The 248465-nt window shown below is 40.7% G+C and overlaps 1 protein-coding gene across 9 annotated transcripts; it reads right to left on the bottom strand.

Moving 5' to 3' along the window:
* Positions 1 to 63028: 63028 nt before the first annotated feature.
* Positions 63029 to 241932, bottom strand: ZNF438 (zinc finger protein 438). 9 transcript variants are annotated; one of them, XM_050805629.1, is made up of 9 exons: positions 241356 to 241423; positions 194852 to 194913; positions 157529 to 157601; positions 127943 to 128023; positions 127753 to 127852; positions 126524 to 126606; positions 94657 to 94724; positions 66854 to 68690; positions 63029 to 63834 (listed from the first exon to the last, which is right to left on the bottom strand). In XM_050805629.1, the coding sequence occupies exons 7-9, from the start codon at positions 94691 to 94693 to the stop codon at positions 63219 to 63221; spliced, it is 2490 nt and encodes an 829-aa protein (XP_050661586.1). In that variant the 5' UTR covers positions 94694 to 94724; positions 126524 to 126606; positions 127753 to 127852; positions 127943 to 128023; positions 157529 to 157601; positions 194852 to 194913; positions 241356 to 241423; the 3' UTR covers positions 63029 to 63218. The 9 variants fall into 9 exon arrangements, with proteins under 9 accessions (XP_050661586.1, XP_050661589.1, XP_050661584.1 ...); XM_050805632.1 differs by lacking the exon at positions 127943 to 128023; XM_050805627.1 differs by lacking the exon at positions 127753 to 127852.
* Positions 241933 to 248465: the final 6533 nt, after the last annotated feature.

Here is a 248465-nt window from a genome sequence, read left to right on the forward strand (position 1 = left end):
GCATATTAGACACTTGGACAAAGTCCTAATTATCCTCAGGACCCACGGGGAAGCTGTTCTTCCCATGAAACTGTCTTGGACACTGCAGTCAGAATTAACAACCGCTGCCATTTAGTGAGCATGTGGCACATACCAGGCATGGTGCTAAGCACACCTATACCAGGATCCCAGACTCAGACTGGGTAACTGCGCCATGCTAACAGCTCTGTGGTGGAGCTACAGATGCTTAACCTGTCCTACAGCAGGGCATCTGTCTTTCCAGCTAGTTTATATCCAGCGGGGTCTCCTACTCTAAACTCTTTTCTAGTAGGTGGGGCATGGTGGTGCGCACCGGTAATCCCAGAGACTCAGGAGGCTGAGGTGGGAGGATCTCTTGAAGCCAGGAGCTCAAGACCAGCCTGGGCAACACAGTGTGACCCTCATCTCTAAAATAATTTTTTTTTAAATTAGCCAAGTATGGTGGCATGTAGCTGTAGTCCCCGCTATTTGGGAGGCTGAGGTGGGGAGGACTGCTTGAGCCCAGATGTGGAAGCCTGCAGCAAGCTATGATGGCACCACTACACTCCAGCCTGGGTGACAGAGTGAGACTTCATCTCTAAAAATAATAATAATGATGGTAAGCTCCTTTCTGCTGGAAACCATGTCTGGCCTATATCAGAACTCTCAAGTACGGACCATGGGGGCTTTGTCTGCAGCACTGCTCATGCAGCACAGGAATTCCCAGGAGCTTTTGGAGCCACACCCAAACTCCAGAAAGGGCTGCCCTTTCCAGAGCTCTGTCCTGGCATTCCAGTGCTGGGTGGGAGGGAGCCCTCAGCCCTCCTGCGGCGCGGTAGTGAGGTGGGTTTCTGAGCAGCAATCCTAACGTCATCTTTCTCATGAATCCCTGTTTCTGCCCTGCTTTGAGAAGGAAATGCCATCGCCCATCGCTGGGGGCCACAGCCTTCACCTCTGCCCTGAGGAAAAATGCTCCTTCCCAGGGGGCTACTAACATGGACTATTTGCTTGGTAGAACCAGGGACCCCGGGGTCCTGATGTCAGGGATCTGCCGGCCCTATCCCCTCCAACCTGCGGAGTGAAATAAATCTGCAGCCCTCCTCTGCTTCCCAGGCACTGAGGCATCTTCTGCAAAAATAACATTTTCTTCTCTTTCCAGAGCTACAGGCGCATGAACCGAAAGGAGGGCCAAGGCCCACTGGCCCCCAATCCCACTGGGAAGCTCGCCTGCAGGATCCAGAGTGCCTCGGCACCATCCTCCCCGGAAGAAAGCTCCCTTGTTCCAGGCACACAAAGGATGGGCGCTGGGCAGGCGACAGGCCATGAATGCTAATGGCCCAGGCGCTTGCAGGCTCCAGCTCTGCCTGGCGGGAAGGCCAGCCTAGTGCCTCTGCCACTCTTCACCCTGAGCCAGCCCTGGCCTGGGGCTGCAATGCAAGCGGCAGCTCCCTTTCCTGGGGACCCCATTTCTCTGCAGTGAGGTGGCCCTGTCCCAGGCCAGAGGCGTGGAACCCTCCCGTGCCTATCACGTGGGAGTGCCTGGGAACCCAGGCGAGCATCTGTTGCAGGCTGCATAAACGTCTAAACATCCGTGCAAACTTGGACCAACAGGTCCTGCCGAAATGTGCTAACCATCTGCTTTTCCTTAGCTGTTTTTGAGCAAATTATGTTTATTATGTTAATTTATTTTACTGTCAACAACACAGAATGACACAGTTGCTGCTAAATATCATTATATATCTCAGCCTGGCATATCACCAGCAGGGCTTTTTTATTTTTTATTTATTTATTGTTTGTATATACAACAAGAATAAATACATATTGAAATGTCGATCTATTTAAAATGGAGTCCGGGATGGTAAAGTCATCCGTACCGAAGGCCCTGGTTGCTCACCCTTCCAGGGAAGGCTTTTGCTAGGAGAGGCACCACAGCAGCTATCTGGGTGGGGGCCCAGGCCTGCAGCCCGCCCAGGTCCCTCTAGACAGTTCCATGTTTGGCCAGGAACATGGGGTTTCTCAGAAGTTTGTCGGGTTAGGAGAGAGAGGGAGAGAGAGAGAGAAAGAGAGAGAGAGAGGCTCCCAGGCGCCTGTTTTCTTCCCCAAACGTCCTCCTCCCTTAAAAAATCCTCCCATTTTCCAGATGGCCAAGCCTCGGGGACCCAGAGGAGCTGGGCAGAGAGAGGGTGTGCCCTAGTGACTCACTGGGAACCACCCTGAAACCCAAACAGCTGGCCAGGGGTTGCAGCTTATGATAATTACGTTTTTGATCATTTCCCCCCCTCAGAGACCAATATAACTCCACATTTCCAGAGAAAGAGAGAGGAGAAAAAATAAGGGCTGCTGAGCGGGAGGGAGAGAGCCTGACAAGGAGAAGATCCTTCTGGAAATGTACTGAATCATTGTGCAGGGCGTGAAGGTACTGCTCTCCACAACTTCCTTAATGCTCAGCTAGTGGCCAAGCTAAGGAAGCTCAAAGTAGCACCATGCAGACTCAAATAGTTCATCAATTAGGTAATAAGCAACAGAAGGTAAGTGCAGTTTCCTGGGAGGAAACCAGGGCCTCAGACAGAGACCAGAGTGCCTGCAGAAGGGAACAGACTTTCATTCTGCTCACAGGCCCGACTGAGATCTCATCTGCACACCCCAACTGGGGGGACACAGGAGAGGCTGGTGTGGGCTTCCCTGCATGGTGGAGGGGAAATTTGCCTGAAGACCCCTCGGAAGCTGAGAAAAATCCCTAGGCGGCGTTTTCACAGCACAAATGACCTGCCTGGTCAAAAGATGTGGTAGCCAGGTGGCTGCTGGCTGTCCCTGCAAATATTTGGTTTCAGAGAATGAGTCGCATTACACAGTTTCATCTTTGGAGGCTGAGACAGCAGCGACCGTAAGCCTCCATCCTGGCTTGTGTGCAGCCACCAGTAGACAGCCCATAAAAACATGGGGCTCATGTTCACACAGATGGCTGTTGGTTTTACAGGCTGGGGGAGAGGAGCAGAACATGGTCATAGTGCAGCTGCCTGGGACTCTCAAATGGGTCTCAGCTGCTGGGGACACAGTGACCATCGAGGGCCACCTGGGTCCTAGAGGCCCCACGAGGTCTGGACATTCTCAGAAGGCTCCCCCACACCCCCTGAAATGTGTTCAGGACTCTGTCACTACCCACCTCCCAGAGCCACCACCCGACCACCTCGCAGTCCCACCGAATGAATCACCAGGGCCCTGGCTTGAAGGATGGCCACAGTGCTGGCTCCTGTCCCTCTGGGTCTCAGGCTGGGCCTCTTCCTTTCTCTAGGAGCCCACTCAATCCTTGGGAAACAGTGATACACTGTTTCACCCTAAATTCGGTGCCTAAATTGTATCTCTGCAAGGGCATCTTCCGTTTCATTGGGAGCTAAGCCTTGAATCAAAGAAACGGATCTGTCATTGCAGAATGTCTTAGTAGATGGCATGAAGTGAGAGCGTCTGGTGCCCTGTGTGTTCAGCGCATTGCAGGGAAGAGAAGAAAACGGGCAGGGACCATCCCAGCCCCGCTAAATCCACACTACGGCCCAGGAGGATCCCAGAAAAGGGATGGGAAGAAGCTTGGAGAGGGAGGCAGGCCACACGGTGGTGCTATTGCCCACGGCGGTCTAGTTGCCCTCCGAACCAGGGGTGGAGGGTGGGAAGTGGCTAGAACCATCCCCAGCAGAGAGAAGAGAGTGCTGACTTCAACTCAGTGGCACCCCGGGGGCATAGATGAAAAAAACAAATAGCAAATTCTTCCACCTCGGCCTCAATCGCTGTGATAAAACCCTGCGGGTCTCTGATGATTTCTGGGGTGATGGGGTGGGGCTGGGTTAAGAAGAGACTTACACTGTGACTCCGGGGTGGGGGCGCGACGCTGCGACTCTAAGGTTGTAAGCAGTGGTCCCAGCAGGTTAACTGGGGCAGTAAGTGCTGTCTTTCTCGGGGAGGGAGTGAGTTCAACTCCAAAGGCGGCCTGGTTCGCAGGCTCCTTTCCCTAAGATCCTTTAGAAATCGTTCCCATCCCAGAAAGGAAGCTGCCGGCGCAGCTGTGGGCGCCCCCTGGCCGCCCCCACCCCCTCTGAGCTCCCCGCTTTGCTCTGAAAAAAAACCAAAGCATCTCTCGATGCTGGGGTTTCTTCACATAAAGTGATTACCACGTGTCAGAAATAAACTGCAGTCCCCTTTGGAGAACAGTGAGGTTGGATCAAAAAGGAGAACTATTTCAAAACATGCTGCCAGCTCGTCTTTTTAAAATTTCTTTCTTTCTTTTTTTTTTTTTGGATGTGGGAGGAGGATTTCAAAAACAAACAAGAAAAGTAAGTCAGTATCTTCTCACAACTGCAGCTGATTTCCTGTGTAAACGAAAACCATGTGATATTCCATAAATGCTTCCAGCTCTAAATTACAGGAAATGAAAACCATCATGGAAAAGGAAAGCTTTCAGAATAAATCCCCAGTTCGGATCCCGCCGCGGCGACGCTGCGCTGGGCCGCCAGCACACACCTGCGGATCCCCGAGCGCGCCCGGGCGCCCCCGCCACCGTCCCCGGAGAGCGCAGGGAGCCGGGCGCGCGATCACACCCACCGCGCAGCGCCAGACAACTCGGGCTTTCAATTAGGAGCCGAGCTGAGAAAAGTAGGCTTTTCTTTATACACGCCTCGCCGAGGTCAGGTTACGACCTCTCAACCATCTTCAATCGGCGGTGGCATCCATATTCATGAAGGCTAATTAACTCTGAAAGGCCCTGCGGGGCTGGCCCTACCGGGGCCGCCCAGCGCCGCCCCCCGCGGTGCAGGGGTGGGTGAGTGGGGGCACCGAGCCCAGTACCCTCTCCTCCCTCCCCCCACAACCCGCCAGGCATCTTCCCAGGGCCGCCCGGCCTCCGCAGCTGCTCCCGGGCCGGGCTCCTGAGCGCGCACTTGTGCGCGGGGACACGGGGTCCCAGGGCGCAGGGACCAGCCAGGCGAGGAGAATTAGCCGCGTCATTTGTCGCCAGCCTAGCAACTCGAGCTTACTTCTCCCAATAGCTCCCGCCTGGCCGCTGCTCCCTGGGGCCAAATGTGGGAAAGGGATGGTAATTCCAAGTGAGAGTTCAGGCTTGGGGTTTTAGGCAGCCTTGCAGCTGGGAGGCCCCGGGACCTGGGTTCTAGCCCTAAGCCAATGGACTGTGGGGACGCAGGGAAGTCACTCCACCTCTCTTGGCTCTTTGCGTTTGCTCTGAGATGACAAGAGTCTGTTAGGCTGGAGAAACTCCTTTCCACTTAGGGACGCGTCCCAGGAGGTCTCTCCTGCAGCCTGATTTCCCCAGCTCTGCATGAGAATTTTTAAGTTTCCCAGTTCTGCCGGAGCCAACAGGTTCTGGGGTTCCCAGGAGGTGCCAACGTGTAGGGCAACCTTTTCTACTTCTTCCTGTATCCATCAAGGTCCTCACATTTTAGATATTACGAATGGACTTGAACTAGTTTAAGCAAACTAGAAAACTCTGTTTTGTGGATAGACTTTGCTCATGGACCCATGGGCCTGAGATACCTCCAGGCTCAGAAAGTTCTTCCACCTTTCGCCTTTTCTTCTGTATACCTGCTGCTTTGTTTCTATTGGCCAACTGACTGCCTTGAGGCCTGTTTCTCAGTCCACATGGGACAGAAGATGGTCCTGCCACTGTTTATCAGTTTACATCTGCTCTATTCAACAGGGGAGCCCAGCCTGCAACTGCATCTCCAGAATTCAGGCACAAAATATGCGGCTGGCCCAGCTTAGATCACATGCCCAGCTCTGGTCCGGCCACTTGAGAGCAGAGGGCCAGCCACAGGATACTCACTGCCACCATAGGACTGCCCTGTGGGTAGGGGTGAATCAGGGGTGAGCTGGCCAGAAATGGCTAAGAGCATCTTCTGCACGAACTCAAGCCTGATTTCAAGCAGGTACAAGGTAATTTCTTTCAGAGATAGATAGCTCTCTGGGCTCCTGACCCAGAGTTGACTTCACCTTTTTTGATTTCTTTTGTTTCTTTTCAGAGATGGGCTCTCACTCCGCCACCCAGGCTGGAGTGCAGTAGCGCAGGCCACAGCCTCGAACTCCTGGGCTCAAGGGATCCTGCAGCCTCAGCCTGCTGAGTAGCTGGGACTACAGATGAGTGCCACCACACTCGGCTTTTTTATTTTTATTTTTTGTGGAGATGAGGTCTTATTTTGTTGCCAGGCTGGAGTGCAGTCATGTGATCATAGCTCACGGCAGCCTTAAACTTCTGAGTTCGAGTGATTCCCCAGCCTCAGCCTCCTGAGTAGCTGGGGCTACAGTTGGGCACCAACCACGCATGCTAATTTAAAACAATTCTTTTAGCAGTGGGGTCTCACTGTGTTGTCCGGGCTGGTCTTGAATGCCTGTCCTCAACTGATCCTCCCACCTTGGCCTCTCAAAATGCTGGGATTACGAGTATAAGCCACCACACCTGACCATGGCTTCACCTTATAAGAAAAAGGAGGGGGCTGGGAGCTGTTGCTTACGCCTGTAATCCCAGCACTTTGGGAGGCTGAGGTGTGTGGATCACGAGGTCAGGAGATCGAGACCATCCTGGCTAACACGGTGAAACCCCGTCTGTACTGAAAATATAAAAAATTAGCCGGGCGTGGTGGTGGGCACCTGTAGTCCCAGCTACTCAGGAGGCTGAGGCAGGAGAATGGTGCGAACCCAGGAGGCAGAGCTTGCAGTGAGCCGAGATCGTGTCACTGCATTCCAGCCTGGGCGAAAGAGCGAGACTCCGTCTCAAAAAAAAAAAAAAAGAAATCTACTTTAGTTAGTCCCTCAGAAAATGGATTTCAGTGTACTAGTAGAGATGCAGTAATCCTATAACAACTGCAAACTCCAAGTGGCTTAAGACAATAAGAGGTTTATTCCTTGTTCATGTCACCATGCAGGCTAGTGATCCAAGAGCCCAGGCTCCTGTCTTCTCATGGCTCCAGGGCTCTTGTCATCTCCCAGCGGATCCTCTGCGCCTCGCTAGGTGATAAGAGTGTGGGTGACTGCGAGAGGCTTTAGGGACCAGGCATGGGACTGTCGCTTCTCTCCACGTTCCATTAGTTGGGACTTAGTCATGTGGCCACACCGAAGGGCAAGGAAGGCTGGGAAAGGTGGTTTGGCTCTGTGTGTGGCTGACAACGGGGACAAAATGGGACTGGTGAGCACTGAGCCATTCTCTTGGGAGATCGGAGCAGGCTCACAGAGTCGTGGGCAGCTGGGAGTCAGAGTTAAAGCTAAACGTCCAGGAGTGATCCCCAAATCCCGTCACAGAACTTGCTGAGAAAACGGTAGTGGCTCATAAGCACGAAATGCCACAAATCTGCTTCATCGGAAATGCCACATCTGCTAGATCTAATGATACTTTATCCTGGGACATGACCTTGCACTGTCTGGGAAACAGCCTAAAAGCCAATGCCTCTGCTGTCACTCAAAACAGAAAATTAATGCACCAGGCAGATTCCTTCCTGCACCTTTTTTCCCTTCAGGTTATTAACTCCCAAATTCAAGTCTTGCACAGGAGCATATGAAAGATAGACAGGTCACAAGACTTCCTCTTTCCTGCAAGGGAGCCTGGGATTTTGAGTTCTGACTTTTACTTTGGGAAGTCGGGACTCACATTGTGAGCTTGTCCTGTAGTCAGGTGATAGATGGCATCTGTGAGCAAGACAAATGTCCCCCATTGGAGGTGAGCAAAGAGGGAGGCCCCTGGCTATTGCAGGTCTGGTTGGGCCTAAGTAAAATGGTGTTGAGGATGAGTTATAAACTATGTCCAAGCTTGCACAAACAAAAGGCCAAGTGACAGAAACATAGGTCCTTAGAGTTAGGAGGAAAAGTGAAAGGTTATCAGTCCAGTTCCCAACCTCACACAGGCATCCCCTTTGCCAAAAGTGCCCTGTGATGGGTCAGCCCCACTGAAACATTCACCAGGATGGGCGACTCAGCGCTGCCTTACAAGGCAGCCTCGTGGATCACTTTTTGTTCTTAGGAGTTGCTTTTTTTAGGTGAAGCAGAAACCTGGCTTTCTAGAACTTCTGCCTCTGGCCTGAGTTCTGTCCTGGGAAGCCACATAGAACGAATCTGCTTTGCATGCGTATGACAATTTTAATGTTCCACTCTTCTGTGGTTTTTCTCATCTTCTTGAGGCTGAACATCCCTTCTTCTCTCCACTCTGTTCCCCATATGGTGATCTCTTAAGAGAGACCCACAGGCAGAGGGTAGAGGGATGGATCCCCAAATGGCAGTGCTGTAAATTTCACTACTCCCTGAAACGGTCTCAGAGGGGTGCATGCACATTCCAATGTGATTGATGGGAAAACGGAGAAATCAAAGCAAGAGAAGAAATCCAGGGTCCAGATCAAGACTTGGAACCACTGTCCCCGAGTTTCTGCGGATGCCACTCCCGTGAGATCTGTCCTCCCTGGGCCCATTTAACGCACCACCTATCCGTGTGCTGGGAACCAAGCCTGGGGAGTTTCATGTTGACACCTTCAACAGTTAACTGTAAACAGTTACAGATGCTTCAGGTGGGACAGAGGTAAACAAGGCCTCTTGTAAGTGCCTCTAAGTTGTTGCTCTGAATGCGAGCGTGGTGACAGTGCAGAAAAGGGTTGTTTACCCTGAATTTTTCTGTTACAAAAAAGAAGGAAATTTATGTCGTCTTTATGAAATCCTACCTGTCATCTCTGCTGCGCTCAGCCTAATGGGTCCCCATGAGAAAGGAAGGGAGCTCTTATTAGAGGAATCACTGGCGATTGTGGAGAGCCGGTCTGGAAATGATGGCTATAGTAGATATCCATTGTGGCCAAGTTCAAATGGAGATATTTCACAGGATGGCCCGACCATCCAGACCTTAGACTTAAATCATGGTTCATTCCAGAAGTCCTGGATCCTTTGCTGTTTCCGTCTCTCTTCACTCACTGTTTTCACGATTATGAAGGAAATGGAAGTTTATTGTAAATATCTGGAAAATATATATGTGTATAATGAAAAAACTAAAATGGCCAGGACCAACCACTACTAACAATTTAGTGCCTCTGGTCTGGGTTTTTACATGTATTTGTGTATAGTCATGTTAATGTCATGCTGTGTATACAATTTTGCAGACTTTTTCTCATTTAATGTTGGGTTGTGAGCATTTTGCCATATGGATTCTTAGAGAATATGGTTTAAGACTGGATCACATCCGTTCTTTCATGTGCTTATTCTTCAGTCAGGGAATATGGTGTGCCAGGCACTGTTGTAGGTTTTGGGGACATTTTGGGGGACACAATAGTAAACAAGACAGCCGGCGCCCTAGCCCTCATAGGACTTATAATCTGGAGGGAGGGGCGGAAGTGGAGAAGCAGTCATGACACAGGGGTGAGTGGGGCGGAACAGGAAGAGTGTCACACCAGCGTGTAGCAGAGTCAGAAGCGGGCACGTGGGTGACTTCCCAGAGGAAATCACGCTGAAGCAGAGGCCTGAGGGATAAATGCAGAAAGCGGTCCGACTCCTGACAGAGGAGGTAGGAACAAGAAACTTGGATGTGAGGGGGAAACACCGGATGACTTCAAGGTTTCTTTTTCTTTTTCTTTTCTTTTCTTCTTTTTTTTTTTTTTGGAGACCGAGTTTTGTCCTTGTTGCCCAGGCTGGAGTGAAATGACGTGATCTTGGCTCACTGCAACCTCCACCTCCGGGGTTCAAGCAATTCTTCTGCCTTAGCCTCCCAAGTAGCTGGGATTACAGGTGCCCGCCACCATGCCCTGCTAATTTTTCTTTTCTTTTTTTTTTTTTTTGTATTTTTAGCAGAGATGGGGTTTCACCATGTTGGCAAGGCTGGTCTCAAACTCCTGACCTCAGGTGATCTGCTCGCCTTGGCCTCCCAAAGTGCTGGGATTACAGGCATGAGCCATCACGCCCGACCTCAAGATTTCTTATTTGAGCAACCAGCCAGTTGATCTTTAACTAAGTTCCCGGTGTGGGAACTTTAGGTTGTTTCTACTTTTCCTTATTTTTCAATTTTAATTTAATTTTTTGTAGAAACAGGGTCTCACTCTGCCCAGGCTGGAGTGCACTGGCACAGTCATAGTTCATGGCAGCCTCAAACTCCTGGGCTCAAGCAATCCTCCTGCCTCAGCCTCCTGACTAGGCTGGATTGCACCACTCCCAGCTAATTTTTAAATTTTTCTGTAGAGCTAGGATCTTACTATGTTGCCCAGGCTGGTATTGAACTCCTGGCCACAAGTGATCCTCCCACCTTGGCCTCCCAAAGTGCTTGAATTACAGGTGTAAGCCACCACTCCTGGCCCACATTTTTTCTTTAAAAAGTACCCACCCTGTGGTCTTCCATTATAGCAGCAGAGAAGGGATTAAGACACACAGAAAACACTCAGTGAAAGCCACATATGATCACGAGTCCACATTCTCAGGACGCCTCATTGTCCCAGGGACTATCTCTCCATATTGAGTCCCACCTAGGGTCCTGGTAAAACTGGAGAGGGGGAGCCTTTGCACCGCTTGGCCTCCTGGAGTGTCACTTCCTGGATGGTAACTCACAGAAGACTTTCTGGCCAGGGCGCAGGGAAGGGTCATCTCTGATAGAAACTCTGGAGACTGCGGGGCATTGTCCTGCCTGGAGAAGGCTGATTCTTGAAATAGGCTCTGTCACTTCTGCCTCTGCTGGGGAGGGAGTGTAGGGAAGAGAACTTAGCCCTGGACAAAAAGTACAGTTGTAAATGGAGTGAATCTTTTTATTTTACCAGAACCAGATGTATAAATGTACCAGGAAAAAGAGAAGCCAAAGGTTAGAAAAACAGACTACTGCCATCAGGAACAATGAAGTTTTATTGCCATGCTTGTCGATGGTGTGGAGTTTACAAGTTAAAAGCCTGTGCTAGACACACTGTGGGACATTGGAGGGCGGAGGCGCCTCCTGCTGAGGACAGGAGAGCATGGACAGGAGAAGCATCTCCATGCCTGCGTCCAATGCCAGGGATGGCCAGGGCTCCCTGTGTGCCTCTGGACATCTAGATCCCGCTTCATAGACCATCTGCAGTTTGGAAGGTCCTCTGTGACTTGGATTCTCCACCATCAGCCACGTCTCCTCTGTGACCAAAATCTCATCATTGTCTAAGCACCCAGATGATGACCCTCAGTATTGCATTCTGTGGTGGCTATGTTTGCTTACCACATCCATGGATGTCAAACCTGCAGAATATCAGACTCAGCCATGTGGGGACCTGGCTGTGTTCACGCTGATGTGTGAGTGTGTACACAATTCATGTATTAGTTTGGTGCAAAAGTAACTGTGGTCTTTGCTAGTTGGCAAAGACCGCAATTACTTTTGCATCAACCTACTTTAATTAATTCATTTTAATGGCAAAGACTGCAATTACTTTTGCACCAACCTAATACAGGGAGAATGTCACCTTTTCCTTTGCTCCAAACTCACCAGTGTGTGCCTTTCCCCCTCCCTCCAAGTAAAAGCAGAGACATTCCTATGGTTCTCAGGTGCCACACGCCGTGGCCCTGCCAACCCTCTGGCTCAGATTCCTGTTCCACTTCAGCCACTGACCATTATGGCACTTTTCCGCCAGCAGGCAGGGGCCATGGCCCTTGGTCCTTGCATTTGCTATGACTCTGCCCAGAATGCTTTGTCTCCAGATATCTGTTTTTCTCCCCCTTCAAGTCTTTTCTCAAATGTCACCTTCTCAGGAGACCGTGCCTGAGCATCCTGTTTACAACATCGTCCCCTCCCACCTCTACTTCCTACCCTCTTCCTGCCTTAAGACCTCTCCATAGCATTTCTTACTTTCTAGTGTACCATTTAATTTACTTGTGTTATATATTGTCTCCATTACCCATATTATAAGCTCCCAAGAGACTTTTTTTTATTTTGTTCACTGCTGTAATCCTAGTGTCTAAAACAGTGCTTAGCTGTTGAATGAATGAATGAATGACATATGGATTTCTGTGCAGAGCATTTCAAATAGTGGGCTGGACTTTCCTTCCAACACCCATCCCGGCTGTCTGGGTGTATTTAGGGAATGCAATCTCATTCTGATATTAACCTGAGCTAAGCAGAATTTTAAAGGCAGAAGTTATAGAAAAATACTAAATCAAATACAATCAAATACACCAAAATCAAAATTGCACCAAATCAAATACAATATATTGTGATGGCGTATTTGCTCATGCTAATGGAGTTGTATCAGACATCCCTTGTGCATACTTCAAATTCTCCTGGCCCTGCTGCAGTGGCCAATTCCAGGTAGACTCCGACTAGCTTTGCCAGGAACCCACCTCGGCCTTCCAAAGTGCTGGGATTATAGGCGTGAGCCACCATGCCTGACCCTCACACTGCTATGAAGAACTATCTGAGACTGGGTAATTTATGGAGAAAAGAGGTCTAATTGGCTCACAGTTCTGCAGGCTGTACAGGTAGCATAGCTGGGGAGGCCTCAAGAAACTTACAGTTGGCCAGGCGTGGTGGCTCAAGCCTGTAATCCCAGCACTTTGGGAGGCCGAGACGGGCGGATCACGAGGTCAGGAGATCGAGACCATCCTGGCTAACACGGTGAAACCCCGTCTCTACTAAAAAATACAAAAAAAAAAATCTAGCCGGGCGAGGTGGCGGGCGCCTGTAGTCCCAGCTACTTGGGAGGCTGAGGCAGGAGAATGGCGGGAACCCGGGAGGCGGAGCTTGCAGTGAGCTGAGATCCGGCCACTGCACTCCAGCCCGGGCAACAGAGCAAGACTCCGTCTCAAAAAAAAAAAAAAAAAGAAACTTACAGTCATACTGGAAGGCTAAGGGGAAGCACACACATCTTACGCTTTGGGAGCAGGAAGAAGAGAGAGTGAAGCGGGAGGTGCTACGCAGTTTTAAACAATCAGATCTCATGAGATCTCACTATCACAAGAACAGCAAGGGGGAAGTCCGCCCCCATGATCCAGTCACCTCCCACCAGACTCCTCCTCCAACATTGGGGATTACAATTTGACATGAAATAGATTTGGGTGGGGACACAAATCCAAACCATATCAGGTGGAGCATGATAGGATTCTGGAATGACAGAAACGAGGTGAATGTGGTGAATGTAAATCCCTTAACAGTCCATGAGGCCAGAGGCAGGCAGGGTAACTTGACCCACAAGCCAATAGGCCCTGGTATTCTGAGGTCAGCTACATGCATAGCTGCCTACGGGGTTGCCTGAGAGGTGGCAGTCAGGAAATTTACATCATCCAGCCCTTCCCAAGTCTCTGGATCTGAGTTGGTTCACAGACCCAAAGCCCAATAATTAAAATTGAGGCCAGGTACTTTTGAAATAGGTCATGGCACCACCACCCCAAGTATAAGCAATAAATATTCCCCTAAGCCTTTCCCAAAAGGGCTTTTACCAAGGTAACTGTGCACTGCGGAAGGGGACTCAGTCTCTCAAGGACTATTGGACTATCGGGTCTGGAAGCTGGGCTGATGCTGATACCAAGGAAAAAGGAGAGCCATCAAGTTCCTCCAACCAAGGAGGGGAGTTATGGAGGTCAGGCAATCAATGGAGTCCCAGCTCAGATTGACTCATATCCAGTGCACTCAACTATCCATCCTACAGTTACTTTCCCAGCCCTGAGTAGAGTGTCTCCTGCAATAAAGCCGCATGTGTTGTTACAGCCTCTGACCCTTTGTTTGTTGCTCTTTCATCTGGCAAATTGCATTCTTTTCCATAATAACCAGTGAGGAAGAGCAAAATTGGAACTATGTGAACTCTCCATCTTTCTGACACAGCACAGGCCAAGGGGACTTTGAGCTTCTTGACATCCCACAGAACATCCTGAGGCTCCACCATGTTGATGACATCCTACTAACTGGACCCAGTGAGCAGGAAGATGCCAGAGAAACAAATATTCAGGATCCTTTCGCATTGGTGAGGCTTTCATAGTCCTTAAGTCCAGTGTGTCTCCCACGAGAACATTCCTCTTAAGATAAAGGACAAATGGTGGCACATTGCACCCTTTACCATTAAGACGGGGCTCCATGCTTGATGAAGCATTTGGTGGGCCGCTTTGGATTTTGGAGATGGCATATATTGTATTTGCAAATCCTGTCTGTCCCTACAACTCACTCACAGGTTTGCAGCCAGCAGGTGCAATGCTGTTTAAGGTATCCGGGATGGAGAAAGATGCTGTTTGGAGCCTCCGCCAAGCGCCAGTAGGAAAGTCACAGCACAGACCACTAGGGTTCTGGAGAAAGGCAGTCTTCACATTATTCTCACATATCTTTATTTGTTTCCTCCCCAGAACCTACCAGTCCACTCCCTTACCCTCACCAGAACCTACCATTCCAGCCCTACCTCCAACCACCAAGAGCTATCTTCTGGTGTCAATGGTACACCCAATGACAGTCCATAAATTTGGTCTCCTATCCACAGGATAAGGACAAGTCCCTGTTGACACCCAGTATGCCTGGCACCTCTGACAAAGCTCTGAAGATCAGGGGGGCAATTTACTGGCCACAGTTGATCAAACAGTCTGTGATAGCAGAGAATGCAGTGCAAGAGGTAAATCGGCTTCTGGGACCTCACTCAAAGACACCAAAAATATTCTAGCTTGCAGGGTGCCCTCAAATCCTTGGATCGTGACAACAGGATTACTGAAAGACTTGCACAGGCCCAGGGGGTGCAGGTGAGCCTCTCATATCATCTAGTCAATGAAACGCCTCCAGCCTGAATCCTCTAAGTCACAGGTTTTTCCAATATGGTAGTGATGACGCTTGTGTGTATACCATTGGATCATTTCCATGAATGCAAAGAAAAGCACCTGCCACTCTGACCGACAGGAGCAAAAAATGTAGCTCAGCATACAGTAATGCTAGAAGTAAGTGAATTGACACTGTGTGGGAGCCCAAACTCACCCTGCTCAGAGAGACAGGAGGTGGGAAGACGGATGGGGTCAGCCTCGAGAGAGGAGCACCCACAGCCTCTCCGTCGCCCCCTTACAGCACTCTGCTCTTTAGAGTGCACAGATTCCATAAGTAGCTACAGAGGACCTTACTTTATGTCTGTATTTATTTATTTTTGATGCAGGGTTTCGCTCTGTCATCTAGGCTGCAGTGCAGGGGCATGATCATAGCTCACTGCAGCCTCAAGCTCATAGGCTCAAGGGGTCCTCCCACCTCAGCCTCCCAATTAGTTGGGAATACAGGTGTGCACCACCACAACTGGCCGCTTTTTAAATTTTTATTTTTTGTAGAGACGGGGTCTTGCTATGTGGCCTAACCTGGTCTGGAACTCCTGGCCTCAAGAGCTCCTCCCGCCTCGGCCTCCCAAAGTGCTAGGATTACAGGTGTGAGCCATGGCACCTTCCCGAGGGCCTTACTTTAGAGCCAAGCAGGACTTTCATGCATCACGTCTTCTTGTTGAAGACTTGGCCACTGGATTTGACTCCAGGCTGATTATGGTGGATGGACATGTCTGGAGTGTCCCCCACACAGTCCTTTAGTCCGCTGTGGTCCCCCTCAGGCAAGCAGAGGAAGGTGTGACGAATCACCCACATATGTGCAAGGCCTTGTGGTGAGACACAGGCCTTGCGGGGCCTGGCAGCTGCTGAATCCAGCTGCCCCTTATTTGCTCCCAGCCAGGCTGCGTACTGAGGAGAGCATGAGCCCCGAGGCCCTCTCCAATAACCCACATCCAAAACCCCCCTCCACAGCCCCACTTCTCCCAGCCCGAACGGCCAAGACAAACGCAGGGCCCCATCCTGAACCTGAGACGGGGCTGGAGGTGAGCGTTGTGCATTGAATGGATCACTGGAGGCAGAGTCTGAATGTGCTGATGGAACATATTCTCATAACTTGGAGGGGAAAAATCCATATTGCAAATCACCTTACTTAGTTTGGCTTTACAAGAACTATTTATTCCAGGGGAACTGCAGCGCGTTCATCATTCTCATTCTCCTCAAAGCAGCATGAAACAGCACATGGATGAATTAGAGAATTTTCCCTTCCTAACTATAAAAGGAAGCCAGGACAGAATGTGGATACCCTAGAATCCTGTTAAAATAATTGATTCAGACAGTGGCTTGGTCATTATGTCTGAGTACTCTCTGCCCTTGGTGACATTAAGCAGGGACCCCCTCCTCCCTGGGACGGGGGAGAAGGAGGTCATCTGTCACCTGGTGGCAGGAGGTCCCTGTCTATCCGCAGGGTGTGCAGGCTGTGCTGGGGGAGATGGAGAAGTCAGACCAGGAGGGGTTTCTGCCCACAGGGGCCTAGCCAATAATGAAAGAGAGTTGAAAGGTAATGTCCTCTGGAAATTCAGATGTCAGGGTAATTAATTACCTGTCTCTGAGAAATAAAGAGAAGAGGGGACGCACACAACACACCTGCCTCCCTGTGCCCGCAGTGCGCCCCTCCTCGGGTTTAGCCATGATCTAATGAGGTTGGCATTAGCATTCTCATCTAGGGTTAGGGTCCACAAGCGCCACTCCTGAGAGATTTGATAACTGGCTCAGAGTCATAGTGGCTGGAAAATGGGAGATTCAAACCCAACTCGCTGAGCTTGGATCTACTTCCCTGTTGCTTGCCCTCCATGCTCTGGTGGGGAGAGAGGAGGAAGAAGATAATTTTAAGACAGACACACACAACATAAAGAAGGGAGATAAGATGGCTCCCAGCAAAGAGGAGACACCTGAGAGAGGCAGTGAGCGCCTCCTTCCCACAAGGGCTCCTGACTCCAGAAAAAAGGCAACAGTGCAGGGTCATTGCACACTGGCCCTGAGCATCATTAACTTCTTCTTCTTTTTTTTTTTTTTTTTTTTTTTTTTAGACGGAGTCTCGCTCTGTTGTTCAGGCTGGAGTGCAGTGGTGTGATCTTGGCTCACTGCAAACTCCATCTCCTGGGCTCAAGTGATTCTCCTGCCTCAGCCTCCCAAGTAGCTGGGATTACAGGTGCTCGCCACCACGCCCAGATAATTGTTGTATTTTTGGTAGAGATGGGATTTCACAATGTTGGCCAGGCTAGTCTCAAACTCCTGACCTCAGGTGATCCACTCGCCTTGACCTCCCAAAGTGCTGGGATTACAGGTGTGAGCCACCACACCCAGCCGTATATGGAATATTTTGATACAGCCTGTAATAATCGTATCAGGGTAAATGGGGTATCTGTCACCTCAAGCATTTATTGGGTAATGATTTTAATTTGAATGATTCTCTTTCTCTTGAATGTGGAGAGAACAAGCAGGGTAACTCACAACAAGGCTTGCTTTGGGTTTTCCCATACAGACATCTCAACTTGCCTGTCTCAAGGAGAAAGGTCTTTGGCATTTTAGAGAGACGACTCTGCCTTCTTCTAGCACCTCTTCAAAGAATCCACAAGATACCACCAACGTGGGTTGGAGACAGGGGAGTATGACAGGTGCTTCTCAGGGGCTGAGCCCCAAGAAGGATCACAAGAGGAGCCCCTGACAGCTGTGGTGCAAGTCAGGGGGTGCTCAGATTATGCCAGGAGCTTCTCAGGGGACAGGGGCTAAACACTGCAGGGCCACATAATGGAGGATCACATTTGGCTGATGGATAAAAAATCAAGCCTCAATGGGGAACAGTGTCTCTGATGTTCACAGCAGTATGATTCAGAACAGCCCCAAAGTGGAAACGACCCAAATGTCTATCAACTGATGGATAAGGAAAATGCATGCAATAAACAGCCATAGACAGAAGCAAAGCGCTAATCCATGCTACGGTGTGGAGAAATCTTGAAAACACTAGGAAAGTGAAAGAAACCAGAAACAAAAGACCACCAGCTGGCCAGGCGTGGTGGCTCACGCCTGTAATCCCAGCACTTCGGGAGGCCGAGGTGGGCGGACCACAAGGTCAGGAGATCGGGACCATCCTGGCTAACATGGTGAAACCCCGTCTCTACTAAAAATGCAAAAAATTAGCCGGGCATTGTGGCAGGTGCCTGTAGTCCCAGCTACTCAGGAGGCTGAGGCAGGAGAATGGCGTGAACCCGGGAGGCAGACCTTGCAGGGAGCCGAGATCGCGCCACTGTACTCCAGCCTGGGTGACAAAGTGAGACTGCGTCTCAAAAAAACAAAACAAAACAAAACAAAACAAAACAAAACAAAACACCTGTCGTGTGATTCCATTTAGAGGAAATGTCCACAATAGGCGAATCCATAGAGATGGAAAGAGGAGTGGTGTCTCCTAGGACTGGAGGAGATGGAGGGCTGGGGAGGGGTGATGGCCACTGCTTGCAAGATTTCTCTCGGGGGGAAACAAAAGTGTTCTAAAATTGATTGATGTGGTGATGGTCTCATGACTCTGTGAATATACTAAAAGCCATTGAATTGTGTACTTTAACCAGGTATATTGTATGGAGTGTGGTTTATATTGCAATAAAACTTTTTTTTTTTTGAGACAGAGTCTCCCTCTATCGCCCAGGCTGGAGTGCAGTGGCACGATCTTGGTTCCCTGCAACCTCCGCCTCTGGGGTTCAAGTCATTCTCCTGCCTCAGCCTCCCGAGTAGCTGGGATTACAGGTGTGCACTGCCACGCCTGGCTAATTTTTGTATTTTTAGTAGAGACGGGTTTCACCATGTTGGCCAGGCTGGTGTCGAGTTCCTGATCTCAATTGATCTGCCCACCTTGGCCTCCCAAAGTGCTGGAATTACAAGTGTGAACCACTGTGCCTGGCCCACAAAGCTCCTTTGAAAGCAGGTTAACATTCTCTCTCTTCTACTATCCCTCCTCCTCACAGCTGCCTGCACCATCTTCCCCAAATGCAAGTCAAAGCTGGTGCGCTCCACCCGGTCCCTTTTGCCTAGAGAGAACCCTGCAGGCTTCAAGGCCCTCTTGGCATTGGGTGGACGTGGACTACTCTCCTTCCCAAATGTGCCAGACATGTTCATGCCATGTGCTGTATTCATGTTCATTCGTCAGCCTAGAATGTCTTCCTCTCCGGTTAAAAAAATCACACCCAAGGCGTAAGTGAAATCACTCCCCGTCACGGCGACCCCAGATCTCCTGGTAGCCCTAGATCACACTTCCCTCTCTGACCTCAGAGCATTTGCCTGGTGCCTCCATTATAGCATTGGTTTCATTTTGTGTTTTGGTATTTGTTTATATTTATTTGGCTAAAATATATGCCTCTTAATGGCGAGAATTGTTCCTTTAAATTCTTTGGATGTTTGTTGGGTGTTACATGCACAAGGCATAGAACTCAATATTGTGGGAGAGACACATTTGAGAAGGCACAGGCCCTTTAAGAAGTTCGGAGTTCATATTTTTAACATGTATGATAGAAAGAGATTTAATACTCTAACTATATATAACAAGAGTTCTTAAAAATCAATAAGAAAAGAGAAAATATCTCTATAAAAAACAAAAGCAATTTCAGATGTCACTGGTATGAGTGTTCATTTTCCCCACTTTCCTGGAGGGCAGTTTGATAAAACACGTGAAACTCTGTAAACTTTTGCTCAATAACTGCACCCTAAAGACTTCACCTCAGTAAGTAATTAGAGATGTGCAGAAAGCTTGAGTACAATAATGTTAGCAACAGCGTGATTTGCAATACTAAAAATATGGAAATGGCTCATCCAGAGAATAGAATATTTTGCGAAAATATAAATCATGTTTTTGAAAAGTACTTAATGTCTACAAAAATATTTAGGAGAGAATACAGAAAAAGCAGAATATATATTTAAAATGCTTTGATACCAAACATATCAGTAAAAGTATTATTCTAGATTTTTTTTTTTTTTTTGAGACAGAGTCTCGCTCTGCTTCCCAGGCTGGAGTGCAGTGGCGCCATCTTGGCTCACTGCAGCCTTCATCTCCCAGGTTCAGGCGATTCTCCTGCCTCAGCCTCCCAAGTAGCTGGGACTACAGGTGCCCATCACCATGCCTGGCTAATTTTTGTGTTTTTAGTAGAGACAGCGTTTCACCATGTTGCCCAGGTTGGTCTCCAACTCCTGGGCTCAAGTCATCCACCCGCCTCAGCCTCCCTAAGTGCTGGATTACAGCTGTGAGCCACTGTGCCCAGCCTAGATTTTGATTTTATTCCTTAAAACCTTAAATAATAATTCCATATTTATTTTAAAATCAGAAAAAAACTAATTTTTGAAGGAAGAATATTAAGTCTAAAAGGAGATCTAAGGCAAATACAAAAGTGACCAGGACTGGGATTCAGCCAGTACACACCAGGGGACTCCAACATGTCCCAAGGTGGCCAAAATGACCAGTAGCTATTTGATGAGCTGGACCCCTGACCAATCATTAAATATATTTAATATCACTCATGCAAATAACTATGGTCAAAGGCAGGAAATGACAAATTTCTTAAAGCCTGGATAAAGTGTTGTTAAAAATGACATTCCATGAAAAGAATTGTTTGGAGACCATTGACAGTGAGAATGAAATAGATCTTCAGGCTGGGGGCGGTGGCTCACGCCTGTAATCCCAGCACTTTGGGAGGCCAAGGCGGGTGGACCATGAGGTCAGGAGATCGAGACCATTCTGGCTAACATGGTGAAACCCCGTCTCTACTAAAAATACAAAAAAAGTAGCCAGGCATGGTGGTGGGCACCTGTTGTCCCAGCTACTTGGGAGGCTGAGGCAGGAGAATGGCGTGAACCCAGGAGGTGGAGCTTGCGGTGAACTGAGATCGCGCCACTGCACTCCAGCCTGGGTGACAGAGCGAGACTCTGTCTCAAAGAAAAAAAAAGAAATAGATGGTCATACTCTAAAGACTTTAAAAGTGACTGTGCTTAAGAACTAGAAAAGAATCTTAAAAATCAAAAATGTCACAGGTGGAGAAAAGAAATATTCACCCACTCGTCCAAGGTCTCATAGATAGGGTGGTGTTATGTAATTGCATCCCCCAAGTTCATATGTTGAAGTCCTAACCTCCAGTGCTTCAGAACATGACCTTATTTGGAAATAGGGTCACTGTTGGATGTAATTAATTAAGATGTCATTAGGACGGGCCCGAATCCAATTGACTGGCTGAATATGACTGGTGTCCTTACAAGAAGGGGAAGTTGGACACAGACACAGACATGCTTGCAGGGAGAACATGTGGTCCCAAAGCCAGAGGTTGGGTTGATGCTTCTACAAGCCAAGGAATACCAAAGATTGCCAGCAAAGTACCAGAATCTAGGACAGGGGCATGAAACAGATTGTCCCTCACGGCTCTCAGGAGGAACACACATGCAACACCTTGATCTTGGACTTCTGGCCTCCAGGATGCTGAGATGATCAATTTCTGTTGGTTAACACCCTGGTCCCTGGTGCTTTGTCATGACCGCCCTAGCAGATGAATACAGGTGGGAAGCAGAACTGGACTCAGGTGAGCTGACTCTTATTCCAGCATGGAGGTCTTCGAACATACTGCAATGTCTAGTAGACATTTCCTGAGTAAATAAATTCTTGAACCCTCTCCGGATGGAGATTTTTGTGGTTTTCATGTTCAGGACAGAACTTACTCTGAACTCCAAGCCAAGCTGAAATCGGAACTTGGAGTGGGATTCAAGGGTCCTGTGGGGCTTAGATCGCCAGGTTAACCCATGAGGGTGGAAATGGTGCTAAAGGTCCTCTCATCTGAGTGAGTGGCAGCAGGAGGGCAGCCCCTGAGGCTGTGGGATGCGGCCTTTGAAGCGTGCAGGGTGCAGGTTGCCCTCCAGTGTAGGGGCTTCTAATGAAGACTGAAACAGCAAGTGTTGACCACACTCTTCTCCCAGGCACTTGGCAGCTGTGCTTGCATTCCTCCTCCAGGCCCAGATGTCTCAGGCAGGAACGCTGGGTCCTGGACTTTTAATTCAATCCAAATTGTGTATCGAGTCCTCTTACCATTTGGGCATAAAAAGGAGATGGAAGGGACGGTGTCTGGCTTGGTAAAGCTGACCTTCTGCCTGTGAAGCAAGACCCATCGCCCAGCCTGATATGCAACAGCAACACATCACATACGGAAATCTCACCTCCCACAGAACAGGAAGAGGACGGGACGTGCAGAGGCGTGATATGTTGGCATCACCAACAGGAAATTGACGTTCCTGCCCTTGTGGCTTCCTGATACTGTACACCATGCTCCAAACTCCCTTCGAAGCAACTGGAGACCCAGAAGGTCAGAATCATTTATGAAGTTCATGTCTAAAGGCCACACTGGAAGGTTCACTTTTTAGGATGAAACAAAACCAAACGAAACCCTAGGACCCAAATTTCTTTAACTTGAAGCCAGGGAGGGAGATGCACCCAGCACATATGAGGGGCTGGAGCTCCATGATTTGCAGCCTCTGGGCCGCCCCCGGCAGGGCCCCGTCCCCATCAGGCAGCCTCCTGTCTGTGGTGAGGACTCCTCCGCAAAGAGCATGTGCTCTCCAGCCCTCAACCCACGCCTGCGTCACCCAGGGGACCCAGCCAGGACTCAGACCAACTGTTTTATGACCCACAGAAACGTTGAAAACAGAGTGTTTCTCCAGAGCAGCTTTAAATGCAAACAAAAGACTCTTCTAGAAACCACCGCCTCAAGCTATATGAGGCAAGAAAAAAAAAAAAAAAAACAGAACAGCTCTCAAATTAAAATCCATGATACATTTTGTACATAGTTTGTGGTTTTATAGTCACTTTAATCTTCCTCCACACTAAACTCCTCCAAAGATTTGAACATCAGCTGAGCCAACACACAGTTGCACTTCTAAGCAACACACTTGTAAAACCAGACCCTGGATGGTGTCCATAACAGCTTTGTAACATCTCCAAAGCAAAGGGTGACATGATACATTGAAACAGACCCAAGTAGCCATTACTGTGTTTTGTGTCAAAGAGCTGCATTATTAAAGTCTTGCAACTATAAATCAGAACAGTTGCATGTTGGGGCTTCCTGCTCATCTTCATGTCCCAGGTCAGCACAAGTCATTCCAGGGGTCCAGGAGGCTGCCCTGGGTCCACCCAGCATCTGCTGGACAGCTGAGCCCACGGCCTGCATTGTTACTGCTGGGGTGGTTGGTGTGGAGCCGACTGTGGCTCTGGTGGATCAAGGTGGGCTCTGGTGGATCAAGGTGAGCGTTCTACAGTGCCCTGGCACTTGGTGCAGACTTCACAACACCAACACTTTCCAGATTCATCCAGTCCCCCGTACCAAACCCTCAGCATGCGGCTGACCTAAGACTGACGGGAAAAGGCATTTTTTGGGCCAGGCATGGTAGCTTGCATCTGTAATCCCAGCACTTTGGGAGGCTGAGGCAGGAGGATTGCTTGAGACCAGGAGCTAGAGACCAGCCTGGGCAACAAAACAAGACTTCATCTCTATAAAAACTAAAAAAAAAAAAAAAAAAAAAAAAAAAAAACTAGACAGGTGTGGTGGTGCGTACCTGTAGTCCTGGCTACTCGGGAGGCTAAGGCAGGAGGATGGCTTGAGCCCAGGAGCTCAAGGTTGCAGTGAGCTATGATCATACCACTGCACTCCAGCCTGGGAGACAGAGCAAGACCCCATATCCCCCCCCGCCAAAAAAAAAAGGAGGGGGGGCATTATTATTATTTATTTTCAAAGTCTCAAGTTCAAAAGAACTGTGATTCTTGGTCTGACCTTTGCTCCTTCTCTTTTCTGAGGCAAGCCTGGGACCCATGGGCCAGGTCAGCTTAGCAAAGCACCTGTTGGACTAGGAAAATTGGAGTTCGTCTAATTGCTTGGCATCATAATCTAAGGGAATCGTGTTAGCATTTCACTAAGAGCTAAAACATGACCTGCAGGTGGAGTGAGTTTGTGTGCCCCTCAGTGAGAGAGCAGGGGCTTGGGAATCCAATGCTGGGGTGGAGGCCTGACTGTCAATTTGGGGAGTCACCTCCTCATTCTCTCAACAAGCCCCTGGGAGGCACACACCCTTCAGTAGCGAGGAGGGGTGGTCACTGTAAAGCGCTGTGGAAACACTTGTCCAGGGTCCTCCCATCACCCCGGAGCTGACCTTTGTTTCATTTCTGTGCATCTCCCACTCTGAAAGGCCCAGGACATGGGTTCAAGCTTTCCCACCCATTTAAGCACGACACAATGAGGTCTCACTCGGGAGTGGGCCTAAGTGAAGTAGCGACATCACGTTTGTTGTCCCTGACAGAGCATGAAACCACCTGGGATACTGGAAGCACGTGTTTGCAAAGGGGCCTCCTCACCCCAGGAAGAGATCGGGGCAGGCAACAGCCCAGCCTGGCAGGGCCTCGGTGGGCTTCGCGGCGAGGCACTGGGAATTTGAGGACAGAGGTCCCCTATGCTCAGCCAGCTGGAGACACAGAGGGCAGAGGGGGTGCTGCCTCAAGACAGTGACAGGTCACAGAGGGACAGATTGACCTGTCCCCTGACCGCCCGCTCCCACCGGGCAAGTAGAAAGCCTCACCTCGGAGTTCTTGAGCTGTTTCCAGAACATTCCCGGTTAAAAATCACATGAGGGCAGTGGGAGCTGTGGATGCTAAGACGCATGAAAACGGAGAACCTGAGAGCTGGTGTGTTTGCCTGAAGAGAACTCCCCACCTTGGGGAGGGAGCAGAAGACGGGACAGCACTTTTGCCTTGGGCCCTGCCAGGAGGGTACAGGCTCAGCTTCACCCTGAGAGGGTGGATGATCACTCGGGGAGCACGTCCTGGTAGTGAACAGGCATCTCCTATACCCTGGCCGACCACCGTGGCCAGCACAGGGAAGCAAGCAGCCAGGACAGCAAGGACTGGGATGCTGGGGAAACCAGTATCCCCAGCATTAGGAGTAGAAGGTGGGCCTCCAGGGACCCCGCATTCCTAATGAGACACAGCTCCCTCCTCAGTTCTCTTCCAGTCCCCCTGGTGACATCAGAGAAAAGCCTCTGTCTCATACTAGTGTGTCCCTGGCCAACCTTCCTCATCACTGGCAGGAGCAGATCCTGGGCCTCCAGGCTTCAGTCGGCAACAGCCACATTTGAATGACATTGTTTTATCTTCACTGCATTTTTAAAAAGCTTGACTGAGGTGTAACTGACATATGAAAGAACTGCGCGTATTTAATATGTGCAATGTGGTGAGTCAGAACATACACAAACACCCGCAAATCATCACACTCAAGGTCATAAACATCCATCACCTCCAAAAGGTTCCTCGTTTTGGGGGGCTGTGTCTTGTTCTGTGTGTGCAGTAAGAACATTTAACGAGAGTACTTTCTTAACAATTTTTTTTGACCGAATCTCACTCTGTCACCCAGGTTGGAGTGCAGTGGCACGATCTCAGTTAACTGCAACCACCGCCTCCCGGGTTCAAGCGATTCTTCTGCCTCAGCTTCCCGAGTAGCTGGGACTATAGGCACCTGCCACCGCGCCCGGCTAATTTTGTATTTTTAGTAGAGATGGGGTTTCACCATGTTGGCCAGGCTGCTCTAGAACTCCTGACCTCAAGTGATCTGCCCGCCTTGGCCTCCCAATGTTCTGGGATTACAGGCATGAGCCAACGCGCCCAGCCTACTCTCAAGAATTTTTGTAAGTGCACAATGTATATTATTAACTCTAAGCACTATGTTGAACAGCAGATCTCTAGAATTTATGTTGCATTTGTAATGGTCTGACAAATGACATTACTTTTCACATTTAGCATATCATAGGAAACTTTTAAATAAATCTATTTAAGTAAAATGTCAGTCATTTTGCTTAAAGGTTGAATAAACTACAGACTATAGGTGGTAGTGGCCATGGCGAAAATCGTTAAGACTGTATGTGGTAGAATGAGGACAGGGCACAAATAATGACCCTGAATGAATGAGGTTTGGCAAAGCTCTGTTGGAGGAAGGTTCTGGAACTGGAGGCAAAAGGCCTGATGCAGCTCTTTTCTGCAAAGCCCCCACGGAAGGCCTGATTTCTCTGGGCCTGGAAGTTCATTGTAAGAATGAAACAGGAACGTGGCCTTTGCATTCTGCTGGCAGAATGACCAGCCTGCATCAGGAACTCCATCTATGTCATTTAATTTGAATTTATACCAGTTACTGGGGTCTTGGTAGCTGCTGATTGATAATAGGATGATATTGACAATATGAAGCGAAGTAATACAAACACCAATGTTGAACTGGTCCTCTGGTCTCCAGGGTGGCTGTCAGGCTGACCACCTTCTAGCTGGAAACTTCAGTCACACATGAACACCTTGGGTTGGCGAATTATCTCCCAAGGCACAAGCTGCAACACCAGTCGAGAAATACAAATAACTGTTATATCAGGTATACAAGCACAGAAACCCGACCAATGTCCCTCCCTTGAGTAAAGAATCTGAGGGAGAGGAGATAATGATCTAATCAAAGAAAACCAGCCAACAGCCACACTGTGCAGAAGGAAGCAGGATGCAGAGAGGTCTGTCTGCTTTCTTCTTTCTTGACCCCATAAAGAAAATAAAACACACGTGGGAAATCTAAGCGGGACTACCAAGTAGCCTGCGTTCCAATTAAGGATGTAAATCTAATGCTTTTTGGGTCTGGTATTGAAGAATTTACGATGTTCTGAAGACAAGATGTTGATCATTCCTGTTAATCCCTATTTCCCCCAGGAGAATCCAATGGTCGGTTACAGAACAATGTTCCCTGTTCCAAAGGGTCCTAGTGACTCCACCAAAGGAAAAAAAAATGGTTGAAACAACAGGTGGCCTATGGGATTTGCCTTTAATTAAATACTCCAGAAGGCAGGAATTAACTTACGATTTGACCAAAATGAAAGAAGCTCTAGTTTAATTGGATCCACATGATGTGTGCCTTTCTTCTTTTTGTATGAGCCTTCTCTTGGTTTCTGCTGTCTTCGCTTCCTTTTTTTTTTTTTTTTTTTTTGAGACAGAGTCTCACTCTGTCATCCAGGCTGGAGTCTGCACTGCTGGTGCCATCTCGGTTTGCTGCAACTTCCGCCTCTCAGGTTCAAGCAGTTCTCCTGTCTCAGCCTCCCAAAGTGTTGGGATTACAGGCGCATGCCACCACACCCAGCTAATTTTTGTATTTTTGGTAGAGATGGTGTTTCGATATTATGGCCAGGCTGGGATCGAACTCCTGACCTCAGGTGATCTACCTGACTCAGCCTCCCAAAGTGCTGGGATTACAGGCATGGCCCACTGTGCCTGGCCTGCTTTCGTCTCTTCTTACCCTTTCCTTGTAGGCTTCAGTTTGGGTGCAGTTTCTTCTGGGAGTTCTCCAAGTCTGGTCTCAAAAAGTCCTGTCCAGATCCCTGGTCCTTCTTGGTCCCCTCCAGGACTATAAGCTCTGTGCAGGCAGGGCCAGGGCAAGGACAAGGCCTGCCAGCTTCATGTGCCGGGAGGGGTCCCTGAACTCAACACACTGAACACTTTACATGGGTGTAGTTTGCCTGGGCATAGCGGTTCATGTTTGTAATCCCCAGCACTTCAGGAGGCTGAGGTGGGAGGATTGCTTGAGCCCCAGAGTTTGAAAACATCCTGGGCAACACAGTGATACCCCATCTCCACCAAAAAAGTTTTAAAAAATTACCCAGGCCTGGTGGCACACCTGTAGTCTCAGTTACTCGGGAAGGCTGAGGCAGGAGGATTGTTTCAGTCCTGGAGTTTGAGGCTGGAATGAGCTATAATCGCACCACTGCACTCCAGCCTGGGGAATGGAGCAAGACACTGCTTCTAAACAAAATTAAGTTTTTTTTAAAGTATATAGTTTATTGTGTGTTAATTATATAGCTGTGCTTTAGTAAAGCTGAGAAGAGGGCAGGGAAGAGGAGGAGGAGAAGAAAGAAGCCCCTGTTCCACTTCAGGTGGCGAAGCAGACAGTAGGGTCGTGGAATGCCAAACCCCTCCCAGATATGACTCAGTCCTGATGCACTCATCAAATAGACAAATTTCACAGCCCATAGGAGCTGGAGTGTGAGCAAAAGACACAAGCTTTGGAGTCCGCCTGGATTTAGTTTCCAGCTCATTCACTTGTGGGCAAATCTCTCTCCTCTCTTGCTCTCTGCATTCCCCCACCCCCAATGCAGAAGGCACTCAATAAACCTGAAGTGGGCCCACACCCAGCCATGGAGCACAGGGGCCCAGCTGGTGGCTTTGCCCCACTGCTTTCATGGGCTCTGCAAGGAAAAGCGTTGATAGAATTTCAGATAAGAATTTCAGATTTTCCAGGCTCCCTAGGAATTGGAGAAGTGGTGGGCGGGGGGTGGGAGGTGGTGGTCTGTAAATGCAGGTGAAGAATCAGCAACATGAGGTGACAACTAGGAAAAGTCTGTCTTCCTGCTGGGGTGACGGCTCCTGTGCCTGCAGCATCCCTCCCTCCCAGCTTCCCGCCACAGCTGAGCATCCTCACCTTTCAGGCGAGGCAGTGGAGGCTTAGAGAGGTTGGGTCATCTCTTGTGGCATGACTGGTGGGGATGGAGACTAGCCCCGGTGGTGAACAGGGCAAAGACAGGAGCCCTGGATGCAGGAGGGCACGTTCCCGCTGCAGAGGCTGTTCTTGGAGAATTTGGTCCCCTAAACCCCACAGACAGGGAAAGGGAGATTTCACTTAAAGGGGCCTGGATAGAGGTGGCTTTCTTAGCTCCTTACATGGAAAATGGGGGTGAGGCTGTCTTCAAGCTAAATACCTTTTTGGGAATGACTAAAGAATCATCACTGTGCCCAAGGGAGTGAGTGACCCTGGAATGGATGTGAGGGAGGCTTGTGATCTCCTCTCTGGAAATGCAGAGCCCCCAGGGAAGCTGGCTCCGTGCCAGGGGAAGCTTGTGTAGGGACCGAGTGAAGTGCCCTGTCCAAGTCTGAGCTCCCTGGTCCCATCTGAAGTCTAGCCAAGCCAGGAACAGTGGCTCTTGAAGGGCTTTTTCAAGTCAAGCTCATTGCCCTGGCTGGGGGCTAGCACAGGGAGCAAGAGCAGAGCCTCTGACCACTCACAGGTGGAAGGCACTGGAGGCAGAGCAAAGAGCTGTGCAGAAGAGGACAGCATTCTGTAGACCCCGCTACTGTTCCTGTGGCACGTGGGCCTGTATCCCCAACAGTCACTAGAAAAGCACAGAATGAGCACGTCCTTCCCTAAAGCAAAGAACGCAGCCAGGCAGCTCCACCTTCAAAGCTCACCTTCTCAGGTACCAGCCATGGGCCCCGGGCATGTGAAATTAACTTGCCTGCTTTCCTCATCTGCAAAATGGGATGACAATCACGGCCTTCCTTTCAGCATTGCTGTAAACATGCAAAGAGGCAAGCGCTATAAAATCATGAGCACAGAGCCCATCTCGGGCTAGTGCAGGATGTGCGGTAGATGCTGAAGAAGGGGATCATCTGTATGTTCTGCTTTATGGATCTATTATGCGTTTCCATCCCTTCTCTTACTTCACCTTCCTCATGTTAGTAGATAAATATCATTATACCCATTTTACAGAAGAGGAAATAGAAAGGTTAAATAGCTTGCCTCCAAGCTAATCTTAAGACGAGTGCCCATTCTACAACATTACAACTCTTTTTTCCTTTTTTCCCTTTAGGTTAAATCCAACTTCCACTAATAAGCCCCCTCCCCTTCCAGACCCTCAGCAGCCAGGCTACAGGCCACTAGCTGCATCTTCTCTCAAGGCGAACAAGATCCCTTTCCTTGCTGGTCTGGGCTCCCGGGAGACAGGCAGTCCTGTTGTCTAAGCTCCTGTAGCCACAGGATCTTGAGCACAAGCAACAGTCTTTAATTTTGTACTGAGTGAGTCTTTTGTCTTTAGTCCTATTCCAACTCTTATTAACACAATTAAAATGCATTCCATTGCCTAAGGTGTAAATGTGCTCCCCATGGTGGGGGATTGTCTGTGGAGAGACGCATGGAGAATGAACAGTCTTCTAAGTGGCTTCCAGGCTGCAGCCGAGCGGAAGGCTTGCTTTCATCAGTTGAGATGTTCTTGCCGCATAAATCTCCCGCGACTACTTGGTCTCCGGTAAACACCACGTTGGCATCAAGATCAAGGAAACGGAAGTGCAATGATGAAGTTCGCAAAGATGGGGGTGGCCTGTGTTCCCATGCAAACATCTTGGCTTGGTGCTCTGTAAGTTGGAGAGCTTGATGCTGAATTGCATGAAGAGGCCCACCCTGCTTCAGTTACTACATCAGGATCCAAAAGAACGTCCAGCAGCCCCTGCCTCCCACTCCCCGGTTCCAGCAGACCCATGCATCAGGACAAAAGCGGTCGGCGGCGCTTCCCCCACCTCCGAGCCAAGAATCACCTTAACCTTCTTCGCGTCTGCTCCATTCAGTCTCCACTCTTACATTCTGCCTCCACATTCAAGGCCTGGCTGTGGTCAGAGGTCACTGAATGAATCATGCTAAACAAGAGCTTTGCTGATGTTTTAGAATTTCTAGGGTGACCTAATTCCCTGTATCTGTTTTTCACAACTTTTCTATTTTTTTTTTCTTCTCCTCTGTTGTTTATAGGAGCAAATCACTGGACGGAGATCAAGCAGTTTATTGTGCCAAGAAACCAGAGAGGCTGCAGAGGCTCAGAGCACCATGGAATAAAGCTTTCTGGCTGCCAGCACCATCCCCCACTGCCCCTGCTGAGGGGCTGCCTTTGGAGCTGGCACACAGGATCCCTGGGGTCAGCACAGGGTGGCCCATGCATGCACCCAGGCCCAACAGGACGCCTGGCTCAGTGCTGGCAACAACTGCCTCCCCAGGAACCCCTCTATGCCCTGGCCTGGCTGCCTCCCCAGCCTCGGCTCCAGTTGCGGTGGGGGGGGTTCCTTTTGTTTCAGCGTGCAGGTGACCTCATGCTGGTGTCCCATAGAATAAAGAGAACGTGTTCGTGGGAGAAACACTGGCAGGATAAGACTTCCTGCCTTGCACTGTGCTCTTTACAGAGCATGTTCCTATTTTGAGCTCTTTCTTTCTCACCACTGCCCTGCCCCAGCAGGAAAGGACCTCTGCACGTTCTCACTCTCCAGTTCTGCAGAGGCTGAATCAGAGACTGGAAGGCTAGGGCACCGATTGTGCTTCTATTTGCTTTTAATGTGAGCTCCAGAAATTTCCAGCCCTCGTATGCCCACTCTCTCCCGTGGCCCTTCTCCTAGATTCCCGCAAGTTAGACAGGGCAGGATTCCTACCCCACCCTGGATGAGGAAAGTGCAATCAAAGCTCTGAAGGACTTGCCCAAGGTCATGGAGCTCATCAGTAGAGCAGTCCAAGCAGAAACAGATTTTTCTAAGTCTAAAACAAGTGACAATGTAAATCAGAAAGTTTAAATGGCATTCGTTCTTTCCATCACACTTTAAGTGTGGGATTATTTGCAAATCACCTATGGTGACTCTCTATTACTCCTATTTTATCTGTTTGATAGACCCAGATTTTCCTTTGTACATTCCTTGAAGTGAAGCTCTTGGATGAAGCTAGCGCCTACTGACTTGGGAATAAAACCTCTTACCAGGTACCTTGTGATTCTAAGTGCCTCTGGCCCATCCAGGTATTCAATGGGTACTGGTACCATAATCGCCACTATCATCATCATCATCATCACCACCACCACCACCACCACCACCATCATTTCATCTCCTACCCCTGTAGACCTATGAGGATAAACTGGCAGAGACTTCAATTAGCCTGTGCAAGGTCACCAGAGGAGAGGCAGGAATGTTGAGGCTCAAACCCATGGCCTCTGCTCACGGTCTCAGCTTTACTCTCTGCCTCGTCCCAAACACACCTTGCTGCTTCTCCCGCTGTGTCTGTGAAGGGAGAGGGAAGGATTAGATTTTACAGGCGAGAAGCACTGAGCCAATGACATGACGATCCTGGATTACCCTACTTAGAGGCGTAGATGGGTTGGAAGCCTAAAATTTTCAGACTAATTTTCAAGAAGCTTCATCCAAGTACTTAGGATGAGCCAATGGCGGAAGAAATATTCAGAAGTAAATCCCCTAGATCTGCTTCTTTAATTTTAATGTACATGCAAATCCCCTAGAGATGGTGTGGGAATGCAGATTCAGATTCAGCACGTCCGGGTGGGGCTGAGGCTCTGCATGGCTAATCAGGGTGATGCAGAAGTTTCTGGTCTGTGTGGACCGCACTTTGAGTAGCAGGGCCCTAGACCACAGGTTTCCTGACTAGATTCCTGGGTTTCCTGAAGATGACTCAGGTGCTGGCCTGGGGGGCTGTGCAAAGGGGTTTCTGAATCAGATTTCTCTTGGAAAAAAGGGTTTATCCTGCTTTGAAAAGAAGTTTGAAAGCCACAACCCTAAATATAATACCCCATGCACTTGGAGGTACTTATTTTAATGTGTGGCCAGAAATTTCTGTCCCCAAAGAGAAATTATTTTATATGCTTTGCTGACTCAGGGGAATCGGTGCCCATATTTGGACAGCTGGCCTTACAGTGACCTCACTGCTACCTAATGGGAAATGTTGAAGGTACTCTACTTAGAAATAATTATATCTACATAGCCTCTGTGTCCTCTCCCCCCAGTCTCTCTCTCTCTCTCTCTGTCTCTCTCATAGATTCTTGCAGAAAAAAAAGAACACTTGCTTCTGGAATTCATCAGTTCCAGCTGTTTACTTCCACTGAGGCCAGAAACTTATTTTTTTCCCCTGTGTTTAAGTTTTTTATGGGAGGGAAGGGTAAGAAAGGCTTCCAAGATTGCAATCATGAAAAATTGGTCTATTGAGTGAGAGCTCACCACCAGACCAGAGACAACAAGATATTGGGGCATTGAACTGGAAGGTCCTGAATATAATCCTGTGTTCTCCCTATGTGCTCTACAAGAAAAGAATTCTGTGATCAAGTGTGTTAGGAAAATGCAGTGTTAAACAAACTTCTCTTCTGTAGGATTTCTTAGAGCCTTTTATGAGATAATACGGTTACAACTCCCTCAAAGGTAATAAGCGTCTGAAGTGTTGCCCAAACTTCCTTAGAGTCCATTTTCATGGAACATCTTGAGGAACTCTGGAAGTTCATGGAATCTGACTTCTGCAAGCAGCTGATCAAACCCCAGCTCTAGAGCACTGGATTCAGACGAGATCAGGCACATTCAGGGTGGTATGACCAAAGACTAGAAGGCCTGATTCAATCTCTAAACCTGGGAAAACACCTTCCTTGTGGGCTGGTTCCCCAAATGATCAGACACCAAGACCTTCCATCTCTGGAATTACAGTTCTAGAAATTTCTAGAAAGTTCTGGAAAGGTTTTGGCTAAGACTTGGACCATCCCTGGGAGTTTGGTGCAGAGGTTGAGCTACAGAGTCACCTCAGTGGCCAAGACTGAGGAATCATCCCACAGTCCTGCAGGTGCATGGTGGGGACTCAGTTTCATTCCCCATGTGTCTCCAGAGTGACCCACAGGGAGTCGTCTACACATGTGGGTTCAGGTGAATGTGGGGAATCAGCAAGGAGGGGTTGCCCCTGTTAGAGGGTGTGCAGAGCTCCCAGGAGCCCTCTGCTTGTGTGGGAGGAAGGAGAGCTCATGGGGAAGGGCAATGCATGGATGTTCCATGCAGGCCCAGACTGGGCAAGACCTAGATGTGCATCTAGTCCCCTTCAGCTTCCCTCCTGCCTCAGTCTACCACTTCCCAAACAAGGTAGTGAGATGGCTCTAAGGACACTCCAGGTCTGACCGTCAAAGCCACTAGCACAGCATGTCCTAAGCGTGATGCCATCACATTAGAAGTCTAGGTGCACACACATTTTTTTTTTTTTAATTTTAGTGGTTATGTACTTGTTTTACCATTTATAAGAAAACAAAAGTGAATGGTCCCCCGAGCCTCTGCTTTCGCAGATGTTTGTGCTTTGAGGGAGGCTAATGCAGGCAGACCTGGGGCTCCTGGCTATGTTCAGCTACAGAATCATGCCCAGGTGGGAGCAGAGGAGGCAAAAACTGTGAGCAGGTGTGTTACTCTGCTTGGCGTGGCTGTCAAGGCATAGCTGACACTGGGTAATTTACACAGAAAAGAGGTTTATTTAGCTCCTGGTTCAGCAAAGAGTATAAGAAGCATGGTGCTAGGGCTGGGTGCGGTGGCTCACGCCTGTAATCCCAGCACTTTGAGAGGCTGGGGCAAGTGGATCACTTGAGGTCAGGAGTTCAAGAGCAGCCTGGCCAACATGGTGAAGCCCTGTCACTACTCAAAATCCAAAAATTAGCCTGGCATGGTTGCGGGCACCTGTAACTCAGCTACTCGGGAGGCTGAGGCAGAAGAATCACTTGAACCCAGGAGGCAGAGGTTGCAGTGAGCCGAGATCACGCCATTGCACTCTAGCCTGGGTGATAGAGTGAGTGAGACTCCACCTCCAAAAAAAGAAAAAAAAGAAGAAGCATGGTACCAGCACCTGCTTCTGGTGAGGCCTCAGGAAGCTTCTACCACTCATGGCAGAAGGGGAAGGGGGAACAGGCATGTCACATGACAGGAGAAGGAGCAAGAGAGACGAAAGGGGAGGTGTCAGGCTCCCTTAAACAGCCAGCCCTCATGTGAACTAATAGAGCGAGAACTCACTCATTACTGTGGGAGGGAGGTATCTGCCCCCATGATCCAAACACCTCCCATCAGGCCTTGCCTCCAGCATCAGGGATCGCATTTCTGCATGAGAACATCCAAACTGTATCAGCAGGTAAAGGAGGACGGAACTTATAGACTCAGGGAAATCCAGAATTCTTGGAAAGTACACCTCCTGACTGCCAGACAGCAGGTCGCTGGGGCTGGGAGATGGAACTGATGGTCCCCCAAAGTGACAGGCCTGCGGACATGTAAGAAAGTCAAAGGATGAAGAACAAATAGGCTGTGCGGAGCTCCCTGCCCAGCCTTCCCATCTGGCTTCTTTCTCCTTGCATTCCAAGGCCTGGATTTAATCCGCTAGATGAGATTATGTTAATACGTCCTGTTCCCAAGTACACCTTTGGCAGAAGCTGTATTTAAACTAAAATGTAAGAGAGAACTCCTTCAGTTAACTCAAAATAGGTCTCCCTTTGACCCCTTAATACTGCAGTTTGACACAAGACTCTGCATACGCAAGTGGCCAGGCTTAAATAATGTAAAACGTTCTATTTTCTGACTATGGCTCCAATCTGGTTTAGGCGAGAGGGCTGTGCACATTTATCACTCTCCTGCAGAGAGTAATAATAGTCCCTGGGACTTGGTGAGGGCTCATTATGTGTCAGGCACTATTCTAAGAACTTGACGTATTAACTCGTTTCTCCCTGGGAGCCAGGGACTTTACTACTCCCATTTTACAGAGAGGCTAAATCACACCCAAGGTCACACAGCCAGTGAGGTGTAGAGCTGGAGTTTCAAATCTTTAACAACTACACTGCCTCCTTGGGGGAAGGTTGAAGACCTGTATCCTTTCTGGTCATATGCTCAGAAAACAAAACAAAACAAAGCAAAAACAAAACACCAGATGTGTGGATTTTCAGTCAAATATTTTTCAGTATGGATTTATGGATTGAGATGACCAAAAAGTTCCCTCTAGAGGCCGGGTGTGGTGGTTCATGCCTGTAATCTCAGCACTTTGGGAGGCCAAGGTGGGTGGATCACCAGGTCAGGAGTTCAAGACCAGCCTGGCCAACATGGTGAAACTCCGTCTCTACTAAAAAAGACAAAAATATTAGCTGGGCGTGGTGGCAGGTGCCTGTAATCCCAGCTACTCAGGAGACTGAGGCAGAGAATTGCTTGAACCCGGGAGGTGGAGGTTGCAGTGAGCCGAGATTGTGCCACTGCACTCCAGCCTGGGCAACAGAGCAAGACTCCGTCAAAAAACAAACAAACAAAGTTTCCTCTAGAATAACATGGGAATCTAAAAATCTAGAGGACTCTCCAGGTGGCTGGGTTTTAGGTATGTGACGATGGCCCTCAAAAAATGAGACTGAGGCATGTGTCTGTGATCCCTGAGCCCCCCACTGGGGAGAGGGCCGGGAGAGAGGGAGAAGGGAGCTCAGGAGTTGAGAAATCCCTTCTTCAATCTTCATCCTAGGGTTAGATGCTGGAGAGAGAACCAGTCCAAAGCTGTGTCCCGTGAGCAGCCAGGGAACCCCATGCGTGGTACTGGGGTGTTGGAGGGAAGCTCGTTTGACTCGATCCTCAAAGTCAGCCCAACCATGGTGCAGAGGGACCCATTTTGTGCAGAATTGCAGTGCTGTGAAGTTCTGGACTGGTCCTTTGAAATCAAGGCAGGCTGTAGAATTCACTCTGCAAGCTCTGGTGTCTGTTCCTTGAGTTACCGATAGTTTCCTGCCACTGGCCCGTGTAGCCCTTGGTCAATAGGCCATGACTAGAGCTACTGGCCTGCAGCCAGTGCTGTCGACAGGAGGAAGTGGGCTGAGGCCGGGCTTCTAAGGCCGTAGGAGCTGATAAGTGGCCAAGCAGGACCTTGCTCATGCAGCCTTGACCCAGAGGCATCCCTGCAGGCTGGCAGATGGAGGGGCTGGCCTGACTGCCCTCGGGACTCACCTGGCCTCCTCTGGCCTCGCCCTCTCTGGGGGGGTCCCCTTCCCTCTGGGTGCTCGAAGTGCTGGTGAATCCAACCTGCTCTCTCCAGCCAACCCCTCTCCTCTCACCTCCTGACATACAACTGTCCACCTGACACCTTCAAACATCACCAATGCACCAGGCCTGCTCACCCAGCAAACTCCCCAGCTCAGCTGATGTAGGCACCGCTTTGCTGACCTCAGCTGCAGAGGTGGCGGAGGAGGAGGGTCAGCTAGGGAAGCCCCAGCTGTGACAGAGACACTTTTTTTCTCTTCTCTCTAGATCTCAGGAAAGCTCAGAGAGCCAGGAGCCACCTAGGAAGGTGGCTCTTTTCAAGGAAGAGGGGTGGTTAGTAATTTGCCAGTCACAGACTGGACTAGAGGGGAAAGGCTGGAAACTCCTGAGCGATGGGCAGGTGAGGGGTCCCTTGGCCTCCCCCAGCACAGAGCAGACAGCCACCCTGGTGTCCTCTTGTGTCTCTCTGCAATACAGTGAGCTCCTGCGGGCAGGACCTGGGTCAGCTGAGCTTGGAACCTGGCACAGGGCAGATGCTCGTTAAGGGCTTGCAGGCAAGCTAGGCAATGGCCTCTGGGGACACTTCCTACGCCTGCACTCTTTTAGCAATGAGGAAACACTCTGTAGGGGTGCCTGAGTAGAAGCTGTGGGCTCCCCAGATCTTGTCGCGTTTGGTTGGTTTCTTGGGATCCGCCAGTTCTGTTCGAGGGCAGTCAGCCGCGTCTGCCGCAAGGCTATTCCAGAGCCGCCCCACCGCTCCACCCACTCTGGGTAACCCATGGGCACACCCTGGAAACCAGAAAAACAGTGGAGCCCTGCCGATCCCCGAAGGAAAGAATTACATTGCCACAAGCAATTTGGAAAGGAGCAAGGAGCTTGGAAACTCAGAGCAAGCGGAATCATCTCCTACCGCCCCCCTTCTGCTCGGCTCAGGGGGCATGAAGAAAAAGCTGGATTTGCACATTTCCCCACACTCAGCCCCAACAGGCGATCCCAGTTGTCTCTCCCTCCGGAGGAGACCCCTTCCCCTTCACAGCTCCCTTGCAGCTCTCTTTTTTCCTGCTGACTTGCAGCTTTAAGGGGTTGGAGTCCGATTCTGAAGCTTGAAGCCTGGGCCACTTTTCCACATGGTGCTTGGCATTGCCGGGGACCAGAACTGTAAGCGCCGGGAGTTGTGTGAACCTGCACAGTCTCTGCCCAGCTGCCCAGAGTCCATCCCAGCCTTTCTCTCGGGTTTCCTCCCTTCGTGGTCCCAGGCTTTTTCCCCAAAATGAGAGCAGTCCCCAGCTTAGAATCCCAGAGACCTCCAAAGCCATGAGGAACTGCTCCATTTTGCATGACAGCTAGTTAGCGAACAGATCACTGGAAAACTCAACTACATTTCAAGCAAGCAAGTTGGAAAGAATGTCGAGCTTCACTGGGATTTAATATGACAGGTTTCTGGCTCTGTGAACTTGGATAAGATTAACTCTTCATTCTTAAGGAGAGAAAAAAACCCCAGCTCTCTGCAGTATCAGTTTAGGGGGAAGATGTGCTGCTTTGAAAGCATCGAAGGCAGTCCGATTTGCACGCCCCCTCTTTCTGGGGCTGCATAATTTCTGTGTCTGATAATATGTTTGCTATACCTCGTCTCTGCCAGGGACACATACAGTAAATTGTCAGCTCAAACCATGTAATCTCTTAACCGTAAGGTTCCAACATCTGTTGGCCAGTTGTTGCATGGCTGAATCATTAACATGGCTTCTAATTTTACTCTTTGAATTTAACATAAAACATTTTAATGAGTATATGTAATTCATACTTTCCAACTTCAGAGAGTCCTGAAAGAGAAACCTATGCTTTTATAACCCAAGCCTCTGAAGTAAACAGTTTTATTTTTAAATCCCATTTCCTCCCCCGTTCCCCTTACACAAATGCATTATAAAACAGACCCATTGGACGTTATCTCCCTTTCCAAAAAAAAAGTGCATTCAAACATTTGTCTAGCTTTCGGTGAAGAGTCCCCTAAGCTTTGTGCTCATAGGATATGTCAAATGGGCCCATTCTTCATCTGGAGATTAGATAAGGCTGTGAGACCCCATTCCTCCGTCTGTAAAAACAAATTGAAAACTGGCATAAGAAAGACAATCCCTGAGTCATGCTGGGAAAATTCGGTTTTAAAACTTGCTTTCACTCTCATGCCTGTTTTTACTGAAATGAGATGGATTTAGTCATGGTTCGTTCCTGCCAACTGAGTTCACTTTTCCCATTTCCCCCTTCTCTGGGTATACCTTCAACCTCCAGCCTCGAAAGTGACTGCGTTTGATTAAATGCAATTTTGGATTGACCTTTTTATTCAGAGACATGCCTCTATTACTATATTTTGAGGTACTTTTTTAGGAACAGACTCCAACAGGCCAGAGCAGAAATGTTCAATCCGATAACGTGTGTGACTGATAAAGCCTCCCTCTAACAACCCCTTGCTATAGCTGTGTTTATCATTCACCAACTCCTGGAGAATTTCAGAAGGAATCCCATGTTAGCATCTGCTTCCTGCTGGGGAATCTCCTTTATTTCTATTTTTTTATTTTTATAGAGACAGCATTTCACTCTAAGCTGGAGTGCAGTGGCATGATCACAGCTCACTGCAGCCTCGAACTCCTGGTCTCAAGTGATTTCCCCACCTCAGCCTCCTGAGTAGCTGGACTACGGGTGTGCATCACTACATCTGGCTAGTTTTTAAAATTTTTTGTAGAGATGGGGGTCTCACTATATTGCCCAGGCTGGTCTCAAACTCCTGGGCTCAAGTGATCTTCCCGTGTCTTGGCCTCCCAAAGCACTGGGTTTACAGGTATGAGCCACCACGCCCAGCCCATGACACTTTCAAAGCAAAAGGCCTGGAACTAACCTTGCTAGTGTGACTTCTTAACTCCTGTTGGAAGTCTCTCGCCTAAGACACCTTCAACAGCGACGTCCCTGAAGCATGACCGGAGTGAAATGCCTTTTGCTTGTGACAGGAGATTAAAGACACAGCTTCCCTTTGAGTCTGTCAAGTTCAGGCAAGTTCAGAAGCAAGATCACAACACAGCATTTAGTGTGTGGCCAGAGATAAGGTGAGGCTGGACTTGACCCCAGTCAAGATAAGGCTCCTCCGTGAATTGGTGGCTTTGTAGTCAGTGCTACCAGTGACAGGGGTACTTTCTGGAGTGTTACGAGTGACATGGGTACCTTAGGAGCGAAGCAGAAGAGAAGCGCTACCTCCTCAGCTCTCGCCTAGCCAGGAAAGAAAAATGACAAGCAAGTAAATTGGGTGCCCATGGCAGTAAAATTATCCTACCAAAAAGCTGAAGAAACTTTTCTGGATATTTTAGGGGAACTAGGGATTTACTACGAATCTATAATTATCGGGGGACAGCACTTGTAAAACATAATTTTGGAGCTAGGGGCTAGCGAGGGGGCGGGGCTCCAGCAGGGGTTGGGTGATGGAACTGGGGAGGAATTTAGAGACGATCTAGTGCAGAGGTTTGCTTTTAAGATGAGGAAATGGAGTGTGCATGAGACGTGTCACCCCCAGCAACTTTCCGTGTCAGAAATTCTCTAAAGAAGATTGGGCCGGGCGCGGTGGCTCACGCCTGTAACCCCAGCACTTTGGGAAGCTGAGGCGGGCGGATCACGAGGTCAGGAGATGGAGACCATCCTGGCTAACATGGTGAAACCCCGTCTCTACTAAAAATACAAAAAAATTAGCTGGGCGTGGTGGCGGGCGCCTGTAGTCCCAGCTACTCGGGAGGCTGAGGCAGGAGAATGGTGTGAACCCAGGAGGTGGAGCTTGCTGTGAGCTGAGATCGCGCCACTGCACTCCAGCCTGGGAGACAGAGCGAGACTCCGTCTAAAAAAAAAAAAAAAAGGAAGAAGATTGAGGGAGAGAAGAGAAGAAACAGGGTAGCCACAGGGGAAGGAGGAAGAGGGATTCAGAGAGGGGGCCAGGAGGAGAGAGGGGGGCAGGTGGGGAGAGAGGAACGAGCCAGGGATGCTGGCTGGGAGGGAAGGAGCCACTCCCACCCTCTGCAATCCATGGGCAAGCTTCAAGGTGGCGTGGGTTATTTCAGTTCTGTCGTTCCTGAGCTCTTTCCCCATCCCTGCCTGGTGGCAGCGCAGGCTTCCTCAGGAGGAGTTCTGTCTCCCTCCAGAGGAGCAGGCCTAATGCAGAAGCTAGAGCAGCGCATGTTTCAACAGAACACAAAAGCAAATCTCTGTGGAGATTGTACATGCACAACGACACAGCCCATAAACTGCTCCAGTGCCCTCCCTGCTGAAGGTATAAAGCCCCATCCTTGGAACAATTCACTTTTTTAAATAAACCCACGTTGGGTGCCACTGTGGCCATCTGTTGCAGCCTCTGTGCTGTCCTCCCTGCTCTGCGGGACTCCTCAGCCACCCTCTGGTCCTGCTGGCCTCTCAGGGCTGGCCGGTGTGGGCGCAGGGCTTCTCGGGGCAGGAGGAGCAAACAGTGGGTCCAGAAGGGGCCGCGGCGCTCATCACACTAGGAGGGTCCTGGGAGGCGCCCGTGGCATCCACACCAAGCCAGATAATGGAGTCCCCCTCACTCTGTACACCCATTGCCCCTTCTGAATCCCTCCAAGGGTGGCATTGACAAAAGGGTGACAGATGGATACTGGAAGGAAAGAGAATGCAAAGGAAAAAGACGATCTCTCCACCCAGATGACCACAGGCACCTCAACCTCATCATGTCACAGGCACTCTTGCCAGCCTGCTCCTTGCCCAGTAGCCTCTCGGATTGCGGGTCTTTGTTAATGGTGTCACTATCTGCATGACTGGATATGGGGAAGTGGGACCCCTTTCCTTCCTCTCCTTAATTCCTGAAATTCAGCTGTCCCCAGGCCCTACCGAATCCACCTTCAACCCTTCCCACCTGTGTGTCCTTTTTGGTGTGCATGGCCCACGCCCAGGAATTGTTAATCGACAATGTGTCCAATTCACCTCTCAGTTTAGGCCTCTGTCATTTCTGGCTTGGACTAAAGTAGCTGCCTCCTAAAAGCTTTCCTTGCCTTTGATGATCCAACCTTAACATTGTCGAGGGCAAACAAACAAATTAATATATTTTGGGGTCAAAATATATTTTGGAACTGGAAAACTTTAAAAATCACAGAAGCGCAGGCCGAGTAGATCCAAGTCTCTGAGGTGGGACCAGGCTCAGTGTTTTGAAAGCTCCCCCGGAGATCCCCGTGTGCAGCAAGGCTGAGGGCCTGTGCTTGGAGCTGTCTGCAGAGCCTGCCTGCTGACCCAGACCCCAGGACCTCATGTACTTAGCTGCTGCTAACATGGGTGTTTAATTTCATTGATTGATCTTTTATTTCAATAGCTTTTGGGGTACAGGTGGGTTTTGGTTACATGAATGAATTTACAGTGGTGAAGTCTGAGATTTTAGTGCAGCTATCACCCATATAGTGTACATCATACCCAACAGGAAGTTTTTATCCCTCCCCTCCACCTCCGCCTGCTTCTGAGCCTCCAATGTCCATTATGTCACTGTATGCCCCCGTGTACCCAGCGCTTAGCTCCCACTTAAAAGTGAGAATATGCGGTATTTGGTTTTCCACTCCTGAGTTACTTCACTTAGAATAAGGGCCTCCAGCTCCATCTAAGTTGCTGCAAAAGACATTACTTCGTTCATTTTTATGGCTGAGTAGTGTTCCATGGTGTATATACACCACATTTTCCTGATCCACCATTGAGCACTTAGGTGGGTTCAATATCTTCACAATGGTGAACTGTGCTGTGGGTGCTTTTGACCAGGGATCGACGGTGAACGTGCACTGCATGTTTGTGCGCATTTGTGTCTTTATGTGTGAAGGAGTGGTGTGGAACAAGGAATGAGGTCCGCACCTGCAGTTAGGAAACCTGCATTCTAGACCTGGCTGTGTGAACAAGGGCAGGAAAGATGAACTCCTCTTGCAGGAAATCTGTGTTAGATCCAAGAAGGCAGGAGGACACGTAGGGGACTGTGCTATTGGAAAGGAGCTCTGGTTGCGTCTGTTCGGCCTGTCTTCCTTGAGGGAGCCCAAGCCCTCTCTCCATAGTGTGTATGTTCCCGTTGGCTTTGAGTGGGGCTCTCTTTGTTCTAGTGAACAAAGTTTGAGTGAACCCAGGGTGGGCCTGTGACCTAGACTTGGACAAGAATGGGCACACCACCTGAACTCATGATCACCAACCCCATGTCCTCCCTAGAACTTTGCTGGCCACTGGGGATGCCATCTCCCCTTCTGTGTAGTTGTGAGATACAGGACATGCTTGGCACCGCCAGCATCCATCCCATCTCTGCATGCAGAGTCTGCTTGGAGAATAGACCTAACACAGCCCAAACTTTGTCCCAAAGACGTTTGGAACAAGAGATGGGACCTTGATAACATCGTTTGAGTGTGTAGAGGCAGTTGCCTAAACATTTTGGGTGGGGTGGACCAACCTCTTGCCCACCCCTACATTACTTTTGGCTTGAGATGGGCTGAATTGGTTTGTTGTCATTGATAACCTGTGTGGACTGATACACTGATCCTTCTTAAGAAGCTCATGGCAAGAGAGATCCCTTTATTTCTAGCCATGGGCAAATGATGACAGTCCCTTAAAAGATGCCAAAACAGACCACTGGGAAGGAGATTGAGATAAACAACTGTACATTACATCAGCCAGTGCAGGATGAGACAGAATCTGGAGTTAGGATCAGTGAGCAAATGGAAAACCTGGAAAGGAGGGATGGTGTCTAACTGGAGTGAGGAATGATGGAGTGGAGACAATATGGCAGCATTGAAAGAGGCAATATGGCGGCATTGAATAAGGCAATATGGCAGTATTGAAAGAGGCAATATGGCAGCATTGAAAGAGGTAGTAAAGAGATACTTTATTCTGACCTTTTAAATTGTGCATTACTTGTGGCTCCTGGGTTGATGGTTTAGGTCTGGGGATGATTATAAGAGAGAATTTTCCTTTTCTAAATATCTGCTGGTGACCCGTTTTCTGTCCTTTCCCATTCTGCCACTTTAATCTCAGATATCACGTAAAGCCTTATCTTCTGGTTAACAAGCACTTTCTGAGCACCTCCTCTGTACCAAGTTCAAAACCAGGTCACCAAGATGCAAAAAATGCATTTCCCGAAGGAGCTCATTGTCTTGCAGAAGAGATCAACACACAAATGGCAACCATGACAAAGGACCCTAACTAAGCACAAGTCAATGTTTAAATAAATACACAGGCCAGTGTGGTGGTTCATGTCTGTAATCCCAGCACTTTGGGAGGCCGAGGCAGATGGATCACCTGAGGTCAGGAGTTTGAGACCAGCCTGGCCAATACGGTGAAACCCCATCTCTACTAAAAATACAAAAATTAGCCTGGCATGGTGGCACACACCTGTAATCCCAGATACTCAGGAGGCTGAGGCAGGAGAATCACTTGAACCCGGGAGGCGGAGGTTGCAGTGAGCCAAGATCACGCCATTGCACTCCAGCCTGGGCAACAAGAGTAAAACTCTGTCTGAAAAATAAATAAATACACAGAGAAACACAGAAAACTTACTTCGAAGTGTAGTCATCAAAAATGTAAATTGCACTACTCTAGAAAATTACTCAGGAAAGCTCAGCATTGTGCAGAACCAGCAGGAAGAGGCCATTTCCCAGCTCCGTGATGCAAACAAGGAGCTGTTCCTACGCTGTAGTGCATCATCATAGGTTCACTGAGATTGCAACTGGAAGCTGGTAGGTCACTTTGCAAACACCTGCCTCCCCTTCTCACTCCCCACACCAGGTCATGGCAGGGTGCAAGCCCCTGCGGAGGGATGGATGAACAGATGATGACCTGGGAAAAAGACATGCAGGCCAATTTAGAGTTGTGTGTCTGTGATGTTGAGTAACTTCAGGTCAGGTGGCAGTGGGAGAAGGCAAGGAGGACATGTCCCCAGGTGGCAAGAACACAGTGACAGAGGCCTCTCAAACCCTGGTCAGGCTTTCCATCCCAAGATCCCTTCCCTGGCCCCTGCCTGCTTGGAGACTTAGACTTTGGAAACAGCTGCAGACCAGCAAGTATGTGGCATCAAGAGAGGGCGTTTTTGTTGGGGAGGCTTCACTATAATAACAGGCATATCTGTACAATGGGCTCTTGGGTTTGACTCTAGTAACAACTACGTAACCTCTCAGTGCTTCAGTTTCCTCATCTGTAAAGTGAACATAATAATAATAGCTACCTCCTTATAACTCCAAGAGACGTAGTGAGATGAAAGGAGTTACCATACACAAAAAGCTTAGTCCTGTGCTCAGCACACGTGAAGTGCTAACCAAGTTCTCTATAATGACCTCTGGGGCGCTCTTGGACCATGCAGAGTAATGACCACCCTCTTCTATTTTTGTTGTTGCTTGTTTTTGAGACAGAGTCTTGCTCTGTTACCCAGGCTGGAGTGGTTCAATCATAGCTCACTGCAGCCTGAAACTCCTAGGCTCAAGTGATCCTCCTACCTCAGCCTCCCAAGTAGCACTGACTACGGGTGCGTGGCACCACACCCAGCTAGTTTTTAATTTTTCTGTAGAGATAGGCTCGTGCTATGTTACCCAGGTTGGTCTCAAACTTCTGGCTTCAAGCGATCTCCCACTTCAGCCTCCCAAAGTGCTGAGATTACAGGTGTGATCCACGCCCAGCCACCTTCATCTAGTATGAAGGGTGCGATGTGGTCATCCATTGTGAGCAAGAGTAGTCACTACATGTGCATTTGTGATGGCCACTCTGGACACTGGCCAAAGTGGGTGATTCCCTTCGTGTTTGTAAAAAAGCACTGAAATACCAACACCAAATGGTTAAACAAACCCAGATTGTTGTTGGGGATTTTGACGGAGAAAGGATTAAATCACTTTCAAGGGCCTTGGCTTCATACCAACATTATTTACTCAGCTGAGAACTGCCTTTCAACACCAGCCAGTGAGGAAGCCAGGCTGAGCGCCGGGGAGGCGCCAGGGGAAGAGAGGGGGCCAACACGGATGCAATGCACAGCCACGGCGAGGTTCTCGGAGGGGTCTCTTACCCGGCCAGCCCTCTAATTGGGGCATGAGAGATGGGGGGCTTCACTTGTATTCTGTACCTCATCAGGCACATAATCAGCAGCCAATGTTGCTCTTGGGCAGCAGAGGCTTCCACCTGCTTACTTTTTCCAAATAGTTAATAGTGATTATTACGATTTAAATACTTTTCTTGCATCCCCAACAACTGAAGTGCAAATGTGTTAAGAAGTGTTCTGGTGCCAGATCCCTGAGTTTCCAAAGAGGCTGAATGCGCTTCTTTTCATATGTGAAGCCAAAACATATGGAACTGGACGATTCTTTCTGCAAACTTGATAACATGCCCACCGTGGATGGACTTGCCCATGGTGTGTCTCCGTGAGCCTGGTCCAAGGACAGTTGTCACGGTACAGGCTCTACCACCCGTACATCAGTGACCCTGCAGATGTGACAGCCTGCAGGGAGCCTCCACAGTGCAACCTCGATGGTACTAAAGTGACAGGGGTGTGGCTGCGCCAAGCATTCAGTCCGGTTCATTATTCATCAGACTGTTAGTTAGTGGAGCTCACGTTGGGTGTTTCCTCTCAGCTCTTAAGAGGAGATAGTAAAATGCGAGGCTTTAATTTTTAGGAAAGATAGAGGAGCCCCAGAAAAACACAAAGTACCCTAGGATTATTGCCAGGGTTCACTGAGTACTGACTGTGGCCTTGAATGGTGTTTAGAGCTGGATATCCAAAGCTGAAACAGCCTTCATTCCTTGCCTTCAAGGAACTTGTAGTCTGTGGCACTAATAAATAATCTCAGCCAGAATGAGCACTGCTGGAAGGAGAGAAAAAAGCGTAACAAGTGTGGGGTGCCTGCCAAGGGCTGGGTTTCTCTCATCTCCCCCCACAACAAACTCTGACTAGTGCAGCCTCACCCCAGCCTATGTGAAAAAGTGGAGGTGTACGAAGGAGAATCACTCCCAGTTCACATGGATAGTAAGTGGCAGAGCCAGAATGCAAATCCAGATCTGTCTGTCTGTCTCCTGGGCCAGTCAGCCTTGCACAGGAGTCAGGGTTCCCAGAGCAAGGGGAGACGGACTCCCTATCTAGGGAAGTTGGGGAAAGCCACAAAGAGAGGGTGATGGTTAAACTGCAACATGAACCGATTCCCTGTCTCCAGATTCCTTTCCACTCATTTCCCATCTCCTGGAGTCATAGTGGTCGCCCTCGGAGAAGGCGCTGGAGCACACGCCAATGGCCTGGTCTTGGATACTGAGGGACGCTGCTAGACAGGTGAGGTGCAAGACATGCTCCTTAAAAGATCCATCCCTTCAGCCCAGAAAGAAAGGAAAGGCCATGAAACCTGGGCTTAAGCTCTGGAGAAGGAGTTTGGTGGCTGCTGGCTGGGCTGCTAGGCAGGGGAGATGAGGAGGGGTGACCCTCGTCGCCATGACTGCATTTCTGGGCACAGCAGATGTGTCAATCCAGAGATTCTGAAAATGATCAACAGCGTGTGCAAAGGGGTAAGGGCTTTCTTGCAGCTCTGACAAATGATTCTTGAGGGATATGGATCGGAGCATAATAAATTCCACACAGATCACTCTGATCCATATAAGGCAACTGCCATCATCCTGGTGGACAACATCTCTCCTGTGGGTGCTGAAATGTGCCAGGTGCTTTTCATGGCTCTTGACTGTGTTTTCCAGGCCTTAGCCATGGAGGACACTCAGCTAATTGGTTGCCTGAGCCCCTGAATGAGAAAATGGCATTTTTCCATGAGGAGCTGTCAGCACCTGAGAGAAGATGGAACACTCAGGTGGGTCACAGGGTGACTGCCTGCCAATAGCATCCTCTAGCAAGGATGGTGCAAGCTGCTTCCTTTGGTGGGCAAATGCCACCCAGGGTAGGGAGCGGTGGTACAGACCGAGTGACTAATGAGGAGAAACAAGCCAAAAAAAAACAAAAAACAAAAAAACAAAAAAAAAACCCGCTCCAAGAAGGTGACATTGGGGTTCACTGTCCTGGGCTTTAGCTCAGTGTCTTCTGAATGTCAACCAAAAATTAAAAAATAAGATAGCAAGCAGATATCCACCAGCACACAGAGCTACTAAACATGACTCACCTTTAGAATGCAACTCTAGAGCGTGTCCCATTTGAAGACTCTGTTGGTAGTTATCTGTGAGAGCAACAAAACATCTGGCCTGATGTTTGATGTTGAGAGCCCCAGAAGGAACAGAACAAGTCCATATTGGAAACGCATTTGAGGTCTGCCCTTAAAATTCCGTAAGGGAGGCCCCCCTCGAAGGGTCTTCTTCGGCGGCGTTTCTGAAATGACCCGGTGGTCTCTTTCTCCCACCTTTCACCTTCAGTATTCATAACAGTACCATTCCTATCTGAAATGTCTTTTATAATTGTGTAATTACACACCTCATTTATCCAATTGTTAAGCCAAGAGACTGATTAAATATTAACAACTGCTTGGTTCTCGCGGTGTCATTAGTTGGAACACAACCCTGTAATCTCAGGTAACACACGATGGTAATTATCCTTCACATTCACACTTAGCTGAAAACCCGGAGCAGTCAATCCAGATAAGGTTGCCCAGTTGAAAACGCATTGTCTTTAAATCCTGTTTTATCTCCGCGGTCTCAGAGCAAGGTGCATTTCAGACCAGTTCAGGGGTTTTGAGAGTAAACCTGTCGTGACCGGGTGATGGCTGAGGGAGGGAGGCAGGGCAGGCATAACAAACAGCTCAATTCCCACGCATGCAGCCCTCTCCTGTCATAAATCTGACGGGGCTTCAGAAGTTATAATGGAATTTTTACCCGAAGCACCAAGATGGAGAATCTGGTTTAGCTCAAGCATCCCTTACATTCGAGAAGAGTACTGAGTGGAGCAGCGTTTGCCTTTGTTATTTCCCTGGGTGGAGGAGGTGGGAGGGGCGTTTGCAAACCTAGCGGCCTCTGGCTCTGGCCATCAGCGCCCCTGCCTGAACCCGCCTAGGGCTGAGCCCATTGCAGGGCTTGGGGAGGGTCCCTCCTTCCAAACTGGTCTTTTCCTTTCAAGCCATCCCAGCTCTCTTCCAGGCAGAGACCCCCCAACATCTCTAACCATTTTTCTTTCTCTTTCACAGCCTCTGGCACCTCCCATCACATTCCCGCTGGCCCTGGGAGCTCTGGACACTGAAATTCTCAATGGTGCCTGCTCTCAGGCCTCAAGGCCTCTGCCTGGGTGGTGCCCCTGCTGGGGACGCCACTGTGGCCAGCAAGTTTGGACAGAATGGAGCTGGTTGATAAAGAGCCTCGGGTCTCGGGTCAGCCTGGGATCTCTAGGCTGGGAGGCCTGGGCCACTCCCACATTTTAAGATGCTGTGGTCTGGAAGCACAAAGCCAGAGCAAGGCCAGGCACTCCCCACGTGCCTAGGGCACCTGTGCAGGCACTGGCTTCCCCAACTTTCCTTCCCCATCCATTTGCTGAACTTTGGGGAAATGTCTACAAGGATTTGTGCTCATCTTAAAAATATGTGAGTATGTTAACAGATGTTGATGTGAACAGCAAACGGAGAAAGAAGAGTTGTTGATTCTGGGGAACAAACCTCCAAGCAGGGTGGGAGCCTGGATGTCAGGGCATGAATGCAGGGTCCACGGGCTCCTTCGGATTTCATCACAATGGTCTCTGACACTAAAACCTGAAGTTGGATTGCTTTATACATTAAGAATAAAAGATGTTGGCCTCTATATTACCTATCAAAGATCTCCTATTTTAGGTCAAAGAGGAAAATGCAAAATCTCCTGAGTAAGAAAAATAAATCTGCGTAGCAAATTCGGGGTTTGCATGTATTGCTCAGCAGGGAAGAGCTGTTTAAAATCCTCCAGAGCAAACAGGCTGGCACCAGTCCTCCTGGGAAGAACAGTTTTCTTTTGGTAACTCATTTGCTAGATCCTAATTTACTGTAGGTTTTGGTGGTGGTGGTTGTTTACTTAATAAAAATAAAAAGTCAGATGGAGCAAAATGACACAACATTCAATTCTCTACAGAAGAAACTCAGGACAATAACATTGTTTCTCTGCATCATCTGGGGAATCATTCAAACTAACTTTAAACATACAGAGACTTGGTCAATGACTCCTGCTTGCTAATTTCTTATTTGATGGCTTACCTAAGGATATGCTCCGGCTTTTCATCAGCCCAAAGGCTAATTTTGTTGGAAGCCTTTCTCCCCTTCTGACGTTTAAGAATACAATAGTTTCATTTTTCTGCTCCACAACTTCCTAGCTATCCACCTCTTTCTGACCATCAGTCTCAGATTCTTATGCCCGTAGGCAGGGCTTCCAGACCAGGACCAGGCCACCCTGATGCTGAGTAATCGTTGCAGCTCAGAATTACCCACTGTGGCCCCTGCCTTTGTGGATTTATCATTTTCTTCCCTATTATGCGCCTGTACCTACAGAATACTCTTCACAGCTGGCAGCAGGCAGGCAGTGCCCAGGGGCGCTGAGCCCCAGAGACCTGACAAGCCTGTTTGAGCCATGCCTGAAAAATGTGGCTCATCCTCAGGCTGCAATGGGGAAAATGGAAGAGTTTAATTGGTTCTGACTTCAGGATTCAGATCACAGTTTTCCCTGGAGGTGTGCATTGCAGGAAACAATATTACCAAAGCCAGGTCCTTTCTAAACGGCTGAAATTAATCAAGTTCCATGATCATTTGTAATGGGAAAACAGAAGAGAGCATTCGAACATTTAATTACAATATTTTGTAATTGTTAAATCACCAGTGACATTACAAAAACGCTCTTGGTGAGCAGATACGTGATGTATTTCTGTTGAGAAGGCAGAAATACTCAGCAGAAATGAAGCAATTGTAGCTATCTTTTCTCCTTCTTTATCTTCCCCTAAAGGGAACAATTCAAATACATCATTTGACTTGATTGTTTTTAATTACATTGTAAACATTTGAAAAAAAAAATCTGGGATAAAGATGAACACACAAGTCAGTTGGTAATAAAAACGCAGGCTCCAATTCTTCTTGGATGACAGATGAAATGAGTTTAATATATTCTTGTTTTGGGGAAAGCATGAACATTTAAAACTGCAAACAACTGAATTCAATTAGCAGGCCTTCTTCAAAATGGCTTGGAGAACTGGAGGGCAAGGAACTCCTATTTTCCGCCCATTGTAGAACTAGGGGGAGTATCACAGTTCATGGCTGGTATGAATTGGTGGAGAAACAATGTAAAATTGGTCCCCGTGTTTTTCCATACAGCCATATCTGGCAAGCAGATCTACTGAGAGATTCATCTGCTAGTGTTTTCAATCCCTCACCTCACATAAGCGCTTAATTCATCAGAAAGATATAAAAGCAGAGAAAATACATTCAGTGTTGAAAGATGGACTGCTAACTGCATTGCTTTCAAATGCAAGTAAATCCCAACGGTAAAGTCCAATTCCAAATTTTCCTCCACTAATAAATCACAATTGGCAATTGTCGCTGGGCCCCACGCACGGCTTACCTGCCTAGAGAGGCACTCCCTGCGAGAAACCCGTCCTGTGCTAGCTTTCTGAGGTAGTGGAGGTTTTGATTTTGGAGAAGAGAATATCTGTTCATTTGACAGAAGAGGGTGTTTGCTGTGGTGTTCCAGGCATATATATTTTTGGTCTCTTAGCACAGACATGACTTTTACAGCCCTGGAAACTCATAAATAACACAGTTCACACATTTAATTGCTTTGACCAGTTTGGTAGGAAGAGCAGGAAACTGACCTGAACAGGAATCCCGTTGTCCCCTGAGCCACACACCCGGTCTGATCTTTCCTTTGTTTTAGTTGTTAATCATGTTCTGTGAAAGAAACAGTGCATGCTGACCCTCAACACCAAGGAGCACGATTCACTCCGACAATTAGAACCTTAGTAGTTTCTGCAACCTTGAGAGTGCAAGGACTGCAACAGAGACCATCGGGGGAGAACCATCGCCCCTGCCGTGTTTTCAGAACTGAACTGCATGTGATTGGACAGCAAGAGAGTGGGCAAGCCAGGGACAGCCACCACAGTTAAAGTACTGTGGGCCATGCCTTTGTGCCCCACTCACCCATGGAACTTGTCTGGACTGAGCCAGAGCCTGGAGAGGTGGCGCGGCTGTTCCCTGAGTGGGGTCCCCCTACCTTTCACTCAGGGAATGTTTAATGTTTTCCTTTTACAGTTTCATTCTTCAGCCTCCCTCTCTCCTAATGATGAATCCTGTAAACTTCTGCTTTGCCTATGTTCTGCAGGAAACCATGTTACTGTGTACTTTGAAGACATTACTCTGTAGCAGGAGGCAGGGTGGGAGGTGCTCTGGGGAATGAGAGCAGGCGTTGGGTGGGAGAAACTGACACCAACTGGAGGAGACAGCCCCAGGCGGGGGATCCCGCTGCAGAGAGCTCGCCCCAAAGCGATGAAGGTTGCATGGAGCTTGCAGGCTGCTGGGGGAGGAATGTGGTCACAGGGCCTTCTCACCAAGCTCCTGTGGAGCTTAATTTTGGGCAGAAAAAGAGGGTAAACAAGGAACAAAAGGTTGTTGTAAGAAATTGAGGGCTACCTCCAAGTTTGGGGCCCAATAAAAAAACTGTCCCGGTTTGAAGGGGAGGACTCGGCCCCATGTGATTGAAGTGGAGAACAGCTGGGACCTCCAAGGGCCTGGGGCCTCCTAGGGAATGGGAAATGACAACACAAGTAAGCAAATGAACTGGGGACATGGGAGAGGTGAGGTGGCAGAGTGGGGCCAGGGTAGCCCCGTCTCCAGAGGAGAAAGCTGGCAGGACTGGGCTGGGAGCACAAAAGTGGACAGCTCCAAGGTGAGACCTCGGCACAAGAGGACTGCCATTTTCAGCCCTATTCCCTGGGCGACTCACATTCAGGATGGTGTGGCCGGTAGGGCTGTGGTTGCACCATAAATATTAGTTTAAAATCGGGGGAAATAAGATAGCCCTTGGAGTGGGTGGGGGGAGATTTTCTTCATGCTTCAGGGACAACTGACTTTTCAGCGGTTGCCCATCTTTTCTGTCTTATTTTAATCGTCTTCTAGAAGAATTGTCCATTTAAGACATTTTCACAATGCTGTTGATGAATCTGACAGAAAATATTGGGATGATCTAAGAAGCTTGCTCCTGGTGTACTGGCACCAATGTCAGCCTGTACTTAGTAGAAAATTGGCAGGTATTAGCTAATGATTGGATGTGATTCAGAATGCAGTGCTTCAGAGTGAAAGGTTTAATTCAAACCTCACAATGTGCCAGAGCCTGCTCCTTTACCTAGGACTAATGTGGTCCCTGCAAATCACACCTCCCAGCCACTTCATGTAGAAAGAGAGCAGCCAGCCTGTTTTCCTGAAAGGTAGTCAGTCTCACATAAGGAGAACGAGCTCTCTCATCTACACCTCTATCTGCTTTGCCACCAACTGAAATTCAGCGGTTTCTTTCCTAAGTTAAAAGAATATTAATGCTGGAGTAGCTTAGGGTCTTGCCGAACATATTATAAGTTCCTTGTACTACGAGAAGGCCTTTTGCTATTTCTGAATCAATTACCTGCGACACTGACAGCCCTGCAGCCCAACACACTCTCCTTATCCCTGGAAAAGAGCAAACTTAGGGTTGCAGCAGCATGATTTCCTATCTACTGTCTCAACCCTTTAGCAAATCGCTCAGTTTTAGGGCTCTGGGCTTTGTCTTCTGGGACTGTCAACAAGGAGGCCAATTAGTGTCCATTATAGCAATGGATTTTGTGATGTGGAAATTTCCCCAATTGTGACTGGGCTGAAATCCCCAATTAATCCCACAGGACCCAGGAAAGCATTTGAGTTCTTTGTGATAATTGCCTAAGCTTGCTCTCTTCAGCAATAAAGGCCCTCGGAGTTATAACAATTATTATTACTATAATTATTATTTCCCATATAAGACAATGAACGTTTGAGGTAGTATTTCAGCACACTGATGAAAATCAAAGCAAAATGAAAACATTCAATTATTTGTTAATACCTGCCAATTTCCTTCTCCCGTAGTGCCTTTTATTATCATTGCAAGAGCCAGATTCTATTCTCCCATCAATGTGCAAATGGAAAAGTACGGCTTAGCAGCAGCAGCTCCCAGGTAAAGCCATCTGCCCGGAAGCCTAGAGGACCCTCCCAAGGCCAGCGCGGCTCTGTGCCAGGCTGGCTCTTCACACCCGGGACCCCCAGGTGGGCACGCTAGTGATTCTCCACGTGACCGGGGCACCTAGGAGCTGCATGTGGATTTGGGGAGATCCCTGGAGGACCTGTGAGTCGTTTCATAAACAGTCTTTTGGCGACTTGGGATGGACTTAAGTTGCCATTAAAAGGGAAACCAGACCTACTTTCTTTAAGCCAACACACTAACATTGAAAAAGGGGGACCTCGGAGGAATCCACAGGGGAGAATGTGAATTAACTAGGTGTTACCTTTGACTGGTCTGGGCCAAGTGACAGCTAAATGAAAAGCAGAATTTTCTCTTCACAGTGGCCCTGGGCATCTGACCTGAGACAGTAGTGTCAGCTTCCCTCAGTCAAAGTTTCAGACTCATTTCAGAATCTGTCCCTGGAGAGATGATGGAAAGACAAAGATCACCTTGAAGCCTAAGAGCCCTTTTTGACCATGTTCTACCTTTGAGACCCAGCAGGCCTGGTGAACAGCAGAACATTCCACAGGAAAGTGAGGCCGGGAGGAGAAGGAAGGGGTCCTATCCATACACCCAGAAAAACTGCTCAGATGTGGGCTTCGTAGGAAAGCGGAGGAGGAGAAGGTAGAGAGTAGAGGAAGGCTGCTGGCTCCAGTGCTGCCTGAATTTGCATCTTCTTCTGAGGACTTATTGTCTGCCATACCATTTGGTTTGAATTAGGATAAGAAATGAGAGACAAATTAGGCTGGGCACGGTGCCTCACACCTGTAATCCCAGCACTTTGGGAGGCTGAGGCGGGCAGATCACCTGAGGTCAGGAGTTCAAGACCAGTCTGGCCAACATAGTGAAACCCCATCTCTACTGAAAAAAAGACAAAACAATAATTAGCCAGGCATGGTGGCAAGAGCCTGTAGTCCCAGCTACATGGGAGGCTGACGCAGGAGAATCGCTTGAACCTAGGAGGTGGAGGTTGCAGTGAACTGAGATCCCGCCACTGTACTCCAGCGTGGGCAACAGAGCGAGACTCCGTCTCAAAAAAAAAAAAAAAAAAAAAAAAAAAAGAAATGAGAAACTATTTCAAACCCAGCCCAACCCCAAAGAGTTGGCAACCCTAGTCAAGTAAAACTTTGAAAAGGATTTCAAGGCCTGGCAGCTTACTGGGGTGAGTCCCTAGATGGGTGGCAATGTCTCTTTTACAAAAGGGCAGAGGAGAACCACCAGGGCATTAACTGAAGTAGCCCCCAGAGGCCTTACAGTCGGCCACGGGATGTCTGAAGTTCCAGTTATCCCTTTGGCGTGAGGTCATCCTTCAGAAGGTCTATGAAATGTAAGTTTGTGGGGAGAGATGAGCGTCACTCATCAAGCCTCTGATAGCAGGGATCTGAGAGACTGGAAGGCCATGATGTAGGGGAAGGGATAGAAAGTCAAAAGTCTGTAGCCGAATATTTCAGATTTTATTTGCTCATTAGTGGGTCATGAAATCAACTTAGTGCAAGGTATCCAGCCTTTAAAAACGAATTAGAATAGGACATACCAAAATACAATGTAAATTATTTTGAACACTGTATTATTTTTATAAAATAAAACCTTTTGTTTCCATTGCAGGTATCTACCTGTGTATAGTACATGTATGTATGAATGTGTGTCTTGGGTTGCAAATATATCTTTTTTATTTGTGGGTCGTCATCTTCCTGGGACTGTCAGGCAGTAGGGACTCAAGTGAGAAAATGCATGGGGGCACCACAATTGAGGGACTAGGACAGATGTTCCCTCCTTCACAATTTTGCTGAGGCCTACCCTAATGAAAACAGCATGACTTCAGCTTGATCTGGTAAAGCCAAGTCTGCACACCTACAACTTGCTGATCTTCGACAAAGCTGACAAAAACAAGCAATGGGGAAAGGACTCCCTATTCAAAAATGGTGCTGGGATAACTGGCTCGCCATATGCAGAAGATTGAAACTGGACCTCTTTCTTATATCATATATAAAAATCAACCCAAGATGGAGTAAAGACTTAAATGTAAATCCAAAAACTATAAAAACCCTGGAAGACAACCTAGGTAATACCATTCTGGACATAGGAATGGGCAAATATTTCATGACAAAGATGCCAAAAGCAACTGCAACAAAAGCAAAAGTTGACAAATGGATCCAATTAAACTAAAGAGCTTCTGCACAGCAGAAGAAACCATCAACAGAGTAGCAGACAACCTACATAATGGGAGGAAATATCTGCAAATCATGCATCTGATAAGGGTCTAATATCCAGCATTTCTAAGCAACTTAAACAAATTACAAGAGAAACACAACCCCATTAAAGAGTGGGCAAAGGACATAAACAGACACTTTTCAAAAGACATACATGTGACCAGTAAGTATATGAAAAAAAGCTTAACATCACTGATCATTAGAGAAATGCAAATCAAATGAATGCCTTATGAAAACCACAATGAAATACCATCTCACACCAGTCAGAATGGCTATAATTAAAAAGTAAAAGAATAACAGGTGCTGGCAAGTTGCAAAGAAAAAGGAACGCTTATACATTGTCGGTGGGAATATGAATTAGTTCAACCATTGTGGAAAACATATGGTATTCCTCAAAAACCTAAAAACAGAACTACCATTTGACACAGAAATCCCATCACTGGGAATATAAATTGTTCTATCATAGAGACACATGCACACATTCATTGTAGCACTAGTCACAACAGCAAAGACATGGAATCAACCTAAAATGCCCATCAATGGCAGACTGGATAAAGAAAATGTGGTACATGTATACCATGGAATACTATGCAACCACGCATACTAACACAGGAACCAACATACACAGGAACAGAAAACCAAATACCACATGTTCTCACTTGTAAGTGGGAGCTAAATGATGCCAGCACATGGACACATAGAGGGGAATAACACACACCGGGGTTTACTGGAGGGTGGGATGGAGGGTGGGAGGAGGGAGAGGATCAGGAAAAATAACTAACGGGTACTAGGCTTAATACCTGGGTGATGAAATAATCCGTACAACAGATGCCCATGACACTAGTTCACCTAAATAACAAACCTGCACATGTACCCCTGAACTTAAGGTTAAAAAAAATGAAGGAACTTGCCAGAATTACAGAACTAAATAGTTGGTAGAATCAGAAATGAAATCTAAAACCATAAGACAACAAAGCCCATGTTTCTAACCAACTGTGATATATAAAGGAGACCATAATGGGCTGGGCACGGTGGCTCATGCTTGTAATCCCAGAACTCTGGGAGGCTGAGGCAGGCAGATCACGTGAGGTCAGGAGTTCGAGACCAGCCTGGCCAACATGGCAAAACCCTGTCTCTACTAAAAATTCAAAAATTAGCTGGGCGTGGTGGCGCATGCCTGTAGTCCCAGCTACTTGGGAGGCTGAGGCACGAGAATCCCTTGAACCCAGGAGGTGGAGTGAGCTGAGATTGCACCACTGCACTCTAGCCTGGGAGACACAGCAAGACTCTGCCCCCCCCCCAAAAAAACAAAACTATAATGATACTAGACAAAAATAATTATAAACACTTGAGTAAGCATTGGAGTTTCTAAGCATATTACCAAATGCAAAGGCCATGCAATAAAATACTGCCAGATTTGATTGTAAATAATGTTAAAATTCTGCTATGTCAAGCATATATATGAAATATAAAGAAAAGTTTTTAAAGAAAATGCAACAAAACATTCCAATAGTGCAGTCACCTTCTGTAAATTTTCTGTGCATATAGGAGCACACATATATCCTTTCTCTCCCTCTTTCTTCCCCCTTTTTAAACAGCAAATGGGGACACAGTATACATTATTCTGTACCTTGCTTCCTTCACACAATACTTATTCCAGCACATAAAGTGCCACTTCAGTCTTTTTGACCACACCATGGTACTCCATTATATGGTGTACTGTCATGTTTTTTACCAGCTCTGATAGACATTTCCGTTGGGTCTAGTCTTTTGCTAACTATAAACAATGCTGTAGTGAACATCCTTGTTCCTCTACCTGTGTCCTTGTGTGGTATTATCTATAGGATAAATTCTTAGAAGGATCCTGGGTCAAAATGTGCCTTTTAGATTGTGATAAGCATTGTCAAATTTCTTTCCATTACAACAAAATATTAATGACATTGTGCTACCTGGACACTAGAGACATGTTCCCCCCTACCCTTACAGTGCCCCATTGGGCCTTCCATCATCAGAAAGCTCATGCCACATCTTGACACACTAGTCCCGTCCTCCTGCTTCTGTTTGCCCACCCTTTACTTCCAGAAGGAATAAAGACCATTTGAAAGACTCAGTTTTCGTGGACATTTTAGAATAACTTTCCTAGAGTGTAACCATTGTCAAAAAGGCTTGGTTCAAATGAATGCCTTATGAAAACGTCAACTGTGCTTTAATTTGCATTAGATTGGGAGAAGATAGTATGTTAGTTTCCTAAGCACAAAACCTTAAATATCTTTCCAAGACAGCCAGAGCTCTAGGGGTGGTTATGCAGTGCATGTGTTTGAGCTACTTGGATCTCTTCCATGGGTGAATTTCTGTAGTAAGATATGCATTACAATTCAGGCAGCAATCAGACTAAATTCGGTGCTTTGTCTCTGCAAAGACCTGGTGGTCTCTTTGCAACTCCTAGGCAGAGATTAAATTCATATTTAATGAAAGAAGGCACAATCTTTTTATTGAGGAGTGCTCAGTGGCTATTTATTAAAAAATATGATCTATTGTAATTCTAGTAAGTTGAGATTTTGTTTTTTGGAACATACTTAAAATGGCAAGAATTGCCATCCTATTGTTTCTTCTTAAGCTAAGGGGGTGGGGCAATTCTGAAGATATGAGCAAATTTAATTGAAAAAGAAAATTGAGCTTCACATTAAAATTAGAAGGAATAATGTGTACATCTCTTAGTTGTCACATTTGGTTTCCTTCAATGGGTAGCATTTTTCCTAGAGTTAAGCAATGCATTGAAATATTTTCACACTTCAGAGCATGGAAAATGTGATGTACTCCTAAGCCAAGGTCTGCATACTAAACACAAATTTAAAATGTGCTCCCAAAATTGTGGCTATAGTTTTATTATAGGAATAACCATGACCGTGACCGTGACCAAATATAAGACACAATAAACAGTTCACCTCTAGAAGTAATATTCCTGAAGAGGTGGATATTGTTCAAATATACATTAGGTTAAACCACAAGCCTAGATAAGCTTCTGATTGCCCAACGTCATAGAAGTCAGAATAAAGCTGAAGCTAAAAACCTGTTCTGCTAAATTCCAGGTCATACTCACCAGGACACTTTTTCTCAGGAGCCCAGTGAAAAGGGGAGATGCTATAAAATATGTACCTAACAAAGCTTGTCAGCGGCTTGAATGGAGCAAACCAGTCCAGATCTGAGAATTCTAGGAAATAAATGAAGTTGAACATTTACTGCCAACAACCATGTCACTGGGGCCACAGACAACTGGAGCCGCGCAGCTGGGGAGGGGAGGAGTCTGTAGCCAGAGAAGGCAGTGGAACGCACCCAGGTTGGATAATTTATGGTGTGCTGATGAAGAGGCAACCTTCCATATGAGGAACAGCTTAACAGAGGAACAGTCAAGCTAAACTAGGAAGAGGTCCAGTGAGAGAGAGAGAGAGCAACAAAAGCGGACGTGAATAAAAATGACAGGTAATAAAACAATACAAATCTAAAATGCTGTAACTTTCAGAAATAATTTAGGGCCAAAAGAAGAGGAAAAAAGAAACTAGTTTTGCTGGCGTTGGGACAATTTTCCAAGAAGCAAAAGACATGAAGCAAAATGAATGTGCTGAATTTAAGACCAAGTTTGCCTCCATGCCTTTCTAGCTACAAGTTTCGTTGCTTCTAAGGCTGGTTTATCCATAAAAAGTGTTAATTTTGTTTTTACTTAGCTGATGTATCTTTTTTTTTTTCCCCTCAACAAACATCTGCTGTGCACTATTCCATGTCAGCCACTGGACCCTCTGTGGCTCTGTGCTGAACCTCTGTTCACAGGCACAGTTCCTGCCCTCAAGAGGCTTATTATCTAGTGTGAGAGGTGGACAAGTCCACCCTCAGCTTCTGGACAGCAAGGTGGGTGCTATGACAGCTAGAACAGGGGCAAGGGAAGGGCAGAGGGACAGCCGCAGGAATGAGGTGCTGCCTGGGCTGAGACCTAAGGAATGTAAGCCCCAAAGTGAAGCCTGGCATGGAAATAATTTAGTGAATGTTGCTTTCTATTCTGATTGAATAGACACTTACCAAACCTCCATGCAATCCAAACCCGTTTTTATTTAAAAATTAAAATGCATTTCATGGCCAGGTACAGTGGCTCATGTCTGTAATCCCAGCACTTTGGAAGGCCGAGATGGACCGATCATGAGGTCAGGAGTTCGAGACCAGCCTGTCCAACATGGTGAAACCCCATCTCTACTAAAAAAAAAAAAATAAAAATATTAGCCAGGTGTGGTGGTGGTACATGCCTGTAATCCCAGCAACTCGGGAGGGTGAGGCAGGAGAACTGCTTGAACTGGGGAAGCGGAGGTTGCAGTGAGCCAAGATTGTGCCACTGCACTCCAGCCTGGGTGACAGAGCAAGACTCTTATCTCGAAAAAAATATATAAAATAAAAATAAAATGCATTTCATGCAAAAATGCCAACTTCTGTGGTTCCTAGTAGTTTCCATCCTTGAATTCTGCACTTAAGATCTGTCTACTCGAGCTGTTTACAATCCTTTATATGGTACAAAATACCTCTTCTCCCAAGTCTGGCCAAAAGCCTATTAAATACCAGCTACCAGTTACCACACGGCCCACAGGTGCCAGGAATTTCATGTGTGTCTCTTTTACTCTTCGCAACAGTGCCTTGAGGTAGGACTGTCACCCCCATTTCACAGAGGAGAGAATGGAGTGTAACAGAGGGCACTCTCTCAAGGCCACACACAGTAAGTACTGGAGCACTTTGTTCCACACCACACCACCTCTGGCCTAAGTATACAGGTTGGGACTGTTCCAATAACATTTCTACACCCAAGAAAGGCTCTGAGCTGTTCCCAAAGTAACTTTAGCTAAGTACTTTCTCTTGTCTTCCCACCATTCTCGATAAAGCACTACTAGTAAGGGCCAGAAACTCCTTATTTTGGGTGGCACTGGGGATGTTTGCATTGTAACGCAAGGGAGTTTTCAAAAGCTGAGAACTGTAACATGGTACCACAAATGAATCCATACACACTGACATCCAGGGTGGGTCCTATGCCCCACTAACCTTCCTTATCTTAAAAAAAGAATTTTTGGCCAGGCGCAGTGGCTCACACCTGTAATCCCAGCACTTTGGGAGGCCAAGGTGGGTGGATCATGAGGTCAGGAGATCGAGACCATCCTGGCTAACACGGTGAAACCCCGTCTCTACTAAAAAAAAAAAAAAAAAAAAAAAAAAAAAAAAAAAAATTAGCCGGGTGTGGTGGCAGGTGCCTGTAGTCCCCGCTACTCAGGAGGCTGAGGCGGGAGAATTGCTTGAACCCGGGAGGCAGTGCTTGCAGTGAGCCGAGATCACGCCACTGCACTCCAGCCTGGGCGACAGAGTGAGCTCCGTCTCAAAAAAAAAAAAAAAGAATTTTCTTAAAGATGAGCGTAACTTTTCCATGGCTCCCCACCTGCACCCTCCCTCTCCCCATGGATCAGTGTTCCATTGAGTCATCTAAATTTAGTTAGTACATTGGGGCCGCTGCTCTGAAATGCTCGGAAATGCAGCTGCTCTGAAATGGGGATCCAGCCAGAGTGCTGAATCATAAGCCAATCATATCATCTCTGTACCTTTGCTCTTTCCCCCATTCCTCACTGTACTTCTTTCCGGAGACTGCCTATGGCCTTGCTGTAAGAATATGTGGGGAGACACAGGCCACAGATGGGCTCCTCCACAACCTAGGGACTTCAGACTTTCCACGAGTGCTGGGTGGGTGTATTCTGTCCCCACACCTTTGTTTCCATACACACTCCACACCCACTACTCTACCTTGGCCAACTGGCTAGTATTTCTAAAACACGACTTCGTATCTGAGGATTGAGCAATCTATGAATTATTTCATAGTTTGAATTCAAGTTTCATGGTTTGAATTCAAGTAGTATTCTTTGTAGAAGTCATTTGGTAATGTCTTTGAGACCAGTCTTTCAAAAAAACAAACTGGGAACTGGTTTGAATGGTAAAGCCTTTTCATTATTAACCAAAAAGTTCTAAAACTATCAAACAGTAGAGGTCTGATATTCCCTATTTGAAACTGGGTAAAGCGTGATCAACTGACAAACCACAACACAATCTTTCAGATATTTCTATCCCTACTCTCTTATTCTCAAATTTACAAAACTATTTGCAAAAAGACAAATACTAGTTTTCTCTTTTACTATTTGAGGCAAATCATGTCTACGAACACTGGCTTTTAAAACCAGACATTAAAAACAGATGATGTAAGATCCACTAGCTTATCAATTAGAATTCCGTTCTTTCTCTGCTTAGGCAACTTCCTTGAGCACAAAATATTATGATCATGCCTGGGCTGAGCTGGCCACATGCATGGTGCTTTCATCCAAGGCTGAGATTATCAGTAGGATGAGTGCTGAAACTCCACTTTTCTAAGAAAATGATTTTGCAGCCAGGATGGCCAGAAACTTCAAATGACAACTTTACTGATTTGAGGTAATTTCCCAGGAATTTAAGAGGCAATCATTTACTCCTGGCTTTCAGCGAGAACCTGGGCTTGAAAAGCACAGTTCCATCTAAAATTGATCAGCTGGCAACAACCCTCTGAAGTCACTTGGGAGTGAGGGAACGCAGTTGAGACCCCTACACATCTGGACTGAACTATTCAGTTCACTTTCCAGGTTGTAAATTTTCTGGCCCCAAAGACTACTTGAAAATAACTTTTGACCAAGCAAGTGGATTTTTTATTAGCTGAAGTACTAAATTTTTAAAAAAATTATTTTGATATGGAACACTACAGCTATCAGACTTGCCAACAACTAATCTTCAAGGAAATGTGCATTTAAGAAAATAGCAAAATTACGAGAAACAAAAATCTGAGTCCTGAAAACATGGATTTTAAATTATTGTAGACGACAATCTTATTAAAATACTGCTCTATATCATATTCAAATAAACCAGAGAATTTAATAAATATCAGCACTTACCATCTAACTTGATACTATGGTTGAGACTAAAAGGGTTTTGCTGCCTGGACATTTTTGACATTTGTCAATCTACATAAGCAGAAAACATCTGAACAAAAGGAAGGACACACACACGTTTTCACTGAGAGCTATATTTGAAGAACAGCCTATATCCCTCTAAATTTCAATCTCCAAATTTTGATCTTTTTATTTATTCTGAAAGTCTAAGACATTAAGAATCAGTACATATGATTTTAAAATAAGACTGCATACAGTTAGAAAAATATGTTTCGAGAACATATATTTTATTTCATAAGAAAATAAAACCATGTACAAAAATCATTTCTGTTCACTCACGCCAATCCTGTTGTTTGATCTTTGTGACTAAGCACCACCATAAAGCACGAAGCTCTGAAGGAAGGCGGCGGCAGAGCTCTCTCCTTAACCCCGGCCTGCCTTGGGGTCTCATTTCTCAGCTTCACTGGAAAGTTCAATCACTCCCTGGTTGGAGACCGTATTTAAAACAGCCCACAGTTTGGAAGGGTCTTCACAATTATGCTGGTGCTTCCAGTGGCGGAGGAGGTCCTCTTTCCGTCCCAGCATCTCTGCACAAAGCAGGCAGTTAAAGCCTGAACGGGACCACAAGAGAACTGTGTGGAGGCCAGGACACTCAGGGCCCTGGCAGGTTTCCCTTGGTTTGTTGGTTCCTGACTGGGGTCCTTCATTTTCCATGAGCATTTCCATGCCATTCTGATGATGAAGGTGGAGCTGCCTTTTCAGTCTCGGACATGCGTGTGAATCCTCCTCGGAGGAATGAAGCTTCTCCGGCTTCCCTCTCTCAGGATGCCTTTTCCAGTCAGGGCTAGTGTGCTGCACCAACTCTTCCTGAGTCCCCTTGCTTCCTGGGAAGGTCCCTTCTTGTAGCCTGCCCTGAATCTCCTCTCCGTGAACATAAAGTAAATGAAACTTTATTTCCGCAAAAGACTGAGCAGTAATCTGACAACGGCCACATTTGATTTGTAATTTGACTTCATCTGCCTGGTTTAGAAGGAAGTCTTCTTCCAGGTTGGACTTGTTTTCTCTGAAAAGGGCAAAAATAGTGTACATAAGTTTCATGGAAAAATGCAATTGGAACCGTTCCTCTTAGCTCTCAGCCTTCAGGGATCTAAAACATACACTGACGAGAAAGACAAGGGCTGGGGTAAACAGAGAGCGCCTGGGAAGACCTTCCGCAAGGACCGCGGTGAATACCAACTGTCACTCTTGCTTGCGGCCACACATTTCTCCAGCTACCAGGGTTCCTTTAATCAACAGTCCTTCTCTTCATGCATCTGTCCCAGGTGAGCTAACTTATCTTTGGTTACCACAGGGACAGGAGCAATCACGTGGAAGAGTCACGTAAGAGTGCGTGAAGGGCACAGGAACACCCTCAGTTCTGCTGAAGGTAACGGTCCCACCCTACCCACTGTGGCTCTCCTTAACCTTGAGCACCAATACCTTCTATTCAATTTTGGCTCACTCTGTTATGTTCAGTAAAAATAAAGGGTGCCTATCCTATTTCTTCCTTGCTTTTCTATAGTTTCTCCTTTTTCTCAGACGTTTCTGTCCCCTTTAAGACCTCTGTGCCTTTCACTAATGAACCAGGAAACCTCACTTCTTCCTTCTTTTCCTATAGTTAGATTTTGATTTTTAGGTAAAATGTCCAAACTACATTTGGCAAGAGCGTCTGTTTTGATTTGGGGAAGGGGAAGATTTCACATTCAGAAAGGAGCCAGTGAGCACCCGCCTGAAGGTGCAGCAGGGACTTGTGGGGCTGGCCCTGAGTGTCGGGTTCATTTGTGCGGGGCTGGCCAGGGCCACTGCGCCACCTGCACCTTGCCTGCTGTTGCTGCTGGGGAAACGTGGAGAGGAGGTGGGCAGTCCCTGAAACCTGCTGCCCTGAGAGCCACTGTGATGGGGCCAGGCTGAGTCACCTGCTGGCCGGGGAAACAGCACACTAGGGCATGCAGGAGCGGGTAGAGGGGGGCCCTGAGGCGGAGATGGGCCAGGGGCGGTGCCACGCTTCATGGAGCCGGGGAGCTGGGGACAAGCAGGAGCCCTGCCCTTTCCAAGTTGGTGGGGTGGGAGCTTCCCAAGCGCAACAGCCTGCAGCTGCCCAAGCCGCAGCTGCGACCCAGGCATCCCTGTGCTCTTGGAAGCTGGGAGCAAGGAGGAGCCCTCCTGCCCTCCCAGGCATCACTGTAGTTACCCTGCTGTGGCTGCAGATCCAGGCATCTCTGCACTCTCAGGGGTCCGGGAAGGCCCCTTCCTCCCACAGACTCAAGAAGCACCTGCTCCTGCTGACTGGCTTCTCCTTACTGTCAGCACCTGCTCCAATCTCAAAGCAAGGCTGGGGCTGAGCCTGGGCACTGTTGTAACCTGGCTGGGTGTGCACACGCTTGAGGCAGTGCTGATATGCCCACCCCCAAAAACCCTGGCCCGCTCCAGACTTTGGGTGCCGATAAGCATGGGAGGGAGGCTGACGAAGGGGCGCTGAGGACAGCTCGGTGCCGGCCTGCAGGTGCCCCCTCAGCATGAACAGCCTGGGTGCCATAAACAGAAGCAGGAGGCAAAGAAGCTTCTGGGCAGAAAGGGGGAGGTCCCCGGTGAAGCCCCGCCATCAAGCTGGGGAAGCCCTGAATCCTGGGGGCCAGGCTGCCAGCCACGTGGACTGGAGTGGGAACTTGTGGTGCTTTTCTGGGTCTGTCCATGACCACCCATGGACCAACCGCACGCCACTTCCTCTCCTCTGAGGCACATAAAAGCCCCGGACTTGGCCAGACTTGAAGAGACAATGGGATGACCAGTGGCAGAGAGGGGCTACCCTCTCTGCTGAGAGCAGAAGAGATGACGGGGATGACTGGCCTGCAGAGAGGAGCTACCCTCTCTGCTAAGAGCTGAATGTTAGTTGGGACAACCTGGCTGCAAGGAACTGCCCCCTGCAGTTCAACTCTGAGCTGTTCTATCACTTGATAAAGTTCCTCTTTATCTTGCTCACCCTCTACTTCTCTGTGTAGCTCATTCTTCCTGAATGCAGGACAAGAACTCAGGACCTGCCAAATGGTGGGGCTAAGAGAGCTGTAACACAAACAGGCTGAAACACGCCCTTTGCTTGCCACACTGCAGGTGAAGAGCTGTGGTCCTTTGGGGAGCTCTGATCTGGGAGCCCCCTGAGCCAGGGCAGTGACTCCCTCCTGGGGCCATGCAGTTCCTGGAGTCTCCAAGCTTCCGAGCAACATCATGTTCCCGGTGCCAGCTGTGGAAGCTGCTTGTGATGTGCCTGGTCCAGACACAGCCTTGCAGGGAGGTGGCATCTGGAGCTGCCTAGCCTGCAGCAGCAGCCGGCGTGCCTGCCTATGCGCAGTGGCCAGACCCCATGCTCGCTCACACATCCCTCACCACTCTGTGCCTGGCTTGCCCTTGGAAGGCATGGGATCTAGGCCAGTAGCATGAGTTGAGTGCAGCCTGCCAGGCCCAGTGCATGGAATGAGCCTAATGGGCCAGAGCAAAACTCACGCCAAGGTGCCACTGGCCACAGAGGTTTCCGGCTGATGAAATGACACCCCAAGGATCCTGTAACAGTAATACTAGGAAGCAGGGTTTGCAAAAAGGAATGACTCCAGAAAGAGAGAACCTGACCTGATGGGAAAAACATGGCAAACGAAGAGGGTGGGGTCTGGGCACCTTAAGGTAGGGCCAACATGACAGACACACCCACTCTGAGTCCCCATCATGGGTCATGCCGCATTTTGGGGCAAATGATGCTGTTTAAAATAGTGCAAATTCTGTGGATGTGATTTTGGGGGAAATTACTTGTAAAGACCACTGGAACTATATACAATAATTTACTAGAGTGGTTAAGGTAATTCCAAATATGGATGATCAGAAACCAGAGAGAAACGAGATTATTCTTCACAGAACTAGGAGGTATAGATAACTACCTTATGAAATCTTAATCCAAGAGATGTTTTATAAACTCTCCTTTCTGAACATGAAATCTTCCCGTCTTCCCCAAATCAAAACAGACTCTCTTGCCGGGTTTCCATTCCATTGACACTCACCTCTCCAGTGATCCCTCCGTGCCTCGCACACTCATGTCTCTGTTCTTTGGTATGTCTCCTGGCTGCAGTTCACTGGCGGCGGGCTCAGTGCTGATCACAACCCTATGCACTTCTTTCAGATGGCCAAAATAGACTCGGAGGTGGCCAAACACTTTTGCACAAAACTCACAACACATGAGTTTCTTCAGACGGTTCTCACCGTGATGAAGTTTCATGTGTGTGTTCAGGCTGCCAGGACGTACGTAGGACTTGCGACAAATACGACAACTGTAAGGCCGTCTGTTGGTGTGTGTATTCATGTGGTCTCGAAGGTGCTGTTTGAACTGGAAGTGGTGGTTGCAGACATGACATCTGTGCCAAGGCTTCTTAATGCCAGAGAATCCACTTCTGAACATGGAGCTGGGCTTAGGCGAAGAGCTGTTGTCTTGCTTACAGCCAAGATATTTAGGAGTGAGTGAATTATTTAACGAAACATCCTGTCCTAGGCCCCCAAGCATCTGGGATTGTAGTGTAGCTGGAGAAGCCAGGGGGGTCAAAGTGGGTATGACCATGATAGGTTTGGGCATAATGCTACGATATTTTTTCAGGGTCCCCGGCTTTTGGTCTCTGAATTCTTGGGGATCATTTTTTACTCTTTCTTTACCATCTCTACACTTATTAATGACACATTTCCTCCTTTTTCCCTGAAATGCCAAAATTTCATCTGGTACCTTCCGTTTCCTTCCTCTTCTCTTTGCGGTTCCACTGTTCAGTTTTGTTTTGTGGTTGAGATCAAGTTTGGTGGGTGGACAAAAGGCACTTTCACAGGGACTCTGCTGTGACACTTGTGGAACAGGCAGCTTGCTTGCCACCTTGGTGGCTGCATTAAAGCCTTCTGTGGTGGAGGATACCTTATCACAGTCGGCCTTAGGTCCTGGAAAAGAAAAACCTGCAATGCTAGCATCTGATTTGATTTTGTAAACCTCCATTGTCTTCATTCTTGAGTAGGGTGGGATTGGCAGTTTCCCTTTGGGGACTGAAGAGATCAACGGAACTGCATTGCCAAGAATGGTTGGTGATAAACTGGTCATGGTTTTTGCAAGATCAACTTGTTCTTTAAACTTTTCACTGGCAACAGCAGAAGGCTTACTAGATGTTACCTTGCTTACAAAGTGTGGTTTCACTGAAAGACCTGTGAGGTCCTGCTTGGCAGGCCCCTCTGGTGTGGATGATGCTGGGGTGGCAGGAGGGTTCAGATTGCCATGGGTGTTGGTCACTGGTGGTCTCAAGTCCCCATGGTCACTTCCATTAGTCAGCGCAGCTGTGCCAATGCTGGCTGGGGCTTGCTCTAGTGATGGCACTTCCTCAAATGGGCTGGGTTTGTACAGGAGTTCAGGGTGGTGGGGTGGGGAAGGGGATACCTGAGGACACATTTGGGTTTGGGCAGGAGCTTTGCTACAGCCACTCTTAGGAAAGATCAGGATGGGTTTCTTTCTTGATCCTTTGCTATTTCTTGGGGGTTGATATCGAGGAATAGGAAGTTTCAGGTTTTCAGGTAGGGACATTCTGGGTTTCTGAATGGGCTGAGCTGATGCAACATGTGGCAAAGCAACAAGAGAAAATGTCCCCTCCTGGCCAGCAACCTGCATCAGAGCATAGTTCTGGGTGGACATCCCCAGTGGCTTAGAGTTGATGGAGGGTCCCAGATTCACCTGATCAGAGCGTGATGGTGAATGACATGGCAGCATTCTGGATGTTAGGACTTTGGGCACAATTTTTGGTGCGATGGTCCTAAACTGACTCTTATTCTGCAAACCTTTCCTACTCTGTATTGTTCCAGAAGGGATGTTTGATTCACCTGCAATGACAATAAAATATAAAGAGTTATTGTATGTAACTGTCCTGTTAGTGATACTTTAAACAACATGCATCTTATTTACTCTGCCCAGAAGAGATTCCTTGACCTACCTCCAAACCTTCTGGACAAACTCTTGTGTCCCTCAAGACCAGCTTGAAGATCAATTCCTGCCTACCTTCCCCAAGGATTACTATACTCATCTATGGTTCCTTAGCTCCTATTATGTTATTTACAATTTTCCATAATAATTTTTGTGTTTATGTGTATCTCTACTACTCAACACTGCTTGACAGCGAAGATTCCGTCCTTCTCATCCATGTATTCTGCAAGTCTATCTTCTCCATTTAACCTATCCCCACTCATCTTCACATGATGTCTGGTGTGTTCTGCTATGTAGTTTATTATTTTATATTCATGTTCTGCTTTCCCTATTAAGCTTGAGCTTTGTGAGGGTACAGCCTATATTCAATTCATCTTGATACTTCCCACTGCATCCTTTGTATGAAACAAGCATTTCTTGTATCAAACTTATTTTTCACTCAATCTCAGGATACACCATTTGACCCACTAGCAGTTGAGTTTGTTTGGCACAGTGGATGCATTCCAGACTGAATGCTAGCTTTGTTGCTGTTTCCCCATGTGACTTGCGAATTTCTTCTCACACCTTTCAAACTGTTTATGTGTGCTTTTGCAATTAAATCACCAGTATTAAAAAAGCTGATGTGACACCTTTAAAAAATGTTGAACAAAAACCAAAAAGATACAAAGTGATAAGTAAAGGTACAGAGACAACATGAAAAATATGTGAATGGCACAAAAAGCACCTTCTAGGATACTAACAAGAACAATTTTGACTGCTAGAATAACACTTCATTCTTTCTGGATTTATTAACCTGACCTAAGACCAATTACCACTACCTTAAGAGAACAATTGTGGTGTCCTGCTTCTAAAGACTGAATTATCTATTTTATTTTCTGAGGTCTCAAGGTCACAAGACCCAGGTGCAGAAATGTTTCTAATTTCTAAGTATCTCATATTAATCAAACTTCAATTCACATTTACTAGGCACCTACATTATTCCAATCATTATTATTCCAGGATTGGCTACTGCAAGCCCACGATCCCTTTTCTGAAATATTTGGAGGAAGACGTGGTTTGGAATTTATATTTTCAAATTTTGGAAAAGTAATAAGATGCATATACTAAATGTTACATAACTCCCAGCAGAATCTGCAGGGTACCCATAATTGAACCTATTACCACTTGTGTAGCAAAACATGCAAATATTCACAAGTAGGACAAACGAAGATTTTTAAATTGTCTTTATTTCAGTTCAAGTTTTTACTTCTGAATGAGTTTGGAACTTAACTTTTCATAAACTTCTGTTTTCAGAGTTTTTTAGATTTTAGAGTTGGAGGTAAGGGACTGAACACTGTGTTAGAGGATACAAGGTAGGTAGCAGACAATCTAGTGAAACAGACAATCGAAAATGTACAATCAGCTGGGTGCGGGGGCTCACGCCTATAATTCTAGCACTTTGGGAGGTTGAGACATGCGGATCACTTGAGGTCAGGAGCTCGAAACCAACCTGGCCACATGATGAAACTCCGTCTCTACTAAAAATACATAAAAAATTAGCCAGGTATGGTGGCGGATGCCTGTAATCCCAGCTACTGGGGAGGCTGAGGCAGGAGAATCACTTGAACCCTGGAGGCAGGGGTTGTAGTGAGCTGAGATCATGCCACTATACTCCAGCCTGGGCAACAGTCTGAGCGAGACTCCGACTCAAAAAAAAAAAAAAAAAAAAAAGAAAATGTAACATCAACCTTGATTTTCTTTTTTCTTTTTTTTTCTTTTTTGAGATGGAGTTTTGCTCCTGTTGCTCAGGCAAGTGCAATGGTATGATCAAAGCGATTCTCCTGCCTCAACCTGCCAAGTAACTGGGATTACAGGCATGCGCCACCACATCCGGCTAATTTTGTATTTTTAGTAGAGACAGGGTTTCTCCATGTTGGTCAGGCTGGTCTTGAACTCCCGACCTCAGGTGATCTGCCCACCTTGGCCGCCCAAAGTGCTGGGATTACAGGCATGAGCCACCGTGCCTGGCCCATCAACCTTGATTTTAATGCCTACAGTGAGTGAATTAACAATTTTAGCAGGAAGTTGGTTCTTTCAGCAGAAATGACACCCCCTAAATAAACAAGCCACTTAGTAGAAATAAGTTGACATTTACATTGACCACTTTATTTTTAGAAAGTAATTGTTTTGTGAAGAAAAAGGATGTTATGAAACATAGTTCACAGAATAGCCTGCACTAGAGTAAGAAGTATAAGGACTAGTGCTATGCTCTGGAAAAATTAGAAAAAGATAACTATTTGTTGTTTTCCTTCTGAGTCTGATTACCATGAATTCCGCTTGTGGGTAAACTGAGTGGTAAATCACTTCACAATAGTCATCTATATGGATTGCTACTTCTTCCTACACAATTTTAATTTTTTAAGTTTTATTTTCATAGCCTTTAAATGTTTTTCATTTTAAACCTCACTTTCTCATCTTTTTTTTTTTTTTTGGAAGAAGTACCAAAATAAGTTGTAAATAAATACTTTAAATCAGGATCGAGAGACTTTGCAGAAAGCCTGAAATTACTGATGGCTTTTGGTTACTTAGAGATGTGGCTTAATACATAATTACATTAGCAGTAATAATGTTCTTTGCATTTACACAACAGATCTGGGGTATGGAAGGGAGAGAAGAGAAAATATTGGGTCATTTATCACTAGTTCTTCTTCCTAATTGGGCAGAAAATATTTACTGCAAGAAGGGCTAGAACAAAGGCTTAGTAATACGCCCTCTTTAAAGAATATGTGACAATAACACATCATAGCCCAAGATCTATGACTCCCTCATCTCAAATCTGTCCAGTGGCTCTTCATCTCAGAGTAAAGCCAAAATCCCTGCAATGGCTTAAAAGGCCTCATGCTTTAAAAGGTCCCTGGCAGTCTCTCTGACCTATTTCCTCCACTTGCTCCACTCCAGCCATGGTGGCCTCTTTGCTCTTCTGGGCATGCACCTCCTGAGAGGTGGCTCCTGGCTGGGAGGAGCACTCGCTACTCCCACATGCCCAAGACATTTTTCCCTTTTATGCCCAAGACAATAAATCCCCAGTACTTGCTGCATCATTTCCTTCAAGGTTTTGTACAAATGGCTTCTTCTCAACGAGCATCTTCTCTGACGACCTTATTTAAAACTATATCCCATTGTGAACTCCCTGCTCCCTCTTCCTGTTTCATTTTCTCTAGATCATATGTTCCATCTATGGCCAGATGCGGTGGCTCATGCCTGTAATCCCAGCACTTTGGGAGGCTAAGGCAGGCAGATCACTTGAGGTCAGGAGTTTGAGACCAGCCTGGTCAACATGATGAAACCCTGTTTCTACTAAAAATACAAAAATTAGCCGGGTGTGGTGGCAGGTGCCTGTAATCCCAGCTACTTGGGAGGCTGAGGCAGGGGAATTGCTTGAACCCGGGAAGTGGAGGTTGCAGTGAACTGAGATCATGCCACTGTACTCCAACCTGGGCAACACAGTGAGACTACGTCTCCAATGAATGAATGAATGAATGAATGAATGAATAAATAAATAAAGTATCACATATATCGCCTGCTTTCCCTAGAATTCCTAGAGGACAGGGAGTTGGTCTGTGTCTTCAGGGCCTACAGTATCCAGTACATGACAGAGATTTACTAAATATTTGTTGAATTTTTTAAGCAGTAATAAAGTGATCAAAGAGAAAAATAATTTAGAGGTTGAGCCTTGGAAATTTTGTAAACAGTGGGAAAAAAACACAATGTAAAAATGACCTTTAACATTTCAATATTTTGAAAATTTAAAAGGAAACAGAGGATATTTCTCAGAAACATTTTTAAATGTAATTTTATTTATTGCCAGAATAAGGAGTGAATAATCAACTAACCACCTGAGGAAATAACAAAAGAGAATGGTAAATTATGCTGCTGGGGCATACACTGAAATAGTCAAAGAAACAAGCAAGCTCTACAGAAAACACACACACAGAGAGGAAGAGTGGGGGGATTAGAGCGAAGACAGAGGAACAACAGAAAGGGAAACCAAACCTCAGAGGCAGAGCATGGTAATGTCAACATGAAGAAAGGCAGAAATAACAGACAGCAGAAGATGCAGCTGAAGCAACAACAGTGGTCAAGGTCACCTTGAAGTCTCTAAAGACTTAAGTTGGGAAGGAGCTTCCTATTTTTTATGACCAAGTGTGAGAAAGCAACCTTCTGACAGTTAAGGTTTCCAGAAATGAAACCAGATATACTTCATACAGCCACACCAAAAGGGAGTGAGCTAATTATGATATATTTGAAGTTAATGTGCTTCAACTGATCTTCAAATGTCTCTACATTATAGTGGGAATAAAATCACATAGGAAGAGCAAGGGCATTCAAAGGAAAAGGAGGCCACTGTGGTCTGAAAACAAAAGGACACTCCTGAGCTCTGTCCCGGCTGCGAGAGCACCGATCAGTGTCAGCCGTGTGGGCAACCTGAAGTGACAGAGGCCCAGATGACCGATATGATGTCTGCCAAACTGAGTCCGTGCTCCTCAAGGTCCCTGCAACTTAAAGAAGTGGATGCTGGGGTTGAAAGGCTTATCAGGTGGTTCATGATCAATATCACAAGCTAATCACAAAGAGTTTGTGGGGTGAAAAGATAAGGTCTTGTTGAGTACATTTAACATACTATGCTTGTCTGGCTCTATCAGGAAGTACATACAAAGGTGATGGTCTCCATGAAAGTGGCGCTGAATCCAGTTTCTCAGAATCATTAAGGACAGGAAACGAAACCAATGTGTTAATAGAAATGCAAGGCAGAAGAAAGACAGCAAGGCCACAGAAACAGAAGAGAAAAAACCCTGGTAATTACTTAAGTGTCCACCAACAGGGTGCTAATAAGATAACCATCCAACCATACAATATAATACCATGCAGTAATAAAAACAAAGAAAGAATCAGGGTGATCTGGAATACTCTCCAAGATGGGAGATGTACAGTATGCTATCACTTGTCTCAACAAAAATGAGAAGATACACACACAAATATATCCTGTATATGTGCAGAATATCTCTGAAATGAAACAAAAGAAATCAGGATTATGGGGGCCTTTGTTGGGTGGAGGGACCCAGGGGAACTAAGAAGTCAGGAATGGGATAAGTGCTAATTTCCCACTGAATACCCTCTGTGCCTGGCACACAGGAGGTTCTCAGACATATTTGTTTAATGAATGAAAGGAAAATGAAAGTTTCCCTAGTTGAATCCGTTTTAAAAAGCAGTATCTTTTGGGATATTTGTGATGAGTGTGTGTCTATGCATAAATGACTGTCTAGATGTACACACAGAGAATGGCTCATGTCTTTTATTTTCCTTGACTACTTAATGACAAGAATTGCTAACGATCAGGGAAGTAATCTAGTAAGTAATCCGACAGGCAGTGCATAACTACCCAAAAAAGTTAAGCACTGAGAAGTATTAGAGCTCATTACCTCCCAAGGACAAGTGGAGTTGTACGAATTGTTCCTCCAAACATTTGCTTTATAAGATAAAATGAGGCAATTTGCAATAAAGGTCAGTGATGCTAGAATAACACTTTTTTTTTTTTTTTTTTTTTTGAGTAGTCTGAACAACAGGAGTCCTTAGAGAAGCTGAAAATGCCATTAAGTTTTTAAAAGCTCTAACATACTAAGATAGTATGACTGCAGAAAGTCTTTCTTGGCAATATAGTTATACAACAGTGGTTTATTCCACTACACATTTACAAGGCCTTTCACAGATGGTGTGATCTAAAAACTCTCACCTGCACCCACTATATTACAGATCTTACAGAACTGTGCACTAACTAATGAGAAGTAAAAATTTCCACTGACATTCATAATTTCTGGAAATCCTGCAAAACTACCCGTAACACAGTTAAAGAGACTCACAGGACTCTTGGGTACTAAACATGGACTTTTATTAACTGAAGACATAAAAGGGTCGCTCAGTAAAATTAATTTTGTACAATTATTCAACAGGAACACTTAATATTAGGATCTTAAATATGGGCTGTTTTTAATATGTTAAGCATACTAAAATAATGATTTTGAAAAGTGACATTTACAGTTGGTGAGAAATTGATCTAACTGGGATTAAAGGGAAACTAGGAAGTGTTGAGCCCTTATTATGGTCTAGAATTGGTGCTAGGTCTTTTAATTAAATCTTCATCCAAACTCTGCAAATAGGTATTACTGTTCCCCTTATACAGATTAAGCAAAATGAGGTTTGAGGAAGTTAAATAATCTGCCAAAGTCCACACAACCCAGAGCTGTCCCATTCCAATGCAAAGCAATGACCTTTTTCTTCATTTTCCTTCAAAGGGGCGGGGGGATTATATGTGAAGTTGTCCAAATTTATCACAAAATATAATACCATATCTAAATTTTAAATAGAAAAAAAAAAGAAATTTTGAAATAGAAATAGCTTGTCATATTCTAAACTTTTTTTTTTTTTTTTTTTTTTTTTTGAGACAGAGTCTTGCTGTCACCCAGGCTGGAGTGCAGTGGTGCGATATTGGCTCACTGCCACTTCTACCTCCCAGGTTCAAGTGATTCTCCCGCCTTAGCCTCCCGAGTAGCTGGGATTATAGGCATGTGCCACCATGCCTGGCTAATTTTTCTATTTTTAGTAGAGACGGGTTTCACCATGTTGGCCAGGCTGGTTTCGAACTCCTGACCTAAAGTGATTCACCCACCTTGGCCTCCCAAAGTGCTGGGATTACAGGAGTGAGTCACCGCGCCTGGCCTAAAATTTCTATTACCATTAAATTATACTAATTTTCTGAAAGCCCACTTATTAGAGAGAACTCACAGAAAATTAATAGTCATTTGAAAGCAAAAGCACATTATATTTGAATTTGCCACTTACTATCCATAGGACTCTGAGAAATCCAGAAAGGCTGCTGGATATTTGGAGAATGTGTAACGTGCGTCCTCCTCCTCCTCCTCCATTGCCATCAAAGGATTAGAGATTAGATCTGATGGACATCATTTACATGTTAAAGGCAGTGGAGGAAAGAGTGAGGGCTCAATAGCACTAGGTGCCAATGTCTTACCCAGCTTTATTAAACTGTTTCACAATGCAGCTACCACAAATAGTATTAAGAGACAAGCACATGAGGCAATTCTCTAGATAGCCACAAACAGCTCACTTCCTGATTTCCACTGGCAGAACCAAGGCCTGCTTTGTTGCTTCTGAATAAAGTTGTTCAACCTCATCTGGTTGCTGGTTTGGGCAAAGTTCCATTATTCCATCTGAGGGGACCCACAGGCCTACTGCTAAGAGTGCAGAAGGGAGCAGGCAGAGAAAGAGAGGCGTATCCCTGCTCTTGAAACAGGCCCCTGGATCCAGGCTCATGAGGGAAGTTCTGCCAAGTCTTGGTCACTAAAGAGCCAAAAATTTTAGGTGTTGTTTTGGTTTTAATTTTATTAAACTGAAATACTCTATTTTCAGTTTTATTCGTTGTTATCCCTGTTTTCTCTGCCACTTGGCTTTCAAATAATAAATTCCAGTTGGGGTTCAAACTGTTTCCCAAGATGGTCTCTAGTTAAAATAAACATGGTAAAACCCTGGAGAGGTCTGGGATAAAAGCAATGTCTCATAACACAAGGGAGTGCAACTTAATTTTGTTGAAAAGCCTATAAACACCCTTAGCCATTACCTACCCTCTCCCCAAGCCACTGTCCAGGGTCTGCAGCAGCAGTCAGAGTCAACAAGAATTTATTGAGCATTGACTATAGAGTGTGCGCTGTAAAACGTGCTGGCAATAGGCACAAGTGTTCTTTTGTTTCTAAGGACTCAGGATGCCAAATGCATTTCTAGTCCACATATATGCAGCACGGAGACCTCCTAGAGTCATCATGTCTCAGACCTAAATTTCAGGAAATCTGAGACAATGCAAAGGAAACAAGCACATTCCTAACTGGAGATGTTGTATCCTGAGTCTAGTTTAGTCCATTCTCCTTGACAAGACTTGTAGTGTTCTGCTCAATTATTGCTCTTAGCTAACTCCCCTCTCCCTCCTTAACAATACCAGTGACATGCAGGCAACTTCCACTCAGCACAGGCCTTTGAGATTTGTCTTGTCAAACAGTCCATCCATCACCTCACTTAGCGGGGAAGAAATTCTCATTTTCTGAGGAGCTGAGCTTCTTTATCAATACTGTTTCTTTAATATTATCCCAACGATAAGTAGATTTTATGGGTTAGGTACTGTGCAAAATATATAACATGCATTATCTCACTTAATACCCAAAAAACCTGAATTAGGAACCACTGTTGTATCTGTTTGTTTTTGAGACAGGGTCTCACTTTGTCACTCAGGCTGGAGTGCAGTGGTGCAATCACGGCTCACTGCAGCCTCGAACTCCCCAACCTCAGGTGATCCTCCTACGTCAGCCTCCCAAGTAGCTGGGACTACAGGTGCACACCAACATGCTGGGCTAATTTTTGTATTTTTTATGTATTGTTTTGCCAGGTTATCCAGGCTGGTCTCGAACTCCTGTGCTTAAGCGATCCACCTACCTCAGCCTCCCAAAGTGCTGTGATTACAGGCGTGAGCCACCGTGCCTGGCCAAGTCTGTTTTACAAGGATTTCTAAGCTGGTAAGTAACAGTGCTGGAACTCAAATCCTAGCCCATTTTATTCCAAGAGCTCTTTCTACCTCTGCACGCTGACTGTAAGCTACTACATGTGGTTATGGCCAGCATCTGATCTTCAGTAGAAAGACTGTGTGTTTTGGGGTTTAGACAGATTTGGTGTCAACTCCTGGCTCTGTCATGTACCTGTGGCTTTGGCACTTCACTCTCTGTGCCTAAATGTTAGGATCTATGAAATGGGCATAGTAATAATCTGCCTACAAAGGTCCCCGTCAGGATTAAATGAGAAAAATACCCACGATGGTGCAGGTAGTTCCTGCTACATGTTAGATGCTCAGCTGATATACTAGTTTTCCACTTTCTCTTGCTAGAGAGTATCAGATTTCTGACATTTATTTTTGGTGGGAAAAAAGGGCACAAATTTTGAATGCTCAGCATATGGAAGTAGTTCTGAATTCTTAGTGTTTCTATTTTGAAAGGTCAATGAGGGAAAAAGAAAAGAAATGGTATTACTTGTGCTGGCCTCAAAAGATAATTCCCCAAAATGAAGGCCTCAGAAGCAAAAATCTCTCTCTGCCCTTCTGTCTCTGGCCCTTCATTGCCCCCTGAGACTGGGCATAGACTCTAGAATCCCTCTTCCCCAAGGTGAGTCATAGAAACCAGAACCACTTTTCCCCAAAGCCAGCCATAAAACCTAAAATTATTACTCTAACCCTGGCCATAAAGAAATGATCTGACTTACTTGTTTGATTGTAGGTCATTGGACCCCCATTCCAGAGAGGGTCCTACCTCATACCCAGAAGGAAGGGATGCTGTGCAGAGAGGTCAACAGCAACCCAGAACAGACAAGCCTTGCTGGGTTTCCTCACTCACTCCATTAGCATCAGATCACATCCCTTTTGTTCAGTTATATTTCTCCACAGCTGTCCATATTTTGTTGAACCTCAGCATGAAAATGGACAGTTTCCCATCTTTGGGTCTGCATTCTGAAGGTTCTCTTGTCATGTAACACACAACTGATTCAATGTATATGCCTTTTCTCCAATTAATCTGCTGATCTGTCAGCTCATTATCAGTGAACCTTCAGAGGGGTGAAGAGGAAGTTTTCCTTTGCCTCTATGCTTGTAAATAATGAAACTGTATTTTAAATCTTGTGCCTCTCTCCTGACACTCACGCTGGTAGCTCAATCTTTCCTAACATCTGATCCAATCTGTCTTGCCAGGCTCTCTGATTCCCTATCCACACCCCACTCCCACTTGCCCTTCTGTAAATTTTTGTATCCCAATTGATAAAGTGCTAATTGGATTAACAATTTGATGTGAATAGGGTTAACATACATGCATTTTAAAGAGCTACTTTATGGAGACTCTCCTTTCCACTTTAGTTTATACCTAGTAAGTAGTGAGGCCAATTGTTGCTCTTAAACCTAGTAGGGAAGAAAGCAACTACCCTAGTAGTTGTTCGGAAAGTGGGGGTAAGTACAGGTCTCAGTGGCCCTGTGATGGGGGAGGATGGGGCCCAGAGTGGGGTGAGGAACACTTGCCTTGTAGACTTTAGTATTTTGCCAAATAAATCATTGTAAGTTTTAAAACAGCCTGAGTACAGAAAGAAAAGTAAGGCACCGAAAGAACTATAGCCCCTAAAATAGACTAAATGATATATATAAACACAGTTGTCCCTTACCATCTGTGGGGAACTGGTTCCTCCAAGGGGCAGTGACCACCTTCGGACACTCAAATCCACAGATGCTCAAATCCCTGATGTAAAATGGTACAGTGTTTGCATATAACCTATGCATATCTCCTCTTGTATATCCCAAATCATCTCTAGACTGCTTTTAATACCTAGTGCAATGTAAATACTATGTAAATAGTTGTTTTACCATATTGTTCAGGGAATGATGACAAGGAAAAAAAAGTCTATACATGTTCAATACAGATGCAAATAAAAAATTTTGTTTCAATCTGTGGTTAGTTGAATCCATGGATGCAGAACCCACAGATGCAGAACCCAGGATGTGGAGGGCTGACTATATCATGCTGCAAGAGGAAACAAGCATTCTTTATGAAAGAATTTAAAAGCCAATTACCTAGAATATTAGTGGCAATTAAAAAAAAAACACACAATATGGTTGATAAACTGAAGTAACTAATTACACTTTCAGGGCCATGTAATTAATATCCCAAGTGAAAAGCACATTTAAAAAGCTTTACCATTTAAAATATATTTTAATGATTCTCAATTTCAAATAATTTCTTCTTCATTCTAATTATGAAGCTTTTATTGGTTCTTATTTCTGGAAGGAATTGTTTTTTATTTGGAATGATTCTGATAAAACATGATTGAAAGCTATATGAAATATGTTTGCTTTTAATACATTTAGAAAGATAAAGTTGTTTATTTTTTGGCAAAATAATTTTGTAGCAAACATAAGATTTTATTCATTATTACAAAACATTCAAGCCAGTATCTTTACTCAAATCTAAGAATGACTGAGGAGCATAAGAAGTTAACTAAGAGCTAACGACCTTCCAAGGACACTAAGCTAGACAAACGGAAACTTCTGAAATGCTTTGTTAACGCCATTCTCTCAATATTCTTTTTGTTGTTATTATCACTAAAACTGTTAATATTCAGTTGAGTCACACAGTTGAAATTTGGACCTTGATAACTGAACTCCAACATGGTGAAAAGCAGCAGGTCGTTTCATTTAACCTTCTATCACCATCACAAATACTTGTGCACACTCTCTTTCCACGACATTCTGACATTCACCGAGTCAGCTGTTACTCAATAGAGCTGGTGAACAGGGAAATATCCCGCAAAAGAGATTTAGTGACCTGCACAGATACGGCATGGCAAGAAATCTTCCACAACAAATTAAAAATGGGCCCTTCTTCTTTATAAATTTTCTTTTTCTTTTGAGACAGGGACTCGCTCTGCCACTCAGACTGGAGGGCAATGGTATGATCATAGCTCACCCTGCAGCCTCAAACTCCTGGGTTCAAGTGATCCTCCTGCCTCAGCCTCCCAAGTAGCTGGGACGACACAGGCACACCACCATGCGTGGCTAGTTTTCAAACATTTTTTTGTAGAGTTGAAGTCTCACCATGTTGCCCAGGTTGTCTCAAACTCCTGGGCTCAAGAGGTCCTCCTACCTCAGTTCCCTAAGTGTTGGAATTACAAGCATGAACCATAAATGGCGCCCGGCCTACTTTTATTTTTCAATAGCAGTTGGAACAGTTAAGTATCTGGGATGACTAACAAGATGACAGTTGGTGAAGAAAACCTGTTCCTCAGTGGGATAAACAGAAAGATAGGGTTTCAACATCAGAATGTAAAGTCAGTTGGGAACAATTAAACCAGGACACATGCAAAAAGATGGAAGTTTCTTGCCTTTAGTCAAAACACTATGATTATGAGACTAAAGTGGTAAAGATCACAATGTTTCAAAAAGCAGGGAACCAAAATTACAAAGGTATCATTTTTATACTGTAATTTCAAAAGTAAGTTCATTTTATCTAAAAGAGGTATTTCTGAGGAATGTGCAAACTACATTTTAAAAAATGAATTGTTTCACTGCTTTATAGTAGAGTTTTACAGATGCTTTACCTTCACTGCTGATTTATCTTTAACTCACAGTGATTTATAATTTTTTTGCTGCACGTTTTTCTACACCTCAGCTTTTATGTCAAATAGTTCATGATTTGTAAGTACAAATGCATAAGGTTGGACAGCCACAGATCTTTAAGAAGTCAAGTATTCCCTTGTTATGCAGATAATTATTCCCTAACATTTCTGCTGCTAAGTCTTGACTGTTCCTTGTTTCTTTAATGAAGACACACCTTTCCTGAACATAGAGGGACCATCTACAATACTGACACTTCGAAGAAAATAATAAAAAAGAACATGAAGTCCCAGGCACTGGCAGGTACTGAGGTGACTGGTTTGTGCTGGTCACCTTTGAGGAGCTGACCAGATTAGCTGTCTGTGAGTTAGCTGGCATCTACAGATCCTGTCGTGTGACTGATGCCATCAGATTCTGACCTGAGCCAGTACCAGGAGTGAAGGCAGCGGAGTTTGAAAGCTGTGGTGACTACTTTGGATTCCTTTGCCTTTGAATTCTGCCATCCTTCTTCTCCACCAATATGTTTATTGTCTTTTAGTGATGACTACGAAACCTGGGTTGAAGGGAATATCTACTCTCATCCACAGATGAAGAGTATGTCAGTTATCTTTCCCATCTCCCTGGAGATGGGGTCATAACACAGCCCACTGCTTCTCCCTGCCTCGAGGCTATGTGTGCCTGTGAGCGGTCTCCTTAGGCAGATCCTCCCATTCCAGAGCCGGCCTCCTGGCTGACCATCCACACACACTCCCCTCAGATTGTAGGTTCATCCACTTGCTGTCTTCCTACAGAACCTTGCCCAGCTGGCCCCACCCTGTGCTCTCTACTTCCACCTCCTGTTATTTGGTGCTGGAGAAATCCAACCATTGTGAACGCTGGACAATGTTGTAAGTTCAAAGTTTCTAGTTCAAAACCGATTCCACAGTCTATTTACTTGTCCCTAAGAGACTCTTGGTGGCCCAGGTTCCTTCCCCTGCTCTTCTGAGGCACTCTCCCTCTGCCGCACCCCTGCCCTATCCCCAGGGCCATCTCTCTCTTGCCAATGATTTTTGACACTGACTTCATGGAAAAAAGAGAGGCTATTATGTGGGAACTCATTCATTATCCCTTTTATATGTAAACTCCCTTTTTGTCTTTGATTATGTCACACAAATGAGTTTATAAAAACCTTTTCTGTAGTGGGGAAAAGGAGGAGAAGTATTATAACTCTAAATATACAATGCTCAAGTCCTGATACATTAAAATGTACAAAAAGGTGCATCTGAAAATAAGGAAATGGAGTATTCCCAAACCTTGTCTGGAGGCTACCCTTCCTTCCAGGCCCCTTGTGCCTCGGGGATCCTGCACCACTGGTGAGCTCCCCAGCTCTCAGAGAGGCTGGCCTGTGACCACCCTATCTAAAAGGAGCTGCTCAGCCCCATGCGATCACTTGCTGTTTTCTTTTTCTGCTTCATTGTCCTTCGTGGTACTTACCTTCATGATGATATTACATTATCTGTCTCCTCCCTAAAATGTCAGCTCCAAAAGAGCAGGGGCTTGTTTTGTTACCGCCAGGGCCACAGTCTCCTGATCAGCAGCTGGCAGTTGTACAACATATTTTTTACCAAAGGAGCGAACTATTAACTCTCAACCATATTGACATGCCTTCTTTCTGCTATGCTATTGCTGAACACAAAAACAGAAAAACAACAGCAACAAGAAAGAGTCATTAGGCCCTATCTCCTTCCTTTTCTTCCTGAGACAATCTACGGTAGATATGTACATATACACTGCCTCTACTCATCCATTTCTATTCTTCCCTCAAATCTCTAGAATCCTGAAGTTCTATTTCGAAGAACTAAAATGCCCCTCAGTCAGAAGTCAGACTGAATGCTTAATCTGCTATCTGAAGTCCTCCACCAATTCTTGGTATTAACACCTCCAGTCCATAGACGTGAAAACGTTTCTTGCAAGATCACAAAGCAGGTATTGAGAGTTGGATTTTCACCCAGGTCTATCTGGCACCAAAGCTGCTCTCCCTCCATTCCAAAACACTGAACTTAACTAAGTTGTTTAGCAATTTATCTGTTTACATGTCAGTCTCTTCCAGTGGCCGGTGAGTGCCACATAATCCATCTCAATGTTGAGGAAAGAAAGATCATTTTGAACAACCTTTTTCCAATCAAAGTGCAACTGTTAGGAGAGAGAGACATGTCTTTCTTCTAAGAGAAATCTACAGCATGGTCACTGGAGAGGTAGTTAATGAACTCACACATAGCAACACGCAATGCCCTATAGAACTGTATCTATGGCCTTCTTTTAACAGAGCTTCTGGTGACCAAATCAGGCTTACACCAGAATCTGACTTTATTGAAGCAACAATTACACAATAGATTTAATGACACTTTTAAGCAGTGACAAAGTAATTTTTTGATGAGTAAAAATGAAGAAAAAAATGACTAAGGTCTTTCATAATTTTAAAAATAATACACATTTCTTAGATACTTCTTAATCTTACACCACCTTCTTCTAAAACTGACAACACTAAAGAACATTAGGACTGAAAGAAAAGTCTAAAATGCTAAAGGAATTTCTAAATTCCTCATGTGGCAAGTCCTGCTCCTTTAGTAAACTTGAGAATACATCAGTGCTGAGGTGTAATGATCTGGATCTGAGGAATTTTCTTTTTGTGGGAGGCTGGGGGAGGAGTTCCTCAGAGAAAACAAGACAAACTGCATTACATGTATGATAGAGAGTAGACGTCTGGCTTTGTTGTTTCTATTTATTATACTGCTGGAATGAATTTGAGCAAGATAACAATCCTTCAGCCTTCCTGGTCATAGTTTCCTGTCTTTAGCAAGAGAGGATTAGATTAGATTAGTGTTTCTCAAAGTAGGGCTTGCAGAACCTCAAGGAGGGTCCCAAATACTCTTTTCATACTCAAATCAAGATGGCCTTTGCCTTGTGACGACATTTGCACTTGTTGCGCTGTGGGGTAAAACTTCTCTAGCAACTTAGCCAAGTAAGGTAGCGCCCACAAACTGTTCAAGCAGTCCTATACTTCACTGTGGCACTCTCACAGTGGAACAACAAAAAAGCAGTACAAAATTTTAGTTTTATAAAATTTTGGTCCTTGAGTACATGCCTTTTTAACATTCTGTGATGAAATCGTTTGCAGTCAAAGTACACGTCTGCTTCATATGGAAATAGGACTGTTGTCCTGAGGACAAGCACTCGATTCAGCCCTGAAGCTGACCTGGCTACTTTTTTCATGGAATACCATTTTTACTTGAAAAAATGGCTGACAGACGTATGTTGAAATATGTTGAATGAACATATTAAGACTTGGGTATCTGGCAGACATTTTCTCAAAAGTGAATGAATGGAGCTTGGCATTACAAGAAATAACTTCTAACAGTATTTGTTGCCAATGATAAAAGTCATTTTCTTTCAAGTGGCAATTGGAATTTTGGAAAATCTGAATTCACCACCAGCAGCTTGAAGCTTCCCAGTAGTTACTTTTCAGATAAATCTGGTGCTTATGGGCGCGGTGGCTCACGCCTGTAATCACAGCACTTTGGGAGGCTGAGGCGGGCGGATCACGAGGTCAGGAGATGGAGACTATCCTGGCTAACACAGTGAAACCCTGTCTCCACTAAAAATACAAAAAATTAGCCGGGAGTGGTGGCGGGCGCCTGTAGTCCCAGCTACTCGGGAGGCTGAGGCAGGAGAATGGCGTGAACCCGGGAGGTGGAGCTTGCAGTGAGCCTCGATCGCGCCACTGCACTCCAGCCTGGGCGATGGAGCAAGACTCTGTCTCAAAAAAACAAACAGAAAAACAAAAAAAAACTGGTGCTTACATTAATGAATGCTTTTTAAAATATTGTACAATGAAGTATATGGGAGATTTGCATAACACACTGAACTAGTGTTTTCTAAATGACCAGTTTAGTTTAACGTCACATGCATCAATAAAAGAATCACTCAAGTATGAGACCCAAAATGTAATAGAATACAAAAGTACATGGACAGGGTTTCAAATTTCACAGTACAACTAAACTGAAAGAAGTTTACGTCTGACAAATTTTGGCGTAGCATCAAAGAAAAATATCCATGATTATCTGAAAAGCCTACCAAAATATCCCCTTCCTTTCTGACTATTGGAAAGTCAACTTTTTAAAAAGCATGTCAACATATACAATATCACAACTGACTGAATGCAGGACTAGCTATGTGACTCAAACTATGAGTCTCTTTAATGAAGCCAGAATTTAAAGATATTTGCAGAACATAAATCAATGCCAGTCTTCTCATTATTAGTATTATGTTTTTACCTTGGAAAAATATTTAGGTTGGTGCAAAAGTAATTGCGGTTTTTGTCATTAGTTTTATAGTATGGTCAATTTCATTAAACTAGGTTATTTTTGTTAAGATGTAATGAGCTTATTGCTATTTCAAAATAAATCCATAAATATATTTTTCTTTTTATGATCACTAAATATTGACAGCTACAACTCATACAAGCAAATGCTCTTTAGAGTCCTCAATAATTTTTGAGAGTGTAAAAGGTCCTGAAGCTACAAAGTTTGAGAGCAACTGAATTAGATGAAATCTAACTTACTACGTCTTTTGAGATTCTATAATTGTGTGTGTGTATGAGTGAGTGGGTAGGTTTGTGTGAATGAGAATAGAAAATCAAATCTAGAAATGTTTTACTTTTTGTTGTTAGGTTTTATTCCCTTCACCTTTGTTTCCTTGAGAATATAACATGGCAGATCAATAGGAGAGAGTTTTGATAATAAAGTATTAAAAGGCAATTCATCCTAACACAAATATTAATTATAATTAAAATATCACTAGCTGTCAATGTTAGACTATGAACCAAATAAAATGCTTGACAAAAATGTTATATAATGTTTCAGAAACTTATCTTATTTGAATTTATATTTATGGAATATCAGATAAGTTATATTCAAATGACATTTATATTTTCCCCCAATTTTAAGAAATATCATCACAAGAAACTCTTGGTAGTATATAATCTTTTCAAAAAACAGAGCAGTGTTTTTAAAGAATTTGTTTTTGTTTTTGTTTTTTTTTTTGAGACGGAGTTTCGCTGTTGTTGCCCAGGCTGGAGTGCAACGGCACGATCTCAACTCACTGCAACTTCCGTCTCCCCGGTTCAAGCAATTCTCCTGCCTCAGCCTCCTGTGTAGCTGGGATTACAGGTGCCTGCCACCCCACTCAGCTAATGTTTTGCATTTTTAGTAGAGATGGGGTTTCACTACGTTGGCTAGGCTGGTTTTGAACTGCTGACCTCATGTGATCTGCCCGCCTCAGCCTCCCAAAGTGCTGGGATTACAGGTGTGAACCAGTGCACCCGGCCTGAAGGATTTTTTTAAACAAAAAGTATTCAAAATCATTTAAAATTATTTTATCCAAACAAAAGTAATCACAAGTTGCTCTTCCTTATTAATACAAGTTAGATGCTGGAATCTATAAATGTTTTTAGGATTTTGGTGCCCATTAATTTAAAGACAAGAGCAATATGTTTACTCTATTAAAAGCATTACTAGATTTATGAATTTCTATTCCTATTGCTATTGGATTTTTAAAAACAGAAAATGCCTATCCTTTATTTTTGGCTGCATAACATCCTAAATACCCCGGTCAAACTACTTTGCTTTTATCCCTGCTCGACCCACCACGCTAACCATCTGCATAAATAAAGATGCAAGCATCTGCCATATTGCAAATGGTCTCAGGGGCAGATGTTTCCATCCTTGTGTTCATGTCACTGGGGCTGGGTACATTATTTGAACAGATGTACACAATCTGAAAGTGTTGTGTCCCACAGTGAAATGTCTCCAACTGCTTTCTATCACAGTACATAAATGCTATTTGCACCTGCATTTATGTTAATGATATAAACGCAGCAGGGGTTTTGACAAAGTGAGATGTGATGCTATGAAATATATTTACATGGTTAATTGGAATTTCTGAGAGACTCTGCTGCCAAACGGCCACACTGGCAATGATACATACCCAAGTAAATTATCTGATTACCAGCCTGCTTTTTAAGCCACAGAAATACAGCTATTTCGGCCGGCCACAGTGGCTCACGCCTGTAATCCCAGCACTTTGGGAGGCAGGCAGATCACCTGAGGTCAAAAGTTTGAGGCCAGCCTGGGTACCATGGTGAAACCCCGTTTCTACTAAAAATACAAAAAATTAGCCGGGTGTGGTGGTGTGTGCCTGTGATCCCAGCTAGTTGGGAGTCTGGGGCAGGAGAAACGCTTGAACCAGGGAGGCGGAGGTTGCAGTGAGCCGAGATCGTGCCATTGCACTCCAGCCTGGGCAACAAGAGCCAAACTCCATCTCAAAAAAAAAAAAAAAAAAAAAAAAAAGAAAGAAAGAAATACAGCTATTTCAAACAACAAAAATAATCATAATCTAAATTTACTAATATTTTAAACTCTAATATTTTATTTCAACTTCCATATATGGCTGGTCTACTTTATGGTTTTAGGCCACCCAGGTCATTTCCATTTATTCTAAAAGGATATTTCTACAGGCATGTGTGTGTTTTCCATTTGTTCTTCTGTCAACAGTATAACATACTAATAATACACAATGGTATTTTGTAGAAGTTATTACATCGGAAAGTTCCAATTTCCAACATTAAGGAGTTAACCAAAACCAGCTTGCAAATGTCAATCTGTACTTGCTCTGCAGCATAAAATGGTACCAAAAGTCCAAGAACAGCATTTACACTACTTGTTAAGATCAAAATGTTTCCATATGAATATCGCATATTTGGAAACATAATATTTTGGTAATACACAGGGAATGATATTTTCCCCCAATAATGAGGTCATAAAGCAATGTTAACCACTAAATTCAAAGCATCGAATTACAGTGGTACTCCTTGCTACTGTGCGTTCAATGTGAGGGCTGGAGAGTCACAGATCTTGCAACAGCAGTTTTCTTTGTAGCTTTACCGAACTAAGAATTTATGGTCACCTTCAAATAATATATTACTTTATTAACTTGAAGTTTATAATATTAACTATGCACAAAGTCATTTTATCTGAGAAAAAATCATAAAAAATAGTTTTTATTCTGCACATTATCCTGATGCTTCTACTGTGCTTTCAAAGTATTTTACAAGGCGTATTAATATACAGTTGATTCTCGTTATTTGCAGATTCTGTATCTGTGAATTTCCCTAATTGCTAAAATTTATTTTTAACCCCAAAATCAATACTTGTGGTGCTTTCATGGTCATTTATGGACATGTGTGGAGAACAAAAAAGTTTGAGCCACTTGACATGCAAATTCCCAGCTGAGGCAGAACAAGATGATGTCCTGCTTTCTTCCTTCAGCTCTCATACTGTAAACACACATACTTCTTGCATTTCAAAAACTGCCACTTTTTTTTGCACTTTTTGTGCTTTTTCTTGGTGATTTTACTGTTTACTTATGGTCTCCAGCATAGTGCTGGGTGCTGTCTAGTGCTCCTACACACAAGACAAGTGTGATGTGCTCTACGGAGAAAACACTTGTATTAGAGAAGCTTTGTTGAGGCATGAGTTATAGTGCTTTTGTCTCTGAGTTCAATGTTAAAAAATTAACCCTGTCTATTAAAGTATTTTTTTTTAACAGAAATACACTTATAACAAGGTCATGTATCAGTTGTTGACAAAAATGTTGTGATTAGAGGCTCACAGGAACCTAAACTTGAATATCCCCTGGGAACAAATGGCTCAGTATTTGCTAATTCAGTATTCCTAATAACCTTCTAGAAAATAAATACTACAAATAATGAGAATGAGAATCAACCATACCTACTGCATTTGACCGTTACAGGGCAAGAATTACTATCCCCATTGGAAAGACGAAGGGACTGAGGTTTACTGATTTGGCCAAAATCACAGAGCCTAAAAAGCAGCACATAACAATGACCAGAGCTCAGCTGTCCAGATCAGTGTTCTTCCACCAGATGGAGAGGAAAGGGGAGATATGGGCAAGGAGGAAAAGAAAAAAATAGAGAGCTTAAGAAAATAGCTTTCATACCATGTTCGAAACAGTGAAACTACGATTAGATAACAAGAGTAAACCACTTTCAGGTTAAATCCCCATAAAAGGAAACCCCTGCTTGGATAGGCAGCCCAGTGTTATTAATTACAACAGCTGCAAGAGAGAAGAGCTTAGTTTGGTTTTACTTTCCTCCGCCTTTGCTTCTTTTGCTGTCTCTTCAAAGGCAATAAATACTTGTTAAATGAACATTTGCTTTCATTGGCTTTAGAATTCCATCCACTTTGGTGCTTCATTAAAAAAAAAAAGATTACAACATTTTCACAGCATCAGATGTGATTTATAAAAACTGTTTCAGGGTTTAAGACATTTTATACATAATTTAATATGCATTTGAGAGACTACTACATGCAGGGGTGCTTTAAACCCTGCTAAAGACAGAAAATTCATCAAGAACTTTATAAAAGACCTAACTGATACTAAGTCCAAAATAAGTAAGATCTTTTCCCCAAACTTTAAAAATGATATGAGTATTAACTAGCTCCTCCCTAAGTGTGCCTTACTTGAGTTCTAATATCCTATATTCATGAATACCAAAATTTTAGGTCTGTAAGCTATAAGTATATACTTTTATGTCTGCAAGACATAGAATACATTTTTAGACAGTATCATAACTATTTATTTTTTATTGAATCAGAAAATCTAGGGTTTTTTTAAAGGATTCAAATATGAATTCACATGATAGTAATGGCCTTGGCTTTGCAGTCCAATCATGTACAGATTTGGGAAATCAGTAGTAGCTGTACAGCACATGCCCAGCTAACTGCAGTGGGTCCAGAGGGGGCCGCCTGTGTGTCTGCCTCAAAGCATTTGCTCTCTCTCCATCCCCATTTCTTACTTTTATGAAATAGAAATAGCACTCACAATTTGAAAGCTTCCTTTAAATAATACAAATGTTATGACAGAGTTGAGAAAAGTGGTAGAAGAACTGTATAAGAAAACTTTTCTACCTGCAGAAGATTTGTCTAGGAAGTGGCAAACTTAACTGTAAGGCTGACAAGTGACTAAGAATTGAGAGACTCGGTGGGGCGCGGTGGCTCAGGCCTGTAATCTCCGCTCCTTGGGAGGCTGAGGAGGGCGGATTACGAGGTCAGGAGTTCGAGACCCAGCCTGGCCAACATGGTGAAACCCCGTTTCTACTAAAAATACAAAAATTAGCCAGGCGTAGTGGCTCGCTCCTGTAGTCCCAGCTACTAGGGAGGCTGAGGCAGAAGAATCGCTTGAACCTAGGAGGTGGAGGTTGCAGTGAGACAAGACTGCACCACTGCACTCCAGCCGGGGTGACAGAATGAGACTCTGTCTCAAAAAAAAAAAAAAAAAAAAAAAAAGGAATTGAGAGACTCCACTAAAACAGACTCTCACTTGACTTAAATGAAGACTCCTTCCTGACCAATGAACAATGGGGTTTGCATTAACCAACTGTGTAGGAACTTAAAATTCATTCTGACTACCCAAGATACAAACTTCAATGATCAACTGGCATAATCACAGTGAACTACCTCTTCTTAGCACATAAAACACATACATTGTCCCTGTCAGAGAATCATTTGGTAATACTGCTCACCTGTGTGAGTTTTCTTATATGGCACGTAAATAAATTTACTTGCATTTTTAATTAGTGTGGTGACTGTCTTTCACCAAATCTAAATAGTTGGCCTTATTATGTTGTTTTCATGCCTCTTTTTTGAAAAACACAGTTTAGTTCATCATTTGAAAATATCAGACAAAAAAAGGAATATGGAAAACTAAATCATATCCCTAAATCCTGAAAGAATGATATAGAAAACTACAACAAAATAAGTCTCATGAACTTCTCAAAATTCTATAAATTATATTCTCACACAGAAAGGAATAACGGTGACACTAGGTTATAATAGAAAACCTATAATATAGTATAACTTATCATTAGAGTGATAGCACAATGTTAAATCTCTTTATCTGAAATTAGATAACATTTAAGTAGAAGAAACCAGAATTTTAAATTTGTTTTCTCTGTTAATAATGCTGCCAGTTCTTCCTAGCTTTAAACCCCCTGGCCTAAATTCCACTTGCTTGACTTGTACATATATGTTAATATCCTGAACAAATGTCATCTCTTCCATTGTGTTTCCTGACCAGCCTCAAAATCTTTAGCTTAACCAACTGTACTTTCATTCTGATTTTCAAAGTATGTCATACTCACTTCTAGTACAGCATTAGTCATGCTTTATTCTAGTTAAGGACATGCATATATGCTGTTCCAACAGGATTTTAGAGCCTAAAAGCTCAGGCTCTGTATGACTTACCTTTGGATTCTTCACAGCATCTGATAGTTCCTGGTACAAATTACCTTGGTGATCATTAAACCTGCTTCTACCATATGAACTTTGTTTGGGGACAGTATGTTGGTACAGCATATTTTCCTTAATTTAAGGCTCACAACTCTGTTGGTAATGTCTTATCTAAATTTTATACAGAAATGCATATAATATGTGTGTATGTGTTTATAAGTTGGAAATTCAAAGGTATCATAATTTATAGCTAGCCATCAATGGTTTGTTAAATAAATCAATCTGCATTTAATAAATAGCATGTGCCCAGCAAACTTCTCATGTCACACAAATTATGTACATGTAATTAAACAAATATATATGTAATATATATGTATACGTGTGTGTGTGTATATATATATCAGACAAAATATATATATATATTTAGAGACAAAGTCTTGTTCTGTTGCCCAGGCTACAGTGCCATGCATGGCATGATCACAGCTCACTGCAGCCTCAAACTCCTAGGCTCAAGCAATCCTCCTAGCTCAGCCTTCCAAGTACCTGGGACTATAGGCATGAGCCATCATGCCCAGCTAATTTTGAAATTTTTTTTGTAGAGATGGAGTCTTACTATGTTGCCCAGGCTGGTCTCAAACTCCTGGCCTCAAGTTATCCTCCCAACTCGGCCTCCCAAAGTGCTGGGATTATAGGTGGGAGCTGCTACACCTAGCCATAAATTATATTTGATCATAAACAGAATCATAATAAATCTGATGCTTTTGTTAAAACATATTAATATTAACCTAAGACATACAGAAAGCATTTGAATGAATGAATAAATTAATAACTGGGCAATTCTTAGGCGTTACACATATTCATATACCTAATTTTTCCTTATAGATGTAATTTCCCATAATTTAAGTTATAATTTCTGCTCACTTTGATTTAAAATGGCTTTAAGCATTCATATGTGTAATTAAGCATAGTATTTTTGATCAGAGAAGAAAAAGGAGATGATCAAAAATTATTAGAAATATTCTTTATAAATTTTAAATTATAAATTATTCTAAATTCTTATAGAAATATTCTTTATGAATTAAATATTCTTTATAAGTATTCTTTATAAATATATGTTCTCTATAATTTATATAAATATTCTTTATAAATTTTTTGATAGATCTGGGTTCAAATCTTGGATCAGTCACTTACTTGTTGGTGGTCTTGGCAAAAAATACCTAATCTTGAACTTGTAAAATAAGGTTTACGTCTAACTTATTGTGAAGATTAAATAAAATAAAGGATGTAAAGTTGTAGGCAGAATGATATCACACTGGAGGCACATGATTTAGGTTTTCTAAGGCTATTACATCTCCTCTGTTAAATTCCAGGATTGGGCTTAAGCATCTTTAGTCCCAGAAAAGATTGGTGAGGAGGTTCACTTGAGCTCTGGGTAGGGCAAAGGGGTCTTACTTTCTGGTCAATGGAGGTATCCAAGCTTAAGTTATAGCCCAGGGAGGTAGACATCAGAACAAAACAAACTGTGATGAGAATCAAAGCAGCCAAGAGGTGTGAGTGCTTTCTCCCTCTGTATCAGCCAGAGCCAAGTGGCTCGTTGTTTACTCATATAGACTCACCTTTTTAGAGCCTGAAAGGAACACTTAGTCATTCTCGATTTTTAAATGAGAAAACTGAGGCTCAGTGGCAAAATAACTTTGCCTGGGGTTCCACAGCTGTTTGGAGGCAGGTCTGGAATGGAGTCCAGCTTTCCTGATACTTGTTCCATTATTTTTACTGCTAAGCCTCTCCTCGCTTACTTGGATAAAAGAAGGTAATATCAGCTTGGACACCGAATATCAAACCCTTGATCAGCTACCTAGGGCTCCACAAATCTTCCAGAGAATATATACCAAAGAACACTCAAGGAAAACACATGCTCTTGATTTCTAGTTGGGGTTTCCCATCTCCTTCCTTGCCCTAGTGTTCCCGGCTGGATTTTGTGTGAGTCTCAGGGACTCTCACTCTCCCTTGGGATAAATTCCTGGATAACAATCAAACCAAGCGGTCTGCTTCCTGCTTACTCCTCATGGGTCTCCTTGGAGCATGTTTGGCCTTCCAAGGTCATTAGGCATTCCCAAGCAAGAGGCAGCCTCATGGCCATCTCACTGACCAGTCTCAAAGATGAGGAGGTCCCAGATATTAATAATAGTCATTAAGAACGGTAGTTTTATCATCATATCAGTGCCTACTACACAAACAACAATATGCTGGGTGATTTACATATGCTATTTCCTTTAGTCTCCACATATCCTATAGAGTGGGACTTATTATCTTCATTTTATAGATTTACAGATGTGGAAGCTGAGTTCAAGTGATATACCTAAGGTTTTACAATTAAGTGGTAGGACTGAGTTTCAAATCCAGATTCCATGCGCTCAAGAGTTATGATACTACCCTTCTCACTGACAGAGATCAGAGTGTCTGCTCTATTTAAGGGCCCTTCATAACAAGTTCCCTCCTTTTACTAAAAGCTACATGTTCCACTAAGACAGCCTAATTTTGCCTCATTAAAGATATGTCTTTTTTCTCACACACATCAGAACTTCTCTTCCGTGTGGAAGAAACTAGATAGGGCAGGGAAAGACTGGGATTTCTCCCTGGGGTTAGAGTGTATCCTTTATGGTGAGGATAATTTAAATACTCTTGATTAAGAAAGGACTCTACCTCCATCTGGAGGTCCAGGTTCTTCTGGAAGGTCCAGAAGTGCCTGTTAAAAAATCATTATTTTATTTTTTATACATTGTATAGAGTAAAAGAGTTTTTCTATTTCTTTTAAAATGGATTATCAGGGGAAACAGGTCAAAGAAATGTATACATAAATTCTATATCCTCTAAGTGTATGTCTACAGATGTGTGTATGAATATGTATGCATATATTCTTCTACTCACTAAAATACTTGTGTTATTTTGCTTCAATAAAGCCAATACTTTTTAATTTCATTGATATCTGTTAGTGCCAGTTAACTGCCAGTGAATAAGAAGCAGGGCTCTGTGAGTTTTGGGTGGAATGAGATGGCCCTGCTCTCAAGGAGCTACAGCCTAGAAAAGGAGACAGGTCCTTAAACCTCAGGAATCCATATACACTCAAATTATTTACCAAAAGAAATGAGTTTTCATATATAATTATAATTTTTGTTTTTAATTCTAAGAAATAAGTTACCTTATGATTAGAGGTCAATGATATTCAATGTATTAAATTAAAACTATAACAGACACATCACCATTTTCCTCAGCAGTTTATCTTACCTTCATCTTTTGGTGGTACTGCTAAAGAATTCTGCATTATGATGTACTGGATTTGAATAGTATCTTTCCTAAAAATAAGCAAGCACAAATAAGTATTAGAAAGTAATTGAGAGAGCATGTTAATGCATACTAAATATAGAAATTCTAAGCTGTTTTTTAAAGTTTGTTTTATAACTACACGAGTAATAAAAAATGCATTGAGTTATTAAGAATTTATTTCTTCTCATTTTTCTACAAACAGGATTTTATTGGATGTACTAGAATGGACTTGGAGATAGATGCAACGACACATCAGGGGCCTTACTCACATTTCTGCTCTCATGGGGTCATGTGTAAGTAGGCAAAGTTAGGATTCTCTGAAAATATACTCTCTGATAATTGATTCATATACTTTAAGAACAAATAGCTAAAATGCTTAACAGTTTAAAGGTACTATAGTTGCAATATAATCATTTGATGAAATATAACTCAGTCATTAAAATGCAACTGTGAAGATTACGTAGCAACATAAAAAAGGTTAATGATGCGATGCACTGGATGAACATGCTAAATGACAGACACCAGCATTACAAATATACAAAAAATAAAGGCACAGGAAAACACACGGAAGAAAATATGTCAATATATAAATTTACAGTGTGTTTGGTGATGGAATTACAGGTGTTCTCCCCCATTCCCCACATTTTAGCTATTTTCCAAATTGTGAGTAATGTAGTATTCCATATTAATAAAATATCTGAATAAGGCAACTCAAATCTTTGAAAAATAGAAGTAATTTTTTTTATAAGTTCTTAAACAAAAAAGAGTTTCTAAGCATGACACCAAGTACAGAGCCCATTAAGGTAAAGACTGATGAATTTTTTGGTTTAAAATTTTAAATATTTTTAAAGTAAGAAAATTGGACAAAATTAAAAGGCATGATTACTACTTCTAGCCAAGATGGAGTAACAGAGACCAGATTCATGCTTCTGCCTGAAACAACCAAAACACAGACAGAATATATGAAACAATGTTTTCAAAACAGTGAACATCAGTGGTAGAAGCAGGAGGCAGAGAAATTCTAGGCAGACAGGGGCGGGTCCCCCGTGAAACGGCACCTTCAAGACAAAGTAGCCCGAAACCTGCGGCCCAAGGTGAGAACTTCTATCCCTGTTTGCCTGTTCTCTCCTGATTGGTTCTTTCTGAATAATGTCTTTTCACCAATCGAATGTTGCCTTTTCCAAAACTACCCATGGCTTGCCCTGCCCCCCATTCTGTGCCTATAAAGACCCTGGACTCAGTCAGTAGAGGAGAGAAGCAGCTTGACTGAAGAGAAGCAACTTGACTTCAGGGGGACGGCTGCACTTCAGAGAAGAGACAGCTTAATTTTGGAGAGACGGTTTGACTTCAGGGAAGACTACCTGACCGTCCCGTCCTTTCCAGCTCCTCTCTCCGCTGAGAGCCATCCATCGCTAAATAAAATTATCTGCCTCCACCATCCTTCAAGTGTTGGCACGACATCATTCTTCTTGGACACCACACAAGAGCTTGGGACCCACTGGATGTAGGTACCCCAAAAGGCTGTCACACTAGCCCTTGCTGGCGGAGTATAGACGCCCCACCTGACAAGACAAGGGGCCCACTGAGCTGGTAACACACTGCGGTCCACAAATGGCAAAACTAAGCTAAGAGAGCACTGCAGCATGCCCTTTGGGATTTCGGGGATCACAGGCACTCCCACCTGGGCACCGCCGCAAGGTGTGCATGGAGCGTGCTCCTGCCAGCACCCAAAGCAACCAGCCTGATCCTGCTCTCATTTGCTCACGAGCTCCCTCCCTCCTGCAAGGGGCTGAGTGTGGTGGGCTGACTAAACAGGTCATCCCCATTGCAAACCTGACAAAGGGGTCAAGAAAAATCCTGCATCATCATGTCAAGAAAAACTGATCCCTGAGAGCCAGGAAACAATTGCAATGAGCCCTATGGCAACAACTGTGATGAGCTCTATGTGAGGAAAGATCCTTGCAGAGATTTCCAGAATACTGGAAAAGAGGGCTACACACAGAGCACAACAGAGAGGGTCCTTGCTGGGTTATTTACCTTTGTAATGATCAACACAGGCAAGTGAGGAAACACCCCAAGACCAGGGAAAGGTTCAAGGTACACTACAGTCACAGAAGAACAGGAATATTGCCTGTTGCCATTAGCTAGGGTGAAAAAACTCACAATTCACAAAGGAATGGGTAGAGTACACAGAAGGGTCTTGCCTTAGTAGGGGGGAATACTTAATTCTAGACTGTGTATTTCTCTGGTTTCATATAAATCTTAAATCAAGACATGAAAAAATCAAACTGTTTCAAATTATTTTAACTATGTGCCAGAACAAATCACAAAATATTTACAGAAATACAAAAATATCTACCACCAAATAAAGTAAAATTCATAATGACTGACATTTAATGAAAATCATCACGCATGCAGAAATGCAGAAAAATATGATCCATAATTTAGAAAACAATCAAAACTGACCAGGACTGACACATATTAGAATTAGCAGACAAGGACATTAAGTGTATAACTGTATTTCATACGCTCAAAATGTTAAGTACAGGTAGAAAAGATATGAAAAAATTCACATAAAATTTCTAGAGATAAAAACTATAATGTATAAGATGAAAAATATACTGCATGAAATTAATGGTACATTAGACATGTCAGAAGAAAATATTAGCAAATCTGAAGACACAGCTATCGAGACTACACAGAATGGAGAAGACAGTAAAATTAAAAAAACAAAAAACAAAAATCAGAATCGAGAGCATCAGTGAGCTGCAGGCCAACTTTAAGAAGATTAATATGCCAGTATTTGAAGAGGGGAGAGATGGAAGGGCAAAAAAATTATTTTTAAGAAAGAATGGCAGAACATTTTCCAGATTTGATGAAGCTGTGAACACACAGATCCAAACATCTCGAAACACCGATTCACAAGAAACATGAAACCATACTAAGGTATATCATTGCCAAACTGCTCAAAACTAGTGAAAAAAAAAGTTTTCAAAGGCACCCAGAGAAAAAGACACATTGCATATAAAGGAACAATGATAAGGGTAACAACAGATTTTTTACTATTAATAAAATGATGCAAGTCTGGCCAGGCGCGGAGGCTCATGCCTGTAATCCCAGCACTTTGGGAGACCGAGGTGGCACAGCACCTCAGGTCGGGTGAGACCAGCCTGACCAACATGGAGAAACCCCCGTCTCTACTAAAAATACAAAAATTAGCTGGGCATGGTGGTGCATGCCTGTAATTCCAGTTACTCGGGAGGCTGAGGCAGGAGAATCACTTGAACTCAGGAGGCGGAGGCTGCAGTTAGCCGAGATTGTGCCATTGCACTCCAGCCTGGGCAAAAAAAAAAAAAAAAAAGAAAGAAAAAAGAAAAAGAAAACAAACAAAAACAAAAACAGTGCAAGTCTGAAGACAATAAACAGTAAGAACAACTGTAATCTAGAATTCTTAGAACTCCAGGCCCTGATGTCTTCTCTAGTGACTTCTACTGAAAATCCTTCCAGAAAATTGAAAAGGAGGAAATGTTACTATCTAAAAAGTCAGCATTATCTAGATATCAAAACCAGACAAAACTATTACGAGAAAAGATTCCTGTGGCCCAATATCCCTCATAAGCACATATGCAAAAGTAATAAACAAACTTCTAGCAAATCAAATCCAACAATATGAGAATACACCGTGATCAAGTAGAGTTATCCAGGAATACACAATTGGTTTAACATTCAAAATAAATGTAATTTACCATCTTATTATGTTAAAAAAGAAAACTACACGATTATTTAAACAGATACAAAAATTGCATGTGATAAAATCCAACATCCATTACTGATAAAAATAAATCCTTTATAAATTTAGAAAGGAACTCCTCACTATGGTGAAACACATCTATTAATATGAGAAACTAAAGCTAAAATCATGCTAAATAATGAAAGACTAAATGCTTTCCCTCTACGTTCACAAACAAGAGAAGGATATCTATTCTCACCACTTCTATTCAACCCTGTATTGGAAGTTCTAGCCAGTGCAATAAAATAAAAATAAATAAAATGTATTCAGATTGTGAAGCAAGACTTAAAATGGTCTTTATTTGCAGATGACATGATTGTCTAATTAGAAAATTCAATAGAATCTACAAACAAAGCCCTTCTAACTAATAACTGAGTTTAGCAAGGTTACATAATACAAGATCAATATGCAAAAATAAATTATATTTTTGTATCCTAGAAATAATCAGCAATTGAGACAAAAAATCAGAAATTGAGACACCATTTATAACAGCATAAAAATGAAATAATTAAGGATAAGACTGGCAAAGTATGCAAAAGACCTATACACTGAAAACTAAAAAACACTCATAAAAATTTTAAAAGATCTAAACAAATGAAGAGATATACCACATTCAAAGGTTGGAAGACTCAATGTTGTTAAAATGACAATTTTCTTCAAATAGATATATAGATTCAATATAATCCTCATCAAAATCCCAGTAGACTTTTTGTAGAAATTAACCAATTTTTAAAATTCACATGAAAATAGAAAGAGCTCAGAATAATCAAAACTTCCTTAAAAAAGAAGAAACAAATTGGACTGATGCTACTTTAGTTTCAAGAAAGAGACATATAGATCAATGCAACAGAATAGAGAGTCCATAAATAAATCCACACAGATATGTATTTTCATGAAAGTCCAAAGGGAAAGCTGTGGAACATGAATAGTCTCTTCATCAAATGATGATGCTTTCTCTATATGCGAAAAACAAAAAAAGAACTTTGAGCCATACCTCACACCATATACAAAATTTGAAATGCATCATATAACCAAATGTAAAACACAAAACTTCTAAAAGAAAATACTGTGCCCTTTAGTCAGGCATAGGTATCTTAGACATGGCATCTGAAACATAATCCATAAAATAACAAACTAATGTGCTAAACTTCATCAAAATTGCAAATTTCTGCTCTTCAAAAGATACCAATAAGAGAATGAAAAGACAAGCCATAAATGGGAGAAACTATTTGAAAATAATCTGATAAAGAAATTGTATATAAAACTCTCAAAACTAAATAAGAAAACACATCTCCCAATTTGTAATGGGCTAAAGAGGTGAACATACACTTCTCCAAAAAAGATACATGGCTTGCAAATAAGAACATGAAAAGATGTTAGGCCGGGCGCGGTGGCTCAAGCCTGTAATCCCAGCACTTTGGGAGGCCGAGACGGGCGGATCACGAGGTCGGGAGATCGAGACCATTCTGGGAGATCGAGACCATTCTGGCTAACCCGGTGAAACCCTGTCTCTACTAAAAAATACAAAAAACTAGCCGGGCGTGGCGGCGGGCGCCTGTAGTCCCAGCTACTCGGGAGGCTGAGGCAGGAGAATGGCGTAAACCCGGGAGGCGGAGCTTGCAGTGAGCTGAGATCCGGCCACTGCACTCCAGCCTGGGCGACTGCACTCCAGCCTGGGCGACAGAGTGAGACTCCCTCTCAAAAAAAGAAAAAAAAACAAAAAAAATAAAGAAAAGATGTTCAACATCACTGGTTATTAAGAAAAGATACACCTGCCTTAGGATCCAGCTAATCCCTTCCTATCAACCCAAGAGAAACGAAAGCATATGTCTACACAAAAACTTGTACAAGGAATGTTCACAGCAGCTATAATTGTAGTAGTTCCAAGCCAGAAACAACCCAAATGTTCACCAACAGATGGAATATATAAACATACAATGGAACATTACTCAGCATTTTAAATGAACTGTTGATCTACATCACAACAGAAATGAATCTCCAAAAACATGATGCTATATGAAAGAAGATAGACATTAAAGAGCAATACTCTAGGATTCTACTTGCATAAGATTTTAGAGACTGTAAACTATAGTGGCAGAAAGCAGATCAATGGTTGCCTGGGGACAGGGGAGACAGAGAAGGTTGGGGGAGAGACTCTACAAGCATACACCCATCCACTGAGGTGAAGAATATATTCATTATCTTGATTATGATTAAGTTCCAAGGGTGTATACGTATGTCAAAATTTATCTCACTGTACTTTAAATATATGCAATTGACTGTATGCCAATCATATCTTAATATAGCTGTTAAAAATTAAAAGGTAAATATTGAGAAAAAATTTAAAAATTCTAATAGACATACAGACATTCATTTAACAGATGTTGTTTGTAGTGTTACTATGCACTCTGGAAAAGATATAGTAGACATGGTTCTTGTATTCCTGTCTAATATAAAAGAAATAACAATGAGATAATGCTCCACTATAAAAATGAGTAAGGACTTAAAAAATTTATAAAAGACAACATTTAACAAGTAATCATCAGAAAGAATGTTAAGACTTACTAAAAATCAAAGAATTGCAAATTTCTAAAATAATACTACTTTTTTGCCTCTAAATTGGCAGAAAAATAATACAAACTTTTGGAGAAGTCTGAGGAAAGGGGTATGCTCATTTACTTCCTGTATTATAGTTGGTACAAACTCTCTGGCAATGTGCATCCTGAGCCTTACAATTCTGCATTCCTTTTGGCCCAGACCTTCCTTCCTTCCTCATGTAGGAATTTTGCTCAAAAAATTATCATTGTAATGTGTAAAGCCATCATCATTATCATCATCCTCATTACCTTTAAAGAAATGTTAAGGGTGCTGTTTAAAATATACAAAAAATGCGAAACTTAGAATTAGGGTATATTTTTATAATAAAGCTATTTTTAAAAATGTTTCTTAAAATATTTAAAAATATAAAAAATGCTTATGACATGTTTTTGTATAAAAGGGCTGGTTATAGCGATGCGCTGTGGCTCACACCTATAATCCCAACACTTTGGGAATCAGAGGTGGGAGCATCGCCTGAGCTCAGAGTTTGAGACCAGCCTTAGCAACACAGTGAAACCCATCTCTACAAAAAATACAAAAACTGGCCACGTGTGGTGGTGCGTATCCATAGTCCAGATACTCAGGAAGCTGAGGTGGGAGGATCCCTTGACGACCGGAGGTTAAGGCTGCAGTGAGCCCTGACTGTGCTACTGCACTCACTGCAGCCTAAGTGACAGACTGAGACCCTGTTTTCATTCCAAAAAAAGGGTTGGTTACAGAGCAGTATGGTTCAGTTATTTTTTCATAACTCAAGAGAAAAATTACCCAATAATAAAAGTATGTATCTCTCAGTGGGGCATTAAAGTGCTACATAATCTTCCCTTTTATGCATATAAAGTGATACTACATAGTTTCCCCAATGAATAAATACTGCTTTTGCAATCAGAAAAAGGTTTTAATTTTCATTGTTTTGAAATACTATGTTAGAAAAGGAGTGCCATCAAAATAATTTTAACTGTATTCCTAATATCTTGGTTTTTCATGTAGGACACCCACTCAAATGAAATTGTATTGTCTTTTGCTGTGACATAAAGCACTGCTGCATTTAATTCTATTATAATTATTAAACACGAATAAATTATGTAATAAATATACCTAACACCTGTTAAAAAACGTTTGGATAGTTACAAAATATTGCATCCTCTGATTTGACTGGATAATAAGATAAATACGCTGGCGGAAAATATGCATTAAATAGTTACATAAAATCTAACAGTATTTAATAAATCTTATACTATGATTCCTTGGGTAAGTGTGCATTTTTACTCAAGGAATCATAATATAGCACTAACAGCCACTGCATCCTTCATAGTTTATAAGGAAAAACCTCTGAAAATTATAACCTGACTTTTCTTACTTAAATTACTGAAAAGTATATTAAATAGAAAAATCTATCAGAAAGGAATAAAAGAACGCAAACAGCGAATACAATCAATTATAGCAAGATCTAATACAATGTGCTTTATAAATCAGTTACATAATTTTCGTTTTAGTTAATAAGCCATATTTAAACACAGTTGTTTAAAAATGAAAATTAGGTGAATTGGTTACTTGACAAAGTGACAGCTTGATGGTGTTATAAATGAAAATTTTTCCATTTATTCCTTGTTGAAGAAACCTAAGGCAGACACTGCTTTGTCTCTGTTATGCTGCTTTGCTAAGGTTCCTAAAAATAAATGTAGATAAAGAAATGTAAGAGAATAAAAGAAAATAATTTGCTTCATGCTCAACATGCTGATTAACTTTAACCCATGTTGTGAGTACGTGTATAAGTGCATGCTCTTGCATGTGTATGTGGCCACCAGGCACAGAGTTGCAATGTAGATGTCAATGTAGATGATTATTTCTAGGAAACTATTTCCTAGGGAATAAACAAGTCATATATCATCACACTGACATACTATCATTCAGATAAATGCCATAACATAATAAATCTGGCCAGGATAACTTAAAACATGGAAATATAAAAAAGGTAATGAGTCTTTTAATGTCTCAGAGCTGGCAATTCTTAACAGGCTTTTCTTTATATATTAAGATAATGTTACTAACCTACCTTGATTGGGCAGCTGCTCTTTTGACAGGCCATCTTCTAGTTTTGATTCTACTGTTATTCTGTGCCTCTTGATTTTAAAGTCTAACATGTTGATAGTCACACAAGATCTTAGTTTCAGGCTAGAACCAGAGTCAGCAAAGCCATAGATGACAGCTTCACCTAGATTGTATTCTATACTGTAGCTCTTCTGCAACAAATGCGACTGTGTACTAGACCTATCACTAGGTAATTCACAAACACCTCATCCTCATACGAGGATCTGCACTGTTATCATCAAGTTCAGAAACTGAGGTGCTCAAAGAAAATTAAGAAACTTGCTCAAGGTCACTCAGATGGGCCAGAATTCATTCCCAAGGTATGTCTCATTTCCATGTATACCCTCTTCATGCTCTCCTGAGTGCAGCTTCTCCCTCTCTGCCCCTCATCCCTTTCCCATGCATACATGTACATATATACAAGTGTGTTCTGATGGAAATCAATGTAGAATGTCTCTGTGCAACTATTAAAAATAAAGGAAAGTCAGTAAAACAAAGAATGGCCAGGACAAAGTAATAAGGAAAAATGAGTTTTAAAAGCTGGGAAAGGAACAAACCTGGGAAATAAAAAAATTCAGGGGGAGATGCTAGCCATCTTCAAATATCTGAAGAACTGTTATTTTGGAAGCAGGATTAGAGGAATTCTACGTAACTCTAGTGAACAGGACTAGGACCGGTGAGGAAAACAAAGTTACTAGGAGGCAAATTTCAACTGGATATAAGAAAGAACTTTCTCACGATTACTGATACTCAGTTATGGACTGGATGTTACATAACTTCATCACTGAAAAACTTGAAGAAGCTGAGTGAAGCCTTTTATTGTTAGATATCAAAATAAATACATATTAGTATTCCTTAGGAATATGGCAGGAAATAACTCCAAAATGTTGTATAAACTCAGACACCATATAACTGAAAATGCCAACTTTTTCTTTTGCCGTAACATGAAAATGATCAGGACACATGGAACGAAAATAGGAACTGCCTGGATGAACTTGTAATTCTCAAGTATTCAATGCTGCTCTTTGCCTTTATATACTTAGGTGTTGTTTGAAAATTTTTAATGCACTTGAGGATGAATTTTCCTGGCTTGTTTTAAGTAATTTCATGTACCCATTTACAGATGTCCCTTCAACTTATGATGGGGCTACATCCTGATAAACCCATCCTAAGTCCTGAAAATAGCATAATTCAAAAATGTGTTGAATACATCTAACCTACCAAATGTTGTAACTTAGCCTACCTTAAACATGCTCAGAATACTTAAATTAGCCGACAGGCAAAATCACCTAACACAAAGCCTATTTTATAATAAAGTGTTGAATATCTCATGTAATTTATTGAATACTGTACTAAAAGTGATAAACAGAATGGTCGTATGGCTAGTCAAAGTACAGTTACTACAGAATGCACATGGCTTTCGCACCATTATAAAGTTGAAAAATCTTGAGTTAAACTAAGGTACATCAGGGACTGTTGGTCCATTTCATTAACTTTTTTGTTTTTTTACTTTTAAAGTAACATTGTTGAAGGATAATTTACATTCAACAAAATGCACCCCACTTTAAGATGAGCTTTGACAAATATATACACCTTTACAGTGATCACTGTATCAGTCATGGCTTGTTGTAATATTTTATGATGATGTGACTTCTTCGAGGACTTGCTAGAGGGGAATATACTGTCCCTTCCAGGGCTAATTCCTATATATTGCACATGATTCCCTTGTGAGCATGTCTTTCATATGCAAACCAACCAATCCAAAGCCCATATCCTCAATCACCTCCTTTACCTAACTAACACACCAAGCCAATATTTCTCCAGCCGAACTCACTGGAGTGATATGGACTACCTTATAGGCCCGGGACCACTGAAATTATTCAAGCTAGCCAATGTTAAACAGCTTTTCATGTCCTACATTGTCTTTCCTGGGGAAACTACAACAAAGGCTCTGGGCCATGCTTTCCCCTGGCTCCTTCTGCCTCCTGACTGATGCAGGCGCTTCTCCCAGTGGCTTTGAATGGTATGGTGTGTCCCCTCCTCTAAGGGACTGTAAGTAATAAACTCTTCTTTTTTTTTTTTTTTTGAGATGGAGTCTCACACTGTCGCCCAGGCTGGAGTGCAGTGGTGAGATCTTGGCTCACTGTACTCCAGCCCAGAGTCCTCCTCCGGCTCCCAGGTTCAAGCGATTCTCCTGCCTCACCCTCCTGAGTAGCTGGGATTACAGGCGCCAGCCACCATGCCCAGCTAATTTTTTGTATTTTTAGTAGAGATGGGGTTTCACCATGTTGGCCAGGCTGGTCTTGAACTCCTGACCTCATGATCCGCCACCTCAGCCTCCCAAAGTGCTGGGATTACAGGCGTGAGCCACCACGCCCGGCCTAAACTCCTCTTTCAAAGGCAGTTGTCTCCTGTCACTTTACCATACCCGACTAAAACAAACCCAAGTACATTTTAAAACAATCACCCTACTGAAAATATATATCATCTCAAAAAGTCCCCTCGTGCCCTTCTGTAATACATTTCCATCCCTCACCCATGGCCCCAGAAAACCACTGATGCTTTCTGTCACTATAAATTAGTTTTGCTTGTCCTAGAATTTCCTGTCATTTCATATACATCAAACAGTAAATATTCACTTATTATGTGTGTCAGTAGATGATTCCTTTCTGTTGCTGAATCATATTCCATTATATGCATATAACACAATTTTTTAATCCATTAACTGATGGGCATTTGAGTTGTTGCCAGTTTTTGGTTATCATGAATTAATATAAATACAAATGTGTGTGTCCAAGTTTTTGTATAAAGGTTTTAATATCTCTTGGGTAAAAACCTAGGAGTGGAATTATTAAGTCTATTAAGCATGGACCACTTAACTTTAGAAGCAACTGCTTGTTCTCCATAGTGGTTGTACTATATTTCATTTATTTAAAAAAAACACCTCTTCTAAGCAATGATTGGAATTTATGTTTCTCAAGAGCAAGAGAACCCAAATACCTTCAGGCCCACTTTAGTTATATAATATTATATACATACACACACACAAACATACACACATTGAGCTTTTAGGTTCAGGAGTACATGTGTGGGTTTGATATATAGGTAAACTCATGTCATGGGGGGGGGGTCTGCTGTACAAATTATTTTGTTACCCAGGTACTAAACTTAATACCCAATAGTTATTTTTTCTGCTACTCTCCCTCCTCCCACCCTCCCACCTTTTCACCCTCCACCCTCTACCCTCAAGTAGGCTCCAGGGTCTGTTGTTCCCTTCTTTGTGTCCACGGGTTCTCATCATTTAGCTCCCACTTGTAAGTGAGAACATGCAGTATTTGGTTTGCTGTTCCTGCATTAGTTTGCTAAGGATGATGGCCTCCAGCTCCATCCATGTTCTTGTAAAGGGCGTAATCTCAGTCTTTTTTTATGGCTGTGTAGTATTCCATGGTGTATATCTACCACATTTTCTTTATCCAGTCTACCACTGATGGGCATTTTAGGTTGATTCCATGTCTTTGCTATTGTGAACAGTGCTGTAATGAACATATGTCTGCAAATGTTTTTGCAGTAGAACGATTTATATTCCTTTGGGTGTATACCCAGTGATGGGATTGCTGGGTCAAATGGTAGTTCTATTTTTTAGGTCTTTGAGGAATCACCACACTGCTTTCCACAGTGACTTAACTAATTTACACTCCCACTAACAGCATATAAGCATTTCCTTTTCTTTGCAACCTTGTCAGCATCTAACATGCACACACATATATACAATAATATCTAATAGAAGCTTATAGTACATAAATCCTGACTAATAATAGTACTCATCATTTGCTCAATTGTAATAACAGTATTCTTCATTGGCTCAACTGCAATGCTTATTCTTATCTCCATCTGTCCTATTTCAGAAACAAATAACAAAATTCTCAAAATGTTACTAAAGCTTTAGAGGAGCTAAAACTTAATCTACAAAATAAATTTTAATCCATGTAGTAAATTCTTAATGCTTATATTGATATTTGCATTAATACAATGTATCAATGTTTGGCAATCATCTTCCTTCCCTAAATGGCTGCATGCTGCTAATGACTTTGATTTAAAAACAATCTACCCTCCCTTCCCTTCCCCCTCTCCCCACTTCCCTCCTCTCCTGAGTCTCACTCTGTCACCCTGGATGGAGTACAGTTGCACGATCTTGGCTCACTGCAACCTCCACCTCCCGAGTTCAAGTGATTCTCCTGTCTCAGCCTCCCCAGTAGCTGGGATTACAGGCATGTGCCACCACATGCGGCTAGTGTTTGTTTTTAGTAGAGACGGGGTTTCACCACGTTGGCCAGGCTGGTCTTGAACTCCTGACCTGAAATGATCTGTCCACCTTGGCCCCCCGAAGTGATCGGATTTGCGGGGTGAGCCACTGTGTCCGGCATCAACACATATTTCTGAATGTCAGTCACTGAACTATAATCACCCTTAATTTTCAGGATCATGTTCCTGCCCAATCTCAGGTATACAACGAGTTAAAAACCTGGGGAACTGAGTGGGGAGATGTACATTTCTAACTGAAACTTCTTACTGTATGATCTTGGACAAATCATTTAATCTTTTTTTCCATTTCAGTTTCTGCTTCATAGAAAGTAAGAGATAAAATACTTAACTCTTTTTGCTGAAGAAAGGATTAAACTGGATACTACATGCTGAAAATACTTGGTAAAAAAATTACTCAAAAACCAGCGTATTACATTACATGTTAATAAAGTTCTCCAGAATTCTTTCAAAATAAAACAAATGTTTATTATCTTTGGCATTTCCAAAAAAAAAAAAGTACTAGAATATACTTAGAAGTACAAAATACATTATTTCCAATTGCATGATCTAAGCACTGACTTCTATAAACACATGCACATACAGGCACACGTGTTCCTTAACATGTGCTGCACGTATGACTGAACTCGGTAGGTTAAGAATGTTTAAGATGGCATTTTTCTGCCTTGATAAAAATCTATTAGGAAAATATGTTCTAGCCTAGATCCTTATTTTTCCTTCATAGGTTTTCTATTCATTTTCTTCCAACTCATCTGGGTCTAACTACAACTGCAGATTTATATTTTTAGTTCCCAGGTTCCAGGGTGAAATGTTCTCTCCTTCCTACGTATCTCTCAAAGGCTACCTCCAAACTCAAGGCAGCTCCTGCCTCCAAATGTTCTCCTCCTCTGTTTTCCAAAGCCATTGTCTCTGCTCTATGGGCACCCTTACTGCCTTAGGTCAGGTCCTCACTGCTTGTTCCCTGTATTACAATAGCCTCCTAAATTGTCTTCCTGCCTCTGGTCCAATCTATTCTCTCTGATGCAACTAGAATAATCTTTCTATTTCTACTTTGTTATCTAAAAAATTCAAGTCGAATAAACATTTCTATACATCTTATTATTTTGAAAATGCAGTCATCATGTCCTCTTCCTCAGAGACATGCACTCTCAATTCTTAGAGTTGATTCTCCCAGCATTTATACTTCCATTATCGTTAATAACATGCTTATCATTTCACTTCTTGATTGTTCAATTTTAGGCATTATCAACTGATGTCCCACAATGGAGGATGAAGATTTACTTTTTCTCTCATCAATAAAAATGTCTGATAATTTTTGTGAGTACACAATTCCAGGTTGAAAATTAAAGGCAATGTTCCACTGTATTCTGGTTTCCAATGTCAGTGTGAAGAAATCCAAAGCCACTGTGAGTAGTCCTTTGTATATAATTTGCTTTTATTGTGGAAACAATACTTATAAAATTCACAGTAAAGTGTCTCAGTCTATTTTCTTAAACTTGCCAGGTGTTTGTGGGGCCTCTTAATTAGAAAATTTGTGGAATTCAATTCCTGGGATATTTTCGCCAATTATTTTTCTAAGATTTCCTCATTTACTTTGCTCTGCTCTCTTTTTTTCCTCCTTGAATTCCTATGATTGAAATGTTGAGCTTCCCTGGCTGGTTATGCTTGTCTCCGCTTTACTATGTTTTGTTTTCTATTTATTAATTTTTGCTCTTTTTGGAAAAATTCCTTAACTTTACCTCCCAGTATTAAAAATGTGTTCCATCTGTGATTTTTAAAATTTGAAGCAATGTCTTATTAATTCTGCCATTAATATACTTTTCCATAACTAAAAGTGACAGATAATTAAGTATAAGTTTATTTGATTTCTATAGACTGCTTGGTTGTGTTTTTAGAAGGACTGTAGCACTCTTAAAATAATTTAAGACATTTATTTTATGTAAAAGTAAAAATTGTCTCAGTCTCTTGAATTTATGTAACATCAGGTTTGGGGGCCTTTCAGATGTATCAATATTAAGTTTCATTATCTGAAGACAACAAGTCCTAGGAAACACTGATTTCTGATATTATCTGTAAATGCAATACAGTGCCAATGCTGCCATAGTGCATTTTAGTTAAGTCTAGAAAGACCCACATTTGCGGTAAATTTTAACAAACAGGCCTATCCTCTGTTTTCTTATTTGTTCAAATGCCTAGGATACAGATATAAGAAAAAGATGTGATTCTTTCTACATCAAGCAGAACATGCTTGGAATTTCTAGCCTGGATTTCCAATGCTAACAGAATGTTCAGAAGGCATTCAGGCCAGTGAAGTTACCATCACAACAAAGATGAACGCTTTTCAAAAGAGAATTGCATTATTTGCTAATAACTGATACTTAGCAGAAAAATAAAAACCATAAAATAAAGAGGCTGTCATTTACACTTCCATAATATAGACATGTACTGTGAAATTGTTCATTATTTTGTTTTCCGCAATCAGTCTGGCTGGCAGTGCTTCAATCAGGTTGGATTTAATTTACTGCTTTTGAAATGATCACATTTCCACCGTTTTTGCTCTTCTCTTGTCTATATGCAGTGACAAAATCATTTAAACTAAGCAGGTTTACAGAAAGTTCATATAATTTTAAGATCATTTGGAATTCCCCACATTCTTTTTCTCTCTTAAGTCTTATTTGCTGCGCAAAACACCTCGTGAGTTCTGGTTTCATCCACATAGACCAATCTGTGCACTGGAAACAAACTATTTCCACCTCTCGCCTTTATTCCATTCTAACTGATGCACATTTCTGGTTCCACCCATTTTTCTCTCAGGTCTGTTGACATCAGTAGCTTTTTTTCTTCTTTACAGTTTTTGTCTTAAATGAAAATTCCATCAATTAGCATTATAACGACTATTCAATTTTTTAAAACTCGATTCTGCTTCTCTGCTCCACAACTTAATCTATGTTTTATATTTTCTTGTGTTCTTGTGGGTGTGGAAATTGCTGCTTAATAAATGATCAATAATTTTTCTTCTTCATTAAAAATAATTCAAACTTTCATTTTTTTCCTGAAGTACTCTAATCACAGATTTGCCTTTTCAGTATCACCCAAACTTTTTTTATTCCATGCCCCTAATGGCTTCTGACACTTACATTATTATAAAATAATTATTTCCAACATAGAAAAAGCTAAAGGAAATGAACAAATACGAAAAAAAAAAATGGGACCAATAGGTCGGGCGCGGTGGCTCAAGCCTGTAATCCCAGCACTTTGGGAGGCTGAGGTGGGCGGATCACAAGGTTAGGAGATTGAGACCATCCTGGCTAACACGGTGAAACCCTGTCTCTACTAAAAATACAAAAAACTTAGCCAGGTGTGGTGGATGGTGCCTGTAGTCCCAGCTACTTGGGAGGCTGAGGGAGGAGAATGGCGTGAACCCCGGGAGGCGGAGCTTGCAGTGAGCTGAGATCAAGCCACTGCACTCTAGCCTGGGCGACAGAGTAAGATTCCGTCTCAAATAAATAAATAAATACATAAATAAGGGACAAATAGCCAGCAGGTTAGAAGGAAACATTCTGGAATTCTTTTTGGTTTCACTTTTCAAAAATCATCTATTACTGTATACTAATGCCGTGAAGACATTTCTGAAAGATGAACATGACATAACTGTGACAGTATTTAGATAACTAATTTATATATATATTTACTAATTTATATTATTTAAAGCACATGTATATCATAGTATTTTAGAATTAGAGAAACCTGGGTACTTTTTATATTTTCCACTAATGAAATATCACCTTAATGAATTTGCAACAAAGAAAAAAATCCACAATTCTAATATTCTAACATAAATACTATTAGGATTTTGGTGTATTGTCTCTTAATTTCTTTCCTGTGCTTTTTGTTTGTTTGTTTTGGCTTTTGTAATACCTGTAATCACAATGCATGTATAATTTTTATTCTGCTTTAAAAATGTAGAGTAGTCCCTTCTTACCCATGGGGGATACATTCCAACATCCCCAGTGGATGTCTAAAACTCTGGACAGTACCAAACCCTATATATACTGTATTTTTTCCCATATGTACATACCTATGATGAAGTTTAATTTATAAATTAGGCACAGAAATTGACAATAACTAATAATAAAATACAACATTATAATAACATATAATGTGTGGAGTGAACACATATATAACAACATATAAAGGTTATGTGAATGTGGTCTCTCTATGAAAACTCTGTCTTATTGTACTGTATCTCAGGTAACTGAAATGAGAAGAGAAACCACAAATAAGGGAAGACTACTGCATTTATATATTAAGCATTTACTTACATTGTCTTCAAAAACTTTTTTTTAACATTCTGTTTGTATATTGGTTAAAAAATATAAGTACCAGGTCAAAAAAAAATTCAAGTCCTAAAAAAAAGAATAAATTGAAAAATAAGCCTCCTTCTCATTCTATTCCCCCAATTCCCCTCCTCAGAGGCAACAGCTATTTGCACTTTTCTGGGCATCCTTTCAGAAACGGTTTTGTGTTTACAGAAACTAACACACAGAAATAAGCTCTGTTCCCTGTCCCCATTTCCATAGTGAAGCAGATTATACATGCTGTTCTTTTTTCACTTAATATATTTTTGAGAGTTTGCTATCTCAGCACTTAACAAGCATCTTCATTCTTTTTAAAGGCTGCATAGTATTTGATTGCATGGAACCATTATTTTTTAACCCACTGGTTGACAATTAGATTGTTCTTAGCCTTCTGCTCTTACAAAGCTACATACAGTGTGTACCCCTGTATGCACATTTTTGCTAACATGTGGAAGTCTATCTACAGGAAATCACAGTAAGAAATTTCTGGGTTGACTTAACATTTTTCTAGATTTTGCCAAACTGTCCTTCAAAGAAGTTGCACTGATTTATCCAACAATGCATGAAAGTGCCTCAAAACCACCACTTGCAACAACTGCCATAGGAATTTTTCAATCAAATACTCAAAACATTTAAGGATCCTAACATGCCTATGTAACTGTCTCAACTTTAGCTGAATATACAAACACTGCATTTTACTGAAATATATAAACCATGAAAACCAAGTTTCCTGTCTCCAGGAGTTAGAAGGGTGATTGTTTATGGGAAGTCCCACCAACAAACTAGAAATGGGAAAAGGAGTCCGTTGCAAGGGACAGTGCTGCTGCCCAACATCACCAAAAGGAAGTGTGCATTAGTGTTCATGTAGCATGACTCATTAGTTTGTATCAACATTTTCTTGCTATGAAAATGAAAACAGACTGATTTCCTAATTGAAAAAGTCAAACCAGATAACATAATAAGAGAAAACATTGTTACATATTTGAAAAAGTAGCCCTTTAAAAGTGTTTTTCTCTTTAAAACATTACATGTATAGTTTTAAAATGATTTTATAGTGTAAAAATCATGCTCCTTTATCTACGATGAAATGGTGTCTTGACTGAGGTGCTACCAGCTGAGGATATGTGAACCCAATTAACCCAATTTTTAACTTGTCCATATGAAGTGGTTTATTTTAGATGTACACTGCTCCCTAAATCCTTTAGGGTACAACATGGAAAAACCATAAACAGGCTATAAAGGTCATGACATTAATTTTGCTGTCATTATCATACCTTCAGAAGGCATTCAAAACTAAAAAAGTCTTATCCTCTGGGAAGGAAGGCAAATTTGAAACTAATTATGGTAGTTATTATTGTAATATTATTAAATTAAACACTGTGACCCTAGCTAAATTTATTTTGGTACATTTTGTTAATGAATAAAACTACTCAAATAATACTGTACTGTTGCACACAGCAAAATGGTACATCAAAGGACTAGAAAGAACAAAGTAACCATTCAAAAACTTGAATTCTCATTAACCTAGAGCTTAATGGAATGTTTAATGTATTAATAAGCATCCATAGACTCTCTTTGCAGAAGATGCTCTATGTGTTATACAGGTTTATTTAAGAACTAAAAACTTCACATGGGTAGAATAACCATTACTATTTATTTAAACCCAAAAGAAAATAAAGAGGGAAAATATCTCAGTAGCTTCTTTTTCTGAATACATTTTTAAGAATCAAACTGCTTTTGGTGTTTGGAGGACAAGACGGTCCAGAGGCAACATCTAAGCTTAATAATTTCCTGCCAGTTCAGGTTCCTAACATCTTACCAACACCTGGCCTGAGCACCAGGCGGGAGAGGAAGCTGCCGACCCAGCACCTGGGGAGTATTTAATGTGTGTGTTCTCTAGTGTCCTGAAACCAGAATCATAGCCACACAGACTCTGGCGGGTTCATTTTAATCCTTGTAAATGCTGGAGGACAGAGATCAGGGATGAGGACAGTGAATAATGAGTCTGGGTGGGTGGGGAAGAAAAATTAGGCAAGGAGGAGAACTATCAACATCTGTGTAGGATTAACGATCAAGAGAAAGATGAGTAAGGAGCAATCACAAAAGAAAGAAAAAGTGGGAAGAAAAAAAGGAACAATGACAACATTATTATACAAGGAGAAATAGCATTTGAAGAAAAAAATCACTTAAATTCCAGTTTCTTTAAATATCTCAGAAGACACAGAAAACCATTCAAGCACTGGTTCATATACTCTTGCAGTTAGAAAAGATGCTTACAGTACTTTTTGTGCATGGCTGATAGTCTTTGATAGTCTATAACTACTAATTGGTATAAATGGCCATGTTGCTAGCCAACTGCAATAGTTTATTAAAATTTATATTAGGATAAAGTTAAATATTTGAAGAGCATCTTTATTTCTCTAAATTTGAAAGTTAACCTTAGAACAAGAATTTCTAATTGGTCTCTGTTTAGGGGTGTTAGCTGACTATGAGGCATTACCACATAGGAAAGATGAGAAAAATCAGAATGCAGAAGGCCCTAGGGGACCATTTTTTTCTTGCATGGATTTGTTAAATAGTTTAATTGTGGATACTCAAGGATCCCAATTAAAAGGATACAACTAGGAGTGCTTTCCTCTTCCTTTGTTTTCCTGTATTTGCCCATGTCCCCACAATCTATTTCTAGATCCATACCTCCAACTGCATTTTGTACTCCAAATGTGTACATTTTCACATTAGCTGATGAAGCAACACTTCAAGTTAGGGCATGATGGTGCTAGCCAAGAGTTCACTTTCAGGAGGTAGTCATCTTTGTCTTTGCAGTAGTTATTTTAGAATTATTTAAATATTTAATTACATTTTGTTCTTACTTTAGAAAAATTAGTTTGGGTGTTTGGAGATGAAAAGATTAAAAGTAAATGTGACTGAGATGACACCAAAAACATAGGCAGCAAAGGTAAAAATAGATAAACTGGACTATATCAAAATTTAAAACTTCCGTGTATCAACAGATACAATCAACAGAGTGAAAAGGCAACTTATAGAATGAAAGAAAATATTTGAAAATAATTATCTGATAAGGAATTAATATTCAGAACATACAACAAATTCCTATGACTCAACAAAACCCAAATAACCCAACTTAAACATGAGCAAAGGACTTGTATAGACATTTCTCTAAAGATGATGTACAAATGGCCAACAAGCATATTAAAAAACGTACATCACTAATTAGAAAAATGCAAATCAAAACCACAATGCGATATCACCTCACATTCATTAGGATGGCTACTATTTAAAAAAAAAACCAGAAAATAACAAATGTTGGTGAGGATATGGAGAAATTGAAACTCTTATTTACCGTTGGAAATGTAAAATGGTGCAGAAACTATGGAATACTGTACAGCAGTACCTCACAAAATTAAAAATAGAGTTACCATATGGTCTAGCAATTCCACATCTGTGTGAATATCAAAAATAACTGAAAGCAAGATCTCAAAGAGATACATGTATATCCATGTTCATAGCAGCATTTTTTATAGCAGCCAAGAGGTGAAGCAACTCAACTGCCCATTGACAGACAAATGGATCAACAAAATGTGATATATACATACAATGGAATATTATTCAACTTTAAAAAGAAAAGAAATTCTGACACATGCTACAATACGCATTAACCTTGAGGAGACTATGTTAAATGAAATAAGCCAATCAGAAAAGGGCAGACATTGTAAGATTCCATATATATCAGGTATCTAGAGTAATCAAATTCAAAGATAGACAGCAGAATAGTGGTTTTCGGGGGCTAGGGGGTTGTGGTCGGGGAGGAGGGCAGGCCGGAAGAGAAGAAATCAGGGAGAAATAGGGAGTTGTTTGATGGGTATACAGTTCCAGTTTTATAAGATGAAAAATTCTGGAGTTTGCCTGCACAACAATGTGAATGTAATTAACACTACTGAAATGTGCAATTAAAAAGGGTTAAGAAGGTAAATTGTAGGTTATGTGTTTTTTACCACAATAAAAAAAGTAAATGTGATCATAGTAGTGATATGTAGCATAGGTACTGTAAGCAATATAAAAGTAGGCAAAAATGGCAATCACTCAGCGTGCTTTATGTGGCAAGTCTTTAACTTTTAATGGAAGCATACTTGACTTAAGCCAGGTATGTGCTCAACTGTAAAGAAAAATGATAAAACTAAAGAATATTTACAAAGTATACAATATTTATACTAGACATACATATCTGTCAAAAAGAATGACATATTCTTTTTGAATTGTATAATGTTTTACTAGTTCTGTGGTAAAGGAATATCTTCTTAGCATATGTCTTTTTGTTTGTTTTACTTTTACACACTGTATATCTGGGTAGTTTTTTGAGGAACATATTTTATATAAAAGTAAATACTGCCTATAAAAAGGAAGTACTAGCCTAGGGCTCTTCAGGCCATAGGATATCAACACAGCCACTCCGAAGATTGGATCTGGTTAATTTCTTTCTATATTCCCCCCAATACTATCATCCCATGTTCTCTGGTGAGTTTATCAGAAAGGCAGGGAGTTTCAGGCAATCTTGTTCATAAGGCTACCTTAGTATTAGCAGCTGACAAAAGATCTAGTGCTATAGAGCAAGTGCTTCAACAAATAACATCTTCTCAGTCGTGGTCCTGGCAGAGGAGATTTCTGACCTCCCTTAAATCTACCACCACCCAGGCACCTCCACTCCCCAGGCTCTGGCATTAACAAAGTCGACCTGAAAAAAGCAAGTTAACCCAGTAGTTCCAGATTACAATCATCAGGTGAAAATATGGCATCACAGAGATGAGCTGTAAACCCCTAAATTAGCTTTGAGATTAAAGCAGCAAGGTCATTTCCTCCTGGGGTCTTCAAGACCTGGGTCTGTACTCACAATACTGACAGTGAGACAAGCAGATATGGGTGAGGACATGGGGCAGTGCTCTGGGGCACACAGGGCCTTGTGGGGTTGCTCCTGAAACAGTTACTTTAAGGTTTCAAACTGGTGACAGAGATTGTTGACCTCCAGACTGTATCCTCTAACAACAATCATACAGCATTAAACTTAAAACTGAAATACAATGAATGGGAAATCTGTTACCATTTTGGTATACAATTTTAAATACACTTAAATACAATATTAAATATAATATTACAAAATCAATTGGTTGCTGCTGTAAATTCACTAAGCATTTGGTTTCTTCATGAATGATTAGTTTGGGGGGTTAACTTTAGTCTAAGTAAAGGCAAATAACTGTAACAGGATGATTTCAAGAGGTAAGAAATTGTTAAGGGTGGTAGCCTCTGGAAAAGGAAGAATTGGAAAGAAAAATGACTTTCTACTGTATATTTTTTTGTAAACCTTTTGAATGTTCTACCTTACTTAAAACAGTAGTATTAACAATAAGAACAACAAGAATAAAGTAGAACCTGGGAGAGAGGTGGTTCTCAATCAACACTGCCAGGGAAAGATGTCCATAACATCATCTTAAGTGAAGCAAGCTGGGGAACAGTAGGTATATTCTGATCTCACTTGCCTTTAAAGGAAAAAAAGTTGTATTCTCACAGAGAAACATCAAATTATCAACAGTGGTTACTTTTGGGGCTTGACTTGGTGGCATTTCCACCTTTAATTGGGTATAATACATGTATGTGTGTGCATATATACATACACATATAACTATATTGTATATATTTATATAATACATATGTAACTACATAACCATCTATTTTTATACTAAAAATAATAACCGTTCTAAAAGGGGGGAAATGCCTAGTTAGATTCCACTTTAAAAATACATTTCTGTTTAAGAAGAACAGATACTTTGATTTTCAAGTAGTCTTTTTTTCACTTTTGATATTTTCTGCATTTGAATTCCACGGTGACCATTACACTCAATACATAATTTCCTGGCAAAATCAAATGTGTAAAGTCCATCCATCAATCATCCAATGTAGCAATTTAGTAGATTGTGCCTATATCAATGAGAGACACTGTATGTAATTTCTTATAATTCTCATTCAATACTTTTTCTAAACACAAAATAATTTCAACTCAGTAACAGATCTTCAGTTAAGGATGGATTTTCAAAATCATCACGCATTTTTTTAAAAATTCAAAGAATATTCTCTGCCTTCTTCAGATTAGATAAGGTCTTATTATTCTATATTTTCTTTGCACAATTTAATTCTCCTTTCCCAACACTGACTACACCTATATTAACTTCACATCTATCTTCCTCACCAGACTCAAAACTCTACAGGGGCAAGGTGCAAGTCTGTCACATTCTTAGCTTCAGGACCTTGGACGAAGTCTTTCAAAATATTTGATGAATTAACTTTGAATGATACAAAACCTTAAAAAAAGGAGTTACAAGATTTTGCAGATATTCAAGGTGAAAGAAGATGCTAAATAAAAATTATATAACTAACCAAATAAGAAAGATCCACATCATACTTAAAAACAGCACATAGATAGAAGAAAAGGTTATTTGCCTAAAGGATTGGTATGACAAAATTAAAGCACATGTTCTCCAAATACAACTGCTAAAAGCCTCCAGAGTTTGGCTACCTTATAAATATCAGGCTTTCAGTCACAAAAGCAAAGGCTTTAAAGAAATAACCACAAGTAACTTCCAAAATGGGATTATAATACTATACTCTTAAGGTACATTATCATTTAAAAATTCATCTTATTAACAGGTTGTTTCAGAATTCATTATATTTCAATAATCTTTTAAAAAAGAAATATGGAGGCCAGGCATGGTGGCTCACGCCTGTAATCCCAGCACTTTGGGAGGCCAAGACGGGTGGATCACGAGGTCAGGAGATCAAGACCATCCTGGCTAACACAGTGAAACCCTGTCTCTACTAAAAATACAAAAAATTAGCTGGGTGTGGTGGCGGGCACCTGTAGTCCCAGCTACTTGGGAGGCTAAGGTGGGAGAATGGCGTGAACCTGGGAGGCAGAGCTTGCAGTGAGCCGAGATCGTGCCACTGCACTCCAGCCTGGGTGACAGAGCAAGACTCCATCTCAAAAAAAAAAAAGAAGAAATATGGAATAGCAAATGTACTGAACCTCCTCCTCACCCCCCCAAACGCCCCCCCAACACAGGGCACACAGAGTCAGACTTTTGTTTTGACAACTCTTGAGACGAATCCAAATCTTAATACTCAAGTGAATATGTCTAGTTTTTGGCATGTATATACTTACACATCTACTAGAGTTGAATTAACTCTACACATGAACTTGTACGCCAGTTTCAAGAAAAATTTTAACCAACGTAGAAAATTATTCTTTTGAAAACAAAACAAAACAAAACAAAACAAACAAAAGTTTTCTGGCCACAAGGATAACTAATTAAAGTTATACACTTTCTTATGCAACCATCTTTTGTCAAAGTAAGGCAATATAAAAGGTAGGCATTCACTGTAATCAACGTAACTGATAACCCCACAAAGCAGGCATTGGAAAACTTTTTCTGTAAAGTGTTACATGGTAAATATTTTCAGTTTTGTGGACCCTACCATCTGTGTCATAACTATTCTACTAGTATAGTAAGAAAACAGTTACAAGCAAAATGTAAGGTTATTTACGAAGTTTCAATAAAAACTATGTATGGATGGCCGGGCGCCGTGGCTCAAGCCTGTAATCCCAGCACTTTGGGAGGCCGAGACGGGCGGATCACGAGGTCAGGAGATCGAGACCATCCTGGCTAACACGGTGAAACCCCGTCTCTACTAAAAAATACAAAAAAACTAGCCAGGCGAGGTGGTGGGCGCCTGTAGTCCCAGCTACTCGGGAGGCTGAGGCAGGAGAATGGCGTAAACCCGGGAGGCGGAGCTTGCAGTGAGCTGAGATCCGGCCACTGCACTCCAGCCTGGGCGACAGAGCGAGACTCCGTCTCAAAAAAAAAAAAAAAAAAAAAATGTATGGATACTGAAACAAAATTTTATATCATTTTCATTGATCACAAAATATTGTCTTCCTTGTTTTTTTTTCAATAATTTAGAAATATAAAAATCATTCTTAGCTTGCAGTCCACACAAAACCAGGCCCAATTTGGTTTGCTAGTCCCTACTCTAAATCAATGACTTAGTAAACCTGGTTTATACCACTTATGAGCTATGTAACCTTGCCCTTACTCCACCACAATAGCCCAAACAACAAAGAAAACCACCACCACCAATAACCGTAACTGAATTAACCTCTTAATTTTCATGTGGGAGTTAGAGAGCTATTTTATTGGTATAACAGCAGCAGCAACTAACATTTATTTTGAGATTTCTATGGCTCCAAACAGTGTTCTCGGCATTTTAAGTATATGCTAATTTCTTTAATTCTCATCACAGCCTTGGGATGGATATTTTATGATCCCCATTTTACATACAAGGAAATTCATGCACAGAGAGATTAAGTAACTTGTCTAAGCTCACCCAGCTAGTAAAATGTGGAGCTGAGGTTTGAAGACAGGTACTGGGTTCTGTCCTCAGTATTCTCAGAAATTAAAATGCACAACAGAATAAGTACACATGAAAAACAATGATAGTTAATGCTCATCAATAATAAAACACTAATTTTTAGATGGCCTATACTCCAGTGAGAAAAACGGAAACTTGTTTCAAATAGATGTGAGTGTCAGTATTCTCACTGAAAAATTAGGAACAGTAGTCCCTGATTCCTTCCTGTGTGTGCTGGTTCATGAGAACAAATGTTAGTGAAAATGCCCCAGGAGAAAAATGCAAAAGGCAGGTCACTATGACTTTCTCTAAATGACTGTCCTGATTCTAACACAAATTTGCCTCTAGCTTTCCTGTGTTTGGCATTTACAGATTTATAATATTTGCCCATTACTGATACATTAACAATAAACACCAATAATCAGGAAGTCACCTTTCTTACAACAGTTATAACTGAAACTATAACCCATTTGCATACTCTCTTTCTTATAAGATCTTTACAGGTCAGTTGGTTCTGTGTGCTGGCATCCTAAATGCAAGTGGATGCCTAATAACTAACTCTTCAGGGATCATATGAAAATGATTTTAGGGTGTAAATTAAAATTTATTTCAGTGTAGTGTTGAATTGCCAGTGTGGCTTTTAGAAGTTATAAGAAAACACCATCACTTCTACATAACTGGAGAATAAAAGCATCCCCAAAGAACTTGGCATTTTAAGACTTTGGCTGGCCAAGGAAATAAGAAATTGCTAAAACTACATTCAGTCCAAATATTTCTCATTGGAAGGTAGTTACTTGCCAGAAAATTATTTCAGAGTCTACTTTCATTACTTACATAAAAATGAGGAGGCTCACATGTCAGATGATCTCTACAGCACTGGGGGAGGATCGGCAAGGCCAAACACATTTTAAGAAGACACAGGACTTTTGCTTGTAAGTTTATTACTGCTTGAGGTTGAGCCTTTTGGGTATTAAAAAAATATATACCAACAGAACTACTCTCCCAAGGAAAATAGTGCCACCATTTGTAGACCATGTAACCTTCAAGTATGTGCTACTTTTTTGTCCCTGTATCTAACTTAAATCAGGAACTGTATTTTTTTAATGATTTGCTTTTGAAACTTGAAGTCTTGAAAACAGTGTGATGCAATTACTGCTGTTCTAGCCCCCAAAGAATTTTCTGTGTAAAATCTTGAGAATCAATAAAGATGGAAGGGAGAAATTGGAATGTTTTAACTGCAGCCTTCAGAACTTTAGTAACAGCACAACAAATTAAAAACAGCTCATGCACAGTAAAAAAAAAAAAAAAAAAAAAAAAAAGACACAGGAGACAGACTAGGACAACAGAGACTCTCAGAGCAAAATTCATCTGGCAAATAAAAAAAATTGTCTAATTTTCAGAAATTTGTACTCTCCCCAAATATTTGCTATCAGCAAATCACATAATTCTGTATTATATGTGACTGCCTCAGTAAGAAAGAGATACTTGTCAACAGAAAAAAAATCCAATCATGTTACTTGAAGTTGTTCATAACAAAGTGTATCATGAAGGAAAATCTCTGGCTTAGAAACAGCCCTCCAACTCATTCACTTTCCAAAGTCCAATGTCTGGGAGCCATGCCTTACACCTCTCTCCCTTACTTCCCCTACCTTGGCTTTCGCCAAATAGTATCAATTTTATCTTCCAAAAAGCCCTCAGATATGTCCACTTTTCCTCGTCTCCACTGCCAGCTGTCTGGTGCAAGTTGCTCTATCAGTCCCTGCCTAGACCATGAGTACTCTTCACTGGTCCCTCCCACTTCCACTCTTGCCCCTTTTCTAACTGACACAGCCAGAGGGATGTCTTCAAAACACGGATTAGAATGTGTCACCCCAGACTGAAAACCTTTCAAAGCCGTAACACATTGATGAGGTTGTGCACAGTCTGGTCTGGACCTTCTTCTCGGATGCACTCCTCACCCCCTCATTTTCTTTGTCTCATTCACGCTGACCTTCCTTCCATTTCCTGAAAACCCTGTGACTCTCTTGACAGAGTCTTTACACGTGTTGGCCCCCACTTCCTGTAATCCCTCTTATCTTATGCCCTTTTTGCCTTGATAGCTTGGATTCATCCTTTGGATCTAAAGGGAAAATCACCCCCTTAAAGAGAACTGTCCCTGACCAAGGTTCAGATATCCCTGTTAATAATCTTAGTGGCCCCTGTATCTTTCCCTGATGGTACTTACCACAATTGTAATGCCTCATACTCCTAACAGACAAGAAGCTCTAGAGGGTTGGGTTCACACCCCTTTATGTTCATATGGTACCCTAAGAATCTGACATAGTAACAGACCACCTAGGAGGAGTTATTTGTGATACACTTCACATACGGTACCATTTACCCCTTTACAGTGTTACACACAGGAATGGAAGAGGTTTTCAATATAAATACTGGCTGTGTCTTAGGGTAACTCTCTGTTTAACCTTTTGAGGATTTTCCAGATTGTTTTCCTAAGAAGTTTCCCATTTACATTCCCACCAATAATGTATAGGGTTTCCAATGTCAACAAATCCTCACTAATACTTGTTTTTGTCCATATTTAAATTACAGCCATCCCACGAGGCACGAAGCGGTATCTCATTGTGGCTATTCCCTAATGACTAACAATGTTGAGAATCTTTTCATGTGCTCATTGGCAATTTGCAAATCTTCTTTGGAAAAATGTCTATTCAATTTCTTTGACTAGTTTTAATTGGGTTATTTTTATTGTTGAGTTGTAAGAGTTCTTTATATACATTGGGTACAGGTTCTTTATCAGATAAAAGATTTGCAAATATTTTCTCCCATTTTGTGGGCTGTCTTTTCACTTTCTTGATGGTGTCCTTTGAAGTACAAAAGTTTTTAATTTTAGTGTAGTCCAACTTATATAGTTTTCTTTTGTTGTTTATGCTTTTGGTATCAATCTAAGAAACCACTGCCTACCACAAGGTTATAAAGATTTCAGTCTATGTTTTCCTCTAAGAGTTTTATATTGTTTTTATCTCTTACATTTAGGTCTTTGATCCATTTTGAATTAATTTTTATATATTGTGTGAGGATATCCAGTTGTCCCAAGACTACTGGCTGAAAAGACTATCAAGAGTGTCTTGGTACCCTTGTTGAATATCAGTGTACCACAGATGTAACAGTTTATTTTTAGACCCTATTCCATTGATCTGTATGTATATCCTTATGCCAGTACCACACTGTTATTTATTATAGCTTTGTAGTAACTCTTGAAATTGAGAATGGGGAGTTTTCAAACTTTGCTTTTCTTTTTCAATACTATTTTGGCTGTTATGGATTCCTTGCATTTCCATATTAATTTTAGGGTCAACTTGTCAATTTCTACAAAAGGGGCAGCTGAAATTTTCAGACTGCATTGAAACTAGAACAATTTGGGGTGTATTACCATCTTAACAATGTGAGTTTTCCAATTCAAAGACACAGATGTCTTTCCACTTATTTAGGTCTTCAATTTTTCACAACAATATTTTGTAGTTTTGGTGTGCACGTCTTGCACTTCTTTTGCTTATTTGTAAATACTTATTCCTGAGTATTTATTCTCTTTGATGCTACTGCCAATGTCATTGTTTTCTTAATTTCTCAGTTTTATTCTTAATTTCCAGATTGTTCATTGGTAGCATATATAAATACAATTCATCTTTGTACTGATCTTGTATCTTTCAGACTTGCTGTATTCATTTATTAGTTCTAACAATTTTTTAGGGGATTCCTTAGATATTTTTACATAAAAGATGTCATCTACAAACAGAGAACGTTTTTCTTCTGCCTTTCCAATCTGGATGCTTTTCTTTTTCTTACCTAGCTGCCCTGCTTAGAACCTCCAGTGCAATGTTAAATAGAAACAGCAAGATAACACATTCTTGTCTTGTTCCTGATCTTAGAGGGCAAACTCTCAGTTTTTCACCATTAAGTATGATGTTAGCTGTGTAGTTTTTGTAGATTCTCTTTATCAGGGTGAGGAAGTTCCCTTCTATTCCTAGTTTGTTCAGTGTTTGTATGATAAAAGGGACTTAGAATTTGTCAAGTGCTTTTTCTGTGTCTATTAAGATGATCATGTGACTTCTGTTCTCTATTCTATTAATGTGGTGTCAACACAGATTTTCATATGTCAAAGCAATCTTGCATTCCTGACATATATCCCATTTGGTCTTGATGTTAATGCTTTTCATGTCACTAGATTTAATTTTCCAGCATTTTGTTGAGAATTTTTGTTTGTTAAGATGGAGTCTTGCTCTTGTCGCCCAGGCTGAAGTGCAATAGCGCAATTTTGGCTCACTGAAACCTCTGCCTCCTGGATTCAAGCTATTCACCTGCCTTAGCCTCCAGAGTAGCTGGGATTACAGGCACTAGCCACCACGCCCAGCTAATTTTTGTATTTTTAGTAGAGACGCAGTTTCACCATGGTGGCCAGCCTGGTCTCAAACTCCTGACCTCAGGTGATGCACCTGCCTTAGCCTCCCAAAGTGCTGGGATTACAGGTGTGAGCCACCACACCCGGCCAAGAATTCTTACATCAGAACTATAGACCAAAGATACTGGTCTATAGTTTTCTTGTGTTCTTGTTGTCTTGTCCATTTTTATCAGGGTAATACACTCGCCTTACAGAATCAGTCAGGAAGTATTCTCTCCTCTTGTATTTTTTTGGAGAAGTTTGTAAAAGATTGGCATAAATTCTTTTCTATATTTTTGGTAAAATTCACAGTGAGGACATACGGGCCTGGGTTTTTTGTGTGTATGAAGGGGGAAATTTTTAAAATTATAATTCAATCACTTAACTTGTTATAGGTTCATATTTTCTCTGTCTTCTTGACTCCGTTTTGGTAGTTTTTGTTTTTTAGGAATTTATCCATTTCATTTAAGTCACCAAATATTTTAGCATATAATTACCTTTTTTAAATTTCTGTAGAGTCGGTAGTGGTATCCGCTCTTTCATTGCTGATTATTCTTTTATCCTGGTTAGTCCAGCTAAAGGTTCATAAATTTTGCTGATCTTTCAAAGGACCAACTTTTGCTTTTATTGATTTTCTCTATCGTTTTTATTCTTTCATTTATTTGCACTTTCATCTTTATTATTTTCTTCCTTCTGCTTGCTTAGGTTTAGTTTGCTCTTCTTTTTCTAGGTTCTTAAGGTGAAAAGTTGGATTATCAATTTGAGATCTTTCTTTTTTTGAAAAAAATAAGCATTTATAGCTATAAATTTCTCTCTAAACACTGCTTTTTAAAGTTGCAGCCCATAAATTTTGGTATGTAGTGCTTTAGGTTAATTTATCTCAAGACATTTTCTGATTTCCCTTGTGATTTCTTCTTTGACTCTGATTATTTAGAAGTATATTATTTAATTTCCACATATTTGTGCATTTCCCAAATTAGGAGTATGTCATTTAATTTCTATATATTTGTGCATTTCCCAAATTTTCTTTTGTTACTTATTTCTAATTGTATTCTATAGTGGTCAGAGAACAAACTTTTGTATTATTTCATTCCTTTTTACATATATTGAAGCTAATTTTATGTCCCAATAATCTATCCTGAAGAGTGTTCCATATGCACTTGAATGTGTGTTCTGCTCTTTAAGTGGAGTATTCTACAGATGTCTGTTAGGTCTATGTGGCCTATAACATGGGATCTGGGAATGGAGCCCAAGCTATTCTGGTGCTTTCAGGAGGGTGTTTACCTTTTTAAGGGCTCACCACGCCATTTAATATCATCCTAATGTTAAGAGGTATGCACAGTAAGATGCTCACTTTGGATTTGCTCTTAAACACATCTATTCTGAAGAACTCCAAGGAGAGCAAAGTAGGAAATGAACGCAGCTGTCCTACGTTTCCTGATTAATTTCATATCTGTCTCGTGGGCATGTTTTAAATACATGACTACATGTACTCTGCATATAAAAAATATATACATGTGCACAGTGAAAATAAATGATGCTATTTCATACTACTAATACTGAAATTTTGTCTGCACAAGCACTTTCTGAAAGAAGTATCATACGACTTGGTACAGAATAAATATATTTTATGATTAAGAAACTTCTCTTACAAAATATATTCTGTGAAGTAGTATCCACTGCAGTTGATTTAAGGTAGGCCTTTGTGAGGAAAATCTAGAAATTAAGAGCACTACATCAATATGCAAAAATTATTTAACAAAATACCTTTTACTGTTCTTGCATGAGGTTTGTGGTTAATTCCATCAAAATGTTCAGAAGATAAGATGTGTGTACTTTCTTCAACACACCTAAAAAAGGAAACTGAATTTACAAACTTTTAAGAGAAAATTACAAAACAGTATTATTAGCATAACATTAATCACATCTACATTTTTTTGAAAAAAAACCCAGTATTTAGGATCTTATGCAAAAGTCATAAAGATATTTGCCTTATTGAACTGTGTAATATGAAAGTTTACCACTTTAGTAAAGTACTAAAATTTTTTTAACATATACATGAATATGACTTAAATACTATCTCTTGAATTATATGAAGTTACAAAACCAAAGAAATACTTAACTTTTGTTTCTATGATTATGTAATAAACCATTCAGAACCTTCACACATAGTCTCCATAAGCTTCTACTATGGAATCATGGCCATTTTTACTTGGACAACAGGAAAATTACATGACTTTCCAAATACATCAAAACTTTCTAACTGAATAAAACACAGAACTCCTGATTGTCGACTGAGATTTTACCTTCTAAAATATGAACCCAAAATCCAAAAATAGTGCCAGAAATAATAAATCTCAGAAAGTAACTTTTTACTTTAATTTTCTTTTCCTACTCACTTTTTCATCTTCATCCTGAACAGCTTACCTTTGTATCATATGGCCTCTTGATGAAAGTAATAAAAGCATTTTACTTTTTAATATGCATGGTGAATCATTTTCAAACTTGTGAGGGACAGTAGTCATGACAGAAGGGTGCTTCCATCCCAAATTAATGACACTAACTATATGATCTAATTAAATTAGAAAAAGTGAAGTATGGCAAAGGTGTTTTAGAAGCAGCTGTGGCTTAAGCAGTCACATGGTAACCACCATGGAGCCTGAATCTAAAAATATTCTTTCAAGCTGGTATGCCATGCCTTCTTCCAATTTTGATGACCATATCACAAAATATCCACACAAGTAGGGTACGTATAGTGATGCAAAGAGACTTCTGAACTATCCTAATAACCAATGTAAAGGTCATGGCAGGTAAATGTATTCTTTTCACAGTTTGTCTAGCTAGATCTTCTTTCACATTTGTTCCTGAGGACTGAAGCTCCCTAGGTTCAGCTGGGCACTTCTTGAAAAGCAAGCTCCTGAAGCTCTCTGTCCTTGTGCAGGACAGGCTGGCTGCACAAAAACTTCAGGTTTTTCTAGGTGTTAGAGTACAATTACCTTGTGTGGGAGTGGGAAGAAGATTCACCTGAGACTACAGGTGCAGGGGAGAGGAAAGACCATATTTAAAGTGATCATAGATTGAAGGAAGCAAGGAACCCTGGGAAAGATAGAGATAAGGGTCAATGACAGTAATAATGAATAGGTGCTTACAAACAGAAAAGAGTACTATGTTTCAGCAAATGCTTACATTCCTATAGTCCTCCAGTCTATGTCCAGAAGAATGTGGCAATGACAAAACATCTTTTCCTCCACTCCCAGGATAAGCTTCCTACAGCCATAGATGGACAAAGAGGCAAATATACAGTAGAAAAAAAATGTGAACACTTCCAAACCCGACTGGAGCAGAAAACAATCTAGTCAGTATGAAGAGAGTCTCAGCAGGGGCTTGGTAGCATGAAGAACGGAGACACAATCTTGCAAAGGGGCAGAAAGCAACTTTATAAGTTAGTATTGATATACCACCCCTTTGGAGAACCACTGCTTTAGATGAATCTTTATTTGTATTTTGGCCAATAAAACAAACAACAACAAAAAAACCCCACCTATAGTTAGAGAAACTCATCACCTTTTTACCTATGGTAAAAATAAAATATTTCTTAGTGTGTTCTTTTTTTTTATGTAAGAATTTTTATGTAAGCATTGTCCCTAGGCCAATCTAAATTAGTAGAGTTAAAATTAAAGCTATCATATTCAATGTATCTTTTTATGAAAAATCAAAACTAAAATTTCATATTTTCTGGAATAGAAAACATCCAGAAGAGTCACTAAAAAATGTATCAAAATCTTAGAATACAGTAGTTCAAGCAAATACATTTTCATAACTTAAAAAATATGAAAAATAAATACATATAATGTTTCATTTATGATTCACACTTCTCAGTTACATTAAATAAATCAAACTTTTAATTGGGTAAGGGAAAATCACTCTCTTGGCACGTTAAAAAATGGAGATCATTATAATTTCAAATGAGAACATCTATTTAGGTTTACAAAAAAACATAAAGCAAAAAAATCCCTTGGCCAAATAAAATGTAGCCACAGTACCAACAGAGTTGTAATATCTAGCGCTTTTCTCACCATTTATTTAGCAAATACCTGTGGGACACACACTCAGTAGCTTGCTTAGTGAGATAGGGGCCCTGTCCTCAAAAAGCCAGTTGAAGAGCCTTGCTGGTGAATAAACTGTTTTCTAAAATAAGTAAAACGTAAGATAACATGTGATGTGTCAGAAGACTCTTTCAATAAAGTAATTTAAATCACTACAAATGTTTGCCTTAAAAAATGTGTTTAAAAATTTCCACAGACCATCTCATGCCTCCCATCTCCTTCTCAGCTTTAATACTGACCTTACTCTCAGGAGAAATGGACACACACAATACAGAAACCACATTTAGAGCAGCGTAAGTCTCTGTGTCCTACAAATTCCCATCTCCTCAAACTCTGCAACTGCTCCGAAAAGGGTGTTTGTGTTCAACTAGGAAACTCACTGCACAGATTATTTTTGGAAACACAAGAGCCAGCCTCTTTGATGCCTGACACTAAACCTGTTCTCCTTAACTCCTCAAACCTTCAGTACTATTCTCCTCTTCATGCTCTCTCTAGATTATTTCACCTTCATTTTCCAAAGGAAACAGAAGTTATCTGATGGAAAGTCACTCTCCTTCCCGGTATCACATACAACTTATCAAAGTGGCTGCAGTCCTTCCTACTCCAGACTTGACACACCAAAGTGGTGCCCCTCCTCCTTCCAAATGCCAGACTCTCTGCATATGCCTAATCCCATTCTCTCCTGTTTTCCCAACAACATGAAAATATTATTCCTTCTCTCATTTATATATTCAACCTCTTCTTCTTATGCAGATCTTTTTGCACTGGTTTTTAAACAAACACCAGTCTCTTCCTTTAAAATAACGGCAAAACAAAGCCGCTTGGCCTCACATCTCCCTCCAGCTATAGCTCACAGGCCTATCCAGACACTTCCAGCTTCAAATAAACTTCTCTACAGAGTTGCCTAAATGTTCTGACTTCATGTCCTCATCTCCTATTCACTTCCCAAAGTGCTTGAGCCCCACTACACCACTCCTCCAAGACCCTTCTGTATTGGATATGTTAGCAGTACAATCACCACTGTTCGTTATCTCCTTAACCTCCCCTTTTTCTCTTATATCAACCAGAAGCCCATGGTCTTTCCCTCTCCCTATCTTGCTATCCTTGGCCATTGAATGCTGAAGAGCCTCAAGGTAAACATCATGTCTCACTTTACATTCTCTCCCTAGGATATCTCATCCATTTCAGAGACATAAATAAAAATATATTTTTTTGTTCTGTACTTTTAATCTCTAGTCCAGACCCCTTCTATGAGCTCCACACCTACATATCTGTAGGTCCACATCTGTCTACACAGGCAGCATACAGAGTGGTAAGATGCATGGGCTCTGGAAGTGAAGTATGTAGATTCAAATCCCATTTCTTCCACTTACTGTCTGATATTGGACAAGTCTCTTAACATCTGTGTTTCCATGTCCCCAGCTTAAAAAATGCTATAATAACTGTAAATGCTCAACAATATTAGCTATTATCATTATTACTATTCGACCTTTCCTCTTGTGTGTCTCAAAGCCATCTGAAATTTTCTGCCTCTGAAATGCATGATGTTCCCAAAATGTGATCTGCTTCTGGGATTCCCTTGCTGTCTAAATGCTGTAATCAGAAATCTAGTAGTTATTTTTCACACAGTTCTCTTTCCTCTCCCATTTCTAATACAACATATCTGTTGTGATTTAAGAATTATATCTGTTATCTTTTCTATAACTGCACCACTCTAACTTTATCTCAAGCTCCATCCTCTCCAGTGTACCCCACTAAAATGGCCTGTAACCAATCAACACACTTCCATCCTTTACCACAAAGTACCATCCACGCTGCAGCCAAAAGGATCTTTACAGATTGCAAATCTGGTCAACTTCATGCTTAAAACCTTTTATTTGTTTCTCCTTGGTCTTAGAATAAGCACTGATCTTTATTAAATATGACCTAAAAAACTCTATAAGGTCTGAACTCTGCCTCCCTTTCCAGTCTAATTTCATACCATATATTCCCTTGGTTCTCTCAGCCCATTCTCCACTTGGCTTGATTCCAATTCTTCCTGCTTGCTTTGCTCCTCCCTACCACAGGGTCTTTGCCCATGCCCTTTCTTTCCTCTGTTTGAAATGCTATTTCTTCCTCCTCTTCTCCTAGTTGACTCTTAATCATCCATCAGATGTCTGCTTAAATGTATCCTCCTTAGGGAAGCCTTCTCTGGCCTCCCAGATGAAGTCAAATACTTTTATTCTTGGTACTCATCATCTTACCCCTTTCTTTCAGGGCAGAGAAAGAGTAAGGAAATTTAGGGAGGAAGGAGGAAAGAAGTATCTTAGTCAGCCTAGAAATTAAGACACTAATCATTTAGTTGAAAAAGCAAACACAGGCACAAGGGGAAGAATTACTTAGGTAACAACAGGCTATATGAAGAGAGTTAGGTGGGTAATCACAGGTTGTAAAAGGAAAGAAAAAACTAAACAGCAAATCTGCTGGAATCAGAACAAGGACTTCTCTTGTATCTCCAACCTCATGGTTTTTATTAAAATGAGTTAGGGAACAGAATGTTCCCACCGGAACTATATGTTCAGTATACAGGTGATGATTCATCCAGTCTTAGCATATTAAGCCATAGACAAATCCAATCCAAATGACTAAAATGACAAAAAAATGTAATTTTAATAGGTTAATTTCAACAATGTCTTAAACACCTTTTAAACTGATATTTTGCATTATTGCTTCACATTTTATGTTTGCATATAAACTAAAAATCAAAATTGATTTTAATGGAATACCACTTAGTAATCAAAATGAACAAGTTATTAACAAACACAAGTTGGATGAATCTCAAGGAAATATTAATCTCAAGAGATAATCTCAAGAGAATGAAAAAGTTAAATTAAAAAAAGTTAAATCTAAGGATCTATTTAAATAACATCATTAAAATGGAAAAATTATGGAGGTAGGGGACAGATTAGTGGTTGCCAGGGGTTGGGGACAGGGATGGGAAGTGGGAAGGTAGATGAGTGTGATTATAAAAGGTCAACATTAGGAATCTTTGTGATGGATATGTTCATCTTGACTGTAGTAGATACAAGAAGCTACATGTGATAAAAATTAGAAATAAATAAATATACACACAAATGAGTTCAAGAAAAACTAGGAAAATCCGAGTAAGATCTAGAATGCATCAGTGTTAATATCCTGGATGTTACCACTGGGGGGATTGTGTAAGCAGTGCATGGAACATATGTTATCTTTTGTAACTGCATGCAAATTTACAATTACCCTAAACTTAAAAGTGTCATTAAAAAACAGCTTTAAAGTGGTTTCACAATATTTCTCAAAGACATTGGATTATACATACTTGACTACAGAATTCCAATTTTTTAAAAGCAGGTTTCCTCCAGTTTCTCCATGTTCTACCTTTGTTGCTGTCAGCCCATGAATAAAGGGAGATTTAAGTAGACAGAAGAAATATCTTGAGGTTGTAACGAACACAATAAAAAAAATCAATATTTTTAAAAAGTAGATCTTAAAATGTACTTGAAAGTTTGAGATCGTAATGACATAAACAACTATTTATGACCTAAGAAAAACTACCTACTTTGGTACTTTGAAGTATTAAAAAAAAATCACACAGAATTAAATTACAAAGCTCAAAACTTGTTTATGCAGCTGGTCTTTTTTAAAATCAAGGAACTTTAAACCTAAAATTCTAATAGGCTTACTGGTGACACCCCAATCCTTTGAAAAATAAATGAAATATCATAAATCATTTGACAGTTTTTAAGCTTAGATTTTTATCATCAGTCAGACTCTTTAAAAATAAAAAAGCAATATGAAAGGATAGGATCTTGCTTTGTGCCCTATAAAGTTTAAGATAGAAAATAAATCATACTATTAAATGTCATTTAGAACCTTAACTTCAATACTTAGGATGAAATTGGCATAATATTCATGGTCATTCCTATGAGAATTCATGCAAGTCGAGTAGCTTTTCTTACAAAATATTGCAGAACTCTGGCACTTTCTGTGATAAATGAAGCAATAAGGCTTTGGAATTGCAATTGTGTATATTTAAGTACTTCATATAAGCAACCAGACTGTCATCTTGCTGGATATCTAGCACTATGAATTTATTATTTGTTATCCAAAGGAATGTTTGAATACTTATAAAGAGTAAAGGGTTGGGGTAAGCCCTTAAAATTTAAAGCTACAAATGTAGGAACTATATTGCAGCCACACTGTCCAACCTTCATTTTCTTGGCAAGTTAATTTAATGAAAAATATTCACAGATTTTTCAGGAAATGTAGAGATGAAAAAATCTATAAATATCTTGAAAATGTTTAGGATTCAACATAACTGTTAAGATCTAGATATTAGCTACAGCATTCTGAGAATTTTTATGACAGTCAAGTTGCAAGAAAATATATTATGGGAGACATTCTCCATGACCTGGTTTTAAGGTAAATTCATTGATGGGTCAATAATGGTTCAACTCATAAAGTGTGCTTTGAGAAGTCAGCTGAACCAGCATTAGGGGAAGGAGGTCAAAGCCGGGCCCTCTCCGTTATCTGGCCCATCCTATTTTAAAAGAATTCTATTGAAGGAGATTCATTCCAAAGGCTAAAAAAATTACTTCTGTATTTTCTGATGGTTTCATTTACCCATCACATAAGTGAAAATTCATAATTTTCTTCCCTTCTTGAAGCAATAATGGCAGAACTTCTGAGAAATAGTCTCAGAAGATTTATCCTGTACCAATATAAATCTCAATCATTTTAGATTTCAGTTTTTCTAATTCGCTTTTAAGATACAGCCACCAAAACTGTGGCCTCCAAATAAGGCCACTAATGTCACATCCATATCAAGCTGTACACTTGAATGACTGAATTAGTGACAGCGGAAAGCCTACTTCTCATATTTTGCATATTATTGCTAATGAAGTATCCTTAAAGATTATTTAAGTGTATCTCTAATTTCTCAAGAAATTAAAATTAAATACTGAATACACACCAAATAGTATTTTCAACATATGTGCAAGTTATAAAGAACAGTAAAATGAACACCTGTTTTTCCACTAGCCAGTTTAGAGAACACATTACTTATAACTTTGAAGTCCCCTTTATGGCCTTTCCCATTCCAATTCCAATCCTTTTTCCCATGCATTCTCCCCAGCTATCTTTTTTTGTTGTTGTTTTTGCTTTCCTTTATGGTGTTACCATATGTATCCCTCATCAACATCTTGCTTAATTTTGCAAGATTTTGGATGGAATTATATTGGTTGGAATCATATTGGAAGTATTCTTAAGTTTCTTGGTTTTATTCTGTCCATGAGACTTATCCATGATGATATGCTTGAATGTAGCACAATTTGTGTCTTCTCTTATTGATGATACCTGAGTTGTTTCCAGTTTTCTGGAACATATTATGTATTTCTCTGTGTAGATTACCAACAGTTTCTATGCCTCAGAGTGGAGTTGCTTGGTTGATATACGCACAACTTATTAGTTAATGCAAATTAACTAATGTATTATTATTAGTTAATGCAAATGTATTATATGGTTGATTCAATTTGTACAACCACTAGCAGGGCAAGATAAGTTCAAGATGCTCCAACATTTTTGCCAATCTAATGGACATAAAAACGTACTTCCTTGTGATATTTTAAAGCTGTTTTTTCTTTCTTGGGGCAAAATTTACATAAAATGAAATGCACCAATCTTAAGTGTACCATTCCATAAGTTTTTTACAAGTGCATATACCTTGATTCCCAAATCATTACCACTACCCCAAGTTAGTTCCTTCAAAATCCTTCCCAGTCAGTTCCTGCCCCATCCCCTAGAAGAAACGACTTTTCTCATCCTTTTCCCTCACAGATAATTTGTCAGTGTGTCATGTTATGAATAACCACAGTCTGTTTATCCATTCTCTTACTGATGGAAACCTGGGCTATTCCAGTTTCTGGCTAGTATGAATGAAGCTATATTATGTACGCATATTATGTATGTATTTCTCATAAAAATATTTTTGGTGGATTTTTATTTTCATTTCTCTTAGGCAAATATCTAGGAGAACTGCTGAATCATTGGGTAAATGTATATTTAACTCTGTAAGAAACTCCCAGATCTTTTTCCTAAAGTGGCTGTACCATTTAACCCTCTTACCTAATGTATAAGAATGCCAGTTGCTCTAGATCCTATCTAATTTTAGACAGTATGGTGGTTTTCTCATTCTCATTTTAACCTGCATTTCCCAGATGACAAATGACATTCATCACATGCTTACTGACCATTTGAATATCTTCCGTTGTGCAGTGTCTGTGTTACAAAGTTTCTTTTAAAATCATTTGTTCCCTATTCCTCCTTTTTAGTTTCTGGTTGTTCGGTTTTTTGTTATGGAGCCGTATAAATTAGCTATATATTCCTTTGACAAATATACATTTTGCAAATACTTTTCTCAGTCTGTGGCTTGTTGTTTTCTCAGTGGTATCTTTTGATAAATATGTTTTTTTTCAATGAAGTCTATTCTTTAAAGCTTTTCTCTTACAGTGATTGCTTCTACATCCTCGGAAATCTTTGCCTACCCCCAGTCATAAAGATATTCTCTGATGTTTTCTTAAATTCTTACGGCTTTAGCTTTTATATTTAGTAGTATGATTCATCTCAAATAGATTTATATGCATGATGCAAGAGAGAAATTGAGATTTATATTTTTGCTTGTGGATATCTAGTTGACCCAGCACCATTTACTGCAAAACTTTCCTTTCCCTACTTGGTTGCTTTGGATTTGTTTGAAATCAGAGGCCTATATAAGTGGGTGTATGACCTCTGTTCAATTCCATTAATTTATTAGTTGATCCTTATGGCAATACCATGCCATCTTGATTATTGCAGCTTTATAGTTACGGTACAAAGTCAAGTCTTCCAGCTATGTTTTCAAGATTTGTCAGATTTTCTCAGTCTTTTACATTTCCATGTAACTTTTAGAATTAGCTTGCCAATTTTACAAAAAGGTCCGTGGATTTATGCTAGGGATTATGTTGAATCTACAGATCAATTTTGAGGGAAATGTCATTTAACTGACTCTTCCAATCATATGGCATCTCTCTTCATTTATTTATATCTTTAATTTTTCTCAGTATAGTTTTGTTGTTCTTATAGATTTTGCATGCCTTGTGTTGAAATTATTCCTAAATGTTCTACTTTTATTAGAGATAGGAAATAGGTTCTACTAATGATCATCTCAATTCAAAAATACTCATTTCTCACGGTGCCTCCATCACATTTTCACTCCTTGGAAACATTAAAACATCAAAATCATGAGAAAGTTTGTTTAATATTAAATAGTACATACTATATTCTGTATGGTAAACAAGAATTTCTAAAAATGAATGGAGATTCTACAAGTTGGCAGTAAAATAAAGGAATGGATTAAAGTCTAACAATACACATGCTGGAAATCGGGCTGGGGAATTTTTATAATCCACACTCATTTCAAGTAGATTATCTGACGGGGAAGAAGAATGTCAGACATACCATTAACTCAGTCTACAGATGCACTGATCTTTTAGGAAAGGGACTTTTGTTACCTAACTAGTCCAAAGCTTTTTTGACATCTGGCCCACACAGTGATGAGCACAGGTTTCAAGGAGAGGAGAAGAGCAGGAAATATTTAGCTTTGATTTTGAGCAGATATAGTTTAAGCTCTCAAATAAAATTTAAGCTCTTTGTCTTCTGCTGAAGACAGAACTATATCCAGAGACTCTGAGGATTCCCATTTGGCCTTCTTTCATTTGCAACTTGTTATAATAGTAGTTTCACATTGTTCACTTTACTGTGGCTCCTTTTCTTCCTTCTACGCTTTTTCCTGGAACTACTAATTTTATTTTCCGTATCTTCACTATCTAATTCTTCAGACCTCTGTATGTGCAAGGATCTGAGAATTAATCAAATTTCCCATTATTACCACTGAGATCCTAAAAGACATTCCCATCATCTTTGGCCTTCCTGGCTTCTCCTTTTGCTTCCCCTTTAAAGTCTTTTCTCCATATGCTTTGTCTTAACTTTTTTCCTCTACTCTTCTTTGTCAAGTTTTTCCACTTCCTGAAGCCTTTCTTCTGATTTTTCAAGGTTTACACCGCTACAATCCTCTTCCTTAGTATCCTTTAAGATGCATTTCTGCATCGTTGGCCACTGCTGAACCTACTTCCCTTCGTCAGTAAGAATTATTTTCTTATTCACTTAAAATTTCTCATTTCTTTTGCATGTGATTTTGGTCACTTTTTTCTTGTCACTGGATTTAGCCAATTTTTTTAGTTTTATATTTATTTATTTATTTCGAGACAGAGTCTCGCTCTGTTGCTCAGGCTGGAGTGCACTGGCGAGATCTCGGGTCACCACAACCTCCGCCTCCTAGGTTCAAGCGATTCTCCTGCCTCAGCCTCTGGAGTAGCTAGTGCTACAGGTGCATGCCACCATGCCCGACTAATTTTTGTTTTAGTAGAGACGGGGTTTCATTTTGTTGGCCAGGCTGGTCTCGAACTCCTGACCTCGTGATCCACCCACCTCAGCCTCCCAAAATGCTGGGATTAAAGGCGTGAGCCACCACGCCTAGCCGACAATTTTTTATTTTACAATGTATTCTCTTCAAGGTCCAACCAACCCAAGCATACAGTACTATTTCTCCTTAAAGAAATCAGCATCTGGGCCACCTTCAGCCTCCTCATCTGTGTTCATGAACTTTATAGAAATGTCCTTGGTTTTCTGTGCCTTATCAGTATTAGGGGCAGACTGAGTGTTGAGGTTCCTCTGTTTTCACCACTTTCTCTTTCATTTTCTGTCTCATCTGTCTCTTTCCTTCTCCTCCTCTCCCTCTTCATTACTAACACCACTGGCCAGCGTGTACTCTTCTCTCTCCTGCTTCTGGTCTCTTTCCATCTGACTGAATGATGAACAACATATTGTTATTGAAATAGGCTCTAAATTCTTCCATGTAATCATTGGTGAGAGATAAGAGCTGTATTCTCATTAACAACTCTTTGGTCAGTTGTTTCTGTATTTTCTGCAGAGACCTTATCCAAAGTGTCATAGCAAGACAAAGAGACACAGCATATTCAGGTAGAGGTAACTTGTTCAAATCAAATACTTCAAATCAAATACTCAAATCAAATCAGATACACTAACGTACATAGGAAATTAAACACCTTTGAGGTCTTCCTTTTAATGGTTGATCTTGGGCTAAAAAGGACTCTAGTATTTTCTGGACGTCCCTAATTTTTCTGGATTGATTTTTCCTTCTTTCATACGTACTCTCTTCTTGAGAGGTAGCTACACCATCCTTTTCTTCTTCTGAGAGAAGTAAAATTAATACAACTTCACCATCCTCATTTTACTTGGCAGTTCGATCTGCTCTGGGAATATGAGTTGGCATCCTCTGGGCAATCGAACTAAAGAACCCAATTCATGACCTGGGTATCCTGCACCCTGGCTGCAGGATCAGTAATAAAGAGCACTGCAGCTCTGTTACAGACCAACTTATTACAGACTTCATTTTTCTCATCTGCTGCTGTCAACCACAGAGGTCAAGAAAAGAAATAGCAGAGTGTAGCCAGTAGAAAACTTGGCTTAGGTACTGCAACTCTTTACCACTGAAGAAAAACATAATACTCTTTTTCAGATGGCTTCTCAAAAAGGAATATATGACATATTTTACTACAGTTCACAAACTATGTCATTTTGTTCCAAAGTGGCAGGGGTGTTATATTTCACATTTGTCACCAACCCAAATATATTCAGGGTTTTTCTAACTCAAGCATATAAGATCTTTTACAGATTTAACTTGTTTTACCTAGAATGAGGCAAAGTTAATGTTTCTTGGGAAGATTTTCGGTAACAGCATTCATGGTATCAACCAAACACCATGCCCAAGATTCTATTTACTTCATCAATGAATTAACCTTTGGAGATGGGTATCATGATAACTTATTGCTTTATCTTTGTGCTGAAGAAGTTGAACCTGTATACAAACAAGTATATTTATGTGGTTAATTAGCAGCTTCAAGTACATCTTTACCTTTCAACGTCTGGTAAAAAAGGTCTGTCCTCCAGTGTTGCCTCAATAAAGGCTCAAATAAATCATTTTTATATTATTTTAAATTTAAACCTATTTGTCTATTGACTTATAGTTGAAGGACTATTTGGACAGATATAAAAATCCGTAAGTTACCTATTCTTTTCTTAAAAGTCTTTTAAGTATGCCCTATTTTCTTGCACTGAATGAAATCTGAGGCCAACATAATTTTCTCATTTATAAATATCTTGACCTATTTTTCTGGTTCCCTCCCAAAATTTTATCTCTGAGGTCCAGCAACTTTACTAGACCCAGGCACACAGTGAGTGTCCTTTCAATGTTTAGATTCAAGTTGTCACTTACTTCAGAAAACTTTATGCTCTAAACACTGGTTTCCTTTCATTAAGTTTGGACTTTTCATTGGGTCTACGATTATGCATATAATGGATCTACTCAGCCTGTCATCTATACCCACGGTCTTGAAACTGAGGAACATCTGAGGCTGCTCTAACGCTTCTTAAGAGAGATGCAGACCTAGATAGTTTTAAGGCAATCTATTTCCAGGTCCTCAACTCTCATTTTTTCCTAATACCGATCTTTCTAAGAGTGCACTGGCAGCTAAGGCGTCACGCAGCCTCTCTTCTCACTTCACAAAAGAAATGCATACCTCTTGGGATGCAAAGACCTCCAGGGTTCCAAAAACGGGAAAAAATTTTAACAATGCTATCTATGAAACCTCCTTTAATCAAAGCACTACAGTAAGGCCTTGTTCTTTCCATGTCTCATACAGATGTTTATTAAGAAATGGAGTACTTGGCCCATATTATGATGATAAATTGAGTGTATTGTAGAATGAAGCAGTTCCACAATACATAGTGACGACATTTTACTTATAGGGATTACCTCTTCCATACTCTTATTAGTGTTAAAGACGTATCTCTCTGGAGGCTTTAGTGAGCCCAAAACAAAGAAACACTGAAGGCAGCAGCACCTTACTGTATCCAGGCAACACATGGTAAGGCTCTGTGCCTTATCTACTTAATCTATATTAGAATTAGAATTCAGCCATGTGATGGTTGTCATGGAGGCATATATTAACATATTTATTTGAGATGAAAAATCAAGTGGGACTTTTACTGACAGAAGGATGTCTGATTTAAAGATAAGTTTGAAAATAAATACCAGCTTTGTCAATTAGATTAAATGGCAACCATTTTCCCTAAATTGAGTGATCTACATTTATAGCTGCAAGGTTTTGATAAAAATATATTTGAGGCATAAATTAAGAAAAACCACCATCAGCCAGGAGCAGTGGCTCATGCCTGTAATCCCAGCACTTCAGGAGGCCGAGGCGGGTGGATCACCTGAGGTCAGGAGTTTGAGACCAGCCTGGCCAACATGGTGAAACCCCTTCTCTAGTAAAATACAAAAAAATGTAAAAATGTAAAAAACACAAAAAATGAGCCAGGTATGGTGGTGGATGCCTATAATCCTAGCTACTTGGGAGTCTGAGGCAGGAGGATCACTTGAACCAGAGAGGTGGAGGTTGCAGTGTGCTGAGATTGCACCACTGCAATCCAGCCTGGGCAACAAGAGAGAAACTTTGTCTCAAAAAAAAAGAAAAAAAGAAAAACCATTGCCTAAAAATTGTACATTGCCAAGTATACAAAGGAATTAATAATTTTAAACAATCCTTTCTAAGTATGTTAAGTTAAACAGGGTGCCCCTAAGTAAAAGAATAGTAAGTGTAACGGTCATTTGATAAGTCTCAGTTAAGCCTTTTTGATAAATTTTCCCAAACTGAGAAAGTGACAGCACATCCCTCTCCAAGTTAAGTGATTTCCAGTCCTTTGCTTTCTACAAATGATAGTGTAATTGAGTTGTCAGTAGAAACATCGTTAAATAATCTGTAGATCACATTACGATTTCTGGCATGTAACTCAGCAGGATGAGCAAAGTTAATAAGTGATGCAGTGTTTCTGTCATATTGTAAACACTGACATTTTAAAGCTGAGGTGTTATGTCACTCTTTTAAATGTATATTTGACTTTGCTCACCTCTCTCATGTCTAATTTCCATGACCTCACTGTTTTTCCTGTATCATCTTTTTCTCCTGTACTCCTTCTAATGTTTTCATTTGACAGTTTCATTTTCTTCTTCAAGTTCTTTCCTGAGTTCTGCTTCTAAATGCATAATTTTAGATTTTATAATTAAACTATAATTACTAACATAACATTTTAACTTTTTCCATTTTGTGTATGATTAGGTAAGAATCCACTTTCCATCTTTTTCATATGGACACTCTATTGCCTCAGCACCATACACTGAAAGCTATATGCAGCCTTTCCCCCACTGATATTAAATACCTGTTTTGTTAAATCATGCTTCCACATATAGGTGGATCTGTTTGTAAATGTTCTATTCTTTTCATCTGCCAATCTATATCCTTACACCATATGCTGGATTAACTACTATAGTTTTATATTGTCATTATATAAAGGCAGCAAAAGCACTTCCTTGATAGGAGGAAAAACACCTTCTTTAGGAATATGTATGTGATTCTGGGATGATTGCTCTTCCATGTAAGTTCAGAATTATAATGTCAAGTATCATCCAAATAATAATATTAATAGTAATCACACAATCTCAAAATCTGTTAGGGATTTGATTCTATGTGCAATGAGAGAGAATTAACATCTTTGCAACATTAAATCTCCTAATCCATTAATGTCTTTCAATAAAAGTTTGTAACTTCTCAATAAAGGACTTAGACATTACTTGTTCGATTTCTTCAAAAGTTATTTGAAGTATGTTGCTATGTAAATTATATCTTTTAAAAATTACATTTCTGTAGTAACTTCACTGTGGAAAAATCTTGCAGATACCATCTTAACCAAGTGATCAAGGTTAGCATGACCAGTAACCAGTCATATTGTTATTGAAACACCAGAAGTTTGGTCTAGGTCCTGCTGCTGCACTGTACAGCCAGTCAATGACTGAGACGATGAGAGGTGCCAAGGAAGAAAGCTTTAATCAGGTGCTACAGCCAAGGAGATGGGAGCTCAGTCTCAAATCCATCTCCCTGAGGGACTAAAACTAAGGGCTTACATACCAGGGAAGAAATGTAATAATGTGTGAGAAAATAGGAACTCTGGAGGGGCAAGGAAGCAATCATGATGAATGAGGGGTCCAGCATCTCCTTGTTTGGATGTGGTGATCTGGTGAGTTTCAGTTCTTTGATACTTATTTTGAGAGGTCTGAAGTTCATTTCCTGAGAAAGGAACTCAGATAAATTAAATATGTTTCCAGCTTTAAGACCAGAAGGGTCGATTTCTGTTTATCCAAAAAACTATCTATGGGCCAACTGGGTGGGTTTCAATATTGATAACATTTACTGCCTGATATGATGTGAGATAATAATGAGAAAACACCAAACTCAAATTGATATCCTTTCTACAAAAGACCTGACCACTATTCTTCAAAAGTATCAAATCCCTGCAAGACAAGAAGAGATCAAGAAACTGCCTTAAATTGGTTAAGAGACATGGCTACCAAATGCAATGTGGTATCCTGGGTTAGATCCTGCAACGAAAAGAGAGTATCGGTAGTAAAACTGGAAAAATCAAAATAAAAGTTGTAGTTTAGTTAACATCAGTATATAAATGTTAATTTCTTAGTTTTCATAAATATACTACAGCTATGTAGGATGTTAATTATTTCAAAATAAAGTGGTTTTTAATTTTCTGTTTTGTTGTTGCTGCTGGTCTATAGAAATACAACTGGCTTTCCTATGTTGACTTTACATTTTAAAACTTTGCTAAACTCTCTAATTTTAAGAATTTAACTGTTGAGTTCTAGGATCTTTCTATACAGACAATTAAGTCATTTTAATAATGACAGTGTTTTTCTCCTTTTCCATTCCTACATCTTTTCTTGTAGTTGTCCCCCACCCATCACCGCCAACCCTGACTTACTCTGCTGGCTAGGATCTCTGACACAATATTGAACAGAAATGGTGATACCGGGCAGCTTTGTCTTTTAAGAGTCAGATTATATCTGTTGATATCCAGAACTAATTTTAATTTCACAGAATAATCTAGGGAAGATTACTTGCTTTTGCTTTGAACATTTCTACCACAGAGATAACAATACTGTTTTTAAAGTTTCAAATACTGAAAATGTTTATCCAGAAAGTATAAAAGAATGTATAATACAAAGACTAAGAAATAACATGAAGACAAAAAAGGGATGCAATATAGTATTATTTTATTAAAACAAAATAAAAGTTATCGTATTAACCTGTCCAAACTTTGCTATCCCCTTTACAGTGTGGGAGCTGTCACTGGGAATTGGTTGCCAGTCAAATTTTACCCTTTCCAAGCCTTTCCAACCTTGTATCAGATGTGGCCTTGTGAGTAGCTCTCCCCAAAAGAATGTCAGTGAGAATGACTGAATGCCAACTTCCAGGTTAAGGTCCCTCAGAAGCAGGCAAGGTATGTTCATGCTCTCTTTCCCAGCTGCTAGAGGACTCCAAGGCCCACATTATGGAAGGTCACCAAATAATCAAGAATGATTTTAATGCACTGCTTCATTAGCAATAAATGCACTTTTAACTGGATTTAAGCTATTATACAAGTGGGGTACATTTATCTTAATAGCTGGCTTTTCCTACCACAAAAGATGGTATTTTTGAGGGAGATGCTGACTTTAAAAAAACTAAAATATATGGTGACTGCTTAGCAGCCAAACAGCAGGAGATGAAGAAACTGAGAAAAAGATAGAAAGGTACTTATGTCACACAGTCATAAAACACTTACTAAAAATACTGCTTGCCAAAACCAATCCTTGGTGATTGAAGAGAAAAAGTGGTTGCCCCCAGAGGTTTGAAGTAGGCAATTAACTAGAAATGGACATCCATCTTGGGCAATGGAAATGTTTGATATCGTATTTTGGGTAGTAGTTACATGGATGTACATAACTGTCAAAACTGGCTGAACTCAACACTTAAGAGTTGTGAGTTTACTGTATGTAAGTTATAGCTCCATTTAAAAAAATGCCTGATACAACTTCAAGAGCAGAACAAGTGTCTACTAAGCCTATGTCTATGGAAAAAAGAGATGAACAATATTAGCATAACAAAGTATGGCCAGGTGCAGTGGCTCACGCCTGTAATCTCAGTACTTTGGGAGGCCAAGGCGAGTGGATCACAAGGTCAGGAGTTTGAGACCAGCCTGGCCAATATGGTGAAACCCCGTCTCTACTAAAAATACAAAAATTATCCGGGCGTGGTGGCGGGTGCCTGTCGTTCCAGCTACTGGGGAGTCTGAGGCAGGAGAATCACTGGAACCAGGAGAGCAGAGGTTGCAGTGAGCTGAGATTATGCCACTGTACTCCAGCCTAAGCGACAGAGTGAGACTCTGTCTCAAAAAAAAAAAAAAAAAAAATTAAACGAAGTACTACTCGTTGCACTTATCAAAGATTATAAGAAAGAAATGTGCACAGGCAAGCACTGACAGATTTGAGAGCAGAAATGAATGGAAATAGAAAACTCAGAAATTTGGGGGGCTCCCAGGATTAGAGGAGCTGACTGCTTCTGGATTTCATATGGTAAAAAAGAAGACTGAAAAAAACTGGCCCATTATATTTTCTCAGGCAAACAGAGGGACTCAGCCTTGCTGCAAATCAAGTTAAGTAGGTTAATTTTCCACAAAACCCATTTCCGATGGCCATAAAAGACTCCCCAGCAAGTTGAGAGAGAATAAAAATAAGGAAACAAAGAACTATATTAGACTTGGGAATTTTTGGTGTGCTTATTGGCTAGAGTGATCATAACACACGTTGTCTAAACGGGGGTAGTTTTGAGAGTGGAAGAGAACATCATTACGTAATGTGTCAAGACAAGAGATATCAGTTAAGACTGCCCTTGCCAGCCTGGTCCATGCAGTCACTCTAATGTTAGCACATGATAATAACTACAAGATAGGTCAAAAGCCATCTCAGTTTCGGAGGAATGGCATTGCCAAAACCCCCTCAAGTGATACCTATAAGCCTTTGACTCTTTGATCCTTAAAACAATGCTCAAGCTCCCTGAATTTCAAGAACAGAAAGAAGGAAACAAAGGCTATACAGTCTCCACAAAGGGCATGTTCTGTGATGTCTACATATATGTGACCTTGGAGGAAAATGGGCAAGGAAGAACCTTCCAGAAGGCAGAATGAGGTCCTGAGAACAATAAACAAAGAAGTTCCTCCCAGACAGCAGGATCAGAGGCTAATGAAGGAACACTTCCCACCCTAGCTAAAGATTCTTCAACATGCTTCCTGCCATCCATGATTTTTATCACTGTCAGTATTCCTAATCCTAGATGTTCCCTTAGTTTTAGCAGATTAAACGCAAACTTAGAATGTGCTAACTGGCCTAATGCAATAAATTACAGACACTGCACGTAAAGTGATGGTTAAACTAAACCAGAAGGGTCTTTTACAAAGATCACTGAACTGATGGCCAGGAGGCTCTCATTTCATCCAACCTTCACCATTAACTGTGTGATCCTGGATAAATCATGACTTCTCAGGACTTCAGTTCTTTCATTTGTGATAAGAGGATGCCTTCTAGTTCTGTAATTCTAATTTAAAATTCTTGACCTCACTGAGCCAAAAAAAAAGTACAGAAATTCTCTACAAAATATCCATAATAGACTAGTTGGTCCAGTTTTTATAGCAAAAGCAACTCAGCATAATTCTAAAAATTTATATTGGCAAGAAAAAATTCTGGCACTCTTATTTCTGATTTATCTTTTTTATTCCGGTCTCAGTACAATAAGGAATAAAATGTAACCTTTTTTTCAGCGTGAAAAGACACTTGCTTTCCATTTCATTAAGTTTTAGAAACTAACCCAAAGAGAAGGGAGGGAACTCCACTCACTTCCAAATTTCAATACTTTTATAATATTTACACACCAGAATTTAGAACATCCGAAAAACCAAAATGCAATTTGGAATAGACTTTTAACCTGAAATTACCATAATAACATTTTATTTGTTACATAGTCAATAATAGTCATTGAATCCTAAAAATATTTTTTCTAGTAATTAAAACCTGAAAAACATGTCTGCTAAATTTCAACTTTTGATGTCTCCTCTAACTTTCAGAAGAAAATAACATTCAGTATTCTGTCTTCTTCACTGATGAAAGAGAAGACAAAAACTAACATTCTACGTTGAAACTTTGTTATTTATCATGATTCTGTGGTATACTTGTTTATAAACATAAATATAAGAGCCAAACATTCAAAGAGAATACGACCCAAACTTTGTCACTTCAAATCACAACATGTTTGGACAAAAAAAAAAAAAAAAAAAAAAAAAAGCAAACATTCTGTAAACCCTGCTATCAATTTGAGTACTGATATTTAAAAGTCTTATTTGTTTTTCTTCAAAGCACTTTGCATATGACATTTGTTTTTCCTGCTGCTCTAAGATCAGACCTGACTTTCAGTTAACTCTACCCTCCACTGTCACCAAGTCCTGGTCTAGATTCTCTGTAGTTTCAGAGAACAAACCCCTCTTCTCATGGATTTGGGGAACATTGCTGTCCAGTTGGGGTGAGGTAAAGACCTGGGAGTTCAGCTGGTCCTTTTACAGACTTTCAGCTGATCATCTGTTTTTAGCACCATGCCTCCCTTTCAGCCTCCTGATATCACTGTCATCTCCTCTGCAGATGCTTTGGTTTTTCCCTTCTGGTACTAAGTGATGGTATCATATACTTTCTGTTTCAGATTTTATGGTTTAAGGTAACTGATGAAACCTACCTCTGACAAAAAGAGTTGGAATTTTTGTTTCTATTTCCTTTGTTTTATGCTAAGATTTTAATAGAAGAAAGCAGATGGTGGCTGGACGCGGTGGTTTATGCCTGTAATCCCAGCACTTTGGGAGGCCAAGGTGGGCAGATCACAAGGTTGGGAGATCAAGACCATCCTGACCAATATGGTGAAACCCCATCTCTACTAAAAAAAAAAAAAAAAAAAAAAAAAAAAAAAAAAAAAAAAAAAATTAGCCAGGCATGGTGGCAAGCACCTATAGTCCCAGTTACTCAGGAGGCTGAGGCAGGGAAATCGCTTGAATCCAGGAGGCAGAGGCTGTAATAAGCCACGATCATGCCACTGCACTCCAGCCTGGTGACAGACAGAGACTTAAAAAAAAAAAAAAAAAAAAAAAAAAGCAGATAGTTCTTTCTTAAAACCAGAAACTGCAATCTGAATGACTTCATGTACCATTTTTAATGGTTTGAAGTCATGACACTTTTGGTCTGCTAAGCACACATTCCCATTTCTCTTTTGGTTCTTTTGGAGAAAGTCTCTCCTACTCCATGAGACCCTCATGGGGCCTGCACTCACTGGAGCACTGGGAAAACATACCAAGGCTGGCCCACCAGTATACCCCATTCCCAGGCCACAGTGACACATGAGATCAAAGAGAGTCAATCCACATCTTCTCTGAGGAGGCAGCTAGACATTTGGTGTGACAGGTTCTCTTTCTGTTGAGATTGCTAAACTAGATGGACAATCATCTTGAGCTGCTAGTGGTCATCTTACTGACCATGCCTGTCTGAAAAATGACAAATAAAGAAACCAGCAGAAGAAAAGGAGTCCAAATGAGATCATCTGAGTTCCTGGCTGAAACCATGCCTGAAGCCAGATGCACCTCCGGAAACCATAGTTACAGAAACAATCAAGTTTCTTTTTTTTCATAAACTAGTTTGAGCTGGCTTTCTTTCCTTTGCAACTGAAGCAGTCCTGATGAACACATCATTGAATCTAAATGTTCCAATCACTAATACTTGAACAACAGAAATAACACTTCTTTGCCCCAAATTAAATACCCTAACTTTTTTTTATTCAAATAAAATCGCAAATCAGAAATAAAGTTCGCACGTGTCCCTTTCACCATTTAGGTCAAATACTTTGACTTTAGTTAAATATTCATGTATTCAAGGTAGCAGTATCTTTGAGAATGAAGTGTATGTATATTTTATAGTACTAAAAATCCAATAGTCACTAACCTACTGAACAGTTTTCTTCCAGGTACTTCGAACATTCTTGCCAATTTTTTATACCTTCTCTATCAGAGGTCTCAGATTCTTAATAAAGATCAAGTTGTAGAATTATTTTATGTAAAGTCTATGTGGAAAAATGAAATAATACACCTTAAAATATTTGTTCCCTTGGGAGGAAATGTATAATTTAAATTCAAAGAATTATTCAGTCTCAATCTCTGACCCAGAGACTCGGGACCAGGATAATTTTAATCTAAAGATTTATAAGGAGAAGGTAGACGGTAATAACGTGCTCCCAAGGACATATGTAGGAAGGTTTCTTTAGAAGTCAGTGTTCCTTGGACACTGTCCCTGGAGTAACTTCCCTATTATCTACAGGCCATTGTGCTCAACAACCCAACAGGTAATATCTAAGCTTCTGGGTGTGAAGTTCTTCGGGTCTTCAGTTAGCTTCAAGTGCATATAAGGGCCAGGCAGGTAATCTAAAAGAGTGAGCATGCTAACATTTTTAAAGTATTACAGTTGCATGCATTAAAAAAAAAAAAAAACTTATTAAAATTCTAGTCTCTCTTTATTTTTTCATGCAACAATTCTACCTACTATCCCTGGTTTTTCCATGGTTTTTTTCATAATGCTATCTTAAATAATAGTTTTTGGCACTGGTACTCCTTGCATACATTTAAATTATATATGAGTAAGAGCTAATAATAACTACAGTTCAGTTTATTGAGCATATAGTATGTGCCAGGCAATGTAATCAGTGCTTTATGTATGTTAACTTATTTTGTCCTTACTGCAATTCTATAATAACCTTACAGGATTGTGCCACTATCCCATGTATAGATGACAGCACTGAGGTATTGGGTAATCAGCTTACCCAAGATCACATAGCAAATAGGTTGTGAATTTGAATGCAGGCACTCTGCCTCAAGGCACCCTGCCCTTAACCATTACTCTGTACTCTACAAAGAAATATGCCATCAGTTATGGGTTGAATTATGTACCCCAAAATGGTATGTTGAAGTCCCAACCCCCAGTATCTGTGAATATGACCTTATTTGGAAATAGGGTCTTTGCAGATATAATCAGGTTAAAATGAGTTCATACCAGATTAGGGTGTGCCCTAATCCAATGTACTGGTATCCTTACAAGAGGAGGAAAATTTGGATGTAGACACACACAGAGGGAAGACAGCCATGAGAAGATGGAATCAAACTGGCATTATGCTACCACAAGGCAAGGAATGCCTGGGGCTACCAGAAGCCAGAAGAGGCAAGGCAGAATCTTCCCCATGAGCCTCTGAGGGAACATGGTCCTGCCAACACCCTGACTTTAGATTTCTAGCCTTTAGAACTGTAAGAGAATAAATTGCTGTCACTTAAAGCCATCCAGTTTGTAGTACTTGCTTATGCAGTCCTAGAAAATTAATACCATCTCTCACTTGCATTAAAATATGTCATCCAATCAACTTGCTATTTCCAATTTTAACACAGATGGTGGTATGAGTAACATTTAAACTTTCCTCTAAATTCTGTTTAAAGAAAAACAACAGCCAGGTGTGTTATAGGTTACAACCTATAATGTAAAAGCACAGCCTCCCATCTAATAGAGGCAGCTTCTACTTAGCTCTAGCTGGTTACTGCCACATGCAAGAGCAGGATCAAAGTTGCCAGTTTCCAAGAGAATGTAGAAATCTGGATTTGTGCATTAAATTAGTTAACAACAAATTATATCAGTTACTAGTTAAAATAATACCTGTTAACAAGCTATTTATGCTTTAAAAACAAAAGAGCCAGGCATTGTGACTTGCACCTGTAATTCCAGTAACTCAGGAGGCTGAGGTGGGAGCGTGGCTTGAGCCTAGCAGTTCAAGGCTACAGTGAATTATGATAAGGCCACTGTACTTCAGCCTGGGTGACGGAGTGAGACCCTGTCTGTAAAATTAATAATAAATAAAATAAAAAACATTATGCATGCTATGCAGGCTACGCAAAACACATTTATGAACCAAACTTGTCAAGAGGTCCAGATTTTTGCAATCTCTGTTGTGTTTTCTTTGCTTTCCATGTCTACTGCCCCTTGCACTTCACTTGACCTGGCCCCAACTGCAGCTTTCCATCTACCAGATGCAGAAAGCAGGCACAGTGTGGGCACTGGGAGCCATGCTGAAATCAGTACTTGAGGACAGGGGAACCCTCTTTGGGATATACTGAGTTGGCAGATGCAGAAGAGTTGCACACACTCAGGAATCCAAGACCAAATGGGTGTGCTCTCCTTGATCTGCATGCGTGTATCTGAAGTCTGATACTGCTCCTCTACTCGTCAGTTGGTGTCCCATGTAGAAAAAGACTTACAGCTTTAACTGGGTAAAGGTTTTGTGTAAGGCTAGGAAATGACTTTAATATTTCTCAGGCTCACTGTCACTTCATTCACAGCCCTATCCTTACAATTTATTGAGTTCCCCAAACTTCTTACCTCTTGTATACACATACTTGAAGGATTTGTAAGTTGATATTAATAGCTCATAACTGTCTTTCAGTATTCACCATATTGTAACCTATAAAAGTTGTTCAGAAACTTGCAAACATTTTTGAAAAGCAGTTTTGTGAAAAGTTTTACAAAATGTCTTTATTCCTCAGGTTTGTTCTAAAACTTCAAAAATGTAAGAAAAATTGTTCTGAGAATGTTAATATCAACTCTAGTCCAATATCGCTAGTTAGTAGCCTCATTGGCTATAAACATTTATTCAGTATCTACCAGAGTTCAGACCTATTTGCTATGGTAGAGAAACTAATGATTGCTTCTGGCAAGTGAAAACAGGTACTTGATATGTTGCCAAGACACTCTCTACTACAGTGAGGTATTAAATGCACAGTGAGACAGCTTGGAACACCACAGTGTCTAGAACTTACAAATCTGACCAACATTATTTTTAGTACGTTTGTAGAGCAACGCTAAGAAGTAAAATACCATAAAACATGTCCAAATCATCTCATTTAATCTTTATTGTTTTTGTTGTGTTTTGCTTCAATGTTGTTGTGTTTTGCTTGAATTAAACATCTCTGAAATTTCTATTGGTTTTTATACCTATGAAATCATTTGGAAACTCCCTAGCTTATCATTCTCACCACAACCCCAAATGGTTGGTAAAGCAGGTTTTATCTCCATATTACATATGAGGAAACTCAAGCTCAGCGATGTTAAATAACTTGTTCAAGGTTGTTAGTGACAAGGTTGCCTCAGTCCATTTAGTGTTGCTATAAATATGTCAGGCTGGGTGATTTATAAAGAAAAAAGGGCTTCTTTGGCTCATGGTTCTGCAGGCTATACAGGAGGCATACAGTTCCAGCATTCGTTTGGCTTCTGGTGAGGGCCTCAGGTTGTTTCCACTAATGGCCGGAGGCAAAGGAGAGCCACAAGTGCAGAGATCACATAGCAAGAGAGGAAGCAAGAGGGGAGGAAGTGCCAGGTTCTTTTTAATAGCTCTTGGTGGAAACTAACAGAGCAAGGAGGGCACCAAGACATTCATGAGGGATCCGCCCCCATGACTCAAACACCTCCCATTAGGTCTCACCTCAAACATGGGGATCAAATTTTAACATGACATTTGGAAAGTGTATTAGTCTGTTCTCACATCTCTATAAAGAAATACCAGAGACTGGTTAAGTTATAAGGAAAAACGGTTTAATTGATTCACACTTCCACATGGCTAGAGAGGCCTCAGGAAACTTACGATCATGGCAAAAGGAAGCAGGCACATCTTACATGGTGGCAAGCAAGAAAAAGCATGAGGAGCGAGGAGAGGAGAGCCCCTTATAAAACCATCAGATCTTGTGAGAACTCACTCACTATCATGAGAACAGCATGGGGGAACTGCCCCCATGATCCAATCACCTCCCACCAGGTCTCTCCTCAGACATGTGGAAATTATGAGAATTACAATTCAAGATGAGATTTGGGTGGGGACACAGCCAAACCATATCAGAGGGACAAACATCCAAACTATAGAAGAGGTGAAGCCTGTACTCAAACCTCCTAATTCTGAGTTCACTGATCTTACCCCACACATAAAAGCCATGAAGATTTATAAGACCAGGATGATTAGACAGTCAGACAGCCAGACCTGTAATCAAATCCAGTTTCTATAGCCAACTCGACTTTTGACTTCGGATAAATTTTTTTAAATCTCTAAAGCCCCATTTGCTCATTTGTAAAATGGAGTTAAAGTGGAAAAACACATGTAAAGAACATGGCACAGAGTGGGCACTTGATAAATATTACCCCCTTTTTCCTCCCTCTCTACTACAGAATCCCTCAAATCTAAGTAAACCACCCACTCTCTGGTTAAACAATTGGGTGATTAGCAGAACTCTAAATAGCTATTAGAAATGCAACTCGGCAGGGCGTGGTGGCTCACGCCTATAATCCCAGAAATTTGGGAGGCCGAGGCGGGTGGATCACCTGAGGTCAGGAGTTCAAGAACAGCCTGGCCCACATGGTGAAACCCCGTCTCTACTAAAAATACAAAAATTAGCTGGGCGTGGTGGCAGGCGCCTGTAATCCCAGCTACTTGAGAGGCTGAGGCAGGAGAATCACTTGAACCCAGAAGGTGGAAGTTGCAGTGAGCCGAGATCATGCCATCGCACCCCAGCCTGGGGGACAAGAGCAAGATTTCATCTTAAAAAAAAAAAGGAAATGTAACTCACAGAATGTGGAGATACTGATAAAACAACAATAAATGCATTGTCATGGACAAAGACCATGGTAGAAACTGTTGTCACATGTGTACTATTAAAGAACTGGCAAGAAAGTCATTGTTTTTAAAAGTTATGATGTTGAGCTTTTTTTAAAAGGAGGCAGGCCATGTCAAAACTTTATGCTTTGAACTTATTCTCTGCTCTTGAATTAATGTGGTTCATTGCCTCCAAACATAAAAAAAATTTAAACACATCAAAGAGATATGAACTGTGGTGAGACTTGGGACTCCTCAGTGTGTATACCTTAGCAGCTATCATGTTCCTCTTGGGCCAGAAGCAAAAGAGCCACAAAGATCCTTTGTGTGTCTGTGCTACAAGAGAAATTTTGACTCCTTTACAACTCCTCTCTGCTGGTCCAGTTATCCCTTTGGATGAGGCTAGGGCAGGGGTGCTCATGGATTGACATCAGCAGGGGATGGGCCCAAATGTGGGGTGAGGAGCTGCACTCCTTGCCGAAGAGAAGCATAAACTCAGACTAAGAAAAGGTGCTAGAGTCCGCAGGCATGCTTGGGTCTAACATCAGAAAATTATGCAATTATCAAATTTAATGCTAAAAATATTAAAATACATAACATGATTTAGAACATTTCTTCAAATTTCAACTTAATGCCAGGGAACTACATGCTAATAACTACCTTATACATGTGATTCTGGCTCTTGGCACAATCATGCAGGACTGGGGTTGTGTTATTGCATATGTGGGAGGTTATTAAATGCTTTATAATGATTATGTTAAAGGTCATATTCCTCATACACATAACTTCACTTACTATTATGAGTTAGACGGGTACATGAGTAGACAATGGTCTTCTTCCATTAAATGCAAACTCACTGAAATTACTATTTAAGTTGCCAGGCCGAATAAGCAAAGAGATCAAATTAATGAGGATGAAGTTGTATAATCAGTTTATAAAACAGATCATGCTGAGGTCAAGGCTGACATCACCAGCTCCCACACATCTAACTACACTTAAAAAGGTGGCTCTTCTCTTTATTACCACTACCACTGCTCTAATTCAAGCTGTTTCTTACTTCTCTTCCATTCACATGTAGCTGACAAATCATTTATCTCGGCAAACACCAATCTGATCCTGTCACCCATCTCAGAAACTTCTGCAGTCTTCCCACTGCTTGAGGGACAGAGGCTCAACTCCTCAGGAGGGCATTCATGGTATTCCTAAGTTTGGCCCATTCTTCTAATTCAAGGATTTTCAACCGTGGATGAACATCAGAACCATGAGGGGAGCTTTAAAAAATAAACAGGCTTATGTCCCACACCCTGAAACTCTATTTACTAGTTCTGGGCTAAGATCTGGGGAGTTAATATCTTTAAAAATATCTATGGATGACTCTTACCTACTGCCAGGATTGAACCAGTGGTCTAATTCCCCACTGCCCTCCCATTGTTTCAGCCAACATGAATTAACCCTTCTGCTCCACTCAGTAATGCTTTGTTTGCTTGTGTTGCCAGTCCCCTATTCATGCTGTTAATCCAACCTGGAATATCATTTCCTCTCTAGCTGTTTCTTTTTTTTTTTTGAGATGGAGTTTCACTCTTGTTGCCCAGGCTGGAGTGCAATGGTGCAATCTCGGCTCACTGTAACCTCTGCCTCCTGGATTCAAGTGATTCTCCTGTCTCAGCCTCCTGAGTAGCTGGGATTACAGGAGCATGCCACCATGCCTGGCTAATTTTTGTATTTTTAGTAGAGATGGGGTTTCATTATATTGGTCAGGCTGGTCTCAAACTCCTGACCTCAGGTGATCCGCCCGCCTCAGCCTCCCAAAGTGCTGGGATTACAGGCTTGAGCCACCATGCCCGGCCTAGCTTTAGTACTATTCTTCTAAAACTAAGTGAAATCCCACCAGTATCCTTACAACCATAGGGATATAATATTTCCATTCTGAGAATCCAAAAGGCATTTTTTATGTTTATGAAGCATTTTATGTCAATTAATCACATATTGTTTTCAATGTGAATGTTTAATATTATGCTCTCTATATTTCAGACTTCCCAGGGAAGGCAAACTTTATTTATTTTTTTGAGCTAGAGTCTCACTCTGTTGCCAGGCTGGAGTGCAGTGGTGAGATCTTGGCTCAGTGCAACCTCCGCCTCCCAGGTTCAAGTGATTCTCATGCCTCAGCCTCCTGAGTAGCTGGGACTACAGGTGCCTGCCACCACGACAGGCTAATTTTTTGTAATTTTAGTAGAGATGGGGCTTCACCGTGTTAGCCAGGATGGTCTCGATCTCCTGACCTCGTGATCCGCCCACCTCGGCCTCCCAAAGTGCTGGGATTAGAGGCATGAGCCACTGCGCCAGCCTGAAGGCAAACTTTATATAACATCTTTTGTTTCCACTTCCTAGCCCCTAGCATTGACCACAGTATTAAGGGTAAAGTAGACACTCATGTGCTCAATACTTATGACTGAATAAATTAAATTATCTGAAATTTATGAAGTGTTTTTTCTTACAGCCTGACAACCTTAACCATCAACCTTGAGGGTTGTTTATGTACATACTGACGTTTTTCTTACCAGAAGCATTATTATGCTTATGTAAATGAGAATCACTTGTCCACAAAAACTGATGTGATGTCAAATACAGGGGTGATACCTGTAAATGTGTTTTTTTCCTATAGATAGAAGTATTTTCTATGTTTATATATTCAATTCCCGTAAGTTTGTATCACATCCAAAAGGAGGAAGCAGTAAAATAGTCCCTGATCTGTCAATACCTGACTTACAAACAACCCACTCATGTGAAAGGATAGAGAAAACCCTATTTACCATCCTAATCAACTGTGGGAAAGATCAGAAGAGCAAGTGTCCCTTTGCCCTCCATTTAGGTGACATGAGAGTAACAGCAATCTATAGGTAAAAGTCTCTCCTGTAAATACTGAAAACTAAGAAGCTTCTGATGGTAGAGTAGCCAACACTGTCAGAGCCCCAGCTCAGACTCTCCTACTGTTCAACCTGCCCAGAAACTTTCTGTCCTGTTCCTAGAGCATGGGAGATATATTTCCATATCCAGAGCTACAATCTCTCCACAAAACAGCATTGTACACCATGGCTGCCCATAGTGAAAGGAGTGCTGGTACTTGTGAGTTAAATAGTCTTGGGAGGGCTGGCTGAGAACCTAACCACTATTTATAACATTGTTTTTGTGGAAAAACGCATTCTGCATTCCAAACAACAGAACTAGACTTGAACTTTTGGAATACAGTGTATTTCTTCAGTCAGGAACTGACTGTATCTTGTTAACTGCACTAGGGTCAGTATTTTCCTAGGGTAAGATGGCAACTAGGAGTGCAGAACAAGAATGGTTGCCAAGAATATGGAATATATGCATTTATATGGATGAAAGACAAAGGAAATGATGAGAGAAAAAGCCAAGCACACTCTTATTACGTAAATATTTACTAAGCATTATTAAAGGCTATGGTGAAAGCTGTAGGAGACAAAAATCAGACAAGATCTTTGATTTTATAGTTCTTACAATGTATGGTGGGAGATAAGACAAACATAAACACAAACAATAAAGCTGCACGGTAAAATATGCCACAATAGTGACACAAACAAAACATCAGATGACACTGGCAGAGAGAGAAAGAACTAGTGCTTCTAGCTGGAGTAATCAGGGAACATGTCATAGAGAGGCTTGCACAGGGTTTCAATGTGCAGAGGAAACAGCGTCAGGGCAGCAGGGGTCGTCACAGGCAGGAAGGCCAGTACAAGTCAAGACAGATGCATGAAGAACAAGGAGACTTCAGAGTACAGGAAAAGCCCAGTTGGCTCAAGTAGGGTATGTTTTCAGGACCTTGGTGGGGGGCTTTGAATGCCAGGCAAAGGAACACAGATTCCATCCAAGAGGGAGTTGGAAGCCATTAAAGCATTTTAAAATTACTAAAAGTGGTTCTATATGCAGGTTTATCTAACAATGAACACAGGACAGGGGAAGACAGAATGAATACAGAAAGATTATTAGGAGATCACTGTAAGAGTTGAGGGTGATTAAGATGAACTTTCAAAGATTTTTTTACACAAATAGTTAATAAACATTTAAGGTTCAAGTGCTAGTTAATTAACAAAGTACTTCTTTAAATAAGAACATATAAATAATTTAGAAAAGTTGCATAAAGACTTAAAAAACTAAATATATATATATATATATATATATAAAAGCTACAATACAAAAGCATTGTTTAGCACTTAGGACTTTTCAACTAGACTTGATACAAATACAAGGATGATTTTAATGTGTTAGTCTCATTTAGACAAACAACACCATGAGTTTAAAACTGAACAATTTATTTTATTTTATTTTTTTGATATGGAGTCTCACTCTGTTGCCCAGGCTGGAGTACAGTGGTACGATCTCAGCTCATTGCAACCTCGGCCTCTAGGGCTGAAGCAATTCTCCTGTTTCAGCCTCCAGAGTAGCTGGGACTACAGATGTCTGCCACCATGCCCAGCTAATTTTTGTAGTTTTAGTAGGGATGGGGTTTCACCTTGTTGGTCAGGTTGGTCTCGAACTCCTGACCTCAGGTGATCCACCCACCTCGGCCTCCCAAAGTGCTGGGATTACAGGCGTGAGCCACCACGCCTGGCCAGAACATTTTATTTTTATAAACATGTGAAATTTAATAAGAAATCATTTTCCCACTATTTCCCAAGACCAGTGATTCAACATACCAGGTGACTAGAAGATATGCTGAGAAATTTGAGAGTTGAGATGTCCAAGTTAGTGAACTTAATTCTTTGCATTTTAAATAAACCTTAAGCTGGTACCAAGCTAGATGTAAGCAGACTTACCTGAAGTGATTTGACTTAGCAAATGTCTTCTAACTTTAACACTTCAGTACTGGATGGGAAATGGCATTCATTTCTATTTGAAAACAAATGCAGTGGAAATAACAAAATTAAAAAGAATTTCTAGGTACTTTATAGAAGCCAATCAGATGATTGCACCTGAAAGACCATAAAAGAGTTATATGAAGTTCTATAAAATTTACAGTTCTGATACCATGTATAATTTGAAAATCTAAAATAAAAATCTCAAGCTGTGCTCAAAGACTTCTAAAATAGGAGATATATTGTCTTCGCTTATTTTTATGTCAACCTCCTAAAAATTTTAGAAAACATATTATTAGATATTTAACCCTGATTTAAACTGAATTATTTAAAATTTAGCTGGCATTTGTGCCCTACTCAGTATCATAGGGAACAGGGAGCCATGAAGTTGAATAAGAGACAGTTCTTGTCCTTAAGAAATACAAACCGCCATAAGAGGCAAACACGAAAAACTCTATATTGAGGTAGATGTAGTAAGTGCTACAAGTGACACAAGGCACTGTGAGATTTTGGAGTACGTTAATTACTATAAGGAAAATATGGGAAGGCTCTGACTTATGGACTGAATACAAACAGAAAGAGGGAAATGGGGAGGGAGATCTATAAGGACTGGGATTTGGGGCTGAGATTATATTGTAAGAAGCTGCATGCTAGAGTCAGTACATGGGGCTTTATTTATATATAAAGAGACATCAAGGGTGTTTGGCAGAAAACACATTCAAATTTGTATTGTAAAAGATGGCTCTGGTTTTCAAGTGTAAGTTACCATGAGAAAATTCAAAAAGCAGTAAGATCCATTTTGTTACTACAGTAGTCAAGATGAGAAGAAATCAGAGTAACTGCAATAAAAGTAAAAAGTTTAAAATTCTCTGAAGATATACTTGAAAATGAGAAGCATAATGACCACCTAAACAATTATGCAAGACTGAGATCTGAAACCATCACCAACATTCAGTTATACGGTTACAAACGTAGGATTCTTAGGCCACAATAGACCTTTCTTTCCGATCAGAACCATGCATTGTTTACATCAACCATGAACTTAAGAAATCAACCAATCCAATGACTCGCTTCATTTCTGATAACCTGTCCTAGAACTTCGGAGCTCCAACCTATAATAAAAATCTTACACAAATTTTCTCTAAGGAGGTATCATTTCAGAATCATCCGTGTAGTCTTATTTACTGCACTAAGTCAATAGAACAGTTTGCACATCTCCTAAAAGGTTTATTTATTTCAGAAGGGGCCTTCCACAAAATACGGATATCTATCAATGAAGTCACGAAAGAAGAGCAAAAGAAGAACGTGCCCAGTCCTGTCTTTTCAGGGCAGAAGAACTGAGAAGAACTTACCAGTCACTGGGAACCTTCGGAATATGTTTCAGAAAGGCAAGAGAAGTAAACAAAGACTTCCAATAATTGGCAAATTTTTTTAAAGGAGAAAAAGTGGAATTAATCAATAAATTTTAGTCTTCTAAGAAGTCTGGCATACTTTGAAAGTGAAGCTGAATCTTTAACAAGGTTTTCATCGTTGGTGGGTTTTTTTTTTCCTTCCATTTTTAATGCTAGTAACAGGAAGAAATATAAGGGAGATTGCTAAATAATGGAACAAATTCAAGAGAAGATGGGAACAAGAGCTTTAGTGCAGTTAATCACGTTAAAGAGGAGAAACAGTTGTTTCTCTACGGTTAGAAATAGAGGAAAGGATGGGTGACGAATATAAACATTTTGTGTGTAAGGGAGTAAAGTTGAGGGAGTTCATACCCAATCGCAAGACCATCTATTGAGACAGAGGGAAAGAGGGAAAGGGAGGCGGAGAATGGAGAAAAAGAGATGGAGAGAAAGTATATGAACAGAAAAAAATATTTGAATTTAAGAGTTTAAAAGAAAAAAATTGCCAGAGAATAAGAAAACAGAAAAGAGGGGCTTTCAGCATTTAAGATACTGAAACAATTCTGGCTGGCAAAACACTGTGAGTTCTGAGTATCAGAAACTCAAAAATATGAATTTGGAGAAACAGATTATAGTCACATGGTATGGGTTGACATTACTTTCAAGCCCAGTGGTGACACCACTGAAGAATTTGGAGCACTGTCCTGGAAGTCAACCAGTAACAGGAATTAGAAAAGGGAGATGGTAGTGAAAGAGTTACAAGAAAAGGAACTAATGAACAAAGGTGGCATGCCGAGCCTTGAATTGATACTGGTAAGCAAAGGTACAAATCAAGCCTCCTTTAAAACCTAGGATTTTTAAAATGCCATGCTTTTTCTTGAGATGGTAAAAAAAAAAAAAAAAAAAAAAAAAAAAAAAAAATTACAGCCTTTGAATGCCAGGTTTAAATTTCTAGGGAAGAGAAGGGAAAACAGGTATGAGAAAAGATCAAAGTTATAAAACTTGTTCACAATAGAGCATAAGGTCCAAACAACATAAGGAACTGAAAGTAAGTCAGCAGTGGACTAACTGTAGGTTCCATCTGAACTGGGAAGGCATGACTGCTTGGAAAAATGGACCATAATAAGACTAGGACGTCATCTAAGTTGTAGGTGACAAAACACCAACCTTTCTCCCTCTTTCTGACACATCTGTTTGGTGAGAAAGGGCAAAAGACTGGCCACGTGTGTCATCAGTCTCTGACTCTCAGAACTTGCTTGCCCAAATGTAAATACATTGTCCAGTCATCTACATAGTAAACACTACAGGAAAAGTTAAGTCTATCCAATTTGAAGGGGTAGGAAGACAAGATGCAAAGCTAGGTGTATTCTTTTACCTAGTTTCTCCATAAACAAAACTGACATTTTCATTCTCATCTTAAGTCTACTTCTTAAAGAGTTCAAAAGAAAGAATAAAAAAGTGATATAATTAATTGGTCCCTTCAAACTCCAACAACAGGGATGTAAAGTAAATAAATGGAAAGTAGGAAGAAAACTATGGGGGGGTGGGTGGGTTGAGGGGAGAACTCGTCAGCTACAGTGGTTTTAAATTTCTAGACACACTCAAGGACTTAATACTGAGACCCAATTTAGTTGATGAATGCCACTAGAGGTGGGGAGATTTCTAATTAAGGAGTCGATACATCTAACAGATATAGCAGTATTCAGATTTTTTACTTCTGTCGCCCAGGTTGGAGTGCAGTGGCGTGATCTTGGCTCACTGCAAGCTCCGCCTCCTGGGTTCATGCCATTCTCCTACCTCAGCCTCCCAAGTAGCTGGGACTACAGGCGCCTGCCACCATGCCTGGCTAACTTTCTGTATTTTTAGTAGAGACAAGGTTTCACCGTGTAAGCCAGGATGGTCTCAATCTCCTGACCTCGTGATCTGCCCACCTCGGCCTCCCAGAGATTTTTTACTTCTTTTGAGTCATTTTTATGTTGTATTTTTCAAGGGAAAGCGCTAAATAATGGAACAAATTCAAGAGAAGATGGAATAAGAATGTTAGTGCAGTTAGTCATATTAAAGAGGAGAAACAGTTGTTTCAAGGAATCTGTTTATTTCATTAAACTGTCAAATGTATTGACATAAAATTGTTCATAATATTTTCTTATCCCTTATATATTTCCTGGATCTCTATTAATGTTTCCTGTTTATTCTTATATTGTTAATTTGAACTTTCATTTTTTTTTCTCAGTAGGGGTTTATTACTTTTGTTAATCTTTTCAAAGAAACAACTTTTGGTTATGTTGATTTTTTCTACTTTACACCTAGTACTCTTCCAGACTCTTTTTTTTTTTTACTGACATTCTGCCTACTTGTTCTATCAATTGAAAGAAAAGTGAGAAAGAGAAGTGTTGAGATAACTAACTGTAATAGATTTATCTATTTCTCTTTTCTGTTCTGTCCATTTTTGCTTCAAGTATTTTAAGGCTCTGTTATTATTAGGCTTATAGACATTTAAAATTATGTCTTTTTAATTAATTGATTCTTACATCATTATGAAATATTTCTCAATACTGCTAGTATTATCTCATGTTTTGAAGTTTATTTTATTGGCTATTAATATACCTCCCTCCAGTTTTCTTAATAATTAGTATCTGCACGGTATCTCTTTTGATTATTTTACTTTTAACCGCTTTGTATATATTTGAAGGGAATATTTTGTAGACAGTATAGTTAGGTCTCGCTACTTTATCCAGCCTGATGATTGCTGTCTTTAGAATATTTAGATCATTTAAACTTAATGTAATTATTTATATGGTTGGATTTGAATGAATTACCTTGTTATTTTCTATTTGTCCCAATCTGTTCTTGTTCCCTTTTCCCTTTTTTTCTGCCATATTTGAAATAGAATATTTTTTAGTTTTCCATTTTATCTCCACTACTGGCCTATTATAAATATACTTGCATCTTTGTAGTTTTAGTGATTGCTCTCATGTTTAAAATATGCACATTTAACCTGCCACAACATAACTTCAAATATTATACCACTTTACACACAAAATATAAAAACTTCATAATAAAATTTATCTATTTCCTCCTTCCTGTCTTTTGTGCTACTGTCATCATAGTCTAACTACTGTAGGACCGTTATAGTAGAGAAGCTATATGCAGGTCCTCGGGTTGACAGTCTCAGATAAAACTAGGTTTTGGGTTATCTTTGCCAAAGTGCCAGAAATGTGATTACAGCTGTCTTCAATCCTCCAGACCCCACTGAGCTCATTCTCGAGTTGAAGGCCACCAAGTGATCTCAGGTGATGCTACATGAAGAAGAAAACCACCGGCTGAGCCTGCCCTTTTCTCTGGCCCACAAATTGTGAGGTACAATAAAATGGCTGTTGTCTTAAGGGGATGTGTTTAGGTAATTTCTTACACAGAATTAGAGAACCATAACAGAATCTAGTAAAGGGAAGTGGAATTCTGTAATAAAATCTTAAAATATGTGGCATTGGTTTTGGGACCAGAGGTGAGCAGAAGCTGGAAGTGACTTAAGAAGACTGTTAGTGAAGGTTTGAACAACATTAATGAAAACCTTATGGAGGATAGAGGAACAACTCTTCTTATGCAGTGGGAAGTAACACTGTTCCTCACATGAAATAGAAAAGACAAAATAAGCTGCGTGCGGTGGCTCACGCCCGTAATCCCAGCACTTTGGAAGGCCGAGGCGGGCGGATCACAAGGTCAGGAGTTTGAGACCAGCCTGGCCAACATGGTGTAACCCCTTCTCTACTGAAAATACAAAAAATTAGCTGGGCGTGGTGGCAGGCACCTGTAATCCCAGCTACTTAGAAGGCTGAGGCAGGAGAATCGCTTGAACCCGGGAGGCGGAGGTTGCAGTGAGCCAAGATCGCACCACTGCACTCCAGCCCAAGCAACAATGTGAGACTCTGTCTCAAAAAAAAAAAAAAAGAAAAAGAAAAAATATATCCCCATAAAGTGGTACACTTGGCTAAGAAGATTTCTAGGCAAAAGGTTGAAAGTGGTGGTCTCTTTTAGCTACCTATAAGTTATGCATACACAAACTGATGAAAGAACTGTTTCATTTTCAAGTAGAATTTGGAGGAAAATTTTTAAAGAACCAGGACTTGATCTTTTCAAAACTAAACAGTTTCTCATCCCCATTATCTCTAGAGAGAAAAGTAAGAAAAAGCTTCAGAGTTACAGAATTACCATTAAGACTTGGGGCCTACTACCAGTAAAACATGATTTCAGGATTAAAAATCTCTACAGCATGGCTGTAAAATACCTTATTGAGACAGAAAAACTAAAATCGTATCTAGTTTGGTTCTAAGAATCTAGTTTGGTTCTAAGAATCTTAAGAGTATGACACTTAGATTCTGTTGTAAGGCAAAAGGCCTCCAAGAATCTTGATGATGTGCACTTTGGACTCTTAAATAGACAGAAAAGTTCATAGGAATATTATGGGTGTTGTTTCAAAATACCTCGACTCAGTGTGAAAGAAAAAAAATGCCTCTCTAAAATAAATGTGGGTGGGCCTCTGATTAATGGAGTGGGCTACAATTTGATACACAGGAAACCCATAAAGTTTTAAAAAATATTACATCAGCTTGCGCTGAAAGGGACAGAGATAGTGCAAAATGAAAACAGGCTTTTGGACTCTCAAATTTCTCCAGGCAGAAAGGCTGAAAAGGCTACTCAGTTGCAAAAAATGACTATTTCTTACAGAAAAAGGATGACTCTAAATTGAGAGAGCAAAACCTGGAGCCAGGGAGAATCATTATCAGGAGGCAAGAATAGCCTAATAAAAGAACTAACATCAGGATATCAAAATTTCTATGGACCAGTGAAGCTATATGTCTCCTGTTTCCCTATTTGTGGATGGAAATGTTTACTGCAGCTATTCTATGACTGCTTCTTCATTGTATTGTTGGGTAGGTGTCTCTTCAGCTACACCTGAGGAGATTCCTGAGCAGTATACTTGTTGGAAATAACAAGTTCTTGAACTTTAAGATTCGGGGTAAAGAAGAGTTGGAAAGGAATTTTGGGATTCTTGGAAGTGGGTGAGTATATAAGGAACACAGGAAGAGACTGAATCATTTGTGACCGGATAGTGGACTGTGGCAGATTAAAGATGGCCACAAATGTTTTGATACTTCTTCCATTGAAAGGTCATGCCTATGACTTCTCTCACTAAAACTGAGAGGACTCTGTGACTCCTTTGACCAACAGAACATAGTGGAAGTGATATGGTACCATTTTTCAGTTTTAGGCTTTAAGACACTGGCAGCGTCCACTTTCTATCTCCAGGAAAATTCTCTCTAGAAGCCCCAAGCCACAATAATTAGAGGTCTAACTATGCTAAGACTACCATGCTAGAAGGTCATGTAGACTTAGCCTTCCACCTCTGCCCAGGGACCCAGTATATATGTACCTTGAATCCTCCAGAGCATTCCATCCACGAGCAGAATACCACCCAATGATCTCAGTCAACGAGACATGCAATCAAAAATCACCAAGCTGGCACCTGCCTGAATTTTCAACCCATAGACCCATGAGCTAAATGAGACTTGTTTCACACCACTGAATATTGGGGCATTTTATTAGGTAGTAACATATTATTACAACGTTGATTTTTGTAATTTGTTTTTTCTTTTAGTTGTTCCAGAAGCCACAATGTCCCACTACCACCTTCTACAACCTAACTGAAAGCAGAAGCCTGAACCTAGTGATTTTGCAGAAGCAATTTGCAAAGTTCATTATACAGTAAAATTATTTCTGAGAGGCCAATTTTCTCTGAGATATTATAAAACAAACAATTTTCCAAACACAATATACTCCAACTAAATCATTGCAATTATAACCAACCATTTTCGTCTTACTAAACTATTGTACATAGATAATCAAGCCAAAGGATTCATGCTCAGGCTCTCCTTCAGTTCATTTAACACAGTTATTTAGTCACTTTCTCATGATTGAAGCAAGAGTGGGATTACAAATACAAAATTAAGACCCTTTATGGTACTCTATAGCAGTGATTTTCAAACACAACATAAAAAATACCAATGTGAGATAAGTGATGAAATATAAAAGAGGGAATACTGTTAGTGAAATGAAAAACTATGTTTACATAAACATGTGTGTGACCAAACTGATATCTTTTTAAAGTTTTATGTTTGACACATAATAATTGTATATATTTATGGAATACAGTGTGGTATTTTGATACTTGTCATTTTTTGATGAGAACATTCAAAGCCTCTCTTGTATTCTGAAATATATGTTATTATTAACTACAGTCACCCTACTGTGCCATAGAACACCAGAACTTATTCCTCCTATGTGACTGTAGGTTTGCACCTGTTGACCAACCTCTCTTCATCTCTCCTATCTCTTCCCCAGCCAGTGGTAACCACTATTCTACTTTCTACTTCTATGAGATAAACTTTTCTAGATTTCACGTATAAATGAGATGCCTGGCTTATTTCACTTAATATAATGACCTCTGGGTTCATCCATGTTTGCTGCAAATGACAGAATTTCATTCTTTTCTATGGCTGAATAGTATCCCATTGTGTATATATGACATATTTTATTTATCCATTCACACACTAATAAACACTTAGGTTGATTCCATATCTTGGCTATTGCAACTAGTGCTGCAATAAACACAGGCGGGCAGATATCTCTTCAACAACATACTGATTTCACTTATTTTGGATATACACCCAGTATAGTGAAACTGTTAGATCATATGGCAGTTCTGTTTTTAATATTTAAAAAAAATACCATGCTGTTTTTTATTATGGCTGTACTAATTTACATTCTCACCACCTGTGTAAATTAAGAGTTCCCTCTTCTCCACATCCTTGCCAGGATTTGTTATTTTTTGTCTCTTTGGTAATAGCCATTCTAACTAGGGTAAGATGATAATCTCATTACTGTTTTGATTTGCGTTTCCCTGATGATTAGTGATGTTGAACATTTTTTCATATGCCTGTTGCCATTTGTATGTCTTCTTTTGAGAAATATCTATTCAGATCTTATCCCACTTTAGCATTCCAATTGTTTGCTTGCTTTTTGCTAATGAGTGGTTTAGATTCCTTATACATTCTGGATGTTAACCCCTTGTCAGATGTGTAGTTAGCTAATATTTTCTCCCATTCTAAGGTTGTCTCTTTACTCTTTTGCTTCCTTTGCTGTACAGAGCTTTAAGTTTGATGTAATCCCATTTGTCTATTTTTGCTTTCCTTGCCTGTGCTTTTGAATCTTACCCATACAAACCTTATCTAGACGAGTGTCATGAAGTGTTTCTCCTGTGTTTTATTCTAATAGTTTCATAGTTTGTCTTTAATCCATTTTGAATTGATGTTGGTAAGAAACAGGTATCTAGTTTCTGCACATGGATGTCCAGTTTTCCTAGCACCATTTATTTCAGAGGATGTCATTTCCCAAATGTATGTTCTTAGCATGTTCATCAAAAAATCAGCTGGCTGTAAATACATGGATTCCTGGGTTCTCTATTCTGTACCACTGTCCTATGTGTCTGTTTTTATATGTGTACCACGCTGTTTTGGTTACTACTGGTTAATATGGTTAATATTCTTTGGAATATTTTGAGGAGAATTGGCATTATTTCTATTTTAAATGTTCAGCAGGAAAAGCATCAGGGTTTGGGCTTTTCTTTGATGGACTAATTCTTATTACTGATTCAATTTTGTGACTCATTATTGCTGTACTCAGGTGTTCTTTTATGATTCAGTCTTGGTAGGCTGCATGATCTTTGACCTTCCTGTGCCTGGATATTTATACTATTCTTGAGGTTTGGAAATGCTTTGTAATATAATCTGAAGTCAGCTAGTGTGATGACTCCAGCTTTGTTCTTCTTCCCAATGTTGCTTTGGCTACTCGAGGTCTTTTGTAGCTCCATTTTTGGGACTGAGTCATACGACCAAAGACTAGCATTCCTGGCCTTGTACTTTTGCTGATCTCCTCCCTATTCACCCCACAGGGCTGTATTTATCAATGTGCCTTCGATGTTAGGCTACCATATTGTATAGAAAGGGGGCTCAAGAAACAAGTCTTCAGAAGAGAGTCTTCAGTTATTTACTATGAGGATATTGTTTAAGGACAGACTTGATTACACTGCACTGTAACAAAAAGGATATATTTTCCTTTGAATTGTAATTATTAGGCTTCTAAAATATTGATAAATTTTGATCTTGTGAATAGAAAACAAATTTCATTTTGAGAAATGTCTTCTTAGAGCACTTAGAACAAAATCTGTGATCCACCTCAAGCAAAATATAGCTTTTATAAGATGTAATATGTGTCCCATCCTTACTCCATTTGTACCACTTTTATAATTTTGATATGGATTGAAGTGCAATGTATATACCATAAAATTAAACATTGTCCATTGAACAGTGGACAGTTTAATGAAGTTTTAGTCCATTTATAGAAAACCAAAATGGACTAAATGGATGCAATCATCACTACAATCCAGTTTTCCATGATCTCTCCCAATTCCCTTGAGTCCATATGCAGTCAATTCCTGCTCCTATCCCCAGTTCCCCTCTAATCTCCTAGCTAACTAAATCAGTTTCCCTTTCCTAGAAATTTCATAAGTGAAATCATATAATATGTAGTCTACTGAGTCTAGTTCCTTTCACTCAACACAATATTTTTTAGTTTCATCCACGCTGCAGCATATATTAATATTTTCCTTTTTCATTGGTGAATAGTATTCCAATGTGTAGATATGCCTCATTTTGTTTATCCATTTACCAGGTTATGGACATTGGATTTTTTCTTGTTTTTATTAATATCTATTATAAATAATGTTGCCAAGAGCAATTACATACAAGTCTTTGTGTGAACATATGTTTTCATTTCTCTTGGGCAGATTCCAAGAAGTAGAATTGCTGAGTTTATATGGCACAATGATTAAAAATCATGTATCGATTTGGCTGGATCACAGCACTCAGATATTTGGTCAAATATTATTCTCAACATTTCTGTGAGAGTAATTTTGGACAAGATTTGCATTTAGATTGTTAGACTTTGAGTATAACAGATGGTCCTCCATTATATGGGGGGGCTTCATCTAATGAGTTGATGGCCTGAATAGAACAAAAGGTTGACCTTCCTGGGCAAAAGGGAATTCCCCAACAGACTTCCTTCAGACTTCATCTGCAACATTGGCTCTTCCTGGTTTTCCAGCTGACTGCATTTGGACTCAAACTGCAACTCTTTCCTCAGTCTCCAGCCTTTGCTGCTTTCCTCCATCAGACACACCAAGACTTCACAACTGCATGAGCCAATTAATTCCTTAAAATAAATTTCTTCACACACGCACGCACGCGCACACACACACACACATACCTGATGCGTTCTGTCCCTCTGGAGAACCTTACTACATATGGTAAGTTGGTTTAACTTTAAAAGAAATAGCCAAACTATTTTCCAAAGTGGCTGCTAACAATTTACATTCCTACCAACAATATATAATATGAGAGTTCCTGTTTCTCCACATCCTAGACACTATATATTTTCTTTTTTATTGCAGCCATTCCAGGGGATGTAATCTCATTGTGGTATCTCACTGTGTTTTTATGTGCATCTTCCTAATGATTAATGATGCTCACTGTGCTTACATGTGGCTATTAATCATTCTCATGTCTTTTCAGATGAAGTGTCTATTCTGTTCTTTTGCTTGTTTTTAAGTTGGGTTGTTCGCCTTATTGTTTACTTAAAATTCTTTACATGTTTTGAATACAAGTCCTTTATCACACATGATTAACAAATATTTTCTCCCAGTCTGCAGTCTTCTTTTTAGTTTCTTCCCGATGTCTTCTGTAGCATAAAAACGTTAATTTTAATTAAGTCAAATTCATCAATTTTTTTTAAAAATTATACTTTAAGTACATGTGCAGGTTTGTTACACATGTATACATGTGCCTTGTTGGTGTGCTGCACCCATTAACTCGTCATTTACATTAGGTATCTCTCCTAATGCTATCCCTTCCCCCTACCCCCTCCCCACAATAGGACCCGGTGTGTGATGTTCCCCTTCCTGTGTCCAAGTGATCTCATTGTTCAATTCCCACCTATGAGTGAGAACATGCAGTATTTGGTTTTCTGTTCTTGCGATAGTTTGCTGAGAATGATGGTTTCCAGCTGCATCCATGTCCCTACAAAGGACACGAACTCATCCTTTTTATGGCTGCATAGTATTCCATGGTATATATGTGTCACATTTTCTTAATCCAGTCTGTCACTGATGGACATCTGGGTTGATTCCAAGTCTTTGCTTTGTGAATAGTGCTGCAATAAACATACGTGTGCAAGTGTCTTTATAGCAGCATGACTTATAATCCTTTGGGTATATACCCAGTGATGGGATGGCTGGGTCAAATGGTATTTCTAGTTCTAGATCCTTAAGGAATTGCCACACTGTTTTCCACAATGGTTGAACTAGTTTACAGTCCCACCAACAGTGTAAAAGTGTTCCTATTTCTCCACATCCTCTCCAGCACCTGTTGTTTCCTGACTTTTTAATGATTGCCATTCTGACTGGTGTGAGATGGTATCTCATTGTGGTTTTGATTTGCATTTCTCTGATGGCAAGTGATGATGAGCATTTTTTCATGTGTCTGTTGGCTGTATGAATGTCTTCTTTTGAGAACTGTCTGTTCATATCCTTTGCCCACTTTTTGATGGGGTTGTTTTTTCTTGTAAATTTGATTGAGTTCTTTATAGGTTCTGGATATTAGCCCTTTGTCAGATGAGTAGATTGCAAAAATTTTCTCCCATTCTGTAGGTTGCCTGTTCACTCTGATGGTAGTTTCTTTTGCTGTGCAGAAGCTCTTTAGTTTAATTAGATCCCATTTGTCAATCTGGGCTTTTGTTGCTGTTGCTTTTGGTGTTTTAGACATGAAGTCCTTGCCCATGCCTATGTCCTGAATGGTATTACCTAGGTTTTCTTCTAGGGTTTTTATGGTTTTAGGTCTAACATTTAAGTCTCTAATCCATCTTGAATTAATTTTCGTATACGGAGTAAAGTAAGGATCCAGTTTCATTTTTCTACTTATGGCTGGCCAATTTTCCCAGCACCATTTATTAAATAGGGAATCCTTTCCCCATCTTGTTTTTGTCAGGTTTGTCAAAGATCAGATGGCTGTAGATGTGTGGTATTATTTCTGAGGGCTCTGTTCGGTTCCACTGGTCTATATCACTGTTTTGGTACCAGTACCATGCTGTTTTGGTTACTGTAGCCTTGTAGTATAGTTTGAAGTCAGGTAGCGTGATGCCTCCAGCTTTGTTCTTTTGGCTTAGGATTGTCTTGGCAATGTGGGGTCTTTTTTGGTTCCACATGAACTTTAAAGCAGTTTTTTCCAATTCTGTGAAGAAAGTCATTGGTAGCTTAATGGGGATGGCACTGAATCTATAAATTATCTTGGGCAGTATGGCCATTTTCACAATATTGATTCTTCCATGGTATGTTCTTCCATTTGTTTGTGTCCTCTTTTATTTCACTGAGCAGTGGTTTGTAGTTCTCCTTGAAGAGGTCCTTTACATTCCTTGTAAGTTGGATTCCTAGATATTTTATTCTCTTTGAAGCTATTGTGAATGGGAGTTCATTCATGATTTGGCTCTCTGTTTGTCTGTTACTGATGTATAAGAATGCTTGTGATTTTTGCACATTGATTTTGTATCCTGAGACTTTGCTGAAGTTTCTTATCAGCTTAAGGAGATTTGGGGCTGAGACAATGGGGTTTTCTAAATATACAATCATGTCATTTGCAAACAGGGACAATTTGACTTCTTCTTTTCCTAACTGAATACCCTTTATTTCTTTCTCTTGCCTGATTGCCCTAGCCAGAACTTCCAACACTATGTTGAATAGGAGTGGTGAGAGAGGGCATCCCTGTCTTGTGCCAGTTTTCAAAGGGAATGCTTCCAGTTTTTGCCCATTCAGTATGATATTGGCTGTGGGTTTGTCATAAATAGCTCTTATTTTGAGATACGTTCCATCGATACTGAATTTATTGAGAGTTTTTAGCATGAAGGGCTGTTGAATTTTGTCAAAGGCCTTTTCTGCATCTATTGAGATAATCGTGTGGTTTCTGTCTTTGGTTCTGTTTATATGCTGTGTTACATTTATTGATTTGCGTATGTTGAACCAGCCTTGCATCCCAGGGATGAAGCCCACTTGATCATGGTGGATAAGCTTTTTGATGTGCTGCTGGATTGGGTTTGCCAGTATTTTATTGAGGATTTTTGCATCGATGTTCATCAGGGATATTGGTCTAAAATTCTTTTTTTGTTGTTGTTGTGCCTCTGTCAGGCTTTGGTATCAGGATGATGCTGGCCTCATAAAATGAGTTAGGGAGGATTCCCTCTTTTTCTATTGATCGGAATAGTTTCAGAAGGAATGGTATCAACTCCTCCTTGTACCTCTGGTAGAATTTGGCTGTGAATCCGTCTGGTCTTGGACTTTTTTTGGTTGGTAGGCTATTAATTATTGCCTCAATTTCAGAGCCTGCTATTGGTCTATTCAGGGATTCAACTTCTTCCTGGTTTAGTCTTTATGGCTCATGCTTCTGGTGTCATACCTAACAATTCTGCCTAATCCAAGGTTATAAAGTTTCTTCTATGCTTTCTTTTATAAGTTTTATAATTTTAGCTCTTACATTTAGGCCTATAATTCATTTTCGGCTAATTTTTTTGTATGGTGATTGTGAGGTAGTTAATTTTTGTATATGATATCCAATTTTTCTAGCACCATTTGTTGAAAAAATAACCCTTTCTCTATTTGTCTTAGCAGCTCTTTCAAAAATCAATGGACCAAAAATGTAAATGTTTATTTCTGGACTCTCAATTCCTCTCCATTGATTTATATGCTTATCCTATGCCACGGCCATGTTGTCTTGAATACTGTCACTTTAGATAGAGTTTTGAAACGGGGATTTATAAATCCTCCAATTTTGTTCTTTTACCCATTTATTTTAAATTGTATTTGATCCCACTGTACTAAGTGTACTTATCAATACCACCTTAAATCCTTTCTTAGACAAGATAGATATAAATACAAAAATAAAATAGGCTATGTTTTAAAGATGTTTTCAAAAGAACATAATCCTTTTAAGATTTCAACCATTAACGTATTCCCCTAGGATTGACTATAAAATTCAGTTTTCCCACCCCCCACACTCACATCAACAAACATTTACTGAATGCCTACTATGTACCAGGCACAGTGCAAGGTTAGGTGCCAAAAATACAGAGAAAAATAATATACAGTTGCCCACTGGGCACATAAATAGACAATGATGGCAGAGTATATTAATAACAGGTATGTACAAGATAAAGGACGAAAGATATTATTCTTATCTTACCAGATTTATCTTACTTTATATAAGCCTGTTAAAAAAAAAAGTTTTACAAATTTTGGTACTTTCTAAACAAAATGCATTTAAAACTACCAGAGAGGCTAGTACTTACAAAAGCTTGAAATAAGAAATTATGTTGTAAATTACTGGTTCTCTCCATCAATTTAGGTCTTTTAATTTGCTTTTTCTTATTAAGGTTCCAAAAGGAAAAGTCTTATTTCACCTCCAACCCACCTTACTCTTTCCCATAGAGGTAACTTCTGTTATGCTCTGTCAACTCCTGCTTGTACAGAGCAACAAGCTATAGAAGACGCAGAAAGTAGGAACTCTTAAAATACTCAGATCATTCTCAAACCTTATTTTAGATAGAAGCTTCAGCCTCCTTCCCACTAAACTTGACATCAGAATAACTAGTAAAACTTATAAGTTACTCATTTTCCTTCTTCCTCCCAACCTATGCCCCAGAAAAGGTGGAGATTAATAGAAAAAGACTTAAGCAACATATCTAAATAACGTGCATGTGTGTATGAAAGTTTCATAGTGTACTTTCCTGAAACTTGTTCTATAAGAGATTTTAATAAGCATTCTTAAAAAATAAAGTAAGAAAGGAAGGAAGTTGGAAGGAAGAAAGACAGTGGGTGGGTGTTTCTAAGTTCAAATACATTTGGGAAACACTGGGTTAAATAAAATACCAATATACACTATATAATATACATTGTGATGGTTCCCACCTTTCCTAAAATTAGCAAACCACCAAAACCTTTAATCATGGATCACTTAGTAATATCTTGAAAGAATCTAGGTCTTTACAAAAATATAGTGTGAGAAGCAAGCTGGATATAGCTGCCGGCTCATTGTCACATTGGCAGCAATTCACACAGTTGAACAAGTGTAGATATTCAGAGAAACATGCACAAGGTCACATCAATTTGCTACTGGCCAAAAGACTAAAATATAAAATAAAAATTAAAGTGAGCAGACTGTCTCAACATTCTGTCTTTACTGTTTTGGAAAAACTGGTTTCGTTTCTGTGCAGCATTATTTTTCCTTTAGCTATATAATAAAAGAATACAAGTAGACAGATGTTTGACTCTAAAATGCACTAATGGGTTTGCTTTTAATAAGTAAATATAATCAAAGGGTCTCAATATAAATTCTATTCATTTTAAAATCTGCTTTACAAAACAAAATACAGGACTAAAATAGTTTGTAATACTAGTAAATGCTTTATTGTGAAAGAAATTTTAAGAGGTTGGCCAGGCACGGTGGCTCACGCCTGTAATCCCAGCACTTTGGGAGGCCGAGGTGGGCAGATCACCTGAGGTCAGGAGTTTGAGACCAGCCTGGCCAACATGGTGAAACCCAGTCTCTACCAAAAACACAAAAATTAGCTGGGCATGGTGGTGGGCGCCTGTAATCCCAGCTACTCAGAAGGCTGAGGCAGGAGAATTGCTTGAACCCGGGAGGCGGAGGTTGAAGTGAGCTGAGATCGTGCCACTGCACTCCAGCCTGGGCGACAAGAGTGAAACTCCGTCCCCCCAACAAAAAAAAAACAAAAACAAAAACAAAAAAAAAAAAAAAAAAAAAAAAAACAAAAAAAAAACACACACACACAAAACAGAAACTTTAAGAGGTTAATAGAAACTCCTATCAAATTATGATATATATCTATAGTGATAAATATCAATAGCCACCCATCTATGTGTAAAAAAATAGTGAACTTGGAAATATCTCCTTATGTTAGGATTCAAATCAAGATATAACTCAGCAGTGAGCGCTAGTATATATGCCAATGAGGCCAGGCCCCGTGGCTCACACCTGTAATCCCAGCACTTTGGGAGGCCAAGGCGAGTGGATCACAAAGTCAGGAGTTCAGGAGTTCAAGACCAGTCTGGCCAAGATAGTGAAATCCTGTCTCTACTAAAAACTACAAAAATTAGCCAGGTGCGGTGGCAGGTGCCTGTAATCCCAGCTAATCGGGAGGCTGAGGCAGGAGAACCCCGTGAACCCAGGCAGCAGAGGTTGCAGATCGCACCACTGCCCTCCAGCCTGGGTGACAGAGTGAGACTCCATCTCAAAAAAAAAAAAAAATTTTGCCAATGAGATTGAATCAAGCCTTTATTATCAAACTGTAGTCATGAACAATAACTTTTCAATATATCTTATTCCTGTCTTTCTGCTGAAATTTTACTTGGGTGAAAAGTCTGGGAGGATTTCCTACTGAAGTGATCTTTATAGTAGCTAAAATAGCTGCTGTATGTCCTAGGCAGAAGCTTTTCTGAAATTCTACTTTAGGAGAAAATAAGGAACAAATAAGTCACTGATGAAGAAAAGGTTCCACCATACACTTAAGCTTTTTTTTTTTTTTAGTTGTTTCTTCATTGCTCGTAGGCACAGGAAGTGTGATAACTGTCACCCTTACTTATAAATGTCAGATAGCCTTATTCCTTTATACTCAAACCCCAACTATTTGTTTAATGCCCTAGTCAAGCTTCCATTAAATCTTTCATCACTCTCTAATTCAAGTAAAAATGATTTCGCCTTCCTCTAAGCTACTTGATTCTCGTCCATGCCTCTCACTTGGCTCATAACTATATTTAACGTACTTTAGGTGGTTGTTTAACTTGATGAGTGTCCATATCCTCTTTGTTGAGAAGTCTAGGACACTTCAGATGGCAGGAACAGGGTGGTGCACATTTCTGGAGAGCCCACAATACCAGGCACAATGCTGTTTACACTAGCATTCTGCAAGTATTTGTTGACTGATGGACATTAGTATTCAGCGCTCTTCCTAGGAATAGTTAATTCTTGGGGGAAAATGTATTTTTCCATTATGAGAACAATGAATTTGCTTATTAGTTTCAGGAAATGTTAACAGATTATCTTTAATTGATAACTAAATGTAATCTTTTTTTCTATGACCAAGCAGTGTCACAGTTAGGTCAGCCAGGTATAGATCACCTAAGGACTTGGGCACAGAATGTTGTGAGGAAATTAACTGTTCAATGATAAAAGGACTCTGAACAGGATATACCATTAGAGATTAATAGGAAGGATGAAAGTAATATTTGTAGACATGCACACAGTCACACACATATGGAACAATGACCTCAAACTATAAAAATCCTAGAAAAAAACCTAGGAAATACCATTCTGGACACTGGCCTTGACAATGAATTTGTAGCTAAGACCTCAAAGGCAACTGCAACAAAAAAAATTGACAAGTGAGACCTAATTAAAGAGCTTTTGCATAGCAAAAGAAACTATCAACAGCATAAACAGACCTTATGGAATGGGAGAAAATATTTTTAAAAACTATGCATCTAACAAAGGTCTAATATCCAGAATCTATAAGGAACTTAAGCAATTCAACAAGCAAATAACCCCATTAAAAAGTGAGCAAAGGACATGAACAAACACTTCTCAAAAGAATACATAAAAGCAGCCAACAAATACATGAAAAAATGCTCAACATCACTAATCATCAGAGAAATGCAAATCAAAACTAAAATGAGATACCATCTCACACCAGTCAGAATAGCTATTATTAAAAAGCCAAAAAATAATATGCTGGTGAGGCTGCAGAGAAAAGGGAATTCTTATGCTGGTGGGAATGTAAATTAGCTCAGCCATTGTGGACAGCAGTTTGGAGAGTTCTCAAAGAACTTAAAAACAGAACTATCATTCAACCAGCAATCCCATTTCCTGAAGGAAAATAAATCGTTCTACAAAAAAGACACATGAACTCCTATGTTCATGACAGCACTATGCACAATAACAAAGACATGGAATCAACCAAGATGTCCATCAAAGAAAATGTGGTATATATACATCATGGAATACTATGCAGCCATAAAAAAATAAACTCATGTCCCTGGCAGCAACATGGATGCAGCTGGAGGCCATTATCCTAAGTGAATTAACTCAGGAACAGAAAACTAAGTACTGCATGTCCTCACTTATAAGTGGGAGTGAAACATTAGGTCCAGATGGACACAAAGATGGCAGCAATAGACACCGGGGACTACTAGAGGAAGGAGAGAGGGAGGAGGGAGGCAAGAGCTGAAAAAGTAACTACTGGGTACTATGCTCAGTACCTAGGTGACAGGATCATCCACACCCCAAACCTTAGCATCACATAATGTACCCATGTAACAAGTCTTGTGGCACATGTAACCCCTGAATCTAAAATAAAAGTTGAAATGATTTTTAAAAATACAAAGATGTACGTACTAAATGAATCACTCTTTACTATTAGCAATATTGTAAAAAAAAAAAAAAAAAAAAAATCTACGAAAGTAATCGAGCAGTCTCATTCATTCATTCAATAAATCATTTTTGAAAACCACTGCCTAAAATTACCCAGCACTTTGGAGGCCAAGGTGGGAGGATCACTTGAGAACAGGAGTTCTAGACAAGCCTGGGCAATATAGCGAGACCCTGTCTCTACAAAAGAAAAAAAGAAAAAAATAAGTAGGGCTTAGTGGCATTTGCCTGTAATCTCAGGTACTTAGGAGGCTGAGGTGGGAGGAGCACTTGAGCCCAGGAGTTTGAGGCTACAACGAGCTATGATCATGCCACTGTACTATGGTCTGGGTGACAGAGTGAGCTCCTGTTTCAAAAAAAGAAAAAATGATTTTAAATAGGCAAACTTTTGGTCTTAAAAAGAATCAAGGGGCCGGGCACAGTGGCTCACGCCTGTAATCCCAGCACTTTGGGAGGCCGAGACGGGTAGATCACGAGGTCAGGAGATCGAGACCATCCTGGTTAACACGGTGAAACCCCATCTCTACTAAAAATACAAAAAATTAGCCTGGTGTGGTGGCGGGCACCTGTAGTTCCAGCTACTCAGGAGATTGAGACAGGAGAATCACCTGAACCTGTTAAGTGGAGGCTGCAGTGAACTGAGATAGCGCCACTGCACGCCAGCCTGGGGGACAGAGCAAAACTCCATCTCAAAAAAAAAAAAAAGAAAAGAAAACCTACTGTGTGCCAGGCTCTGTATTAGGCCACTGGGGAACTAAGGGCAAATGATTAATATCAACAATTCATGTTGGCTCTCTAAAGCGGATTTAAACAGATTTAATCCAAAAATTCATCTACCCACCCCCTGTAAAACTGTATTCCAGACAGTTAAGGTACACTGGAAATATTTAATCTCATTGCTTAGAGCAATGCAGACAGTTTACTTTGCCTAAACACTAGCAAACTTAAAATTACCCTAGAAACTCCTTCAAAGAGATACTGTTTCATTTCAGTCCCCAAGCCCCTAGGTTCCCAAGGTGTTGACTGAGACACAGAGATGTGCTATAAGCAGTAAGAGTAAACTTACCCTTGGAGCCTTGTCCAAACAGAAGCTCTTTACCTGAGATTAAGGCAGCATTGGCAAAAGTACTCCTTGTCCCTGTAAATTAGCTGCTGACCCATTCTTATGCTTCATGGTGTAATATTTTCTTCTAAAACTTTAGAGAAAAAGGCAAAAATAGAAAGCCTTTTTGCCAACCACAAAAATTTATATATTTTAAATTGCAGGAAAAAAGATGAGCCGGTATATACTTTCAAAACCAGAGAAAAAGGAAATAAGTATCTCCCCAATGCTCAACTATAAACTTCTAAGAGCTGACTAATAAAGAAAAGCAGAAATATTGTAGTTTCAGCTAAGCTGCTTTGCATCTGAGGCAACTTAAAATGGTCTACTGATAAGTAGGCTAAAAGTAAGATGGTAGGGCCAAAATTTTATCCTTTTAGAATTAAAACCCAATTTTAAAGTGTGTTTTAAGAAGAAAGGATGTAATCTTTAAAGTATCAATACGGTTTCATTCCACCAGAAACTCACTAAACCATCAATGAACAGATTCAAAAATCTACAAAATTAACCTGACAACAAATATGGCTGCTAAATTTTAATTTTAAAACTAATATGTTACTGCTCTGTTGTTGTTTTAAATTAAAGGATTTCTTCTGCGACTGCAAAGGAATAAATATTTAGCCTATCTCATGAAGGAAGGAGTGATTTCTTGTCTTAAAAACAGGAGGTTCGCCTACATGATCACCTGGGACACACTTGGCCAGTGCAAGCAGGCCAGAGGTTATTGGAGCCTGGGAATGTTTAACATCAAGAAAGGAATTACAACTCAGTAAGATCAGAAGGAACTACACAGGAAATGTGAACACTAACCCTTTCATATCTCTGTACCCTCTCCCACCGCCTGTGATAAATGAAATCCTGCTGCTGCCCAGTTATGTGAATATACAAGCCAAGAGCAGAGAGGGATTGAGAAAAAGGGAAAAAAAAGACTATACACACACACACACACACACACACACACACAGAGCACAGCATAAATTTATAATGGCATGATAAAATCATGCTGCTCCACAAAACAGCCTCTAGCCTAACTGCTACATATGTACTATATCACTGCCTTACCCAACATCGCCCTAAGTAAAAATTCCGAAGACACTTGAAGGATCAGGCAGGGGTAGGTTGATGGGATAGTTGGCAAACTCATCCTAAGTAGGGAAACATGGCTCCTATAAAGCTGACCAAACAGGTCTCCACCCTGGCTTATGTTTAAACATCTTGTTCCTAGTCAGTCTGTAGGGAAAACATTCTTTCCACAAGAACACACAATCAAATCAGAAATTCCTACTCTACCCTTTATCTACTCTATGTAAAAGTTTCTTCAGTATTCTAAGCCAGAAGCTTAGAGAGAATTTAACTGATTGTAAACTATTTTTTTTTTTTTTTTTTTTGAGACGGAGTTTTGCTCTTGTTGCCCAGGCTGGAGCTCAATGGCGCGATCTCGGCTCACCACAACCTCCGCCTCCCGGGTTCAAGCGATTCTCCTGCCTCAGCCTCCTGAGAAGCTGGGATTACAAGCATGCACCACCACACCCGGCTAATTTTGTATTTTTGGTAGAGACAGGATTTCTCCATGTTGGTCAGGTTGGCTCAAACTCCTGACCTCAGGTAATCTGCCCGCTAGCCCTCCCAAAGTGTTGGGATTACAGGTGTGAGCCACTGCGTTCGGCCTCTGATTGTAAACTTTATTATAGCCTAGCTATAGTGAAGGCCAGGTAAAATATTTCTAGCTGTTACTTGGAAAAGCAGATGTGACCGTACAGATCTTAGATACCTTTAGAGACCCATGGTTGGGATCTGAAGAAAACAAGATACTTTTACCACAACTGCCTCTGGGTAACAGGGAAATGCTCAGTTTCCACAAACCAGTGAGCATGAGAGCTATTAATTTTAAAAATATACAGTCCTCAGATGGTGAGGGCACGGGTTAGGGTAACAAAATACAATGGAGAAAAAAGTGGCATTTCCAATGTGACACGTGTAAAATATAGAATGGAATTTCATGGGTCACTTTGAAGTAAGATTTTTTTTCATTGGTATAACTGCAGGCTAGAGATGGTTTACCACAGAGTAAGTAAAAAAAATAAAAGAATATAGAGATGACAATGACAATTGCCAATAAAAGTCAAAAGGACAGACTTTCAGAACTCTCCAGAAGAGGGAACAAAAAAACCAAAAGATTTCTTCCCCTAGCAAAGTGCCCCCTCACAAAGCACACATAGTCTGCTTCAAGAAACAGCCTATACCCACAGTGTTTTAATATACTAAATGGCGTATCACTAAATAACAGTAAATGAGATTAAACTGTAGACTTCCTAGTTGCCTTAAACAACTGATGTTTAATTTCTTGAACACTGAATCACAAATATGCAGTCTCATGACACTGTAAGAAGCTAAAGGTGCTCATTCTTTCCATGAATTCTAAATTGCTATAATACTTATATTAGGAAAATAGAACAGTGGGAAGGAAAATTTTAAACAAACCCAGAATAAACCAGACTTCTGATTGGGTTTCCAGCAAGAATCAGTTCCCCATTAGAATGTGGACCCCGAAGTACACCAAATGCAGACTCAGTGGAGCTCAGTCTCCTCAGCTGAAAATGAGAGCATACTCTGGAAATGAGCACTTCTTAGCATTTTTAACCCATGTTCCATCCTATTAAACATAAAAACCTCATACTCCCATTGAATGTAATTTGTGACTTCAAAGCTATTATAACCAAAACCAAAACCAAACCAAAGCAGGTAAGGTTTTATCAGTTTTTTTAGTGTCTCATCATAACCATTTACAAATTCATTTACTTACAAATACTTGCATAAATGGACAGATATTATTAATAATCATTTTTAAATCTTGAAGACAAAAAAAGATTTTAAAAAGCCTATGAAGACTAATGATGACAATGAAATATTCACTGAGACCGTTCGCAAATGATATTTATTGGGACCTTCTCCTCTCCTCCAGAGTTATTATTAATATAAATGATCTTTCTTTTACTAGCATTCAGCCAGAAGAAATGCTGGCTGACACACACATATATATACACACACACACACACACACACACACACACACACATATATATACATACACATACACACACACATATATACATACACACACACACACACATATATATACACACACACATATATTAGGCCTTCAATATTTGTTCAATGTTAAAAGGTGATACGTCCTCTTTTACTCTTCTGAAAATAACAGAATCCTAATATAGTAACCTTTCTCTAGTAATAAAGGATAGAAGCAAGTAGGTTAAGTCTTTGGTATAGAGGTGAACTGTAGAAGATTTTGACAACAGTTATGTTAATGAAAACAGTAAGAATACCACCTAATACTGGCACATTTATAGAACACTTAGCAATGTCTAATGTACTTTATGTAATTTCTACCCTATAGTTGTATGAAGTGAATATTATTATTTGATTAAAACAGTGTCATGGAGCTGTTCAAAGTCACACAGTTAGTTAAGCAGCAGAGAGACTTAAAACTTTCTGAGAGCTCTCCCATTCACTAACAGCTCTTTATTTTGTCATGAAATGTGGAAAATATCCTCACCCAAACTCCAAAATCAGCATATACATAAGCACAACCTTTTTTTACTCTCAATCTACCCAATACCCCTTTCTACCAATTCTCATAAAAATTCTTGGAGTTCCTATTGCAGCAGCCTTTATTTCTTCATACCAGTATAACCAAGGGCACAATGAAAGACTTCCTTCGAAAGGGAACCACCTTCAATCTAAGTCTTGTATCCTATAACTGTCCCCAAAATGGACATCATCACAGGCATAGGCTTTTTAAACCATTAACTAGTGAGGAAATGTCTCGGCCTGTCTGTTCCTCATTTAAAATCAGTCAAATAGGACACATACTACCACTTCATTCCTAAAAGTTGAGCAAGAATCACCTTCATATCTCCAGCTTTCTGGTTTAGCAAGCAGACACCTGACTCTGCGGCCTTGGTAAAGGCCAACCACACAAGAATAAAAAATGTAACAGAACTAGCAGTTACAGTCTTAGCAATTTTAAAAAATCATTCCAAATGTTTTGGTATTGAAATCTAATTAAAGAATGCTAAACTACTGGCATTAGTAATTTACTGTAAATGAAAGGTATATTGAAGGTAGAATTTTATTCATATAAAACCAACTATTTTACTTCTGAAGGTTATTATGAAGATAAGGCTAAATTATATGAAAAATGCTAAGCATCCTGCCTAGCCCATAGTAACTACTCAGTAAGTGTCAACTGCTATTAGTAATACTGCAGAAGTATTAAAAATAAAACATAACAATGGAAGGCCATATTTAAAATGAACCAGCAATCAACATTCTGTGTTTAAACATCAACAAAAAACATATACATCTGTGGTATGTAAACATATATATGCTTAAAAATATTTAGAAGATGATTTTGAAGGATAAATAGCAAAATGATGATCTCTGGAAAGACAGAAGGGTGGTAGTCAAATGGAACTTTAGCCTGATATAAACGTCTTTTGTTTTTTTTTGTTTTTTAACAAAGGGAAAGTATTCACGAATTTCCTCTATAAATAATTTTATTTTAAAAAGGAAAATCATAGTAAGTTTGTTCAATTCCATAGTTGCTTTCAGTATTACATGAAAAAAAGTTTACTGTTTTTTGTAGTTAACATGTTCCAATTTCTAAAACCTCGTTTTATTTAGTAATACTATCGAAGGCTTATGTTACAAACTGCTTTAATAATCTTCTTTATGATATTCCTAATTGCTATATTAAAAATATCTGCTTATGCCACCCCCCAACAATTTTATTAAGTTTTAAAACCACGCAAAGTGCAAAGAGGCTTTCAAAGTCTTGGAAGCCATAAAGCAAAACAGTTTCACATAAAAAGATTACCTTTTCCCCTTAAATTTTGTATGTGTTTACATTTAATAAACTACACACAGAAAGTAGAGCCCTTGATTCTTTTTTTTTGTTTGTTTGTTTTGTTTTTGAGATGGAGTCTTGCTCTGTCATCCAGGCTAGAGTGCAGTGGTGCGATCTTGGCTCACTGCAAGCTCTGCCTCCTGGGTTCATGCCACTCTCCTGCCTCAGTCTCCTGAGTAGCTGGGACTACAGGCGCCCGCCACCACGTCTGGCTAATTTTTTGTATTTTTAGTAGAGATGGGGTTTTACTGTGTTAGCCAGGATGGTCTCAATCTCCTGACCTCATGATCCACCTGCTTCAGCCTCCCAAAGTGCTGGGATTACAAGCATGAGTCACCGCTCCCAGCCCCTTCATTCTTTCTAAGACCAAAGGTTTGCCTATTTTAAATCATTATAACAATTTCAAATGTCTTAAGGGGTGCTATAATTTAAAAACCTCTGCTTCTATGCTCTTGCTAATGTCTAATTCTTGTTTGTACCATTTGTGCCAGTTTTCATATTTTTAACTTTTCTTCTAGTTCACAGCCATAACTTTGACTTTTGCAACCTATTCTTTTTTCCTTCACATCATCTAGATTTTAGCCAATAAAGTGTGTATAAACTATGTCACAAAAGCTCTTATTAACTCCCTGAAAACAGCAAATAGTGGGCCTTTTGTGGCTCAGGCATGGAGGTAAGCCACATGCACCATGGGCTAGACTCAGCCTGGGCCCCTTCAATTTACAAATCCAGCTTAAAATAAATTACAGGCCTCTACTGTTGTCCAAAAAGACCAACACTTCAATGATGACAGAGAGAAAGCAGCCTCGTACTTGAACAGGAGGACACTGGGCTGAATGAGAAATCCCTACCTCAAAGAGCCGTGGGATTCAATGATTATGGGAAGCCATGCAATCTCTTTTAAATAGATTAAAAGTTCAAGAAAGACTTTTACCGTAACTTAATAGGGAACAATGTTTGATCAAAAGGTGTCTCCCTATAATTTCAAATTTAAAATTGTAGATATAATTTGCAGCTAGTAGAGGGCAATTCAGTCATCATCCTCATCATCATCAGCTGAAAACAGAAAGCACATGTATCAACAATTTTTTTTCCTTCCAGATGCTCAGCTATGGATCATTAATATAAAGCAGCTATTCCTACAAAAACATACAATAATGTTTCCTCTAGCAGTTAACTCTGTAGTTCTAGAAGACTTAAAGATTCTAGAAATCTGAAAGGATAGGCACCTTGAGGCTGCTTCATTCTAATCTCAGAACACAGTCAATCCCACACATTCTAGTATTCTCCCCTGTATGCCCTCATGTACCTGGCCCTCTAGTTACCTATTTACTCGTATCCCTCAGGACCATAAATGCCTTGAGACCAGAGACTCGATCTTCTCTGCCTTACTTTGTAAGTCCTATTGCCTGGCATAGAGTAGATGCTCCACAAAAACTGAATGAAACATAATAAATATTAGCCATTTATCTGTTGGCCTCACCGAAGTTCCAGAGGGCAGACTTTAATGAATGCTGATCTCCGCATCCCTACCAGGGCCTAACATACAGTGGCACTTAAAAGCCTGTCACATACATTTTTAAATTCAAGTTTCTAATTTATTTTGAATTTTATTTACATTTATTCAACTCATGATATGTGTTTACTAAAACGAAACACATTTCTGAAATGAAACAACTCTCTCCCACCCCTGGAAGCTCTTGATAGAGGGAAATAAAACTTTTCAACTATTTTTTAATTCTCAATGTGATAACTACAGAGAAGAAAAGCAACCAAAGTCTGCTGTCCAGTCTTTTCTGTGCTGTTCTGGATGGAGCCTTTGTTGGTGGCTCTTCCTCCAGAATCCGGGCAGAACAAAGCCTTTCTTCAAAAAGAGTCACCCTTTGCTGCACAGATTTTATTCAGTCAGCACTCGTCCCCAGCTCTTTCACAACTGTGACATGTTCATTATTTGAAAACTCTCTCTGCCCACCCTGCGTGTGACCATGCCCAGCTCCACTTATGACAGATAGCCAGCTAGGGCAGCATCCTGTTACTGCCCTTGTGAAACATAACTTTAGTGCTAGCAGCCGTTTCACCACTCAGGAGTTCAATGAAAGATGTTCAGTGTGACCTGCAGCCTGATAGCTGAGTGGTAGCATACCACAGGCCCACCTCCCAGCATCCTCAATTTTGAGATACACACATATCCCAGTGGAAAAGGTGATAACCTTCTGGGAATCTAGATAAATATTTTTGTCAACTTTTCTCCAGGGAAAAAATGGTGATTTAACATTCCCGGCTAGGTGCAGGTGCTCAGGCCTGTAATCCCAACATTTCGGGAGACCAAGGCAGGAGGATTGCTTGAGACCAAGAGCTTGAGACCAGCCTGTGTAAGACAGGGAGACCTTGTCTCTATAAAAAATTATCCGAGGCTGGTGATGGGCGCCTGTAGTCCCAGCTACTCAGGGGACTGAGGTGGGAGGATCGTTTTAGCTTGGGAGTTCAAGGCTGCAGTAAGCTATAATCAAGCTATTGCACTCTAGCCTGGGTGATGGAATAAAATCTTGTTTCAAGAAAACAAAAACAGAACAAGCAACAACAACAACAAACATTCCTCTGAGTCATTCTAGTACCAGATTATTTCCATGTGTTACAATAGGGAAAACTGATTGCAACATGCGTCATGTCACTTACCTAATACAAGGTCAGAACATAGACACATGAGCCACATATGATTCCTTCTTCTAATCCTCCTGTTCAAAGCAGTAAGATAAATGATTTATTCCTCTTGACTTTACAAAATGAAATTAAAAATAAAAATGCTATCGAGTAGAAACCTCCTTGTTCTGCCCTGGTCCTCTGGTCAGACACAGAATTTTAAAGTTAGAAAGGATCTTTGAGTCAGATTCCTCATTCAATAAATCTAGTCTGAGACTCACAAAAGTTAAATGGTTTGCCACAGTCACAGAGAACCAAAGCTAGAATAAAGGTCTCCTGCCTCCTCAGCCCATGTGCTTTCCAGAATACCACACTAAATCGAGTCTCTTGCCAAGAACTTCATCCTGACCTCATAATCCTGGAGAGGCTGTTCTCAGCTTTACTTCACTCCCTACCTCTTGGTAGACTAGCTACATAATCATCCACTAAAAAAGAAAAAAAAATTAAAGAGAAACCTTCTATGTCTAAAAATAACTTAGCAACAGCATTGTTTTCTTAAAGATATAATATTACCCCTAGCAACTGCTACAGAGTTCTTCCTTCCCCACTGTTTCCAAGACAAGATTGAATGTCCTCTAAGACCCTCCTTCCCTAAATGGTCCTCAAGCATGTTCTGAAAAAAAAATAGGAAAGCCCCATACGAGGTCCCTTATTATATCGAGAGAATGAAGTTGGTGCCCATTTGAGAGGAGGTCAGATGACTAGGCACATTCAAGATGGGGAAAACAGTCTTAGAGACTCGAAAGCAACAGAGGACAGTTCCTGTCACTGAACAAATATTAATGAGAATCTGAGTGCCAGGTCCTGTGTTACCTGATGCAGTAACTGACAGGGACATCCTAGAAAACAAGCTTATGAAGCTACTAAATAACTGGTAATTCTCCCCATAAAACCCATCACCATAAAATCTGTTAATCCAATAATCCAAAACATGTTCCAGACCTTAGACTTCGCTATAGAAAATACCAAATACATAATTTGGTATTTTAATTTCAAATCTGACTATTTCTACTTCTTTTCTCCTAGACTAAGGAGCAAAGAAATAGTTCAAATGTGGGCAACAGGAAAAATGAAAACAGTATTTTTTAAAGAGATAATATGAAAATAAATCAAGAAGATAATGAGTAATAGGATATCAGAGTATAATTTTGATGGTTTAAGATTCCTTTTACTTGAAAAAGTGGAAATTAAGGTTGTGACAACTTAGGGTTCTCATAATCTTTATACCCACATAAAAGTTAATAAAAGAAATTGTGCATAAATTTAAAATTATAATTTAGTAACAGTCTGAGTTAAAAATCTTAGATCATATTAATGAAAACAGAGAAGCAGAGAAGTAAAACATATTAAATTTCTCATTTGATACTGAGGGAAATCAAGAGATACCATCCTATTCTTGACTGTTAATGATAGGTATCACATAAATTTAAAGTTAAAAAAAATCTTTAAAATAATCCTTGGATTTCAAAGCCTCTTAGATGAACCAAAGTTAAAAATGAAAACCAAATTAAACACAAAACTTTAAATTAAAACAGCAAAAAATTCAAAACACAATGAAAACAAGGAAGAATTTCAAACAGAAAGCTGAAAAGAAGATCAATAAAATAAAACCAATTAGAACAATTTGGAAACAAATTTATGCATTAAATATTTGTTAAGGGACAAAGGACATAGTTCTTTTTAGGATAAAAAATGAAATCTAACTATGTTCTACTTTTAGGAAACATACATAAAAGTAATGACAAAGAAAGTTGAAATATAACAGGAAGCACAGATTTATGGAGAAATATAAACTAAGGTAGCAATATCAATGTCAGCTAAAACAAAACACAAGTCATAAATTAGAAAGTCATAGCTGGGTGCAGTGGCACACAACTGTAATCCCAGCACTTTGGGAAGCTAGGCCAGAAGGACTGCTTGAGGCCAGAAGTTCAAGACCAGCCTGGGCAATATAGCGAGGCCCCGTCTCTACAAAAAATTAAAAAGAAAAATTAGCCAGGTGTAGTGGCACAACAATAGACCCAGCTAGCCAGGAGGATTGCCCACTTGATCCTTAAGAGTTTGGAAGCTGCAATGAGCTATGATCATGCCTCTGTACTCCAGCCTGGGTGACAAAGCAAGACCCTTTATTTAATGAAAAAAAAAAGAAGTCATATCACTCTAATAACAGCTATAATCCTCAATTGAGATGTTGACAGTAAATAACACATTAACACACACACCAAAATAAAAACTTATAGAAATATAAATAATTAAAATTAATGGAAGAAATCAGTGATTTACAACTTTAAGCGTTTGAGAGATCAGACAAAAAAAATAATAAAGTTCAACAACATAGTAAGTATTTAGGTATCTCCTGAAGAAAACTTCTTTAAAAAGGTCTGTGTAACTTTACCAAAACTGATCATAAACTAGTCCAGAAATACAACCATAAAAATCTAGAAAAGCAGAATGCCATATATTAATAATCAATTAATAATTAGAATGCCATACATTAATAATCATTTTATTAATACTATTCTATTAATAATTAGTACCAAAAGCTTAAAAGTAACTTGAAAATTTGCAAAACATTCTCCTAAATTATCAATCAAAAAGGAACTCATGGCATGTAATCATATGCTATTTTAAAAACTACTTTAATTGAGAATACCATACCAATATATAGAAAATACAGCCAAACAGTATAAAGGAAAACTTAAAACTCTGAAATGCTTTCCATTTTATATTAGTGTATAAATTTTCTGCCATAACAAAGAGACTCAAAAGTAGCTCAAGTGAGAAAGAAAATCTTCTTTTTCATGTCAAAATACAGGGTGACAGGGGAAGGTTTCACAAGATCATTTGTGGACCCAGGCTGGCTCTGCCATCTTCCATGTGGTTTCCAACGTAGTTCCCAACTAAGATGGCTACTGTAACTGGTGTAACATCCCAGCCAGCAGAAAAGGAAAAAAGAAAGTCTAGGATAAGTGGCTTGTCTTAAATGAGGTGACCTTACACACATTACCATTCACCTCTCATTAGTCACACAGCCACACTTTGCTGCAAAAGAAGCAGAGGAGCACAGTTTCTAGATGGGCAGTCATGTGCTTAGCTAAACTCTAGGGGATCCATTCCTAAAAGAAGGAATAGATTCTGGGCCGGGCGCAGTGGCTCACGCCTGTAATACCAACACTTTGGGAGGCTGAGGCTAGCAGATCAAAAGGTCAGGAGTTCAAGATTAGCCTGGCCAATATGGTGAAACCCTGTTTCTACTAAAAATACAAAAACTAGCTGGGCATGGTGGCAGGCGCCTGTAGTCCCAGCTACTTGGGAGGCTGAGGCAGAGAACTGCTTGAACTTGGGAGGCAGATGTTGCAGTGTGCCGAGATCATGCCACTGCACTCCAGCCTGGGCGACGGAGTGAGACTCCATCTCAAAAAAAAAAAAGAAAAAAAGATTCTAAGGGATACTGGTATGTCTTCTAACCAGTTTTTCTAGTTAAAAAACAAGAAATAAAATTCAACTCAAGAAGTTAAGAACAAGAAAGCAGAACCAAGAACACACTGTAATTATTTCATTTTATCTGGCTGCTTCTTAGTGTCAAGGGTATTACCAAACATCAATTCAAGAAACTGGAAATGTACATCAGTGTATTCTGAGGATTCCAATACATCAAACCACAGACTAGAAAGTATACTGAGAATTCATCTACTCTATACTTACTTTCCTTATTTAAGGGCTTTTAATTCATTTTTTAATGTATATTGTATACACTGATTTATCTAAATGGATTTTTCAGGGTGACTAAGTTTTAGCATTACACAAAGGTCTTCTAACATTAGACAGAAGTTAATCTTTTGCTAGTAAAACAACTTTCAAAATTTGTGTACCGGGTTTTTTTAAGCAATGTTACTGAGATAATAGTTTATATACAATAAAATACATAAATTTTAAGTGTACCTTTCAGTGGGCTTGGACAAATTTATATCTCCACATAATTACTGCCAGAATCAAGATATAGAACACAACCATCATCCCAAAAAGTTCCCTTGTACTGCCTCCAGATCAATCACAACCCACCCTTAGCTGCATGCAACAACTTGTCCACTGTTCGTCACCATACAGTAAATGTATCTTTTCTCACACTTCTGATATACTAACCTAGAGCAATAAATGGAATCAGTTGTGGTGTTCTGTATCTGGCTTATTTTACTCGGTATAATGATTTTGAAGTTTATCCATATTTCTAGTATATACGATTTTTAAAATGGTAAATGAACATTGGCTTCGACTTCAAGTCACCAGCTGCATTAGCCCCTAGTAAGAGAGTCAGCTTCTCTTTGAAGCTTTGAAGCCAAGCATTGACTTTCCCTCTCTAGCTATGGAAGTCTTATATGGCATCTTCTTCGAATATAAGGCTGTTTCATTTGCACTGAGGCCATTAAGAATTATACTAGGGCTGTGAATACTTATGCTAAATCTACTCTGCTCTGTAAATGGAACAACAAAGCCTGGATGACAGCATGTCTGCTTACAGTATGGTTTACTGAACAGTTTAAGCCCACTGTTGAGAGTCACTGTTCAGAGAAAAAGATTCCTTTCAAAATATTATTGCTCAATGAAAATACACCTAGTCACCCAACAGCTCTAATGGATATGTACAAGGACATTAATGTTGTTTACACGCCTGCTAACATGATATCCATCCTGCAGCTTATGGAACAAGGAGTAATTTCAGCTTTCATTCCAAGCTCATGGATAGGAAGAATCAATATCGTGAAAATGGCCATACTGCCCAAAGTAATTTATAGATTCAATGCTATCCCCATCAAGCTACCACTGACTTTCTTCACAAAATTGGATAAAACTACTTTAAACTGCATATGGAACCAAAAAAGAGCCTGTATTGCCAAGACAATCCTAAGCAAAAAGAACAAAGCTGGAGGCATCATGCTATCTGACTTCAAACTATACTACAAGGCTACAGGAACCAAAACAGCATAGTACGGTACCAAAACAGATATACAGACCAATGGAACAGAACAGAGGCCTCAGAAATAACATCATGCATCTACAACCATCTGATCTTTGACAGATCTGGACCACTTGGTCTAATATTGACGGTGGGGTGTTAAAGTTCCCCACTATTATTGTGTGGGAGTCTAAGTCTCTTTGTAGCACTCTTTAAACTGAGCAGAAATCTCTCTCTGTAACTTTTCCCCATTGATTCTAGCTATGACTTTCTGTAGCTCTAAATCCAGTCCCTCTTACACTTGAAAGCAATTCAAATTACAGAAACTAGGAATGCTAAAGCTGTAATATTTTTATTGTGACTCTACCACTGCATGTGCTACAGAGTCTTGGATGTGCACTTTTCTTCTCTCTAAATCCACCTCCACTGGTACCAGGCTAGACTGGTTGGAGTGAGGGGTGTGAGATCACGGAACTGGGGGAAGTTAGCTGATTACAAATGGACTTGGGAGTATCTAAGGAACAGCAAGAAGGCAAGTGTGGCTAGAGGAGAGTGAGCAAGAGAGTGAGTGACAGGAGATAAAGTCAGCAGGTCTGGTAGAACATGTGAGACAACATTTTATACTGTGTGTGCTGGGTAGCCACCGAAGGGTTCTGAACAGAGGAATGACAGAAACTGTTTAACATTAAAAAAAAACAAAAAACAACAACAACAAAAACACCTTTTACTCCTATATGGAGGATTAAATGGAGAGATACAACGAGGAGATAAGGAAGGCCAGTTAGATGATTATTATCACCTAGGCAACTTATAATAGGGCAGTAAGGGTGAGGAGTGGGGTAGGGGTAATTTGGGATACATTTTGAAAGGAAGGCATATAAGCCTTACTAATGGACTGGATATGGGATATGAAAGAAAAAGTCCAACATGACTTTGAGTTTTTGGCCAGGAATAACTGCGTATATCATCTACACAGGGAGAAAAGTTCAAGATTTACATTTTAGACATATTAAGTTTGAAATGTTTATTAGACTCCAAAATGTAGATGTTGAAAAGACATAAAAATAAGTCTAGAACTCCTGGGAGAGACCAAAGTAAAGAAATTGTAAATTTGGGAGAACAGATGGCATTTAAAACAAGGGATCACATGAGATTGTGTGGAAAATAAATACAGAAGGCTAAGGACTGAGCCCTGAGAAATGTCAACTTTTAGAGATCATAAAGAGAAGACAGTAAAGGAGATTTTGTATTTTTATGACTCTTCCTCAAAAAGAAGTTAGAATTATTTTGTCTACAAACTATGAAGTCCATAGCCAACCATCATAATCCTCTTCAAAAACCACTTTTTAGAGTCACATGCCTACTCTATTTCTGACTCCTGACCAACTAACAATCTGAATAGCTACATTTCACCCGTCAGCTGCTCAACTACCCCATCCCTGGTCTCTGGCATGTGTTGCAGGTTCTGGATCAAAGTTCTCACAACAACTAGGAACTTCTAGTTGTCCAACAGTTACCAGGAGGCACGTGGAGAGCATGTTCCCAAGAGCTGCCAAAAGTTCTTGGCATGTGATCAGTGAAGCACACAATGAGTGAGTGTTCAGCAATTAATCAGGTGACAGGGAACAACTGACATGTTAGGGGACTGCAGAATGAGCCAGAACAAAGCTAGACAAGAAACACAAGTCCTTACTCCAGGCTGTTCACCCCAGGAGAATCCACTCTAGGTGACCCAGTGTGATCAGATACTCTTACCTAGAAAAGCTGAAGTAATCTGAAGTTTACTACACATCTATGGAAACATGATGGCATTTCCTGGGAGCTGCTTATAAATAAACAGCAGGTACTGTACTATATTATAACTATAACTATAAATAAACAGCAGGTACTGTACTATATTATAAATAAACAGCAGGTACTGTACTATATAATAGGCACTTGTTCTGTCCACCTCCCCATCTCAGAATTAGACTGGAGACAGCTGTCCTCACTCAGCCTCATCTGTAAAGGGAATTCCAACCTATCTCATAGGTAATTGTGAAGATTATATGAGATAATGTAAGTAAAGTGCCTAGTACATAGAAAATGTTCAGGCCAGGCGTGGTGGCTCACACCTGTAATCCTAGCACTTTGGGAGGCCGAGGCAGGCAGATCACAAGGTCAGGAGTTCGAGACCAGCCTAACCAACATGGTGAAACCCTGTCTCTACTAAAAATACAAAAAAATTAGCTGGTCGTGGCAGCACATGCCTGTAATCCTGGCGGCTCAGAAGGCGGAGGCAGGAGAATCACTTGAACCCAGGAGGTGGAGGTTGCAGCGAGCCGAGATTGTGCCATTGCACTCCAGCATGCGCGACAGAGGAAGACTCCATCTCAAAAAAAAAAAAAAAAAAAAAAAAAAGTTCAACATATATTAGCTATTCTTATTTACACTTTGATGACCACAAATTACAATCAGCTGAATGGTAAGCATGTCCCTAAAAACAACACTTTTAATGCTCTTCTAGCACAGAATAACACAAGTTTTTCTTGTTTGCTTGTTTTGTGTGAACTATTACATGATCAATGTAATTTAAACTTGGCCTAAGAAAACGATCCTGTCTTTTTCTAAACTTCCCAACCAAGGTTAGCACAATCATGTTAAACAACTAAAAAATAGATTATAATTCCATTAACTGTAATTCTATTAACATGAGACTGTTAACACCAATTCTGACTAAAGACTACCAAGCAACACAGAAATTTCGAAGCTGGACAATTATTCTGCAAGAGTTATTCAGGCACGGGTCTGCTCTTTTAAGTGTCTATATCCTTTAAATATAATATATTTATATTTCCCTTTATGAAATTTAACTAAAATCATTAAATTTGGCAGCAGAAGCAGGAAACCATCCACAAGACCTGCATGGCTACTTTACTTTTATTAATGAAAAGTTACATAAGAGTTTTGGCAAACTACAAAATTTCCTTCTTATAAGTCTTTTAATATTTATAGAAATTTAAAATACTTATCATGCTAGAGTCCATTTTAGAAACTGAGAATTTTATTATCTGACAGCAATAGATTCTGTATTATTTTAGCTCAATTACAGAAATGGCTATGTAAGAGTTATGCTCATCTTTATTCATACTCATTAACAATAGGTCTACTGTGTCTACTACTTTACCTAGAAGCTCCAGTAGTGTGACTGAACAAAACTATACTAACGGGGTCTCCAAACCACTGAGTCACATTATTGGACTTTCGTCTCTAAACAATACACTAAAGAAAAGAAAAAGAAGTGTACTGGGAACCATTTAAAGGGCCTGCTTGGAATAACAGAAAAAGTTACACAAAAGGACCAAAAAACACAAGTGGCTGAAAGCATCAAAGAGAAAGCCTGTAACCGAGTACGAGGAGATGTCCACAAACACCATGCCCATTATAGCAGTCTTTTCTTGCACTGTTATAAAGAACTATCCAAGACTGGGTAAGTTATAAAGTAAAGAGGTTTAATTGGTTCATGGTTCCTCGAGCTGTATAGGAAGCACGGCTGGGGAGGCCTCAAGAAACCACGGCGGAAGGCAAAGGGGAACCAGGTACGTCTTACATGGCCGGAGCAAGAGGAAGAGTGTGAAGGGGGAGGTGCTACATGCTTTTAAACAACCAGATCTCATGACAACTCACTCACTATCACAAGAACAAGAAGAAAGAAATTCGCCCCGATGATCCAATCACCTTCCATCAGGTCCCTCCTCCAACACTGGAAATTACAATTTGATATGAGATTTGGGCAGGGACACGAATCCAAACCATATCACCAATGTTAAAAAAATAAAATTGCATACTTCCTATAAATTGAAAAATGAAACCTATAGCCATGTATTTCCTTGAATCATTTTTATGTAATCTGGATTTTTTTAATTAATTTTTTTTATTTTAGTCCAGAAAATCTACTTCTAAACTATACATTTTGAATCAATAAACTCTGACTTTTGTGCTTCAAGTAAATTTTTATTGTGAAATAATTTTAGATTTAGAAGACAGATACAAAAATACTATAGCGTTCCTATATACCCCTCATTCAGTTTTCCATAAAGTTAAACATCTTACATAACCACGGGACATTTGTCGAAACTAAGAAATTAACACTGATTAATTTCTAATTGATTACTATTAACTGAAATATAGACTTCATTTATATTTCACCTGTTTTTCCACTAATGTCTTTTTTTAGTTCCTAGGTATAACCCAGGGTACCATATTGCATTTAGTTATTTTTTTTAATGCTTTAAGTTTTGCTACATGCCATACTCCTATATCTTATAAATAATATCCTCATTATAATTATTATAGAAAATAAGCCTAAAATTCCCTGAGAAATATGATTTTTTAGCTATTAGGGAAATGTTACATGAAGATTCATGTAAATGTGGTATTTCTACAAATGTTACATTGAAGAGAAAAGAGGTAAATTGCTGAAGTAAGATATGCCCCACTGTCTACTTTGCCAGGAACCTGTGAGATCAAATTACTTAATGTTTCAGAAATGTCTCTTCAAAAAATGCTTGTCACTTACCTATATCCCAAGGCTCCTGTAGAGTCATAAGATATACCATAAATCCTTTTAATTAATTCTGTAACAGAATACAAAGTATTATTATAATCATATTCAGATAATCCATTTTTATCAAATATATGTAAATAGTACCTTATTTTCAAGTTTCATTTCTAATTACTGTGTATTTTTATTAAGATAACAAAAGAACTAATGTAGAAGAAAATAATTCCATAGTTGATTACATGTCTTTAGTTTAAAAATGAAAGCATGCAAAATTTAATAAAAGTTTTAAGATAAATAGAAAATGTTCCAGAAAAAAAGAAATGCCGCAATGAATAAAACTGGCTAAGAAGAATGCTTCACATTCTTTTCCATGTGCATAATGCTGTGGAAATTACTAGTCACAAACAAGTGATTCATATTCAGGGCACAGTCTTTTTGACAGGAAAACAGTAATCAAGAGTTTGGGATTCAAAGATTTTTGAAAGGACAAATGTCTGGTAAAGTGTGTTAGTTTGCCTGAGACAGTCCCAATTTATGGCCACTGTCCCACTGTCCCACCAGTTTCATTTGTCCTGGGTTTTTCATTTTCTTTCTTTTTTTTTTTGAGTCGGAGTCTTGCTCTGTCACCCAGGCTGGAGTGCAGTGGCACAATCTCGGCTCACTGCAAGCTCCGCCTCCCGGGTTCACGCCATTCTCCTGCCTCAGCCTCCCGAGTAGCTGGGACTACAGCCGCCCACCACCACGCCCGGCTAAGTTTTTGTATTTTTAGTAGAGATGGGGTTTCACCATGTTAGCCAGGATGGTCTTGATCTCCTGACCTCGTGATCCACCTGCCTCGGCCTCTCAAAGTGCTGGGATTAGAGGCGTGAGCCACCGCGACCGGCCGGGTTTTTCATTTTCTAATGATTTGTTTTAACGATACCATTAAAATAGGCTAGGACTTATTTGTACTTTTAGGCTCTGCCATAACCTCATTAAGCTGTGTGAGACACATGTGCAATGAAGCCTATTGTCAATTTCACATGTGGTTAAATCTGAAAGACACCTAGCAGTAACCCATTTCTAAACATACTGTTACTGATACTTCATTCTTTTTTTTTTTTTTTTTTTTTGAGGCGGAGTCTCGCTCTGTCGCCCAGGCTGGAGTGCAGTGGCGCCATCTCGGCTCACTGCAAGCTCCGCCTCCCGGGTTCCCGCCATTCTCCTGCCTCAGCCTCCCGCGTAGCTGGGACTACAGGCGCCGCCACCACGCCCGGCTAATTTTTTGTATTTTTAGTAGAGACGGGGTTTCACTGTGTTAGCCAGGATGGTCTCGATCTCCTGACCTCGTGATCTGCCCGTCTCAGCCTCCCAAAGTGCTGGGATTACAGGCTTGAGCCACCGCGCCCGGCCACACCCAGGCACCTCGCAGAAAAAGTGTTCTAAGGCAGGAGCAGGTAAGGACAGCTAACTCCTCCAGCCTTGAAAGGCTGTAGAGGAAATACTGAGTACTGACTGCTGTCCCTGCTCATGGCTAGCTTAAAGACACAGATTTAATGAAAGCAGATAGAGAAAGTGTTTTACATATTACTCTCTAAAGCATGACTTTTCATCTAGATCAAATTACTTTTTTAAAAAATGCACTTAGTTCTGATTCTAAAGCATCTTTTTTACATCATCAAAGTAAAGTGATATCTGGTTGGCTCCATTAACAGAAAAACTCACAGTTGAATGTTGCCAGCTTTCTGTCAGTATCAGGAAATGTACCAACTAGAAAAATCAGTTAATTCCAATAATGGTTTGATGATTTCATCTAATTCATGAAACCAAAGTAAAGCTGTTGGAAGTTCATTCTGTAGAATATGAAACACCTGACATTGCTTTAATTGCTACTTAAAAATCAGTTTAGAAGTTCAACAACAAAAACAAAATTACTGTTGGTTCTCATTATTCACAGTAGTTATGGTCTATGAAAAAGTCACCATGAATACTGAATTAGGGAATACCAAATTGTTTACTCATAAGGGAAATTCAGGGTTGGGTTCCTGAGAGCTCCTGAGAGCCTCTGATTACATTTTAATTAGCTGACCAAACATAACCTCATTTTATGTATAGTTCTGTTTCAAGATACCTGATTAATATATAGTCATCCACTGCATGATGTGTCAACAACAGACTGCATCTACGATGCAGGTGGTCCCATAAGATTATCAAGCTATATTTTCGCTGTACATTTTCTATGTTTAGATACATAAATATTTACTATTCTGTTACAACTGCCTACAGAATTCAGTATAGTAACACACCGCACAGGTTTGTAGTCCAGAAACAATAGCCTTTACCACATAGCCTACATGTGTAGTAAGCTATAGATTCATATAAGCACACTCTATGATATTTTCACAATGACAAAATCACCTAATGATACATTTCTCAGAATTTAACCCTGTTGTTAAGCAATGTATGGCTGTTTACTGTTGAATCACTATGAGTCACTGAACTCATAGCCAACAGCACTATAAGTTTATCATGTGTATTTTCTCCTTAAGGCACATCACAGCCTTCTTGCACTTAGGAGCAATATACAGCACTTCAGTTCCACACTGAATAGTCATTTTAAACACAGAAATCACAAAGAAGCCTAAAAAAGCAAAAATCATGGCACTATATAAACCCAAAAAAGGAGACTTGTTTACTGTATGAGAGCAGAAGGAAATCAGCCTGCCAACTAGGAATCTGTTGAGCAATCCAAAATTTTCACCATTCTGTACCATTTGTAGTCATGCATTCAGTTGAATGACTAGTGTCATGAGTATTGATTTTGCAGTTACAAATAAATTTGACAGGTTCAGTATCCCTTACCTGAAATGTTTGGGGTCGGAAGTGTTTTGAATTTGGGGTTTTTAAAAATTTTGAAACATCTGTATTATATACTGAGTATCCCTAATCCAAAAATCTGAAATCCAAAAGGCTCCAATGAGTATTTCATTTGCTCATGACCCTTGAGAATTGTGTTGAGCATCATGTCGGCACTCAAAAAGTTTAGGATTTTAGAGCATTTCTGATTTTAGATCAGAGATGCTCAATCTGTAATAGGCAGACGAATTCATGAAAGCAAAATCTGTGAATAGTAAGAGTCAATTCTATTTGTTTTTACAGTGATAACACAATTACAAACTTTGAGCACAGCATCATAGAAAGAACAATGTTCTTATTAAATTTTAAAAATGATGTAACAGAAATAAACTTGGACTTGGCTGTGGTTCACATATAATTCACAACTGTGCCCATATAAACTGCAATATATTACCAATCAAAATTGGAGGAAACATATTTCACAACTGCATCCACAAAAGATGTGACATTCTACCAATCAAAATTTACAAATGTTTATACATACACATAGGGTTAAAAAAAATTGAACTAAGGCTGGGTGTGGTGGCTCACACCTGTAATCCCAACGTTTTGGGAGAATGAGATGGGAGGACTGCTTGAGCTCAGGTGGTCAAGGCTGAAGTAAGCTGTGATCATACCACTGCATTTCAGCCTGGGCAACAGAGTACACCCCCATCTAAAAAAAAAAAAAATGAACTAAAATATTTGTGACAAAGCTGATGCTGAATTTAGAAAAATATTTCAGCATGACAGTCCATGTTTTCTCTTTTTGTTATCTAGCTTAGAATTCTTTGAGGCTTAGACTTTGTAAAATCATCAACATAACGGATGATTTTCATTCAAACATTACATTCAAAGTCAGTTGAAAATAGCTATAGACTAAACGTTTGTATCACCTTAAATTCTTATGCTGAAGCGCTAATACCCAACGTGATGGTATTCAGAGGTAGTGCCTTTAATTAGGGTTAGATTAGGTCATGTTGGTGGGGCCCTCCTGATAAGATTAATGCTGTTATAAAAAGAAACAGATCTCTCTCTCTACCCCCACCACCCCCATCCAAGTGCACACACCCAAGAAGGGCCATGTGAGGACATAACGAGATCAAATCAGGTCTGCAAACAAGGAAGCAGGCCCTCACCAGAAACTGATCTGCTGGTTCCTTGATCTTTGACTTTCCAGCCTTCAGAACCGTGAGAAATGAATTGCTGTTTAAGCCACCCAGTATGTGGTATTTTGAGACAGCAGCCCAAACTAAGACAGAAATCTTTCATTCAAGATTTAATTTTTATGGAGAACTTATTTTTTTACTTAAATAAGTTTATATTATGTACTAGAATAAAATGAACTTGAGAATGCCTACAATTTAGCAGCATCTAAATTTGGTTAAGATGTTTAAAAGATTTCCATAACAGACACAATTTATTTGACAAGCTTTGTCATAAAAATTTTGTTGAATAAAAGTGCTGTAACAGACATTTCTCAAAAGAAGACATTCATACAGCCAACAGACACATGAAAAAATGCTCATCATCACCGGCCATCAGAGAAATGCAAATCAAAACCACAATGAGATACCATCTCACACCAGTTAGAATGGCGATCATTAAAAAGTCAGGAAACAACAGGTGCTGGAGAGGATGTGGAGAAATAGGAACACTTTTACACTGTTGGTGGGATTGTAAACTAGTTCAACCATTATGGAAAACAGTATGGCGATTCCTCAAGGATCTAGAACTAGATGTACCATATGACCCAGCCATCCCATTACTGGGTATATACCCAAAGGATTATAAATTATGCTGCTATAAAGACACATGCACATGTATGTTTATTGCAGCACTATTCACGATAGCAAAGACTTGGAATCAACCCAAATGTCCATCAGTGACAGACTGGATTAAGAAAATGTGGCACATATACACCATGGAATACTATGCAGCCATAAAAAAGGATGAGTTTGTGTCCTTTGTAGGGACATGGATGCAGCTGGAAACCATCATTCTTAGCAAACTATCACAAGAACAGAAAACCAAACACCGCATGTTCTCACTCATAGGTGGGAACTGAACAATGAGATCACTTAGACTCAGGAAGGGGAACATCACACACCGGGGCCTATCATGGGAAGGGGGGAGGGGGGAGGGATTGCATTGGGAGTTATACCTGATGTAAATGACGAGTTGATGGGTGCAGCACACCAACATGGCACAAGTATACATATGTAACAAACCTGCATGTTATGCACATGTACCCTACAACTTAAAGTATAATAATAATAAATAAATTTTTAAAAAAAAGTGCTGTAAATAGAGTTTACTGTTTTTTTTAACAGTTGCTGTGAAAATACATGTGCCAGAATATTTGCATATTAAACTATTACAAAATAAAAATATAATAGAATTTGCTTTGAACTTACCAGGTACCTCATTATCAACATAGAGGCTACATTCTCAAATTTAAAAATCACAATTTATATAGAAAATAGTAACTTGAAAAAATCAATAATTTCAAATGTAGCAATCACAAAATGCAACTTGAAAAAGACTATGATTTTATGAAGCAATTAAAGATAATACAACTATATTTTTAAAATATTTTTTCCAATGCAGAGATCTTATATATTAGATACAAATTATAGCTAAGAAACTAATGTATATGAACTTTTACTGAGAATTATATTTATGTTATTTTTAATGTTAAGACAGTTGTTTTGCTTTAATGAATATAGCTATATCTTAATATGTCTTAGAAATAACTTTATTTTTAAAATAATTCCTTAATAGGACTATTTTATAGGTCCGCCAATATGATGAAACCAATTTGTCAGTCAAGTAATAAAATTAAATAATTTTATTGTTTTTCAGAAAGAATATCAATTTGGGCAATAAACAGTTAACCTAGATGTGCTAGTTAATTTTATGAGTCACTTTGGATAGTTATCATGGCCAGCTGTTTGGTATAATACTAATAGAGATGCTGTGTGAAGGTCTCTGTGGATGTAATTAACATTTATAATTGGTTGACTTGAAATAAAGCAGATTCCATACTGTGGTGGGCCTTATCCAATCAGATGAATGCCTTACCAGCAAAGATAAAAGTTACCTGAAGAAGATGCAAGTCTACATCAAGATGATAACATAGAAATGCTGAGTTTCCAGCCTACTAGCCTATTTTGCAATTTTTACACTCAAGACTATTATCAACTCTTCCTTAAATATACAGCCTGCTGCTGTATTCTACACAGTTGCTTTGCCAACTCCCAAAATTCTGTGAGTCAATTCCTTAAAATAAACTCTGTATCTTTCTCTTGTTCTCTGTTTCTCTGGAGAACCCTGACTAATGATACACTACGTAAGGAAGATTAGAAAGTATTAACGAGCTCCACCAAAAGGAAGCTGCTCCCTGATAAGAGTAGAGAGAAAGGGTTTTAAGAAACATGCAAGTAAAGAAGAATTAACATTAACTTCTTTTAAAGAAGAACAGAATCCCAGATTCTATGGCCACATCTTCCTATACCAGAATGATACATAACCCAGTAACCCTGACCCTTAGCTTTTAGAGAACAGGGACGTATCTTACACCTCTTTGTATCCCCTTTCTAGCAGTGAGTATGAGACAGAGAAGATGCTTTAAATGGTTGCTGAATAAACTAAAGTCTCAGAAGACATCCCCAGTCCTAAATGCAATTAAGAGGGTGAGAATGTATGCAAAAATATGCATTTTAATGTTTTGAGTAATACTGTAGTGTTGTCATTCTGAGACTGTTGTGTGTACACTATAGGATAAAAATAAATGAATAATTGTGGAACTTTCCAGTTCTATAATCACTCATATCCTTGAAAGCAGAGGAAAGAGATACAGAAAGAAGATTTAAACACACTATCGTCTCCATCATAGTCTCAAGTTTCAATTGGAAGCATCAATATCAATTTATGAAATACTTTTATTTTATCTTAATATGTGCACATACTTCTGATCTCTGTCTACAGAAAGGGCTGAGAGAAAACATGATCACCCCTTAAACAGTAGGGCTTCTAAGAGAAACAGCTGAATCTAGGACTCAGGAGCTAACTTTAAGAGGCTTCCATTAGCCAAAGATGGAGTCATTTGAGCTTCAATGATGGTAATACTTGAAATGGATTAAACTAATACATTAAATTCTAAAAGTTCATAATAATATTCTTAAAAAACTGGTCACCTTTAAGAGATGATAGAGAACCAATTTATTATCTTAAAAAACATATATCAAAGGGAAAAAATCAAGAATTTATGTTACCTTTCTTTTGTGAACTCTATCACTGGGTAACCAAGTAAGAGATAAGAACATGTATCTCTTTATAAAAATATTCCAATGAATAAATGAAAAAGAGTAAAAAGAATTAGAATATTACTATTTTTCAAACCTTAATGAATGAATAGATACAAATAATACATATAAATGGCTGCTAGGATCACAAAAAAAGATGCAACCAAACATTGAAAGTAGGTTATCCAGATGAGCAGCCTCAGCCTCACTCAGATACTTGCCAGAAATACAAACCCTCAGGTCCGACCTCCGACCTCCTGAATCAGAAGGTTTGGGCATAGGACCCAGTAATCTGTGTTTTATTAAAACAAGCCCACCAGGTGATTCGGAGGTATCCTCAACTTCATTAAAGTCTATGTATAGCAACAGAAAACAGACTGAGACATAAAATTGGTAGCAAGATGTAGGACTTTTGCTATAATATCTGAAAATGAAGCAGCAGCTTTGGAACTGGGTAACGGGTAGAAGCTGGCAGACTATGGAGGAGCTGGATAGAAAAAACCCGTATTGCCATAAATGGAGCATTAAGGGTGATTCTGGTGAAGGTTCTGAAAACAACTAGAGAAACTCTGAATCTTTTTTTTTTTTTTTTTTTTTTTTTTTGAGACAGAGTCTCACTCTGTCGCCCACGTTGGAGTGCAATGGCACAATCTCAGTTCACTGCAACCTCCGCCTTGCAGGTTCAAGCGATTCTCCTGCCTCAGTCTCCCAAGTAGCTGGGATTACAGGCATGCACCATCAAGCCCCGCTAATTTTTGTATTTTTAGTAGAGGATGGGTTCTGCCATGTTGGCCAGGCTGGTCTCAAACACCAAACCTCAGGTGATCTGCCTGCCTCAGCCTCCCACAGTGCAAGGATTACAGGAGTGAGCTACCGCGCCCAGCCTGAATCTTCTTAGAGATTACTTAAGTGCTCATGACCAGAATGTTGATAGAAATATGTAAAGTTCATTCTGAAGAGGCCTCAGATGGAAATGAGGAGCAAGGTACTAGAACTTGGAATAAAGGCCACACTTGTCACAAAGCAGCAAACAGCCTGACATACCTCAAGGCTATGTCCATGCCCTAGGGGTTTGTGGAATGCTGGACTTGAGAGTGATGAACTAGCATATAGGGTGGAAGAAATTTCTAGCAGCAAAACACTCAAGACACAGGTGAGATCTGGGAGCAAAGGGATGACAAAGTCAGAATTTATAATCAAATGAAAAGCAAAGTGGAAAGATTTGGAAAACTCTCCTCAGGCTGGCTATGTAGAATTTAAAAAGCTTGTTTAGGAAAGGAAACCAAGAATGTAGCCTAGGAACCATTTGCTAAAGAGATTCATATTGATACAAGGGACCAAGAGACTATTTATCAGGATAATTAGAGAAAGACTCCAAAAGGCATTTCACACATCTTCGAAGCTGCTCCTCCCATCAGAGGCCCAGAGGCCTAAGAGTGCAGAATGATTTTGTGGGAGCCCATGGCATCCATGGCATTCTGCACAGCCCACTGTCCAGGACTGCCTCAGGACTCTCTGCTCCCTGCTCCCCAGAGCAAGGCTCTGTGGTTGCCCCAGCCATGACCCAAGTAGCAGCAGGTGTGGCTCAACTCACCACTATGGAAGGCACAAGCTATAAATTTTGGTGGCATCCACAAGGTGCTAATTCCGCAGGTATACAGAATGAAAGAGATGTGGGGCTATGGTAGTTTCACCTAGATTTCAAAGGATATACCAAAAAGACTGGTGCCCTGGCAGAGACTTGTCACAAGAGTGAACCCATTGCTGAGAGCCCCCACTAGGGCAATGCCTAGTACAGCCAGAAGCAAGGCCATGGCAGAGTCCCCACTAAAGTAATGCCTAATGGAGCTGTGGGAGCAGGAATGCTGCTGAGACCTCAGAACTATAGCATCAGCATGCAGGTCCAACCTGCAAAAGCCACAGGCACCCAACTGTAACTTACAAGGGCTGACATATGGATTGAGCATAGTAAAGCCATGGGGGTGGAGTCACTTGAGGCTTTCAGGTCCAACCCTGCACCCGTGTGCCCAGGATGCAGGACATGGAGTCAAAGGAGATTATTCTCCAGCTGTAAGATGTAACGCTGTTTTCCTTGTTGGGTTTTCGTTTTACATGGGACCTGTTACTCCTTAATTTTTTCCTGTTGCTCCCTTTTGGAATGGCAATGTCTGTCCTATGCCTGTTCCACCACTATATTTTGGAAGTCGGTAACTTGTTTGATTTAATAGGCTCACAGCTGAAAAGAATCTGCCTCAAGGCAAATACACCATGTGTCTCACTCAAATCTGATTTACATGAGACTTGGAACTTTGGGTTTTTGAGTGCATGATAGAATGAATGAAGACTCTGGAGCTACTGGGATGGAATGAATGTATTTTTAAACACCAGAAGGACATAAATTTTGGGGGCCCAGAGTGGAATGCTGTGGTTTAAATGTGTTCTCCAAAGGTTCACTGTATTGGAAACTTGGTCCTGAATGCAGAAGTATTGAGAAGTAGTACTTTTAAGAGGTAACTGGGTCATGAGGGCTCTGCTCTCATGAATGGATTAGTAGACTAATAAGTTACTGGATTGATGGGTCATCAAGCAGGTAGGTTAGCTATCACAAGAATGCATCTGTTATAAAATCCAGTTTGGTTCTCACTCATGTGCCCTCTCAGCATGTGATGCTCTGTGCCACCTTGGGACTCTGTAGAGAATTCTCACTAGCAAGAAGGCCCTCACCAGAGGCTCACACCATGCTCTTGGACTTCTTAGCTTCCAGAACCGTAAAAAATAAATTTCTTTTCCTTATAAATTAACTAGTCTTTCGTATTCTGTTAAAGTAACAGAAAATGGACTAAAACAGATGCCATTAGGATAAAAAAGAGGGAGAAATAATATTTAAAGAAATAATAAGGCTAGGCATGGTGGCTCATATCTGTAACTCGAGCACCTTGGAAGGCCGAGGTGGGAGGATTGCTTCAGCCCAAGGAATTCAATACCAGCCTGGGAAACATGTTGAGACCCTGTCTCTACAAAAAAATATTAAAAATTAACCAGGCAGGGTGAAACACACCTGTAGTTTCAGCTACTCAGGAGGCTGAGGTGGGAGGACTGCTTAAGCCCGCAGTGAGGTGCAGCCTGCAGTGAGCTAAGGTCATGCCACTATACTCCAGCCTGGGTGACAGTGAGACCCTGTCTCAGAGAGAGGGAAAAAAAAAGAACGAAAGGAAAAGAATAAAAAATACATAAATAATGGTTGAAATCTTTCCAAATTTGATAAAAGAAAAAGAAATATTAATCTACACATCCCCCAAGGAGCTCAACAAATTCTAAATAGGATAAATACAAAAAGATATACTTCCAGACACATTATAGGCAAAATCTTGAGAGCCAAAGACAAGGAGAAAATCTTGAAAGCAGCAAGAGCAAAATGACCAGACAAGCACAAAGGAGTCCCCAATAAGATTAACAACTGACTTCTCATTAGAAACAAGTGAGGGCAGAAAGCAATGGAATTAAATATTCAAAGTGCTAAAGTAAAATATTGTGAATTATGACTCTAATATCCAGCAACACTGTATTTTTAAAATAAAGGTGAAATTAAGGCATACCCAGGAAAATAAAAACAGAGAATTTGTTGCTAGAATATCTGTTTTACAAGAAATACTAAAGGAAATTCTTCAGGCTAAAAGCAAGTAACACCAAACAGTAATTGGAAGCCCCAAAAAACAAAGCGTGCCAGTAAAGGAAATTACGTACATAATTGCAAAAGACACTGTAATTGCATATTTCTTCCCCTTTCTTCTCTTAACTGATTTAAAGAATAATTCAATAAAACACTGTAGCTATAATTTTATTATTGGGCTAACAACATTCACTGTTACATATTTAGACAATAACAGTACAAATGAAGCAGATGAGAACAAAGTTCTATGGGAGTAAGAAAATGACCCCAGAGCTAACTCAAATATGCAGAAATATGTAAAGAAAATGAAAAATAGAGAGGTCAATACAACTAACTATAAATATGTACTTGCTCTCCCTTGTCTCAGTTTCTTCAAAAGACATAAAGTAAAAATTACAACAGTGTATTGTTGGGTTTGACATAATAGGTACATCAATAATAGCACAAAAAAGTTGGGGAGGGAAATGGAGCTAATAGAGGAAGTCTATTTTGCTGAAAGTAAGTATAAATCAGAAGTGAAATTCTTATAAATCAAGATGTACACTGTAAACCCTGGAGCAACCACTAAGAAAATAATTCAAAATATATGTTTTAAAAAGTAGCAAAGGAATTAAAACATCACACTACAATATATCTACTTAACTCAAAAGAAGGCAAGAAAGGAAAGAACAAAAAAGACTTGAGACCTATGAAAAACAAAATTCGTAACTGCATACAAAAATCCAACTATATCAGTAATTACATTAAATGTGAACAGATTAAGCAATCTAATCAAAAGAAAGATTATCAGGCTGTATTTTTTTAAAAGAAAAAGAACAATGATCCCAACTACATATAAAATCTATATAAAACACATTTTAGATTCAATCATACAAATAGGTTGAAAGTAAAAGCTATACCATAAAAACAGTAAACATAAAAGAATCAGGCAAAATAGATTTTAAAACAAGAATATATTACTAGAAATAAAGAGAAACACTTCATAATGACAGAAGAGTCAATCCATCAGGAAGATATAACAATTAGAAGCATATATGCACCTAACAACAGAAGGAAGAAAAGACAGAGTTGAAGGGATACACAACTCAAAAATAATAATTGGAGACTAACCCTCTTTCAATATTAGATAAAACCACCAGGAAGAAAATCAACAAGAACACAGAAGATTTGAACAACACAGTAAGACAACTAGCCCTAAAGACAACTATATAACACTCCACCCAACAAGGCAATATGCATTCTTAAGTGCATAAGAAACATTTTCCAAAAGAGATCACATGCTAGGCCATAAACAACCTTCAATAATTTACAGAGATTAATCACACAAAGAATGTTCTCTGAAACAATGGAATGCAATTATAATACAATCAGTAACAGAAGGAATTTTAGGAAATTCACAAAGATGGGCGGGGGAACCACACTCCTAAATAACCAATAGGTCAAAGAAATCAGAGAGAAAATTAGAAAATATGTTGAGATGAATGAAAACTAAAACACAACATACCAAAATTTATTGGATACAGCTAAAGAAAATAGTACTCAGAAAGAAATTTGTAGTTATAAATGCCTATATTAAAAAAGAAAGATCTCAAGTGGATAATCTAATCTTCCACCTTAAGAAGACAGAACCTACAAAAAGAAAAGCAAACTAAACCTAAGCAAGCAGATGGAAGGAAATAATAAAGAATAATGTGCAAACAAATGAAACAGAGAATAGAAAATCCAGAAAACAAAAGACACTGGCAAAGGATTTGGGAATCAGGTGGTCATTGTTGTTGACAGAAAAGGAAGGTTTCTTATTAGAAGGAACAAAATCCAGATTGCAAGGAATTTAAGGAATAAATGGGAGGGGAAAAAATGAAGGCAGCATATGTAGACTCTTCTTTCAATAAGCTTGAAGAAAAAGAATGAGAAGACTGAAAATGAAGGCAAGAAGAAATGACTAACAAAGTCTTCTAGGAGGCAGAAAGGAATTAAGAGTCTAGGCAAATAAATTGGCCTTGGAAGGTATGGCAGACCTAGAGGTTGCCTACTTAGTCTTCCCTTCTTTGTGGATAACAAAATCTTATTTATTTATTTATTACTTTTTTTTTTTTTTTACCTTGGGAAGAGTGGAGGGCCATGAATCTAGACTAGTCTAAGCCAAACATAGGACTTCTGTACCCCTCCCCACTGACTGGCTTAGAAACAGTATAGGATGCAGTTTTGGCTAGTGAGGTCATGTTTTCTAGGAGGCTTCTAAGAAAGTTTTCTTCATTTCTGAAAAAGACATAAGAGAGACACCTTTTCTTACAGTCATGGATGCTTTGATATGAGTATGTCATTCTTGGAGTTAAAGCTGCCATCTTGAGATGAGGAGGGGAAAAGTCTGAAGACAAAAGTCAACTTATGCAGGATGGTAGAATGAAAAGACAGAGCCAGAGAGTCTGATGATAACGGTTAGCTGCTATGAGCCAACTAAAAAACCATCTTTCTTCCAGATTTCTAGTTATATGAGATAATAAAATACAGTTATTACATATGATACTTTCAGTTGGGTCTCTGTCACTTACCAGCTGAAAGTATTCTAATTGATATAGAAGGAAAGATACTTTCACAAGATAGATGTGGATGAAATTAACTTTGCATATTGGAGATAAGGGAATTGGAGAGTTTCAGCCTAAAGTTTCATTTATTAAAGAAAGTGAAACTCATATAGATCAATTTTACAAAAGGAGTGGCCTTAACATTTGCTGTTTCCTGCTTTAAAATATCAAGTATTACTAATGATAACAATAGCTAGTAATGAAGATGATTATGATGATAAGCTCATGGTTATTAAAGTATTTTTAAAGCTGGGTATTTTATCCTTTATTGTTTACCTTCTACATACTATTTGACTTCAATAGTGAAAACATACCAATCTCTTCTACTTTCTGTTCATAACAATTTTCATGGTAGTTTAATTTTTCATACTTTCATGGTATATAACACAGTATACCACAATATAGTTTACAGAGGGAATCCTTAACTTTGAAGAACAAACACTCTGAAAACTAAACAATTTATAAAAAGATTTCTCTATTTCCATACACTTTCTGAATCTGGCCAAGAAAATAAAACAACATTTCAACTGCATCTGTGCAATGATAGCTTGATTCATATCAGAAGATGGAAAATCAACAGTGTAGCCACATAGATACACACCAGAGAAAGCACACTTTTAGCAGAAATAACAAAAAGCAATAGAATTGTGCTCTTATCCAAGCGGTTCCCAAATGGAAAAAAAAAAAAAAATTTGAAAGTTAAATTATAAGACAGCTTTTGAAGCACAAAACATTTTTCCTACAGAAACATTACTATGAGTCATGTTCTTAGTAGGCCCGTCCATAAAAGCCATATGCTTGTAAAACCATATGCATAAGACTGTTGTTTGAACTATACCAAAGCAGGATAATAGTTTTTCCTTGGGAAGATACATCATTTTCTCCCTCTTCTCTCTACTAAGTCCCAGAGGAGTGGGCCTCACCAGGGGCTCTGTCCACCTCTGGAGCTCAGCAGTCATCCCCCTCACTCTGCACACTCCATGGTCAGCCACACTGAACTTCTCCAACCTGCAGGGCCTCTCCCCTCCAAGTCATTACTGTTACAACCTTCCCTTCTTCTTCCTGTAGGTCACCTCCACTCAGCCTTCTGGTCTCAGCTTAATGCTACTTCCTCAGGTAGGCCATCCCTTGTCTCCACACTGAGTCATGTGTTCCTGATGTGTGTGCTCTCGCATCACACTATACTTTCCTAACACAGCATTTGTCAATCTCCCCGATAAGCTCCACTGTTTCAGGGATTCATTTCATTTGCTATTAATGTTAAGGTCAGAAGACTGCCTGGCATTTTGAAGATTCTTTACACATATTTATTTATACGAATTATTTCTCATAAGATACTTTAATGCATTTTTAACTTATCTACAGTCATTACCAAGGAAAAGGGGGGTTTTCCAAAGAACACTTCTCCTTCCCTCAATTTACACCTAGAGATTGTTCATAGGGAGGAAGCTACCTATCCAATTTCTTTCCCATTGCTGATTTATAGTCACTTAAATGGACATTAAAATTTTAGCAAATAGATACATTTTATTTTTCTTTTTAGAAGATGAGGCCTTTGAATGATGAAGCAATAAGTATATTTTCTAATATTAACTTGATCTCTTTTTTGTAGGTAATGTCACTCATTCTCATGACTTTTACTGTCAGCAATGAAATGCTTATTCCAAAATCTGTATCTCTATGCTTGATTTTTCTCTCAAGCTTAGAATCCAAACTTTCAGCTGTCTACAATTTTTATATCCGAATGTCCCACAAAAACTTCACCCCATTCCCCCACCCAATCTTTCTTTTCTGTGGTATTCCCCATTTCAGATATTTCAGATAATGACATCACCATCTAGTCAGTGGAGTCTCACACCCACGTTATCTCGTCCTTGTTAATTATTCACTGGACCATGGCCTCACAGTGGTGGCAACACTTGGGAGCAGAATCTGAGGCCCCACCGCAGACCTACTGAATCAAAATCTACCTTTTAACAAAATCCCTAGACAATTCATATGCACATTAAAATATGAGAAACACCGATGTATAATTCCTTTTTCTCTCTACCCCCACAAAACTCTGATACCAAGTCTATATAGGCAAATATATTCCCTCCCATCCATTTCTGTTATCATGGCCCTGATAAAGCCATCACTTCCTGTGGTGATGTGGACACTGAAATGGCTTCTTAGCTGACCTCATTCCTGCAGCCCACTGTTAACCCAGACTTTTAGAAGGGACACTCTGATGTACAGCTATGAGAGGACATATGGTTGGCTGGCCAGTACTGTGCATAATGTAAAGTATGTCCTATCTATGTTGCAATTTAAAATCTGGGGATGCTCACAAAATTGTCACATAGAAAAGCATGCAAAAAAAAGAAAAAAAAGATTAACTTTGTTTGTGTCTCCTTGTTATAATCACTGATCTCAATTTTCTTTCCAAATACAAACCTAACCATGTCATATCCCTCTCCAAAATCTTTTAGTGGCTTCTGAACACATCATGTATTTCTACACTTCTACCTTTCTGTTCATGCTTTTTCCCTTTTCTCCTATCCACCTTGCAAAAATTTTGCCCATCTTCTGAAGTCCTGCTCAAGAGTTATCTCTGGAGAACAGTCATCTCACCTCACCAACTCTCTAAGAAATAACTGCTTCTCCATTACCTCTACAACCCACTGCACTCTGTTCAACACACGATTATGGCACTCATTTCGCTGTATGAAAGGCCCATGGATGTCTGTCTTTCCTGTCGGACAAGGACTTCCTCAAAGGAATTCTGTATTTCAGTCACTGGCAGATGGTAGATACTCAAAAAATGTTTTAAAAAATCAATTACCATTTATATTTGACATTATTAAAAGCTGTAGAACTTATCATTGATAACATGAATAGATTTATAAACTCTACAATACTAAGTACCATATCTCTCAAGTTATATGCACCCAGGCACAGTAAAAGTTTAAACATGCTTGGGGACCTAATTCAGCCACTTAAATGCAGCTATCCTTAAAAGCCCACATTCTGGGGAGGCCCACCTTATTTCCTGAGAGTTCAATCAGATAACTGAACAGGGCAAACAGAGGTTAATTTCTGATGAGAAGAGAGGGAGGTCAAGTCTGCCAACTGATTTTAAAAATTATATATTGTGCCATAAAGATTGTAATAAAGAAATAAAAGTTTGTTATCTATAACTTTAAAATATTTAAAAATTCATTTTCTGCACATTATCTTTCAAAAGCAGTTGAAATTACACTAAACATATCATTCTGTATTTGGTTACAAAATTTTGCCATAAGTTACACTTATAATTACACTTTAGTGATCAAATTATTCCATCACCCTAACAAATGTTCATTAAAACATTTACCAAAGTCCAATAATTTAGTTCAATAGTTACTGAATAATTACTTGTATGCCAGACCCTAATGCAGGGCCTGACCAGCCCTAACCTCAAGAACTCCCCAGCCAAGTGGTAGGGACTGATTCATACACCCATGACTGTGGTGCAGTACCGAATGCAAACCAGAGTGCTCACTGGCAGGGCTGACTCAGAAGGGATGCCCCCAGGATCTGACTGCTGCTCTCAAGAGATAGAAAGTCAACACGAAGAACAGGGGAAGGACCCATAAAGATGAGACATAAGAATTTCAAATGGCACAGCATGTTCAGGGAAAGGCAGTGGCTGGGAGTAGCACAAGAAACACATTAGAGTGAATGGGTCCATTTCCTTAAAGCCTCTCCAGAATTGGAAGTTATTTTAATTTTCAGTGCTTTCGAGAGAATAGAAGAGGTAACTCAAGGTTAACTTAAAAGGCATTTCTTTGATTACCAGTGACGGTAAACATAATTCCACCTTTTTATTAATCATTAACTGCTAAAATACTTTGTTTACTTATGTATTAAAACTTCTTCATTAGGTTTGAGAGAACTTCCTCTTCAGATATTATAGATGTTCACCCTTAGTCACATTTGATACAAGCATTTCCTCCAGTTGTGTTGTGTTATTTTTTTCGTTGTAAATAAACCTTACATTTTGTATGTTCAAAACTATTAGATCTTTTCCTTGGTGAGCATTCCAACACTGAGTCATCAATCCTTCACAAATCTGATGAATATTGTTCTATTCTCTACTACTTTTCAAAAATACGATTAAAAAATATTTAGCTCTTTATACTAGCTAGACCTGATTATAAAAACAAAAACAAACAAACAAAAAAACATGATGTGCATAAACATTCACATACAGGCCAATATCCTCCCTCTTCCAATCTTACTCCCACTCCCTTTGCTAAGATGGCTAGGGAATTCCTTTTCATACAAACTCTCGATTCATTTTCATTCAGGCTCCCTTACATAGCAATGCTGGGAAGAGAGCAGCTAGAGCATGTGTCCTTTGCAGTATCTTTAGAGATGGCCCTGAAATCTCTACAACCTCTACGAAAGAATTACAAATTAGTATTTTAAGGTACATAACATGGACAGAAAACATTTATGGGATGTATCAGCAATAAACATCAATGCTAATTTAAAGTACTAGCGGATACCTTCTAAGTCCCCAAACAAGTAATGCAGTTTTTCTTTAAGGGCCTGGAATGTATAGCCTTTTTACTAACTTCATATTACAGAAGGCAGTTTTCAAATTAGCAAAGGGGGCTCAGTCCAGTGGTATACAGTTGAACATGTCTGACAGCCATGGGGAGTCTGGAAATGTGGGGAGGCGTTTTTTAGATGTCACAATGAGAGAGCACACTATTGTGAATCTTGCGACATGTAGGGCAATCTTGTACAACAAAAACCTGTCCTATCCCAAATGCCAATACCCACCTCACTTCAGCTAAGGGCCTTCCAGCCCAAGATGATGTGCTTCCTATATTTAATGAAGGAAACTCCTGACTTCCAATTGTTCTATCTACCCTGCCACCCAGTACATGTTTTACCAAGGGAGGACCAGCCCTAAGTAAGATTGTGAGGTAGAATAGGCAGTACTGGATGTCTTGCTTACTCCTCCTATTGGGTCCTTTGTTTTAAAACCCTGTTGTGGCCTGAATCCCTGCAAGTAACATCCCAGGAAGTTCTGGCTTGGAGGAACCCAGGAACTTGGCTACTGTCCTCTCATTCTGATCCACCAAAACCTGTTCCCTGCAAGTTCTTAGAAAACATCTGAAGAACAAAGCATACTCTGATACTAACTTCATGAAGGTACAAGTGCATTCTTCTTCTCAGGGATATTTGTGTTTAAGCACTAAACTAGAGATGCCACTCCTTACCTTATGCCCTACTGCCATCCTTGTGTAAGCTACTACCATTTTTCACTGTGATTACCACAGTAGCCTCTTAACTGGTCTTCCTGCTTTAAGTCTTCCAAGTCATAGTCTATGCTCAAGAAAGAGCTGACCTAAGTGAGATCATGTCCTTTCTTGGCTCAAAACTCTCTGGTGGCTCCCTAGTTTACTCCAATAAAAGCCTCCAATGTCTTTTATTGGTACCTCCAATGCAGGGTCATAAATAATCTAAAATCTGAAAATCTGAGGGGAGAGCACATACGGGAGAAAAAACAAGAGTCCATTTTGGTCACGTTAAATTTGCAATGCCTAAGAGACATTCAAGTAGAGATGTCAGAAAGGTGTTATCCCCAGATCCTCAGAAGAGAGCTTCAGGCTAGATAAGTAGTCCTCAACAGGTGGTGATTTTATGTACCCCGGAGACATTTGGCAATATCTGGAGACATTTTGATTGTCACAATAAGGGTAGAGGGAACTCTATTAGCAGTTACAGCGTAGAAGCCAGAGATGCTGCTAAGCATCCTACAATCCACGAGACATCCCCCGACACTGAAAAAATTTTCCAGCCCAAAATGTCAATAGTGCTAAAGATGACAAACTCTGGGCTAGAGATAATGTGAAAGACTTACACAAAAAGATATTTAACCAAAAGTACAAGATGAAAAACAAGGGAACTAAACCTCTCCTCTTTTAGATGTCAGGTAACACAGAAGACAGAAAATGGTCAACTAGAATGGGAGAAGGAAAACCAGGGAAGGGTTTGTGTCAGAGGCCAAGAGACAAGTGTTTCCAAAAGGCAGCAATGGTCAATTGTGGTCAACTGTGTGGAAAACTGCTAAGACGTCAAATAACCTGATAGGGGGTTAAAAGGTTTGAGAAGAATGAAGGCAGTATGCTGTGGGGAGTGAGGGAGTGAGATAACAGACATGTTGGAAGACTGCTGGACAATTTTAAGGCTGCTGAGTATAACATTAAAGTGAAAAAACTGGCAGGTAGTTGAGCTCACCCAGTTCTGAGATTGGAGAGACCAAAGAGGTACAAAAGAATTGAAAGAATTTGCCGGAAAATAATTTGAATCAAAGCATCTAGGCTGGATAAGGAAGGAACTGGTAACAGAAAGGAAGTGATAAGTAGAAATCTGGGAAGGGCGCTGGAAGTCATGATGAGTCATAAATACTTTTCCCACATCAATAAATATATTTCCTATATGCTTTTAACTGTTTCATAATAACATAGCCTATTGCTTGATATTATTAAGCAAATGTGATTATTACTTTAATAAGTTACAAGAGATAAGTGTTGGTGATGGTGTGAAAAAGAGAAAACTCATACACTGTTGGTGGGAATGCAGATCAGTGCGGCCATTGAGAAAAACTGTACAGGGGTTCCTAAGGAAATTAAACATACAACTACCATATGACTCAGCAATTCCTCCAGCGGGTAGATAGCCAAAGGAAATGAAATCACCATCTCATAAAGATACCTGCACTCCCATGTTCACTGTAGCATTAGCCAAGATTTAGAAACAATAGCCAAGATATTGAAACAACCAAAGTATCTGTCAAGAGATGAATGAACTGTGAGGTATGTGTGTGTACATATGTGCATGTGTGTATATATATATGTACATGCACATACATAAGTGGAATATTATTCTGCCTTAAAAAGGAGATCCTGCCATTTGCTACCACATGGATGAACATGGAAGACATTATGCAAAGTGAAATAGGCAAGACACAGAAAATGCATGACCTCACTTATATGAGGAATCTTAAAAAAAGAAAAGAAAAAGAAAGTTGAGCCGGGCGCAGTGGCTCAAGCCTGTAATCCCAGCACTTTGGGAGGCCGAGACGGGCGGATCACGAGGTCAGGAGATCGAGACCATCTTGGCTAACACGGTGAAACCCCGTCTCTACTAAAAAATACAAAAAACTAGCCGGGCGAGGTGGCGGGCGCCTGTAGTCCCAGCTACTCAGGAAGCTGAGGCAGGAGAATGGCGTAAACCCGGGAGGCGGAGCTTGCAGTGAGCTGAGATCCGGCCACTGCACTCCAGCCTGGGTGACAGAGCGAGACTCCGTCTCAAAAAAAAAAAAAAAAAAAAAAAAAAAGTTGAATACTCAGAGAATAAAATGGTGGTAAGCAGGGGCAGGCGGGGGAGAAAATGGGAAGATGTAGCTCAAAGGATACAAAGCTGCAGATACGCAGGATAAAGGGGTCTCCCTGTCTAACATACAACATGAGGACTACAGTTAATACTGTATTGTATTTGAGATTTTTGCTAAAAGAGATTTTAAGTGTTCCTGCCACTAAAAAGGGTAACTATGTGAGATGACTGATGTTAATTTGGTTGACTGTAGTATCCAGTTCACTGTGTGTGTACATCAAAACATCGCATACCTTAAATATATACAATAAAAAGGAGGTATTTACTATTTGAACAATGCTCATCATCCTATTTACTTTTCCAGAGTAGGATCAAATGGCATTTGTGGGAAAGATCATGTTATTGTGAAAGATATGCATATGATAAATAACAGACCTGGGTTAAAATATCAGCTCTTTCATTTACTATGTTGTGACCATGAACAACTTACTTAACCTCTCTGAGCCTAAATCTCTTCAGCTAATTAACAGATGTGGTACACAGAATATTGGCTCCCTCAAAGGATGTCCATACCTTATTCCCTGGAATCTCTGCCTACCCTATATTACATGGTATGATATTGTGAAATATATATCTGGTCTACATCCTCATTTCCTGGCATACAACTGCTAAAATCCTTAGAATCTCCAAAGTGATGCCTTTTGTATGCTAATGAGTTACTGATGGTTGGTAGTCTCTAGGTAGCTTCAGGATGGAGGATGGTCACTAGAAAGACCAAAGCACAATTAGAGGGTTGGGACGTTCAGCGACACCCTCCAAGCTCTAGGAAGGGGAAAGGGTCTGAAAGTTAAGTTGATCACGAACAGCCAATGATTCAATCAATCATGCCTACCCAATGAAGCTTAAATAGAAACCCAAAAGGACACAGTGTGGAGAGCTTTCAAATAGCTGAACACATGGAGGTTCGCAAATGGTAGTACACCCGGGGAGGGCAAGGGAGCTCCTTGCCCCTTCCACATGCCTGGCCCTGTGCACCTCTCCATCTGTATCCTTTATAATAAACCAGCAGATGTGTTTGCCTGAGTTCTGTGAGCCCTCTAGTAAATTAAATGAACCCGAAGAGGTGGCTGTGGGAATCCCAATTTATAGCAGGTCGGTCAGAAGCACAGGTAGAGCCTCCTGAGACTTGCTGTGAGACTGAGGCCTAAAGATGGGGGATCTGACACTCTCTACAGGTGATGTCAGCATTGAATTGAAGGTAACCCAGGTGGTGTCTGTTGCAAAATGGCTTGGTGTGGTGGGAGGAAACTCCCACACGTGTCATCACAGAAGTCTTCTGTGTTGATTGCTGTTGGCTGAGAGAATACAAAAAAAAAAAAATTTTTTTTGAATGTGTTTTTTCCACTCATTTGGTGAGGGGGAATTAAGGTTGCACACAGAATTAAGGCTGGTAATCAGTGGACCTTAAAATAACGAGAGTATCTGCATTATCCAGATGGGCCCAAAGTAATCACAAGGGTTCTTAAAAGGGAAAGCGGGGGCAAAAGAATCAAAACCAGAAAAACAGCACTGTGAGAAAGATTTGCCCAGCCACTGCTGGCTCTGAAGATGGAAGGAGACTAAAAGTGAAGGAATGCAGGCAGCCTCCAGAAGCTGGAAAAGACAAGAAAATTGACTTCCCCTAAGCCTTCAGGAAGAAGGGCAGCCCTGCTAACAGGACGTCAGGTCCATTTTGGGCTTCTGACCTCCAGAATGTAAGATAAGAAATTTGTGTTGTTTTAAGCCACAAAGGTTTTTTTGGTGTTTTTTTGTTTTGTTTTGTTTTGTTTTTTTGAGACAGAGTCTCGCACTGTGGCCCAGGCTGGAGGGCATGGAGTGCAGTGGCGTGATCTCAGCTCATTGCAACCTCCTTCTCCTGGGTTCAAGCAATTCTCCTGTCTCAGCCTCCTGAGTAGCTGGGATGACAGATGCACGCCACCACGCCAGGCTAATTTTTGTATTTTTAGTAGAGATGGGGTTTCACCATGTTCGTCAGGCTGGTCTCCATCTCCTGACCTCATGATCTGCCTGCCTTGGCCTCCCAAAGTGCTGGGATTACAGGCGTTAGCCACTGCACCCGGCCAGATTTTTTGTTTTTTTGTTTGTTTTGTTTTGTATTACAGCAACAATACAAAACTAATACACAGGTAAAATGAACTGCCTTCATAAGCTTTGTGTAGCTTAACCAAGATAACGTATATAAAGTACCTAACTGAGTGCCTAGTATATAGGAAGCATTTAAATAGCTATTAAGAGTATTAGTTCTTTAATAGTAGAACACTCTTAACAGCACTGAAACCAAATAGTCAACAGAAAGAACACTGAGTTCTAGAATTTACTCAAAGCTGCGACATAAGACATCTTGGCCTCTCTATGACAGCTCTCTCACACAGCAAAATGAGAGGGGACTAGATGACTTTTGAAGTTTCTGCCAGCTCTAAAATTTTACGATTCTAAAATCTAATTCCTTAATGATACATTCTACTTATTGCTAATTAACTGATTGAGAAAATCCTATTAAATATAAACAGTAGACCAAGCAGTTTTCATTTTATGTTTCAACATTTTCAATATTTTATATTGCTGAGTTACAGCCTTATAAAGTTGAGTCATGGCATAAAAATCACAGGCCTGCAAGCAAGGAAAAATATCTAAGTCATCCTGCTATTACTTAATGGCCTTACAGTCAAACTGAAATAATAATAATAATATCTTTTCAAATAGCTCAAAGTATATTCCCACATATTACCTCACTTATTCTTTTTTAACAGCTTTATTGAGGTATAATTCACATACCATGCAATTTACCCTTTTGAAATATACAATTCCATGGTTTTAGTATATCCAGAGTTGTGCCAACATCACCGCCATTTTAGAACGTTTTTATCATCCCAAAATGAAACTCCCTATCCATTAGTAGTCCTTCCCCATCTCTCTCCTCTAACCCTCTCAGCTCATGAATCTACTTTCTGTCCCTATGGATTGGCCTACCCTGCACATTTCATATAAATGGAATCATACAACATACAGCCTTTTATGTCTGCTCCTTTCACTTAGCATGTTTTGTTATGTTACAGCATGTGTCAGTACTTTATTCCTTTATGCTTTTAATGCTAAATAATATTCCATTGTATGGATGTACCACATTTTGTTTATATATTCATCAGCTGATAGATATTTAGATTGTTTCTACTGTTTAGCTATTAGGAATAATGTTACTAGCATTTGTGTATAAGTTTTTGTGTGTACGTATGTTTTCATTTATCTTGCACAGATACCTAGGAGTGAAACTGCTAGGTAACACAGGGTAACTCTATGTTTTAACCTTTTGAAGAAATGTCAAGCTATTTCTAAAGTGGCTGCCCATTTTAAATTCCTGCCAGCAATGTATGGAGCTTCCAATCACTCCACATCCTCACCAACACTTGTTATCTTCTTTAGATTACAGCTAACTAGTGGGCATGAAGTAGCATCTTATGTGGTTTTGATTTGCTTCTCTCTCTGAGTGACAACGTTGAGCATCTTTTCATGTGCTTATCGGTCATTCATAAATCTTCCCTAGAGGAATGTCTATTTAGATCCGTTGCCCATTTTAATGGGTATTTTTGTCTTTTTAATATTGAGCTACAAAGGTGCTTTACAAATGTGGATATAAGTCCATTATCAGATATATAATTTGCAGGTATTTTCTCTTACCCTGTATACCTCATCTAATCTTAGTGCAGCTACTTGCACTAGATAGATTGTGTGTTGCTATCCTCATTTTGCAGACAGAATTGGCATATGATTAAACAGACCTGATAACTGGCACTCAAAAGAAAACATATAGCTGTGCCTCTGCTTCTATTAATTTAAAAGAGTATATTGATAGCAACATTGTGACAACACATCCAGCAAGGCTGCCTTGTTCAACTCAATAGATGCAGGGAAGCTATCCTGTATCTATTATACAACCTAACAATATTTTCCACAGTTACACCAAGGATAGTTCATTCCTTCACTCAAAAAATACTGAGTATTACATGTGAGGTGCCACACTACTCCTAGTTCACAAGCATCCATGAACATGATCAAATCCTTGCCCTCATTAGTCTTATAATTTGGCAGTGTCATGCAAAACTCTTAACCTTAAATTCCTTAGTTGCAAACAGTCCTGATAAAGAAATGTTTTATCTTAAAGATCCACTCTCAACTCAGAGGAAGCATTACAGAGCTTAACACAATTGATACTCTTTTTTTAAAAAAATGAAAAGCATCAAACTTACTTTGTGTCCTAGGACAACCTTGTTGTCCTAGTATTGTTGTCCTTGTTATCGGAGTATTGCTCCGATATCTAGGCCATCACCTGGTTCTTATCAATTCTTTTTTTCTTTTTTTTTTTGACATGGAGTCTTGCTCTGTCACCCAGCAGCCTGGAGTGCAGTGGCTCAATCTAGGCTCACCGCAACCTCCACCTCCCGGGTTCAAGTGATTCTCCTGCCTCAGCCTCCCGGGTAGCAGGGATCACAGGCACATGCCAGGACACTCAGCTGATTTTTGTATTTTTAGTAGAGATAGGGTTTCACCACATTGGCCAGGCTGGTCTCAAACTCCTGACCTCGTGATCCACCTGCCTTGGCCTCCTAAAGTGCTGGCATTACAGAAATGAGCCACTACACCCAGCCTTATCAATCCTTTTTATAATGCAACAATGCTTACTTTAATGACATTTGTTAAAATTAAACATGGCTAAAAGCAGAAAATACATATGTTTACCTTTAACCAGAAAAACCTGATGATTCAGAGACTAACTCATGGCCAGTTCCTATTCCATCCTGAATAAAAACATTACAATAGCTCCATTAAACAAAACGAAAATATAGAGTTACAAATCTGACAACTTAAACAGGTAGTTCTAACCTTTTCCATCAAAGCAGTCCTAATTCAGAGCTGAGGGATCTAATCAACCCCAGAAGACTAAAGGCATCACCATAAGTGTCCCAGGCAAACTTTAAATGTCTTTATCTTATTTTTTTCCTTAAAAACTGTACACAAATATTACATTCTAAACTCTAATACATCTATTTCCTCTTGGTGTAAAACATTTAATATGTTTAATTAGGGTCAACAACAAAGTTGTTGGCTAGACACAATGGCTCATGCCTGTGTTTCTAACACTTTGGGAGACTGAGAAGGGAGGACAGCTTGAGGCCAGGAGTTTTAGATTAGCCTGGGCAACATAGCAAGACCCTGTCTCTAGAAAAAAAAAATTAAAAATTAGCCAGACACAGTAGTGCACATCTGTAGTTCTAGGTACTTACTTGCATGGCTGAGGTAGGAGGATCACTTGTGCCCAGGAGTTCAAGGCTGCAGTGAGCTATTATTGCACCACTGCACCCCAGCCTGGGTAACGAAATGAGATCCTGTTTTTTAAAAAAAAAAAAAAAAAAAAAAAGATTTTGTTGAGAAGGATAGACAGAACTTATGGTGTGTAATTAGAACTATGTTAATTTTTACTATAAAAATGTAGTAGATTAAATAATAGCAAGTGAGGAAAACTAACACTCAGGAAGATGCAGCATGCATGCCTCATGGTTCTGAGTGCCTTCTGCACACCACTTCGTATTGCACGTACCACTGTCAGGCAAGCCAGGTCCCTGAGGATTAAGAAGGCACAGGCTGAGCAGGGAGAGCATGGCCTGGGGTGATCCCAGGGATGAGCTGCTGCAAAAGAGCAACAGTTCAACCTGGGGCTTTCCCACACTGTGAGCTGGCAGGCTAAAGGTTCTCAGAAGGCGTCTCAAAGTTGCTTTGGAGGTCAGAGGACAACTGCAAGTGGGCAGAGCACTGCACTCCTGACCCCCCTTTCACTCAGTTTCCCCTGGCTGACACACGGGGCTTCCATCAAAGTTTTCTGCAGACTGAAGTATGAAGTCAGACTGTGAATAAAAGGTCTGAAAACCTAGATCTAGAGGAAGTCTTGGCCAGGAAGACAACCATGTACATCAGATATGAAAGACAAGGTGAGGACAAAATGGGAGAATAAATAATGGAGCTGGAGGGGAAGAGAGTCAAAAACAGGAAAGGGTGTGGTATAAGCCAAGGGTCAGGGTCAGGCGTTCGTCCACAGAAAAGAATGTCTATTGTGGAGTGGGTGTGTCTGCTTAAAGGAATAGCAACAAGATTCTCATCCAGAAGCACTCAACTGCTGAAATCTCAAATTCTCATATGTTACATGTGGACCACCATCTCTCGTCCTTCTACCCCTCTGGATTACTTAATTGCCCACGGCCAATCAACTCTCCAAAAAGCAGTCAGTGTGAGCCTTCCGAAAAGTACTTCTCTGACTCAAACCTTTCAATGGCTTTTCATGACCCTTGAATAGAATTCTAGGTGCTTACAGTGGCCCTAATGTATCATGGCCCTAATTTATTACCACTGTCCTCCTCCTCACTCATGCTCCCCAGTGCCACGGCTGTTCCTCATACAAGCCTCTGTCAGAGCTTTGCACATATATGTGCTATTTCCTTGTCCTGGAATGCTCTCAGACATCTGCATTGCTGTGTCCCTGATGACATTCATGTCTTTGCTCAAAGGTCACTTCTCAGAGCCTCTTCCCTGATTTCATTTTCTTTTCGACATTATCTTACCATCTGGAATTATACATACAAGTATATATATATGTTTATACATATAATATATGTTAATCATCTACCTCCCCATTGGAATTAAGCTCTACAAGGGCAGATTTTGTTTTGATCACTGTTTTGATCTAGGGGGCCATAGCACCTAGAACAGTGTCTAGAAGATAAATGCTCAATACACATTTATTGAAGGAATGACTGCATACACCAACTCTGTCCTTAAATATGTTACGCTCGGTCTTTCCCCATTTCACTCTCTATCTTTCTTAATCCATTAACCATCCTCTAAGCTTCACTTCTTATCCGTTGTAACCCAGAATCTGATCTCCCAGAAACAGGGACACTCTTCCCCACAATGCCAGAAAGGAGGTAAGAATGTGTGTGTGGTTACTGGTCAGTGAGGGTGAAGGAAACAGAGGGAGTCTGACCTAATAACCCCTGACTCCCTGGCCTAAATTCTCAACTGTCTTACTGGCTTGTCCTTCCACATACACTCCCTAAACCAATCTAAGAGTCTACTTCTTTAATCCCATACCTGGTCTAGACAGCACTCTCACAAAAATCCCCAACCACAGAAGCTGGGAATTCCACAAATACACGGCTTCCCACCTCAGCAGACCCTTCTCACTGCTGCCATCAATCCTCTCTTAGGCTCTCTCACATCCCACAGATTCAATCCCAAACGTCCACCACTTTCAAGCTTCCTACTCCCCCTTCACTCAGAAAATGACATCACCTCCACACAAACAAAAGAGGGGTTATTAGGTCAGACTCCCTCAGTTTCCTCCACCCTCACTGACCAACAACCACACTCACATTCTTCCCTCCTTCCTGGCCCTGTGGAGGAAGGTGCCAGGAAGATGTAGGAAAGAAACTTCCTGCTCAAAGCAAATCTGCAACTTCAGGTATCCACCTCCTTAGGGCTCTGATGCCATCATTTATCCACTTCCCCCTCCACATTTTCTCTCTCTCCTTCTCTTCTTTTACCCCGCTGCACATAAATGCTTACATTTCTCCCATCATTTGGTTCATTAAAAAAAATGAACCAAACTAATATACATCCCCAGACTTTATGTCTCTCTTGCCACTTCCTATTTGCCTCTTTTCCTTCACAGCCAAGCCTTGAAAAAAGAGTTTAAACTGTTTTTACTGTCTCCCCTACCCCACATCATTTCCTACTTAACCCTCTGCAATCTGGACTGCAAACACAAAACTGCTCTTCCCAAAGCACAGATGACTTCTTAAATGAAAATTTACTCAAAGTGTATCAATTTAATAATGATATCCTTGATCTTAAAATGCCCGTCTCTTGGCTTCAGCAACATTATTCTTTCTTAGTGTCCTTTCCACTTTTTTGGCCCCTTCTTTGCAGTCCAGTTTGCTATACTGACTGTGTGATCTGGGGAAAAAAACAAAAAACAAAAAACCTCTAATCATGTCATGTCACAGTTAGGAACATGGGCTTTGTCTCTGTCTGAGCTACCACAACAACAGAAATTTAACTGGGTGGCTTAAACAACAGAAATGTATTCTCTCACAGCTCTGTAGACTGAGAAGTCCAAGATCAGGGTGCCAGCATGGTCACTTTCTGATAAGGGCCACTCTGGGCTGGCAGACAGCCACCTTACACTGTGTCCTCATATGGCAGCAGAAGAGCAAGAGTAAGCTCTCCGGTGTCTCTTCTTTTAAGGGCACTATTCCCATCATGAGGGCCCCACCCTCAGGCCCTCATCTAAACCTAATTATCTACCAAAGGCCCCATCTCTAATTACTATCAACATTGAGGATTAGGGCTTCCACATGAGTTTGGTGGCGATACAATTCAGTCCATAGCATGCTCTGTGGCAAATAAAGCCTAGCAAGAATCTACACTTTACCATTAATCAGCTGCGTGACGACGGCGAAGGTACCCAACCTCCCAGTGGCTCACTTGCCTTATCTACAAAACATGAGCAACAGTATTTACCTCATAAATCTGTTGTAAGGATCAAATAAGATAAACCCTTAAAACAGTGCCTGCATGCAGTAAACATGCAATAAATATTAGTCATTGTTCTTACTGTTATAATTATATATAAATGTGTGTGTGTGTGTGTGTGTGTGTGTGTGTGTGTGTGTGTATATATATATATTTTTTTTATTTTTAGGGACAGAGTCTGACTCTGTCACCCAGGCTAGGGTACAGTGGTGTGATCATAACTCCAACTCCTGAGCTGAAGCCATCCCCCCACTTCAGCCTCCTGAGTAGCAGAGACTACAGGCATATGCCACCATGCTCAGTTAATTAAAAGAAAAATTTTTTTGTAGATACAAAGTCTTGCTATGTTACCCAGATTAGTCTTGAACACCTGGGTTCAAGCAATCCTCCCACCTCAGCTTTCCAAAGTGCTGAGATTACAGGCGTGAGCTACCATACCCAGTCTGTTACTGTTATTGATCTTGTCATTCTCATAGCTGTCTTTATTAAAATCATCATTGCTGATTGCCTTTGTTATTACTATCAATATTGTTTCTGTCATTATTACCAGTGATAAAATAAAATTATTCCAGCTCGAGTTCTATGTAAGATAATTTAACAAATAAATAATTTTTACAAGAATACAGCATTATGGCCGGACGTGGTGGCTCACGCCTGTCATCCCAGCACTTTGGGAGGCTGAGGCAGGCAGATCACCTGAGATCAGGAGTTCAAGACCAGCCTGGCCAACATGGTGAAACCCCATCTCTACTAAAAATACAAAAATCAGCCAGGTGTAGTGGTGTGTGCCTGTAATCCCAGCTACTCGGGAGTCTTAGACAGGAGGATAGCTTGAACCTGGGAGGCTGAGGTTGCAGTGAGCTGAGATCATGCCACTGCACTCCAGCCTGGGCAGCAGAGTGAGACTGTCTCAAAAAAAAAAAAAAAAAAAAAAAAAAAAAAAAAAAAAAAACCAGCATTATTTATAGAAGGAAAACCTGAAAGCAATCTAAATGCCAATATACTATCAACTTCGGCTGCAATAATGACATACCATGACTGGGACTTCCTCACAGTTCTGGAGGCTGCAGTCTAAGATCATGGCGCTGGCACTGTCAGATTCTGATGAGAGCCCTCTTCCTTGCTAGCAGATGGCCATACTCTTACCGTGTCTTCACATAAGTGAAAAGAGAGCTCTGGTATCTCTTCCTCTCCTTATAGGGGCACCAGTTCTATCTGATCAGGGCTCCATTCTTACTACCTTTCTTAACCTTAATCACCTCCTTAAAGGCCACTTCTCCAATACTGTCATGTGGAAGGTTAGGGCCTCAACATATGAATTTTGAGGGGACATAACTAGTCCACAGTGACCAATAATAACAAAATGTTAAGTACAGTAAAACTGAGTGTTATACAATAATAACCAGGCAATATAAGAACTCTAAAGCAAGAAAGAAAATAGGTATCACATGAAAATATCAGGATATAAAATTTTAATATAAATATGTAAAGCATATACTTATGAAAATAAAAAGAAATATAGCATAATTATAACAGGGGTGATGTTAAAGTAAGAGCTTTCTTTCTAAACTGTTGGTATAATTAGACAATCTGAAAAATAAATTTTCATAGAAAGAATACATAAATGAAAAGCTTCAACTGAAAAAAATCAAGAATAATTTCCAATCTAACATTCTATATTTGTTTCCTGCTTACAACATTGCCATCTGTATTAACTAGGATATAAGCTAAACTCCTGTAATAAGACCAATATAGTGGCTCAGATAAAAAAAGAATTTATTTCTCTCTCATGTTACAGTCAAGAGGCAGACAAGTGGTCAAGGGAAGGTAAGTAGCTTTGCTCCATAACGTCATCCAGAGACTAAGATTCCTCCTGTCTTCTCTTACCACTCCTTGGGGCACTGCCCTCAGATGCATGATTGAAGCTAACTCACCAATGCTTCATTTATGGGGATGGGAGGGAAAAGAATATGACTAACAAGCCACTTTTTTAATACAAATATGCTTTTAAAAGTAGCATATGTCACTTCCACTCTCATCCCTCTGGTCAAAACTTAGAAATGTGGCTTCATCTGGCTACAAGGAGCGTTAAGAAATACAATTTCTATGTAGGGGTTATGTGCCTAGCTAAATACGTATCAAAGGTAGGACAGCATCCTTCTTCCCACTCTGGAATAGTCATTTCCTTTCTAAAGGGATAACTTGAAGTCTCATCCAGTTATTGGATTTAGCTTAAAGTTTAGGTCTCTAGGCAATACACAGCCCTCTTCAACCCATGCACATCCATGTAGCTCCTTCCTAGTGCAGTGGCCCACAAACTAACAAAAGAGTATGACCTCTGCTCTCCACCACCACCATTACACCCAAAATACAACTGTGGAATACAAATGAGATTAATGCAATTAAGTCTCCCATTCTGAAAATAAAAGAATAGCAAACACCTATTTTTATCAAAGATGAAATACTTCTAGAAAGGAATTGCAAAGTATCTCTGCTCTAGCAAGAAGGCAAGTCCCTTGGTTCATTTCAGATTCTATTCTCTGAGGGGAAGACCCTTGTCCAGGTGTCTTGGCAGTCTTAGCTTTGCCTTTGGAAGATTTTTTTTCCTTTCCATTATCACTTCTGGTCATACATGAAGCAGACTTGGAAGAGTACATGCTCCAAGAGGACAGCAAAGATCTAATAGCCTAGTTACTGCTGGTGCACATTTGGGACCAAGGGTTGCTTTAGGTGACAAACAATATCAAACCATCAGAGGCTTTTGCAAGCCAAACTTATGGGATCTTTGGCAACATAATCTCCTAAAAATTTCAAAAGGTCTGTTTGCCTCAGTCAGTTCCACAAGAAAGTAGTAACCACAACTAAGGATTTAATCTGGTCATAGATATTAAGCTTGTCAACTCTCTTGTTTTGTGACACAGCCATTCCTCCCTCTCTTCAATCCTCTCTTGATTGAAGGTTAGCTACCTTGAGATTATCTGATTCACATCAGGAGGCTTATACTACTCCAACCCACTGACATCAGGACAGGCCATGTGACTTGAGATATCCCTTCTGACCTGATTTCAGGCTTAGCCATTTGACTTGCTTTGGCCGATAAAATATGAACAAAAGTAACACGTGCCACTTCTAAGACACTGGTTCTGCCATATCTCTTTTGCCTGTCACAAGAAAGGCAATGTCCCAAACAGGCTTATTCCTTTGGCTTAAACACTAGAGTAACAAAGTATGTGGAACACAGCCACAACTAACATGTCATGAGTAAGAAATAAACCTTTGTTGTTGTAGGGAACTGAGATTTTGTATTTATAACTGAAGCTTTTACATAGTTGAAATGACTGGTTGAGGTGGAAAAGCAAATCCTTAATTTGAACCTTGCCTGGACTGTCTGCCACTGTCAGGCCAAGAAAATCTAACAGGAGATTCCTGAGAATGACTATCTTACCTCTTGCTGTTTGGCATAGAGAAGCAATTTTTTCCAACACTGCAGTGCCCCATATTACTGGCCTCTCAGTCAATTCAGACCACAGGCCATTGGCAGAGAGAACCTCCTTTAGCTATATAACTAAAAACTATATACTCCCTTTCAACTCTAATTGCAAACTGGCTAATTGTTCTCTCATTTGACGCTCTCTTGTAGTTACTGGCAAGGACTAATCAACTCATATTAGCAGTCTGATTCTTTCTAACTACCTCCCTGGAGGTACAAACTGGGTAGACAAATTGACTCTCCTCCAAGTTATTAAAGATGACAGTCTCACTGAACATTTTGCCACCACGTAATAAGGGTCACCAGTTTTCTAGCCTATAACACGTTTTCTACTGTCTGTCGACCAACCACTTAACCAGTGCTATACATTTCAGCTTTTTAATTCTGGAACACCATTTCGGGTGCCAATTTTTGTACTATACAGGCTATGGGCTAAGCTGCTGTAATAAAGTGATGCCAAAAACCAGTGGCTAAAACAAGAAAGAAGTTTATTCTCTTCCTTGAAACAAGAGACAGATAGGCAGATGGTCAGGGAGAAGATGGAGAGTAGTCATTGGTTCTGCTCTCCAAGGTCATTCACGACCCAGGCAGAGGGATCTTTAGGTTCAAGGTAACTGTTGCCATTCTAGCTGCTGCAGCTTTCAGTTAGGGAGAAAGGGAGTGAGGTGGGCAGACGAAGTTCAGGACAAGCACCTTATATTTACAAAGATAACTCAGAATTTTCACATATCACTTGTGTTCTTATCTAACTGGCCCAAACCTAATCACTAAGCCATACTTATTGGCAGGAGGAGTTTAAAAACAGTCTCTATGTGCATAGCCATGTATCTGGCTAAACCAACAGGGTTCTGGTAGTAAAAGAAAGGAGAAATTAGATATTGGAGCAGAATTAGCAGTCTTTGCCACACTCTCATACAATCTATTCTCCATAGTCATCAGTTTCTTTAAAGGCATGGTTCAGACAATGGCACCCTCTGTTCCAAACGCTCCAGGGGCTTCCTATTTCACTTAGCATAAAAACCAAAGTCCTCACAATGACCAACAAGTCTTCACACAATGTGCCCCTTCATTGCCTCTCTAACCTCATCTCCTAATATTCTTCCCATAAAATAAATACCAAATGTATTAAAAACCAATGTATAAAACTGTAATGCTAATGAAAGAAAAAGTTAAATAACATATTTGCAACCTTGGGATGATGAAAGATTTATTCAAGATCTCAAAAGCATAAACATAGACAAATTTTGATGGCATCAACTTTGATGAATTGGACACCACAGACAAAATTAGAAGATAGGCAAAAGACTGGAAGAATATGTTTGCAACATCTAACAAAGGCAAGGGATTAAAATCCAGTGTATGCCAAGAACTGTTGCAAAAACAACAACCAAAAGATAGAAAGTGCAAATGAAAATCTGACAAAAAGGCAGAGGCAGACAATTCACAGAAACTGAATTTAAGTTTGCCAGATAATATACAGGATGCCCCACTGAATCTGAATTTCAGATAAATTATTATTGTTTTTTGTAGAAGTATGTCCTGCATATCGCATGGCCCACACTTACACTAAAAAATTATTTGTTGCTTACCTGAAATTCAAACTTAACAAGGTATCTGTATTTTTATTTGCTAAATTTGGAACTGTAAGTGAAATCCATACAAGTGAATGAAGAGAATCTCACTCTCACTCACTAGTAATTAAAAAAATGCAAATTAAAATTTGAGCTACCATTTTACCCATTATACTAGCAAAAACTAGAAAATAAGTCTTTTATTGAAGAACATGTAACTCTTTTTTTTCATTTTACTACAAAAGATAACCAAACCTAGGATTCTTTATCATATCACTAGGCAAATAAGAGCCCAACTCTTCACTGCATGTACACAGAGAAAAACACATTTCAAATCCATTTATTTCATACTGCAGATAACAAGAATAATCCCAGTAACCATATTCAGGAATCAATTTTTTCCTAAGAATTTTAAGTACATATTTAGTGTGAACCTAAAATAATCAAAAGGGTCAGACTGTAGTTTCAAGTTTATTCAAGCACAAAGGTTGAGGACTGCAGCCAGGGACAAAACTTCCAAGTTGCCTAGCTGAGTGCTCCAGAAAACAAAAGAGAGTCTCAAGTTTTTAAAGAAACAAAGGACGAATCAGGAGAGGGGGCAATTACAAAAGCTGTTCATCAGAAATTCTCATTGGTTTACAAAAATAACATTGCTTGGTGATTGGGTATATGTTGTTGAACTACAGCATACATGGCATTTTATGGGTACTTGGCGTCAGTTAGTCTGGAGCCCCAATAGCAAGCAGCTTGAAGGGGTCATTATTTAGCTCTATGGGGAATGAGATGTACTGCTGTTACATTTTAAATGCCTTTCTGGGCCTGAAAATTTAAAGGGGCTTGCATTCCCAGATAAAAAGGTTTTTCTTATTTCTCCTTAGTATAAATTTGTAAAGTTTTTAACTGTTAAAGACAACAATGTCTCAATATCTTTTAGTAGTTAAACAACAGCTCTGTCAAAAACAATATTACTTATTGTTCATAATGTCAATGTCATATAAGTAATTTTATAATATATTAACTATAGTATTAATTTTCACACTAGGCTAAGATTAACCTCTTAAGGTTGACTATCATACAGTTCAGAAATTTGGTCTGTCAACAGAGACAAGAATCAGACTTTACATTTTTAAAGAGTTTTCCCATAAAAATATCTAAATCACAAACATAGTTTTAACAGTGGATTATTCCTACCTGGAAGGCAGGAATGAAGGTATGACACAAAACCTGTAGATTAAGGAAGGAAATAGAGGCTGCATATAAAAACAACAGGAACATTTTTTTTTTTTTTTTTTTGAGACAGGGTCTCAGTCTGTCACCCAGGCTGGAGTGTAGTGGCGTGATCTCAGCTTACAACAGCACCCATTTTTTAACATGTTATGAGCTTATTACATATGTAAATACAGACAGCACTTAGGGCATTTAAAAATAAAACTTCAATACAAAAAAGAAATTACACCAAAAACTCATTCTGACTTCTATAACTTCTAAGATAATGAATGCCCTAAATTTATTTTAACATCTCCATAGGAAAATAATAATTTAAAATATTACTGTGAAAGATCAATTTAGAAAAAGTTTTGTCACAGAGTAAATAGTTATAGATAGTACAGCAGTTCTTTATTTCATTCTGAAAAAGAAAAATACTCTAAATAAGTGTTAAACAACTGAAATATTGGGTTGGTGCAAACATTAATTGCAGGTTTTGCATTGCTGGAATTTGCCATTTGATATTGGAATACATTTTTAAAATAAATGTGGCTATGTTACATATCATTTTAATGGACATTTCTCACTTTATGTTTTTGTTCCTAATGATTTATTACTTGCTGTTTATGTTTATTTTAGACTATGGAAATGATGTAGACAAATAGCGAATTCCAGTGATTTTCTTATTCGGGATCAAAATGGTTCATAAAGCAGCAGAGACAACTTACAACAACAACGCATTTGGCCCAGGAACTACTAACAAAAGTACAATGCAGTGGTGGTTCAAGAAGTTTTGCAAAGGAGACTGAAAATGAGGAACATCATTGCCGGCCATCAGAAGTTGACAACGACCAATTGAGAGCAATCATTGAAGTTGATCGTCTTACAGCTACGTGAAAAGTTGCCGAAGAACTCAATGTTGACCATTCTATGGTCGTTTGGCATTTGGAGCAAATTGGAAAGTTGAAAAAGCTGGATAAGTGGGTGTCTCAGGACCTGAGGGAAAATGTTTTTAAATCGTCATTTTGAAGTGCCATCTCATCTTATACTACACAACCAATAACGAACCATTTCTCAATCGGATTGTGATGTGTGACAAAAAGTGGATTTTATACAACTGGCGACGACCAGCTCAGTGCCTGGACCTAGAAGAAGCTCCAAATCACTTCCCAAAACCAAACTTGCACCAAAAAAAGGTCAGAGTCACTGTTTGGTGGTCTGCTGCCAGCCTGATCCACTACAGCTTTCTTCTTTTTTTTTTTTTTTTTTTTTTTTTTGAGACGGAGTCTCACTCTGTCACCCAGACTAGAGTGCAGTGGTGCGATCTCAACTCACTGCAACCTCTACCTCCCAGGTTCAAGCGATTCTCCTGCCTCAGTTCTCAATTAGCTGGAACTATGGGTGTATGCCACCATGCCTGGCTAATTTTGTATTTTTAGTAGAGATGGGGTTTTGCAATGTTGGCCAGGCTGGTCTCAAACTCCTGAACTCAGGTGAGCCACCCACCTCGGCCTCCCAAAGTGCTGGGGTTACAGATGTGGGCCATCACACCCGGCCCACTACAGCTTTCGGAATCCTGGTGAAACCATCACATCTGAGAAGTACACTCAGCAAATCAATGAGATGCACTGAAAAGTGCAACACCTGCAGCCAGCGTTGGTCAACAGAAAGGGCCCAATTCTTCATGACAATGCCCAACCGCACGACACACAACTAACGCTTCGAAAGCTGAATGAATTGAGCTATGAAGTTTGCCTCATCTGCCATATTCACCTGACCTCTTGTCAACTACCACTTCTTCAAGCCTCTCGACAACTATTTGAAAGGAAAATGCTTCCAAAACCAGCAGGTTTTTGGAAAGCAGAAAACGCTTTCCAAATCCCAAAGCATGAATTGTTAAGCTATGGGAATGAACAAACTTATTTCTCATTGGCAAAAATATGTTGATTATAATGCTTCCTATTCTGATTAATAAAGATGTGTCTGAGCCTACTTATGATTTAAAATTCATGGTCCTAAACCGCAATTACTTTTGCACCAACCTAATACTTTATATAAATGGTACTATGATATAATAATTATAGTGACATGATTTGCAAATACTAAAATATTTTGCTTGCCTTGTTCTGTAAAATATATGCAATATAATCATTAATCCTTCATAATGTTGATAAGAATAATTTCCAAGTAACTTTCAAAAAGTAATCACTTCTAGATGTATCTCTAATAACAGCAAAAACAACACACTTCTAGATCTATAATTGGCATCTATCAAGACTAATTTTGGCAGGCACATAATACAACACACTCCCAACAGAGAAAAAAAAATAGACATAAAAGCAACACAGCTTTCACCATAATTTTTAAAGCATTAATATATTTCCACAAATAATATATTACCTTTTGAACTATATATAAAAATAATCCTTGAGGCAGCCTGGGTTCCAAATATACTATCCTGAAATTGATAGAAAACAAGTGATAGTTGTACATCCAATTTTCTTTTAAGTTTCAGAAGAAAAGGAAAATCAAAAGTATGTTATATTAGCGCCATGGCTAACATTAACATGTTTGACATAAAAAGTACGTATTCTTCAACTTCAAGAAAGGAAAAGATTGTTCTTTGGCTCTAGTCGTGAGCTGGAAACAAGTAACCACAAAACCAGTTTTAACTCTACCCCAATCAATCCTTAAAGTCTACTCAACATTTCCACGTAAGTACTTTGTCAACAAAGTAAGCCAATCAGCAACTGCCCGCTTCAGTACCTTTGCTCCTCAAAGCCCGTCAGTCTCTAAACTCTAACTTTAAAGCTGGCTAATCCTTAAATTTTTGCACTTTTCAAAATCAGCCAATCTCAAACACTGTGCTTCCTCAAAACCCTATATAAAAACATCTCTGCGTGTTTAAAGGACCATGTTCTGCAAGCATGGTTCTCCCCTACTCAGCAAGTACGGTTTACCAAAACTCAGATAAGTTTCTAGTTAAGTCAAATTAGAATAGGCTTACAAACAATGAATTACCAATGATTCAAGTGGCAACATAAGTATCAAGAGAACTAAAATTAAGTTAGGCAAAGACTTTGTGAATTTATCCAGAAATTGTCAGATTTATTTATTGGAGAATATCTGAAGACACAGAACAGCTCAGTGGAAACAGCCAAACTACATTATGAGTTGGGTGACACTGAATAGGTTATTTAGTATCTCGAAACCAGTTTCCTTTTCTATGAAATGAGAGTAATAACTCTATTTCACAGTACTGTCAAGAAGATTAAATGGGATAACAATAACTGATAACTTTAAAAGATTGCTAGGTATACAGTTCCAGATTTGCTTTCATCACTAACTTGCTAACACATATGGAAAGTCATTTAACCTAAGTCTGTTTCTTCATTGGTCTAATAGTGAGGATAATACACGCCCTACACATTTTATGGACTGTTCGTAACAATCAAAAATGAAAATCAATGTGAAAAGGATTTTGATAGATATAAACCATGAAACTCCGAGATAGCTAATTTAACATATACAACAATAAAGGGAATTCACACTAGGAAACCTGTTACAATCCAGGATTATATAAAGTCCAGATTAAGTTAATTTTAGTAAGAAATATATTCATAGCCAAAACAAATGTAAAAACACTAGACACACTGGCAACCAAAAAAATTCAAGGCTACTATTATTAGATTCAAGAATTATTTCCCATTCAGTAAAAGAACCAAATTAGCTCAGCTATCCAACAGACTAAAAGCAGTACAACACAATCCTTTGTCCAAGTCAGGCATTTGCCACTTAAACCTACCACCTCCATTTCTAAAGTATTAAAAAAAAATAAAAAACATAAAAAAAAAAGAAGAACGGAAGGAAGGAGGGAGGAAGGGAGGGAGGGAAGGGAGAAAAGATATTACAGGATTTCTCAACATCAGGAGTACTGACATTTTGAACTGGATAATTTTCTGTTGTTGAGAAGTTGTCTCGTACATTGTAGGACATTCAGTGACATGCTATAATGGCCTCAATCCACTAGATGCAAGGAGTAATGCCCCTACACACAAATGTGACAACCAAAAATGTTTTCTAGACATTGCCAAATGTCCCCAGAGTGTGTTGGAAAGTAGAAAATCATTCTGAGTTCAGATTCATCACAGTATCATCTTCCAGTATTTATTTCACACTGATTGGTGGCTTGCAATGCAAATTGAAATTAACAGCTTTGCAATTTAAGAACCGAATAAGCAAATACTCCCTGTAGAATGGTAACAACTTGAAGAATAATAGCTACGTAGTTATGGTTAAATTATTCCTTTCATCAACATACTGGTTTTGCTTAACATTCCCTAAGAATTTTCTTCTGGGTGTTTTGGGGTTAAAACTTGGTTAACCTGTCACTAAAGCTTAGTCTCCACCTAGACTTACTAATTATTAGCCATTAGTGTTATGTGTTAAAATCAAACGTAAAGATTTTAATTTCTTTTCTTTTTTTTTTTTTTGAGATGGAGTCTCGCTCTGTCGCCCAGGCTGGAGTGCAGTGGCTGGATCTCGGCTCACTGCAAGCTCCGCCTCCTGGGTTTACGCCATTCTCCTGCCTCAGCCTCCCAAGTAGCTGGGACTACAGGCACCCGCCACCTCGCCCAGCTAGTTTTTTTTCTTCTGTATTTTTTAGTAGAGACGGGGTTTCACCGTGTTAGCCAGGATAGTCTCGATCTCCTGACCTCGTGATTCGCAAGCAACCAAATGTGACATGAAGCAAAACTAAGTGCTACTTATATAAATTATTTAAATATATTCAAACATTTACAGTGTAAAGTACACAAACAAGCATCCAGCTACTACTGCAAATATATACGAGTTGAAGATAATAATGCAAAAAAAAAAAAGTGACTGCAAGTAGAATTTTGACAAAAACAAAAAATGGGGAAAGGAGTCCCTATTTAATACATGGTGCTGGGAAAACTGGCTAGCCATATGTAGAAAGCTGAAACTGGATCCCTTCCTTACACCTTATACCAAAATTAATTCAAGATGGATTAAAGACTTAAATGTTAGACCTAAAACCATAAAAACCCTAGAAGAAAACCTAGACAAGACCATTCAGGACACAGGCATGGGCAAGGACTTCATGACTAAAACAACAAAAGCAATGGCAACAAAAGCCAAAATTGACAAATGGGATCTAATTAAACTAAAGAGCTTCTGCCCAGCAAAAGAAACTACCATCAGAGTGAACAGGCAACCTACAGAATGGGAGAAAGTTTTTACAATCTACCCATCTGACAAAGGGCTAATATCCAGAATCTACAAAGAACTTAAACAAATTTACAAGAAAAAATCAAACGACCCCATCAAAAAGTGGGCAAAGGATATGAACAGACACTTCTCAAAAGAAGACATTTATGCAGCCAACAGACACATGAAAAAATGCTCATCATCACTGGCCATCAGAGAAATGCAAATCAAAACCACAATGAGATACCATCTCGCACCAGTTAGAATGGCGATCATTAAAAAGTCAAGAAACAACAGGTGCTGGGGAGGATGTAGAGAAACAGGAACACTTTTACACTGTTGGTGGGACTGTAAACTAGTTCAACCATTGTGGAAAACAGTGTGGCGATTCCTCAAGGATCTAGAACCAGAAATACCATTTGACCCAGCCATCCCATTACTAGGTATATACTCAAAGGATTATAAATCATGCTGCTCTAAAGACACATGCACATGTATGTTTATTGCGGCACTATTCACAATAGCAAAGACTTGGAACCAACCCAAATGTCCATCAATGATAGAGTGGATTAAGAAAATGTGGCACATATACACCATGGAATACTATGCAGCCATAAAAAAGGATGAGTTCATGTCCTTTGTAGGGACATAGATGAAGCTAGAAAATATGATTCTGAGCAAACTATTGCAAGGACAGAAAACCAAACATCGCATGTTCTCACTCATAGGTGGGAACTGAACAATGAGAACACTTGGACACAGGGTGGGGAACATCACACACCGTGGCCCATGGTGGGGTAGGGGGAGGGCGAAGGGATAGCATTAGGAGATATACCTAATGTAAATGACGAATTAATGGGTACATTTCACCAACATGGCACATGTATACATATGTAACAAACCTGCATGTTGTGCACATGTACTCTAGAACTTAAAGTATAATTTAAAAAATAAATAAATTTAATTCAAAAAATTATTTAAATGCTCAGTATGTACTATCACTGGGCTAGACACACTGTTTTCAACAACAAACAATCTTCATATATATAAAATTACTCATAAAATAGTTTAAAATTTGTGCAAATGTAAATTTTAAAAGGAATCTGACTTACTATCTAGGATGTTATATTTCACATGGTCAGTGTTAGAAACAGAGGCTCCTGTTTTCAGGTAGAACTTACCATCATTCGCCTCTGCTGGGAGCTACCTGACACAATTAAATAACCATCAACCTGCCCTCACTGAGCCTGAACTTAAAAGTCAGTATCGCCTGAGCATCAGTAGGCTATTGACTATGCAATTTTACTTTATACCATATATGGGTATCTGATGTTCCTGGGAAACTAACTGCAAATGTAGTATAAATAAAGACTAATCATTTCAACTCCATTAAATGTAGGGAAGCTACAAGAGCAGATTTAAAATGTTGTGAACTGCAAAATCAGACGGCACCCCTCTACATTTATGTTAGTAGAGGGCTCCTGTTTAGGAGTAATCATAGATTGGGTTATTTAGATACTTTCCCAATGAAAGCTTAAAACAAAATATAATTTTATATACTTAAAAAAATTCTGAAATTAACCATAAAATCTATAGCAGTGCAATTTTATACAATCCTTAAATGGTTTAAATTTGAAATACTCATGTTAGGAAGTAATAAAATTGTGACAACTGTTGAGGTTATGGTATGCCGTGAAAGATCTACAGGAACAAGACACATCTTTTTTTGTTTGTATTGTTCTAGTCTCCATGTTCTACAATGTTCCAGCTATACGAGATGTAATCTGCAATTCCACCTATGACATACATCACCAGATCCCCTTTCTATGACCAAAAAAAAAAAAAAAAAAAAAAAAATACATGTCAATGTTAGAGATGGTCAGCAGAGAAATTCAAACTTATTCCAATATGTGGAACTTTGGCATGATACACTTAAACTGGTGGAAACCTGCCTGAATACCTCACCCAGCCCCTCCATCACCCTCTATTATGCAAGCTGCAACATTTCAAGCCAACTCCCTTATTTCTCTGGTGAGCCCTGTCAACACTGAGGTAATAGAACTGAAAAAACTCATCACTTCACAAGGATAGTCAAATATCAGAATTTATTTCATTTGGTAAAAATTCTATCATTGCCAAATAAAACTAATATAAATATGGTAAAATATGCATGATTTTGAGTAATTCTTTTGTTGAAAAGGACTCTTGGGGAGCCTCAACTTCATCCTGCAACAGCTTAGGCATTCTTCTGCCCCTTTGCCCTTTTCATGCCCCATCTCACAAGTCATGGAAGCTGAGGAGGGGAGGGTGCAGAAAACCAGAATGAACTAATCAGCATGTATTTATGGATTTAGTCTACTCTAATCTTATTCCCACAGGTTTTTCCTCATACTCTGCTCCTCTAGGTAAAGAACTGTTTTATTCATCTCTGAACTTCCAACACCTAACCAAATGCCCAGCATATAAAGTCATCCCTAACATCTACTGCACAGCAGGCACTGGATTAGGGACTAGAGATAGAGAAGTTAAAGAGATAGACCTTGCCCCTATGGAACCTACAGTGGCAGAATGGGCAGGGGAATACCAGATACTGGCTGCATGAACCCAGTCAGGTACATAATGAAAGACCAGTTAGCACAGTCCCACTGCCTATAATCTTTCTCCCACAGCCAACCAAAGCTTAGATGAAAAATAAAAGCAGGCTTTCTCTTCAGAAAAATAAATGGGTATCTGCAACCCTGACCTTCCCCTGAGTTCCAAATTCACAGGCATGCATACTCAACATGTCCACTCGGAGGTGGTTACAGGGATTCAATGCATGGACTCCAAAGCCACACTGCTTAGGTTTGAATCCGAGCTACATCACTCACAATCTGGGTGACTTCAGACAAGTCACTTATAACCTCTTTTTGCCTCTATTTTCTCATGTGTAAAATGGGGACAATAATGGTTGCTTGCACATATAATTCTTATGATGATTAAATGAATTAATATAGGTAAAAGTAGTTAAAACCCTGCCTGGGACTCGGTTTACACTTACATAGTACTTACTATTTTCACTAGCACTGTTGTTATGACTACGTCTAACAGGCATTTAGAACTTGTGCAAAACTAAATTTGTAATTTTCCTCAGTAAACAGCACCACTATACTTCCAGTTGTTCCAGGCTAACCCTAAGAAATCACCACTTCTCCCTTTTCCTCAAATTCCACATCAGCTCATCCCGTCCGCTCTACCTTCAAAACGCATCATCAGTTCTACCGCCGACCATCATCTCCACAACCACCTACCCCAGCCCAAACCACCATCATCTCACCCGCAGGGCACAGCAGCTTTCCCCCATTTTCACTCCACCCCACCCACTCTAATCTACAGTTAATTCTCCATATAATAAAACTTAAATCAGACACCAGTCCCTTGATGCAAACCTTCCAGTGGTTTTCCACCACAGTTAGAATAACACCTTTACTTCACCACAGCCTACAAGGGACCCCACGGCCTGCCTTGGCCCTTGACCATCATTGGCCACCACTTTCCCCATTCCCTGCTGTACTCTAAACACTCTCGCTGTGTCTGGGCCACCTCAGAGCATTGTCCTGTGCTGTTCCTGCTGTGAGGCCAAAACTACAGTAACCTGGAGCCTGGACTCTGACGTCAGACCACCCACGTTCAAATAGTCTCTACAGCGTTTTAGCTGTGCAACCTTTGGCAAATTCTTAACCTTTCTGTGTGTCAGTTGCCTCATCTATGAAATGGAGATATTAGATTATACCATGAGACTTGTAAAACTCTAATTTAGTGTTCACAATAGTGCCTTACATATGGTAAGCTCTACATTTTTTAAGTGTTCATTGCTATTATTATTCCTCTCTGAAACCTTCTAACCTCAGGCTTTTTCCCTCACACTTCAATTGATTCAACTGTCCCTGCATTTGAATGGCTCTTCCTGACGGATCCTACCAAAAACAACTTTCCCTGTTCCCCCACTGTCCTCCTCTCTTCTTCCTCCCCTTCACTGCACTTAGGACTATCTGAAATTACATTATGCACGTATTGTTCGTTTATTTCCCACTGCAACATGAGCCCTGCTAGGCTGGAGGCTGTCTTCTTTACTGCTCTATTTCTAGAGATTTCTGACTCACATCTCATCCAGGCTAGGCGACCAATGCAAATCTCCTAATAACAATAGCACACTTAGAAAGCCTTTCATTTACACACTCGTGATCTCATTCGATCCTGGAAAAACCAGCAGCAGATATACCATCAGCTCTCATTTTAGATAAGAAAAACACAGTTCCAAGTTTGGGTGACTTGTCCTTGGATGCGAAGCTAGTTAACGAATAGAACAAAAAGTAGAAGCCCTGCTTTCTGATTCAAAGGCTCCTCCCACCCGGATGAAAGGATATCACACTCCTGAAACGAATTTACAGAAATGTGAACTCTCGAGCTCCTGTATAAATACACCCTGAAGTGTGCACAGTATTCTTCCCTTCAAAGTTCCTGACAAATACTAGTCCCGGAGTTTGAGAGGCATTATAGTCTAGAAACAACTAATCGATAATGTACTACCCCTTGACCAAAATATTCAAGCAGTCGGATACGATGATTGGATATTCTCATTCTTTTAATTTTTTACAGCAATCCTTAAAACTCAGTGAGTCTATGTTGTGTATAATGTGCTAGTTCCAGCATACTGAAAGCTTCCTCTGCAAAACCCAGACAACGGGGGCATTGTAATTGTCAAGAGTACCATGCTAACGATACCTGTTATTTCTTGGGATCCTCATTCTATCAAGTTTAGTGACAACAGTTCATATCACCCAACAGGCTGCAGTGTGGTATAGGAGCAGATGGATGGAAGGTTGTCGGGGGTAGGCAAAATAGTGAAAAACTTCCCCGTCTACAAGATTCCTGGTCAAATGGCCAGCGGCTACCACATTCCTCAGAATAACCAAGTGTCTGTGTATAAGCTTTCTCCTAGCAAATTTACACACTTGTGTTATCTCACGTGTTCCTAGTGCTGTGGGAACGACCATTAGGGAGGCCAGAGGCTGCTGTACCTCCATTTTACACAAAAAGAAAACTAAGGCAGCAAGTGGTTATCTTATAAATGTGTCCACGACGACTTGGTCACTTGCGAGATCCCAATGGCCAGGACATAGGATTCCTAGTCTCTGAGAGGAATCCTCCATCCCCGACTTCACGTGTCAAACTCCAGGGCTGAGAGGGAGAAGAGGAATCTAAGTCCCTTTATCACAGAAGAAAAAAAGGTACTCTCCATTTGGACTTTCCGCCCCTTCTAAGGCCTCGCTCCCAGGCTCGGGGACGCTCCCCGCCCCAGGGGAAAAGGTGCTAGCCCTGCCCCACAGGGCGCGGCCTCGCCTCCCGCACCCCAGATCCCTCCCGCCCAGCAGGGCGCGCTGCCACTCTGAGCAGGCACCTGTCCCTTCGTCACAATCGGCGGCTACCCAAGGAACTGACGCCCCTACAGCCACCACCACCGCCGGGGCTGCCAGCTGCCAGCGGGCCCCGCAAGCCCAAGGAGCTGCAGGAATCCTCGTAAACTTACAGTTTTCCTACAGCGTGCGCGTCACGGCGGGGTGACGTCACGGGCCCAGCGTTCGGGGAGGTCAGGCCAGCCGGCGTGGGCCACTGGGCCCCCAGGCTCCGCCCTCGCCCCGCCCACGGCGCTGCGGCGGGAGACACGCCCCCGAGCTCCACGCCCCCGACCTCCACGCACCGCCTCGTCGCGGACACCGCGCGCGGGCGCAGAAGGCCTCAGAACCCGCATGCCAGTGGGCTTCTCCGGCCGGGGCGCCTGCGGCGGCCTCTCCTCTACCAAAGCCTCACTCAAAGCCCGAAGCCGGGGTTAGCGTAGGAGGAGGGGCCGAAAAAAGGGGACGGAGACCTTCAGAAATACTGTAAACAAGCTGTCGCCCTGGGGGCTGGAGTAGGACGCCTGGGTTGTGAGGTAGTTTTTCCACAGACATTGCCCGCCTTCCTCACGTGTTCGTTAAAAGTTCTCCACGTGTGGAAACAGCCATTTGCTCTCCATCAGGTGCAGGCCGTTCCTCAGCCCTGAGAAGACAGCTCTCCCAGGGGTCTTCGCTCCGCCCCGGCTCGACGCGGCTCCCGGTAGACTCCGCCCAGACCCCGCCCATCTCTTGACTCGGCCCCGCCCACGCCTGGTTAGGCCCTGCCCCCTGGGTCCCGCCCTTCCGGCTCCGGCTCGTGGCTCCCGCGGGCCCCCACCTACCCCTCCTGCCCTGGTGCCGCCTCCAGCCCAGCCCGTTCCTTGCAGATTTCAGCTTCTGCCTGGCCTGCCGGATTTCCCGTTTCGGCTGGGTGAAGCTACTGACGGGTTGCTGTTCACCTCCATTAAGTTTAACAAACGGTGATCCGGATAAACATGTTCACTTCTTCGCCAGGACAAACTTTCCAGCCCCCCCATCCAGTCATCTCACGATACCTTCCCGTGTCCACGCCCCACTCTCTGCTCCCCACTTTTTTGTTTGTTTGAGACGAGTGTTTCTGTCTCCCAGGCTGGAGTGCAGTGGCGCGATCTCGACTCATTGCACCCTCCGCCTCCCGGGTTCAAGCGATTCTCCTGCCTCAGCCTCCTGGGTAGCTGGGATTACAGGCGCGCGCCACCGCAGCCGGCTAATTTTTTTTTTTTTTTTTTTTTTGAGACGGGGTCTCGCTTTGTTGCCCAGGCTGGAGCGCAGTGGCGCGATCTTGGCTCAGTGCCAGCTCCGTCTCCCGGGTTCACTCCATTCACCTGCCCCAGCCTCCTGAGTAGCTGAGACTACAGGCGCCCGCCACCACACCCGGCTTATTTTTTGTTTTTTTAGTAAAGACAGGGTTTCACCGTGTTAGCCAGGATGGTCTCCATTTCTTGACCTCGTGATCCGCCCGCCTCGGCCTCCCGAAGTGCTGGGATTACAGGTGTGAGCCACCGCGCCCGGCCTCTTTGCTCTTTTATGCCCTCAGAAACAGAGTTCTGGTTAAAGAAGGGGGCTCAATAGACGGAAAAAATGAAGGCTCAAAGAACTGACAACAAAATATTAACATTTGGCTTCTGAAATTCTTACACTCTCATAAGCAGAAAAAACAAATGCTATGGTAAAAAAGTGGCTCACACAAATCTGTCTTGGGGAAAAAAAAAAAAAAAAGAATGAGAAAAACAGGCTTCGGAATAAATAGACCCAAAGGAGGAAGTATTGAAAATGGCAAGATTCACTTTTGTAAACTTATTTGGAACCACGGCAGATGGCCAGGGCAGGGATTTTGCAAGGCAGCTCCAGTTGTAAGTAAAACCTGAAACAATGGTTTGTTTACACTCTCATTGAAAACGCTGTCGTATTTTTATAGGAAAGAGTGATGACGGGAATATTGGGTTTTAATTCGAGATCTGAGCTGGTTAAAAATAAAAACGTTTATTGTTCCAGAAAAATCTACGTGTTTTTAAATGTTCTGATTTGAAAAAATATTTGTATATTTTATCTGAATATTAAATAGTTTTAATCATTATCAAATGATGTAAGAGGAATTTGTAAAGGCTGTACATAATTGTAACAATGTTTTTCTGTAGAGCAGAGGTATAGAAAAATTAACGTTTTTTAAAGTTCTGCATATTTTTAAAACAGTGATATTTATGTTTTTCCTTGCAAAACAATTTTGAGAAACCTTTAAATTGTTAATTTCATAGTTTACATGCTTACAAAATGTTTTTTATATATCATTTCTAAAAATCGTAATTTTTTTGAGTTGCTAGGTATACCTTATGGGAGTATTTCACAGGTACATGTCTTCTGTTATTTTTTGGAGTGGAAATAGGTAAGAAGCATACACCAAATGTATTAAATGTTTTTCCTATAGAATACTTTTCCCTCTGAAAGATGGCATTGTAGAATATAGTCTTCTCATCGTATTGTTCAATATACTTTCTCTTGAAATCCCAGGTATTTAAAAAAAAAAAAAAAAAAAAAAAAAAAAACGTTGTTTTGCCAGATGCAGGAAAAAAGTAAACGCAGTGAACAGAAGATAGCCAACAGTAAAGGTACCCAAGCAAGGATCACAACCTCAAGGAATGTCAAGTAGAAATTTGTGGGAAAATACACACTCACGTTCAGTCAAGTTTCTATAACAAACTGGAATTTGACCTAGACAGGAAGCGAGAAGCTAGGGCCAAAAGTGTCGTTATTAAAGAGAGGAACTGCTTTCTTTAAGAAAATAAAACCTCGGACCTTGGAGGTTTAGCACTGGAAGGACTGAGGCCCTCCGCTATGACCCTTGGGCTTTCAGTTTCCCCTTGTGATTCTTTCTCTTTGATATCTGCTGCCTGTAGCAATCTGGCTTCCAGAGCCCTCTATGTCAATACACACATCTCTTCCCTTGGTCCTACTTAGCAAGCTAGGAAAAGCTGAATTAAGACAAAACAGAGTACTTAATATTTGGGGAAAATAAAAGTGAAAGAAATATAATTGCTAATATTTCCTGAATGTTGATTCTGTGCCAAGCACTGCATTATTTCCTTGAATTCTTGCAACTAGATAAGAACTGTTGTTATCCCCATTTTAAACACAAGGTAAGTAGGTCAAGTGCCCATGTCACACAGCTGTTGAGTAACACAGTCAAGATTCCAGACTTCATACTTCAGAACCCACAGCCATAACCACTCATCTGTCTCAAGTTTCATACAACCAGGCACAAATTATGTAAGAAACAGAGGGGATTAGGAAGTCCAAAATATGGACTTAGCTCCAAAATACTGACCACAGTGTATGGGTATCTTCTTCGCTGTTTCTCATCCCATCTTTGCATGACTGCTTCTATTTGATTTTTTAAGGTGGTCATCATGACCCACTAAGTTGATTTTGTGATCCATTAAAGGATCTGAAAAACACTGATCAGAATCCAAAATACAAAATATCAGATCGTATCACATGTAATAAGGGTATTTTTTCCCAAAACACAAATTAGGGGAACGTTCAGCCACATGAGTATATTCTGGGTTGCAACGTTAAATGTATTTCATACTATGGATCTCAATCAACAAAAATTGAAAAACACTTTTTAAACCACCCCTTGCCTAACTAACATGTATCATTTATCCTTCAGGATCAAGACCAAGGGAAACAAAATCCCATTCTGCAATCCCCTTACATCCGTCTCTAAGCCCCAGGATCTGGTTTGATGATCTCTTCCCAGGTAATTGACATAAAAATCAGGTCACTCCTGATTAGAGATAGGCCCTTATCTCCAGCTCAAACTCAAGAATATACTAATAACAATAAAATACCATTTATAAAACAGAGTCACACAGGTTAAAAGGGGGCTTATTCTGCCAAAGGAGCGGAGATAGAGACTTTGCTGGAAGAAGACCCGGGAGAGAAATTGGAGAGCTCTGGAGGGATGTCTGTTTAATAACAGTCTTACAAGTCTGCAGTTACACAGTTCGCACAGTATTTCATATCATTTTATCATCTCTCTTCCACCATCATTTTACTTAGCTAATTCTCCCCAATCCTTTAGGTCTCTACTTTGCAGGAACTGACTCTGAGAAGCCTTCCCTAAGCAGCTTTTGCTCTCTGCATTGCAAATTATTTTAATTGCTTCTGCTAGACTGTAAGCTCTGTGAGAATAGGGGAAATGTGAGTCTTAATCTCGAATCCTCTACATGTAGTACCCCAAATAGGTTATCAGTTAATATGTGTAGATGAATGCATGGTGAATGGATGGATGAACTCAAATTCAAAGACTGGGTAGCTTTCTTACTCAAGATGCTAGTTGCTTTTTACAAAGGGGACACTGTCAATAGGAATAATTCTGATGAGAAAATACCTTTAGGAGACAAGACATTTTGAATGGCAATGCAGCATAACATAGTAAAGCACTGAACAGGGCCAGCTCTTGTTATTAACTAGTTAACTGGGTACTTTAGTGCAAGTCCAGTAACTTCTGCAAGCCTCAAATGGAGTTAGACATACTAAATATTATTATTATTTTTTTTTTGAGATAGGCTCTTGCTCTCTTGCCCAGGGTGGAGTAAAATGGCAAGACCATAGCTCACTGTAACATTGAACTCCTAGGCTCAAGGGATTCTCCCACCTCAGCCTTCTGAGTAGCTGGGACTACAGGCACACACAACCACATCTGGTTATTTTTACTTTTCATAGAGATGGGTTCTAGCTATGTTGCCCAGACTGGTCTCGAACTCCTAGCCTCAAGCAATCCTGTCGCCTCAGGCTCCCGGAGTGCTGGGATTACAGGCCTGAGTCACTGCTCTGGACCTCACTAAATGTTATCTTTGATGAATGTCCTAACAGGATGTTACCCCTCTGGTAAATCTGGGATATCAGGACAGGCCACCTGGAGCCTTATTTACATGAGGTCCTCTGAAAGACACTGACAGGCACTGGGGGATAGCAATTAAGTCTCTTAAACAAAGGATGTTAGACAAAGGCTGTCCCCAACAAGAAGAGGTGGAGGGAAGCGAGAAGGGAAATGGAAAGACAAGGAACTTGTGTCCTTGTTCTGAGAAGCCCAGTTCTTGATTGAGTACAGGGCCTGGTGCATGCTTCTGACTGTAAAACCGAAAGAACCAAACTGTCCTTGTGGGTGTATTGGGATTGGGGAACAGGGAAGAAGGTACAGGAGAAAAGATATCAAAAAGATTTCCAGCCGGGCACAGTGGTCATGCCTGTAATCCCAGCACTTTGAGAGTCCTAGGTGGGCAGATAACTTGAGCCCAGGAGTTCAAGACCAGCCTGGCAAACCCCATCTCTATAAAAAATACAAAAATTAGCTGGGCATGATGGTGTGCACCTGTGGTCCCAGTTACTTCGAAGGCTGAGGCAGGAGGATCACTTGAGCCTGGGAAGGTTGAAGCTGCAGTGAGCCGTAATAATTATGCCACTGTACTCGAGCCTGGGTGACAGAGTGAGACCTTGTCTCAAAAAAAAAAAAAAAAAAAAAAATTAATTCCTCAAGGGAAAAAAAACTCGCCAACTACATCAAGACATCATAGCAGACAGGCAGAATGTTCCAGAAACAGTCCTTTAGGCATTCTGTTCTTCTCTGGAATCTGCTTGCTTTCTTAGCCCTTGGAGAAGGTCTACTGATTCTTGGAGTTCAAATTCTATCATTAATTACCTCTGCTGATAACAGCCAACCTTAACTAAGCAGGTACTAGATCTAAGACATCACAGAGCACTCCATATGAAATATTTTAATCTTCACAACTCTATGAGGTAGCTACTGTTTTTATCTTATTTTACAGATGAGGGAAAAAAGTGAGATTGAGCAACTAGCCATGGGTCACTGCTATGGACTGAATGGTGTCTTTTCTGCCCCCAACTCCCCAGTTTGTGTATTGAAGTCCTAGCTCCCAGTGCGACTGTATTTGGAGATAGAGATTTTAGAAGGTCCTATGCTTTAGATATTGGTGTCCCCTCACAAATTGGTGTTGAAACTTAATCACCAATGTAATAGCATTAAGAGGAGCCGCCTTTAGGAGATGATTAAGTCATGAGGGTGGAGCCCTTGTGAATGGGGTTAGGTGGTTTATCAAAAGGCATGATAGAGGGAGTTCATCCCTTCTTGTCTGCCATGTGAGGACAGTGTGTCTCCCCTCTGGAGGATGCAACATCATGGCACCATCTTGGAAGCAGAGAGCAGCCCTCACCAGACAAGCCGGTCTGCTGCTGCCTTGATCTTAGACTTTCCAGCCTCCAGAACTATGTCTAAATAAATTTGTTTTTTATAAATTACCTGTGGTATTTTATTATAGTAAGACAAATGAACTAAGGAGGTAAGATTAAATAAGGTCATAAGGACAAGGCCCTAATCCAATAGGACTGGTGTTCTTATAATAGAAAGAGGAAGCAGAGTTCTCTCTCGCCACAATGTGAGGACACAGTGAGAAGGCACTCATCTGCAAGCCAGGAAGAAGGCCTTCAGCAAGGAACCAAATCTGCAAGATCTTGATTGATATTGAAGTTTTCAGCCTCTAGAACTGTAAGAAAACAAATTTCCATTGTTTAAGCCTCAGCCCAAGCATACTAAGATAATTACATTGCTTAAAGTAATCTGACTCCCCCTTACAAACTTTACTGTATCTCCCTGCTTTGCCCAGATGGTCAGATCATTTCTTCTCCCTGTTCTTCAACACAACTTCTCCTATAACACATACAGTATCTATTCATTTAAACACACTTATTTTTTTAACATTGAAATATCTCTAAAATTAGAATTCATCTTAAAATTGAAGAATATCATAGTTCAATTTTAGGAGGTACAAAAAATAATGGTTTCTTATAATCGGTGGCACCTTAGATTGAATAACACATATTATAATTGTTTAAGCTTCTTTTGCCCCCGCTCAGCTATGAATCCTTTGAGGACAGACACCAATTTACTCAACTTTGTGTCCTTAATACCAAGCACAATTTCTGGCACCAAAAAAGGAATTTTACAAATTTCTTTAATCCAGTTAAAGAAGGAAGGTCATCCACGCAATGGAGTGACAGGTGGGTAGAACCTAGGAGTCAAGAGTCGGTACCAAGACCCTAATGGCCAATGAAGACGAAGTCGCAACTTCTCTGAAGTTTATCCCAGTTAATTCTATCTGCCTCTAAAGGCCTATGATTGCTCCCCTTGGCAATTAATTCAGCATGTT

This window comes from Macaca thibetana, chromosome 9 (genome assembly GCF_024542745.1).
Source record: "Macaca thibetana thibetana isolate TM-01 chromosome 9, ASM2454274v1, whole genome shotgun sequence".
Classification (NCBI taxonomy): Eukaryota; Metazoa; Chordata; class Mammalia; order Primates; family Cercopithecidae; genus Macaca; species Macaca thibetana.

What these genes read in the sequence shown, in the direction of transcription:
- ZNF438 (XM_050805630.1), bottom strand. Translation starts at nt 94,693, where the DNA reads ATGCAGAATTCTTTAGCAGTACCACCAAAAGATGAAG. An exon ending in AGTACCACCAAAAGATGAAG is followed by an intron (nt 68,691 to 94,656) that starts GTAAGATAAACT and finishes TTGTCATTGCAG; the next exon opens with GTGAATCAAACATCCCTTCT. An exon ending in ACGGAGGGATCACTGGAGAG is followed by an intron (nt 63,835 to 66,853) that starts GTGAGTGTCAAT and finishes TGCCCTTTTCAG; the next exon opens with AGAAAACAAGTCCAACCTGG.